This window comes from Pseudorasbora parva, chromosome 8 (assembly GCF_024679245.1).
Source record: "Pseudorasbora parva isolate DD20220531a chromosome 8, ASM2467924v1, whole genome shotgun sequence".
NCBI classification, from domain to species: Eukaryota; Metazoa; Chordata; class Actinopteri; order Cypriniformes; family Gobionidae; genus Pseudorasbora; species Pseudorasbora parva.
The window spans coordinates 44,722,304-45,010,661 of record NC_090179.1 but is presented as its reverse complement, the minus strand read 5'-3'; the positions used below and the strand labels follow the sequence as shown (position 1 = coordinate 45,010,661).

General features: G+C 40.3%; 4 protein-coding genes and 1 pseudogene across 11 annotated transcripts; 1 reads left to right on the top strand and 4 right to left on the bottom strand.

Annotated features, from left to right (window-relative positions):
• Positions 1–45,013: 45,013 nt before the first annotated feature.
• Positions 45,014–71,792, bottom strand: LOC137084889 (NACHT, LRR and PYD domains-containing protein 3-like). The gene is made up of 8 exons (XM_067451442.1): positions 71,690–71,792; positions 64,490–64,586; positions 54,100–55,812; positions 53,906–53,995; positions 52,404–52,577; positions 51,326–51,499; positions 50,204–50,377; positions 45,014–45,191 (listed from the first exon to the last, which is right to left on the bottom strand). Exons 2-8 carry the CDS (start codon positions 64,537–64,539, stop codon positions 45,014–45,016), a joined length of 2,553 nt encoding a protein of 850 aa, XP_067307543.1. The 5' UTR covers positions 64,540–64,586; positions 71,690–71,792.
• An 11,380-nt stretch (positions 71,793–83,172) lies between these two features.
• LOC137084888 (NACHT, LRR and PYD domains-containing protein 3-like) lies at positions 83,173–128,329 on the bottom strand. 7 transcript variants are annotated; one of them, XM_067451434.1, is made up of 14 exons: positions 128,181–128,329; positions 127,908–128,050; positions 126,852–126,962; positions 121,372–121,482; positions 116,368–116,478; positions 114,973–115,068; positions 113,045–114,772; positions 111,787–111,837; positions 110,620–110,700; positions 109,516–109,689; positions 95,606–95,779; positions 86,694–86,867; positions 84,384–84,557; positions 83,173–83,862 (listed from the first exon to the last, which is right to left on the bottom strand). In XM_067451434.1, the coding sequence occupies exons 2-14, from the start codon at positions 127,955–127,957 to the stop codon at positions 83,673–83,675; spliced, it is 3,225 nt and encodes a 1,074-aa protein (XP_067307535.1). In that variant the 5' UTR covers positions 127,958–128,050; positions 128,181–128,329; the 3' UTR covers positions 83,173–83,672. The 7 variants fall into 7 exon arrangements, with proteins under 7 accessions (XP_067307535.1, XP_067307540.1, XP_067307536.1 ...); XM_067451439.1 differs by lacking the exon at positions 86,694–86,867; XM_067451435.1 differs by lacking the exon at positions 111,787–111,837.
• Positions 128,330–132,635: 4,306 nt separating this feature from the next.
• Positions 132,636–168,329, bottom strand: LOC137084891 (NLR family CARD domain-containing protein 3-like; annotated as a pseudogene).
• Positions 168,330–181,049: 12,720 nt separating this feature from the next.
• LOC137084886 (NACHT, LRR and PYD domains-containing protein 3-like) lies at positions 181,050–243,019 on the bottom strand. 2 transcript variants are annotated; one of them, XM_067451432.1, is made up of 16 exons: positions 242,840–243,019; positions 238,638–238,734; positions 237,731–237,838; positions 232,970–233,083; positions 230,390–230,503; positions 222,854–222,967; positions 222,174–222,287; positions 221,641–221,736; positions 219,735–221,465; positions 217,631–217,702; positions 205,377–205,550; positions 202,459–202,632; positions 187,011–187,184; positions 185,360–185,533; positions 182,447–182,625; positions 181,050–181,957 (listed from the first exon to the last, which is right to left on the bottom strand). In XM_067451432.1, the coding sequence occupies exons 2-15, from the start codon at positions 238,685–238,687 to the stop codon at positions 182,448–182,450; spliced, it is 3,387 nt and encodes a 1,128-aa protein (XP_067307533.1). In that variant the 5' UTR covers positions 238,688–238,734; positions 242,840–243,019; the 3' UTR covers positions 181,050–181,957; position 182,447. The 2 variants fall into 2 exon arrangements, with proteins under 2 accessions (XP_067307533.1, XP_067307534.1); XM_067451433.1 differs by lacking the exon at positions 232,970–233,083.
• A 2,531-nt stretch (positions 243,020–245,550) lies between these two features.
• On the top strand, positions 245,551–288,104 carry psmd2 (proteasome 26S subunit ubiquitin receptor, non-ATPase 2). The gene is made up of 21 exons (XM_067451431.1): positions 245,551–245,742; positions 246,084–246,140; positions 257,070–257,234; positions 258,787–258,908; positions 263,729–263,953; positions 264,038–264,196; positions 264,370–264,514; positions 267,823–267,883; positions 267,959–268,105; positions 269,520–269,626; positions 271,288–271,415; positions 273,929–274,016; positions 274,945–275,107; positions 278,102–278,203; positions 278,290–278,432; positions 279,593–279,676; positions 280,923–281,091; positions 281,191–281,285; positions 285,577–285,703; positions 285,801–285,919; positions 287,672–288,104. Exons 1-21 carry the CDS (start codon positions 245,638–245,640, stop codon positions 287,852–287,854), a joined length of 2,694 nt encoding a protein of 897 aa, XP_067307532.1. The 5' UTR covers positions 245,551–245,637; the 3' UTR covers positions 287,855–288,104.
• The last annotated feature ends 254 nt before the right edge of the window (positions 288,105–288,358 follow it).

Below are 288,358 nucleotides of genomic sequence, written 5' to 3'. Positions count from 1 at the left end.
TTGAGTGCAGCGCTTCGAGAAAGGGTTCACTTTTGGAGAGATGCTTCGAGCAAGCACTACCACTACCCTCTCTCAAGTCCACCCAATCTAAAGAACTCAATTTCCCTCTGTTAAACAAAAGTACTCCCCAGTTACAAAATTATGAAACACTAAGCATAAATACATGAATGATTATATGTCGTCTGAAGCAAATAAAAAGCGGGTGGGTGGGTAATTTATTTTTTACTACCGTTTAACGTTTGACACCATATTTACGTTAAATACAAATATACTGCCGTTTACTAAACGATTGATTGGATCAGACAAAATTACGGAAATCACCAAGTTTTTAACTGTGACTATAGTGTAGCGGTAAAATGCATGACAAAGTTCTGACGCAAATCTATCAGTGATTCTAATCCGCCTGTAGCCACACTTGATCTACTCCCTTTTCACATCACATATCAGATCGGAAAGGCATTTATTTTTAATAAAAATGGAGAAAATATTAGAAAAGTGGAAATAAAGCATCTAACATGTGTTTACTAATAAGTGGGTTTTTTTTTTTTGGTTAGGGGTAGTTAAACAGACATGTACTGAATTAGAGACGATAAAAGTGAGTGGTCCAACATCGTTGGCCGTAAAGAGTGGGTGGGATATATATATAAAATCAATTTTTGCATTGGCCAGCAGGTGTCTAGTGTGCATTCGAAGCCTCAAGAAATGAACCACTTTTCAACACATCAGGCTGGAAAGCTTCAAAGCTTCATGAACCTTCATTTCGCCACCACTAATTATTTCAGATGTTTAGTTTAATAACCTATACAGAGAAACAAACCATATACAAATATGAGTTAACATACACAGCAATGAGATACCTTAACAATATTTAACTCATTTAAGCTACAATGTCACTAGACCACGCTCAAGGTATTTTTACATAGATGTTCAACAATACTAAATCAAATGCATTTAACTGCACATGACAAGGTGACATATTAAATGCTAAATCCGTTAGCATTAGCAAACAAATTGTAAGACATACACGACCTTCTGTTTAAATAGTCTCTGTAGTCACTAGAAAATGAGCGTTCATCCTACCAGTAGTCTCTCTAAGTTGATGAACACATTGTGGCTTTTCCCAGGAGTCCTTGAACAAACTCAGCATGTAGTTTACTCCAAACTCAATGTCTTCAAACTAGATTACCAGCTTGGGTAGGAGAAGCACATCCACTTTGCAAACAAAGATCCCTCTACATCCTGGTAATCACAGACACACCTGGTTCTATGTGACATCACCGTTTCAATGGCCAATCAGCTTCCTTGTTTCTTCCAGGTTGCACTGTTCTCACAACCAATATCGTCCATTCATTCGGCTCTCACATCAAAACTCATTGTATCTAATAGACTTTCTTCATTTAATAATGATGATCTTTTTGCAATTTCAAGTTTAGCTTAACAATAATTTATACTTTTTATGTCTTTAAGTCAGAATGGTGACTTTTCCTCTCATAAACATGACGTAGTATCATTTCAAATGTTATAATTGACCTTTATTGTCATAGTTTTGCCTTTTTAAGACGGAATATTCACTTTTCATATCATAATTTAAATTTATTTTGTAATAATTGAGATTCTGTCATCATTTTGACTTTTTAGTAACATAATCATGACTTGTAAGCCATAATTTTGACTTTTCATGGCAAAACTTCATTAAAGCTTCTGCAAATACTGTATAATCTGTGAAAATGTACTCACTATAAACACCATTTACAACCCATTTTACTTCCTAATGTGAATATATAATTTCCACTTCGACCAACACTTTGAAATGGACTACAAAAGTCATAAACTACATGTCTTTAAGTCAAAATTATAAGATTATAAAAATGTATATAAGATTATACTCTTTTTAATTTGTATTAAAAATTATAAAACTACATGTCTTTAAAGCTACACTGTGTAACTGTTTTAGTTTATTCTTAGCTAAAATCACTTAGTTCTTTCAAAAATATATGTGCTCATTAATGTATATTTACTTCTTTCAAGTAATAATGCATTCTCGTAATTTTATAATATACCATTGAAAATGCATACGTGTAAGGGGTTCGGATGGCGGTCGCCATGTTGCTCCTCCATCTTGAAAGTACATTTGCCAAAGAGGGACATACCCGTAAATTCAAGCTTCGCTTTTCGCGTTTTTATACTCGATGGCACCGTGTCGAATGTGAAGAGGGGGATTGCTTGAGGCTGCTATATGATGATGGAGGATCATCACTCTTAAGCCCCTTTCACACTGCACGTCGGACCCGCAATATTCCCGGAGCATTGCCGGGTCGCCTTCTGTGTGAAAGCAACCACGTCCCGGGATTGATTACCGAATTCGACCCGGGTCGTGGACCTAGTAACATTGCGGAATATGTATCAGAGTTGCCAAGGAAGCGGAAAAGAGAATTAAGACGGCAACGCAACGGGCAAATCAACAAGACAAAAGTAAATATTGGAGTGGCCTTTCCAAGATGGAAAGAGCTCATGAGGAGCAACGATTTTAAAAAGAACGCTGACGTTGCCTGCTTTCTTCTCGACAGGTAATATTAATTCAGCCTATTTGTGTATATTGGAAGTTTTATTGTTGCTCGGCTAATTATATCATGGTGTGCCGTGCATAACACTACAACGACGTCTAGGATAGTTTTCCTCGCGTCAATGATGAAAAAGTATTGTTTACCTTGTAACATAAATCCGTGTTCTATGACGGATAACATGAGATTAATATTTTAATTGCATTATAATTTGTTTGCCTTACGCTAGTGATGTCATATAATATAAAGAATAATGATAGCACTGATAAAAAAAAAAGTTCCTTTACTAAGATGCATTCGTCTGGGACCTGATAGCTGATGTTAGCAATGAACTGGTAAAAAATAACGAAAACGTAAAACTATTATTCATTTTACATAGATTAATTTGATCATAGATCATTTGGCAAATTAAATAACTGCAAATTATAATAGTTTTCAAAAGTTACCTCATCACTTGAAGCAACACTCACCGAAGAGGTCGAACTGGAAGCCAAGACTAAATCGGCCACCGTAGGAGTTGAAACGAAATCGAAATTAAGAGGAACAGAAACTATTATTCACTGGATGGTCATATACCTTTACACCACTAGATGGGGGAAAATATCACACAGTGTAGCTTTAAGACTTTTTATGTCTTTAAGTCAGAATGGTGACTTTTCCTCTCATAAACATGACGTAGTATCATTTCAAATGTAATAATTGACCTTTAATATCATAGTTTTGCCTTTTTAAGCACGAATATTCACTTTTCATATCATAATTTAAATTTATTTTGTAATAATTGAGATTTTGTCATCATTTTGACTTTTTAGAAACATAATTATGACTTTTAAGCCATAATTTTGACTTTTCATGGCAAAACTTCATTAAAGCTTCTGCAAATACTGTATAATCTGTGAAAATTGAGTCACTATAAACACCATTTACAACCCATTTTACTTCCTAATGTGAATATATAATATCCACTTCGACCAACACTTTGACTCCATTAACACCTTTGGGATATGAATAGTAATTTAAAGTTGGGTCTGTGTAATTCGCACATCATATGGATACTGTTATTATGTTTTTGTTTATGTTACTATAAACATTTTTTGTAGGGAAACTATCTGCTTGATGATTCATAAGTTTTCCTTTTCTGTTTCGCAGAAGATATAGCATCATCCTGATTTGGAGTGACATGAGGGTTCGTAAACGATTTTATTTTGGGATGAACTAAGACAATATTTGCTTCTCAAATAACATTATAAACCCTGTTGAGTGAGAAAGAGACTGTCGTTCCTGTGGCGTAATCAAACCCAACATGATGGATTATGGGAAGTATGTGCGATTACATTTAAAACAGCCCAGCAGAGAGACAGAAGATGAGATCTGTCCTATTAATATATATATATGTCACTCAATTATGTAGTCCGGAGACGCTTTTTATTTTGTATCTCATTTTCCCAATACCATATCAGCTTGCACAGTTCAGCTGCACTTTAACTCTATGACAGTAATACTACAATATTAGTTTATTGCTACTGCAGAAAGGGTCACCAGATAATAAAAACGCTCTCTGAACACTTTCCTGACATTCCCATCATCAAAACATTATTTCTGAATGTTTTTTGAACATTCAAAACATCCAGTTTGGTTTTAAATGTTTTAAATATCATAATTTTGACTTTATATATTGAATTTTCATGTCATCGTTTTGATACAATTTTTGACTTTTTGTCTTATAATTTTGACTTTTTACTATTTAAAGGTGCACTATGCAACTTTCCGTCCACTGGAGGGCGCCTTTCCGTCCACTGGAGGGCGCCTTTCCGTCCACTGGAGGGCGCCTTTCCGTCCACTGGAGGGCGCCTATCCGTCCACTGGAGGGCGCCTTTCCGTCCACTGGAGGGCGCCTTTCCGTCCACTGGAGGGCGCCTATCCGTCCACTGGAGGGCGCCTTTCCGTCCACTGGAGGGCGCCTTTCCGTCCACTGGAGGGCGCCTTTCCGTCCACTGGAGGGCGCCTTTCCGTCCACTGGAGGGCGCCTTTCCGTCCACTGGAGGGCGCCTTTCCGTCCACTGGAGGGCTCCTTTCCGTCCACTGGAGGGCGCCTATCCGTCCACTGGAGGGCGCCTTTCCGTCCACTGGAGGGCGCCTTTCCGTCCACTGGAGGGCGCCTTTCCGTCTACTGGAGGGCGCCTTTCCGTCCACTGGAGGGCGCCTTTCCTTCTACTGGAGGGCGCCTTTCCGTCCACTGGAGGGCGCCTTTCCGTCCACTGGAGGGCGCCTTTCCGTCTACTGGAGGGCGCCTTTCCGTCCACTGGAGGGCGCCTTTCCGTCCACTGGAGGGCGCCTTTCCGTCTACTGGAGGGCGCCTTTCCGTCCACTGGAGGGCGCCTTTCCGTCCACTGGAGGGCGCCTTTCCTTCCACTGGAGGGCGCCTTTCCGTCTACTGGAGGGCGCCTTTCCGTCCACTGGAGGGCGCCTTTCCGTCCACTGGAGGGCGCCTTTCCGTCTACTGGAGGGCGCCTTTCCGTCCACTGGAGGGCGCCTTTCCGTCCACTGGAGGGCGCCTTTCCGTCCACTGGAGGGCGCCTTTCCGTCCACTGGAGGGCGCCTATCCGTCCACTGGAGGGCGCCTTTCCGTCCACTGGAGGGCGCCTTTCCGTCCACTGGAGGGCGCCTTTCCGTCCACTGGAGGGCGCCTTTCCGTCCACTGGAGGGCGCCTTTCCGTCCACTGGAGGGCGCCTTTCCGTCTACTGGAGGGCGCCTTTCCGTCTACTGGAGGGCGCCTTTCCGTCCACTGGAGGGCGCCTTTCCGTCCACTGGAGGGCGCCTTTCCGTCCACTGGAGGGCGCCTATTCTAAACAAAGGCGTAGTTTGATGACGCCAAGTGTGAGCACAGCATCTTGGGACATGTGGTCTTCACCTCACAGCCGGTGGAAAATAGGACTAATAGGAAAGTTGCATAGTTTACCTTTAAATGTTTTAAATGAACATTTTGTTTACCCAACATTATGAGAATGTTACTTTTGAGTGTTATCTTAACATTCTGAAACAAGTAGTAACATTTAAAAAATCGTAGACAAACATCCGGCAAAAACACTAGCTGAGTTCATACCTTGATTTTGGGGTCATGGTTTGATACGGGTAAAGAAAAAAAAAGAAGAAAAAAAAAATCCCCATTTCTAGGTTTCTTTTCATTTATTTTGAACATAAACTATAGTGCAAATTACAGCTTGTTCCTCGGAGCGCATTTACTGTAGTCCCAAAAATCCTGTCGTGTGTTTAGCATTAAGCTGTTAACAGAATGTATGTATATTTATTTTCTGTAGGGCTGATAAAAAACAAAATAATGTTGCTCACAATTAGCTAGAAAACCGAAAAACATGTTTTAAAGGTGAAAAGATTAGTATTCTTTGCGTGTGAGAATAACATGTGATGACAAAGGCGGATGCACAAAGTTAAATATCATGCTTTTTCAAGAAATCACTGAAAGAAGAAGGAGAAAAGAAGTCTAATTCACCTTTCCACGAGGAGACGGCGAGTGAAGTGATTCCCGAGGCTTCCCATTTCCAGGACACGCATATTTCATCTCTGGACTGTAGTGAGACTTCCACCACACAAGCTGCCCAATGAAAAATGACTTGTCTTATTATAACAATGGTAAAAACTAGAAATACTCTGTCATATGGTCATACAGATAAGAGCAAGACATCATTCAAAACTGTAAAGGGTCTGTGAACACTCACACAAAAAATATATCATTGTACTTTTGTAAATTAAAGAAAATAAATACTTTCTGCCTCCTTGGTTTCCTTAAAGGGTTAGTCACCTAAAAGTGAAATGTGTGTTATTAACTCCTCCCCCTAATGTCGTTCCACACCCGTATGACCTCCGTTCATCTTCACACACAGTTTAAGATATTTTATATTTAGTCCGAGAGCGTATGCAAGTGTATGCACACTATACTGTCCATGTCCAGAAAGGGAATAAAAACATCATCACAGTAGTCCATATGAGACATCAGTGGGTTAATTAGAGTCTCTTGAAGCATCGGAAATACATTTGGGTCCAAAAATAACTAAAACTACGACTTTATTCAGCATTGTCTTCTCTTCTGGGTTTGTGTTCAATCCTCAAATAAAGATTCAAACGGTTATGAATCAGTGGATTGACTCATGATTCGGATCGCCAATGTCACGTGATTTCAGCAGTTTGACACGCGATCCGAATCATTGATCGATTCACTGATTCATAACCGTTTGAATCTTTATTTCTTTATTTTATTTCTTTATTTCTTTAGTCTCATATGGACTACTTTGATGATGTTTTAATTACCTTTCTGGACATGGACAGTAAAAGATGAGTGGAGGTCTTACGGGTGTGGAACGGCATTAGGGTAAGTAATTATTGTCAAAATTTTCATTTTTGGGTGAACTAACCCTTTAATGTGTATTTTTTGGAGCACATCACTCAGCGTATAAGCTACTGGCAAGCTCTCGCATTACTGAACTCTTGTTTAAGTTGCTGCATAGATCGTATCTTTTTCTTCTGCGATTTTTACCGTTTTGGTGGTTTCCAAAAAGCATTACGCCCCCTTCTGGACTGGAGTGTGGATCGCCTGTGACTGACTGTACCATGACGCTTCTTGACGGATACATGCTTAGATATCCATAATAAAGGCTAGATGTCTCGTGCGCGCTGTTGGCCAATGGAGGTCGCCGTCCGCAACTGGCGGCCATCTTGTCACAGGCAGCTCGCTCACTCACAACAGTGTGTTTTAATGGTGCATGTACTTTTAAATAATCATAACTTGCTCAATTTTCAACCGATTTTCATTTCGTTTGTTATAAACGTCAGAGATGTAGTTATGACACAACATACTTATGAATAATTATAACCATGGACTTCAATATGAAAGTAACATTGAACAGAACAGATAGGTGCAATAAAAAAGGTATTTATTTTAAATAATATATAGGCATATATTATATATATAGCTCTGAATTTTTTTGAATTTTTTATATATAGCTCTGAACACACATATATATACACTTTTATAATAAGAATATCACTATTATAATAATAATAATAATTATATATATATATATATATATATATATATACATATTTTAATTTTTTTTTTTTTATAATAAAAAAAAGATGCAAACTAAGTTTATTTTAACTAGACAAAAGATTGCTTGTCATAAAACCGTTATTGGTGTCAATAAACCTATAATTGAACAGCTCGATTGTGGTCTCAGCCTTGATAACGTGCACGTTAGTTAGCCGTGATACACAAGCTGCACGATTAAGTCGTTTATCGAAACGAAAAGCTGCAATTTCAACATGTTAAAGCATCCAGATTTGTAGACATGTTAATGACGTTTGTAAGAAACCAAACCATTTGTAAATCCGTCAAGATTTCAGCGAGATCAGAGTATTTATATTCGGACAGATCACTCATCTTACATCAGGTTCCTCAGAGCCCGACAGAAAGCCTGCCTGTGACAAGATGGCCGCCGGTGATGACGATGGTGACTCCGCCGTAAGACATCTAGCCTTTATTATGGATATCTATGACTGGGAAGCTCTCGCATAACTGAACTCTTGTTTAAGTTGCTGCATAGAGCGTATCTTTTTCTTCTGCTATTTTTACCGTTTTGGTGGTTTGCAAAAAGCATTGCGCCCCCTTCTGGACTGGAGTGTGGATTGCCTGTGACTGACTGTACCATGGCGCTTCTTGACGAATACATGCTTAGATATCCATAATAAAGGCTAGATGTCTCGTGCGCGCTGTTGGCCAATGGAGGTCGCCGTCCGCAACTGGCGGCCATCTTGTCAGAGGCAGCTCGCCCACTCGTAACAGTGTTTTAATGGTGCATGTCCCTTTAAATAACCATGACTTGCTCAATTTTCAACCGATTTTCAAACTGTTTCATTTGTTATAAACGTCAGAGATGTAGTTATGACACTACATACTTATGAATAATTATAACCATGGACTTCAATATGAAAGTAACATTGAACAGAACAGATAGGTGCAATAAAAAAGGTATTTATTTTAAATAATATATAGGCTACTAAAACTGTGTACCGAATGGCAACATGAGAAATGTATTAATTATATATCTTACACACACACACACACACACACAGACACACACACACACACACACACACACATATATAGCTCTGATTTTTTTTTAAAAATTTTATATATAGCTCTGAACACATATATATATACACTTTTATAATAAGAATATCACTATAATAATAATATATATATATATATATATATATATATATATATATATATATATATATATATATATATATTTATTTATTTTTTCAATAAAAAAAAACAAACATGCAAACTAAGTTTATTTTAACTAGACAAAAGATTGCTTGTCATAAAACCGTTATTGGTGTCAATAAACCTATAATTGAACAGCTCGATTGTGGTCTCAGCCTTGATAACGTGCACGTTAGTTAGCCGTGATACACAAGCTGCACGATTAAGTCGTTTATCGAAACGAAAAGCTGCAATTTCAACGTGTTAAAGCATCCAGATTTGTAGACATGTTAATAACGTTTGTAAGAAACCAAACCCGTAAATCCGTCAAGATTTCAGCGAGATCAGAGTATTTATGTTCGTACAGATCACTCATCTTACATCAGGTTCCTCAGAGCCCGACAGAAAGCCTGCCTGTGACAAGATGGCCGCCGGTGATGACGATGGTGACTCCGCCGTAAGACATCTAGCCTTTATTATGGATGTCTATGGCTGGGAAGCTCTCACATGCCTGAACTCTTGTTTAAGTTGCTGCATAGATCGTATCTTTTTCTTCTGCTATTTTTACCGTTTTGGTGGTTTGCAAAAAGCATTGCGCCCCCTTCTGGACTGGAGTGTGGATCGCCTGTGACTGACTGTACCATGACGCTTCTTGACGGATGTACCATCACACCCCTACCCATGAACCATATGTGAAAAGCGTCTTTTTTGAGAACAGAGAACCCTGTTAGCCACTTCTCAGATGTTTCTTGTGAGAAAATGACTCCAATAATCTCATATATGTCTCCTTTAGATGCCCGAGAGATTTTAACGTCTCACGACAGTCTAGATGCCTCAGTCAAACGGATGTGTTTTAGACCTCTTTGCATGGATAATCTTCATTTAAGTTAACAGGCTGTGACAGGACTAGGACAGTCTTGGCAGACAGACAGGCAATTCCCATCCAGTTGCCCTTTAGGGAGGGAAATTCTCTTCTGGCGTGATTTATAAGCAGCATCTGAATTGTGGCGCTCCGCAGCTCGTCTCGTGGTGCTGGGAACCATCCTCGTTCTCATTACCTGTCAAACACATGCCTTCAAGATGCTATAAAAAAAACCAAAAGATATTTCCAAAGCTCCCCCTCCGGTCCTTTCCTCACGTCGCAACGCCGGACATGTGGCATTTCATAAATCCGCTTGTTGTGAAGAAGCGGTAAATGTGCTGAAATGCTGTTCGCAGGCCTTTGAGCCAAAAGTTCTTTCACCTAAAGCCACATGATCACGTGTCTGTGAATACGAGTCCGATAATGCTTGACCTTATCAGTGGACTGCACACATGTGGCCTTAACTGACTTAATTAACCACGCCGTGATGGATTTACCCGTCACACTCAGCTTCAGGCCAGGAGAAAGTTTATCTGTGCCCTTATGAGACTTTATTGCTCTGGTTAAATTTAGGAAGTGGAACGACTCTTTCAGGAAGTGAAGCATCGAGGACGAAGAGCAGGAAACCACAAAGATCTGCTCCAAAACCACCAAGCAGGGTTAAAACTAAAACCTTAAAATGTAATTCCAGTTAAATACTAAAAAATAGGTATCTAATACTGAGCAAATTCATGTAATTTTGAAATAAATCCCAGACTGAGATGATGAGGAGAAGAAACAAACATCCAAGAAGGCAAAAAAGATAGACATAGCTAATTTTCATTGAAAATGGACTTAATGTTTGTGTGCGCTGTGTATTTTAATGCTATTTTAGAGTATGGATAATTGTTAGGTGAAAATTTGCTTGTGATTTTCTTTATTTGTAAGTTGATTTGGCATCCTATGAATGACAAAATGTAAAGAAGTTATCATGTAAACAGTGGACACTACATATGCATACCCAACCCCGCAGGGCTCGGGCAGGGTATTTCTGGGGCTTCGGGGTTTGTGTTCCTAGCCTCAGTAGATACTGGTGTGCAGGCGTGCTTCTCCAGGCCGCCACACTGGTTGGCCTAGGCTGTTGTTTGCAGGTTGTGTTGTGTTGTGTTATCTCACATCCCTAGTGGTTGAGGAGATTCCCCCTTCAATGTAAAGCGCTTTGACTGCCTTGAAAAGCTCTATATAAATCAACGCATTATCTCACATCCCTAGTCAGCCTCCTCTCATGTTAGAGTCGTTTGGCCAAGGCCCGCCCCTTTCTCTGCGTTCAGGGTTTTAGTAATGCAGTTGGGTGAGAGCTGTATGGGAATCGACTTAGCCAGTAAGGCAGTAAAAGGATATGTGGGCCTTTGGACGGCCCCCTGGCCCCATCCTGGAAGATGTGTGGCCATTGTGGCCATTATTCAACATACTTGTGAATAATTTTGCCCTCTGCTCTGTGTTTCTGCTCCACCTTTTAGGACTCGGGTTGAGCTGCATTTCACAACCTGCGTGCTTCGTGATGGTTCTGTCGGAGACTCCCCCTGTAAGCTGAAGCCTTGCCAGGGCTGACGTCCTTGCGTGAACGGCAGGCCGCTGCGCGAAGGAAGAGCGGCCGCCCTGATGCAGGTGACGTAAGTTGTACTCCTGTGTGTGTGTGTGTGTGTGTGTGTGTGTGTGTGTGTGTGTGTGTGTGTGTGTGTGTGTGTGTGTGTGTGTGTGTGTGTGTGTGTGTGTGTGTGTGTGTGTGTGTGTGTGTGTGTGTGTGTGGAATGTTCCTCTACTGTTCAAATAACTAAGAAACATTCTTAATACATAAAAATGGATGTAACGTTTTCATAAACTAATATGAATGTTAGATAAATGTTTTAAAACATATATTTGTGAACTGATAATGTCTTATTGTATTTGACCAAATGGAAAATTAAACATACCAGCTTTCAATCTGACGATATGGGCCGTTTTAAAGTCAACAAAATTTGCAATCAATTGCCTTTTCACAAAAAGGGTCATGTATTCAGGATAAAAAATATAAAAAAACGGATAAATTAAATAAAATGTTGGATGGGCTGCTATAGAGCAAGAAAAAGAGCAAGTTATGAGATTTTGATGAAAGACCATGACAACAAACTCATAAAAACACCATGCAACCAGTGAATCATTCACAATAATGTGCGTTAAGTAAGCAAATAGAGTCAGTTCTGATTTCATGTAGACTTCATTCATCATCTGAACCAGAAAAACACAACACACACTAATTCAGAGAACGCTTTATATTACTAACGCTGGCAAGATCTCATATCTCTGCTCTTAGAGATACCTTATAATGAGGTTTCTCAACACTGCTGAACATCTACAAATACAATCACACAGAGATTTCTGCTGCTACTGCATAATTCACTCACGGCCAGTTAGAGAGTGTAAATGATTGCCTTTGCTGAACCGGTGAGTCCTGGAGTCTGCTGAAGCTCTGAAGGACAGCTGGTGGGAGACTGGGCGCCGCTTCTGAACACACACACACACACACACACACACACACACACACACACACACATGCACTCAACACAGACTCACTCCGAATCAACACACTAACACACACACAGCAGCACACACAGACTCACACGCACATATTTAACACAGACTCTCTCACAGACACACACAGACACACAGACACACACACACACACACACACACACACACACACACACACACACACACACACATATGTTGGTCTATGTGGTTTACAGGGACTCTCCATAGGCGTAATGGTTTTTATACCGTACAAACCGTATTTTCTATCCCCTTACACTGCCCCTACCCTAAACCTACCCATCACACACACACACACACACACACACACACACACACACACACACACACAGCCCCTAAACCTACCCATCACAGGAAACATTCTGCATTGTTACTTTCTCAAAAAAACATCATTTAGTATGTTTTTAAGGCCATTTGAATTATGAGGACATTTGATATGTCCTCATAAACCACATTTATAGTGTAATACCAGTGTAATACCCATGTAGTTATACAAATTTGTGTCCTCATAAACCACATAACCAGGCTCACACACACACACACACACACACACACACACACACACACACACACACACACACACACACCCACATGCACTTAACACAGACTCACTCAGACTCAACACACTAACACACACTCAGCAGCACACACAGACTCACACACATACTCAACACAGACTCTCTCTCTCTCTCACACACACACACACACACACACACACACACACACACACACACACACACACACACACACACACACACACACATACACACAGACTCAACACAGACTCAACACACTAACACACACTCAGCAACTCACACACACATACTCAACAAAGACTCTCTCTCTCTCTCTCTCTCACACACACACACACACACACACACACACACACACACACACACACACAGACTCATCACACCTACATGCACTCAACACACACACACACACACACACACACACACACATACTAAACACAGACTCTCTCACACACACACACAGACTCAACACACCCACATGCACTCAACACAGACTCATTTAGACTTAACACACACTCAACACAGACTCACACACACACACACACACACACACACACACACACACACACACACACACACACAGACTCAACACACACTCAACACAACATTAGTTACATTATCTTTCGTATCATTTCCATTTCTTCTTGACTTTCTCACTGAATCCCCCTCTGAGTCTAATGGCATGAGTAGTGTCGGTGTGTGAAGACACATGCAGAGGAAAATAAGTGAGCCGTCCATTAATTTAATCAGTGTGTAGGAGCCACGGGGAGTCATTAAATGAACCGACACAGAGAGAGAATGAAAGAAGCAGAGGAGGAGAGAGCGAGATAGTGTTGTCTGACAATCTCATCTTCTCAGCTGAGCTCTTAAGAGCCGGAGATGTGAAAGGTCGTGTCACACACACACACACACACACACACACACACACACACACGACGGTCGTGCCCGTCTCACCTGAGACTCAGTGTGTGTATTATCGCTGCTCTCTCCTAAATGTCATCCGGCATTAGGCACATCGACTGCCGGCCGATGAAGAAACCATCTTAGTTCGGGTTAGTTTCAACATTTACTTATACATCATTTATTTAATGGACCTGAGCTGACACGAACTAACACGGAACAGCTGCGCTTTATTAACGAACATTAACACAGATTAATAAACACTGTTTCATGCTCATTGTTAGTTAATGAACTCTAATTCCAACTGTTGCTTCGACCTGAACGAGTCTGAATCACAGATTGTTACCTTTTTGGAAATTTCACTGTTGCTTAGCAACAATCCCAATGAACATTCCGAATGGAGTTATGCCTTTTTTAATTTGAATGCTGTATAGAGATTTAATTAGTGTGTTTAGATGAAGTGTGTTATGGGTAAATGTAAATGAAATAAATGTCAGGATTTATATTACAAACATGTAGCATCGCAGCCGCATTCACTTTAATCTGCTATCAGTCGACGTTATTGTTGCTGGTTAATTTCAGAGGACATGAACAGGAGTGTACAGTCACAATACAAGATCTCAAAATGAGAGGTTCAGTTCTCACTATGAACTAGTTGCTTATTAGCATGCATATTACCAGCATATCAGCTGCTTATAAAGCACATATTGTGCATGCACTGGCAGAAAAAAAGGTACATTTCTGTCACTGGGGCGGTACTCTAAAGTACAAAACTGAAAAGGAACTGATATGTACCTTAAAGGTACTAACACACACTCTTAAAGTACTGATATGAGCCTTTAAGATACTAATACGCACTCTTAAAGTACTGATATGTCCCTTTAATGTACTAACACACACTCTTAAAGTACTGATATGAGCCTTTAAGGTACCAACACACACTCTTAAAGTACTGATATGAACCTTTAAGGTACCAACACACACTCTTAAAGTACTGATATGAACCTTAAAGGTACTAATACACACTCTTAAAGTACTGATATGAACCTTTAAGGTACTAATACACACTCTTAAAGTACTGATATGAGCCTTTAAGGTACTAACACACACTCTTAAAGTACTGATATGAACCTTTAAGGTACTAATACACACTCTTAAAGTAGTGATATGAGCCTTTAAGATACTAACACACACTCTTAAACTACTGAAATGTACCTTAAAGGTACTAACACACACTCTTAAAGTTCTGATATGAACCTTTAATGTACTAACACACACTCTTAAAGTACTGATATGAACCTTTAAGGTACTAACACACACTCTTAAAGTACTGATATGTCCCTTTAATGTACTAACACACACTCTTAAAGTACTGATATGAGCCTTTAATGTACTAACACACACTCTTAAAGTACTGATATGAACCTTAAAGGTACTATTAACACTCTTAAAGTAGTGATATGAGCCTTTAAGATACTAACACACACTCTTAAACTACTGAAATGTACCTTAAAGGTACTAACACACACTCTTAAAGTTCTGATATGAACCTTTAATGTACTAACACACACTCTTAAAGTACTGATATGAACCTTTAAGGTACTAACACACACTCTTAAAGTACTGATATGTCCCTTTAATGTACTAACACACACTCTTAAAGTACTGATATGAGCCTTTAAGGTACTAACACACACTCTTAAAGTACTGATATGAACCTTAAAGGTACTATTAACACTCTTAAAGTACTGATATGAACCTTTAAGGTACTAATACACACTCTTAAAGTACTGATATGAACCTTTAAGGTACTAATACACACTCTTAAAGTACTGATATGAGCCTTTAAGGTACTAACACACACTTTTAAAGTACTGATATGAACCTTTAAGGTACTAATACACACTCTTAAAGTAGTGATATGAGCCTTTAAGATACTAACACACACTCTTAAACTACTGAAATGTACCTTAAAGGTACTAACACACACTCTTAAAGTTCTGATATGAACCTTTAAGGTACTAATACACACTCTTAAAGTAGTGATATGAGCCTTTAAGATACTAACACACACTCTTAAACTACTGAAATGTACCTTAAAGGTACTAACACACACTCTTAAAGTTCTGATATGAACCTTTAAGGTACTAATACACACTCTTAAAGTACTGATATGAACCTTTAAGGTACTAACACACACTCTTAAAGTACTGATATGAACCTTTAAGGTACTAACACACACTCTTAAAGTACTGATATGAACCTTTAAGGTACTAATACACACTCTTAAAGTAGTGATATGAGCCTTTAAGGTACTAACACACACTCTTAAACTACTGAAATGTACCTTAAAGGTACTAACACACACTCTTAAAGTTCTGATATGAACCTTTAAGGTACTAATACACACTCTTAAAGTACTGATATGAACCTTTAAGGTACTAATACACACTCTTAAAGTAGTGATATGAGCCTTTAAGGTACTAACACACACTCTTAAACTACTGAAATGTACCTTAAAGGTACTAACACACACTCTTAAAGTTCTGATATGAACCTTTAAGGTACTAATACACACTCTTAAAGTACTGATATGAGCCTTTAAGGTACTAACACACACTCTTAAAGTACTGATATGAACCTTAAAGGTACTATTAACACTCTTAAAGTAGTGATATGAGCCTTTAAGATACTAACACACACTCTTAAACTACTGAAATGTACCTTAAAGGTACTAACACACACTCTTAAAGTTCTGATATGAACCTTTAATGTACTAACACACACTCTTAAAGTACTGATATGAACCTTTAAGGTACTAACACACACTCTTAAAGTACTGATATGTCCCTTTAATGTACTAACACACACTCTTAAAGTACTGATATGAGCCTTTAAGGTACTAACACACACTCTTAAAGTACTGATATGAACCTTAAAGGTACTATTAACACTCTTAAAGTACTGATATGAACCTTTAAGGTACTAATACACACTCTTAAAGTACTGATATGAACCTTTAAGGTACTAATACACACTCTTAAAGTACTGATATGAGCCTTTAAGGTACTAACACACACTCTTAAAGTACTGATATGAACCTTTAAGGTACTAATACACACTCTTAAAGTAGTGATATGAGCCTTTAAGATACTAACACACACTCTTAAACTACTGAAATGTACCTTAAAGGTACTAACACACACTCTTAAAGTTCTGATATGAACCTTTAAGGTACTAATACACACTCTTAAAGTAGTGATATGAGCCTTTAAGATACTAACACACACTCTTAAACTACTGAAATGTACCTTAAAGGTACTAACACACACTCTTAAAGTACTGATATGAACCTTTAAGGTACTAATACACACTCTTAAAGTACTGATATGAGCCTTTAAGGTACTAACACACACTCTTAAAGTTCTGATATGAACCTTTAAGGTACTAATACACACTCTTAAAGTACTGATATGAACCTTTAAGGTACTAACACACACTCTTAAAGTACTGATATGAACCTTTAAGGTACTAACACACACTCTTAAAGTACTGATATGAACCTTTAAGGTACTAATACACACTCTTAAAGTAGTGATATGAGCCTTTAAGGTACTAACACACACTCTTAAACTACTGAAATGTACCTTAAAGGTACTAACACACACTCTTAAAGTTCTGATATGAACCTTTAAGGTACTAATACACACTCTTAAAGTACTGATATGAACCTTTAAGGTACTAATACACACTCTTAAAGTAGTGATATGAGCCTTTAAGGTACTAACACACACTCTTAAACTACTGAAATGTACCTTAAAGGTACTAACACACACTCTTAAAGTTCTGATATGAACCTTTAAGGTACTAATACACACTCTTAAAGTACTGATATGAGCCTTTAAGGTACTAACACACACTCTTAAAGTTCTGATATGAACCTTTAAGGTACTAATGCACACTCTTAAAGTACTGATATGAACCTTTAAGGTACTAACACACACTCTTAAAGTACTGATATGAACCTTTAAGGTACTAACACACACTCTTAAACTACTGAAATGTACCTTAAAGGTACTAACACACACTCTTAAAGTTCTGATATGAACCTTTAAGGTACTAATGCACACTCTTAAAGTACTGATATGAACCTTTAAGGTACTAACACACACTCTTAAAGTACTGATATGAGCCTTTAAGGTACTAATACACACTTTTAAAGTACTGAAATTAACCTTTAAGGTACTAATACACACTCTTAAAGTACTGATATGAACCTTTAAGGCACTAATACACACTCTTAAAGTACTGATATGAACCTTTAAGGTACTAATACACACTCTTAAAGTACTGATATGAGCCTTTAAGATACTAACACACACTCTTAAAGTACTGATATGAACCTTTAAGGTACTAACACACACTCTTCAAGTACTGATATGAACCTTTAAGGTACTAATACACACTCTTAAACTACTGATATGTACCTTTAAGATACTAACACACACTCTTAAAGTACTGATATGAACCTTTAAGGTACTAACACACACTCTTCAAGTACTGATATGTACCTTTAAGGTACTAACACACACTCTTCAAGTACTGATATGAACCTTTAAGGTACTAATACACACTCTTAAAGTACTGATATGAACCTTTAAGATACTAACACACACTCTTAAAGTACTGATATGAACCTTTAAGGTACTAACACACACTCTTCAAGTACTGATATGTACCTTTAAGGTACTAACACACAATCTTAAAGTACTGATATGAACCTTTAAGGTACTAACACACACTCTTAACGTACTAAGATGTACCTTTTCACTTTTGTAAAGGCAAGGCAAGGCAAGTTTATTTGTATAGCACATTTCATACCCAATGGCAATTCAAAGTGCTTTACATAGAAATTAATTAAAATAGTGGTAACAAATGCATGAGAAAAAAAAGAATACCATATGGACGAATAAAGAATTAAAAACAAGCATAGTTAAAACAGTCGTAAAGATATAGTAATTAAAATAATAATAAAAAAAATAAAAATAAAAAATAAAAAAAATAAGATAAAATAAAATGGTCAGATCCACAATAATGGTCTGATATAAAAATAAACATTCTTCAGTTTACAGCCTACATACATGTACCATCTTAATTAGAACACCTCTCATTCATTTCTTTCTCAAACACATTCATAACATCCATTTTAATCACTATTCCCTGATTTTTACTCAGGAACCTTCTTGTTAAAACCCTTACTCACTCATCATACCCTCCACAGATTTACACACACTCAAACCTTATTGTCAAACTTACTATTTCCATCAAACCCAGTTTTCACTCGTCATATTCAACTCAAAAGAACATATAAAATAAACAATAACCAGAGATAAGAACAAAGGTAAACTAAACCAATTATAAAAAGAATAAAGAGATAAGATAGGGTGCGATCAGTCGGACATACAGTGGCCCAGAGCTCATTCAGTAAACGCACAGCTGAACAGATGTGTTTTGAGTCTGGATTTGAATGTGGCTACTGTTGGAGCACATCTGATCTGTTCAGGAAGCTGGTTCCAACTGCGGCTGGCATAATAGCTAAAGGCAGACTCTCCTTGCTTTGAGTGAACTCTTGGTATTTCTAACTGACTTGATCCTGCTGATCTGAGTGATCTGTTGGGTTTGTATTTAATCAGCATATCTGCGATGTATTGAGGTCCCAGCTCATTGAGTGATTTATAAGCAAGTAATAGTACTTTAAAGTCGATCCTAAATGTAACTGGAAGCCAGTGTAGAGACCTGAGGACTGGTGTGATATGGTCATATTTTCTGCTTCTGCTCAGAATCCTGGCAGCAGCGTTCTGTATGAGCTGCAGCTGTCTAATGGTCTTTTTGGGAAGGCCAGTGAGAAGGCCGTTACAATAGTCCACCCTACTGGTGATGAAAGCGTGAACCAGTTTCTCTAAGTCTTGCCTGGAGACAAAACATCTAATTCTTGCAATATTTTTCAGATGATAGTATGCTGATTTAGTTATTGCTTTGACATGACTACTGAAACTCAGGTCGGACTGTAAAATCACTCCAAGATTCCTGACTTGATTTTTTGTTATCAGGCCTTTAGCCTCAAGATATGCGTTCACCTTGAGAATTTCATCTTTGTTTCCAAATGTAGTGATTTCGGTTTTGTCTTTGTTTAACTGAAGATAGTTTTGGCACATCCAGTTGTTAACTTCATCAATGCATTTGCACAGGGAGTCAATGGGGCTGTAGTCATTAGGTGATAGTGCTAAGTAGAGCTGGGTGTCATCAGCATAGCTGTGGTAAGCAATATTGTTCTTTTTCATTATTTGGCTCAGTGGCAGCATATACAGGTTAAACAGGAGAGGTGCTAGAACTGACCCTTGTGGGACTCCGCATGTCATGGACGTCCACTCAGACTTATGGTCTCCTATACTCACATAATAACCTCTCCCTTCTAAGTATGACCTGAACCATTTGAGGACCATTCCAGAAAGCCCAACCCAGTTTTCCAGCCTGTCTAGAAGTATGTTGTGGTCAACAGTATCGAATGCAGCACTGAGATCCAGTTGTACCAGAATTGATGTTTTGCCTGTATCAGTGTTTAAGCGAATATCATTTATAATCTTTATGAGCGCTGTCTCTGTACTGTGATGTGGAAGGAAACCAGATTGAAAATTGTCAAAGTATCCATTTGAGCGTAAGAATTTGTTCAACTGATTGAAAACAACTTTTTCAATGATTTTGCCTATGAAGGGGAGATTTGAGATTGGTCTGTAGTTGCTCAGTATGGAGTTATCCAGATTTCTCTTTTTCAGAAGAGGCTTAACTATTGCAGTTTTAAGGGCGGTTGGAAAAGTCCCATAGAGAAGTGAGGAGTTTACCACTTCTAGGAGATCTGCTTCTAAACAGTTAAACACACTTTTGAAGAAAGAAGTGGGGAGTGTGTCTAGGGCACAGGTTGATGTTTTAAGATGCTGTACTGTGTCTTCTAAAATTTTGCAGTCAATAGCTTCGAAATCTGACATGGTAATTTTCCGAGGGTTTGGTATGATCTGACTGACCCCAGAGCAACTAGAGGATGTGCTGATCGCCTTTCTGATATTATTGATTTTCTCGGAGAAGTAGGAAGCAAACTCACTGCATTTGCTGTCTGAGAGCATTTCACTAGGAGTACCTTAGGGCAGTGGTTCTCAACCACATTCCTGGAGCCCCCCTAACACTGCACATTTTGCATGTCTCCTCAATCAAACACACCTGATTCAGGTCATCAGCTCATTAGTAGTGACTCAAAGACCTGAAATGGGTGTGTCAGTCAAAGGAGATATGCAAAATGTGTAGTGTTAGGGGGGCTCCAGGAATGTGGTTGGGAACCACTGCCTTAGGGTAACGCCCCAGTGACAGCACTGTACCTTTTTTTCTGAGAATGTGATAATATTCTACATCCCTTTATTCTACACAACATCTAAACTTAACAGCTACATCACTATCTATTAATGAGCAGTAATTAGGAGTTTATTGAGTCAAAAGTCAAAGTTCATACACTGTAAAAAAATATTGTTGGCTTAACTTAAAAAACCAAGTAACCTGGTTGCCTTAAAATGTTGAATTTATTGAAATAAAAAATGAGTGATACAATGAAGGAAATTGGTTTAATAAATAGAAACTCAAAATATTATTGTATCTGAAGCACATAAAACATTTGATAAATCATGAAAATAGCAAAATTTGGCTGCGTCATCACAAATAAAACACACACACTTACCCAATATGCTTACAAAATCTTTTAATAATATTTGAATAAAGGTAGTCATTTTCAAAAATGTTCATTGTTTTAACACATTTTTTTTATTTCAATGGACTCAAAATTTTAAGGCAACCAGGTTATGTATTTTTAAATCACTTTTTACAGTGAAGTGAGAATGGGAACCTAATCTAAAGTGTGACCAAATTAAAATATTAAAAGAAGAAGAAAAAGAAGAAGAGGAGAAAGAAGAAGAGAAAAAAGCCCAAACACAGAACAAATTGTTCTCCTTAGCAATAAAGCCTAAAATAACATTCTTGTACTTTTACATTTATTCTAAAAAGACAGAGATTTTGTTTATTTGTGAATATAAAATGTGTATATTAATATTTGACTAATGTTCAACACGTTTATGGTAGCATCATTGTAAATTGGATGTAAAATATAATTATTTATTTTATTTTTAAATTGTGATTGGTCTATTTATTACTGCATCTATTGAATACAGTTGAATTAATCAGTATAAAGATTAATTCAATACATTTTGCCTTTATACATCTGGGGTCTTTCTGCAAGCATCAGGAAATACAATTCTAGTTATTTGTGCTCTTTCTTTTGCAGCCGCTGCGCAGACCTTTAACAACAGGTCATTTCGTTCTGTTTGCCTCTGTTCAAACAGAAAAACATCATCGTTGCCTACAGGACTGAAGACGGACAGTCATTTGCTGTGACTTTTCCCTCCACGTCTGCGTGAGAAGTGACCAAATGGAGCCGCTGATGTGCCGAGGGACAGTCAGATAAACAAACAACTCCATCAACAATAAGACAGAACAAAATGGAAGGTGAGATAATGCATTCACTCTGAAACAGTGCACTGTGTGTCAGAGCAAGAATACACAAGAACACACTATTAAAACTATGGGCCTTATTTTAACAACCAGGGCTGAATTTCCCGATAACGTTGTCTCTTAGCGCGCTACAAAGACTCTAAAGGTATAACTTAACTGAAGTATCCCATTTCTAGGCGTGTTCCCCGAACTATACCTCTGCCTTAGGAGGTCGCTTAAGGGAACACTTCTTAAGTGCGATTAGCGGTTCATGGCGACGGAGCTGAATTGGCTTATATTGATGGCTCAAGAATCGATTATTTACTCTATGCAAGCGCTGAATGCGCGCTCTTCTCCACGTGGGAGAGCAGCGAGACCACGCCCCCTATTTTGCGTGTTCTTGTGGGCGGAGCTTTAGTCAACAAACGGTTCTAGTGACGTCATTACTGCAGGAAGTGCAGCGGTGTAGTCCAAACCGGCCGATCGCTGTCGGCTTTGAAAGGGAACTTCTGTTAAATAAAATATCTCGCTTGGCGTTGAACTTTGAGCTTTATAATTTTACAGGTATTATTTATGCTCTAACAGCAACATTACACACTAACTAAAGTTTGAAAGATGTGAAGGGGGGATTTTGAAATCCACTGCCGCTTCAATATACCTGTATATTTTTATATCCTAATTAACTTCATAATCAAAACCTTATTTAATATTTATCTTCCTATATTACCTATATTATTATAATGATTCTATCCAGTTATGATTTTGCTTTGTTTCTTGTTTTCTCAAGTGTGTATTTGGTCTCTGAGGAGTGACTGAGGGTCTGGCCTGGAGATGTGTGATGTTTTACAAAACACTGGCAACAAGGTCATGTGTTTGGATTTTGGAGGTATCACACACCCCTAACATGTCAGGAGTGCAGTAACAGCGTTTACTCACTTAGCCCGGCTTCCAGATATGAAATATGGATTTGTCTTTCATTTAATTTATTATATTTTATTCATTTTATATTTCCTTTTACTGAAACACTAAAGACTCAAGATGAATATTGCCTGTACTATTGTGAGTCCCTCTCACTAAAAGAAAGCACATGTCATTAGTATGTTTTGGTAAGAACTAGTTAGAACTGGAGCTTAATCAGCTCCAACCTTGGAGAGACTGTGTATCTGTGTATGTGCGCAATATTCTATGCTCCAGATCAGAATGGTGTACAATGGGCACCCTAAGCGATGGGTGGACTTGTTGTTCTGGGCAAGCTGGCTCTGCTCCAGATCTGGAAGGTCACTACGGGCCTAAATCTGGGGTGAAAGCGTCAACAAGTGACACGTCAGTGGAAACGTGCATCAGATTAACTGACTTGAGTAGAAATTTACCATGACTGTGCATTGTCTCTGAGCCAATCAGAACCATCCACATTGCAGTAATGACGTGGATAAGACCTTGAAAACGGTATAACTGTTGGGACAATTGTATGTACGATAGGGCGAGGCAACGAGACGGTGAGAGAGGGAGCGCGGCCTACGAACTCCTTGCGAGACTTGAAGCTGGCTTCTGCTTTTGAAACTGCCAACTATTCTTAAGTAAATTTTTCTTTTAATTAATTGCAATCCTGACTCTGTCTTCATTTCTTCACTACTGGTCCTGGGTCATAAGCTGTTAACCCCTAACAGATGGAATCGCGAAGAACATGAACATGAGAACAGCGTTGAGCTAAAAAAACACTTGAGTCGCGCCTGCCGTCACATTGCACCGGGTGTATGATAGGGCCCATTGTGTTGTGATAGACAATAGTTGTATTGCTCTATATTTAAATGTCAACTGTGATAAGGTTATGGTTGTCTTAGTGTCTTAAACCTACAGGCTAAAAAAATCCTCAGGTTTTTGTTTTTTTTTCAAGGTTGAGTCTTTTGGGTCTTGTTTGGGGGGTTATTTTTTTCCAGCCAGGGCTGCGTTTCCCAAAAGCATCGTAACTTAAGTAGCACTTGAAAATGATCGTAGATCTACGAGTGCTCTGGAGTAATAGTAAAGCTCAAGTGTATCGTAAGAAGACAGAGTTATGAGGTCACCTACAGGACAACCGGCACATTACACCTTTAACTTTATTCAAGTGCATTGTGATCATACTATAAGGTTTTTTTTGTTTGTTTTTTATGAGGGCAGGTAACAAACAAAAAAATTACAAATACACATCTGAAATGAATGACAGCAAAAATTAATATAAGTAATGTATAAAATATACTTCAAAGACTGGGAAAAATAAAGATAAACTCAAAAAAAATATGTCAATGACTTCTTGCTGACGTGCACGAAAACCAGCCACGTATTGGACATTCCTCTGCAGGGCCCTCTTCCTTTATTGTCAGGCTTGCAAAATCCAGCCATTTCTTGCAGACCTCTTTACCCGATCTTTTAACTAATAATTTAACTTTTAACTTTTAATTTGGTAGCAATGTCCTCCCCGATAATTTGTTTCTCTTTGTTTGTACGATGCCCTTTAAATCTGTTGAAAATGATATCTTTTCCCGCTCTACCTCCTCTAGAAGGATATTGATTTCGTCTTTTTGGTGAGCTGCATTACACGCGGGACTGAAATGCTGGCTACAAAGAAATCTCTAGCTCTCGTTTTGGTCGTAGTTTGTCTTGAAAAATTTGACTGTCGTCGTAGGAGAAGTCACACTGCAGGATTGTGTGCCAAATCTTCTGACACTGCCAGAATTTCATCTGAGGTCAAATTTGATCGCAGCGCTCATTAATCGGCTGCCGGTGAACATGTCAAACTAATGACCAAAGACGTCAGATTTTAGCCTAGGATCAGAGGAATCTTTTAGGATTCGCTAAATTTGTCTCAGACGGCCAAATCGTGGCCAAAATCGCACAGTGTGCACCCGGCTTGGGAAACCCGGCCCTGGTCTCATTGGAAAAACGTACCTGTGGTAACGTTTGCAAACCACAAAATATGTACCAATACACATCATGACAGTTTCAAAGTGAAAGGTCCACTGGGTGGTGCTAAGAGTTTATATTTTGGCATGTTTTGTTACGTTGGTTTTTTAACGTAGACCCACACTAAACTCTAAATCTACCCAATAGTGTTAACAAAAGCAAATGTGACAAAAACAAAATTGTATCCATGTCATTTTAGCTTGTGTTTTCGTCTTTAAGCTTTTTTATCAGGACTTGTTTTGCTCGGGATTCGTACCTGAGGTTTTAGCATTGCATACAAATCTGTAGCAGCTGAGCTATTGAACAAGCTTGGCATGTTAGAAAAGCCGAACATATGAAGCTGAATAAGTGACCTAAACTCCAACATACATTCCTTTACAAATCATGGACTACGGTAAAAAGAAAAAGAAAAAAATGCTTGCTGTTTTACTGCCTCTAGTGTTCATTTCTGCTGGAAACTGCTTTGATATGAACGTATTGGTACATGTTTTGTGGTTTGCAAAAAACATTGCCACAGGTACATTTTGACTATTAGACCAGGTTGCTTTTCTTCAGTGTGTTACCCAGCTCCTGGGTCAGACCATTAACGTCACTGACTCAATGTATATACTATTTCTATTTATTATTCTGAGAGGGGAATGGAGTTCATTTCTCACAATTCTGACTTTATAAAATTTCAAGATCGTATAACTCGCAAATGCAAGAAAAAAAAAGTCAAAATTTGAGATAAAAGGTTTTTATTTGTTATTCACTGGCTAAAACTTCCACAAAGAACAGTTCTCAGCGCCATCGAATTGGTGCATTTCATCCGGTTTGTGTACACTTTATTGTGTCTATAAAATAGTTACTGTCCTATAATCCCAGCTAAAAATAACCCAGTGTGCTGAAAGTCTGAATAGTGTATCTTAAGTTCATGTAAAGGTAATATGCGAAGTAGCAGCCTGTTTTCATTTGTGTTAAAGATTGGAATAACAGCACCGTCCACCAGACGGAGAAGCTGAAATACTTCCCCTTAAAAGCTCAAAGTTAGCATGAATCATCCGTCTTCAGAAGCTCGACTGTGATTCACTTTCTCCGGGGCCACTTAAATGATGCATCCCATTATTCAGAGAAAAACACCACCAACTACGGACAGCATAGCAAACTGATGACTCAAACTAAAAAGGATGGTTTTGTTACACAAGCATCTGGTGTTGGGGTTAGTTCGGTCAGAGCTAGTTGTTTTCTTGACAAAGTGCAGTTTTTCCACATTTGTCTAGTTAAGCTGTCCTCAGTTCGCAGGTGGTGGATGAAGTTCCTCGTATGATCTGTTGCTCGCGAGTCGTTGCTAATTCATTACGTGCCATCTGTCCGCACAGCGTTTTGTTTGAATAAACAGAAATTTAAGGCAAAACTTGCATCTCTTTGTTTCTCATTAGCAGGAGGCTAATGAATGGTTGCTAATTTCTTACTGGTTCGCATCAAACACATGTATGATGCATCTGCCCCACAGCGAAAACCTGAAAATCATTTTAATTACACCCCAGAGACTTGTCATGTGTTAAAAAAGAGGGAGGAGGAGCGCTCTGGGCGATGAGAAATTGATTTAAATTCACACAATAGAGCCTTATCTGGAGTGAACCTGGGTTGTCTGTGTTAAAGGTGGTTTATTTTGGTCAAAACACAGCAAGTTTTCATTCTGTTTTTATTCACAGACCCAAAATATGTTCTAATGACATTTTGCTAAATTCCCGTTAGGTTATGAAAGGTTGTTTCTGAATGTTCAACATGTCCATTTTTTTAAATGTGTTACAGTTTTTGCCCGTTGCTTGAACACATTTTGCAAAACTTCGCTCGTTGTGCCAAAACTGTACACACAAGTAAACATGACACAACACTGGGAAATATACCATTCACATCTGTGTCAAACTGAAACTCTACTATCAAAACCTAACGTTCCTTTGTCAAAATGTAACTCTGACAAAACGATACACACTTGCATCATATGAATACACTTTCAGATTAGGGGGAACACACTCGTCTACTTTATATAAAACACTGCAGTCTTTAATTTTCACTATTTTTATTCAAATCATTGGTTCTATGAAGCAATGCAACACTTATAGTTTCTTTTTTCCAACAAAGGGTCACAACAACCAAAAATGAAAGTACTGAAATGTTACAAATGACAAAATACTGTACATCTCAGTACTGTACTGCTATGTGCTGTACTGTATGTTACACAAAAAAGAAAGACAAGAAAGACTCGGGAGAATAAATACTGTGACAATTATCCATTTATTAACAACCCAGCAAGCAATAAAGTACTTTGGCATAGGCCCCGTCCGTAGCTCGCAATCAGAGGGTATGGACTCTGGATATCCTGCCCAAAGACGAAGGCAGAGGAGCAGCTGGCCACTTGGAGGTGGTGAGGAGGATGGCAGTGAATTGGGGCGTCAGCATCTGCGAACTCAAACATGAGTAAGTACCGATCTTTTATACCCAAGTATTAGAATGTGATTGGATAGATAGAAGTTGAAGTGACGTAACAATTAAGTCTTCCCGGCAGAACTTATGCTAAAGCTTCCATTAATGTGATATGGTACAGTATGTAGATAGATAGAGTCTGGAATGGAGAGTTGCTGTTTTCCAATCTGAATATCCTTATGATGGATGAACTGTGAACCGGCTTAGATGTGGAGGACTCTCTGCCCAGCTTCCCTCACTGTCAGGCCATGACTTACCACATCAACCACCAAAGTTGCTCTAATATCATCTGAAATATTATTCTGTGTATAGCTCTTTGACCATCTCTCTCTCTCTCTCTCTCTCTCTCTCTCTCTCTCTCTCTCTCTCTCTCTCTCTCTCTCTCTCTCTCTCTCTCTCTCGCTCTCTCTTCAGTTTTGCAAGTAAGTGCCTTCAGGTGTGTATTTGAGTGGTTGCAATTGCACGATGTGTATTGTATTTTGGATACATGTGTTATGGTATGGTAACAAAAGCTTCAAGTTGTGTTACTTTAGTTTAAGCATGGGTCTAGTGTTCAAGCAACGGTTATACTGATATACTGATATTCATTTTGCGAATATTCGGCAAATGTTACATTTGAATGTTCTGAAACAAGTTGCAACATTTTAGACGAACATCCAACTGAAAATATTTAGAAGTAAAACTGTTAACACTTTACAATACGTGTGCACTAATATGCCTTAATTCATGCTTAACAAATGCACAGATAATCATGAGTTAATGTGTGATTAATAGATTAAGTAACACTTGAATTGCTCTTAATTATGTATTATGATATCATGTATTAATTCCCTAATAACTCATGTTAATTACAACAATGCATGCATTTCATCTTCCAGTCGTCTGCTTTAATTAATCATCAGCTAATGATTTATAAAGGTATCATTATTTTATGGCTTTACTTGTTGAGGCACATGACTATTAACTAATTTTTTAAGTAATATGTAATTATGGTTATGGCTTTTGAATTCATGTTGAATTAGTTAATAGTCATGTGCCTCAACAAGTGGTAATTAACACATTCATTTACGTTATTAGTTAATATAATATGTTATTAGGGAATGAATACAGTATGACACATTTAACTAATAACAATTTAATGATGACTTAATCTATTAATCATGATGAATGTGCATTAGTTGCTGATGCAGTAATCATTAATAAATGTTTAGTTCTCCAAAAGTCGTACATTAACTCATGATTATCTGTGCATTAGTTAAGAATGAATTAATGCATATTAGTGCGCCCGTATTGTAAAGTGTTACCATAAAATTGCCGTAAAAGTAGTCCAAGAAAGAAATAAGTGGGGAACAAATAACAACAAATAAAAGTGTTTTGCTAGCCCAGCACATTTCGTATGTCTCCCATTTCAGGTCTTGCAGTCTCTGAGCTGGTGAGCTGAGATTGGGTGTGATAGACGATGAGGGAGACACACACAACATCCAGAGCTGCTGGTCCTCCAGGACAGGTTTGAGAACTACTGACATAAAGCATAACCTTCTCATTGTGTTTTAAACAAACATTTATTTTTTTTTGAACCTACATTTTCTGTTTAAAAGTGGTTTAAAGGCATCTCTCTGTTTGGCAGAAGCAGATGAAGGTTGATTGTAATTCTGATCAATGGTTTTAGTATCATCTCTCGTCCCTGAGGTCCATTCTCTTACAAGGGAGCCAATAAAAGAAGAGACTTTAAATGTAGGGCTGCCAACTCTCAGGTTACATCTACACGCATTTAAAAACAGCATTTTCATTTCAAAATGATCCACATTAGCATTTTCAAGCATTTTCCAAAAGTTTCTAATCCACACTGAAACATTGGAAAACGCATCTTGCTGTTCATGTTTTAAACCTGATAAAAGCTCAGTGAGATGATACAGATGGAACAGACATAATAAAGATCTCATGCTGTTCTTTAAGCAGGATCATTTTGTAACATCGGCCTTTAAAAGCACTCTAGTTGTTACATAAACAATTAAGGGACCAGAGACTTCTACGTTTCAATGAGTCATTTATTTTCCAATATTAAGCAAAATTTAAGTCAATAGCCAACTTGTCCTCCAACCAATACGCCTATATAGGTCGTTTGTCACTTCCTTGAAATACGACCCATAGGAGCGTTTACTAAAGTTGCCCCCCATCAACAATATTTTAATTAATCAAATACGACGCACAGGATCGTATTCTAAAATTGTGCTCCTATTGACAGCAGGACACTTTCATTTTAAAGCATTTTTCCCTTTTATCTGCTTTACTACTAGTTATAGCATGAAATAAACATGAATGAACATCAGAAGGTATGTTGAAAGATTCAGTACTCCTTACTGAAATGAATCATTGTTGATCGTGTTTCAACCGCAGAATGACAGCTCATGCAAAGCCATTCAATGACCAGCATGTTAGTTAGCTAGAAAAATTACTCTAAAGAAGAGCATTTTGCTAAATATATGCACTATATTACATATTTATTATATATATGATTAAAACACATGATATTAATTGCACATAAAATTTGATATTAATTGTGGCCTTTAATAATAGTACCAGCTGACAGGTTCCCCTGTACATTTCCTTTAGCATTCAAAGCCACTGATGAGTAATTTAAAACTTCAAACCATCAGCGGCAGAATCCACGGAGGCCTCAGCGCCGGGAAAACTCCGGAGATCGAGAGGACAACAGGAGAGGAGGAAAAACAGAAGAAAGACGAGAGGACCAATGAAGGACTGAAGCTCAAAGCCTGAAACGCAAGAAACAACAACAAAGACACAATCCTGTTCCAGAGGGAGCGCAAACTTTCCTGACTGAAATCTCGCCTCATTGTTGGTATTTTCAAACTCTTGATTTATCTCCATGATGTTTATGCTGGTTTCGGCTGTGTTAGTGATTCACTAAGTTATGTAAGCGATGATAACGTGAAGTGGAGAGACTACGGAGCCCCTAAAGGGACATGGTGATAAAAATATGAGATGCTATATTTAAAATGAGAGCATTTGTGTTATATATTTTATACATTCATATGATTTTTTTCATGGATGTTGATTGTTAGAAATATCAGTAACACTTTACACAAAGAAAAATAGGGTGTCAAAACAGTACCTTTAGGGGTACAACAGCTTGTCTCTGGGGCAGTACCCTTAACCCTCTACGGATCTTAGGCACAAAACTGTCCAAAAGCATTTTTTTATTTATTTTTAAAAATACTTCCCTTAATCTGAGTGGTACAAGACTTGGCTACTTTTTCTAAGTTTGTCACTTGAACATAAAAAAAAATACATTGACTTGATTTTACAATGTTAAGTGGTTGAAAAAAAAAACTCCTTAATTGGGCCTTCGTGGACAAAAATGTCCACCCATAGGAATCAATGGGAATTTAATAGATTTCAGAGCTTTTTCATTTTTATTTGTCCAAAAAAAAAATCCAACACAATGATGATCATACATACACAGAAATGAAGGTGTGAGTCTGTACAACATTCTGAATGTGGCAAACACTCACACATGCATGCACACACACACACACACACACACACACACACACACACACACACACACACGATCTCCTACTTTGTCATTTTCTTATTGCATGGTTAGATTTTTTAAGCATGTTTTGGCATATTTTTATAGTCTAAAACAACAAAAAAAAAATTTTTTTTTTAATTTACAATTTTAACTTGTGATAAAATGTAAAATGTAAGAGGTTAAATTCGTTAAAACATTGGTTTATAGAGTTCAGCCTTCATGCAGCTATGCATATTGCAGCCATTGGGTACTATTATTGCCATCTAGTGGCTACTGAAAATTATTAATTTTATACCAACACAGGTCACCAGATGTCACCAAAGTCATCACATTTTTAGGGTTTGGCTCTCTGAACATACTGGAATTGTTTGTTTCACTAAAATTAAGTTACTAATAAATATATAAAAATAAATATATAAAATAGATATGTTTTACATAAAAATGGTACTTTTAGTGGTAAATAAATTCAAAAATTCAAAAAAAAAAAAAACTGCATCAATGGATAGTTTTTATATTATTGAAGATATTGATATAACATTTATTTAAAAACATTTTTTGAGGTCACACCTCAGACCCCCGTGGACAAAAGTGTCCACTAAGGACCAATTATACCATTTTTACCACAAAAAGGTTCATAGTAGTACCTTAAGGTACGCATTTGTACTCAAAAGTACTAATATGCCCCTTTTAGGAGTTAAAAAGGTACAAAGATGTCCTTTTAAGGGTACTGCCCCAGAGACAAGCTAAAGGTACTATTTTGACACCCTTTTTTTCTGTGCTGTACAATGAGGTTTTATTAGTTAGCATTAGTTAATGTATTAACTAACATGAACTAACAGTACATTAGTTACTGTATTTGTTCATCTTTGTTAACATTATGCAATAAAAATCCAGCTGTTCATGGTTTGTTCATGTTAGGTCACAGTGCATTTACTAATGTTAACAAGATTTTAATAAAGTATTAGTAAATGTTGAAATGAACATAATACCTAATGTTTTATTAGTGCAGCTCATTATTAGTTCATGTTAACTAATGAACCTTATCGTAAAGTGCTGCCGAAATATATTATCTAAGAGTACAGTAGCCAACATATTACAAACATGACCTTTAGCAGTCTTTATATACTGATATATTTTATATGACCACAATCAATCACTCTAAAATCAGGTGATGCTTATGATACTTTTTTTATGGGTGAGTCTAATGAAAACCTAATAGTTTGCATAAATGATGCTTGTTTTAGGACTATTAAGGTCAAAAATATTGTCACTGCAAAATATGTTCTTTTTTTTTCTTTTTCTTTTTTTTGGATGAAAAATCCCTGGATCTTTATATGAGATGCATCTTTATTAGGGGTCCAAAACTGCTGTATGAAATTGCTTTTTTGAAATCAATTGTCCGCAAGTAAGAAAGGTTCAGGTTAAACCGTGGAGAGTTTAAGTTTAAGTTAAACCTGCTTTCTGGAATACTGCACTAAACACTTAAGGCTGAAATGAAAGAGAGTACATTTCTAAATTAGTCGAGGAGATTTTTACATAGACATTTTTCCGGTCGTCGCTGGTTAAAAGGCTTAAACATAATGCTTTTATTTAACTGTGTATGGTGTATTGCACATGTTTCTATAGGTTTAGGGTTTGGGTTAGGTGATAGAAAATATCTGAAATACAAAATATCTGAAAAAAAATCAATGGAAGTTGATGCAATGTCAATGTCCTCACTAATACTGTATAGTTAAACAAATGTGTGTGTGTGTGTGTGTGTGTGTGTGTGTGTGTGTGTGTGTGTGTGTGTGTGTGTGTGTGTGTGTGTGTGTGTGTGTGTGTGTGTAGGACTGTGCAATTACTTGTATATTAATCAAGATTACAGCTATGGATTTCTTCATTTCCCAGTGTGTCACAGGTTTCTGTTTACAAAGTCTTTGTTGTAATCCTGCGTCTGAATGCATGATGAATCAAAGGCCTTAAAAGGACTCTATAAAAACAATTAGTCCTAATGAGGCAGTTTTAAGTATATTAGAATATTACACTCAAAAACAAGTTTTAGAGCTGAAGTGGAAAGCGTCATTGGTAATTTTTAATTATGGTGGATTTGTAAGATGTTGTGTTGATCTATAATCCGTAAGCAAACAAACATATTCTAAGAAAGTTGAGCTAATGTTTCCATTAAAGGGATGCTCCTTTCAACAAGATGTAAATTAAGTCTCTGATGTCCCCAGAGTGTGTATGTGAAGTTTAGTTCAAAGTACCACACAGATATTTTTTTATAGCATGTTAAAATTGCCACTTTTTTGGAGGTGAGCAAAAAAATTGCAGTTTTTGTGTGTGTTCCCTTTAAATGCAAATGCAGCTGATGACTCTTTCAAGAAGAGGACGGAGCTTCAAAGGCTCATGCAACAACAAAACAGGACAATCTCACACATTGAAAATGTCAAAAGTACAAACCGGAGACAGACAGTAAGGCCTACAGAGCCAGAGAATAAATGCTGGATGGAGACAGAACATGTAGGTCAGTGTAATTACGGTAACTTATGTCGTCATTGCTTTTATTCACTACTAGTACAAACCTGTTATAGTGTACCATGTCCAAATTATGGCAAAAACTACTGACAAGTTTTATAAAGTTTGTTGTACATCACACACACTTTTTTTCACTTAAGAAAATCACAATAAGAGCTGAATGAGTGCACATTAAAGTCTTCACTGTAAACCCGAATAAGTTACCAGAACTCAAAAAATTGAGGCAATCGATTGCATCAAATTTTTTAAGTTGATTAACTTAAAAGTCACAATTTTCCAGAACTTAAAAGGTTGGATTACCTGCTACTTGTACCTTTTGATAACAGTTGCATTAAAGTGCTTATTTAGCTCAACTCACATATTTCCAGTTAATATGACTTACCATTTTCTGTCAATTATTTTAAGTTATTATAACAAACTTTTGAGTTTTCACAGAAATTTAAAAATTTAGTACACAACCACACCATTTTCTGTAGGGGTAACTCAATTTGTATTGGTTTGTGTTGTCATTGTTTCACCATGCTGGGTACTACCAATCAAAACTTCCCCATGGGTCCCAACATGCATTGCGGCAAATGTGTCTCACAAACACAAAGCGGCCGGAGAACTACTAATATTGCACAGTCAAGGGTCAAGACCCGACTAAAGCAAACACTGATCTCCATCATGGTGACTTCCAACATAACTATTATTTTCAGTAAAACAGATATAAAGTCAATCTGGTTATAAGTTAGTTCACATATTATTGTTAGGTTTAGTAACTTACAAAGTTTTACTTACCGAATTTAAGATTGCACACAATGCAAAAGTCTCCATCTTAATTTGAATCAGCAACAGACGAGGCGAAAAGGACCGCCTTATGTAAATGTCCTCCAATCAGTGAATTAGTTCTCTTGTTGCTAGACAGAACTCCTTGAATGGCCAATCACATCAAAGCAAGACCAGAGTGAGCTATTTTAATTATTTATGATTTTGAATTCATACAACTTGAAATCTTAAGTTTATATATTTCATTCTTAGCATTTAATTACTTAATTTTATTGATGTATATTTAATTTATGTTTTTAAGTTATGCTTAATCACAAAAAAAGTTCCATTTAATCAACAAAAAAAAGTTATAATTACTCAAAAGGAAAACCATGTTACATCAACTTTAAATAATTAAGCTAGTGGAACTTTTTCTAAAACTTTGAGTATACACTACTTAATCTATTTAATTAATTTGAACGTTCGGGTTTACAGTGAAACTCTCTCTCATAAAATTTACACAAAAACACTCATAAAATAATATATACTGACCTTATGGCTTTTCGGGGGTGCTTAATAAACTGGTAAACTTCATATCCATAAAACAACTATGATGAACTGTAATAAAGTGCATGCTCTCCCTTTCAGAGCCGTGACCAGACTCATGACTTTAGTGATATTAGCCGTACAAGATTCTAGAAAGCTCAGACAGAAAGGAAATGTGGAAACATTCACAGAATATGAAGTGCCATACTTACTTGTTCTGGAAATGAAGTTAGAGCATTGGGAAACTGGCGAACAGCGGTCTTTCGAATCAGCTTTGACCACGAATGGAAGACTTGGAGTTAAGCTTTTCTCTGAGAAAAGAACAAAGAATGGCACCGAAGTCATTCTTAAGAAGGGAAGATGTGTTCGGAGTTTAGCCGACCAGATACTGCGAATGTTTAATCATCAGCGAGCTCCGCTTCACCTTCGTTGCTCTGGTTGGTTGTAGCGCTATCCTATCGCGTGCAGAGGGAGTTTGAAAGACAACCGTTTATCCGCCCCTCAGATTGAGCCGTCAATGGTGAGTTTCCAGACAAAACATCTTGATGTGGATCTGGCTTGTCAGGCTAGTCCAGCGTATGAGTAATGGGGAAATCTGGAACAACGCATTTGGAGAGATCGTTTATAATTTATGGGGATTATAAAGAAAGTTTTAGGTGGATTTTTTCCATTATAGGATGGTTGTTTACACAAACTGTGGACTGTGTTCAAACCTTATACCGTATACACCTTATAAAAGTCAATTGTGCTTAATAGGTCCCCTTTAAGTTGTGAAAATGAAATTTTCTAAAGATTCAAAACATTTTTGTCAATTTTCAACAACAACAAAAAAAAATTGCACAAATATTTCCTTGATCAAAGCTTCTAAATGTAAAAAAAAAAAAAAAAAAAAAAAAAAATCCAGGTCTTTTAGTCTTTAATTGCCAAGTTCAAAAATGACTGTTTTCAATATAAAAAAAATATTGTGGACTGGATATTTTGTTGTACCTTTTATCACGACATTGGCTTTAATGCATTGATTTTAATGTTTTCTAACTCATTTATATGCCATTATAGCCTACGCCATATAAAAGCCAGAAACTCAGCTTTTTTGTTTTTCTTTTGTTTTTCTATCTAAAGGGTTAATGGTGCCATCTGGTGATCAACTGTAAAAATTAAAAAATGTACCTCTTCCCAACAGGGAAAGCATAGAGAAAGTTGTGGTCAAATTAGACTCGACGGCACCCCACAGTGGGCAAAAACCTCCCACAACATAACATAAGGGTTAAGAAGAAGTCATTCTTGATTCAAAGAACATTTTATTCTGCAAACATTATGGAAATGTCACTTTTGAATGTTATAAACTTTCTGAAACATGTAGTTACATTTAAAAAATGTAAGATGAACATCCAACTAAAACGCTTCCGAAAAAACACTCCATGAATGCAGTATAAATAATGTTTGTGTGGATTATAACTCTGAACAAACATCTCATGAGGATTACTGGAAGAGCGTTTGGCCATAGCTGTGAGAGACCCTCTCCAGAATGTTAACTGTGGTCCTCTGTTAGTTGGGGAGGCCGTTTGCACTGCAGGCGAGAGACGTTGTACCTGTAAACATGTAAATGCAGCTCAAAAGCAGCTCGTTCCACAGGCCTTTATAAAGATAATCCAATCTAATGTCTGCATGATGTATCTGGTGTTGCTCTTGTGCTGCGGTTCTACAGGATTGAGAAATATTTCATCAACAAATGAAGGAGCCGGAATCCTGCACAACAATTCACAGTTGATTTATGGGCAACAAACTTTAAAGGTAATTACCAGCACTAAACACACTGAGGATGTGTGTGTGTGTGTGTGTGTGTGTGTGTGTGTGTGTGTGTGTGTGTGTGTGTGTGTGTGTGTGTGTGTGTGTGTGTGTGTGTGTGTGTGTGTGTGTGTGTGTGTGTGAGACCCACAGAGAATCTCTTTCTGTTTGTGTTCTTGAGTAAGTTAATTAACTCACTTCTTGTGTTTTAAAGTAACAATCTTGTTTCTGAAGTTCAGAGGATCTAGTTTTATTTTGACAGAAGAAGATGATGATGATGATGATGATGATGATGATGATGATGATGATGATGATGATGATGATGATCATCATGATGATCATGATGATGATGATGGAAAAGCATTCAAAATTCCAACTGAACAATTAATTCTGCCTTGTTTTTTGTTTAGTTTTTTTCCTAAAGTTATTTTTATTGTTATCAGTTGTTAAGTCTTTAATATCTGTTTTTTTTATCCATTCATTCTTCTGTTTGTTCATTCTTTATGTGTTTTTGCTCTTTATGTAACATTTTTTGTTGTTGTTCAAAGTTAACAAGATTGATATAAGTCATAATTCTGAATCACTATATTATAAGTTTATGTTTTAGACAGTTTTGTTTTTGGACCGCTACAGGCACACATGTACCATTCGAATAATTTTCTGTTTTCTTGTTTGGTCATTTGTTTCATTCTTTTGTTCTCTTCTGTTATATTGTTAATTAAATTGTTTTGTTTTGTTCATATCTTTTCTTATTTTTTCTACCATATTATTTTTGTTAATTTGTTTATTCTTCAGTTTTTTCAATCTTTTGTTCATTCGCTTCTCTGTTGTTAATTTATCCTCTTTGTTAATTTGTTGTTGTTGTTTTGTGTATTTTTCTATTCTTTTGTAAGTTTGTTTTCTTTTGTTTTTGTTTATATTTTTTTATTTAGTTTATCCGTCGATTTGTTGATTCTTTCATTAATTAACTCTTATTTTTGGTGCTATTTATTTGCTCCCCCAGGTGAGGGCTTTGAAGAAGGACAGGTAGTCGAGGTTGGATCGGTGCAAGACCAGGCAGTGAGTGTGAAGGTGAGGAGTGCTTATGTAGTGTTGCTGGTGATGGTGCCCAGGTGTTTAGAATGCCGGTGATAGTGAACGAGTGGGCGTGGCAATGTCTGATGGCTGTGAGGGTGTGACAGTTAATTGGTTTTCTTTTGTTCTTATTTTTTATTTAATTATTTTAGTTCTCTCATCTATTTTTCAATTTGTCCACACTTACGTTCATTCTCTTGCTCTTTCTGGCTTTTTCTGTTGTTTTCATTTGCCCATTCTTACGTTCGATCCGCTTTTTATCCTTGTTAATATATTACATTCTGTTCTTTTATTACCTTTTCTATTGTTTATTTTTTTCCCCGTTTAATTTTCATGTTCTTCTTCTGTTCATTTTCTTTTGTTTGTTAATTTGTTCTTTTGTTTGTCTTTGTTTGCTATTTAGTTTTCCAATTTTAACTATTTATTTGTTTTGTTTGTTCTTTCATTAATTTATTTTTTATTTATTTCACTCTTGCCTTTGTTTATTCAGGTTTGTCCTTTATCTTTCTGCAGATGTTGAAGAATGAATCCAGTGCTGTTTATCCTCTAATCTTTCTATGTATTTTTCATGTTTTATTGTATAGTTTCACACAGATGGATGAGACATGGATGAGACAGTAAATGTCAGGATCATTAGACTCTGACGTCCAGTAATCTAACATGTTTTACAATTATAGTTGACCACTAGTCGTGGAGTGAGTGTGAGATATTTAGCACACTTTCCTTAATGTCCATCATGCATCTTTCTAGCCAAATAAAAAACACACACACACGCACACACGCGCACACGCGCACACACGCACACACAGCCCCTAAACCTACCCATCACAGGAAACATTCTGCATTTTTACTTTCTCAACAAAAAAAAAACTCATCCTGTATGATTTATAAGATGTTTTCCTCATGGGGACCAAAACATTTCCCCACAAGGACAAGGATTCCGGATATTGCCATCTTTGTGGGGACAATTTGTCCCCATAACGTAGGGATTACCAGCCCACAAACACACACACTTTCCTGCATCACTGGGCCAGACATTTAGCTTTTTCAGTACAGTGAATGTCTGTGTTTGTTTATAAATTGCTCTAGATCCAGACGTGATTGATGTCTTATTCTAGACGCTTCACAACAGAACGTGTCAGAGAATCCTGCAAATCCTAATTGGCGTCATGTAAAATAGATTGTAGTGTATCTGTGTTTGTGTGATCGTAACAAAACAGCAAGGCAGTTCAGCAGAAGACCTGCTGTTACAGTGACACCAAAGCACTATAATTACTGACCCGTGTGTGTGTGTGTGTGTGTGTGTGTGTGTGTGTGTGTGTGTGTGTGTGTGTGTGTGTGTGTGTGTGTGTGTGTGTGTGTGTGTGTGTGTGTGTGTTCAAAGACCTGATTAAACCTGTCTGACTCTATAATAACTGGTTTAAAGCACATTTATATAGATGCAAATTAGCAACTAATGCTGTATTTTATACAAAAAGTATATCTATACCATCTTACACAGTTTATATTCAGTTCAGATTTCAAGAGCACTGAACTCAACACACAACAGATGAACATGGGCCACTGGAGCATCAGACAGATATATTCTGAATGCTAAATTACTCTTAAAGGCTTTATGTGTTTGTTTAAGTGTGTGTGTGTGTGTGTGTGTGTGTGTGTGTGTGTGTGTGTGTGTGTGTGTGTGTGTGTGTGTGTGTGTGTGTGTGTGTGTGTGTTGGTAATCTCTACGTTATGGGGACAAAAAAATCCCCACAAAGATGGCAATATCCGAAATCCTTGTCCTTGTGAGGACATTTTTTGGTTCCCATGAGGAAAACATCTTATAAATCAGAAGAAGGTTTTGTGAGAAAGTAAAAATGTAGAATATTTCCTGTGCTTAGTAGGAGCAGTGTGTGTGTGTGTGTGTGTGTGTGTGTGTGTGTGTGTGTGTGTGTGTCTGATGGCTAGGTTTAGGGGCAGGGTAAGGGGATAGAAAATACGGTTTGTATGGTATAAAAACCATTACGCCTATGGAAAGTCACCAGAAAACAAGGAGACACTATGTGTGTGTGTGTGTGTGTGTGTGTGTGTGAGCCTGTTTATGTGGTTTATGAGGACACAAATTTGTATAACTACATGGGTATTACACTGGTATTACTCTATAAATGTGGTTTATGAGGACATATCAAATGTCCTCATAATTCAAATGGCCTTAAAAACATACTAAATTATGTTTTTTTGAGAAAGTAAAAATGCAGAATGTTTCCTGTGATGGGTAGGTTTAGGGGTAGGGGCAGTGTGTGTGTGTGTGTGTGTGTGTGTGTGTGTGTGATGGGTAGGTTTAGGGGCAGGGGCAGTGTAAGGGGATAGAAAATACGGTTTGTACGGTATAAAAACCATTACGCCTATGGAGAGTCCCTGTAAACCACATAGACCAACATGTGTGTGTGTGTGTGTGTGTGTGTGTGTGTGTGTGTGTGTGTGTGTGTGTGTGTGTGTGTGTGTGTGTGTGTGTGTGTGTGTGTGTGTGTGTGTGTGTGTGTGTGTGTGTGTGTGTGTGTGTGTTGAGATCCATGCAGCATCCCCACAGCTCTCCACATCACTACACACATTCATACGAACACACACAAGCTTGGACACTCTTTGTCGTTCGGAGGCTCTGGAGCCTCTGCTGTTAGTGAAGTTACACAGCTTTTCACAGCATTATAACTTTGTCTCAGTCTTGTTAGATTGGATGTAATCTCCACATGAGAAATATCAAACACAACCCCAGATGCCGGATCTTGTCAAAAGGCATCCATTTTGTCAGGTGTGCAACCCAGCAAAGCTGTCAGCAGAAAGTCTTGTCTCAAGACTCTATTAACAGCCTTCTATCTGTCAGGGTTCAACAAGAGGAGGATTCAATTTGCAAGGTAATACAGTTTATTGGGAAAACAGGAAAGTAACAAACGCAAGAGCTAGGTCCATAATCGATGACGACCTTGCGTAGCAAAAACAAAGTCCACAGATAACGCTCAGCCAGAAGGTCCAGGATGATGGTAAATGAGACACACTGCAAAAAATGCTCTTCTTATTTATTTTTTTTCCTTGTTTCCAGTTTTAGACTAGAAACAAGACAAAACTACTAAGTAAGAAGAGCATTTTTTTGTAGTGCAGTGGATAGTGGATAGCAGTAGAGAGTGGCAGGTGAGGCGGGGAGAAAGGAGGATGATTGCAACAGGGAAGCTGGAGGTGGAAGAAGATGAGCACCATCCAGCAGCCAGGGAAACCAGGAGACTAGATGGGAAAAAACTAAAATAACACATGGCAACCCAACATAACACACCTGCTGAAGCACATGGTGAATGAACTCAAACACCACACACCAAACCGCGTGTGCAGACAAACAAGACAGTCATGCGTGCCGAACAAACAACAGCACAAACACAACAAGACTGATCAAACCGGCGTCATCACACTCTCTGCTTGAGAGTTTGATTTAAACAGCACGAAAAAAAGAGAAGCAGGAGACAAAGGGATGATAATAAAAAGAGCAGAGTTTATTTTATAATCTTAGTTGTGTATATTTCAATGCTTGGACTTCATCTCACCAGTAAAATCCCCCAAAGTGCTATTTAACCAGGGGAACACAATAGAAAATTACTGCTTCACAACATCATCCTGTGACAATAAAAACTTTAAAATGGAGACAAACGTCAAAACCCTTTTGACCACACATTTATAATATTTAACAGCAATAGCAAGCATTGCAAGAGCAAGGAAATAAACTATATTGCCAAAAAAATTGGGACGTCTACCTTTACATGCATATGAACTTTAAATTGCATCCCATTCTTAATCCTTAGGGTTTAATATGGCGTTGCCTTTACCTCTTCTGGGAAGGCTTTCCTCAAGGTTTAGGAGTGTGTTTATGGGGATTTTTGCCCATTCTTCTGGAACCTCATTTGTGAGGTCAGGCACTGATGTTGGACGAGAAGGCCTGGCTCTCAGTCTCCGCTCTAATTCATCCCAAAGCTGTTCTATCGGGTTGAGCTCAGGACTCTGTGCAGGCCAGTCAAGTTCCTCCACACCAAACTCCTCATCCATGTCTTTATGGAGCGACGCTTTGTGCACTGGAGCGCAGTCATGCTGGGACAGGAAGGGGCCGTCCCCAAACTGATCCCACAAAGTTGGGAGCATGAAATTGTCCAAAATGTCTTGGTATGCTGAAGCATTAAGAGTTCCTTTCACTAGAACTAAGGGGCCAAGCCCAACCCCTGAAAAACATCCCCACACCATAAACCCCACTCTGTGATTTTACGTGGCCTAACACTTCGTGGCTGAGTTGCTGTTGTTCCCAATCACTTCCACTTTGTTATAATCCCACTAACAGTTGAGCGTGGAATATTTAGTAGTGAGGAAATGTCAGGAATGGACTTATTGCACAGGTGTCAGCCTATCACGGAAATCAGTGATTTGGAGGGATGTCCCAATACATTTGGCAATATAGTGTAAGTAAAATAAGTAATATAAAATATAAAAACATAAAATAAATGAAGAATAATATTAATAAAATAAGTATTATTATTATAAAATCATTAATGAAAAAAATGAATAAATGATGCAAATCAAATAATAGAAATTAAAAACTATAATATGAATAAATGGTAAATCAAATGACAACTACATAAATGACTAATGATTATACATAATTTTTTGTGAAATTAAATGTTTGCTTTCTTAAAGTAAAACATGTTGTTATATACTTTTTATGCCAAATTTTATCTTCATTTTATGTTTCATCACAAGCATAACTTCTGTTTTTATATAATTTGGCGCATAAGAAAATATTTAAATTTAGGGTCAAATTATTTTAAGGCTTCAAGATGTCTGTTTTATCTCCATGTTAACTTATTTGTCTCTCTGGTCTGCGCTTTATTCTGTTTACTCATAACGTTTCTTTCTTCGAAAGATCTACGCCTGTCAAAAAACATGAAACATTTATTGAACTCCAGTTTGACAGACGCTGATTAGTTGGGACCAGGTAATTCCCATGATCACTAGTTGTTCCTGATTGGTTAACAAGTGTAAGATTAAACAGATTCTTATTTGCCTCAAGAGTTTGTAGGTCTAAATTAAAGACAGCTTTAGAGAGGTTAGAAAGAGAGGCTGGAAAGATATATTTATTAATCTTATTTTGGTCTTGCCCCCTTCATGAGTAGCTTCCTTAAATACTTTTAATGCTGTTCAAACTCTGGGTTTAAAGTTCTGGGATGGAAACGTATGGAAAGTTCTCTTTCATTACTCCCCTTAAACCCATTTTGTGTCTTCCAAATGTGTTTTTTATTATCAGGAAAGATTAAGCTTTCATTAGTCTTTGTCTCCCTCTGCTGGTAAAACACAAACATAAACACATTTAGACTTTACACTTTTGAATTTATACTGTGTTAATAAGGGCTGCAATTATTATTTTGATAATCGATTAGTTGAACAATTAATCCTTCAATTAATCTGATAAAAGCCCAAATTTCTTAATTTTATTTGATTAAACACTATTCTACATCCCGCCCAATGCTGTCCTTCAACTAAATGTGCCACTGAAATATAATATATATATATATATATATATATATATATATATATATATATATATATATATATATATATATATATATATATATATATATATATATATAATGAAGCAAAATGACAGTTTAATTCTCTACTTTAAAAATGAAGATTATAAAGAAAAAGAAAAACTCAGTGTTAACAGATTAGAGGGATGTTCTGTAGCAATACATTAATTCTTACTGTCATTTATTTATCCTGTAAATGTTAGAGACCTCTTACATAATTATTCAATTATATGCTGTTTATTTATTTATTTAACACTACTACAATTACATATACACATTTAAAAACCTACATTTAACGTCCATTAGCAGATATTTCAGCAAAACTAATTTCTGAATATTAATTGTCTGCCTCTCTCAAGTGCGCATTAATGCTCATTCAGTAACATCTGAAGTTTAACATAGACTGTCAGGATGAACCTTCATGAAAAATTGAAATACGGGAATTTGTAACACTTGTAAGGATATGACTATAAAATGCAAGGTTTTCACATGTTAAACAGCACACACATATGTCAAAGCATCTGACAGGGCAAGCCATGTTAATCATAATGATAATGCATTAGCTTGAAGCTTACCTTTGCTATTTTTAGAGGCATTTTGTCCATTGAAATGTTATTCAGCGCTGTAATTTGATGCGACTGGCGGGAGTTTTCCATGCATGATCGGCAGCCGTGACTATAACGACATTTGTTGTTTTATTGATATTATTAATTTTCTTGATTTACTGTTGCAGCCCTAGTGTTTATTCAAATAAAATGGTTAATCTATGAATAAGAAACTATAATTTGCTGCTATGAAATAAAAGGTGTTGCCTCATCAGGTCTGTCAGAGGATCATTGAACTATAAATGAAGTCTTAATTTATAGTATTGAAGTCACTGTCTCTTCAGTCTCTGTTGATTCTGTTGACTGTGAGTCCCTGTAGTGGATTCTTATTCACCATCAGATCATCAGCAGAAAATCAGACTGGCATCATGTCGTCAGTCCTAAAATAAAGCACAGTCACATATGCAGTATGAGACATTATGCCTATACCATCTTTTCACAAGAAAATGTAGCTCTCACTAGACAAACTATATCAAATAATTCTCAAACATGTTAATACTGCTTCTATCTGATGCTCAAAGTCACTTTACAAAACCAAAAGGACATGAAAGATCACTTTCACGCAACAGACAGCTGATACAAAACCAGCTGAAATGATTGTTACACTCCACTACAAATTTAATAACATTTAACCCAAATCACAGATTATCACACACATAGAGAGTCAAAGGGTAAAATCTGAACACAATTAGTCAAAAGACTATGAGCAGAATTACACTCATATTAAAACCAGTGTAAAGCGAAGTTTAAAACTCATATAATTCATAATATAAATATTCACACACACACATGCTGTTACTGAACTTGGTACACTTTCCTTATATTTATAGTGAGTAAAAAAGCAATTTTCAAATTTAAATGAAATTATGATAAGAATTGTTAAAATATATTGTTACCATAGTAGCTGCAGGTTATATTGTGGATTATTCTTCAGCTCAGAGAGCAGCTTCACTCCTGACTCTCTTAGGTTATTCCCTTCCAGAACCAGTACTCTTAGGTATTTGGGGTTTGATCTCAGAGCGGAAGCCAGAGCAACACAACCTTCATCTGTGATCCCACAATTCATCAACCTGTAGAGAACAATGACACACTTTTCACTCTCTGATCAGACACACAGATCAGATCAACAAGGACTTTCTCATTATCACAATCAAACTAACAAAGCGATGATAAGGTGAGAGACAATGAGAAAAATAAAATCAAAGATAAATTATTTCTTCTGAAATCCTATTCTGCACCCTGAACACAAATAATAATTGATATTACATCTATATATATATCCCAGCAAAACACACTAATGTCACCCTAAATGCATTTTTTTCTACATACTTACTATACTCCCTCCATTATCCCTCCAATAAAGTATGGGTTTACGGTCTGTTAACCCTTTACCTGTCAAACGGCAAATTTTGGCAAATGGGGTATTTTGACATACCCCAAATAAAATGGCTGGTGCTCACAAGTTTTTCTGTGTAGAAAGTAACATATATCTAGAAAGAGACTGTTTTTAATATGAAGATACAGCTCTGGAAAAAATGAAGAGACCACTGCAAAATTATCAGTTTCTCTGGTTTTACTATTTTTAAGTATGCGTTTGGGTAAAATTAAAATGTTTGTCTTATTATATAAACTACTGACAACAATTTTCTCAAATTCAAAATAAAAATATTGTAATTTAAAGCATTTATTTGCCGAAAGCAACAAATGGTCAAAATAACAAAAAAGATGCAGTGGTGTCAGACCTCAAATAATGGAAAGAAAATAAGTTCATATTAATTTTTAAACAACAAAATACTGATGTTTTAACTTAGGAAGAGTTCAGAAATCAATATTTGGTGGAAAAACCAACAACTTGCATGCGTCTTGACATGCTCTCGACCAGTTTTCACATTGATGTTGGGTGACTTTCAGCCACTCCTGGTGCAAAAATTCACGCAGCTCGGATTTGTTTGATGGCTTGTGACCATCCATCTTCCTCTTGATCACATTCCAGCTGTTTTAAACAGGAATCAGGTCTGGAGATTGGGCTGGCCATGACAGGGTCTTGATCTGGTGGTCCTCCATCCACACCTCAATTGACCTGGCTGTGTGGCATGGAGCATTGTCCTGCTGGAAAAACCAGTCCCCAGAGTTGGGGAACATTGTCAGACCAGAAGGAAGCAAGTTTTCTTCCAGGACAACCTTGTGCATGGTTTGATTCATGCAACCTTCACAAATACAAATCTGCCCAATTCCAGCCTTGCTGAAGCACCCCCAGATCATCACCGATCCTCCAGCAAATTTCCCAGTGGGTGCGAGACACTGGGGCATGTAGACCTCTCCAGGCCTCCGTCTAACCATTAAACAACCAGGTGTTGGACAAAGCTGAAAATTGGACTCATCAGAAAAGATGACCTTACTCCAGTCATCTACAATCCAATCCGTATGGTCTCTTGCAAACCACAGCCGGGCTCTTCTTTGTTTCTTACTGATGAAGGGCTTTTTTCTAACTTTGCATGACTTCAGCCCTGCCCCTAGAAGCCTGTTTCAAACTGTCCTCGCCGTTCACTTTTAAGGATTGAAGCAACCCGATGCTCACTGTATCCCACTGCCAGTAAAGCCAGAATTGAACCCTTCTTTTCCCAACTCCAAACTTTCCATTTCAACTTTTTTGGCATGGTCAATAGTTATTTTTTTATTCCAATTACTTTTGAGGTACTACTAACATCCACCCATCCAGCTGGTCCTACTGCAAGAGGATAGTGATGACCACATAAGTGTTTTTTTATACTTTTCCTTATTAAATAAGATTTGGTTCAGGTGATCACCTAACCAGCACCTCATTCAGTATGATGTTGGAATTCAACAGTTATTGGAATATAATGGCTTCCATACTTGTAGAGATGCTGATTTAAGAAAAAAATGCAGGGGTCTCTTAATTTTTTCCAGAGCTGTATTTAGGCTCAAACATTAAAACAAAAATAAAAAATATTAAAATATATTTTTAAATGTATAAAAATATGATGTGACTTCTAGTATAACAAGTGTGGCCATGCTTTATTTCATATCTGAGGATGAAATCTCTAAAATCATATGCATTTTATGACATATAGCCTGTAAAACACATACTTGCAGTCTACTAACTAGTCTTTCAACTGCTCAATTCACAGTCCACTGTTTTCACCCAATGAACTTTCCACACATCTGTAATGAATGACTTTTAATCCTCGTTAATCTTTTAAATAGTAAAAGGGTATTTTACTATATATAGTAAAGCTTTTGTTTCTATTCAAGCATTATAATCTATTCAGGCATTCTGGATTGGCCATAAATCCCACATTCATTCCAATTTACATGAAAACCTACTATCTGAAGTCTTTTTGGCAACCAGACAAAGAAAAAAAAGCATACTGTTGGTACCTCATGTGAAATAAAATATTGCTCCTGGCTTGACAGATGCATTAGAGCTACAGTTAACACCAAGCTACATAACACAAAATAAAAGATTAATATTACACTTTAACTCCAAGATCCCTTTAAACAGCCAGCGAGTGTTTGTATTTACTTCCGATCATGACACACTGTGGGATTCAGTGATGTTCAACGATGTTAAAATGTTATACTGTATTTAGCATTTTATATGGAGCTAATTGCTACACCTGGTTAGCATGTTACTGGACACATTCTTTATACTTATGAAAATACACCAAATCACATGCAAACCACACACACAAACCATATACCATCGTAATCATGCGTTTAATAGCTTCGTGTTTCAGGAGTTGCCCATGTCACCACATTGGGCAGTATTTTTGTCACTATGATTTACGCAAGATGATTGACAGGTGTGCAGTGAGATCATAAGTGACGTGCAGCAGGACGTAAACAGACTCAGAGATCGCTGTCCATGTTATTCATCTCTTCAAATCAGCATAATTCAGTGAGAAATTAATATAAATAATATTCTGTATGACAAAATATTTAGCAAATGTGTTGATAAATCTATATTTGTCCTAATATGCGCACGTTTTGACTAAGTGCCCAAACGGATGCTGTTTAGTGCATGTATGTGTCCACAAATAAAACAGAGAAGACATGACTGTTTTTTGATTCTTGTGGATATTCCATATGTTGCACTCCTGACATAAATGAAGAAATGTATGTCACTGCAACTTCATTTTATCATAAACATTGGTCAAATAACAACCTTTATAATTATACCAAGTTTTTCCAGATGATGTTAGAGTGTAATGTTTTAACATGCATTGCATGTTGACATCAGTAATCTGGGGCCAATAATTGTGTGAGGGATTCCCCTCCACAATTATTGGCACCCCTGTTTAAGATGTGGTCGCGGACTTCTAAAAATTCTCCAAAGTTTTTCAACAACATAGAACCAAAATGCAACAAAAGAGAAAAATCCTACCTTTCGTTTAAGCACATTACTTTGGTGGTAAAAAAATCACAGATTTGGAAAGAAAAAAAAAACTTGAAATCATGTGTCCCACAATTATTGGCACCCCTAATGTTAATACTTTGTTCCACCCCCTTTTGCCAACAAGAGATCACTTAATCTCTTCCTATAACATTTCACAAGATTGGAGAACACAGAGAGAGGGATCTTTGACTATTCTTCTTTGCACAATCTTTCTAGATCATGTGCCCTGGGTCGTCTCTTATGCACTCTCTTCTTTAGCTCGCCCCACAGGTTTTCGATTGGGTTAAGGTCTGGGTAACGAGATGGCCATGGGAGGACCTTGAGTTTGTGACTGCTAAACCATTTTTGTGTAGATTTTTCCACGTTTTGGATCATTATCCTGGTGATGACGACCCACCTTCAGCTTTCTGGCAGAGGCCATCAGGTTTTTATTTAAAATGTCCTGGTAGTTCAAAGCATTCATAATGCCATGCACCCTAACAATGTTCCCAGGGCCTTTGGAAGAGAAACAGGCCCACAGCATCACAGATCCTCCACCATACTTCAAGGTGGGCATGAGGTGCTTTTCGGCATACTAATCTTTTGTTTTACGCCAGACACACTTAGAGTGTCTGTTACCAAAAAGCTCAATCTTAGTCTCATCTGACCAAAGCACACGATCCCAGTTGAAGTCCCAGTACTGCTTAGCAAACTCCAGACGTTTACGCTTGTGAGTGTTACTGAGAAAAGGCTTTTTCCTCACATGCCTCCCGAACAGCTTGTTGGCATGTAGAGAGCATCTGATGGTTGTTTTAGAGACTTTGTGACCCCAAGATTCCACTCTTTGATGCAATTCTGTGACAGTGAGCTTAGGACATTTTTTTACTTCTCTTACCATCTTCCTCACTATGCGTTGTGGCAAGATAAACTTGGGACCTCTTCCAGGCTTGTTTGTCATTGTTTTAAACTTCTTAATGATTCCTCTGACTATAGATATGGGGAAGTTAAGGCAAGTGGCTATTTTCTTGTAGCCATTGCCTGACTTATGAAGGTCGACACACATCTGCCTTTCTTGAATGGTGTGTTTTCTTGTCTTTGCCATGTTGACAAATGGGTAAGAGAATTAGGCCTCTGTGTCACGTCATATTTATACTCCAGGGAAGCAGGAACTCATGAATTACTAATTAAAATTTCCTAGATACCCTAACCAACTTTAGCAACTACAGAAAAATATATTTAGAAAAAAAAAAAAAAAATCATAGGAATTGTTAGGGCTGCCAATAATTGTGGGACACATGATTTAAAAAAAAAATGTGTTCCTAAATGTGTGATTTTTTTACCACCAAAGTAATGTGCTGAAATGAAAAATTTGATTTTTCTCTTTCTTTGCATTTGGGTTCTATTTTGTTTACGCTGTCCACGACCACATCTTAAACAAGGGTGCCAATAATTGCGGAGGGCACTGTATATATATATATATATATATATATATATATATATATATATATATATATATATATATATATATATATATATATATATATATATAACATTATAACATATGTAATTATATATGAATGAATGCTGTCTTGAATATATGCATCATGATATAGTTTATTCTTATGAAAATCCAAGAGATGTCTCAAAGAACACAGAATAACTATATATTTAGGTAAGAGATCATACCTTAAATTCTCCAATTTAAAGTGAGGATTCTCCAGTACAGTAGAGAGCAGCTTCACTCCTGTGTCTCCTACATTATTTCCATCCAGACCCAGTTCTCTCAGGTGTGAGGGGTTTGATCTCAGAGCTGAAGCCAGAGCAGCACAACCTTCATCAGTGACACCACAATCCTTCAGCCTGTAGAAAACAATGACACTCATCATTGTTTATTCAGCCCATCATTTTTTTTAAGATAACTCAACGTAGCTAATATTCATCTGATCATGTTCACACTAAGGGCAAGATTTACTAACAGATTAAACCAGTGCAAACCCCTCTTTTGCTATTAAAAAAAACTACTGTCAGGAAAAAGTTTACTAAAGCAAGTGGAGCTTGGTGAAATAGGGCTGACCTCAATGCCTACACTAAAATGGCATTATTTTACAATAGATGGGATAATATTAGTTAAATGTGATTTATTGTCATCCAATAGTTCCATGAAAACAACAAAAATCCATTTATAAATAGAAAATCAACAATAAACAAAACAAGATCAATTAAAGATATATTCATAGATAGTGTCCAAAGGTTTCCAATTAAAATGTGTTTTACAGCATTCATCAATGTAGCCAATCACAGACATTTTTGTTGATATCTTGAACACAATGGCCAATCAGAGGTGTTTAAGTTAGGAAAGTTTTGTCCAGTGCTAAGTTCTGCATGCTAGTAAATTTCATCATAAAGTGTAGACATTACGTAAACGAGAGATTCATTGTGTAGTTTGGACAGCTTTGCTGACTGAAAAAACAACTTCTTGAGATTGCCATCACGATGAACTAAGCTGAGTGACAGTATTAATGTATTTGAGCAATTACTATTGCAATTTATGTGCAATTTTTCTCCTTACCCAGAACTAAACTATTTTGTGTCTCATTTGATTTGGTAGAACAGCCATTTATCTGACTAAAAACAGCTTTAGCTTCAGATATCAAACACATTGTTGAATATGATTTATGTAAAATAATTATATGTTAATTACAATCTCAAACACTCTGTTGGAACACTCAGAATTGGTATGCCTATAAACTATTTAAAATGTCTCTCTGAGCACCAGATCAAGTGTCTTTCAGGAAAAAAAAATCTTACTTCAGTGCCTCCAGTTTACAGTGAGGATGCTCCAGTCCAATAGAGAGCAGCTTCACTCCAAGGTCTCCAAGTTTATTCTCTGTCAGTTTTAGTTTTCTTAGGCATGAGGGATTTGATTTCAGGGCTGAAGCCAGGGCAGCACAACCTTCATCTGTAAGACCACACTTTCTCAACCTGTAGAGAACAAAGACATTACAGATGACAAATATGACAAACTCTACACTCTCTTTGTAACCCATATAGGTTTTTTGTTTAAAGATGACTAATAAAGCATCTCTGATACAATGTAGCTATCCATAAAATCATGTTCACACCAACAGTGTGGAGACAGACACGAAAAAAATATGAATTTAATAAAAATAAATGTGAACTAAATTAGATTATTCATCAGTTATCAGAAATCAAGCATTCTGCGTTAGTTCAGGCAGGCCACATAGTCAAGCTCTGCTATCAGCTGATTGTCAAAATTACAACCGTGCCCATATCAGCTGATCCAATTCCAATGTACTCAATTGGCAATGCTCAAACAGGGTGTCTTACTTACACACAGCTTAAGTTCAGTTTTTCTGCTTGGCTGTTTCCACTTCACGCTGCTTTGCAACCCACCTCCACCCCAGCTACTCCTTAAACTGTGTTTAACTTAATAAATGTCATTCTGTTGTCAATGGGGGATTTCTGTTCCCTTTCCAATTAAAGAAAATGGGAGGTTGACCCCAGAAGCTGCTGCTGTTGCCTGCCTTGGCTTTTCATGGAGCTCATGAAAAGGATGGGGAATTTAGAAAAGAGCCGTATTGCGAAATGTAAATTTTGCAAAATATGCCAATAAAACATTTACTAAAAGTTTATCTGTGGTGTTTTTGAATTAAGTGGACCTGACTGAAATGAATATTCTTAATTTTGCTAATCTTTCTGCACCTATTTGTCATCATGTTTATTGTTAGTGTTTTTTGTGTCCTATTTTATCTCTGTGTACATATACTGTGTATTTGAGTATGTTTAACTTAGTTGTGATTATAAACAATTTAAAAAATGTCTCTCTGAGCACCAGATCATGTGACTATAAGGGAGATCATATTACCTCAAATTCTCCAGTTTACAGTAAGAATTCTCCAGTCCAGAGGAGAGCAGCTTGACTCCTGAATCTCCAAGATTATTAAAATTCAGATCCAGATCTCTCAGGTGTGAGGGGGTTGATCTCAGAGCTGAAGCCAGAGCAGCACAACCTACATCTGTGATACCACAATTACTCAACCTGTAAAGAACAATGACAGCCTTCGCTATCTTAGATAAAAACATACAGGAACACATTTCCCAAAATCATCATAAGTAGTTCCCAAAACCAGTGGTTAAATATTTAAATCTTTTTGGCTACTTTTTAATTTTACTAAGTATCAACAAATATAGAATATATAAGCATATTGGTGTACTTTTGAGCACTTTACTGAAACCTGAGTGTTTGTAGACTTTTAAGAGGCTTTCCCACTGCAACAGCGTCGATACCTGCGGTGACGACAAAACGAACTCTGGTTGAGTACAGTTGGAATTTTCTAAACTGATATGGCTAGGAAATATATTCTCATTTCTGCGTAATAATCCTGGAATTTTGTTGCCGTACTATTAGTGCAGCGGCACAATGATATTACCACGGTGTCTGGTATTTTCTCTGCTGCACGTCTGCACAATGATATAACCACAGTGTCTGGTATTTTCTCTGCTGCACGTCTGCACTTTGCTCTTTGTGTCCATCTTCAGCATGACTGGGCCATGTTAATACGTAATATTCTTTGTAATACTTTCACACAAATGATATTCAGGAAATTATTGCAATGCAGTTTGTGTGCAAGTCTGGAATAGAGATCAGTCAAAATGAAACAAAAAACCTTCCGGTTGCTACTTGTGTGTTTTGGAGCACAAATGATATGGCTGTTTCAGATTTATGGCCAGTTGATATGTGTGGTGTGAATTTTGAGGTTGCAGAGAATACATTTTGGGAGCAAATTCAAGCCTTGATAATGTATTGGTACTTTTTTTGGGCTATTTATCGGGAGCTACCTGGAGATAAAAATTGCGAACGACGGGTTGGTGACCACTGATCGAGAGTGTGACCATGATTGTGTGTGGGTCCGTGTACATGCTGAGTTAGATTAAATATGTTAAGGATAGTCATGAGACCTTTTGATGTACTGGATTCAACATTAATGAAACATTTCTGTAAAATCATCAATAAAGCCTGGAGAATATTCCGGAGGCCTGTAAATAATGATCAGTAAAATAAGTTTTAGTTTACAGGTGACATGCCAATTTGACTGTTCACATCTGACATAACATCAAACATGACTGACTGATAGGGAACATATTTACCTCAGTTAAAACATGTTTGCTAAAACATAACAGAAAGTAATTTTAATCATGTCTCAGTTTGTAAAAATAAAGAAACAAAAGCCTAGCAGATCAGAGAGGTGGAGGTTTTAAAATCTAAAGTGAGACTCATATTGTTTGTTAAACCATTAATATACATTATAATTTAAGTTTAAAACATTATAAAGTTTAACAGTGATGATTGACCCCAATGTAACTTACACAACTGATCTAGTTGCTGTAACCACAGGCAGCATTTTCTGAAGAACTTCATCTGGTGTATTCTGTGGATCCGGTGTGACAAATCCGTAACTATTTGAAGAAAAAAAAGTTAATAGTTAATAATAAAGAATAAGTATATAATTTTTGCATTCATAATATTTTAGACTGCAATGATTGTACAGAGTGTTACTTACTTATTTTTTTCTCCAATTAATCTGTTGAGCTGGAACTCATACTTTCCCCACTCTGAGGTCAATAGCACAAAAACTACAGCAGACCACTGAGATGAGGAGAGATTCACTTTACTTAATCCTCCATAGCTCATATTAAGATGAGCTTGGTTCACTAGTGAAAGCTCATCCAGTTCATTCAGACAGTGAAACAGATTGATGTATTTATCTGGAGAGGGATTGTCACTGATCTTTTCTTTAATATAGTCAACTGTTCTCTGATGGTTGTGAGAGCTGTTTTCTGTCTGTGTCTGTAATTCTTGTAAGAGACTCTGATTAGACTTCTCTGACAGACCCAGAAGAAAACGAAGGAAAAGGTCCAGATGCCCATTTTCACTGTCTAAAGCCTCATCCACAGCTCTCTGGTGGAGATCAGATAGGGAAACGTTGGTATTCTGATCAAACACATTGATGTTATCGTTTATAAAGGAGAGATGGACATATAGAGCCGCTAGATGTTCCTGAATGCTCGGATGAACAAAGCAGAAGACTTTCCCCTGATACAAGCCCAACTCCTCTCTGAAGATCTGAGTGCACAATCCTGAGTACACTGATGCTTCTGTCACATCAATGCCACACTCTCTCAGGTCTTCCTCATAGAAGATCAAGTTTCCGTTCACAAGCTGCTGATACGCCAGTTTCCCCAGTTTGACAATCATGTTTTCATCTTTCACTTTCTTCTCATAGTCATTCTCATGTTTGATGTTGATCTGAAGGATCAGGAAGTGTGTGTACATTTGAGTGAGAGTCTTGGGAATCTCTCCGCTCTCTCCTTCACTCATCATCTTCTCCAGAACAGTAGCTGAGATCCAGCAGAAAACTGGGATGTGACACATACTAAAGAGGCTACATGATGACTTCAGGTGTGAGATGATCCTGTTGGCCAGACTCTGATCACTGATTCTCTTCCTGAAGTATTCTTTCTTCTGTGGGTCACTGAAGCCTCGTACCTCTGTCACTCGATGAACACACCAAGAGGGGACGAGATCAGCTGCTGGTGGTCTGGAGGTGATCCAGATGAGAGCCGAGGGAAGCAGATTCCCCGCAATGAGGTTCGTCAGCAGCTCTTCCACTGAGGCTGATTCAGTCACATCACACAACCTCACATCGCTCTGAAAATCCAGAGACAGACGACACTCATCCAGACCATCAAAGATGAACAACACTTTATACTTATCACTGGATATTTCCAGTTCTTTGGTTTCAGGGAAAAAGACATGAAGAAGATCTGAAAGACTGAGTGTTTTGTCCTTCATCAAGTTGAGCTCTCTGAAAGGAAGTGGAAATATGAGCTGGACGTCCTGATTGTCTGTCCCTTCAGCCCAGTCCAGGATGAACTTCTGCACAGAGACTGTTTTTTCAATGCCAGCGACTCCCTTTGTTAGCACAGTTCTGATGGGTTTGTCTTGTCCAGGTAAAGGTCTAAAGATGTCATTGCATTTGATTGGTTTCTCCTTTGTTTCCAATCTCCTCGACTGTCCCTCAATCTGTCTCACCTCATGCTTTTTATTGATCTCTCCACTTTCACTCTCTGTGATGTAGAGCTTAGTGTAGATTTCATTTAGGAGTGTTGCATTTCCCTGCTTTGATATTCCCTCATACAAACATTTCTCCTCAAACTTCCTCCTCAGATTTGATCTCAATGTGTTGAGGACTTTAGCAAGTTTAGAGTCATGGCTGTAAGGTTACAAAAATACCAGATTATTACACAAGTTAAAGAAGTAAGTAGCCATAAATTATATGTTCATTTGTCTGCTGTATTATGGGGAAAAGAACAACATTAGGTTTCAGAAATATTTAAATTATTATCTCATGCGTTTGAACACATGAATGTGCGATTTGCATTGCAGTTGTTAAAATTAAACAAAAATACAAAAAAGTCCAACATTTTACCTCACAGTCCATGCTTTTATTAAAGTATTGTGGTTGAATAGGAACGATAAACCAGAAATCAGGCTGTGTGTTTTCAGTCTTAAAATTTAGTGGCTTGTACATAGACCAGATACTTTTCATAGATACAGCTGGATTCAGTTTATTCCTCTTCCAATAAAGTTTACATTATATAAATTCATGTTCATTTTGGTTTTAAAACAAAGTAGAATAAAAAGTGTACAGACCTACAAACGTACAGTGAGTAAAATAAGTATTTGAACACCTTGCTATTTTGCAAGTTCTCCCACTTAGAAATCATGGAGGGGTCAGAAATTGTCATCGTAAGTGCATGTCCACTGTAAGAGACATAATCAAAAAAAACATCCAGAAATCACAATGTATGATTTTTTCACTATTTATTTGTATAATACAGCTGCAAAAAGTATTTGAACACCTGAAAAAATTCAATGTTAATATTTGGTACAGTAGCCTTTGTTTCCTGTAGTTTTTCACCAGGTTTGCACACACTGCAGGAGGGATTTTGGCCCACTCCTCCACACAAATCTTCTCAAGATCAGTCAGGTTTCTGGCCTGTCGCTGAGAAATATGAGTTTGAGCTCCCTCCAAAGATGTTCTATTGGGTTTAGGTCTGTAGACTGGCTAGGCCACGCCAGAACCTTGATATGCATCTTTTCACGTTGGAAGACCCAGCCAAGACCCATCTTCAATGCTCTAACTGAGGGAGAGAGGTTGTTCCCCAAAATCTCGCAATACATGGCCCCAGTCCTCTCCTTAATACAGTGCAGTCACCCTGTCCCATGTGCAGAAAAACACCCCCAAAGCATGATGTTACCACCCCCATGCTTCCTAGTAGGGATGGTGTTTTTGGGATGGTATCCATCATTCTTCTTCCTCCAAACATGTTTAGTGGAATTATGACCAAAAAGTTATATTTTGGTCTAATCTGACCTCACCACTTTCTCCCATGACTCCTCTGGATCATCCAAATGGTCATTGGCAAACTTAAGATGGGCCTGGACGTGCTGGTTTAAGCAGGGGAACCTTCCGTGCAAAGCATGATTTCAAACCATGACGTCTTTTGTGTATTACCAACAGTAACCTTGGAAACGGTGGTCCCAGCTCTTTTCATGTCATTGACCAGCTCCCCTGTGTAGTTCTGGGCTGATTTTTTACCTTTCTTAGGATCATTGAGACTCCACGAAGTGAGATCTTGCATGGAGCCCCAGTCTGAGGGAGATTGACAGTCATGTTTAGCCATTTTCTAATGATTGCTCCTACAGTGGACATTTTTTCACCAAGCTGCTTGGTAATTTCCCTGTAGCCCTTTCCAACCTTGTGGAGGTGTACCATTTTGTCTCTAGTGTCTTTGGCTTTGGCTCTTTGGTCTTGGCCATGTTAGTAGTTGGATTCTTACTGATTGTATGGGGTGGACAGGTGTCTTTATGCAGCTAACGACCTCAAACAGGTACATCTATTTTAGGATAATAAATGGAGTGGAGGTGGACATTTTAAAAGAAGACTAACAGGTCTTTGAGGGTCAGAATTCTAGCTGATAGACAGGAGTTCAAATACTTATTTGCAGCTGTATCATACAAATAAACAAATAAATCTAATATTGTGATTTCTGTTTTTTTATTTTTTATTATGTCTCTCACAGTGGACATGCACCTACGATGACAATTTCAGACGCCTCTATAATTTCCAAGTGGGAAAACTTGCAAAATAGCAGGGTGTTCAAATACTTATTTTCCTCATTGTATATAGCTAGAGTTTGTTGTGCAGTTTTACTGGAAACTTCGGTCTTACTCCATTCCATAAAGGTGGATAAAAATCTCCATTACCATCAATCTCCATGACATTTCTTAACTGAAAGTTTAATAAATGTTGATTCTGTGACAAATCGCTCACAGGAGTGCACAGCAAGTGAATTAACACTTTACTAATTGGCAGGGCTAGACAGTCATTAAAAAGAGTATTTTTTTGAATATAAGTGGTATTCGGTATCAAGCATTAAGAATATGAAGTAGGAAATTTAGAACATTGCCAGCCTCAGTGATCAAGGAGGAAATCTTTAACATAGTTAAAGATGGCATAATGGTGTTCTTTAAAAGGGCCTGTAGAAACCCATACAGGTAATTTAAAATAAATTTTAAAGTTACATGAATATGTAAATTACAATAGATTTGGATGGAATCCTGTACATTCATGTGTCCCTAAATAAATAATAGTAGATCAGTATTTTAAACAAAACTATTTAATTCATATTAAAGTATATATGTATGGGTCACAAATCTAGGTTCTTTGTAATCAGCAGCAGCCATATAAATCCAAAATCTGGGTATACAACAGTAGCCATACAGATTACTTATTTTTTTAATACTAATTGTTAAGAGGTTGTCTAACCATGCATTTTTATTCACAACAGAAATTATGGCAATTCTACTGGCTATGCAGTGGGTGGAAGAAATGTATTCTATAAGGCAGTGGTTTTCATACATTTTTAAGAGCAATCCTATTCTTTCTTTTTTTCTTGCAACCCATACATAGGTCTACAACCATTTACAGTCAAACAAGCCAAGCATAAGAATATGTATATACAATGGGCCATTTAGCTTTATTTTCCATTAAACCACTAGATGGCATAAAAATTCAGCTCAGCACTTTTCAACACAGCCACTTTTGCCTTGATGCATTCGGAAAGCAAAGTTGACTCTGCACTAATATGATCTAGCTATATACGGGACGGTAATTAACTGGTTAACCAATAAGAATTGAAACCAATTAATCATTTGCAGCATGCTTAAAATTTCACTAATTATATATGTTTTTAATGTTTTTGAGAGAGAAACCACAGGCAAGTCATGCATAAGTCATATTTGATCGCATTCAGAAAAAATACCGGTTAGGGGTGCACGATATTGGATTTTTGCTGATATCCGATATGCCGATAATTTCCAGCTCATTTTGGCCAATGCTGATGTTAATAAAAATGTTAATAAAGTTATTTTTATAAGTTATTAAGAGTATATTAAAAGCTCTGAAAATAACAATAATACAATCAGTGAATTTTTCTCAACCCATTGGCAAGATTTTCTTGTTTTAAGCAAAACCCCTTATTCTTACCCTTATTAACTATTATTCTTTTTGACAATAAAATTAAAATTAAAAAATAACTTTTGTCATTTAACTTATCTAGATAAATTAATAAATTGGACTGGAAACAAGAAAAAAAAATACTAAATAAGAAGAGCATTTTTTGCAGAGAACATTTTTTTAATGTGTAAAATATTACATATAGTGCGTTTTGTTTTTTGCAATAATTTTGCAGTTACTCTCACTGGAAAAAATTACTTTGTGGTATGGTAAAATCTATTACATTAATTTATGTAATTATTACATTGTAAAATCAAGTTTAAGTTGGAACTATATATCTTAAGTAAAATGTACACAGTCTATTCATGTAATAACTTAACTGAGAAAAAGAGTGAATTATCATATATTTACAAATAATATTTAATGTTTTATAGTCACAGCACATTCACCTAAAATATTAAGTACATTTTAATCTGAAAAGCAAAGTGCATTTGAAAATGCGCAGATTTTTTATTTTTATTTTTACAAAAAGATAAGACGGTCATTTTGGGATGTTGCTTTTCTGTGGCTGACTTATTCTTAATAAGTTTTGACTTTTAACTGAACGTGAGTTTTAATCACAATAACGGTAGCTAAAGCTACATAAGTTCTTATTGAGAATTAATAGAGTTTTTTTATGTCACCATTATGGTGATTAGTGTTTGCTTTAGTTTGGCAGTTTGACGACTTTTTAATGTTAGTGTTTCTCTCACTGCTGGGACTGAGTTTGCTATGGCAAGAAAAGCAGAGAAAACACGATCAGATGCTTTTGGCCGCTTGATGATCAGAATATGATCATTGTGTACTGGCTTAATTCACCAATCTTATACCTGAGTATGAGCAATATACTATTAATCTTGTTTTATTCTAGAAAAGATCCAGAACAGTTTTAACCAGAAAAGTTGAATACATTTTATAGAGTAAAGACTGTACACTAAGCACTTTGAACTCCTGCAAGCTTTTCTCACACACAGATATCAAGATTCAGCCTAAGAATCTCAACAATGATGACTTGCTTCCTGCCACAATGCATTCTGGGTGCATCATGCAAAACTCAGAAATATCAGCAATGTTCACTTGGGTTTTGTAATTGGATACCATGGTAATCTGAGTGAAACTTACAATCTATAGATGAGTATTGCCAGTGCAATTTACTTGTGTACGTTACATAAAAAATAAGTGGTTCTAGTAAGTAAATATTACTAAGAATAGCCCGAGTAAAGATCACAAGCACTTTTTGTGTGGAAAAGGTTGCCTAGCTTTATTTAAGTAAATGTCACTCCAAAAAATTTTCAGTGCTCCAAATTAATGTAAAAACAAGACAGTATTTTGAATGAATGAAGGCCAGTATCACTAATAATAATACAGGAACTGGTGTCTTTTTTTAAACATTAACGATACACTGCAAAAAATGCTCTTCTTTTTTAGTTTTTTTTTCTTTTTTCCAGTCCAAATATCTGAATATTCCTAAATCAAGATGCATTTACTTGATAAGCAAAATTACATCAGATATTTTTTCTTGAGTTTTTTTTTTTAAGTGAGTTTTTGCTAAAACAAGCGAAATTATCTGCTAATGGAGTAAGAAAAAATATCTTATTTCTGTTTGGGACGGAAACAAGAAACAAGATTGCAATCAGAAACAAGATTATTTTTCTCACCCCATTGGTAGAATTTTTAAAGCAAAAACTAATTTAATTTTGAAAACAAAACTAGAACAAATATTTTACTTATATAGTTAATGCATCTTGATTTTGTTGAAATATCAAGAATTGTTAGATATTTAGAGTTGAAACAAGATAAAATTACTAAGTAAGAAGAGCTTTTTTTGCAATGTAGACATTTGACATTACAGTAGAAATGAGTATGAAAGCTATTCATTTCAACAATTATTAATTATTTAATTCTAAGAAGTTCCTCAGGTTTGGTTTAAGAGGTGAAGCGTACAAGTATAGGGTTCTTCCTTTCGGCTTAGTTTTGTCACCTCATACTTTTACAGTTTGCATGGATGCAGCTCTAGCTCCTTGAGACTCCAGGGCATTCGCATATTTTTTTTACATCAACGTTTGGTTGTTTTTGGCTCAATATGGAGCAGACGGAGGTTCGGCATTGAGATGTCAATCTCACCCACATAAAAGTATGGGGAGTAAGGCTGAACACGAAGAAGAGTGTGCTTTCTCCATTACAGGTGACCACTTTTTTCCTCCGTGGGGCATTGAATCAGGAGGAGTATGGTGTCTTTTGAAAGCTTTATAATAAGGGGTATCCTTACAAGATGCGTGTGATTTGGCGAACTGTTTCTTGCCGCACATATTTGTCAGGTTTTACAACCTAGATGTTGGCTTCACCCCTGGGTCCCAAGTGTTTCTGTCTTATGCGGAGTTCACACTGCCCTGATTTTAACTCAGCGACAGATTTTGTCAAATCACAGATAAATGCAAGAAATCATAAGCAAATCGGTGCTCGTGCACGTGAGTAACAGTGTGAATTATCAAAGATGCGATCTGAGAGAAAATTGCAAACCACTCGCCGACGCCCGTAAGATGTTTGGCATGCTAAATATCTGGACTGACTGAATGAATGAATGAATGAATGAATGAATGAATGAATGAATGAATGAATGAATGAATGAATGAATGAATGAATGAATGAATGAATGAATGAATGAATGAGGCATTTAAATAGCGCTTTCATATGTACTACTGTACACCCAAAGTGCTTTACACTCATCAATCAATCAATCAATCAATCAATGTTTATTTATAGAGCACATTTAAAGGTCCCGTTCTTCGCGATTCCATCTTTCAAACTTTAGTTAGTGTGAAATGTTGCTGTTGGAGCATAAATAATACCTGTAAAATTATAAAGCTCAAAGTTCAATGCCAAGCGAGATATTTTATTTAACAGAAGTTCCCTTTCAAAGCCTACAGCGATCGGCCGGTTTGGACTACACCGCTGCACTTCCTGCTGTAATGACGTCACTAGAACCGTTTGTTGACTAAAGCTCCGCCCACAAGAACACGCAAAATAGGGGGCGTGGTCTCGCTGCTCTCCCACGTGGAGAAGAGCGCACATTCAGCGCTTGCATCGCCCCGTTATGGTAAGAGGCGGGACCTTTCCGGGCAAAGGGCGGTAAGCTGCTGCCCAATCACAACACGGGAAGCGCTGGCCAATCAGAACTCGTTACGTGTTTCTGAAGGAGGGACTTCACAGAACAAGGAAATCATCAGGCCGTTTGTAGGACAGAGGAAACAGCGCTGTACAGATAAGACAATTGTGTGAAAAATACTGTGTTTTTTTACACGCGAAACATGAACTCATGTTATATTGCACACTGTAAACATAATCAAAGCTTTGAAAACACAAGAACGGGACCTTTAAACACAACCCGCTTTGGACCCGCTGCAGACGAGAGATGGAGGCCTGAGAGATACCATAGTACAGTGAGTTACAGTAGTCAAGCTGCGATGTTACAAAAGCATGGATTGCAATTTCAAAATTGCTCCTCGATAAAAAGGGTTTAACCTTATTGAGAAGGCGAAGCTAACAGAAGCATGATTTGACAACAGCAGTGATCTGTTTGTCAAATTTTAAGCGGGAGTCAAAAAGGATGCCCAGATTCCAGGCACACTGTGTGTTATATGGGGTGAGAATTCCAAGATTTCCCTAGGACCAAACACAATCTTTTCTGTTTTAGAGAGACTAAAGAGAAAATGTGTTATTGCACTGTAAGGGGCGGTAGATTTTTTGAGTATCATCGGCATACAGATGAAAGGAGACAGCATATTTTTCAAAAATAGAGGCCAGGGGAAGTAAATACAGGGCCACTCATGTCAGTGGTCTCTCCTCAACCATCACCAGTGGGCTGCATCTGCTTGGATGATGCAATGGCAGACAAAATACAACTGGGCCAGTGCGCTCACCACACACCAGTTATAGGTGGAGAGGAGAGAGGCTGGTAGAACCCAATGGGGTGATGGACCTGCTGTGTGAAAATTAGTTTTGACTGAAAAATACATTGGCGATGGCCGACAGCCAATGAGAGATCAAGAGACAGGGCATCAGGAGGTTTAGAGAGGAGTTATAGACCAAAATATCATTTTTTAATAGATATATTTACAATTATATATAACAGAAACAAAGAACGAACATTTGCTTGACCAGCCGCAACAGTAAAACATTGCAAAATTATTTATTTACCTCCAACTCTCTCTGCAGAACACAATCCTTACTCCCTGTGTCTCCCCAACCATTTCCTCCACCATAATCATTTTTCTTTTCCTCCTTTTTGCTGCAAATCAGCGCACAGACTATTGACACTGCAAAAAAATGCTCTTCTTACTTAGCAATTTTGTCTTGTTTCTAGTCTAAATATCTAACAATTCTTAAATCAAGATTCTTAAATCAAGATGCATTTACTATCCAAGTAAAACGACATAAGATTTTTTGTTTTGTTTTGTTGGAAATAAAATCAAAATGAAGTGAGTTTTTGCTTAATACCGGCAAAATGATCTGCCAATGGGGTGAGAAAAATAATCTTGTTTCTGATTGAAATCTTGTTTCTTGTTTCCGTCCCAAACAGAAATAGGATTATTTTTCTCACCCCATTGGCAGATCATTTTGCCTGTTTGAAGCAAAAACTCACTTCATTTTGATATTTGTCCCCAGAAAGCAAGGGAAAATATCTTATGTCATTTTGCTTATCTAGTAGATGCATCTTGATTTAAGAATATTTAGATATTTGGACTGGAAACAAGCACAAAATATTAAACAAGAAGAGCATGTTTTGCGGTGTAGATCACAAACTACCTGCAGTTTATCAATTTAAATAACAATTCCGGTCTGACGCACGTGTGATCTCACGTTGTTTAATTATCGAATCTCACGTGTGTTTGGTTGTGAAACATAGTTTGTGCACCGGAGAGAGTTGTCTGCACACAAGGCAGCCATTGGTCAATACGGCGGCATGGGTAAAAATGTTCCCACAACCTTATTCTCAACACACCGCGAGTTCCCTTAACAGAGAACGTCTCTGCTACGACTGTAACCTGCTGTAACCCACTGCGTCGCCCTGCCATACTTCCGACATCCTTTGGCCTATCAGAAGCTTACATTGTTCAGAGAAACAAGAATACAGTCATATACGAGAAATTAAACATTGTTTGAAACATTTGGGGCTATCTAAGTACGCAAGTCTAAAAGTCTTATTTAACTTTGTTTTAGTTGTATTTTATTTTTATTTGGGGGGGGGGGTTAATCCAACAATCTTATATATTATGTTAAAACAAAGAAACAAAGAGAACAGAGAAACATTGTGTTTTTTAAAAAGTACCTGCATCCTGGAAAGAAATCTCCACCTGTGGATCCTTGTGGATCAGCCATGATGAAGCTGCAGGAGAATCTGATGAGTTTGATCTCCTCCACTGACTCTGAATGAACAAACATCACACACTAAATTAAACGATTAAATGAAACAACCTTCATGATTTTAAGCTGAATATATCTTGAGTGTGTGAGGAAAGGTCGGATCATGTGACTGTGTGAACTCAAGCTCAGTCACTCATGATTACACATCTGCTGTTAAACCTCTGAAGAATCACAGACATCACCAAACAATCATTCAAAATGTCCTCCAGAGATTGATATTAAAGGGGGGGTGAACAGGCGACTGAAGCGATGTTGTGAAGCTTCCCGTCATTTCTGCGTTCAAATCGGTTCAAATGCAGCGCTGCCTTCCCAGAATGCTGTGCTGAAGCGTTGAAGTCGCTCGACGTCACTCATAGGAATAAAGTGGAGCGCGGCGCGGACTATAACGACAGAAGTGTTCACGGACGACTGGATCTGCAGCTGAGAGTGTTTATGGGCGTGCATTTCCTCTCTCGCTCTAGTCTCGCGCGCGCACCCTACCGGGAGAAGAGCCCGTACGGCCCATACAAGGACCTTCCGCTCTATTGACGTCAAGCCGAGCCATACTCGAAAAAACTCTCTGAAACTTGTGAGAAACCGGAAGGAGTATTTTTGACAGAGAAATACTCCATTAAACGTCCAACATTAGTTTTTGAAACTTTGTCTATGTTTAGGATGGGAATCCAAGTCTTTAACAGTGGAAAGAGCTCAGGATGCACGAAACAGCTCCCCCCCCACCCCCCCCCCCCCCCCACCCCCAAGATGAGGAAGTCACACACATGAACACTCACCTCGATCAATCTTTTACAAGGTACAGCTTCTCAAATCCTCCAGCTTTAGCATCATACTTAAACTTTGACAAATATTTCTATTAAACATGTTGATGCTGTTTTTCCCGTATCATATCTTCTTTGGATTGTAACGGCAGCTTGCAGATGTTCTTTTGGAGTTAATTAACCCCTATACTGAGCAACATGTCATATTCTCATCATTGGTTCTGTTTTTATTAGAAAGTAGATCAAGGATTTCCTTCCTTGTCCACTCCCATTGCATTCCAGTACACTCTGCACTCCACATCCTGTTAATCCTATTCTTTCCATCTCTGTTATGTCCATCCTCTATTTCCGCAAATAACAAGCACAAGTTCTGCAGTCTCAGGTTTTTGGATGTGTCCATATGTACAGAGCCCTGCTCATGACATGGAGTAACAAACTAGTAGGCTAAACCGTGTGTACGATTTACTATTTAGTTCACTCGATTTATAAATCCTGCACATATTTTACTAATATTGTTACCTTGATTTGCAAAATCGTGCACACAATTTATAAATCAAGGGAACGAATTAGTAAAACGTGTGCACGATTTATCTTTTTTTCTTGCATGTCATGTGCAGGGCTCTGTATATATGTTTACCATTTAACTTTTTGTGTCCTGTTTTTAATCTTGTTATCTCTACTTTTTACATGGTCAACTCTTATTTTTAATGAATATAATAGATATCTTCCTTTTAACTCTTGATCCCACAGTTGTTGCCATTGTTTAATAATTATTTCCCATACAATGCTCTTCCCTTCTGATTTTGAAAGATGTTTGTCTCAATATAATTTGCTTATTTTTGATAACCAAGCCATCCTTTGACTACTCTTTTATTGCTTATTATGCCAATATGCGCAGGGATCTAAGTGAAAACATCCTCATTACCTTGCTTGTTTATCTTGAAAGGACAATCAGTATTTCATGAAATATCTCCTGATGATTTATAACCATACCTGATTTGAGACTCCAGAGGGTAGAGACTGAATCGCTACAGAATAAAGCTTTATTTGGTTTATTTAGTTCAATCCATTCTTTATTTTATATGTTTTTGGTCTTTTTTGCCTTTAATTGGATAGGATAGTAGAGATTTTGACAGGAAGGCGTGCAGTGAGGCAGGAATGGGATCGGCAATGGACCTCGAGCTAACTAACTGACCCTAACCCTAAGGCCCATTTCACACACACTCCGTCTGCAGTGCGTATGCGGTGCATATTTTTTTCCGTACCCATGTTAACGGATTACAGCTTTCACACTACATGCGGATGCGGTCCGGCGATCAGTTACAGGAGCGGTGTGTATACAGCAGTGCGGCGACCGCTTTTCGCACCGAGTCTATAGACCCATGTCACATTTCCCTCTTTCTCACAGCGGAAGTCCTCATAGTTGGGTTAACTTTTATAGCAGTGAATGAGAGAATACATTAAATATTTATTTAAAAAAAACGTTGCCGTATTTACAATATTGATGACTGTTAAAATGCGTCATCACAGTCTGTAAAAAGGGTCAATTGCTGGGTGGGATGCGCTGTGAATTAAAGTGACATTAACATTAAAATAAAGATTGATGTGAAAATCTAGTAATTTCACCACTGATGCATATCATTTGAATATAATTTATAATTCTACTCTGTTTCAAAATCATCACATGGCGTTGGAGCAAGGAAGCAAGGAAAACAACACCATACCTGACATTTAGCTAAATTAAAGGGGCGGTGAAATGCTGTTTCCTGCATCCTGAGCTCTTTCCACTGTTAAAGACTTGGATTCCCATCCTAAACATAGACAAAGTTTCAAAAACTAAAGTTGGACGTTTGATGGAGTATTTCTGTGTCAAAAATACTCCTTCCGGTTTTCACAAGTTTCGGAGAGTTTTTTTCGAGTATGGCTCGGCTTGACGTCGATAGAGCGGAAGGTCCTTGTATGGGCCGTACGGGCTCTTCTCCCGGTAGGGTGCGCGCGCGTGACTAGAGCGAGAGAGGAAATGCTCGCCCATAAACACTCTCAGCTGCAGATCCAGTCGTCCGTGAACACTTCTGTCGTTATAGTCCGCGCCGCGCTCCACTTTATTCCTATGGGTGACGTCGAGCGACTTCAACGCTTCAGCACAGCATTCTGGGAAGGCAGCGCTGCATTTGAACCGATTTGAACGCAGAAATGACGGGAAGCTTCACAACATTGCTTCAGTCGCGTCACAAAGTGGATCTCTACGGTCACTGCTGTCACAGGACTTCACCAAATCATACCAAAGAAGTGTGTTTTTGACGGAGCGGTCCCAGCGATAAAGGTTCGGTCCTGCTTTGGAAGCAGCCGGTGAGTAAAACTGCTTCAAATGTCTGTGCTGTCGGCTATCGTCGCGTGAGTAAACATCAGTAAACGACACAATCGTGTATAACGTTAGTTAATTTATCAATGGAGCATGCGATGTATGGTGTGTGTTTAAATAAATTTGTTTAGCTGACCACTATAGGTGTCAGTTTGATTATTGGAAACCACCCAAACATAAACCGAGCGTTCTCACAAAGCGTGCTTCGTCATTCAAATGCGCTAACGGACTCCATTGTTGTTCTCTGTATAACGTTACACTAGTCTGACATGCAAAACCGTTTTGCTTGCTACTGCTAATGTTTAGTCGCATACAATAGTCCATAAACCGAATCATGTCCTCATAAACTGCGAGTAAAGACACACAAATGTTGACAGGCCACTAAATACAGTCCATACCACAGAGACGGACGTCCTGCTGCTGCTGTTTCTCCTGTTCAATTTATTTCAGCCTCCGGATCTGATTCTGGATCATATCTGTATTAGCTGAGATAGCGATGGGCTTCTCCACGCTTGAGGACGTCACCGCTTTGTGCGCGCTCGTCATTCTTTAGCTCCGCCCACACGATACGCCTCCAGGCGCTCGTTTTTTTCCGGAAAGACTCGGTACAGCCTATATTTCTTTTATAAATATAATAAAACTAAAGACTTTTCGGAGATATGAAGGATGCAATACTACTCTATAGGTACTCAAGATTGACATGAGATTGACTGAAACTGAGTGTTTCACCCCCCCTTTAATGTTACAAATGGAATATTGAGTGTGTCAGTCACGCTCGTCAGGAAAATGAGTGAAACACACATAAAACACAATTTTTTGTCAAATCAAGTCATTAATAGCCGTTCCCATCCGCATAATTTTGCATAATTGCGTTCACATCAACAGCGAACCGTACCAGAGTGCAAGTGAACCGAATCCCAGATCACAGCGGACTCGGGTACTGGTCCGGTTCGCGGATGCGCACCCGAGTTTGGAAGACATTGTTCACATCATCCAAACGAATCCAACTCTGACGTCAATCGAACCCGGGTGTGCACCAAAAGTGCTAGTGTGAAAGCACCCGAAATAAAATTGTATTATTTAATAATTTCATTATATAATTTTATATATGGATTATATAGTTAAATTAATGCAATATACTATAAGGTAAATATGTATTAGGATGAAATATAAATTCTTAACACGATTATAAAGCCATACAGACTATTTTTTTTTTTTTGTGTACGTGTGGTTTCAGTTGTTCCTATAATTTTTCATAAATTTAGAAAGAAAAAAATATTATTACGAAATCTTTGGTAAATTGGGGTTTGTTTTTAAAATCATCCGTACCCACATTTCACACGCAAATGTGTGCTTACACATGCTTAGCGAATGAGATCCAGAGAATTTAAATTAATATTTAATATTTAATCTAATATAAAATAGATAAATAAATAGTAAAATAGTTCAAACAGATTTTTCTGTGGTACCAAAATTGGTACAGAAAACCATAAAATGTGAATGGCATTGGTACCGATTACTGTAATTTTGGTACTGTGACATCTCTAGTTGCATCCTAGTTCACCCTTTGCCTATAATGCATGCAACACAGCTCGATTTAAAATAAAACCCATATCAATAAATCCTTGATTAGTGTTTGACTTTGCTTAATTTATTCCTCATTGGTGCAACCCTAAGTTTTTTTTCCATGTTAAGCATTTTAGAACGTCCCACTGTTTTTAGTGATTAAAATACTGCAGCAGGTGCTGTATTTGGATAACAAGTCCCAAAAACTTGCATCTTCTTCACATATTTTAGTTAAGATGGACAATTGACAGGCTTGTGTTGCAGTTCTAATGCTGTCATGTGACTGAAAACTATAAATCATCACTTCTTTCCAGCCATGGGCAAACAAGGGGATGGGGGATGTGTTCAAAAACATTAAACAGTGTAATGTTTCTGACAGGTACTGTATATTTTCTGTCATATTCTAAATGAAAACATAAATATATTTACACTGTATGATGTCCATGATGAGCTAGTGTTTGTAGCACATAAAACAATCCACTGATTCTTAAGATAAGGGACAAAACATATCCTAAACAAAGTAAAAAGTAAGAATATCAACAAAATAAAAATACTTAAAAAGTTAGATCCAAAGGAAATGTGTATACTTCAGGCATTCAATGCATATCTTTTTAAATAATGTATTTAGTATTATTTTAAAAGCACACTTGGAAACACTTAAGGACAACTCTGGTGAGAAATGCCCCTAGGGGTAATTAACAGATGGTTAGCGAGTAGATCGTTCTCTGGGATGCGTTTCCATGAAAATCAAATGTAAAGAGTTTTATCTCTAAAAACAGATTAGCTTATAGCACTTGTGTATGTGGCACGGGGTAGTGAAATTAAACCGCTAGTTAATACCACTAACAAGACTCAAAATAGCCTCACACTAACACGGCAGCATAATGAGGGTCTCTACATGCAAACTGAAGCATTGAGAACTTTGTAAGAGTACAAACAGTTTAATAAGAAGATACTGGACCCAGCTCGACCTTCGAATCAGTATTAAACACTGTCAGGTGAAGGTTTTTGTTAATTTTTAAAGAAATTATAATTATAATTTTATAATTTATTTTTTATTTTTTCAGTTTATTGTGTAAAAATGTTCAAACATCAGGAAAACTACATGATCTTAGGTTTTATTTACTAAAGAACATTGGTGATATAGGCATGTATGTTCAATATTACAACAGGGGAGGAGAATTAAGGAATTTAGGAACTGGATTTTTTATAACAGAAAATTCATAATGCATTTTATCACTTAACTCCTTTACTGAACACCAATATTACATCAGTAAAGACTTTACACTTTTTTAAGATGGATTAATTATGTTTTTAGTGCATCTGAAAGAGTTGACACAAATTATGAAGTATTCATATATATACATATACACACATATATATATATATATATATATATATATATATATATATATATATATATATACATATATATATATATATATATATATATATATATATATATACATATACATATATATATATATACATATACATATATATATATATATATATATATATATATACATATACATATACATATATATATATATACATATACATATACATATACATATATATATATATATATATATATATATATATATATATATATATATATATATATGTCTACAAAGCTTGTGTTAGCTTTATTTTATTTTTCTTTACATCTGAAACACGTTTTGTCACTTTTTGACAAAAAAATAAATATATATTAATATATATATATATATATATATATATATATATATATATATATATATATATATATATATATATAATAAAACATATAATAAAAATGCTTATTATAGAAATTATAATATTTTTCAGTAATATATTTGATTTCTCAGCAAATTAAAAGCAAAATAAAATCTGTAAATAATAGAAAGTTTGTTAAAAATGTAGGTACTACGCTGAGATTTCTGTTCCCCTCACTTGTGAAATGATGGCTACGCCCTGCTTCCAGCTCTCAGGAGTTTCCCTTCTTCTCATGCTTTATTAAACAACATTAACATCGTCTCCCTACCTTCTTTATACTTAAATGTTTCAACACGATATAGCTTGTTTTCCTAGTTTTAGTTAATAATCTTTTTAACTCTCCCATAACAAAAGGGGGCGTTTTGTTGTTCATCATAGTTTTTCTTCCTCTTTTCCTCTTAGAGCCTCCATATTTTATTGGGTGTTCTCTCAGCCGTTTCTTCCCTTCTATATGGCAAATTATAAATCACTATTCTTTTAATTATGAATTTGTACATTGTACACTTAACAATGACGTTTTGCTCATTTGCTAATGACAGAGGAGTAACGGTATGCCTGACTCATCACTTCTCTCGAGTGGATTTTTGAACAAAATACACGATTATTGCTACATATACAGATCTCTAGTCAATCTTAAACATGTAAGGAATAACACTGAACTCACTTTTCTCGAATGGTCGCACACAGTCTTTGATAAACACCACCAACACTGCAGCGCGACTTCTCGAACTCAAGTTGCACAGCTGTAAAATCCAGCTGCGCGTCGAGTTTCTCAGCACACTAGAGGCAGAGCGACCCGCGTCATAATCTAAAAGCCACGCCCACCGGGGGGGCAAAAACAAACCAACCGTCTCCATTGACTTTCTATTGCGGAAAGCGGTCTCCTTGTTATTTCTGACTTATTACAAAAAATCTAACAATGTCTAAAAGCTGATATGTAACAAATTGACAATGTGTACACACTGCAAATTTTAACGAGTGAATTTAACTCCCTCAGAGTTAAAATTAACACGTTTAAAAGAGTTAACATTATTAACACTCTGACAGTGTTAACTAACAAACTCTCTAAGTGTTAAATTTTAACACCACAATAGATGATCAGAACACCAAAGTCAGTGTTCAAAATTAATTTGTTTAGCTACCTAGCCAACATTTCACCAACGTTTAATTAAAAAAAAAAAAATGTTGAGTATCATCAACAAATAAGATTTACACTATAGTTTGAACAGTTACCATCTATTAGTGTTACCATCCCAATAAATCAGACCATAAAGTGTTGTAATGAATAAATTTTATTATTTTTCCTTTACCAGGACTTCTCAGCCCGGGACAGGGCACTCAAGATTCACTGTACACACAGAAAAATAGGGTGTCAAAATTGTACCTTTAGCTTGTCGCTGGGGCAGTACCCTTAAAAGCACATCTTTGTGCCTTTTTTTACTCCTAAAAGGTGCAAATTAGTACCTTTGAGTACAAATGTGTACCTTAAGGTACGACTATGAACCTTTTTGTGGTAAAAAATGGTACAACGTTGTTCTTTTAAGGGTACTGCCCCAGAGACAAGCTGTTGTACCCCTAAAGGTACAATTTTGACACCCTATTTCTCTGTGTGTACAATGACCCTGATCAACATTTAACTTCATAAAACAAAGCATACCTCACAGTTTATATGATGCAGTTGTTTGGTAGAATATAAAATCTATAAGCATAAAACATTCGAGCATCGAAGAGCTTCACGTATCATCTTCACATAGCATGGCAGGGCACTCAAAATACATAGTCATCATAACTTACACTGAAAACAAAGAGCACTTTAAATAGTTAATCGAAGTCTACCAATGACGTGGTTCCCTGGCATGGAATGAGCATCTTGTCAATCACAATGTAGTAAATGCTGATGGCCAACTTGTGAGTTCCAGAGGCAAGGAGATGAGGCTGGCGATGTCCCTCCAGTTTCCCCAAGTGTTCTTCTAAGCTGCTGATCAACTGTGGGAAAAATTACATATCAATTTGCGTAATATTCTTACTAGTTCAGGGTTTCTGCAAGTATTATTAAATCCCCAAAAAAATGTTTTTATGCCATACAAACAAGCTTTTTAATGTAGTTTTGAATGACAATTTATTATGGTTTTCACAAAATATGACAACTGGAGTAATGATACTGGAAATCCAGCTTTCAATCACGGGAATAAATTATAATTTAAAATAAATTCCAATTTAAAAAAAATGGTTATTAATTAATAATTAATATTTTACAATATATACAATGTTATTGAATATTTGTTCAAATAAATTCAACCTTGGCGAGTAGGGTTGGGTATCGTAAAACAAATTTCCAAGAACTGGATATTCTATAAGATGCGTGCATTTCACTTCCATTAAACGATTCCTGTGTTCACGTTTTAATGTGATTTCACACTATTTAACTGCAGGAAAGGAAGCAAGTTGTGCACTGTTTGCATGGCATGCACACATCTGGAGCAAAACCACAAGAGAACAGTGATCCCGGTTCGCGTTCCCTGCCTGTGTCTGTTATCAAACTGTTCCATGCATTTCAACTGCATGGTAGTTTCGAGCTGGAACGGACTTCTTTCACATTAACCAACCAATATGCACAAACATACATTATCGTCATCACAGTATATCATCATAAACAAAGCCTTTTTTTGTCTTAAAAGGGTTAGTTCACCCAAAAATGAAAATTCTCACATTAATTCCTCTCCCTCCTGTGGTTGGCCAGCCGTCAGACCTCCGCTCATCTTCACACACAGATGAAGATATTAGTGTTGAAATCCGATGGCTCAGAAAGGCCTTCATTGACACCAATGTCATTTCCTCTCTCAAGACCCATAAAGGCACTAAAGACGTCGATACAAAGCCCATCTCACTACAGCGGCTCGACAATCATTTAATGAAGACAAGAGAAGAGTTTGTGTGCGCAAAAAAACTAAATAACGACTTATATAGTGATGGGCCGATTTCAAAACAAAGTTTCGAACCGTTATGAATCAGTGAATCGCTTCCCGAATCATAATAATCTTTCATCCATTCTCCTAGTCTTTCATACTTTTCTGTTGTTTTTATTTGTTTATTCCAGTGTTGTTTTATTACACTTTTTTCTGTTTAATATATTATTGAATTCATTCCGTTTTAATTTATTTCATTTATTCAATCTTTTGTTCTCCTCTGCTCTTTTGTTAATATTTTTTTTCAATTTTTTTTCTTGTTTATTTTTCAATTTGTTCACTCTTTCTGACTTTTTCTGTTTTTATTTGCTCATTCTTGAGTTTTAGCCGCCTTTTAACCATGTTAATTTATCACGTTTTTGTTCTTTTTTTCTCATTCCGTTTTCATGTTCTTTTGTAAAAAAAAACATCCTTGTTGTTTATCTTCTGCTCTTTTTCTGTTAGTTTTCTTTTGTTTGTTTTTGTTTGCTCTTTAGTTTTCCCTTTTACGTTTTTTTTGTTTGTTCTTTCATTATTATTTTTTTCACTCTTTCTGCAGATACTGAAGAATGAATCCAGTGCTTTGATGTTTATCCTATAATCTATTTATGCATTTTTCATGTTATTGTCACGTTAAACACAAAGGAAAACTAGTGCGAGGACTCAAGTGCAGAAAATGATCATTTATAATAACAAAACCCACGAGGGGGAAAACCATAAAATAGAAATACATAAACTGAAACCATACCAACACGGGGAAACGGGAGACGTAGACAGCCTTGCGATCCGACAAACACTGACAAACACAAGGAGATTAAGAAGGGAAGATATCAAGAGGGAACAGGTGGGAGAAATGAAACCAATAAGGAGATAACAAGCGGGGAGGGAACTAACAGAGACACGAGCACATGCTCAACATAACAATATCCACATATGCACACATGACAGGACAGGACAGGCGTGTGACAGTTATGTTGTGTAGTTTCACACACAGACACAGATGGGACAGTAAACTCATTCTTTTAGGATCATTAGACTCTGACGTCCAGCACACAACATGTTTTATACTGGTTAACAACTGGCCATGGAGTGAGCGTGAGATCTTTATTACACTTTCCTCAATGTATGTCATAAATATACAGGACGGTAAAACACACACACACACACACACACACAGACACACACACACACACACACACACACACACACACACACACACACACACACACACACAGACCTGCATCACTGGGCCAGGTATTGTCACATGCCTGTCCTGTCGTGTGTGCACTTGTGGGTTTTGTTATGTTGAGCATGTGCTCGTGTCCCTGTCAGTTCCCTCCCCCTTGTTATCTGATTATTGGTTAATTTGCCCCACCTGTTCTCCCTCATTATCTGCCTTGTTTGTTCCCTTTATAATCTCCTTGTGTTTGTCAGTCTGTGTTGGATCCTTGTGTAATGTCTGCGTCTTCCGTCCTCCCCGTGATTCTGTTGGTTTGTTTAAGTTTATATTTTATAGTGATGGGCAGACCGAGGCTTCGTGAAGCACTGAAACAGTTGAAGCAAATGTGCCGAAGCTTCGAAACAACACCCGACACCCGTCTCCATGACGACATCTAGTGGACACTGGCGTGTATTGATCTGAAATAACCTTGACAGTGATCTACTGTTTGTAAAAAACAAAAAAAAACAAAAAAAAAAACCACGTTTTTAACATCTGGCTCACAACTACTTGGTTTTGTAACCTGTAGCATCATCATTGTAAATAACTTTAGTCTTTTGTTTTTGTTTTTTTTTTGTCATGAAAAATGTATATTATTAAAAGAAATAAAGCCACAATGTGTCATTGGTTACATAACATTTTTATTCAAAAATATGAATTGCTCTGCATGGTGTCAACTTTATACATACATATACATATATATATATATATATATATATATATATATATATATATATATATATATATATATATATATATAATTTCTCTAGCCTTTGAAAGAAAAAATTCTCACAAGGTGGGACACTTGTGGCTGACATGCACAAATATTTTTTAGCAAGTAAATACAAATGAGGGAAAATTACTAAGTTAATGGATCATGCATTCTGGGCCAATACAATACTACACACATCTCACTTTATGTGGTGTTTCCAAATGGAAATGCTCCCACACCAGATGTAATGTCTGTTATGTGACATTTCTCATGTGGAGCCTCCGCTCCATATCACTTAAGAATATCTTCTATATCTATATATTATATATCTATAATTCTAATTTAGCCTATATGAATATGTCACCTATATCTATCCTAACTATCTGTCGCTGACTATACCTACCAGTCAATATATCTCATTTAAATCTAGCTTAAATATAACTAACCAAAGCGCACAATAAATCTCACTTATATCACAAAATCTCTCTCCTCTCACAAAAACCCACGAGGTAAAGATGGATTAACGTCACTTTTAAACTGTGGGGAATGAGGTTCATTCAGATGTGTGACTGTGCGGTTTGTTCCCGCCCCCTTTTAATCAAAGCAGTTTCGAAAGGCGCACCTGATGAAACACTTCGGCGCTTCGTTTAGCGGTAGTCACGTGACATGGGTGTGTCGAATCAAAGCTCGGAGCAGTGTTTCGAAGCATCCGCGCTTCGGGATCTCGATACAGCGTCGAAACGTCAGTTTCGCGTCAGCCATCACTAATATTTTATTATTCCATTATGTGTTTTTCCCCCTCGTGGGTTTTGTTTTGAGTTTATGTTTTATTTTTTATAAATAAATATATCTTTTTCTGCACTTGAGTCCTCGCACCCTTTTCCCTTGTATGTGACGTGACAGAAGGATCCAACCAATATGAGGACTCAGCGGAGAAAGAGGTCACCGCAATCCCCTCCCTCTGCTATCTCCTGTCCCCTCTGGGACCGTATAGTCCAGTTTAGCTCCCTTAGAGCTATGCGGCAACAAGGAACTGATCTGAGGGAATTTGCACAGGAGTTTAAGAGGGCTGCAGAGGGACTGGGATACAGAGATGAAACTCTTAAGGAGCTCTTCAATTATGCCCTCGACAAACCATTCGATTGGACTGTAATGAGGGCACTGGAGGGGGCAACATTCGAGGTGACTGTGGATTATTTCATTGGACAGCGGAGGAGGGCCCCTCTCCGGAGTCCGGTGGTACCTATGGATCCACTTCCGGTGGACCCTGTGCCGGTGGTCCCGGTGCCGGTGGATCGTGTTCCGGTGGTCCCAATGCCGATGGACCCAGTTCTGGTGGTCTTGAAACGGAGGAGGAGAAGGAAGGCTCCCTCCGTGCCTGTTCCAGTGGTCCCAGTTCAGGTGGATTATGTTCCGGTGGTCCCTGTTCCGGCAGATCATGTTCCGGTGGTCCCAATGCCAGCAGATCGTATTCCGGTGGTCCCAGTGCCGGTGGATACTGCTGGACTGGAGAAGTTTCCCCAACGCCCTGCCTGCGCCGCTGAGGCGCCCTGCTCTCCCTATGCCGCTGAGGCGCCCTGCTCTCCCTGCGCCCCTGAGGCGCCCTGCTCTCCCTGCGCCCCTGAGCAGTCCTGCTCTCCATGCGCCGCTGAGGCGTCCTGCTCTCTGTGCGCCGCTGAGGCGTCCTGCTCTCCGTGCGCCGCTGAGGCGTCCTGCTCTCCGTGCGCCGCTGAGGCGTCCTGCTCTCCGTGCGCCGCTGAGGCGTCCTGCTCTCCGTGCGCCGCTGAGGCGTCCTGCTCTCCGTGCGCCGCTGAGGCGTCCTGCTCTCCGTGCGCCGCTGAGGCGTCCTGCTCTCCGTGCGCCGCTGAGGCGTCCTGCTGTCCGTGCGCCGCTGAGGCGTCCTGCTGTCCGTGCGCCGCTGAGGCGTCCTGCTGTCCGTGCGCCGCTGAGGCGTCCTGCTGTCCGTGCGCCGCTGAGGCGTCCTGCTCTCCGTGCGCCGCTGAGGCGTCCTGCTCTCCGTGCGCCGCTGAGGCGTCCTGCTCTCCGTGCGCCGCTGAGGCGTCCTGCTCTCCGTGCGCCGCTGAGGCGTCCTGCTCTCACCGCGCCGCTGAGGCGTCCTGCTCTCCGTGCGCCGCTGAGGCGTCCTGCTCTCCGTGCGCCGCTGAGGCGTCCTGCTCTCCGTGCGCCGCTGAGGCGTCCTGCTCTCCGTGCGCCGCTGAGGCGTCCTGCTCTCCGTGCGCCGCTGAGGCGTCCTGCTCTCCGTGCGCCGCTGAGGCGTCCTGCTCTCCGTGCGCCGCTGAGGCGTCCTGCTCTCCGTGCGCCGCTGAGGCGTCCTGCTCTCCGTGCGCCGCTGAGGCGTCCTGCTCTCCGTGCGCCGCTGAGGCGTCCTGCTCTCACCGCGCCGCTGAGGCGTCCTGCTCTCACCGCGCCGCTGAGGCGTCCTGCTCTCACCGCGCCGCTGAGGCGTCCTGCTCTCACCGCGCCGCTGAGGCGTCCTGCTCTCACCGCGCCGCTGAGGCGTCCTGCTCTCACCGCGCCGCTGAGGCGTCCTGCTCTCACCGCGCCGCTGAGGCGTCCTGCTCTCACCGCGCCGCTGAGGCGTCCTGCTCTCACCGCGCCGCTGAGGCGTCCTGCTCTCACCGCGCCGCTAAAGCGTCCTGCTCTCACCGCGCCTCCCTGGCGCCCCCTGCACTCACCGCGCCTCTCTGGCACCCTGCTCTCACCGCGCCTCCCTGGCGCCCTGCTCTACCCGCACTGCCCTGGCTGCCTGAACTCTATGGGCCGCCCCGGCCGCTTGAACTCGGTGGGCCTCCCGAACTCGGTGGGCCTCCCGAACTCGGTGGGCCGCCCTGGCCATTCGAACTTTGTGGGCCACCATGGCCTCCTGAACTTTTTGTTTTCCTCGTTCCTCCCTTGTTTACCCCTCCCTTGTCTGTACCTTCTTTGTCTGTCCCTCCCGTGCCCCCCTGGTCTGTCCCTCCCGTGCCCCCCTGGTCTGTCCCTCCCGTGCCCCCCTGGTCTGTCCCTCCCGTGCCCCCCTGGTCTGTCCCTCCCGTGCCCCCCTGGTCTGTCCCTCCCGTGCCTCCCTGGTCTGTCCCTCCCGTCCCTCCCTGGTCTGTCCCTCCCGTCCCTCCCTGGTCTGTCCCTCCCGTCCCGCCCGGGTCTGTCCCTCCCGTCCCTAGTGGAGCGTCTGGTAGCCGCTCCTTAAGGAGGGGGTAATGTCACATGCCTGTCCTGTCGTGTGTGCACTTGTGGGTTTTGTTATGTTGAGCATGTGCTCGTGTCCCTGTCAGTTCCCTCCCCCTTGTTATCTGATTATTGGTTAATTTGCCCCACCTGTTCTCCCTCATTATCTGCCTTGTTTGTTCCCTTTATAATCTCCTTGTGTTTGTCAGTCTGTGTTGGATCCTTGTGTAATGTCTGCGTCTTCCGTCCTCCCCGTGATTCTGTTGGTTTGTTTAAGTTTATATTTTATTATTCCATTATGTGTTTTTCCCCCTCCTGGGTTTTGTTTTGAGTTTGTTTTATTTTTTATAAATAAATATATCTTTTTCTGCACTTGAGTCCTCGCACCCTTTTCCCTTGTATGTGACGTGACAGGTATTTAGGTTTTCCAGTCCAGTGAATTTCAGTGTTTGTTGTAAATTGCTCTAGATCTCAGACGTGATTGATGTTTTACTCTAAACTCTGATTTTAGACGCGTCACAACACACTTAGACGCCTAATGGCATTATGTAAAATAGATTGTAGTGTATCTGTCTTTGTGTGATCGTAACAAAACGGCAAGGCAGTTCAGCAGAAGCCCTGCTGTTACAGTGAAACCAAAGCGCTATAATTACTGACCCGTGTGTGTGTGTGTGTGTGTGTGTGTGTGTTCAAAAACCTGATTTAACCTGTCTGTTGCACAAAGCTGGTTTCAGTTGTTACCCAGGTAAATTCGAGATTAGTTTGAGCAAACTCTGGTTTTTCTGGCTCAAGAAGATGGATTGGTTTTTAGCGGTGTTTATCACCATAGTAACTCGCACTGTACGGCTAACTTGCTCTGGAGCAGGTTTTATTCTGGGTTAGAGATCACAAACCCAAACTGGACCAATCAGCTACAAGTAAAGACACACTAAAGCCACACCCCCTGTATCTCTCGTTCCAAATTAAAGCAGTTCATAATGAAAACAACTGTAGAAATAAAATTGTGGTGCTAATTCTTTAAATTCTCTTAAATCTTTTGGTGCTAATTAATTATTATATTTATATTATTATATTTATATTATTTATATATGAATTATAATCACTTTGAATTAATATATGTTCATATAAATACTATATTGATTGACAAGTAGCCAAATAGTAAATATAATACATGCATTCATAATTATTTTGAGCTCTTTGTGAACCTATAATTATTAGGCATATTTCTTTGATTCACGTCATGCATTGATATAGTGAGATATTCTTTCAGCTGCCTTCTCAAACTGTCGCTGCAGTGTTTATTCCTGCTTTGTAAACACATTTAATTTCATGTTCATTTTCAAAACGACCTCTCAATCTTCAGAAGAGAAGTGAGTCAAACGGGCACTGTGATTGGCTGTTTGCCTCACGTGTCACACTTTCAGGTGCACGCGCTTCAGAGTTAATCGCTAACTCTGGATTAAACCTGAGTCGACAGAGAACGTTTATGCCAAGCTTTGAGAAACGGTTGACCTTGATCTAATCCAGGTTGGATTTATCTGGATTTGTCAAACTCTAAACCTACTCTGAGTTTATTCAACTAGCTTTATGCAACAGGCCTTTTGCAACATCAAGCACATTTTCTCTAGATGCATATTAACAACTAACAATGTATTATATACTAACAGTATAAACAATTTATATTAAATTCATAGTTCAGGCCACAAGCACTCGACACACAACAGATTAATGTGGGGCATCAGACAGACATATTCTGAATTCTGAACTCTTAGAGGGTATGAGTGTTTGTTTGAATGTGTTTGTGTGTTAAGATCCATTCAACAACTCTCCATATAGCAACACACATTCATACAAACACACAAACAAGCTTGAACACTTGTTGTTCGTTCTGAGGCTCTGGTGGTAGTTATTTTTTTATGAGAAGTAGAATAATTGTATTTATCTGCACAGTCAGGTACAGCTGAAACAGTGTTCTTCCGCAAAATGCATACATGGCCAAACATTTACATTTACCTTGAATAATGCAGACAAATATTATGACTGGATAAGGGAATGTGTTAAATAGGAGAGATGCAGTTTATATCAGCACAGATCCAATATGATCACCACGGATCATGTTGATATTGAAAAGATGAAACTTGTATGTGTTTTACGTGCAACGTTAATGCAAAGTGTTTTTGTTGTTGTTGTTGTTGTTTTTACTAAAACCCTAGACGTGAGGAAACATTAATATTCTCACGATACTGTAATTGAGCCTTAAATCAACACTTCAATAAATGCCAGCACCATTTATGATTAAAACATGTTTAATACTTTAATTCAAATGTAATACAACTGTTATTAAAAACATGATTTATACATTCAAGTTTCCATTGTGTGTCTTCCAAAAGTGAGCTTGAACTGTTTCATAATCATGAAAAATGAATCTTTCATTAGTCTTTGTCTCCCTCTCCTGGTAAAACACAAACAGACATATTTTTAAAATTATATTTTCTGTAACAAAACTCCAACCTTTTTGAGTTTATACTGTGTGTTTATAGAAATAAAATGGTTAATCTGTGAATGAGAAACTTTAATTTGCTGCTGAAATAAAAGGTGTTTCACTGCCGCCTCATCAGGTATGTCAGAGGATCGTTGAAATCTAAATGAAGTCTTAATTTATAACAGTGAAGTCACTGCATCTTCAGTCTCTGTTGATTCTGTTGACTGTGAGTCTCTGTAGTGGATCCTTATTCACCATCAGATCAACAGCAGAACATCAGACATACCTTACTAATATTAACTGGCCCAGCATTCTCAGGGACGAAGATCCTGAAATCATCTGCACAAACTTTACCTTCATACTGCAAGATGCCATGGCATTATATATTCCCAACAAGACCATCACCAAAAAGCCCGGGTATAAAGCCTGGTTCAACGCAGAGTGCAGAAGATTAGCCATGAGAAAAAGAAAGCTTTATCACAACATACGGACCTCCAATGGCCCGGCTATGAAACGGAAGATCCTCAAGGCAAGAGCAGCTTTCAATCAAGCTAAAAACCATCAAGCCATAAACTAATTTCTAATAAACAGTATGGATTTAAACCGAACCACAGCATAGCAGATCTCCTTACAGTTTTGTCGCAGACGTGGAACAACATCTTAGACAAAGGAGGTGAGGTCTACATTGTTGCAATAGACATTAAAGGAGCTTTCGACCAGGTTTGGCATAACTAGTTGCTGGATAAGCTTTCTGCTAAAGGCTTAACCTGGAAGGAAGATCCATCCAGGTCGTGCTCTCTGGTCAGTCCTCATCACCTCAACCAATCAACGCCTCGGTGCTCCAGGGTTCCATTCTCGGCCCACTATTATTCTCCATCTTCTTAGACGATGTTGTAGAACAGTGCGATAATAGCATTTTTCTACATGCGGATGATTCCACCATTTACGCCCCAGTAACGTCACTTAATGGTCCCAATGTGGTGGCATCCCTAAAAAAAAAGACCTGGTGAATATTCGCAGGTGGGCTGACACCTGGAAGGTCACGTTCGAGCCTAGCAAATGCAAGGCCATGGTTCTGTCGAGAAAGAGGCTTCCATCCTGCCCAGACCTTTTTTGGGGGGCAACCAGAATTGACCTTTGTGAACAGTTGAATATTCTGGGACTATGTATCGATAAGAAGTTGCTATGGACTAATCATCTGTCAAACATCTGCAAGCGTGCTGGACAGCATCTTGGAGCTCTGCGTAGGATGGCCAACAAGCTTGATGTTAAAGGTAGGGCCAATGTCTATAAGGCACAAGTCAGGAGTACTATGGAGTTCTCATGCCTTGCCTGGATGAACACATCACAGACCACCCTTGGGCAGCTTGACAACATCCAGAAAAAGGCACTGAAAATCACTGGGGAGGATGAGGACACTGCCCAAAGGAAATATGCAATCAGCCAGCTCAGCCAACGTAGAACTGTTGCAGCAACAACTGTACTTTTTAAAATGCGCACTGTCCAGAGGATCTCAAAGCTCTTCTACCTCCACCTGATCTCCTTTGCCGAACCACTCAGAGAGCACGACCAAGTCACGCTCCCCCCCCCCCCCCCCCCCCCCCCCAAAAAAAAACAAGTCCAACACCAAATGCTTGGGGAGGAGGGGAGAACTGCCTCCCCTGTGCTGTGGCAGGTGAAATCACCTCAAAGAATGTTCAGGCCTTCAAGAAGAGACTAAACAAACACCTACTTAGCTAAAAAACTGTAATCTCCTGATGCTTAATGTCACCCCTATATATCTAGTCCTGAGCAGCTGCAGATCACGGTAGGCTCTCGGAACATGAACTGTTAATGCCTGTATCTGCATAAGCTTAAATAAAAATAATTTTAAAAATAATTTAAAAAAGGTCATTTTCACACAATAGACCGCTGATACAGAACCAGCAGAAATAATCATTACACTCCACTACAAATTTAATATCAGTTCATAACAAACAACACAAATCTCAGATTATCACACATATAGGGACTGTTCTTACCGAACCTGGTATAATTTCCTTTCATTTTGAGTGAGTAAAACAGCCATTTAAAGTTTAAATTACAATATGATGATGGAAACTGTTAAAAATTCTTGTTACCAAGTGTCTCCAGTTTATAATGTGGATCATTTTTTAGATCATAGAGCAGCTTCACTCCTGAGTCTCCTAGACTATTTCCATACAGATCCAGTTTTCTCAGGTATGAGGGGTTTGATCTCAGAGCTGAAGCCAGAGCAGCACAACCTTCATCTGTGACACCACAATCACTCAACCTGTAGAGAACAATGACACTATTTTTAGCACTTTGAGATTTTGTTTAATATAAAGTGCATTATAAATAAAATGTATTATTATTATTATTACTATTTGTCAACTCAAATCCTTTTTATTTTTCAAGATTTCTATAGATATGGTAATGTTTCATTATCGTGAATTATTTTGGCCACAATAATAGTGTAATGATAAATCTAATATGGTGACGGCCGTAGTTCCCACTTCCCCTTTTTCAGTTGCAGCTACATATTTAGAGGCAATGCTCACGCTTTTGGAGGGTGGTCTGTTACCACAAACATCGCAAGAAAAGTATTTTGGGGGAAAATAATATATTTAGAGCTAAACTTTCATTTTTGGGTCGACTCCTCACCCCTGCCTTCTACTGCCATCAGGATCTGGTGGTTCAAGCTGGAATCTGTTGCTGAACCACTGGCTGGGGCTTATGCCAAAGTATATTTTGCATGCACAATCTACAAATTAATCCATATTCACTCTGTAATTATGGTAGAGATTATTTTACCTCAGTTCCTCCAATTTACAGTGAGGAATCTCCAGTCCAGTAGCGATCAGCTTTAGGCCTGAGTCCCCTAGATTATTCTCAGACAGATCCAATACTCTCAGGTGTGAGGGGTTTGATCTCAGAGCTGAAGCCAGAGCAGCACAACCTTCATCTGTGACACCACACTTAGTCAACCTGTAGAGAGAAATGACACCCTTTTTAATCTCTTAGATCAAAAGAGACTTCATTATCAAAGAGAAACCAATAATATGAGCAAAGGGTTCCCAACCAGTCGATTGCGGTCGGCCAGTCAATTGCAGACTGGTTTCCAGTCGATCGCAAGAGTAATTTGCACTCTGGTTTGCCCATTCTCTCTCTTCACCGTACTTATATCTCAGACCTCAAATACATAAAATAATATCCTTTATAGACATAGTATTCCTTGAGTAAAAAAAACGCTGTACTTATTTAAAAAAATATATATATATATATTCATTATATATATATATATATATATATATTTTTTTTTTTTTTTTTTTTTTTTTTTATGCACCCTTAAAAGATCACTGATTACATTCAGCTCTGCGTTGTGCTGTGCTGTGTGTGTGCTGGCGGCCGGAGAGAAGGAAGGGTAGAGTTTGTTAGGCATGTTTGACTCTTGGCCCTTCAGGTCTGTAAGAATTTTGAAAGAATTCACCACTAGTTGGCACTAATGAGTCTTACAGCTCTGATGTTTCACAAATCTAAACAATATGCATTGCATTTGATAGATCTCCTCCTCAGGATTTGCTTGACAGTCCAATGGACTAACGCTATTTAACACAAATTCTTTTAATGCTTTTCATTGGTTGTTAAATATTTGTAAAATCCACCGACAGATGTAAAGGATGACCAATAGCATTTTTATTAATGAAAGAAGGTAACACTTAAAGGTGCCCTAGAATGATTTGAAACAATATTTTAAATTGTTCTCTGATATGTAAATAGAGGGTATGTGGCTTATTTAAGGACAGAAATTGTCCAGATACGTTTTTACAGATCGATTTACAACCCCAGAAATTATCCCCAGGATGTAATGGTCTGTTTTTGCCTTATTTGGAAGGGTCATGAATATTGATGTGGAGTTCGGCTCTGATTGGCTGTTTCACTGCATGGCTCATTTCAATCACAGAAGCACATCTACCGTATACTGTCAATCATGGAGAGATTTTGCATCCAACCTTATGCTTGATCCTTTCTGACGAAAATAAAGATTTTGAGGAACAACCAATTATTTTGAGATTGAAAATGGACGCTTTTGAGTGGTAAGTTTAGTCTTAAATTTTCAGTAAGACCTGGAAAATGTAACATCAGGACTATAACTTCAGCCTACATGTGAACTAGCATATAACATCAACTTTACACGTTAACTCATATCGTCAGCGGTCACAACTTTGTTTTCAGCATTTTAAAAACATTTTATTCATTGTAATGTGTCACTGTTTGATTTTACAATGATAGCTTCTTCACTTTGAATCACAAACTCTAAACAGCAAACTGGGTAAAGTTATGCCTCCTGCCTCAACCCCCTGCTTGTCCTGTGACAAAGCCTCTGCTTTTCCCTGTTTATTCCTGTTGTTGGTGATTGACCTCCGCCTGTTTGTTGTCTTTATTTCCTGTTAAATAAGGCTGCAAATGGATCCTCAACCTGTGAACTCATCATTACACATATTTCATTGTGTCTTCTTCAGATAAAATATATGTGCAAATAAGGAGACAGCAGTACTTCTGATCATGAAAGCGATGACATGATGAAGACACTTTAAGTTGTTAAAGCATTAGCTAACTCTTTACATATGAACTAATTAAACAATAACAATGTTAATTGCAGGGAAAATGAATGAATAACTAACTATTTTTGTATATAGTCTATTAATTTATTAATTCAGTTTATTATTTTACAGTTTATTAGCTATAAACTAATAGTTAGCAAATGATTGATACGTGTTTTGTTATTGTATGCTTATTATAAACTGTTGCAGTTATTTCAAACTGGTCACCATTAAGTGTAATTTTTCCTTTTAAATGCAAAGGAAATTTACAAAAAGTAAAGATGAATTTGACTGATTATTATTATTACTATTATATTATTATTAACCACACACCACTTCCCTATTTTCAATTGCAGCTACACATTTTGAGGCAACGCTCAGGCTTTGCCTTCCTTCTACTGCTGGCAGGATCTGATGGTTGGACCGCCAGATGGGACTTATGCCAAAGGACATTTTGCATGCATTGTCTGCATATAAATCATTATTCACTCCGAGTCTATATGGCAGATATTTTTCTTACCTCAGTCCCGCCAGTTTACAGTGAGTATTCTCCAGTAAAGCGGAGAGTATCTTCACTCCTGAGTCTCCTAGTTTATTTACATTCAGATCCAGTTGTCTCAGGTGTGAGGGGTTTGATTTCAGAGCTGAAGCCAGAGCAGTACAACCTTCATCTGTGACACCACAATCCCTCAACCTGTAGAGAACAATGACACTATTCACAGTCTCGGATCAAATCAACAAGGTCTCTCTCATGATCACATTTAAACTAACAGTGTGATGATATGGTAAATGGACTGCATTTATATAGCGCTTTCAACAGACCTATGGCCATACAAAGCGCTTTACATATTGCCTCACATTCACCCATTCATACACAGATTGCGATGTCAGCCATGTAAGGCACCATCCAGCTCGTCGGAAGCAGCTGGGGTAAGGTGTCTTGCTCATGGACACCTCGATTCTTGGTCAGGTGGAACTAGGGATTGGAACCGGGGACCAACCTTCTGGTTGTGGAGTGGAACGCAGCACAAGACTTTTGCACCTACGACCGACAAGCTACATCTACTGGCTCCCTCCTGGCCATGCCCACCAGGCTGGCAGGCCTACACAAACACAGAGCCATGAGCATTTTCATTCTGTCACATTCCATCTAACCTATGTGTGTGTGATTGTATGTATGTTCATGATTTAATTAATAAAACTTGTGCACAATACATTTTTGGATCTGACTCCCTGTCTGCAAATAAATTGTCACTTTAATGATCGATTTTGTTACACACTCTAGGCACTGCATTAACATTTTAAGGACATGTCAAAGCTACCTTGCTCAGCTACATGCATCTGTGGGGTTTTTGTGCTGTTATAACTCCACAAGAAATATCTTATGGTCTAAGTAACGGATTCTGGCAAGTTTGGTCTCTTTTTAATCATGAGAATTTTCTTTAAATAACGATTTTCCATGAAATATTTACATTTAAATAATTTATGAACAAACACGTGAAAAAAAAGTGCTGTATAATTAAAGTATTTACACAAGGGGCTGAGGGCGTTTTCATCAACATAAAATCGCTCCAGCTTAGTCACAGCTCTGGGGCCTATTGCACAAAACTAGGATAAGGGATTAAGCCAGGATATCTTGGTGATCCTGCCTCAATTTATCCGCTAAAATACAGCATGTCTAATTCAGTAGCCTCGCCTACCGACTCATGGAGCTGCACATTTTGACAAGTCAATGACGAGACTTGTGACGAGTCCCATATGTCAAAATGTGGTGAATCTTTTAAGTAAATCTTTATCATCTGATTGTTTACAAGCCCTTGAAAAAGTTTTATCTTTTGTTCCAACTACATATTTTAACGAGTTTGGAGTATTTGTGGATTTTCATTTTTTTTTTAGATCAATATGACTTAAAGAATTTTTTTCAAGTAATACTCAGTCTGAATTATTGCTCCATGAACAGCGTAATTTAAATTTGTGCCCTGTAGAATGTGAAAGCAGCTTGCCAATTAACTCTGGATTGTTCGGTAAAAAAAAAAACAAAAAAAAACAATCGACTTATCTTCATTAGAAACATATTGTCGATTGGTTTACCAAAAGATCAGAGAGATGCTCTTATTGAGTACAACAATTATGAATCTTTGATTGTTAAACCAGCTGATAAGGGAGGATCAGTTGTTGTTATGGACATTCAATGTTATGATCAAAAGATATATCGACAACTTGAAAATCCATATTTTTATACAAAATTGAAAGGTGATCCAACTACAACTTTTAAGACCAAAATACATGAGAAATTACATGTATTTTGTCGCCTTTGGCTTGGCTTGCTCAGTTGGGGACACTAAAAATATGATTAAAGATATTCAACTTATTATACAAATAAAATGTATGAATTAGGTCTTATTTAATTCTATAAACTATAATACTGATCTGCCAACATTGTCGCTATATGATAAATTAAAATAAGCTGATAACATCACTGTTTTCTCCAGTACGACTGTACAGCCAAATCTAATTTTGTCGCAATATTATTCTGTTTGACACTGTGAAGCTGCTTTGACACAATCGTGATTGTAAAAGCGCTATAAAAATAAAGTTGATTGATTGATTGATTGACATGTTTTTCTTCAAAGAGGTGGTATCTCTAAAAAAGAATTCAAATTTTTAAAAGTTGACTATCCAATCACACCTGTGATATACATTTTACCTAAGATACATAAAGATCTCTCGAAACCATCAGGCAGACCCATTATTGCAAGTATGGGTTCTTTAGCAGAAAAAGGGTTGGTTTTTATGGATTCATTTCTTAAACGTTACATACAAAAATGTCCTTCTTTTGTGCAGGACTAATTGATCATGATTAAAACATAATATTTTATATACATAATATTGCCCCATACTATTGTATTTCTTGTGATGCTTTATGTAGAATAATTATATACTAACATCCCACATGTTGGTGGCATTAAAGCTATACATTTCTTTTTACATGACTTTAACTAATGAGAGTCCTAGCATTGACTGCCTAAATAAGTTGACAAAATTGGTGTAAACCAAAAACTTTTTTATGTGTAAAGATGATTATTTTTTACAGATTAACGGAACAGCTATAGGAAGTGCAATAGCCCATCCAATTATGCAAACATATATGTTGGTCATTTTGAACATGAATGCGTATTGAATTCCTTTTTGCCTAATATACATCTATGGCGCCGATATATTTATTCTATTTTTCTTATATGGTGCAGCTCGGAGAGTCAACTATGTAAGTTTCATCAATTTCTTAATTAGTAGTGAACATCTCAAATTTACCATTGATTATGATGAGTGTCAAGTCAGTTTTCTTGACCTATAATAAAAGTTAATGATAAACTAGTGACAGATCTATATAGAAAACCTACTGATAGAAACACTATATTACATGGTCAGAGTTTCCATCCGACTCGTCCGGAAAAAAAAGTCTCCTCTTGAACTGATTAGTCAGTTCAAGAGAATTTGTAGGATTTGCACATATGATGAAATGTATGAAATACAATGTAAAGAGCCCCAAAACAAGCCCCAAATTTACGGCAAATAGTGGTGAGAGCTGACCAAGGGTCGGCACGAACAAATAATCAATGTCTAGTACGTGATGGGAATTGTAAGTGTGGACAATGTGCACAGTGTAATTTTACAAATAAATGTAACGCATTTAGCCACCCTCATTCTGGGAAACAGGTAAAAATTGAGGGAATAATTTTGTGTAACACCAAAAAAGTTATTTATATGATCAAATGCCCATGTGGTTTAGCATATATAGATAAACCAAAGCACAGCTTAAAAACACGCATTGCAGAACATAGAAGTAATATACACTTGAATGACTAAAAGAACCCCATTTCTGTTCATTTTATCTTTGTAAACACAATTTGTCAACCCTTCAATATTTAGGTATAGAACAAGTAAGAATACCCAGAAGGTGTGGTGACATTAATACAATTCTTCTACAGAGGGAAGCCTTTTATGTATATGTGTATATATTATATATATATATATTTACATTTACATTTTACATTTAATCATTTAGCAGACGCTTTTTATCCAAAGCGACTTACAAAAAAGGGTAGAGCAATAGAAGCAACGAAACAAACAAAGCCAACAACCTGTAAGAGCTGTAAGAAATCTCAATTAATTAGCAGAGTACACAACTGTTTTTTTTTTTTTTTTTTTTTTTTTTTTTTTTATAGCCCGCTACAACAAATACTCACGTACGGAAAATACAGAACACTGGATTTGGATAGCTAGGATAACAACCCATTAGGACTAAGGCTGATGCCCCAACTGTTGTCGTTAATGCGGATTCAGTGGCCCAATGGGTTGGTTTTGTATGGCATTCTAGCTAAACGCGCAGCAATAGCCATCGACAGCAAAAACTCACGTACGCAAAATACAGAACACTGGGTTTTGGTAGCTATGATAACTATGTAACATACCCGCCTGAAGGCACAAATCCGGATGAGAGACGTAGATATGATCAGTAAGTGCTATTCTGTATTGGTCAAGTGCAATAGGAAAAGTGCAATTGGAAAAGATGTGTCTTAAGATGTTTTTTAAGACACATATATATATATATATATATATATATATATATATATATATATATATATATATATATATATATATATATATATATATATATATATATATATATATAATAGACTAATTTAGAGATCACTTTTTTTTTTAACCGACAACTTTGATCGGTTAACGTTGATACGGTCAACCATCAGTCAAACGGTCATCGGAACACTTTCCTGATGTGTACTTAATCTCTCTGATGCGCGGTGACATTCTGATAGCATTTAGCTTAGCCCACTAAGCCCAATTCATTCACTATGGTACCAAACAGAGATCAAGTTAGAAGCGACCAAACACCTCCACGTTTTCCCTATTTAAATACAGTTACACAAAAAGTTGAACGACCTATATGGTGACATAAAATAAAATTTGAAAAATGTCACCATATTATGTCACATCTCCCCCTCCCCCCTATTGACAGAAATGAGAGAGGGAGGGGAGATGTGAGGAAGGACTTTTCAGCCGGGACTTTTTACTGCGCCGAGTCAAAGTACTCTCAGAAGTGCTATTCCGCCATACATTATAGTTCTCATTTTTAATCCGCTTAGAAAAGTGCCATGTTTTATTTTATGTCACTATACTAGTTCGTTCAACTATTCGTGTAACTATATATATATATATATATATATATATATATATATATATATATATATATATATATATATATATATATATATATATATATATATCCAAAAGGTTTGAATTGAATAGAGTTTGATTTAAAACCTTTTCTGTGAATATGTTTTTATGTTTTATGTATATATATATATATATATATATATATATATATATATATATATATATATATATAATATATATATATATATATATATATATATATATATATATATATATATATATATATATATATATATATATAAATTTTATTTTATTTTTCATAATGATTGTAATATTAGGTTGTATTATACGTTTTCTTTTTGTATTGGTATAAAATCCCTTTTTTGACACTATTGGATGATTGGGTAATTGGTTCACTAATGAGGTCAGGTGTGATGGTGTACACAGATATAAATGATATGTATTTGTGCTTGTTGTTTGCCTGACAAAGACCCTTTGGGCCCAAAATGTCCTTTTTAATACATTTTAGGGAGCAGCAAATAGCAGTGTGCGGATTTTTTTTTTTTTACTTTACTTGGGCGGCAGTGGCTCAGTGGTTCATGTAGGTTGCCTACAAACCGCAAAGCTGGTGGTTCAATCCCAGGTTGATATTTATATTGTCCATGAGCAAGACACCTAACCCATCTGCTCCCGACGAGCTGGATGGCGCCTTGTATGGTAGACACCACCGTTGGTGTATGAATGAGTGTATGAATGGGTGAAGGTGAGGCAGTATGTAAAGAGCTTTGGATGGCCATAGGGTCTGTTGAAAGCGCTATATAAATGCAGTCCATTTACCATTTACTTTGTTTAAAACAACATCTCACAAGCTGTATGATATTTTTGACATACTGTAATATAGTACATAATACCAAAAAAATCATAAATTCTGAACATTTTATTACATTCATTGTAAAGTTCAGACTTATCAAATGAAAATGTTTTATCAAATTTCATTTTACAAATGAAACCAAATTTTGTGTTGATTCATAGCTAAGTGGTGCCCACCAGTGGTACAATCGGTTTTATAGGGATTACTCAGCACCTTTAGGATTTTATCAAATAGTTAAAAAGCTGATTAAGCTTGAAAATTATATTTTTGTGTTGTTCCATTAAAGGTAGGATAGGTAGGAATTGGTTAAAAAACTTTTTTTCCAAATTTGTGTAAACTTTAAACAATTAAAATGTAAGTACTCTGAAAAAGAAAGTATAAAAATTGAGTGTCTGTAGACCTCTGACGACTGTTTTAAAGACAGCTCATTATTTCCATTCACTCCACCTTCTCCCTTCTGGGCCATTTCCAAAGCCACGCCCCCAAAATACATGAACACGCCTCACTGACCAATCAGATGGAAGACGCATTATTTACCTCAGACGTGCAGTGTGCATGTAGTGACATCATGTCAGAATCACATGTAATAAAACATAAATCAGTATGAACTTATCAGTATGAATTTATCAGTATGAATATAAACAAATAATACATCTTTTAGTACTCACTATCAAGCTAGAATACCGGTACTGGTAAAGTTTAAAATATATTTTTGTTTGATTTGGTAACGAGCTAGTTATATTTATAAGGCAAAGAAAATGGGTAGCATCATGTTTTTCCAATAACATCAGTTATACTGTAATGAAGATGAATTTCGTGTAAGATTCATAACATATACTGTGTTTAGCATGTAAGACTTTCCATGATGAAAGCATTGTTGATTAGTAGCAGCTAAAGCTAACTTAGTTCTAAAAAAAAGTTCTTGGATGCGGTGTACTAGCTTTTACACATGCATTTTGTTATCTAAAGTTAAATTTTGCGAAATTCAACACAACAGCGATCAACTTGAGCTAAACATATTGAGTATGTATCATCTCTACTAATGGCTAAGTGTATAATATTGTAACTTTATGCTTAACTATGTAACTTTATAACATTAAGTATGTTATGTTAGCTATATTAGGCAGCTTCATGTGCTCTTGATACATGCTTCATGAAGACATAAACCAAAAGAATTTATAATCAAAATGAAAGATTACCTGTCCAGCAGAAATACAGCCAGCAATGAGTCATTTTTCATGTCCCTCAGTTCTCACCATCGTTGAAAAGCCACGCAGATATTTACTCGCGTTTGATTTCTTTTGGGGTGTCCATGGTTAACCGATTGACCGATTAACCGTTAAAAATTGCGTAACCAAGTGAAACATTTTGCTCGGTTAAGTGGCGTCAATGACGTGCCTTGAATTTAGTTGTAATATATGTTTGCACCCCTATAGACCGCCAGAGCGCTCCCAGACATTTGTAGTATCCATAGGGTTAGGGTAGTATCCACAAGAAGAAGTCATGACCAGCTTTCTAAGCGGGCAAAGAAAGCGTGGGAGCACTTTAAAAAAATGAGAGTGACGGAGCGAAATGCAAGTATTGCAATGCAGTGCTTACCGCATTTTTCAGGCTATAAGTTGCTCCGGAGTATGAGTCGCATCAGTGAAAATATGTGTCATGAAGAGGAAAATAACATACGTCGCACTGGACTAAAAGTCGCATTAGGGCAGAAGCAGAGCGGGAGCCGCGCGCGCTGTGCATAACGGATCAGAAGAAAGAAAGTTTGAAGTGAGAAACTTGTGAATGACTAGAGAAAAGCAGACGTTACTTTAACTGTAATGAAGAAAACAAAAAAGCTGATCGCGGACTGAAAGCAAGATGGCCAGAGCTGAAGGGACGAGACCACAGATGCTTGAACTCTCTGCCGGGAGAGGCTCATCAGCCGCGCGAGTCAAACGCTGTGTCTGTGTGAATCATTCTCGGCTGCATATTTTACTAACGTTACATGCTCTAATCGTGCAGGCGCCCTCACGGCCACTCGCATTGCTCGTGAACTGGAGCGCATCTCATCCTAATTTAACGAAACTCAGCGTACGCCTCGCAGACATGAAATAGATCTTAAGAAACTTGAAATGTCTTTTAACAATTTAAAACGAAAAGAAATAGGCTACTCTCTGATTGTGTAATCCATGATGTGCATTTCTCTCTATAGGCGCGTTCACTACGGAGATGGTGGTCGTCAAATTATAAACTAAAAATAACCCTGACGCACACTATGGTTAACCGAGTATTAACCGTTAAGGGCCTCGGTTAACGGTTAATGAAAAACTTGAAAACGTGCAGCCCTAATTTCTTTGTTCATCCAAAGACTTTCTGTGCATTGCCTTTTCTCGTACTGTCTTCCTTTTTTGCATTGTTTGCCTTCGCTGACTGTAAAACCCTGCACTGTGAATTTTGAATGCTCTTTCTCGGCCATTATTTTGCATAGGTTTCTTGCCTCTTGAACTGCTCAAATCAAACGATTGCGCGCATGTGGGCAGATCCTGTATCGAAAGCGGTGGTTGCCATGGTAGCGAGAGAGAGTGACAGTCGCCCAAGCCAATCATTTGTTTCGTCCCGAACAAATTTTAATTGCAGATTAAAAAGTCTAGAGTCACTCGATTTTTATTCTCTCCTTTTCAGAGTACTTACATTTTAATTATGTATTGACATATAAAGAAAGTTTAAACAAATTTGGACAAAAGTGTTTTAGATCAGTCCTACCTATCCCACCTTTAAGTGGTTGCTTAGTAATTTGATTATGATTTTTGTACAGGGTGGGGGGGGGGGGCGTGTTTCACCAGCGGTATACCTCAGTATACCTGAACAATGTAAAGATGAATTGCACTAAAAGCATTATTTTCAAGATTTCTATAGATATGGCAATATATTGTTATCATGAATTATTTTGGCCATGATAATAGTGTAGTAAAAAATCTGATATTGTGACAGTCCTGGTTCAGGTGAATCAAACACAACACAGCTACACATTTCGAGGCAGTGCTCACACTTTTACAAAGGTGGTCTGTTTGCACAACAATTACACAGTAAGTTGATTTGCCCCAAACATTTGTGAATTAAAGAAAACTCTTCACTGTAACCTGCTTCTATTGTCTGGTTTGTAGTTTGTGTGGTTTATTTAACTGTTAGAGTTACTTTATTTTTGAGGATAATAATATATTTAGATTTTTTTTTATCGGGTAGACTCATTCCCTTCTCCTTGCTTCAAGCAGGAATCTGACTGTGAACTGCCAGATGGGACTTGGCTAAAAGGATATTTTGTAGGCACTATATACATATTAATTATTATTCACTCCAAGTCTTTATGGTAGATATTATCTTACCACAGTTCCTCCAGTTTAGAGTGAGGATTCTCCAGTACAACAGAGAGAAGCTTTACTCCTGAGTCCCCTAGTTTATTTCCAGACAGACTCAGTTCTCTCAGGTGTGAGGGGTTTGATCTCAGAGCTGAAGCCAGAGCAGCACAACCTTCATCTGTGAAACCACAGCTCACCAACCTGTAGAGAACAATGACACACTCTTTACTCTCTCAGATCAACAGACTTCATCATCATTGAGAAAGCAATAACAAGCTTAAATCACCATGTTAGATGGATCTTGGTCTGTTTCACGGAGTATAAAACATCATCATAACACACCTGCAGTCAAATTAAAGCAGGAAACCAACAGTCTTAATTGTGTGTTTATAATTTGTTTATAATAATGAATTCAATAATATAATAATTCAATAAGTGAGTTTTAAAATTATTCTAAAAGAGTGTCTCACATAATGATATTATGTCTCATTATGTGAGAAAGACGATATAACAACTAATATGACAAATCAATACTGAATGTCAGATAAAAATAGAACAATAGAAGAGGTTAATATAATGAACATTAATGTCATGAAAGTCTTGAAATCCCCATTTCAGCTCAAATCTACATCACAACCGTTTTGAAAAATCATCATAACTCTTCCCCATCACCATTTTTTTTTTTTTTACGTTTCGAGCCACCAACAGCATTTTTGATCATTTTCACAAAGGTTTTCAGAAAATTATATGTAATGCGGTCTGGGAAAACCCATAAGATATCGCGCTGGAACGTTTTCAGCTAGGTCAAAGAATAGGTTGAAAGTCAATTTCCCTTTCGAAAGGGAACTCGAGCTGCGTCAGCTGACGCTATGGGGAACGCCTGCAGCGTGACCGGTGTCTGAGCTACTATCAAATCACAGCAATCCTATTGACCGGCGACAGCCTATGATGTCATCAAGGTGCGACCAGGAAGTATATAAGGGCGCCTTGCAAACATGACACCAGCATCTTCGTCTTCAGGGACTGTTTTTGTCTGAATGCTTCAAGTCAAAGGTAATCCAGATTCATTTATTTTCTGCCTGGGATTAAGATCATGCACAATCAAGCTCTTGTGGAGTCATTTGTTCGACTGTGTGTAATGTGAGCGAAGTTTTCAATCCGAGATTGCTCCGTTCTTGTCTAGCGCTCTTCCTGAGTGAAGAGCGTTTTTGCATCTGAGATTAGTGATGTGATCCCCGCTCACGCTGAGGCTGAGCGCGGATGCACGTCACAGTCCCTCGGATGGGGTCGCCGATGGCCGCGAGGGGATGTTTCCCTCCGGTGATCTAGCGACTGACGAGACTAATCACGAATGCTCGTAGGGATGGCTGGTGAGAAGGGAAATTAATTTCTCAGCCATACTGACCGTGTATGCTGAGCCGATGGCTGTTATGAGCGCGCTGCATGCAGGCTGCGGCCGTCATGCGGGCGCATTAAAGGAGAGATCGCTCGTTTAAACGGAACGATCGATTTCTCCCCGGCCATAAAACCGTCGGCTCAGTTGAGCTTTTCCATTCCTTCCTGATCTCCTGACTGAGATCGTGAGGGTATGGAAGAACCCATATTCAGTGTATTCACGGACAAGATCAGCAAAGACACTAAGAGCTCCAACCCTGCCATCTGAGCTTCTTTCAACTATGTGTCAAGAAGTTTAGATGGCGGGGCATACACGGCAGCGGGTCAGCCTGGTGCTACTTTTACGCCGTGTCGGTGTTGCAAGTATACTGGGAAGACCTGCTGAGGGATCTCAATCAGGGAAAATACCCTGACCCGCTGCGCAGCTGTGCGCCATATCAGCGATAGCAGGGCCTGAGGGCCAGTGTCGCAGAAGCGCGGGGGGTGGTGTCCGAGGACCCGCACACCGCTGAGATCCGGGTCCCAGGCAGGCGGGAGGCGTCACGGTATACGGACCAGTGATGGAGCCTGAGTGCCAACATCGCCTCTCATGCTCCCCGCGGTTAAGGGCGGGGCGCAAAGAGGCGGACTCCCACAGAAGAGGAATAGTATCACAACGCTGTTGGCGTGAATAAAATATCCCTCCCTTAGGTGGGTGAGTTAAGAATTACATCTCATTTACTGCTCTTCTTCATTTTCTCCCCAGGCGCTTCTTACATCGGGCCCTGAGGGGGGCCATGACGATGATACTCTAGACCCCGCCTGGCTGGGCTGTGGGAAGCGCACCCTCAGGCGGTTGCGCTCCTAAGCATGCATACTCTGAGTAAAACTTATGCGTGGATATCGTCACACAGGAGGCGAGCTTGTAAGTCCCCCTTGTGAGGGAAACATTTATTATTTATGTTGTGTGAGACTTCATGCTCCCCGCCGAGGGTTTGGGGATAACGGTATCAATGGAGGACACCATAGGGCCCTGTAGTTCCCCTGTCCGGTGGCTAGAACGATTTTTTAGATGCCGTTATGTGGTATGTTTAGAGCTAGCTTTGCTAGGAGAGAATAGCCGCCGTTGTATGTACAGCTGTGCAAACAGTTTTTTGCCTTCTCTCTGTGTGATGAAGCAGTATTGAGGCAACCGCTCATTCTTGTAGGAATGTGCTGTTGTTTTAGGCGAGTGTGGTCTCCTAGTCAAACAGGAAGCTCTTAGCCACCCCAGGGTAAAGCGGTCAACGTTGCCCCTCGTGGAATTTCATAGACGGGAGGGTGAGTTTAGGCTCACGCACGAACTACAGATTTATGTCTAGCCTCGCAGGGCTTGGACGGAGTATTATTGAGGTTTTTCGCTCCCCCAAGCCGCGTATAATACTCTTATGTAGGCTGGCCCTCTCCGGGCCGCTGCATCTGTTGGCCTAGGCTTTTGCGGGATGGGGGGCATTTCTTTCCAAAGAAGGAAAGTAATTATCGCCCGAGGCCCTCGGTTTGAATATTGCAGGGCATTTTCGCATCCCTAGTCAGCCTCCTCTTACATTAGAGTCGTCCGGCCAAGGCCTGCCCCCTTCTCTGCGTTCTGGGATTTTTAGTAATGCAGGTTGGTGTGAAGCAGAATGAACAGCGACTTAGCCAGTGGTCATGGGGCGGGGTTTGGCGTCCCACGCTTGTACGCGGGTGGGCTAGTTTTGCGAAAACCCCGCTTTCCAGAGCTTGTTGTGGCTGCCACCTTCTGGCGGCCCCTGGCCCCATCCTGGAGGATGTTGGGCTGGTGGGTAGCATATTTGAGAATGTTTTTTGCCCTCTGCTCTGTGTCTTCTGCTCCACCTTTTAGGGCTCGGGTTGAGCTGCACTCGCAACCTGCGTGCTTTGTGATGGTTCGATCGGATGCTCCCCTGGAAGCCGAAGCATTGCCATGGCTGACGCCCTAGCGTGAACGGTAGGCCGCTGCATGAAGGAAGAGCGGCCGCCCCGACGCAGGTGACGTAAGTTGTACTCCCCTCGCTTTGAGGGTCTAGGTACTTTCTGCTGAGTACACTGCTTTTGGCAATGTGTTTAGGCTATGTCTGTAGGCACTGCCGGATGGGACTGCGTCATCGCATGGAGGACCCGTGAGCCTCCAGGGTGAAGCCAGCCCCTGGAGGGGCATGGGCTACCAGCTGGCTGTGAGCAGCCAGCTTGGGCAGTCCTGGCAGTGGACTCTGAGCAGGAGGCCTCAGCAGGCCTCCTTGCGGGTGAGTCGCGACATCGGGCCAATGTGCACCTGGGAGGAATATCCCCGATGATGTCGGCTTCAGCAGTACCTCGTCGACAAGCAGGACCATCATGGCCTCCCTGGGGTTAGTCCCCAGGTGGTAATTGGATGTCTAGGTCTTCGTCAGCCAAGCAGACAGCCACTGTCAGCCCGACTTGGAGCGGCCAGCATTCATCCAACCTGCCAGCGAGCATTCGTCGCTGGCATGGCTACAAGCCCAGTTAGTAGGCCTCCCTAGGCCTCCCTGAGGGCCTGCTGGGGTGCAGCAGGCCTTGCCGGGCTTCCCTTGAGGGGGTATTCCCGTGCTTCAGGTGTTAGACGGGAGGTAGTAGCCCTCACCAGGCCTCCCTGAGGGCCTGCTGTGGTAGCAGTAAGCCTCGTCTGGCTTCCCCCAAGGGGTCGTTCCTGGGCTTCAGTCACTGGATGACAGGTAGTAGGCCTCGCGGGGCCTCCCTGAGGGCCTGCTGGGATGCAGCAGGCCTCATCTGGCTTCCCCTGAGGGGGTTCTCCAGGGAACTAGCGCTGGATAACAGGTAGTAGGCCTCTTCAGGCCTCCCTGAGGGCCTGCTGAGGTACAGCAGGCCTCCCCGGGCCCCCCCTGAGGGGGTGTTCCTGGGCTCCAGTCACCAGATGGCAGGTAGCAGGCCTCACCAGGCCTCCCGGAGGGCCTGCTGGGTTGCAGCAGGCCTCATCTGGCTTCCCCTGAGGGGGTGGTCCAGGGCCTCGGCCACTGGGTGACAGGGATTAGGCCTCGCTAGGCCTCCCGGAGGGTGAGCCCCAGTTCCAGGTTCCTATGACAGTGAGCATGGTTGCTAGCCAGGGCAGCTAGCATGATCTGCTATCAGGTAGCAGGCCTCACCAGGCCTCCCTGAGGTCATTCCCCGGCCTCAGTGCCGGCTACGAGTAGCCTGGCAAGTAGTAGGCCCTGCGGGGCCTCCCTGGGGGAACGAGTTCCTTGGACGGAGACACATAACTGGCTCAAGCTTACAGCTAGTGGTTCCTGCCATCAGGTTTTGGTCCTAGCCGGCAGCACCTGATGGCGGGCACATACTCTAGCACGACGAGTTTACACTGCTGCTATGCGGTCCCTACAGGACAGGGACCTGCATAGGTTGCCTACAGCATGGTACCTACCAGGCAGGCTTAAGAGCTCCCCTCTTATGAGGGTTGTCTGTGAGCTTACGGCCACCTGGGCCTGGTCAGTTGGTCGTAGGCCCCTCGGGGCCTCCCTGTTAGATCAGCCTGTAGGCCTTCTCAGGCCTCCTGAGCACCCCTGTAATGTATGTGCTCGGTCGATCCTAGGATCGAGCAGCTGACTCCCCTCGCTAGCAAGGGTCGGAAAGCACTACGCTGAGCGCTGTTCTCCAGGATAGCCCGTCTCTGAGTTCCGGCCTGAGGCGGACACTGCCAGTTCGCAGTCCCTCAGCTTGATGCCTCTCCAGAGGCGAGTTTCCAGAGGCTCTGTTGTTAACAGACTGGGCTGGCAGACGGAAGCGTCCCGCATAGTGACGCCAGGTCAAGCCTCCCTGGTGGCATTCGGTGAAGTTCTTCCCGAATAGTGACTGGCTGGGGTGCCCTCGGGTCCCCTAGCCACATTCCCTTAAAGGAACCCCTTCTGTCGAACAGGTTGGTTCCAGGCCTTTGAGCGGCCGGGGTAGGGTACATGAAGGTGCCCCAAGGCCACGGCTCAGGCCATGACCGTAGGGAATGCTGTCACTGACAGCCTAATGTGACCAGAGGGGGAGTGGTTCAGGCATTTCAGTTGAATTTGCTTGTCCTGACAGTTGTCACTGCCAGTAGGCATGCACTCCCCTCTGCATGGCGGCGTGGGTATATCGTTCCCCATAGCGCCAGCTGACGCAGCTCGAGTTCCCTTTCGAAAGGGAACGTCCCCGGTTACGATTGTAACCTTAGTTCCCTGAGAACAGGGAACGAGATGCTGCGTCACTTTTGCCATGCCTCGGGGCCTGCCTGCGAACAGTCCCTTCAGACGAAGAAGCTGGTGTCATGTTTGCAAGGCGCCCTTATATACTTCCTGGTCGCACCTTGATGACATCATAGGCTGTCACCGGTCAATAGGATTGCTGTGATTTGATAGTAGCTCAGACACCGGTCACGCTGAAGGCGTTCCCCATAGCGTCAGCTGACGCAGCGTCTCGTTCCCTGTTCTCAGGGAACTAAGGTTACAGTCGTAACTGGGGACGTTTTGGGTCAAAATTAGGTTCTCATTAAATTATTATTCTATCGCATCTTGTCTATTATTTCTAAAAAATATCTTGGCAAAATTAGCCTGTTTAATGGAGAAAAATGGTAATTTGTAGTGGCAAGCTGAAAAGACTGCATATTTCTCTAATGTTTACACACGCCCGGCGGCAGAGGTGCAAAAAAAACAAAAAAAAATGGTCATAGTTTTCACTCTCTTAGCACCACAAAGACAGTTGACCCATCAAAATAAATCCTCTTACATGTAGAATAAATGTGTATCACAGCACATTTCCCACCAGTTCTTTGTAAACTATGGCACGCAAAGTTTTTATTTAATACTACAGTATCGTATCGTGAGATGGCAGACTCGGAGCACAAGAGCACAACAGTCTGAATTAACTGATCGCTTTTATGATCTCGTTCAACTCAATCTACTTAATCCTGGTGATGTCAGTGCCCTAAACGTCTCGGTTACGTATGTAACCCTCGTTCCCTGAAGGAGGGAACGGAGACGTACGTCATAACTGAACCGACGAATGGGATCTTACTTTAGAGACCAATCCTACTTCGAGCATCTAACAACGAGCCAATGAAATTTGGCATGCGATCACGCATTCCACGCTCCGCCCCGCAGCGCGGGTATAAAACAGGAAGTGGAATGATAGATCAGCGCTTTTCCTGCTGAGGAGCCGAAAGGTGACCGGACTCCCAGCGGAAGCACAGCATCTGGCGACGGGACGTACGTCTCCGTTCCCTCCTTCAGGGAACGAGGGTTACATACGTAAACCGAGACGTTCCCTTTCAGTCGGTCACGTTCGACGTACGTCAGAACTGAACCGACGAATGGGATCCCTATGGAAAACGCCAGGATGCTGGCCCTTCCAGCGTCCTGCTTGAGCGCACTGCACCGTCTAGTATGGTACGGAAGTCAGGGCTCCAAGCAGGGAGTACAGTCACTGCTGTTTCTGCAAGACCCACTCAGAATGACTATTGGATAACGCTGGGAAGCGTGCCTACCTCGTTCTTGGGAGAGAGGGTACGCTGCGGGGCCACGTCCTTCAGGGAAGGAGAGGTGGCAGAATACACATAAGGACTAACCTGGCAGGGTAGTGCAACATATGGCAGTCTCTGGGGTGGTTCCAGCCTGATTGAAGGGGGGAAAGAACACGCCCAGAGACGACAGAGCGGGCTCTGTCGAGGGAAAGACACGGGGCTAGCCCGAAGGGTAGCTGATACCGTGGAAGAATACACATATGGGGTTGCCGTGAGGGAACCGCTACATATGGAACCCAGCCTACAGCCACGTTTCACAAGCATACGGGTGCAGGCCTGGTGTCAGACGGTCCGCAACGTCTGACACCGGAGGGGTGACGGAGGAGCTCGACAGGGTTAGCCGGTTTCCCGGGGGAACACAACTGGAGACAATAGACGCACGTATCCGGCCCAGAGGGCGGGAGTGGCGTTTCGCAAGCCGACACTTAGAACGGGCACTTAGCGCTCCTGGCCACTGGGGGCGAGGATGCGGGAAGATACCGGCTCTACACGTAAGCTATAGAATCTAGCAAACGTGTTAGGTGTCGCCCAGTCCGCAGCTCTACATATGTCTGTCAGCGAGGCGCCTTGAGCCAGCGCCCAGGAAGAAGCAACACTCCAAGTGGAGTGAGCTCTTACACCGAACGGGCAAGGCACGTCTTGGGACTGGTAGGCCAAGACTATAGCATCCACTATCCAGTGGGCTAACCTCTGCTTGGAGACAGCCTTTCCCTTCTGCTGGCCTCCGTAACAGACGAAGAGTTGCTCTGAGGTCCGAAGGCTTTGGGTCCGGTCAACGTAAGCGCGAAGAGCGCGGACCGGACACAGCAAAGCCAGGGCTGGGTCTGCCTCCTCCGAAGGCAGCGCTTGCAGGTTCACCACCTGATCCCGGAAGGGAGTGGTAGGAACCTTGGGCACATATCCGGGCCGGGGTCTCAGGACAACGTGAGAGTTACCTGGCCCGAACTCTAGGCACGATTCGTTGACCGAAAGTGCATGCAGGTCCCCTACCCTCTTGATCGAGGCCAATGCCGTCAGGAGCACTGTCTTCATTGACAAGATTTTCAGCTCACAAGACGCCAAAAGGCTCGAAGGGAGGGCTCTGAAGTGCTCGGAGCACTAGAGCTAAGTCCCAAGAGGGTATCGAGGATGGACGAGGAGGATTTAGTCTCCTCGCACCTCTGAGGAACCTGACGATTAGGTCGTGCTTCCCCACGGACTTACCTTCTACTACATCATGGTACGCTGCTATTGCTGCAGCATATACCTTGAGGGTGGAGGGAGACAGCCTTCTCTCCAACCCATCTTGCAGGAAGGAAAGCACGACACTGATCGAACACCTTCGGGGGTCTTCCCGGCGGGAAGCGCACCACTCAACGAACAGGTTCCACTTCAGCGCATAGAGGCGCCTCGTAGAGGGGGCTCTAGCTGAAGCGATGGTGTCTACGACAGCTTGTGGTAGTCCATCTAGAACCTCCGCGTCCCGTCCAGGGACCAGACATGAAGATTCTAGAGGTCTGGACGCGGGTGCCATAGTGTGCCCCGTCCCTGAGAAAGAAGGTCCTTCCTCAGGGGAATCGGCCAAGGAGGGGCTGTCGCGAGGAGTGTGAGTTCTGGGAACCAGGTCCGGTTGGGCCAATACGGCGCAACTAACAAGACCTGCTCCTCGTCCTCCCTGACCTTGCACAGAGTCTGTGCAAGAAGGCTCACTGGGGGAAACGCATACTTGCGTAGGTCCCGGGGCCAGCTGTGCGCCAGTGCATCTGTGCCGAGGGTACCCCCGGTCAGGGAATAGTACCACTGGCAATGGGTCGAGTCCAGAGAGGCAAACAGGTCGACCTGTGCGGCTCCGAACTGGTCCCATATCAGCTGGACCGCCTGGGGGTGGAGTCGCCACTCTCCCGGAGGTGTCGGCTGACGAGAGAGCTCGTCGGCTGTCTGGTTCAGCACACCAGGGACATGAATGGCCCGAAGCGACCTCAGCTGCTTCTGACTCCACAGGAGGAGGTGGCGGGCGAGTTGGAGCAAACAACGGGAGCGTAGACCACCCTGACGGTTGATGTACGCAACGGCCGTGGTGCTGTCCGTACGGACCAGTACATGCTTGCCACGCAGCGGCCCCTTGAGGCGGCGGAGTGCCAGATGTACTGCCAGTAACTCGAGGCAATTGATATGCCAATGCAATTGCGGCCCCGTCCACAGACCAGCAACTGCATGCCCGTTGTACGTGGCCCCCCAGCCTGTGGTGGAGGCATCCGTGAATAGCACAGCATGCCTGGACACTTGTTCTAGGGGCACCCCGGCCCGGAGAAACGAAGTGCTGGACCACGGGCTGAAGGTTTGGCGGCAGTAAGGAGTCACTGGGACCCGGTACTGACCGCTCTGCCACGCCCACCTCGGGACTCGGCCATTGAGCCAGCGTTGAAGCGGTCTCATATGAAGCAATCCGAGCGGCGTGACCGCGGCTGCAGATGCCATATGCCCCAGGAGCCTCTGAAAGAATTTCAGTGGGACCGCTGTCCTGCTCTTGAACATATTCAAGCAGTTCAACACCGACTGGACTCGCTCCTCGGTGAGGCGCGCCGTCCGGTTGACCGAGTCCAGCTCCATACCGAGATAAGAGATCCTCTGTGTAGGACAGAGTTTGCTCTTCTCTCGGTTGACCCGAAGGCCCAACTGGCTGAGGTGACTGAGCACCAAGTCCCTGTGTTCGCACAACTGGTCCTTCGACTGGGCTAGGATCAGCCAACCGTCGAGGTAGTTGAGAATCCGAACGCCGCGTTCTCTGAGCGGAACAATGGCTGCCTCCGCGACCTTCGTAAAGACGCGGGGCGACAGGGACAGCCCGAAGGGCAGGACCTTGTACTGATATGCTTTCCCCTTGAACGCCAAACGTAGGAACGGTCTGTGTTGAGGGAGAAAGACACACGGAAGTACGCATCCTTCAGGTCGATCGCTGCAAACCAATCCTGGGGACGGATGCATTGGAAATGCGTTTCTGCGTCAACATCCTGAACGGGAGCTTGTGCAGGGCCCGATTCAGAACTCGCAGGTCCAGGATTGGTCGTAACCCACCCCCTTCTTGGGCACAATGAAGTAGGGGCTATAGAACCCCGTCTTCATATCGGCTGGAGGAACCGGCTCGATCGCGTCCTTCGCCAGTAGGACCTCGATCTCTGACCTCAAGACCTGAGCATCGCTGCTTCGCACGGAGGTGAAGAGGATGCCCCTGTACTTGGGCGGCCGGCGCGCGAACTAAATCGCGTAGCCGAGTCTGATGGTACGGATGAGCCAGCGAGACGGCCCGGGGAGACCTAGCCAGGCCCCCAGAGACCGTGCAAGCGGGACCAACCGCACCACAGACATGCCCGGGGTGGGGCAGCGAAGCGGAGTACTCTGGCCCGACTCGGGAGGCCCGGAGGCGGCCCGAAGTGTTGCCTGAGCACTCCTGGTTTGGACAGAGAGTGGGTGAGAAGGCCCGGAGGCGTCCTCGGAGCCCACTCTGCTGCCCACTGCCCGGAGGCAGGGAAGTGAAGCACTCAGCCCCGACCCGGGAGGCCCGTGGGCGGCCCGGAGTGTTGACTGAGTGCTCACGAGAGAGGAAGTGTGTGGGTGAGAAGGCCCGGGGGCGTCCTCGAGGCCCACACAACTGCCCCCTGGCGACGGGAGGGTAGGAAAGGAGTGACAAGGCCCGTGGGCGTCGCACACTGCCAACCTAACCCTCTTGGGGCCCAGAGAGAGAGGAAACTGCTCTTAAAATGTGGGTACCGCTGGACTCCGGAGAGCCAGTGGCAGAACCGAAACCAGTCAGGGCCCCCCGGTCCTCCTCCGGGGGGGTGGGGGAGGGATGCGAACATCGTCTCCCCCGAGCAGCTCCTGTTCTCCCTAGCCGGCCCGTCTCAGGGCCGCGTCCCCTTGCGCTTGCCTGCCGGTTAGCGGGCCCTGGACGGGTTGGGCGTCCCTCGCGTCCGGCACCCTGCTCCTCCAGTGGCGGCTGCTGCTCGGCTCTAGCAGGGTGGAGGCGGACGCAGGAGGGGAGGCCCTCGGCGACGAGCCGGCAGAGGCGCTGCGACCGACGACCGAGCAGCTGGTCGTCGGCACCCTGGTGCAACGCCTCCGTCTGCTCTTGGGCCACCAAGAACTGCTGGGCAAAGTTCTCGATGGTGCCGCCGAGGAGGCCAGCCCGACAGACAGGCTTTTCTTGCGCATATCTGCCAGGTTAGCCCCCTATTCCTGGACCACTAGTGTGGACATCGCCTGACCCAGGGAGCGTGCAGTGATTTTCGTCGCCCATAGGGCGAGGTCCAACACCGCACGCAGTTCCTGCACAACCCCTGGGCTGGGACTACCCTCGTGCGTGCAGGGCAGAGGGCAGTGAGAGAGGGAAAACAATGATACTTTTTTTTTTTTTTTTTTTTTTGTCTCATTTTTGGCCCTTTTGACCCTCCATATTTCCCTCTCTCCGATGCAGCAACTGACATCTGTCCTCTGCCAGAGCCAAAAATGAAACGCTAAGCCCTTTTCTCTTTAGGATCAGCGATTCCACCTTCAACTACCAGCAGGCAGTGAACGTGGCCGTCAGAACGGCACACAGCGCACTGAGCGCTCAAGCCTCTATGAAGAAGGCAAGGCGAACAATGCCCTGACGTGGTCGTGTTCTCATGAGAGAATCCGTACCACCCACGAACAGAGTCTCAGCATGCTTTTGATGCGATAGAGGAGTGGGGGCCCGAGGGGATTTACCCGGCGGGGAATCCCCACTGTAATCCTCAGGCCACCAGCGCTTATCAGCCAAAGTAGCCCTTTTCCAGTAACACTAGAAATGAACTAGATCGGGGGATAGGCGAAGGGACTCGACCCCATCTGAGGTTTCATAGTCTCGACCGCGCATCTAGAGCGCCGACTGACGCGCGCCGGTTGTCGTGACAACCACCGCTGTCAGCCGGCCGCTCGACGGCACACGGCGCGCTGAACACTCGAGCCCTTTATGAGAAGGGGGAGACGAACAACGCGCCGACGTGACCATGTTCTTGTACCAGAACATGAATCACCCACGATCGCAATCTCACATGCGCTCGTGGCCGTCAAAGAGGAAAGGAAACAGTTGCATACCAGGAATACACGGTTTGAATGACATCTTGAAAAAGACGCAGGGTCAAACCGTGTTGCTCTTTTGTGAATGGAAAGCTGCTCTTTTAGTGTGCTGAAGCACTCAGGGAGATGACCGCGGCTCCACACAGTTCGTTCTGCAAGCCTGTGTGAGCTCTCAGTGATGTGTATTTGTGTGTGTGTAACGCCCAGCGAACCAACAGTTTGTATGGGAAACGCTCAGCGAACCAACAGTTTGTATGGGAACGCTCAGCGAACCAACAAGCTCCTTTAGATCGCTTGATCACTGATCAGACGGTCTCTCACTGACGCGCCGTATCACCCGCACTGGCAGACTCTCTCACTCAACACTCTTTGACTCGTAGTCAGACACTCTTCGTAGGAAACAGTAAGCACTGCTCGGCTCCGAAGTAGAAAGCGCTGATCTATCACGCATGCCAAATTTCATTGGCTCGTTGTTAGATGCTCGAAGTAGGATTGGTCTCTAAAGTAAGATCCCATTCGTCGGTTCAGTTCTGACGTACGTCGAACGTGACCGACTGAAAGGGAACGATCATATAATGGATTATTTCACATCCAGAGATGAATGATCGAATGATGGAGAAGTTATGAAGAGGAGTCAGTTAAGCTATGCTGCAGGTGCGCTGTGCTTGCTATTCTTGTATGTTACACTAATGCATTGGGATGTGATCTAAACATACAACAGGTGATCAAAGTTCAGAGACTACCCATGATAAACAATAGAAAACATTTAACTATTCACTAAGTTGCTCTCCTCTTCATGGTAACATTAGCTAGTCCCCTTGTGCAATGTAGCTTATAAATTCTAGTTTATTTTTTCATATTTTATATTCAGTTCAGACCTTTATTTTGAAATATCGATGAACACAGAAATATAAATAACATTGGTAGACAACCCATTTGTTTTCATGCCAAGTGTTCAAAATATAACATCCAGTCAATATTTCCCAATAAAAAAGTTCTGAAAAATATTTAAAATATAAAGGAAAAAAATATAGATTTGCCATTTGTGATGCAGCAGTGAGCTATAATGCATTTTCTTTTTATATTTATTAGAGGTTGAATTCAAATACTGCCAAACTGCTTATATTGAGTATCATTGGTACTTCATACAATGTATGAAAATTATGGGAAAAAAAAATGGTTTTGATCACTCAAACCATATGGAAATGGAGGCCCTCTTATATGGTCAGTAATGGAGCTTGGGTGTCATCAGGTGAAAAATATTTGTACTGTGCCCAAACAAAATCTCACTGAAAGCTAATTTTTTGTTATATCAACCTAAAACTTGGAACACGACTTGTTCATTTTTCTGGCTTTGATTGTCTTGTAGTCTTAGAGTAAAGCATGTTTTGTAAAACACATATTATAAAATACTATATAAAATATTATTATACAATATTTATTTTTACATTTTCATAAACTTTTACAACTTTTTTCTATTTTACTTTTATAATTGATTTGACTTCTACAATAATCTGCCAAGTGTCTTCTTTATAACGAGACCAATCTGAGATTCCAAAGCATTCTTGAAGAGCCATTTAAGTTTGTATAGTGCCTTTTCATATCCATGCGAAAAAAAGGGTTAGTTATTTAAACTGTTTTTCTCAAAATTCCATTCCTAAAAATCAGAGCAACCAGCCGACTTCAGATAACTATAACTTTTGTTACAGACAATTCTTGAAATAAATTCAAATATATTTAAAAATGACTTGACGCCAGCTTTCATATGGTATCAAAAACTGATGGTAAAATTTCACCATGTGATGGGTTTTCATAGATCACATCACATATTGTTGTATGAATATCTGAATATACAATTCATCAAAAGAACAGAGCCTCCCCTTTTAAACACCACATCCCCCAACAGTTTCATGTGAGTCACGTATGATCTTACCTCAGTATCTCCAGTGTACAGTGAGTATCTTCCACTACAGCAGAGAGCAGCTTCACTCCTGAGTCTCCGATATTATTACTAGACAGATTCAGTTCTCTCAGGTGTGAGGAATTTGATCTCAGAGCTGAAGCCAGAGCAGCACAACCTTCATCTGTGATTCTACAATCCCACAACCTGTAGAGAACAATGAAACTCTTCACAAAACTTTGTTTCCTTAAATGTGTTCATAATTTGCGCCACGTCTCTTTTTTGAAACAATTTAGTTTTACTGTTATTCTATGAGATTGTCTATATGTGATCTATTTTTAGCGTTTTTGAGCTCGGCTGTGAGGGTGTTGCAACGTCTAGGTGATATGTCTCATCAAATGGTTCCGCAGATTAGTACTATTGCACAGCATTTTACCTCAGCATTAAAGGTTTATTTTTCATTTAAGCACCGAATGAATGACATGCGTGCCTCTCGCTTTTTCTTTTTATTTACATTGCGTAAGGCAAATAAGAGGGTGAAATCTAGTGGAGAAGACTAGTAATTAGTGTTAATCTTATGTTCAATGTTAGAGGAAATAAATATGGAGAAAAAAAATAGATTTGTGGTGTTTGAAAATCGATTATGAATCGACATTTGTGTACAAAAAGAAGAGCAGTGGGGAGAGGACGCAACCCATAGGAGCGCCAGTGCCTATAGTGAGAGTCCTGTATGTGAGTTTCCCCAGTCTCACTAGCTGCTACCTGGAGAGCTGGGTCAGTTTGGCTGTGAGAAGATCAGGCATGAAGGTAGGCCAACTCCAGTCTTTCAAACAACTTCATGACCACAGATATAAGAGTGACAGGTCTGTAGTCATTACAATTTTTTTTTTTTTTTTGAGGACTGGAATGATAGTGGAGCATTTGAAGCAGCTAGGAACTTCACATGGCTCCAGTGATCAGATGAAGATCGGCATAAAGACTGGGGCCAGTGGGTCAGCGCAGTCTTTTAAAAAAGCAGGTGAGATGCTGGCTTGGCCTGAAGCTTTCCGAGTCCCCCTTTTTTTTGAAGACCTGGCTAATTTAAGTAAGAATTGTTATAATATTGTAACAGTTATGGTTGTTCTCAGTGTTACTTACACAACTGATCTAGTTGCTGTAGCCACAGGCAGTAACTTCTTAAGGACTTCATCTGCTGTATTTTGTGCTTTCTGGGAGGCACTAGTTGAAAATAAAAAAATAAGTTAATTATTGGTGATAATAATAATAATAAACATTAACATGAAATACCACCCTTAAAAACCCTCAAATAAATAAACACTGCTTTTAAAAAGGACATTTATTTTTAATGTTGCTGTGTCAGGTCTATTAGTCTGCATTTACACTACAACACTTAGTACACAGGTCTATTTTGACATTTCAGATTATTTTGTCCCATTGCTATGGTGATCACTAGGGATTATTTAAGTAATAGAGTATTCTACATTCCATCGATTATTCGAGTAATCGGATAAGAAGTACTTTTTCTTTGTTAAAGTCCAATACTAAAAATAAAAGAGAAAATAAGACCGGTCTCTTAAAATGAACAACTAATTTGTTTCTAACTAACTAACTAACTAACTAACTAACTAACTAACTAACTAACAACTAACTAACTAACTAACTAACTAACTAACTAACTAACTAACTAACTAAGTTTTATTGCTGAAATTGCATGCAATAATATCTGTGAAAACTAAACCAATTAAGTGCGTTCAATTGCCATATTACATATATATTCAAAATGTAAATACAAATATATAAATAAAAAATCATAAAAATATAACAATCAATTTAAATTACTTTAGAAGGTAAACAGTCCTAAAACTAAACCTACAACCTATAAATCAAAATAATAGTAAAATAAATAATAATAATGCCTAAACACTGCATTTATATTTTATTAAGTTATGATTTAAATTATATTTATAATTATGATTAAAGTGTGAGATTTAAATTACGCAATTCAATTAAAGCACAAGTGCTGCACATCATGGGCACACAGTTACAGCTTGTTTAGCTATATGTTGTCAAATGATGACAAATAGCCTATATATAAAGTCCCTTAACATTTTACACAGATCACAATGGAAGTAATGCAAGTGCAAACTCATTTCAAGCTGTTCACATGTTTCGAGTTGCGATCGTATCTTTACAGCTGACGTGCGAACTGCCACAAACAAAACATTTTAAATGTTCAGCATCGCATCCTGAAGCTCGACATGCAGTTGCATTTAAAAATAGCGATAACCTACTAAATTATATTACCAGTGCTGATACCGCTCTTTCTTGCATTGCTGTCTCTGATCTTGACATGAGCTGAAAACGAAAGATGAATAATGACATACATTCATTGCGTTTTACCGTAAAATGAGAGTTCCACGTCTTTACTAAAATCAACACAAGATGTATCTCTTATTCACCCACAATTTTTGATTGTTTACTTTTTATTACTTTGCCCATCTGACCCACGGATATAACCGCAATCCGCGCATCCGAGTACTTGCACAAATATTGTCTTCTGCAACATGACCGTGTAGTTAAACGGACTAAACAAAGCATCGAGGCAAATTATTTTGCCTCAATGATTTTAATTCGAGTAACTCAAGTTAATCGAGGAATCGTTTCAGCCCTAGTGATCACTATGTCAACCATCAAAATTTTAGTAGTGACTCACAGAACAATAATGTAGCGGCTTCACTCCCATAATCAGACTTCCCACCTCTCCCGGAAGTTTCAGGAGTCTCCCGCATATTGAAATTGGGTCCTTCTCAAACGGGTGCCCCCATGGTCATGGCATGAAAATACCATTAAAACTTAATTTTGGAAAAATACTTTGTATTAACAATCTTTATATTAAGTGTCTTCAGTGGCTCACATTAACAGTTTAGTGTTGGGTGATTAATTTACACCAAAACAAAAGATAACATGTATGCCTTCATCTCTGAATATATGTTGTGTCTTAAATTTCATTATGAACTCAGATAAGCTTGGTGCTAACTTGTTTTCCATCAGTTTTTGTTTTGTTAGTTTTTTTCATGAATTGAAAAGAGTGTAAAGAATTGTGGGTGATTAAAGAAGGATACACAATGTGGCCTTCAAAATTAGCTGAATGAAGCATGTAAAACAAAGGATGTACTCACACTAGGCGATCTAAAACCATGCCTGTACACGTTTGACCACCAAAATGGTTTGTTTGATTAGAGTGATCACTCCGTATCGTAGTGTGAGTGCAGGCCAGCTGGGGCCTGGGTATGCCTAATGGGACTATGCCCAAATTCTGCATTCAAAGGATCGTTCAAATTGAGATGGCTTCAGAGGTGCTTGATGATGTGAAAGCCAAGATATGCAGCCTTAATAGGACACAGCATCCATTTGAGAAACACCCAGCTACTTCCAGATGCTAGAACATTATGTACAAAACCCCAGCAATTGACCTTTGCCCTGTTATTTAAACACCTCTGATTTCATTTTCCCTTTGTTCATAATGTTTTATACTGTAATGATTATACTCAGTGTTACTTACCCACTGTATTTGTTTCCAATGAAGGTCTTCAGGTTGAACTCATGCAATGCCCGATCTGAGGTCAACAACACAAAAACTAAAGCTGACCAATGAGATGGTGAGAGTTTCACATTATGTAATACTGCGGAGCTCATATGAGGTTGAGCTTCATTCACCAGTGAAAGATCTCCCAGTTCATTCAGACAGTGAAACAGATTGATGTATTTATCTGGAGAGGGATTCTCACTAATCTTTTCTTTAATATAGTCAACTGTTTTCTTATCATTGTGAGAGCTGTTTCCTGTCTGTGTCTTTAGTTCTTGTAAGAGACTCTGATTAGACTCCACTGACAGACCCAGAAGGAAACGAAGGAAAAGGTCCAGATGCCCATTTTTACTGTCTAAAGCCTCATCCACAGCTCTCTGATGGAGATCAGATAGTGAAGCTGTCGCTCCCTTAGTTGGTTTTGTAATCTGGTCAAACACATTGATGTTCTTGTTTATAAAGGAGAGATGCACATATAGAGCCGCTAGATGTTCCTGAAGGCTCAGATGAACAAAGCAGAAGACTTTCCCCTGATACAAGCCCAACTCCTCTCTGAAGATCTGAGTGCACAATCCTGAGTACACTGATGCTTCTGTCACATCAATGCCACACTCTCTCAGGTCTTCCTCATAGAAGATCAGGTTTCCTTTCACAAGCTGCTGATACGCCAGTTTCCCCAGTTTGTCTCCAATCATGTCTTCATCTTTCACTTTCTTCTCATAGTCCTTCTCATGTTTGATGTTGGTCTGAAGGATCAGGAAGTGTGTGTACATTTGAGTGAGAGTCTTTGGAATCTCTCCAGTCTCTGCTTCACTCATCATCTTCTCCAGAACAGTAGCTGAGATCCAGCAGAAAACTGGGATGTGACACATAATAAAGAGGCTCCTTGATGACTTTAGGTGTGAGATGATCCTGTCAGCCAGACTCTGATCACTGATTCTCTTTCTGAAGTATTCCTCCTTCTGTGGGTCACTGAAGCCTCGTACCTCTGTCACTCGATGGACACACTCAGAGGGGACGAGATCAGCTGCTGCGGGTCTGGAGGTGATCCAGATGAGAGCCGAGGGAAGCAGATTCCCCGCAATGAGGTTCGTCAGCAGCTCGTCCACTGAGGCTGATTCAGTCACATCACACAACCTCACATCGCTCTGAAAATCCAGAGACAGACGACACTCATCCAGACCATCAAAGATTAACAACACTTTATACTGATCACTGGATATTTCCATTCCTTTGATTTCAGGGAAAAAGACATGAAGAAGATCTGAAAGACTGAGTGTTTTGTCCTTAATCAAGTTGAGCTCTCTGAAAGGAAGTGGAAATATGAGCTGGACGTCCTGATTCTGTTTCCCTTCAGCCCAGTCCAGGATGAACTTCTGCACAGAGACTGTTTTTCCAATGCCAGCGACTCCCTTTGTCAGCACAGTTCTGATGGGTTTGTCTTGTCCAGGTAAAGGTCTAAAGATGTCATTGCATTTGATCGCTGTGTCCTCCGTTTCTGCTTTCCTGGACTGTGTCTCAATCTGTCTCACCTCATGCTCATTATTGATCTCTCCACTCTCACTCTCTGTGATGTAGAGCTCTGTGTAGATCTCATTCAGGAGTGTTGGGTTTCCCTGCTTTGATATTCCCTCACACAAACACTCAAACTTCTTCCTCAGATTTGACCTCAATGTGTTAATGATTTCAAGTTTAGAGTCAAGGCTGTAAAATTAAAATAACAGATCATTATACAAGATAGAGAAGTAAATAGACATAAATTACAAATTGGATCATTTGTTTGGTGTTTTATGGGACATAGAACAGCATAAGGTTTCTGAAATGTTTCATAATTAATCATGTGTTTGAGTGATGTGCACTGCAGAACCTAAAGTTACACAACAACAAAAAAGTTGTCATTTTACCTGAAACAAGGACACATGTTTTCATTAAAGTCTTCTGGTTGAATCTCAGGTGTGAACACAGTTTTGTTTTTAACTGGTCTGGATAAAAGATTGGACCTTAAATCAGAAATGAAGAAGGTAAAGAATCAGACACACTGATATTGATGTAATTGAGTCATTAACTGAGTAACAGACCAACAGCTTTTACAGTGTGTGAAAAATAATGATAACAATACATTTTAATTTCATATAGAACCTTTAAATGTTGCATCTCAATGCGCTTTACAGGAACATACAAATAAAATAAACTGAAATAGAAAAAAATAGAAACTGTACTGTACATTTAAACATTATTTAAAGTTGGTTGTATGTATAATAAATACATAAATAAATAAACAGAATAGTCACTTACATTTTAGATGCAAAATTAACTGCTTTTGTTCTATTACAGCGAAAATGTGTTAATGAATGATTCAGTGTTTGAATGAATCGGTTGAATTAAAGATTCAATGACCTGTTCTTAAATGACTGCCTCATTCATCAACGAATCAGCCGTTTGAACGAACCAACTCAATGACTCACTCATTAATACCTGCCGCCACCTACTGGTAGTTTAGTTTCATGTTTAAACATTCTTTCCAACGTTTCTTATTGTATTAAAAATATATAGTTAAAACAATCTCATAACATTATTAAATTCAGTTGTAATTTGTCAGTGTAAATTATTTAATTTAACAACCATATAGCGTTATTCTAATTTAATTTATTGACCAAATTTAAGAATATAAAAGAAAAGCTGAAGCATTAAGAGACATTAAGAGAATAAATTGTTATACAAGTACTTTTACTTTTAATAATAAAAGTACATTTAAAATCAAGTACTTTTTTACTTTTACTTAAGTAGGATTGTCGTTGTAGTACTTCTACTTTTACTTAAGTAAATATGGCTTTGGTTATTTGTACTTTTACTTCAGTACTTCATCCACCACTGACGTTATACAAAGAACAACAATGGAGTAACCGTTAGGGCATTTGAATGATGAAGCACGCTTTGTGAGAACAAAATAAACAAACTGACACCTACAGTGGTCAGCTAAACAAATTTAAACACACACCATAGATCGCATGCTCCATTGATAAATTAACTAACGTTATACACGATCGTGTTGCTTACTGATGTTTACTCACGCGATGATAGCCAACAACACAGACATTTGAAGAAGTTTTACTCACCGGCTGCTTCCAAAGCATGTTATCATTAGGAGGTTTGTTGAATAAAATTTTAATTATACCCTAATGGTTGATGACTTGAAAAGTATACTGACTTTCATTTTCATTGACTAATTATGAAAATCATAGAAGGATATAATTTGCATAATAATTTGGAACACAAGCATTTTTTTAGAAATGATATACCTGGTTGGTTGTGTGTTTCCACTCTTAAACTTTAGTGGTGGCTCCATAGACCGGTCACTCTTCATAGACACACAGCTGGACTCTGGGTTTGAGCTCTTCTGCTGGACTGAACTGGAACAGAGAACAGATTCAGTTTAATCCTATGAATTAATTTATTCATCCAATATGATCAAAGACATTAAGTTAATTTAAAACTAAAGCAAAGTAAAATAAATACAAAGGGCTTGCAAAGCCCAATGTCAGCCTCAAAACCAGTGGAGAAAGTAGCCTATTACTTATTCATTATGATGTTTTTGAATGTAAAAACTACTTGTTGACCTCAGACAACTGTATAGAAAAATTAAAAATTGAAATCTTTAAAATATTCCAACATTTATCCGCTACAAATAATACTTGCATTGAAATCTACTATGCATCCCTAAACTGGGTAAATTAGTGAGTGCAAAGCATTGTGTTCTTACAAACTACTCCCAACTCTTGGGATAAGTTGTAACAGTAGGTTAAGTTGAATTAGTATATGAGATGAATTAATTGTAGTTTTCAAACTTTTCAATATAAAATTAGGCAAGTCCCCTTCCCTATCCCACTTCCAATTTTATTAAAAATCATACATTTTAGTACAGTTTTCATTCAAAACAAACTAATTGGAAAGACATATAGAAATAATGCATTAAACATAGGCTAGCAATTCTGAAGACAAAACATACACTGTGTCTGTCTCAGACAATGCACTGTGTTTAATTGTCTATGGAAAATCCCCATAAAACATGGAAAAATAGTTTCGGCATGCTTAATTATGGCAAAAATCATAAATCACGATTATTTTGGGCAGTACTGTAACTAGGGCTGGGCAAAAAAATATATATATTTTTCAATTAATGGGTTTTTAAAATCTAGTCGATTCAGAGTCGATTTTTCTCCATATTTATTTCTGCTAACATTGAACATAAAATTATCGTAAATCTAATTACTAGTCTTCTCCACTAGATGTCACCCATTTGCCTTGCGCGATCTTATAAAGGAGCGTGAGGCGCACATCATTTATCCATTCAGTGTTTTAATGGCACCTTCTGGTGCGTTGTCACCTTTTATAATGCTGAGGTGAAATGCTGTAGTAATACAAAAAATCTGCGGAACCATTTGATGTGACAACACACACACACAGCCGAGCACACAATCGCTAAAAATAGATCACATACACACGAATGCTTGCCTTGCATTAGGATCAAACTTGAGCAGTCAATTTAAGGTAGGGTAGGTAGGAATAATCTAAAACACTTTTTTTCCAAATTTGTTTAAACTGTCTTTATATGTCAATACATAATTAAAATGTAAGTACTCTGAAAAAGAGAGTATAAAAATCGAGTGACTCTAGACTTTTTAATCTGCAATAAACACCGCTCATTTTCTTTCGGGACGAAACAAGTGATTGGTTTGGGCAACCGTCACTCTCTCGCTACCATGGCAACCATCGTTTTCGCTACAGGATCCGCCCACGTGCGCGCACCCATTTGATTTGAGCAGTTCAAGAGGCAAGAAACCTAGGCAAAATAATGGCCGAGAAAGAGCATTCAAAATTCACAGTGCAGGGTTTTACAGTCAGCGAAGGCAAACAATGCAAAAAAAGGAAGACAGTACAGGTCCTTCTCAAAAAATTAGCATATTGTGATAAAGTTCATTATTTTCCATAATGTAATGATAAAAATTAAACTTTCATATATTTTAGATTCATTGCACACCAACTGAAATATTTCAGGTCTTTTATTGTTTTAATACTGATGATTTTGGCATACAGCTCATGAAAACCCAAAATTCCTGTCTCAAAAAAATAGCATATTTCATCCGACCAATAAAAGAAAAGTGTTTTTAATACAAGGTTTTCAACCTTCACATAATTATGTTCAGTTCTGCACTCAATACTTGGTGGGGAATCCTTTAGCAGAAATGACTGCTTCAGTGCGGCGTGGCATGGAGGCGATCAGCCTGTGGCACTGCTGAGGTGTTCTGGAGGCCCAGGATGCTTCGATAGCGGCCGCAAGCTCATCCAGAGTGTTGGGTCTTGAGTCTCTCAACTTCCTCTTCACAATAACCCACAGATTCTCTATGGGGTTCAGGTCAGGAGAGTTGGCAGGCCAATTGAGCACAGTAATACCATGGTCAGTAAACCATTTACCAGTGGTTTTGGCACTGTGAGCAGGTGCCAGGTCGTGCTGAAAAACCAAATCTTCATCTCCATAAAGCTTTTCAGCAGATGGAAGCATGAAGTGCTCCAAAATCTCCTGATAGCGAGCTGCATTGACCCTGCCCTTGATAAAACACAGTGGACCAACACCAGCAGCTGACATGGCACCCCAGACCATCACTGACTGTGGGGACTTTCCTTCTCCCCAGTCTTCCTCCAGACTCTGGCACTTTGATTTCCGAATGACATGCAAAATTTGCTTTCATCTGAAAAAAGTACTTTGGACCAGTTCTCGTTGTGCAGCGTTTTTTGCCACACTTTTTCCTTCCCACAGACGTCCCACTGAGGTGCCTTGATACAGCACTCTGGGAACAGCCTATTCGTTCAGAAATGTCTTTCTGTGTCTTACCCTCCCGCTTGAGGGTGTCAATGATGGCCGTCTGGACAGCAGTCAGGTCGGCAGTCTTACCCATGATTGCGGTTTTGAGTAATGAGCCAGGCTGGGAGTTTTTAAAAGCCTCAGGAATCTTTTGCAGGTGTTTAGAGTTCATTAGCTGATTCAGATGATTAGGTTAATAGCTCATTTAGAGAACTTTTTCATATGCTAATTTTCTGAGACAGGAATTTGGGGTTTTCATGAGCTGTATGCCAAAATCATCAGTATTAAAACAATAAAAGACCTGAAATATTTCAGTCAGTGTGCAATGAATCTAAAATATATGAAAGTTTAATTATGGAATTATAGAAAATAATTAACTTTATCACAATATACTATTTTTTTTAGAAAGACCTGTACAATAAAAGGCAATGCACAAAAAGTCTTTGGATAAACAAGGAAATCAAACGCGAGTAAATATCGGCATGGCTTTCCAACGATGACGAGAACTGAGGGACCTCAAGGGGCTGAAAAAACGACTTCTGCTGGACAGGTAATCTTTCATTTTGATTATACATTTTTTTGGTTTATGTTTTCATGAAGCATGTATCACCCTAGCACATGAAGCTGCCTAATATAGCTAGCATAACATTACTTAGCATAAATTTACCATGTTATACACTTAGCCATTATTAGAGATGATAAATACTCAATATGCTTAGCTCAAGTTGATCGCTGTCGTGTTGAATTTCGCAAAATTTAACTTTTAGATAGCAAAATGCATATGTAAAAGCATGTAAACCGAACTTAGCTTTAGCTAATCAGCACAAATGACAGTGGTAGGAACTCTTGAACCATCGGACTTGAAAGAAATGGAACCACTGAGATGCCGGCCACTTGCACAGACATCAGTGGTGGGTCCACCAAACTGGAAGCCAGTCTCAAACGCATTGGAACAGCCTTTGTTGTTTTGGGTGTGGTGGTCATGATGGTTGGGGACTCTGGCATGGCGGCCATGGCATTCGGAGACTCTGGTGTGGCGGCCATGCCGAGACAAGACTGGCATTGAAGCCATGATGTGAGACTGCCGTTGCGGCCATGACATGAGTGCTGTGTTCCTCCTCCGCGACTCCCGCAGCAAATACAGAGCCACTCAGTTGTAATGCCAGATCAATATAAAATTCCAGAGACAAGAGAGGTTTATGCAACAGCACATGAATGTTTATAACTCTCATTCATCACATTTTTCGAGTGAACCCCGCATGTATATGTGGATGGGTCAGTGTTTTGAAGCGTGTAGTGGTGGTAATATACTTTATATTCACTAAAAGCTGTCACTTATTCAATAAACGCAATCTCAGAAAGTTCCGCAGTGAAGTTGGTATACAATGAATCTCTTATTTTCAAGATGTCTGCACTTACAGAGGATTGACACGCGTGTTAACTTAACTCAGCACCTGGACAAACACTGGAGCACTCGAGAAGTCTTCAAACATGTCTGTGATTGGCTACATTACTCACGAGGTGAAAACACGTTGGAAATGTAATCATTTGATGAGTGCAAATACAGATACACACTGGATCTTTTACTAGCTCCTTTTCATTAATAATATGCTATTATTACGAAATCTTACAGAGGATTACAGATCACAGACAAGCAGTTATAGGCAGCTGTTCACTCTAAAAGCAGAAGCAGCTGTAGGTGGCAGTGGTTTGGGTAAGAAAATTACACGCTATTATCAAGTCCATCTCTAGTCCGGAGCAGCGATGTCCATGCGGTCCGTGGACAAGCCTCCCCCTACCCTGTGTGTGATGTGTGTCACTCGCACAGTTATAACAAATGTATATTTTCCCATATTAAAAATAGTGTTACAACACTCCCCATCTGGTCATACATGATCATACACCTATAGGTGTAAGGTTAATGAGGATGTTATATATTGAATTAAACAAGATAAAATGCTGAATCAGGTGGTACTAGGTCTGTCATTTAACATTCATTGACCTGATCAAATCAAGTTTCTCTTGTGAACGTGAAGTTGTAGCTATAAAAGCCAGAGTGAGGGGCTTGTTTAGGCATTGAGTATTTCTTTTGTTCTCTTTGGTGAATTGCACTTCTTTATTTAATGGATAACATCTTTAAATATTCGTGCATCCATTACATTTACATCGGTAGAGTTGTAATTTTCACCATAAACCACCTCTTTGGAAAAGTTATCTTGGTGTGAAACATCATTCTTCTGACCAGACAGTGTGTTGCTTTTAAAAAAATGTAAATGAGAAAATCCACTTCATTTTACACCAACTGCATTATAAAAAGGTGGGAAAAAATCTCAGCTTAGATTTACTTGATGTCATTGCTATTACTCGTCTGACTGACTAACAAGTTTTGCTTCTAATTCAAAAATATCATACTCAAATCATACCTTTAATAGAAATTATATACCTGAGATAAAGCTGTGTGTTTCCACTCTTAAACTTTAGTGGCGGCTCCATAGACCAGTCACTCTTCATAGACACACAGCTGGACTCTGGGTTTGAGCTCTTCTGGGCTGAACTGGAACAGAGAACAGATTCAGTTTAATCCTCATCCAATCCGATCAGAGCCTTGTATCTTGTATGTAGTTTAAACTATGTTAATACATGTTAATTTAAGTGTTAAAACAAAGTACAATGAAAAAGCATACAGACTTACAAACTTAAATAGCTATAGTGTGTTGTTTAGTAACTCTCTTAGTGAAAAAAACTGTAATGGGAAAGAGGTAAGTCGGCTGTATACACCATATGCTAATTGAGATGATTAACCGAACATGCTCTATTGCTCCTTCTGAACTTTGTTAAAGGTCCCATGGCATGAAAAAAAAAACTCATCAATGGAAATTTTTTAACATTAATATGAGTTCCCCCTAGCCTGCCCATTTTCCCCGAGTGGCTAAAAATGGCAATAGGTGTAAACCAAGCCATGGGTATCCTGCTCTGCCTTTGAGAAAATGAAAGCTCAGATGGGCCAATCTGGAATCTGCCCTATATGTCGCCATATGGGGAAAGGTTACCTCCAGTGATGCGCAGGTTGCTCCAAAATGAGCGGGTGCCTGTGATCACGATTACGAGTCATCCAAAAATATTTTTAATGATATACGATGTTAATTAACAAAGATTCGGGAGGAGGGCTTTCAGATAATTGACATAGGTGGATAGCACTCAGCTAATCAACGAGAGGTGCATATATATACACAGCAGTCTTACCTCCATTCTGTTGACAGTTTATCAGCATCCCTCCTCCACCCCTTCTCCACATTTTGCTCTTTTAGTTCTAACCACTTACACGAAGGGGGGGGTACTCTGGGTTCGGGCCAAGTTCGAGCTCGAATCCCTCCCCCCGGACAGCGCGCCAAATACGCATTTATATTACTCTATATAATTATATGTAAGTGTGAACTCGTGAATCGGGTCTCGGTCTGTCGGGTCATTTGAAATAAAGGTGACGCAGGACAAAATGCCCGATTTCCCAACACGGTGAACTGAACAATGCTATTGTACCATTTTGATAGGCTATACAGCGTATACAGCCTAGCACAGTAATGTCCAACATTTTCACATGGTAGTGCATAATGCATATCAATAGTACGAGTGTACAATCTCGTGGAATGTATATATGCCAAAATGAGTTTTGGCGTGCATGTTATACAGATTTTCGCCTGCATGATACGCCTTTTTTGGCGTGTATATGACTCTTTGGTGGGATGGCGGTGGTGGGGTAGGTGGTTTGTGCATATAATACCATAGACAGTAAAATAAATGGACAGAGCGATCCCACTGACTTCGACGGCAGAAAATGAGGTCAGTAAAGGAGCACTCACTTCCTGATGGCTGAGCGAACTTAGCTTGAGGACGTAGATGTGACGTGAGCCTCCTGTCGGACAGCTGTAGGTCTTCTAGTAGTTGTGGAAAGTGAAATCTGAATCACGTTGTTTAAATATTTTCTCCCGTTGCTTTTGGCTCACTATGGGCTTCTCCCCATTCTTCCCCCTTGACTTTATCAGACTTTATGTCTCCACGTCCCCTCGACTGTCTCATAGACAGTAAAAGATTGCCTGTGAGCGTCTCCTCAGGTCTATACGGTAATTTCTCAACTGTGCGACAGAGTCGCGTTGGTTATGACGCAATCGTTAGCCTTTTTTACAAAAACAGCTTCTGCGGGGCGATAGTGTAAGATACAAGGTAACAGAGCCTTTTATGCATTGTCGTGTTTCTTTAGAAATAAACACTGGACAAATGGAGTCTTTAAACGTCTCTGATGTAAAGTTATTCACTGTCAAAGTGACTCAAAAATGAATGGGAGTCAATGGGATGCTAACAGCAGGTGATGGCTTGGTTAGCAATGGACGCTTTCCGAGTTTGCGAGTTTCCGAGAAACAGTTTGTGACTTTGCACTCCTAAGGGCTTTCACACTTTTCCAAAAGTAAGCTCTCTCTCAGTTGACCTGCTGATGAATTCTCCAAGCAGGGTCGAAACATAAACATCATGTTCATCAATAATATGCATCTAGAGAAATGGACAATGATGGGCCGCCTCAAGAACTGGCCGCCGCACCTCTGAGCACACGTCAGGGCCTGAAACATTTCTCTCCTCCACAGGCTGGATAAATGGATATTATGCCAAGGAACATTTACTACTTTTAAAAAAAGCGGGGCAGGAAAGCGGGTTGGGTAATGTTACAATATTTTCTTTTTTGCGGTCCGAGTTGCGGGCAGGTTAGAGGAAAATGTTGGTCGGGTGCGGGTTGTTTATACATTGACCCGCGCATCACTGGTTACCTCCCCTTTCTCTGCTTTGCCCGCCCACTGAATTAGGAATAAATGTACCGTACTCAGTTTATTTTTGTACATTTAATTCAGCCGCAATGTCAGCACAGGCTTTATAAACAGACTTTTTTACGATATGGATTCGACAGCACCACCACAAACACTGAGTAACAATGTTCATTAATGCCTGATCTGTGATCAGTGATTTCTGATGTGTAGCTAATTTTTCAAGTTCACACAGCATGTTATATACATTATATGCATTTGTGAGGGGAACACGGTCGTATTTGCAGCAGATATATGCTGTCCATCATAAATCAAAGCACAAGACAGACAGGGGTCAGAGAAAACCGCCGGAAAAGTGACAAAATGGATGATTGAATTAGATTTGTATAAGAGCCGCAGTTCAGCTGCGTGCGACCAACCCTGCTGTGTGCAGTGTGGAATCGATCAGCAAAACTTTTCTGCGGTCAAATCAGCAGGATCAAAACTTCTGCGATCATATTTTTCCTTTAGATAAGTCAAGAGTGCACCGCACATCAAAAAAAGGAATTATTTCACAATTTAAGATAGCCCATGGGGCAGGGCGGTGATACATTTTGGAAGCCCGACTGGAAAACATATTAGCCCCAGGACGTCGGGCAGGCGATTTTGCGAGCCCTGTTCTTCACACTAAGCTGCTTACCTATTGCAGATTCAGTCTTCCCAGCCTAATGCAGGTCTACAATTTTGTTTTTGGTGTCCTTTGACAGCTCTTCGGTCTTGGCCATAGTGGAGTTTGGAGTCTGACTGTTTGAGGTTGTGGACAGGTGTCTGTTATACTGATAATGAGTTCAAACAGGGGCCATTAATACAGGTAACGAGAGGAGGACAGAGGACCCTCTTAAGGCGGGCGTACACGGTGCGATTTTTGCTGTCGTACGAACTCGCAGACGATTTTTTTTTCTCGGGAGAAATCACGTGGACATTGTGGATGCTCGTATGGTCGCGGCTCGCACCGTGTGAGAGGAAATACGAGATGAGCCGAGCACGTTAAGAGCACCTCCCGACCTTACGATCATTTTTAAACATGTTTAAAAAGTTCCGGGAGTCGGCCCGATTTTTACCAGCATATGGCTGTCCCCTTTTGCCAAATCATGCACAAGCACGTCACATAGGCCTACGCTCAATCTATATGACTATTATTAGCTCAGTGGCTGCCACATTCTGCGTTCACACACACACACACACTTTCTCTCTCTCACGTGCACTCTTCTCTCTCCCTCTGGTTGTTTCGGTTAAAAGGAATGGCTGTTCTCTGCTTTTCAACAAATCATTTTCACATCTTTTTTCTTTATTTTTTGTATCTTAAGCTATAGCAGCAACATTGAAAGCTCCGGTGTCTGTGTTTAAAACATGAAAGCTCGTGTGATCGTGGCCGGCTCGCGGTGCAAACAGTCGTGCCGTGTACCAGCTGATTTGATGCGATGATCAAAATAAATGACTCGTAGCGTCTGCAATATCTCACGATCTCCCGAGTGTCCGAATTCGCACAGTGTACGCCCGCCTTTAGGCCATGTCCACACTATTACATGTTTCATTTGAACACATATATTTTTTTCTCCGTTTTGGCCTTCTGTCCACACTGAGACAGCGTTTTAAGTCAATGAAAATGTATCGTTTTGAAAACGCTCTCCAAAGCGGATAAATTTGAAAACGCCGTTTTCACGTCTTAGTGTGGACTGTGAAAACGGAGGCTTTTTAATACGATGACGCATTTTTAGCCATGTGATGCAGTCATGTGACCAATTCAGCCAAGATGGTAAACGACATTGTACAGCAGTTGTTTTGTATGCTTTCTGTTTTGACAGCCTTGTTAAATATTAATGTCAGTTTGTACATACTGTTAAAAAACTCTGCCTTTTCTCGACATTGCCGCAAAAAAAAAAAGAGTAAATAAACGAGTAGCGGAAATGACTCAAGTCGAAGCATCTTGGATTTGCTCATGCGCAGTACGGGGACGTAAGCGTTTTCAGACGTTTCAGTGTAGATGAACATTTTTTGGAGAATGATTGAAAATGATAGTGTGGACGTGGAGCGATTTTAGACGAAAACTCTAAACGTGTTTTTAAATTTATCCGGATTAGTGTACACGTAGCCTTAAATAACAGGTAAAGTTACAGGTCTGTGAAAGCCAGAAATCTAGCTTTTTTTGTAGGTGACCAAATACTTATTTTCCACCATTATTTGCATATAAATGAATTAAAAATCATACTCATACTCACTCATTCTGTCTTTCATAGTTGAAGTGTGCCTATGAGGAAAATTACAGGCCTCTCTCATCTTTTTTGGTGGGAACATTTACACAATTGGTGGCTGACTAAATACTTTTTCACTTATTTATATTAATTCCTACACATGGTATTCTTATTTCTTATGCATACGTTATCACTATTTTAATTAATTTCTATGTAAAGCACTTTGAATTACCATTGTGTATGAAATGTGCTATACAAATAAACTTGCCTTGCCTTGATGCATGTGCAACAACAATAATGTGCATAGTTCTGATCTAGTGTCTTAACATAATATAACTTGTTCGTAATTATAATATGGTTAGTTTCGATTGATAGCAAAGTGTATATGTTTAAAGGCTTACTTCAGCGATTAGCATATGGCTTTGTATCAGTAGAAGCCCTGGAGTATATTCAAATGATTGTGTTTGTGCTTTAATCCAGTAGCTTTGGGAATGGCCTCACAGGGCAGCAAAGCATTCTGGGAATTGTAGTCTTTGTAGACAAAAATACATTTTCTGTCTTTTCTCAGTCTAGAAGGCACCAAATTCAAAAATAATTTCACATTTCTACTACATTAATGACCCAGTTTAAATACAGATTCATCTTCCCAGCACTGAAGTACCCCTTTAATATGCAGCTCTATTTGATAAACTTTGTATCGGGGTTCCCTGCTCCATGTCTCTATCGCCTAAGCGGTCATTGCTCTGAAAAACCCTGCTTTAGGGTTCCTTGAATAAATATTCCCAAATGAATCAAGCAATTACAAATAATTCTAACTAACCCTTTGAGCTATACTTTCCCTATATTCTAATATAATTATTTTATAGAAATGTTATTCTGAGTACCTGAGAGCAGGCTGTGTGTGTCCACTCTTAAACTTTAGTGGCGGCTCCATAGACCAGTCACTCTTCATAGACACACAGCTGGGCTCTGGGCTTGAGCTCTTCTGGACTGAACTGGAACAGAGAACAGATTCAGTTTAATCCTTTAGATTACTGTGATTGTTCTTTATGAGAGGAACCATTCATATAATCAAAAAGCACTTAAAACTTTATCTTTTTATTTCATGTTCCAAATTTAATATTTCAGGTTTTTGATATTTCAGTATTAAAGGCACAGTTTGTAATTTGCGCTTATTAAAAACAATAACAAAGGCATAGCTTGATGATGCTGAATGAGCGTGGAATCATGGTAGTTGTCATCTTCAACTCTAAAGCCGATGGAAAACAATCCAACAGGAAATCATGTTCATAGATGAGCTAAAGTATTAAAGTTTAATTAACGTTACTATATGAAGCAGGGCGGGCCGAGAGCCGCAGGACATGAACTCTGTTACAGTTACATTTGACAATCATTTAACTCTATTTCATTCTAATGACACTGCAGCAAGTGCTGAATTACTAGTTAATTTGACAGATTAAAATTGTGGTGTAACGCAGCGCTGTTTTACTTGTCAAAACAATAATAAAAAAATTCAAATGTGTTTTGAAAGCTACTATGGTTACTATAAGGTTACTATGTGCATTAATCACTCAGTGCCTGGTATGAGTCACATGAGTTGCAAATTGCAATAAGATAGATATGTATATTAGAATAAAAGCTGGATGACTTGTGTTGGTAAATGGCATGTAATTCATTTTAAAACATATGATGGAGAAAATTCTGTATTGTTACTACACAAATAAAACTCTTCATGAGTATACTTTGTTAACCACTTCATAAAATGGTGTTGTCTCTGAGGTACAAACATGGTACTCATGTTAAATCAAGTAAACAAGAGATTTAAACACTAAAACTAACTGTGTTGAGCTCTATAACAGTGATTCGTTTTGTGCCAATACATGTATACAAATAAAAATAATTTAAAAAAAGTGATATTTATCAGTGTTTGTTGAAAGTACCTGCATCCTGGAGAGAAATCTCCACCTGTGGATCCTTGTGGATCAGCCATGATGAAGCTGCAGGAGAATCTGATCAGTTTGATCTCCTACACTGACTCATGTCACTCACAGTCACTCATGTTTACACATCTGCTGTTAAACCTCTGAAGAATCACAGACATCACCAAACACAAAAGAAACCCTTTATTGAAGATTTCATATCAAACAAACAAGCATTTAAAATGTCCTCCAGAGATTCATATTAATATAAGGAAATCACACATGAACACTCACCTCTAACAAACTTTTACAAGATACAGCTTCTCAAATCCTCCAGCTTTAACCTCATAAATATACACAATCTATTTTGGACCCTTAATGCCGTCTTGTTTGCTGCTGGCACTTAAATTATAATGCAACACAACTTACTGTGCAATTCACGATTCTTTTACTGAACTTTGAACCATCTCAATACATCACTATATAGGTCACCACTAGAGGGTAGGCTTATCTCAAAAACTATGATACCCAATAGGGCATAGTATATTACACTTTCCTCCCAATTTTCCAAAATATTAGAAACACGTATTTAATGTGTGTAGTTTATGCCAGAAAAAAAAACTAATAACAGCACTGACATTGATTTAGGAAAATGTCTGATGTGTTTGTCATAATTCATAATATCTGTGTTGGGTTCACTCTTGATCATATGAAGATCAGAATAAAAGTATGGCGGTAGATTTGTTGTGTTATTCCAAACAAACAAATTATTATCTACAAACAAATGTAAAGAGATTCACAAAAATGTAATAAATTCACAAATAAATAGAATAAGATCCAGAAATATATGCAGAAGTTTCAAAAAAATGAATTATTCACAAATAAATACAATTACTTTTTGTGAATAAAAAAAATCCACACGTTTTTATGTCACAAACACAACTCTGCCTTGCATTCATTTGTGAATCACTTCCTGTGCATTTGCAATTCCTCTGCAACTGTAAATCACAGCACAGCTCATACATTTTGAAACATTTCTATCGTCTAGACTCACACGAATCCACAAATAGGTAGACTCCACACACGGTCTGTTACGGTGTGTAGTGCAACAGGGAAGATCCAGGGCTTAAAAAAAAAAAAAGGTTTATTAGTACAAACTAATGACCGAACACATACACACTCGGGGGTATAACATAAATGGACTGCATTTATATAGCGCTTTTAACAGACCCTATTTGGCCATACAAAGCGCTTTACATCTTGCGTCACATTCACCCATTCACTCTCTCAATCATACACCAACGGCGGTGTCTGCCATGTAGGGCGCCATCCAGCTCGTCGGGAGCAGTTGGGGTTATGTGTCTTGCTCATGGACACTTACCGGGGATCAAACCACCAACCTTCCGGTTTGTAGACAATCTACATGAACCACTGAGCCACTGCGGCCCCGTATATAACGTATAACAACGGACACAGAGTGTAGGAAGTGAGTTCACCATAAGGGAGGGCTAATGACGAAGACAAGGTGCAGGGAATCCAGGGAGAGCGGAAGATATGATGAGGAAGTGAGATCAGGTGCGGGACAGGGAGGATCATGGGAAATGGAGTCACATGTAACATTACCTCTCCCTCCCGGTAGAAGCGTCCTTGCGCCTAAGATGTAACACCAGTGAGGGGGGTGCGCACCCTGGAGACCTACATGCAGGTGCGGGAAAGGTGCAGATGGGTACGGAGATCTCCAGGGAGGGACTAGGACAAGAGCTTGGGCGACCATGGCGGGTCAGGAGTCTCAGGTGGTCATGGCGGGTCAGGAGTCTCAGGTGGACATGGTGGGTCAAGAGTCTCAGGTGGACATGGCAGGTCAGGAGTCTCAGGTAGCCATGGCGGGTCATGAGTCTCAGGTGGCCATGGCGGTTCAGGAGTCTCAGGTGGCCATGGCGGTTCAGGAGTCTCAGGTGGCCATGGCGGGTCAGGAGTCTCGGGTGGCCATGGCGGGTCAGGAGTCTCAGGTGGCCATGGCGGTTCAGGAGTCTCAGGTGGCCATGGCGGTTCAGGAGTCTCAGGTGGCCATGGCGGATCAGGAGTCTCAGGTGGCCATGGCGGGTCAGGAGTCTCGGGTGGCCATGGCGGTTCAGGAGTCTCAGGTGGCCATGGCGGGTCAGGAGTCTCAGGTGGCCATGGCGGGTCAGGAGTCTCAGGTGGCCATGGCGGGTCAGGAGTCTCAGGTGGCCATGGCGGGTCAGGAGTCTCGGTTGGCCATGGCGGGTCAGGAGTCTCGGGTGGCCATGGCGGTTCAGGAGTCTCAGGTGATCATGGCGGGTCAGGAGTCTCGGGTGGCCATGGTGGGTCAAGGGTCTCAGGTGGACATGGCAGGTCAGGAGTCTCAGGTGGACATGGCGGGTCAGGAGTCTCAGGTGGCCATGGCGGTTCAGGAGTCTCAGGTGGCCATAGCGGTTCAGGAGTCTCAGGTGGCCATGGCGGTTCAGGAGTCTCAGGTGGCCATGGCGGGTCAGGAGTCTCGGGTGGCCATGGCGGGTCAGGAGTCTCAGGTGGCCATGGCAGGTCAGGCTCTTAGGTGGCCATGGCGGGTCAGGAGTCTCAGGTGGCCATGGCGGGTCAGGAGTCTTTATGTGCCATGGTGGGTCAAGAGCCCCACCCACATGTGTGTCATCCACAGGTACACAGGTCAGGAGTCTTTGGGTGCCATGGCAGGTCAATAGCCCCACCCACATGTGTCCCACCCATAGGTACGCAGGTGATGGGTCAGGAGTCTCAGGTGGCCAAGGCGGGTCAGGAGTCTCAGGTGGCCTCGGTGGATAAGGAGTCTTTGGGTCCGGGACAGGCGGGACATGTAACACCGTCTACTTAAGCCAATCATTTAACAGCCATATTGTGCTGACCAGAGCCATAGAGCTCTCTCTTAGTTCTTGTGCTCGCCTACAAAGCAGCCACCGGCTCCGCACAATATACCTAAAATCGCTTGTTCACACTTACACACCCTCCTGAAGCTTGTGTTCTGCAAGTGAACGTTGCCTCGAGGTGCCATCCCAAAGATGTATGAAATCACTCTCAATTCAAATCTCAATTTGACCAATAAAGACTAGCACTTAACTATCCAATTCTATTTTCTGTCTCTTTGTTTATATATTTAAAAAAACAGTGGATGTGTACTGCGCTCGATTAACTGAGACTTGTTACAGCACTTGCAGGCTGTTGCCCTTGTTACATTTACATTTAATCATTTAGCAGACGCTTTTATCCAAAGCGACTTACAAAAAGGGGGAGAGCAATAGAAGCAATGAAACAAACAAGGCCAACAACCTGTAAGAGCTGTAAGAAGTCTCAATTAATTAGCACAGTACACCCTTTTTTTCTTTTTTTTTTCTTTTTATAGCCTTCTACAATAGCCACCTACAACAAAAACTCACGTACGCAAAATCCAGAACACTGGATTTTGATAGCCATGATAACATTGTTTGTTTAGTTGCTTCTATTCCTCTCCTCTATTGTTTGTCGCTTTGGATAAAAGCGTCTGCTAAATGATTAAATGTAAATGCAGTCAACAGATGTGTTTTTTTTTCCACATCCAGGCCCCTTGCATACCCATCTGTGAGTACAGACTGTGCTGTGCTGACATTTCATGAAATAATTAAGGCAGAGTTGCTTTTGTTGAACAAAGGTGAAACGCTCTTGAACAGAGAGAGCCCTGAAGGCCTGACACTGGTTCAGAAAGTGTCCGTCAGTGCACTTTGGACACTTAAATCTTGATGTTGTCTTTGGTGTGACTGATGTGGTGGATTTATTAGTAACTGACACTTTTACAAATGTCTTCTTTTGTTTATTGAAACTTGTTGGAGAAATTCGACTGGCAGGGCTAAGAAGATTGCCAGAGATAGGATCGACTCTCTTAGCAGCTTCTGATTCAACAAGACTGACTCTGTCATCCATCTTTGGCAAACACCCAGACTTGATGATCTCATAGTCATGAGAGCAGCTTGTTTACCTGCAGTCCTGATGATTCGCCTCCGTTTCCGCCTGACAATGAACATGTTCGAGCAGATGCAAAAGTTAGGGGCGTGCATATAAATGATCCCCAACGCTTGCGTCACAGTTGGGTTTATGTTGAGAATCACTTATTTTTCCGTGGTGTTTTTCATTTACGAGATTTACATATGAAGGAGGAGGCAATGGTGTTTGAGACTCACAGTATGTGATGTCCATGTACTGAACTCTTATTATTCCACTATTTCAAGGTTAATTCAATTTTTCATTCTAGGGCACCTTTAACAGGACATTTGCGTAAACAGTATTCAGGTGCTGGTCATATAATTAGAATATCATCAAAAAGTTTATTAATTTCCCCAATTCCATTCAAAAAGTAAAATGTGTATACTATATTCATTCATTACACACAGACTGATATTTTTCACATGTTTATTTCTTTTAATTTTGATGATTATAACTTACAACTATAGAAAATCCGAAATTCAGTATCTCAGAAAATTTAAATATTACTTATGTAAATATTACTTATTCCAATACAAAGAAAGGATTTTTTTCAAAATCTTGGCCAACTGAAAAGTATGAACATGAAAATTCTGAGCATGTATAGCATTCAATACTTAGTTGGGGTTCCTTTTGCCTGAATTACTACAGTAATGCGCCGTGGCATGGAGTCGATCAGTCTGTGGCACTGCTCAAGTGTTATGAGAGTCCAGGTTCCTCTGATAGTGGCTTTCAGCTCTTCTGCATTGTTGGGTCTGGCCCAGGGGCGTTTCTAGGATTTTTATTTTAGGGGGGCTCAGCCCCCAGTGAGGGTAGGTCTGTAGAAAAAATGGTAACACTATTTAGTTTAGGGTCCAAATTGCGCTATTAACTACCCAGAAGATATTGGCTGTTTATCATTACTTATAAAGCAAATATCAATACCTTAATGCATGGCCATACTGTACATTTTATCAATTATCATACCCAATAATGTAGGCAGGTTTATAATAACCAAGATCCCAAATGTTAGGGGGTTCTAACATGGTCCCCCGAGAAAATTTTGATTTCTATGATCTACATATGAGCATTTTATGATGTTCTGAAGGCCAAAAAATTTGATAACAATAGCTTGAAAACCATGTCACTGGGCAGTAAATTATTTGTCTTTCTTATCTCCACATCTCTCGTTTTCTCTGTTTTTATCTTGCCCTGTCTCTTCATAACGCTGAGCTTTGACTGTTTTTTTCCGTTTTCGTCAGTGAATAAAGTGAACATATGGTTAACATATTAACATACTGATATTTATGTTTCATGAATAATTTTCTAAGACACGTTAATTTACTGTTTATCAAAGTTTTAAGTTTATTAAAATCACAGAATGAACATTCATTAGGCTTCTAATCTTATGCCCAATACAGGCTGAAAAAGCTGATGTTTTTTAAATGTTACAAATAGAATTATATTAATTCACAATATATACACATTCATTATTAAACTTACACCTAATCTGATGAAAATGGCTTTGTTAATATTTTCTGTTCGTTAAGGCCTACATTATGAATCACATTGGCATATTTCCAGTTAAAAATGTCTAAAAATTACACACAAGTTTATTCATTTGCCTAAATATTTTTAGTGATTAAACAGTCTTTTGAACTTTAAATGAAAATATCATGATCAAAATTGTTAAAACTATTCATACATCACAAGATGTATAGGACTCTACAGTCCTTCTGCAGAGCACGAAGTAGCTTCACTCCTGAGTCTCTTAATTTATTCCCAGGCAGACTCAGTACTCTTAGGTGTGAGGGGTTTGATCTCACAGCTGAAACCAGAGCAGCACAACCCTTATCTGTGACACCACACTGACTCAACCTGTAAAGAACAATAACATACTCTTTACTCTCTCTGATCAGATCAACAAGGACTTTGTAATGATCACATTCAGATTATCATTATTACAGTCTTGTGTTTATTTACTTCATCTTTTTATTCAGCTACAGTGATAGGGATATCATTGAAAGTCATGTTAGATCCTCTGCCTTTGCACAGACAGCTTTTTCATTTAAAACCATTAAACAATGGAATCAGCTCCCAGACAGTCTAAAGTTGTCTGTAGATTAGAATAATTTCTCTCGAAACTTAAAGAAGCACATACTTGATAACCAGTTGTGTCAGCATCAGCACATTTAAATTTTATAAGTGTAAAATGTTTTTGACTATGTAGTATATATTTTAGCTTGTGATGGTTTTTTGATTAGTGTTTTTCTAATATTGTATGTATTTGTTAGTGCTAGTGAAAGTCATTGTAATGTAATGTTTTAATATTGTGTGCACCTGCCCAGGGACTGCAGATGGAAACTAGCATTAGCTAATTCTGGTACAAAACATATTCTCGTAAGATTAATGTATTTTGTACATTGTCCCTGATAAATAAACTAATTAAATTAAATTAAATTAAATTAAATTTTACTTCTGTGGGATATACTTGAACTTTATGTGTGAGTGCGCCAGTATGAATTAAACATACATTACATTTATAATGATTTATTGTTATTGTTAACTGTTTCAGGAATGGCACAAAGGTCTGTGGCTGTTCACATCTCTGTAAACTCAGTGTGCTCAATAATGTGGCTTTTTTTTTTTTTTGTCCTTCACTATGTATTTTGGATTATGTTGTGTTTTAAATGAAATTTAATCAATCAAAAAGCCATTATTTTAAAATCCTCACATCAGGGACGTTTCTAAGATTTTCATTTTAGGGGGGCTCAGCCCCCAGTGAGGGTAGGCCTGTAGAAAAAATGGTAACACTATTTAGTTTAGGGTCCAAATTGCTCTATTAACTAATAGCTTTCAAACAAGCATACCCAGAAGATATTGGCTGTTTATTATTACGTATAAAGCAAATATTAACACCTTACTGCATGGCTACTGTCCATGCATTAATCATACCCAATAATGTAGGCAGGTTTATAGATCCCAAATGTTAGGGTGGTTTGGGGGCATGCTCCCCCCAAAAAAAATTTAGATTTATATGATACATATGTGCATTTTAAGATGTTCTGAAGGCCAAAAAATAATAAAACAATAGCTTGAAAACCATGTCACTGTGCAGTAGATTATTTGTCTTTCTTATGTCCACATCTCTCTTTTTCTGTTTTTATCTTGCCCTGTCTCTTCCCCTCATAACGCTGAGCTTTGACTGACATTTTGTTCCGTTTTTGTCAGTGAAGAAAATAAACATATGGTTTACATATTAACATACTGATATTTATATGTTTCATGAATAATTTTCTTAGACACGTTAATTTACTGTTTATTAAAGTTTTACATTTATTAAATTTACAATATGAACACATTCATTAGGCTACTAATGCCCAATACAGGCTGAAAAAGCGTAGTTTTTTATTTAGGCTACTGAATGTTACAAATAGAATTTTATTAATTTACAATATATACACATTCATTATTAATCTTATGCCTAATCTGATGAAACAGCATTGTTAATATTTATTGTTCGCTAAGGCCTATACATTATTAATCACATAGGCATATTTTCAGTTAAAAATGGCGAAATTAGACAAAAGTTTATTTTTTTGCCTAAAATGTTTTTTCTTTTGTTTAACATTTCTGACTTTGAGCAGCAGCTGTCAAACATGAATGTTGAGTTTAGCAGCATATATTTATCTTACTTGACGTTGAGTTGCGCTGCTAAAATTTACGCTCAGTCTCAGCAGTTTCTGTGTGACCATAAAGCCGCCTACTCTGATTTGATTGGTTTTATCAAATATTTTGACATTGACGAGCGGTGACAGACCAATGACGCTCAGATTTACACACGCACACACACACACACACACACACACACACACACACACACACACACACACACACACACATACCTCTGCTTCTGACGTGTACTGCGCTCTGCTCAGAGCCGCTGCGGATTGGACAGACAGACAAAAAAGTGTCTGTCCCCCCCACACACACACACACACAAACAGCTTTCTGACAGAAAACGTGTCGTACAATGTTTTTTATCAATATATTGTTTATGTGAATGAGTGGAAATAATAATTTTCATTTTGAAGGTTATAATATACCGCCAACTGAGACTTATGCCAAAGGATATTTTGTATGCATTATCTACACCTTAATCCATACTCACTTATTGTCTTCATGGAAGAGATAATCTTACCTCAGTTCCTCCAGTTTACAGTAAGGATTCTCTAATCCAGCAGAGAGACGCTTTAGTCCTAAGTCTCCTATTTTATTCCTAGACAGATCCAGTCTTATCAAGTGTAAGGAGTGGTTTGATTTAAAAGCTGAAGCCAAAGCATCACAACCTCCATCTTTGACATCACATTTCATCAAACTGTAAAGAACAATGACACTCTTCACTTTCTCAGATCAGATAAACAGAGACTTAATTATCAAAAAAGCAGAAACAAAACATAGCACAAATTACCATGTTCAATGGTAAGTAATACAAACTGATATAACAAATGATGTACATCCCATTAAATATGATGGATGTGATGGTTATTAAGGATGGACTCTTTTTTTGTTTTCATGTATCAAAGTCCTGACTGTGCTGAGATTGTGTTTGAAGTAATGTTAAATGTTGATTGTATCACCATCCAACTTACTGAGGAGCAGCTCATGTGTTCAATCAATTACAGATCCATCACTCAATCACCTCAACTCAAAAGTCTGAACACTTGACCACAGTATTATTAAAAATATTATTTCTTCTACTTGATTTAAACCAGGGGTGTCCAATCCTGCTCCTGGAGGGCTACTGTCCTGCAGAGTTTAGCTTCAACCCCAAATAAACAAACCTGTACCAGCTAATTAAGGTCTTATTAGGCATACTAGAAACTTTAGCAGGTGTGTTGAGGCAAGCTGGAGCTAAACTCTGAAGGACAGTGGCCCTCCAGAAGCAGGATTGGACACCCCTGATTTAAACAGATGTAATATTAAAATGAATGAATGGTAATCATGTTGACTCCCAGTTGTTTTAAAGAATGTAATAATATTTTGATTCCTGTATTCCATTTTAATAACTTTAACTTTATGAATAAATTATGAATAAATTAAATTTAAAAAGTGACAATTGGTTTTCATGCACGTTACATATGATCTTACTTTAGTTCCTCCAGTTTACAGTGAGGATTCTCCAGTCCAGTAGAGAGCAGCTTCACTCCTGAGTCTCCCAAATTATTAAATGTCAGATCCAGATGTCTCAGGTGTGAGGGGTTTGATCTCAGAACTGAAGCCAGAGCAGCACAACCTTCATCTGTGACACCACACTTACTCAACCTGTAGAGAACAATAACATGCTTCACTTTCTAGATTAACAGAGAGTATTGAATGTCAGTGAGATTTACTGTTATTCTAAAAGATTATGTCTCTATGCGTTAGCGAGGGATTATATATATTTTAAGAATAGAAAGGGTTAATGTGATGAGCATTAAAGAGTCATGAATCTCCTCTTTCAGGTACCAACAATAATAACAACAATAATAAAAATAATTCAGAAAAATCCTCTTAAATGTGTGTGGAAAGCTGTAAGAAGAGAGGGAGTGGGTGGAACAGTGCAAGGCAGGGGAGAAAGAGGGGATGAGCAACTGTCATCTGTCAGCAGCCAGTGCCAGCTCTCACTAAATATCAGGTAAATGGTAGGATGTTATTCCCTGTAAACTAAAAGAAATTGGCAACATTGTTTGTTTTTTTTTGAACAAGGAATGCCAACTTTTTTTATATTAAAACCAACATGAGACAGTTGCAGTAAACAGTCCTATAAAATTACATATTTCTTAAAACCTGTTTCAAATTAACACAACTGGGGTGGCAGTGGCTCAGTGGTTCATGTAGGTTGTCTCAAAATTGGAAGGTTGGTTCAATCCCAGGTTCCAGCTGACCAAGTGTCAATGTGTCCATGAGCAAGGCACCTAACTCCAGCTGCTCTCGACAAGCTGGATGGTGCCATACATGGCTGACATCACTGTCGGTGTGTGAATGGGTGAATGTGAATGTGAGGGTGAATATATCAAAGTCCCGACTGTGCTGAGATTGAGTATGTTTAAAGTAAGGAGTGTTAAAGGTTGATTGATTAAAAATGTATTTTTTAGTGTGACTATCAGTTCTGCAATATCATCTTAATAAGGAGAAATGTATGTATTTAATTATTTACAGTAGAGGTCCGCACCCACCCACTCCTGCTTAAAACTAGAAATGTATGTGTTTAATTATTTACAGTAGAGGTCCGCACCCACCCACTCCTACATACTTAAAACTCTGTGTTTACCCACTATCCGCTTAGAATGATTTAGATTTAGTTTACAGAATCCCAATTTTATATTTCCCCTAAAGAAAGAGGGAGTGATTGTTTATAACAAATATAGAATGTTGGCTATAAAATAATTGTATTAATTATTTGTCTTATTGTGATACAGTCAACACTGTAATGTCACAGAGAACAATAGGTTAAATTCAATATATCTGTCACCTCAAAACTATAGGCTAAGCCAAAATTCAAGCATTCTGCATTAGTACAGGCAGGCCACGTAGTCAAGCTCTGCTATCAGATGACCTCAGCTGATTGAGAAAAAATTATTCAAACCTCGCCCATTTCAGCTGATCCGATTCCTATGCACTCAATTGGCCACTCCCAAACAGGGTGCCTTACTTAAGTTCAGTCTGCTTGCTTGGCTGCTTCCACTCCATGCTTCTTTGCAACCCACCTCCTTTCTTAGCTCCTCCTTGAAGTTGTGTTTAACTTAATGTCATTCTGTTATCATTAATGCATTATCTGTTTTAAATAGGGTGATTTATGCTGCTCTCTCAGCTAGAAAAAAATGGGAGGTTATCCCCAAAAGCTGCTGCTGTTCCTTGTCTTAGCTTTTCATGGAGCTCATGATAAGGATGGAGAATTTAGAACATAGTCATATTACCATATTAACATTTGCAAAATATGTGTGTCTATGGTGTTTTTTACTTAAGTGGTCCTGTCTGAAATATGAATAAACAAAAACAGTTTCCTTACTGCAAAATAAAATATTTTTTTACAGAATGTTGCAGACTGACAGCAGTTTAGCTTACACCTCTTCTCTTAAAATTGACTATCAAGCCTGAATATTCTCTCTGAAGGTGGACTCATGGCCAGGATGCAAATAACATATCTTGACAGGTTGCTCAGGGCAGGGAACTGTGAACTGCGTGAATGCCCCCACTGCAGAAAGTTTTGTTCACTTCAAGTTCAAGCACGGAGGCTACTGTCAGACTGCCCGCTCCCGCCTAAAGTATACCAGAGTTACCAACCACTACTGCCTTTCATTCAGAAAAGTAAATCACGTGCCACAAGAAATCTGTTTGAGTCAGCAGGAATACAGACCTCAAATATACAGATCAATCACATGAACTCACAGCAGCAGGAGAAAAGGGTAAATGGTACAAACAGAAAAATATAAATTCTGTTACATGATATGAACAGACATTCATTTTAATTAATGGTAAATTGATGTTAAATTGACCTGCATTTTATTCCATTTTGATGTTACTTTATGGATGATTGACATTTTTAAATCTACAGTTTTATATGTATCACGTATGATCTTACCACAGTACATCCAGTTTACTGTAAGGATTCTTCAGTACATCAGAGAGCAACTTCACTCCTGAGTTTCCTATTTTATTTCCAGACAGAATCAGTTCTTTCAGGTGTGAGGGGTTTGATCTCAGAGCTGAATCCAGAGCAGCACAACCTTCATCTGTGACACCACAATCCTCCAACCTGTAGAGAACAATGACACACTCTTCACTTGCTCTGTAAACCATATATGTTTTAAAGATTACTAATAAAGCATCTTTGTATGATATCATGTAGAAAGATAAACTTGATCAATGTAAATGTGAATTAAATGAGATTCCTCTTCAGTTATCAGAAATGATTTTCTTATCTTTCTGCATCTATTTTTTCATCATCATGTTTATTGTCTGTTGTAAGTATTTGTTTGTATACTGTTTTTGTTCCATTACTTTAGTTCTGTTGTGTAACTCACAAAAAAGTGTTGTGTTATGCAGTTGTCACATGCCTGTCCTTGTCTTGTGTACAGATGAGGGTTTTGTCAGTATGGCCATTTGTGCTTCTGTCATTGTTTGATCCCTCCCCCTTGTTATCTGATTAGTGTTTGATTTCTCCAACCTGTGTTCCCACGGTCCCTGCCTCATTTGTTCCCTTTTATAAGCTCCTGGTGTTTGTCAGTCTTGGTCAGATCGTTGTATGTCTACGTCTCCCGTCGTCCCTGTAATTCTAGTTTGGTATGTTTTGAGTTTGTTTTGATTACGTATTTTTGACCCCTCGTGGGTTTTGTTTTGAGTTTATGTTTTATGTTGTAAATAAATCACTTTTCTTACTGCACTTGAGTCCTCACACCATTTTCCCTTATCTGTACGTAAGAGCAGTGGCAATAATTATTTTTATTTTTTTTAAGTGAGCGGATATTTTATAGTAAGTGAAATATGGCCAACAGCAATGCCTACTTTTAAATTAAATCACACAAATACATGGGACAGAAATGTTGACATTTAAGATTAGCTAAATGTCATTTATTGACATCCAACACTTGAAAACAACAAAATAAATAAACAAAATAACCAAAGAGCAAAATAAGAATAAATGAAGATAAATAATCATAGGCGGCACATCAGAGCTAATTATATGTTTTTCTCTTTGCACGCTTTTTAGGATATATAATCCATTGTCACAATTTCTAGACTCCATGCCTGTCACATTCAGGGCTGAAGACTTAAGACTCAAAATAGTGTAAATACTCTCAAACACAAACATACACACACACACACACACACACACACACACACACACACACACAATGGTATTTTCTTGTCTACCACTAGGACCCCTAAGAGTGAACTCACCCAACAAATCACCTTGATGTACCTACCTTCTTCATCCTCTTAAAGATACTCATTCCTTAAGACCTGATATCAGAGTACTCATCGTCCATCCTGCAAAGCAAAAAACAACTCACCTTTATCTACCTACCTTCATCGTCCTCTTCAAGACTTTCATTTCTCCTGCCCAAACATCCTCATCAAGTTCATCCTTCCTACAAGACTTCTCAGTTAAGTGTGACTGTTGTGTGAACTGCTTATGCTCTTCAATCACTTGTTTGATGATCCTGTAGTTCGCAATCAATCTGTGAATAAAGAACTGTTACGTTTACCTCTGTGTCTCCTGTCTTGTTTCATGACAGAAGACCAGACATAAACAGACAGCACAGTGAATCTGCTCTTCTCTATTTTTCAAAATGGTCGTCCAAGGATTATGTAGAACAATATTTTGAGGTGTCCAATCTGGTTTCATGGAATGAGGGTATTTTGAAGATCAGCTTTTGGAGCCCTAGTGGAAAAAAAAAGTATACTAAGTATACTTGCGGCCAGACTCATTTTCAGTATACTTGAAGTGTGTTAATGACTAGTTAACTTGAAGTGTGCTATTTTGACACAACTAATTTTGTACTAAGTATATTTAAGTTGTAATTAAATTGTTTTAAAGCACAACTTTAAGTGTATTTAGTATACTTTTGTGTGCTAAATTGGAACAACTTTAAGTATACTTAGTACACTTTAAGTATAGTGACTTATTTAATGCTTAGTGATATTAAATGTGCTTTATTTGTATTATAAGTATATTTTATTTGTGTTAAGTATATTTTATTTGTATTATAAGTATACTTTATTCATGTTATAGTACACTTTATTTGTTTTATAAGTACACTTTGTGTTATAGCATACTTTATTTGTGTTTTAATAAATTACAAATTAATTACCAGTATATTCAGAACACACAAGCAATATACTATGAATATAATATATATTTTATTTACCTTGACTCATTCAAATGACTAAAAATATACACTTTGTAGTCAATAACAATACATTGTGTTATTACTTAGCTATACATTGTACAATATACTTTGAATTACATAATGTCAGACAATACAGTATTTTAAATGTGCTACATTACATTTTAATGAATTACTTACTGACTTACTTTCCCAATGTTGAATGCATTTGTTTTCAAGGACATTACAATAAATTAAATTAAATCTAACACACATAACTAATGAATGTTCTTTCCTGTAGCTCAAAAACTAGAGCGTGGCGCTAGCAACGCCAAGGTCATGGGTTCGATTCCCAGGGAAAGCAAGACCTGACAATAATGTAAAATGTGTATACCTTAAAATGCAATGTAAGTCGCTTTGGATAAAAGCATCTGCCAAATGCATAAATGTAAAATGTAAAATGTAATGAAGAGACATTTCATTAAACAAGCCCAACGATTTTTATAAATGGTTTCACATGGTTTCAGCAAAGCTAAACAAAATTAACTTAGTATGTTATTCATTAAATTAACACTGGAAGATGTTGGAAAACTAATTCCACTGACCATCTCTATACATAAATATAAATTACACATTATATTCAATTTGCTGGTGAGCTGCTCATTACACTTGTGTCTGATGGCCGCTTACACATAATCTGGGACAGTTGACAGCAAACACTCGTGAAGTACGCAGTCTGTTAACAGAATATACGAGATAAGGTCAGGTGCATGTTCATTCAACTTTTTATTCACGTTTAGTGACATTACATAGGCCTATTACTTACCTCCAAACAGAAGGACTTTTCCCGGTGCTTTTCGGGATCGCGTAACGTTTGGCCATTTTATTCCAAAACAGTTTATCGTCACCATCAAGGTCAGGCAGCGATGTGGCGTAATTGAACTGGTCCGAAGAATAAGCAGTGTACTTTCCGCTCTCAGTGTTTTATTAAATAAATAATGTAACGCAACATTGTACTTCACCTGCAAGGCTGCAAACCTCAGTAAGTAATTCATTAAAATGTAATGTAGCACACTTAAAATACTGTATTGTGTGTGACATTATGTAATTCAAAGTATATTGTACAATGTATAGCTAAGTTATAACACATTGTATTGTTATTGACTACAAAGTGTATATTTTTAGTCATTTGAATAAGTCAAGGTAAATAAAATATATATTATTTTCATAGTATATTGCTTTTGTGTTCTGAAGATACTGGTAATTAATTTGTAATTTACTTAAAACACAAAGTGTACTTATAATACAAATAAAGTCTACTATAACATGAATCAAGTATACTTATAACACAAATAAAATATACTTAACACAAATAAAATATACTTATAATACAAATAAAGCATATTTAATATCACTAATTTAATATCAATCATTTCTTTAATATCACTAATTGAGCATGTAATTAGTCCCTATACTTAAAGTGTACTAATTATACTTAAAGTTGTTCCAATTTAGCACACAAAAGTACACTAAATACACTTAAAGTTATGCTTTAACACAACTTAATTGCAACTAAAATATAAGTGTACAAAATGAGTTGTGTCAAAATAGCACGCTTCAAGTTACCTAGTCATTAACACACTTCAAGTATACTGAAAATTAGTCAGTTATGATTAGAAAATTATACTTAGCATGCTTTTTTTTCACTAGGGTTTACCCTCATGCCAATCCCAGAATCCAAACCAGTTTGTGAATCCATTCCAATGAGTGTAATAACCAGGTCCATTCCTAGTGTAACTAGAGTCTGCTCTAGTGATGGCTCCATTCCCAGAGCACAGTCAAGTGTTGGCACAAGCTCCAGAATTCAGTCAAGAGATCAATCCAAAGACCGACCAGCAGGCCGCTCAGTTCCTGTTTCCCTTGTTTCTGGGTCCCTCATCTTGGCCACGGAGGCCAGCCTAGTCTCCTGTCTTCCCTGCTTCTACATTGTGGCCATGGTGACCATCACAAGCATCCTTGTCACAGCCAAGGCAACCATTAGAAACTCCTATTCTCCTATATCCTGTGACACGGCCATAGGAGGGTGGCTGTCATTTGAACTGCTTATCATCTTCACTCACCTATTTGACAATCCAATAACTATTACATTTACCTCTGTGTCTCCTGTTTCATGAGATTCATTCAAGATTTTAATAAATAAAAAAAAGATTTTAATACTTCACCAGTGGCCACGTACCACCACAACGTTTCAGGGGTGACGTCTGCTTGATCTGTGTATTTTAGCAATTATTATTGTTATTAATGTGTGATTTGTTCCCTACTTTCCTACAAATACATTATTTTATGTCTCATTTGATTGGGTAGAGCAGCCATCAATTAGAGTGGGCAAGTGCCACCCTTGGCACTGATGTGTTGAGAATGAAGATTTATTAAATCAGCTTTAGCTTAAGCTATTAAACATATTAATGTGGCAAGGGGGGCGTGGTTCAGCGAGGTCTGCAGCGGGAGAGAGAGCCGCGGGATGAGCGGTAAGTGAGTGGGTTGGACGCAGATTGATAACACCTGTCTCTTGTTCCACTAATGGGCGTGGAGAGAGGTTAAAACGCTGGCGGAATCGGAAGCCAGGGAGAGAGAGACGGACTGCTGACTCTGAGATTGACCCGGAAGCCGGAAGTGCCGAGACCCGGAAGTGAAACTGTTATCGCCGTTTGGCCAATGCTCGATATGGGGGTAATAGAGGAGTCCAACAGTGACTGGGCGAGCCCGATAGTTTTGGTTCCTAAAACCGACGGCTCGGTCAGGTTCTGCGTGGACTATCGCAAGGTGAATGCTGTGTCGAAATTCGACGCCTATCCAATGCGGCGGGTTGACGAGTTGCTTGATCGGCTGGAAAAGGCTCGATTTTATTCGACATTGGACTTAACGAAGGGCTATTGGCAGATCCCCTTGTCTCCATTGTCCAAAGAAAAGACAGCTTTCACCACGCCGTTTGGATTGCACCAATTTGTCACACTTCCATTCGGGTTGTTCGGGGCTCCCGCCACCTTTCAGCGGCTCATGGACAGGATTTTGCGTCCCCATGCCGCATATGCTGCTGCCTATCTGGATGATATCGTGATTTACAGTCACGATTGGCAGCGGCATATGCAGCATGTCAGGGCGGTCCTGAGGTCGCTGAGAGGAGCGGGGCTCACGGCCAACCCGAAGAAGTGTGCAATTGGGCGGGTGGAGGTAAGGTATCTGGGCTTCCACTTGGGCCATGGACAGGTGCGTCCCCAAATTGATAAGAACGCTGCGATTACGACCTGTCCGCGGCCCAAGACCAAAAAAGAGGTAAGGCAGTTCTTGGGGCTGGCGGGATATTATAGGCGGTTTATTCCCAATTATTCGGACCTCACCAGCCCTCTGACTGACCTTACTAGAAAGGGGCTACCAGATACAGTCCAGTGGACGGAGCCGTGCCGGCAGGCCTTCACCCAAGTTAAGGCTGCTCTGTGTGGCGGGCCGCTTTTACACTCCCCTGACTTTTCTCTCCCTTTTGTGTTGCAGACTGACGCGTCGGACAAGGGGTTGGGCGCAGTCCTGACCCAGGAGGTGGAGGGGGGAGAGCGGCCGGTGCTGTACATTAGCCGCAAGCTCTCCAAGAGAGAGGCTAAGTACAGCACCATAGAAAAGGAATGCCTTGCCATCAGGTGGGCTCAGGGAGAGAGAGACGGACTGCTGACGCCCCCCCTGAGACTCTGAGATTGAAGTGAAACTGTTATTGAGTGAATAAGAAAGAGAGTCACACTGAAGTGTGCGAGTGATTATTTGAGTAAATAAAAGACGTCAGCAGTCCAAAGCCGACCCCTTTGTCCTCTTCCTTCCTTCTTTATCGAACTGTATTACAATTAACTATGATTATGTTGAATGTAATTCATGTAAAATAATTCATGTTAATTTAAATGCCGAACACTCCGATTTGGTCTCACTATAAACCATTTAAAAAGCCTCTCTGAGCAACATATCATGTGATTATCATAGATAGCATCTTACCTCAAATTCTCCAGTTTACAGTGAGTATTTTCCAGCACAACAGAGAGTAGCTTCACTCCTGAGTCCCCTATTTTATTCCCAGACAGATTCAGTTCTCTCAGGTGTGAGGGGTTTGATCTCAGAGCTGAAGCCAGAGCAGCAAAACCTTCATTTGTGACACCACACATCCTTAACCTGTAGAGAACAATGACACATTAACAGGGTTCCTACACATTTCTACCAATACCTTTCCAGGACTTTTCCATGGCTTGTACAGGACTTTTAGACAAATATTCATGACCTAAGCTTCCATGAAACGTCTGTGTAAACATGTCAAATATGAAAAATACATGTTTAAATGTCAAATTACAGCATCTTTAACTAATTAATTAACGTCAAGCTATGTGGTTTAATACAAAATACTAAGATGGTTAAAAATATTCTGTCTGACCCTAGCAATGAATTAACACACATCAATGGGAGGCAACAATGTTAAAGCTACACTGTGTGATATTTTCCCCCATCTAGCAGTGAAAAGGTATATGACCATCAGGTGAATAATAGTTTCTGTTACTCTCAATTCTGATTTTAACTCCTACGGTGGGCGTTTTAGTCCAAGATTAACATGGCAATCCCCCTCTTCACATTCAACACGGTGCCATCGAGTGTTAAAATGCGAAAGGCGAAGCTTGAATTTATGGGTATGTCCCTCTTTGGCTAATGTACTTTCAAGATGGAGGGGCAACATGGCGACCAGCATTCGAACCCGTCACCCGTATGTATTTTCAATTGCATATTATAAACTTACAAGAATACTTTATTACTTGAAAGAAGTAAATATACATTAATGAGCACATATATTTTTGAAAGAAAAATACCTCTCGGTGTGATGAAGTCAGTGGTTGAGACTACCGCTCATTACCGCGGGAATGTAGCGTAGTATTGGGCGAGTGCGTTTCTCCTAGTTGTACACGGAAGCTCTTGGTCACCTGAGGGTAAAGTTGCCCCTCGTGGAAACTGATGGAAGGGAGGGTAAGTTTAGGCTAACGCATGAACTACAGATCTACGTCCTGCCTCGCGGGGCTCGGGCAGGGTATTCCTGAGTTTTTTTTTTTGCTTTTTGAGCCTCAGGTGACACTTGCATGCAGGCTGGCACTCTCCAGGGCACCGCATCTGTTGGCCTAGGCTGTTGCTTTGCATTATTTGTGCTATTTCACATTCCCTAGTCAGCCTCCTTTACTTTTGTAATTCGACTAAGGCCCACCCCCTTATTCTCTCTGTTCTGGGTTCTTTGTAATGCAGGTTGTTGCAGAAAGAATAGCGACTTATTCAGTGGCCGTGGGGCGGGGTTTGGCTTTCCCCGCTTCAGTGCAGGCAGGCTAGCTTTGCGTAAACCTCGCCCCTGGCCTTATCCTGGAGGAATATTGTAGCCAGCGGGTAGCATATTTGTAAATAATATTGCACTCTGCTCTGTCTTCTGCTCCACCTTTTAGGGCTCGGGTTGAGCTGCACTTCGCAACCTCCTGCTTCGTGATGGTTTGGTTGGATCCTTCCCTGGAAGCTTTATGTTGCTAGTGGTCATCTGCTATCAGGTTCCGGTTTTAGCCGGCAGCACCTGAAGGCGGTTGCATACCCTGGCACGACGAGACGGCAATGCTGCTATGTGGTCCCTACAAGACAGGGACCTGCGTAGGTTGCCTAAAGCATGGTTACCTACCAGGCAGGCTTAAGAGCTTTCCTCATGAGAGGGTCGTATGGGCTATGACAAGCTCAGGAAGGACAGAAACCTCTTGTGGATCAGACGGGCAAAAGGTTTGGGGTTTTAAGCAGGAGGTCAGAAACGTTACCACAGGGATAGAGATGGCGAGTGAAGATAAAAAATGGCGGCCAAACGTTCATAGTGACGCCACTTTTAGATCCTTCGATGTCAGCTCTTTCTATTATTGTGAAGCAGAATTCACCAAGCATTGGATTGTTTACCGACCAATAGGGAACTTGAGCAGGGTTTAGACCATCACGAGACAGGATAGTTTTCACCCTATTGAGGTCCGTGTGATTACAATAGTAATCCTGCTCAATACAAGACGAACCGCAGGTTCAGACAATTCACCCTTCGCAAAGACCCGCCCCCTTAGTTACTGTTGCTATATGTCCGACAAGCACTCGATACCAGCCATGGCGCTCCCACTGTGAACTTGTTCTCTATTCCTAGGTGACACTGCAACTGTTCGCAACTTTGACGGACGTCTCGCACGTTCCTACGGTCATGTGTCAATGCTGGCAAAGGATCAGGGTGAGCAAGTGTCGGCTGGCCGTCTAAGTTCTGGAGACTAATGACAAGAGGAATGGGATTTAAGTCATCCTAAGAGACCTCCTTTTAAGTATGTTAAAAGGAAATTCATACAGTAAAGGACAGAGGGCAGAAATGTCAGGCAAAACTGATTCAAGCTTGCTAATATTTGTCTAATGCTAACGTTACCCTAGCACCATTGAACTTTTAACAATACATTTCACTGGCTATAACAACTTGTAAAAAACTGTACAGATTAAAACAAGGATTCTGCTATAGAGTTGAAAGGGTGCAGTATATCTAATTGTTTCCTTTGAACTGACATATAATAATAGATGTGTTTTGCTGTGGAATGATCTCAGCTTCTCCAAACTCAGCAACGCTGCAGGACTTTGATGTGCTTCAGATAGCCGGCTCTGGCCGGTGAGGAGAGCTGTTCAAGACTGGAACCCCGGGGCAGCACTCACTGCGATACGAAAGTCAGTCCAACAATGTTTAGTCAACCTTTGTTGGGCGGAGGCAGAGTAACCTCCGGTGGCCAGAACCAGATAACATCCGCAAAAGCGTAAAAAAATGATGATTAGGATTAGGTGCCCAGTTGCATGGTTTTCTGGAAGTGTGAGTAAGCTGGGAAACATTGGCTGGCCTTAAGTGTGGAACCCCCAGGTTTGGACAAAGCACGGGTAGGGGGTCTCAGGCTGGAGATTTGGTTCTCTAAGGCGGACACAGGGGTACCTCCGTGGGGATCCGTGGCGATCATGGGGCTCTGCTGAAGGCCAACAATTCTGCTGTTTCTACATTCATCACCAAGGTCATAAACCACTCCCTCCTGGTTGGTCATATCCCATCTACATTAAAAACTGCTGTCATCAGACCTCTACTGGAAAAAAAAGACTCTGGATCCAGAAGTTCTCTCCAACTACATGCCTGTTTCTAATCTTCCATTTCTATCAAAGGTTCTGGAAAAAGATGTTACAGTTCAAGTTCATGTTCACCTCAAACACAATAACCTGTTGAAAAGTTTCAGTAGGGTTTCTGCCCTGGTCATAGCCCAAAAACAACCTTGAACAGGATCAACAACGACCTCCTGATGACAGTAGATACTGGCTCCCCATCTTATTATGGGGGTCCTATGAGTATGGAGCTCCAACTCGGCTGGGCTCCCGAGATATGGCCTGTCAAAGCTGAACTGGAAGGCCCCAGAACTGGTGACGGTGGTGTTAGAAGGGTCCATCTGGGACCTCTCCAAGCCAGGACTATGGACCACCTCGGCTTGACTCCTGAGATACACCCGGTTATACAAAAGGGACTTTTGGACAAAACTGTCTATATATCAGAAAAGACGGGTCCCAGCGGCTCGTCCTTTGGGGTGGTGAAGGGTCCTCTTGGGCCCTCGCATATCTCAGTGACCTGAGCGGGAAGTGCACCCTTTTCTTTTGGGTCCGTATCTCTACCCATGGGGGTGCTAGAAGCTCTGGCCATGTTGGAAAGTCAAATTTATCATAAAATTCAAACATGTGGTTTTGACGCTCTTTAACGTGGCATGACAGAATGCTGCAGTTTGAGTGAACTGGTTATCTTTTCGTCTTTACTACTAATTTTAGTGTGGAAGAAACATGAATATTAGGATTATTCAATCGCCTCAACTCACAGCAGAGAATAGTAATTTGAATCATGTCTCAGTTAGTAAAAATGAACAGAAAGACATTTACAGTAATGCTCTTACAATAGAAGAGTTGCAGTTAAAAGACACTCATATTTTTGTTTAACCATTAATTTATCTTTTTTTTAAGTAAGAAATGTTATGATGTTTTAACAATGATTGTTCTCAGTATTACTTACTCAGCTGATCTAGTTGCTGTAACCACAGGCAGCAGCTTCTGAAGAACTTCATCTCCTGTACTTTGTTCGTCACTATTTGAAAATAAAATAAAAACAAGTTAATAAATGAATAATGCAAATAATAATATTACTAATAATTCATATTATAAGTAAATAAAACATCAAATATAGGGGTGTAACGCTACATCGTAATTAATATATCACAATGTAAAAATGTGACGATATGTATCATTAATGGTAAGTTATGATTTGCAATATAGTTTTATCCAAGGCTCAGCTTACTGTATTTGTGAAGTATAATTCACTCAAAAATGTAAAATCTGTCATCATGTACTCACCCTCATGTCCTTTCCGTTAACTTCCAAACACAAATGAGTATATTTTTTATGAAACCTGAGAGATTTCTGTCGCTTCCTCTAAAACTTAACTAATCGAGTGGTCTATTTCAAATCCATGTCTTCTAAAGAGACACAATGGCTTTATTTAATGTGATGAACAGATTTACAATCATGCACATACTGTAGTAAACAGAAGTTCAAATGCTTGTATGACACGCAATAACAACATGAGAGTGAGTAAATGCAAATGCGCGGCTTAAGAGACCCAATGCCTGCATTAAAATGGCGAGGACTGCATGACGGGGAAAAAAATATGTTTATGGAGTTTCAGTGACATTATTACTACATTAAACGACTATATAATGTTGAATATAATGAATAATAATGCAATGGGGGAATATTTGTGGGTCCTGATAATAATAAAATAATATTCATATTTTTTTAATAATAATAATAATAATACATAATAAGTAATAACAAATAATACGTTCAGTATCACTATTTGTATCGAATTCTGACATGAGTGTATTGTTACATCCCTAAATAAATACCTTCCTAAATACCCTCAAATATTTTAAAATTGAATAAACAAAGTTTTAAAAAGGACATGTAAAAATGTTTTTTAGTATCTAACTTTAGAAGCTACTAAACGTATTCAGCCAAAACAGATACATTTTTTTCTTTATCTAGTCAATTTTTCTGTGTCTGCATTTACACTAAAGTGCACAGAGCTTACTAGTACACAGGCTTCATTTGAGAAACACCAGCAAATTTAGTAAAATATCCCAGAAATCAATCTTTTCCCTGTGATTTGAATGGTAAATTGACTGTATTTATATAGCGCTTTCAACAGACCCATGGCCACCAAAGCCGTTTTCATATTGCTTCACAATTATCCATTCATACACTAGCTCGCCATCTAGCAGCTGGGGTTAGGTATCTTGCACATGGACACCTTGACACTTGGTCAGGTGGAACAGGGGGTGGAACCACTAATTCAAAGAGAAACAAGAATCTCGGAAACCTTGTTATTGATGTTTTAAAAAACTCTGATCTCTTTGTTTTTCTTTGTTCATAATGTTTTAGAATGTAATGCTTGAACTTTGTGTTACTTTCTGATCATTTTCAGTTCTAATTAAGTTTTTCAGGTACTCATGCATTGTATCACAAGCACTCAACAAACATATCTGTGATTGGCTACAATACTCAATGCTGCAAAAATACACTGTAAATAGAAACATTTACCTTTGTAAATAATAACCAGATCACATATAGAAATACTATGACCAAGTGGCAATTTGAGTCTCACAAATATCCTATTTGAAAATAGACAAGTCTGCATCATTGTGCTTTATTTATGTATGGAGGAATGATTGTTTTGCGAGAGAGAAATCAAAGAACAAAAATATGTATTACTAAACTCTGTGTGACATCTGCTGGATTACAGATTTCTGAGATTCTTGTTTCTCTTTGTTCATACTGTTTTAGACTTTAATTATTTTACTTAGTTTTACTTACTGATTATTTCCTGCTCCAATTAAGGTCTTCAGGTTAAACACCTTCATTGTCACCTCTGAGGACAACAACACAAAAACTAAAGCTGACCAATGAGATGGTGAGAGTTTCACATTACATAATCCTCTAGAACTCGTATGAGGTTCATCTTCGTTCACCAGTGAAAGATCTCCCAGTTCATTCAGACAGTGAAACAGATTGATGTATTTATCTGGAGAGGGATTCTCACTGATCTTTTCTTTAATATAGTCGACTGTTTCCTCATTGTTGTGAGAGCTGTTTCCTGTCTGTGTCTTTAGTTCTTGTAAGAGACTCTGATTAGACTCCACAGACAGACCCAGAAGGAAACGAAGGAAAAGGTCCAGATGCCCATTTTTACTGTCTAAAGCCTCATCCACAGCTCTCTGATGGAGATCAGATAGTGAAGCTGTGTCTCCATTAGTTGGTTTGGTGATCTGGTCAAACACATTGATGTTCTTGTTTATAAAGGAGAGATGCACATATAGAGCCGCTAGATGTTCCTGAAGGCTCAGATGAACAAAGCAGAAGACTTTCCCCTGATACAAGCCCAACTCCTCTCTGAAGATCTGAGTGCACAATCCTGAGTACACTGATGCTTCTGTCACATTAATGCCACACTCTCTCAGGTCTTGCTCATAGAAGATCAGGTTTCCTTTCACAAGCTGCTGATACGCCAGTTTCCCCAGTTTGACAATCATGTCTTCATCTTTTACTTTCTTCTCATAGTCCTTCTCATGTTTGATGTTGGTCTGAAGGATCAGGAAATGTGTGTACATTTGAGTGAGAGTCTTGGGAATCTCTCCAGTCTCTGCTTCACTAAACATCATCTCCAGAACAGTTGCTGAGATCCAGCAGAAAACTGGGATGTGGCACATAATAAAGAGGCTTCTTGATGACTTCAGGTGTGAGATGATCCTGTCGGCCAGACTCTGATCACTGATTCTCTTTCTGAAGTATTCCTCCTTCTGTGGGTCACTGAAGCCTTGTAACTCGGTCACTCGATGGACACACTCAGAGGGGACGAGATTAGCTGCTGCGGGTCTGGAGGTGATCCAGATGAGAGCCGAGGGAAGTAGATTCCCCGCAATGAGGTTCGTCAGCAGCTCGTCCACTGAGGCTGATTCAGTCACATCACACAACCTCACATCGCTCTGAAAATCCAGAGACAGACGACACTCATCCAGACCATCAAAGATGAACAACACTTTATACTTATCTCTGGATATTTCCATTTCTTTTGTTTCAGGGAAAAAGACATGAAGAAGATCTGAAAGACTGAGTGTTTTGTCCTTCATCAAGTTGAGCTCTCTGAAAGGAAGTGGAAATATGAGCTGGACGTCCTGATTCTGTTTCTCTTCAGCCCAGTCCAGGATGAATTTCTGCACAGACACTGTTTTTCCAATGCCAGCGACTCCCTTTGTCAGCACAGTTCTGATGGGTTTGTCTTGTCCAGGTAAAGGTCTAAAGATGTCACTGCATTTGATCGCTGTGTCCTCTGTTTCTGCTCTCCTGGACTGTGTCTCAATCTGTCTCACCTCATGCTCATTATTGATCTCTCCACTTTCACTCTCTGTGATGTAGAGCTCTGTGTAGATCTCATTCAGGAGTGTTGGGTTTCCCTGCTTTGATATTCCTTCACACAAACACTCAAACTTCTTCCTCAGATTTGATCTCAATGTGTTGAAGACTTCAGGTTTAGAGTCATGGCTGTAAAAATAAAATACCAGATTATTACACAAGTTAGAGAAGTAAATAGCCATAAATTACTAAATTGTGTTTGTTGTATTATTGGACAAGTTTTCAATGATTAATCATGTCTAAAATTAAGCAACAGCTTTTGTTTTATTATGCTAATATGGCACTCTGTTTTTTAAAACTGTCTGCTTAGATATTTATTAATAGGTTTTATTTGTTTCAGGTATTCCTAGTATGATAAGTTATTTTAAATGTAGTTTAATACATTATTTTCAGGGAACAAGGGTTACATATGTAACCTAGACGTTTTAACATCTAAATTGTAAAAAAGAGAAAATGCTTTTTTCAAAGTAAGTTTCAGGTAGTCGCTTTGACTAGTAAGCGCTAGGCAGGTACTACAAATGAAAACAAACACCATGGAGAGAGAAAAGTATGTGTTCTGTTTCTGAAAGTACAATCATTATTTTTAATTAATTTAAATACAATGTCATGAAATCGTTACGTGTTGCCTATTAACAACCTACTCATCTCAGCATAACCATTCTTGTTATTAAAGTGGTTAATTTGAATAGGCAAGCATATATGTGATTTGGCATGGCAACCAGTGCAAAAAAAATTAACAGCCTAACCTTACCTAAATGCAGCAAAATATGTGTTTTCTTCAAATTCTGAACAAATTATCGCCTAGAGAGAATGCACAAATGTGCTCCCTTTTCTAAACTGTCCCTTATCTTAATTCATTGTGGTCTCACAAATTTCTGCTAGTCAATTAAACTGACTGTACAATAGAGCCCTGCACGGGCCTCAAATCTAGGCCCTAGCCCGGCCCTGGCCCGAGACGCTGAGGCCCTAGCCCGGCCCGTGTCCGACAGCTTATCAAAATTCTCGGCCCGAGTCCGACTGGAGCCCGTTTTTTTTTTTTTTTACATTGTTGCAGCCATTAAAATAGTTCTGTTTTGTTTTTAATTTCAAAGTAGTTATTTTTCGTTTCGTTCCTTTATTAAGTTAATTTAGAAAAATGTTTAGAGCATTTTTTTGTTTGTTAAATTAAAGTTTTAATTTTTTTAAGTGACGACCAAAAGCGGCCAGCGGCCGACAGTGAGTTAACCGCATAGCCTATTTAATTAATTAAGTCTCTCAAATCAACTCTTGACTTGTCTTGCCTATAATAAAATCCATAAAACACTTCAAGCATCACAATGTTAGTTAATTTCGCCAACTATTACCACCAGTAGCCTAAAAGGCATTTTTGACGAACTGAGGCAGGCTGATTCTGCTCGCGGCTCTCGCAAACGGAGCTAAACAAATAAAATAAAAAAAGCACATGCAGGTTGTCTTATAGCCTACCTTACACCTACGCAAATGAATATAAATCCCATCTTCAATTCCCGGGGTATATGCTCATTTAACGGAGTTTACAGCAACGGAAGCAAAAGATTAAGATGCATTTTATTCAGCAGCTTATTTCAGATTCAAATACCACATAAGAGAGCGCGACACACTGGTAAGATAATGATCTCATTCATCTCATTCATTTTTATTGAAGATGATGGTGTTTTTGACTATCTTAGACTTATTTTAAGTTTCATTTACGGCCATTTGCGTTGGCTTGCATTAGTCATTTGCGGCGATGCGTGTTGCAGCACCATCATATCTGACTACAACATATAGCCCATAACACATTGTGACACATAATGACATTTTCATGTTTGAAAGTCTGTAGGTTAACATAAATGCAGATAGGCCTAATTGTAATAATAAAAAACAACATAGCCTAATTATCGATTTTGAAATATTAAACCAGTCAATACAGAACGAATTATTCTTTTGCCGTCAAAACCATGGATATGGCATGGGCCGGCTACTGCCGAAGTTGTCTTTGCTGTATCAATAGGCAATATATTTATATTTAACATGAAGTATAGGGCTTCCCTGTACATTAATAGCACCAGACGCCCCGCAGATGACACGCAACAGAAACGCCACGCTCACACCACGCTTGCAGTGTGTCTCCGCGCTGAAGAAACGCAAGCTGCTGCTGCTGGGGCGGACTCTGAACCTATGCTCTGAACACTGTGCGAGCCATCTTGACAGGCGTTAGCTATTATGGTCTCGTGTTGTTTCCACCAGCGCAGAACTCATTGTTCCTTTTAATTGATAAAATAAATATAAAACGAAGGAGAAGCCTATAAAAAGGCCCGAAGCCCGGCCCACGTTTTAGGTATGACGTGAAAATTGGCCCGAAGCCCAGCCCGAGGGGCGTAAAAAAGTCGGGGCCCGTCGGGCTCGGGCATAAATGCAGGGCTTTACTGTACAATGATTATTTTATTTAGCCTACTTGTCTACACGTTTGTGTTTCAAGATTAATTATGATGAGAGAATTTGAGTGTGCAGATCTCAGCACTGGACAAATAATCCAGCATTTTGAGTAATGAGGAGATTCTAGCTTAAACACATCTGATTGGCCATTGCATTCAAGAAACCATCAGATATGTTTGATTGGCTACATTCCTCAAGCTGCAAAAATATGTTGTATATTAAAAAAAACTATTTATATTAGTTTCGACACTCTCAAGTGCACAATCACAAAATATGTTTATAAGTTTATGATGACAGTAATCATGAGAGTGTATGCACTCAACAAAATTCTGGTGTTTCAGTATTTACTGATCTTAACGCCTCTGATCTTTTTTTCTTTTTTTTAAACTGCTAAATATAACTCATCACCACATATTGTCTAAAATTGCCTACCACATTAAATCTAATAATTGCTAGCTATTAATCTAAATCACTATCACACGTTAGCATTTCGCTAGCCTGTTATTTTGCCATCTCTGCCCCTGGGTCTCCTGTTTTCAACAACTGTGGTGAGTTGGATTAGTAAATAGACTCCAAACAACTTTGGTAAATTGGATTAATCAACAAATACGGTAAGCCAGGTCTTCTCCAGTCATTGTCACTTGCACTGCTTGCTACATGTTTAGCATATCATTCTCCATTGGCGAATAGGGCTTCACATGTGATAAATGTAAGGAGATAGTCAGGCTGATGGAGAAGATTTTAGAATTAGAGACACGCATCCAGGATTTATCTGGGAGTTGTGAGAATGTAATAACTTTAGACACTGCTTTGGATGCGAATAGCTTAGTGAACTCAAACCTAGTGTACATTGTTCGGTTCTGGCTGTAGAGCCCTGGTAGCAGGGCACCTGGGTGATGGTGAGACGGCAAAGTCGCGGATCTAAAAAACACTCTTCCGTTCCAATTAGAACATCAAACAGGTTCTCCCCACTCAGTGATGCACCCACTGAGGATCCTGTTGAAAGTGCCCTAGTTATTGGCGATTCTATTAGATGGAACGTGAAAATGGAGACACCAGCCACCATAGTCATGTTTACCAGGAGCCAGAGCGCATAACATCAAAGCAAGTCAAGTCAAGTCAATTTTATTTATATAGCGCTTTTACAATGACGATTGTTTCAAAGTAGCTTCAGAGTGTTAAACAGGTCAATATTGCAACAAAATTTGATTTGGCTGTACAGTCGTTATGGAGAAAACAGTGATGTTATCAACGCAAATTAAAAAAAGCTGGCTAATGCTTATCATAAATTCTCTAAAACTGCTATTCACGTCAGCACTAATGATGTTTGACTGCGCCAGTCGGGGATCACCAAAATTAACATTAAAGAGGTGTGTAAACTCGCAAGTATGATGTCAAATGCAGTTTTTTGCTCCGGACCCCTCCCTGTTAGAAGGAGTGATGAGATACATAGATACACCGTAGAATAACATAGGATTCATAGACAATTGGAAAAGCTTTTGGGGCAGACCTGACCCGTTGAAGAAGGGTGGTATCCATCTTTCTTGGGATGGTGCCGCTCTTCTCTCTAGTAATTTGACACATAGGGCCCTATCTTGCACCCAGCGCAATTGACTTTGTACACCGACGCATGTGTCATTCCTATTTTGCACCCGCGCAAAGCGCGCTTTTCCCTCCACAGAAGCACGTCGCTAAACTAGTGAATGAACTTGCGCTCCCTGGGCGGTTCAGCGCAAAAAAGGAGGCGTGTTCCGGCGCAAACAATCCCTGGTGCTATTTTGCTGTTCCATTAAACAGTTGCGCCACTGACCAGAAAAAACCTGGTTTAAAGTCAGTGGCGCGTTGCGCGTTGTTCATTATGCTATTTTAAGGGCGCATGCTTGACCCAAATGTATAGCGTGCACAACGCGCATACACTTTGCTCATGTAATCTACACAGATGCAACAGTTATTTTTGCAAATCATAAATTGTTACACTAAAAAAAATATATTAACACATTGTGGTGTGCCACGAAGATGTGAAAAAAATAGGCATAAATCTAGCTTACAAATTATTCAGGCTTATTGTAGTAATTAAGGATCAGACCTGTTTGCCCAATAGTGGCAGGACATGAAATATATTTTAATATATTGTAAATATATGGAATAATATATTGATGGTATTATAAAATATATTATATATTCATGTAATATATTGCAAAATATAAAAAATTATTGCCGCTTTCAATATATTGCAATATATTGAAAGATATAAATATTAATTCCCATACATGTTAATATATTTCCTAATGTATTGCATGAAATTTTCCAATATACTGCAATATATTTTTGTTTCGTAAGGGCTGCTCTTACAAGAACATCAGTCTCCTCGGGTGTGAACCGCTCCTGGCGTGCGCCTGGTAAATACGCCATAATAATAGCAATCCATAATGGAACTTGCGCACCTGCTTTTAAAGGGAATGTTGGATGCCACTCTGATTGGTTTATTCACGTTATGCCCAAACCACACCTATGAATAATGAAGCTACTTCAGACCAACCCATTTTAGATTTGCGCCGGGCGCAAGAACCATTTATCCCGCCGGGAAAATAGCAACAGCGCCGAGACCCGCCCACAAAGTTACTTGCGCTTAGCGCTTTGACACTTGCGTTTCAGATCGTTAAAATAGGGCCCATAGTCTTAAATAGGGCCCAGGTCAGGATGCAGACAAACTGGCTAAACCAACCGTCTGCTGATAAATCCCAGCACATAGAGACTCTTTCACCTAGATATTATCACATAGAGACTGTGTTTGTCTCCCAAATTAGAAAATACAAAAATACATCAAAACTATTCAACAGTACAAATTTAATTGATGTCCAACAAATAAACAACTGATATAATACTGATATAATACAGCTCTGGCTGGTGAATATTCGATCCCTTTCCCAAAAGTGCGTATTGTTAAGGATATGATTAAAGATAATAATCTAGATGTGCTGTGTTTGACAGAAACCTGGCTAAAACCTGACGACTTCTTTAATTTAAATGAGTCCACCCACCAAGATTACTGTTATAAACATGAGCTGCACCTGAAAGGTAAAGGAAGGGAAGGTGTTGCTGTAATTTATAATAATATCTTCATTATAAGATAAAGTACTAATTGTTTATGATTTTAATATCCATGTTGAAAATGTAAAAGATACAGAGATACTTTAGACACAGTTGCTCCCATGGGCGTAGATTACGCGGGGGACGCGGGGGACGTGTCCCCCTCACTTTTAATAAAATGTATTTTCGTCCCCCGCACTTTTTTAATGGGTCTCACCGATCCTAGTCGACCCGCTCCGAGCGGGATTCGAACCGGTGTTACCCTGTGCGGGGGCGGACAAGTTAAAAGGAACGCTAACGACAGCCTTCTCTAAACTCGGTTGATAGCGCACTTCTTGAGGTCAGGGGCAAGTGTATTTACATAGAAACCAATGTGAATACATCAAGATTTAAACTCAGAGACAAAAAATTATCTATGCATGACCTGTAATTTTTTCCGAATCTTAATACGAGGAGGGCGCTCTCACAGAAAGTCCAAAAGTGGATTCGTAATACCCTGTCAAGCTGGAGCTGCAGCTGAAGGAAAACAATCGTTATGAGTGATGATGAAACGTGACGACGACAATCAGACGATTGCGACAATATATGCTTTATGTGTGTTTTTTAAGTCATCTCAATGTAGGCTATTTATTGACAATAAAGTATCATATGAATAATGCAGCTTTTTAATGTTTAGTATTCTGCTCACCACGGCTGCATTTATGTAATCGAAAATAGTTAAAACAGTAATATTTTGAACATTATTACACATTAAAACCGCTTTTTTCCCTATGTGAATATACAGTAATTTATTCCTGTGATCAAAGCTGAATTTATCATCATTACTCCAGTCTTCAGTGTCACATGATCCTTCACTAATCATTCTCAGATGAGGATTTCATAATCAAGAAACATTTATGATTATTATCTGTGTTGAAAACAGTTCCCAAAATGTTGTGGAAACCATGATAGCCTACATGTTATTTTTCAGAATTCTTTAATGAATAGAAAGTTCAATGGACAGCATTTATTTGCATTTATTAAATAAATTATCTAATTTGTAATATTAAAAATATCACTTGTGATCAATTTAATGCATGTCTGATCAATAAAAGTATTAATTTCTCTCTTTTTTAATTTTACCACAAATGTTTAGAAAATTAAGCATCACCATGAGCAGCACAACTGATAATAATCCTAAATGTGTGTTGATCATCAGATCCTCATATGGGAATGATTAGTGAAGGATCACTGAAGACTGGAGTAATGATGATAAATTCAGCTTTGATCACAGGAATAAATCACACTTTACTATATATTCACATAGAGAACAGATGAGTTACATCAGAATATATATATATATATATATATTACATTGCATAAAATCTATGGAGTCTTAATGCAGAAGTGTTTGTTGTATATAAACCAATCATAAAATTGGCAAAAAAAAATAGGAGAATAGGAGAATAATATTATAGATATTAATTATTGGTTATTGTTCACCATTGTATTTGATATCTTGCCCAATTAAAAGCAAGAGATGCGATAAATTATATTGGTCCAAAAAAAAAAAAAAAAAATGGTATTAAGACATTTCTGTCCCCCTCACTTCTGAAAAGATGGCTACGCCCCTGGTTGCTCCCCTGCGCTTAAAGATGATTAAAGAAAATATTCCAACACAGTGGTACTTTGAAAGAGTTCATGATTGCGTACAGAAAGGACGTTGCTAGAAAGGACGTTGCTAGAAAAAACTGCTAGATCTGCATATTTCTTGACAGAAGAAAACAAACACAACCCTAGGTATGTATTCGATACAGTAGCTAAATTAACCAAAAATAAAGCTTCAACTTCTGATGTTTGTGAACAGCACAGCAGTAATGACATTATGAACTTCTTTACATGTAAGATTGATAATATTAGAAAGAAAATTAAAACCATGCAGCCGTCTACTACAGTAGCATGTCACGAGCAAGGGAGTAATCTAGCGCTCGGAAAGCGTTCCACCCATAGGGGCGGCCATTGCTAACCAAGCCATCACCTGCTGTTAGCATCCCATTGACTCCCATTCATTTTTGAGTCACTTTGACAGTGAATAACTTTACATCAGAGACGTTTAAAGACTCCATTTGTCAATTGTTTATTTCTAAAGAAACACGACAATGCATAAAGGCTCCGTTACCTTGTATCTTACACTATCGCCCCGCAGAAGCTGTTTTTGTAAAAATTGGCTAACTATTGCGTCATAACCAACGCGACTCTTTCGCACAGTTGAGAAATTACCGTATAGACCTGAGGAGACGCTCGCAGGCAATCTTTTACTGTCTATGAGACAGTCGGGGGGACGTGGAGACATAAAGTCTGATAAAGTCAAGGGGGAAGAATGGGGAGAAGCCCATATGAGCCAAAAGCAACGGGAGAAAATATTTAAACAACGTGATTCAGATTTCACTTTCCACAACTACTAGAAGACCTACAGCTGTCAGACAGGAGGCTCGCGTCACATCTACATCGTCAAGCTCAGTCTGAGCCTACGCAGTTCGCTCAGCCATCAGGAAATGAGTGCTCCTTTACTGACCTCACTTTCCGCCGTCGAAGTCAATGGGATAGCTCGGTCCATTTCTTTTACTGTCTATGGTCACGAGGTGACAAAATTGCAACTTTCAAGGCGGAACTAATGTTCGCTGTGATTGCCTCCCGCTGGTCCAATAACAACGGAACACCGGGCTAGTTCCGGGTTAGAGAAAAATCCCCGCGAATGGTGAGATCAGTGGAAATCGCCGGCAGCTGTGCACGTTGGGACATTAGGGTAGGACACAAGGAGAGAGGATGCACCAAAGAGCGGGCTGTTTTTGGGGACTGTGAGTCTCGGAGGATGCATGAGCGATGGAGAAGAGGAAGTGGGGCTGGCAGAACAGGCACGGCATTGTGAGTTATGGAGAAAGAGCAAGCCGACTCAACCGGAAGGAGGAAATCGCTGGAATGTAAGATCGTTTGTGAGAGACAAAATTTGAGTGTGCTATCTGACAGCCCATTGAGAAGAAGGACACGTAGGTGGATGCATAACCGACTGCTTTGCAGTAAATTCCTCCAGCCTGAATTTCTCCCGTTGTAAGCTCTGTGTCTGCTAGTCCTTTAAGAGGAATTCATACCTGAATACTCACCTGACTACTTTGCAGCGAAGCCCTCCAGCCCAAACTTCTTCCGCTGTAAGCTCTGTGTCTGCCAGTCCTTCAAGAGGAATTCATACCTGAATACTCACCTGACTGCTTTGCAGCGAAGCCCTCCAGGCCGAACTTCTCCCGTTGTAAACTCTGTGTCTGCCAGTCCTTCAAGAGGAATTCATACCTGAATACTCACCGGACTGCATTGCACTCTGTGGGCCTCCGGCGGGTCCGCAGGATGGAACGACCCTGCCCAGAAGACTCACCATTTTAGATTCCCTTTTCCATTTTTATACTCAATAAAATACTGTGCTACTTGAAGCCTTGTCTGTTGTTCTTTCCGGGCCTCTTTCCGACTCCCCAAGGGTGGTACGGGTCTTAGGGGTGGGTGCAGCCTAATTGGCCTGCCCCGTGACCAGAGGTGGGTAGAGTAGCCAAAATCTTTACTCAAGTAAAAGTACAAGTACTTACGGAAATATTTACAAAAGTAAAAGTAACAATCGTAATAGTTACTTGAGTAAGAGTAAAAAAGTATTAGATGAGAAAACTACTCAAGTACTTAGTTACTAGTTACTTTCGATCTGATTGATAAGATCCAAAAACCCTGAATTTCAGACTACTTAGAGAGCTTTCACACACCTCCAAATATATATATATATATATATGTGTGTGTGTGTGTGTGTGTGTGTGTGTGTGTGTGTGTGTGTGTGTGTGTGTGTGTGTGTGAGCCTGTTTATGTGGTTTATGAGGACACAAATTTGTATAACTGCATGGGTATTACACTGGTATTACACTATAAATGTGGTTTATGAGGACATATCAAATGTCCCCATAATTCAAATGGCCTTAAAAACATACTAAATGATGTTTTTTTGAGAAAGTAAAAATGCAGAATGTTTCCTGTGATGGGTAGGTTTAGGGGCAGGGGCAGTGTAAGGGGATAGAAAATACGGTTTGTACAGTATAAAAACCATTACGCCTATGGAGAGTCCCTGTAAACCACATAGACCAACGTGTGTGTGTGTGTGTGTGTGTGTGTGTGTGTGTGTGTGTGTGTGTGTGTGTGTGTGTGTGTGTGTGTGTGTGTGTGTGTGTGTGTGTGTGTGTGTGTGTGTTTAATGGTTAAACAGTGTAAATTAATGGTGTGCTGGGCTAACCACAGCTCTTTTTAAAACATACTTTGTTCTTATATTTTTATAAGTATATGCATTCTTAAAAATACGGTCCCATTTTTAAATGTATGTATACACTGCAGACTGTTGTCTGTCCGGATATGTGTGTAAATGCAAGATGTCACATTAGGCAATTCAATTTGTTTCGTTTTTAGCCTGATCTCATCAGTACATATGGCAACGTTTTTGCAAACCACAAAATATGTACCAATACGTACATATTGCGACAGTTTCAAAGTGAAATGTCCACTGGGTGGCACTAAAAGCTTATTTTTTTCCAGAACAGATTTGCGTGAATCTGTTTTGTTACGTTGTGTTTTTAACGTACACCCACACTAAACCTACCCGAAAGTGTTAACAAAAGCAAATGTGACAAAAATAAAATTGTGTCCATGTATTTTTAGCTTGTGTTTAGAACTCGTCTTTGAGCTCTTTTATCATGACTCGTTCTTCATGGGGTTCGTTCTCAAGCTTTTCGCATTGCAAATACAAATCTGTATCAGCTGAGCTATTGAGCAAGTCTGGTGAATCAGAAAAGCAGAACATGGAGCTGACGCAAAATTCAAAATGTTTTAGTTTACAAACCATAGACTAAAAAAATGCAGTTTTTCTGCCCATAGTGTTCATTTCTGTTGGAATTCGAATGAGCTGGAATGGAGCTGGAATTATTGTATGCTGAGATGTCAGTTCATTTTGGTGCACACAGCATGCATTAAATTATGAAACTGTTCTTTTTGACATCTTTGACTGAAAACAGGCTGAACTTGAGGCCACGTACGGGTGATCTGCCGTAGCTTACACACATCTCCCTCTGCTTCGGCCATCATCTTCTGACTAAATGCACGCTAATTTTACGCGGGTGATGCGTATCCACCTATCACGAAGCAGCCTCTCCAACGTTTCGCGAGACTTGCGAACAAGTCATAACTTATTTTAAAATATATAATTAATTATCACCATTGACAGTAGCGGAGGAACGCCACCGAATGAAATGAAGTAAAAGTACAGTTTTTTCACAAGAAGTAAAAAGTAAAAGTACCCATTTTTAAATAAACTCTAAAAGTACAAGTTACCCAAAAAATGTAGTCAAGTAAATGTAACGAAGTAAATGTAATTCGTTACTACCCACCTCTGCCTGTAACAAGCACATCAGACAGAGCATTGTAGTGTCACAATGAAGAAAAAATACACTCATTCACTGCTATAGAAGGAAAAGAATTGGCTAAACTTGTTAAATCATCAGAATCAACATTTATGCTCGACCCTGTACTACTAGGCTATTAAAAGAGATGCTTTCAGAGGTCATAGATCCTCTTCTTTCCTTCATCTTTGTCATTAGGATATACCGAAAACTTTTAAGTGGGCTATTATTAAACCCTTTTTTTTTTTTAAACGCAACTTGGTCCTACAGAGTTAGTCAATTACAGGCCAATTTCAAATCTACCCTTTCTGTTAAAAATACTTGAAAAGGCAGTGTCTTCACAATTATGCTCCTTTTTAGAAAAAATGGCACCTGTAAGGATTTCCAGTGCAGGATTTAGACTGTATCATAGTACAGAGACTGCTCTCATCAGAGTTACAAATAATTTACTCTTATCATCCAATTGTGTTTGTATCTCTCTATAAGTGTTACTCAATCTTAGCGCTGCATTCGATACTATCGACAACAGCATTTTTCTGAATAGACTCGAAAATTATGTTGGCATTAGTGGAACTGCATTAGCATGGTTTAAATCATACTCATCTGACCGTTACACCGTCACACTCGTCACACCGATCACAAGTTCAGTATGGGGTACCGCAAGGCTCAGTGTTAGGACCGTTGGTTTTCACCCTGTATATGCTACCACTGGGAGATATCATTAGGAAGCATGGCGTTAGTTTTCATTGTTTTGCTGATGATACTCAGCTCTATTTCTACACGGCCTGACAAAAATTACAAATTACAAATTAACAAAATTAACGGAATGCATAGCTGATATAGGAAATTGGATTAATAGCAATTTCCTGCAACTTAATTCAGATAAAACTGAATTTTTAATTATTGGACAAAAAAGCTCCACAAGTAATACTGTCTAACACTTGATGACTGCTCTGTCAAGCCCTCGTCGTCAGTGAGGAACCTGGGTGTGCTCTTTGATACCAATCTTTCATTCGAAAGACACGTTTCTAGCATATGTAAAACTGCATTCTACCATCTTAAAAATGTATCTAAATTACGGCACATGCTTTCAATGCAGAATTCTGAACAGTTAGTTTATGCGTTCATGAGCTCAAGGCTAGATTATTGTAATGCTCTACTGGGTGGTTTCCCTGCTCGCTTAATAAGCTACAGCTGGTCCAAAACGCAGCAGCTCGAGTTCTTACTAGAACCAGGAACCAGTAGCAACCAAGTATGATCACATTAGCCTGGTTCTGTCAACACTGCACTGGCTCCCTAATAAACATCATATATTTTTTAATCTTGCTTATTGCTTACAAAGCACTGAATAGTTTAGTTCCCTAGTACTTAAAGGTGCCCTAGAATGAAAAATTGAATTAACCTTGCCATAGTTAAATAACAAGAGTTCAGTAGATGGACATCACATACAGTGAGTCTCAAACACCATTTCCTCTTCCTTCATATGTAAATCTTGTTTGTGAAAAACACCACGGAAAAACAGGCTATTTTCAACATAACGTCACCTGTGACGCAATTGCTGAGATCCTTAACATGTACGCCCCCAACATTTGCATGTCAGCCCAGGTTCATTTTCAGGCGGAACTGCGCAGTCGTCAGGAGTTCAGCAGATAAACAAGCGTGAATAAAATATCATCACAAATGTCATGTTCCAGGCTGTGCAGGGGATGTGAGGACTTTTCATAGCCTTACCACAGATAAACAATGTCAACAGTCATGGCTGATGTTTATTTACAATTGGATACCGCAACAAAGTAATTCAGAGTTGTTAGTTTGCTCGGCCCATTTCACCACGGAGAGTTTTTCTAACCTGGGGCAATATAGCAGGATCCGCTCAGCGTCTGATACTGAAGAAAGGGCCGATTTCAACCGTACTCCTGCAAGCAGGAAGTAGTGATTTTATCCACTTATTGGCTGTCGAACCCATTTCAAATTAAATTGAAAGTTTCTAAGTAAGACAATATTATGATAATATCACATGTGTTGGCTAGATCGAACGCAAGATGCTAGTTTTGGAAACTCCAATTAGCTCACATAGCAGTTTGTCAAATGACAAAGGTTAATATTGTTTCCTGCCACTGTTGTCATAAAATACAACAGTAGATACGTATGTTGATCCCTTTTGATGGATTGAAATCTAAATTCACCTAATTTTTTATTATTATTATTTATTATTTATTTTATTTTTTTATTATTTTATTTGTTGCAATTTGAGATTCTTTGGAATGAAAAGTGCATTATAAATAAAATCTATTATTATTATTATTATTATTATTATTATTATTATTATTATTATTATATTTCATCATTAACACAAAACTCAGAAACTACGTTTACTACTACTGTTTAGTTACTTACAGATCACTCAGTCGATCATTGTAGCTAACGTCACCTTCTTCACCATCTAAGTTGAAACGATAGTCATTTAACAAGGCTTTAGTCAATTTGTTAAATAAATATACATTTTTGAGAACTGAAGTATGATTATTTTGCAGCGGATGAGTAGTTAACATGACACTGACTATTGTGGCTTCTACATTACTTTGTTTGGCTAAATAAATCAACTTTTAAATCAGTACTCTACTGTCAAACTGTAACGTTACTGTACATACAACATATTAATGCGTGTCCACCACGGTGTTCGCACCTAAGGCACCTAAGACCTTGAGACCACAGCTCCCTGCCATAGCGTCGATGCTTTGAACATTGTCCACTCAGGTTTAAGGCCCCCAACCTCCACAGGGATGTCAAAAAAGCTTCTAGGTCTAATGCCCTTGCTGCAGTTATATTTTATGATGTCAAACAAATTCTCATAAGGTCGCGTAAGCATTATATAGATAGTTTGTGTTTCTGGATTTGTACCAAACTTTATTTGTCTAAATTTACTGTTGTATGTTGTGCAGTGGACAGGGTTAAAGCCAAATGGGAAAATATATTTTGGCCTAAACATACATACGGCCAGTATTAATTTGTTACTGTTTATGGACAAAACAGTGATAATTTAATAGAATTGATAGATATTTGTATGAGAGATTCGGTGGAAGAATCCATTAATAAATTATCTGAAATTGATTCCTTCAAGGTTCCTTGAATTGATTCATTTTCCCAAATTAATGAAGTATTTACAATTTATACTAGTAATAGTAATTACAATTAAAACAGGACAGACTTGACATGGCTGCAAGGCTGGGAAACACACGATGGGAAATCTTTGACAGGTAAATATACAACAACGATCTGGCACAGAACTGAAAACACAAGGAGGATAAATAGGGCAGCAAACAAGGCAGGTAACAAGGGAGGACAGGTAGGGCAACTGAACCAATAATCAGGTAACAAGATGGGCAAGTGTAAGACAATAGACAGGAAAGCACATTGACACACGTAAACATACATGACAAGCCATACTTACACCAAACATGACAAAAGTTAGAGCATGCAGCTAATATAAGAACTCATAAGATGACATTACATGACATTAAAGCACACAGCCAGTGAAAAACTCAATCTGCATGCTACACAGCACAAGACCAAACACAAAACGGGTGCCACACAGAACACAAAAACACTAGAGTGCCTGGCCAATCAAAAGAAACCATGTGCTCACAAAACAGAAGAGACAAGAGCTTACGAAGAGAAAGCACAATACACAACCCGTTCACTCACAACAAAAGACAAGACAAGGAGCATGAGTGTCCGAACTTCAACATGGAACTGAAACCAAACAAGACAAGACAAGAAGTGCTGAAATCAGAACACCACGCTCCACACATAAAACAAGGCACAGAGACAAGAGAGTGCACGTCTCCAGCATGCTCGAAACCGCACGCTCACACAAAGATGCTATTCTGTTATTCTGAGTACCTGAGATCAGGCTGTTTATCTCCACTCTTAAACTTTAGTGGCGGCTCCATAGACCAGTCACTCGTCATAGACACACAGCTGGCCTCTAGGCTTGAGCTCTGCTTGACTGAACTGGAACAGAGAACAGATTTAGTTTAATCCTTTAGATTACTGTGAATGAGGAAACATATTCATATACACACATTCATCTTTAATAGAAAAAAAGGACTTAGAGGAAACTTTATGATCTTTATTTAATATTTCAACCTAAGATCTGGCTGTGTGTTTCCACTCTTAAACTTTAGTGGCGGCTCCATAGACCGGTCACTCTTCATAGACACACAGCTGGACTCTGGGTTTGAGCTCTTCTGCTGGACTGAACTGGAACAGAGAACAGATTCAGTTTAATCCTTTAGATTACTGTGATTGTTCTTTATGAGAGGAACCATATTAATATAAACACATTCATCTTTCATCAAAAAGCATTTTGGGGAAACTTAAAGGGGTTGTAAACATTGATGTAACTCAACATTGTTCAGTGTTTGTCGAAGTACCTGCATCCTGGAGAGAAATCTCCACCTGTGGATCCTTGTGGATCAGCCATGATGAAGCTGCAGGAGAATCTGATGAGTTTGATCTCCTCCACGGACTCTGAATGAACAAACATCAGACACTAAATTAAAAGATTAAATTAAACATCCTTCATCATTTATCTGAATACATCTGGAGTGTGGGAGAAAAAGGATCATGTGACTGTGTTCTCAAGCTCAGTCACTCATGATTACACATATGTGAACAGGCACATCCACAGATAGGGCTCAGCCTGTGCAGAGTGCATGCCGTTTTTGGCCTCACACTCTGAAGTGCCCTTTTTTTGGTGGTGGTGTCTTTTTGTTTTGTTTTGTTTTTTCCTTCTTCAATAAATCAATGCTATTGGTCACCCTCTACATCTGTCTGTTTTACAAATATTTGCTGCCTCCCAATTCACATACTGTCCATCCTAAATAGTATTTAAAAATAGAATTAGTATGTCCCGAATCATAGTATGGTGAAAAGAATATTCCATAGATACCCGAATGGTCTAATATTTTTTGTTAAAATTTTAAGTGCATATCGACGCACACTCTAAAACTTAAATTCATAAATTAGGCTTTGGTATCTGCTGAACATCGAGATCCAGAAGCGAGGTTTTCTGATTCTGATTCAGTCCAATATAAAGCCCTCCTCGCCAATGAAACCGAGCAGAATTTCAACCTCTAAACACATTCACTCTTCAACTAGTCCGTCAAACACAATTCATGAATGACTTCAACTACAACCCCAGAACTATTAGTAAAGAAATCGGCAAAAATTTAAAAGACACTCGTGATGAATCACTAAAAACACATTTTGACTGCCAAAATAAACTCCAATGTAACACCTTCAGTATTACTCAGAAGTCAAGTTTCAAATATAATTCCTTTGAAGTTTTGGTGCTATATGTAACGGTATGTAGTGAAATTTATAAATTCTATATTTCCCCGTTTAACACTGTTGAGCTGCTTTGAAACAATCGGCATTGTAAGTGCTATATAAATAAAGTTGATTGATTTGACTTGACCTAAAATAGAACCAATAGGCTAGAAAAACATACTATGGTAGTGAAAAGTTGCTCTCTCTCTGCTTGGTTTCAAACATTCTTCAAAATATCTTCTTTTGTGTTCAGCACAACAAAGAAACTCATACAGGTTTGGAACAACTTGAGGGTGAGTAAATGATGACAGAATTTTAATTTTTGGGTGAAATATCCCTTTAAATTCCCTCATTCCCTTCAAACATCAAAAGCAAATATTATCTTTGAGTCCCAGTGCACTGAAATATTTAATTAAATACTTACTATTTTGATGTTTGTTCTTCGTTAATATATCATGTTTTCTCCTTCAAGGCACAGAATGAATAAACCTTTAAGTTGAACTGGACTTTGTGTTCAGAAAAGAGTGTCGTCCAACGGGTTGTTCTGGTTTCGGCACATGATCGACTCTAACTGGAGAGAGAAAATGTTCTGTCTTTACTTCATATGTGTCACAATTCACCAGTGAGAGTGCCCCTGAATACCACCAGAGGGAACTCCGCCCCGGACTGTCACTCCATCAAAAACTACATTACCCATAATCCTTTGCCCAGACTCATCAGCACTCATTGGTTACACCTGTGTCTCATTTACCTCATTACCTCAGCCTATATAAGCCATGTTCACTCTGTCAAAGTCTTGTTGTGTTACTGCTAGTGATGGGCAGACCGAGGCTTCGTGAAGCACTGAAACAGTTGAAGCAAATGTGCCGAAGCTTCGAAACAACACCCGACACCCGTCTCCATGACGCCATCTAGTGAACACTTGCATGTATTGATCTGAAATAACCTTGACAGTGATCTACTACTGTATGTTAAAAACAAAGCAAAAAACACGTTTTTAACATCTGGCTGACAACTACTTGGTTTTGTTACCTGTAGCCTCCTCATTGTAAATAACTTTAGTCTTTTGTTTTTTTGTCATGAAAAATTAAGATTATTAAAAGTAATAAAGCCACAATGTGTAATTTGTTACATACCATTTTTATTCAAAAGTATGAATTCTTTTGCTGGTGAAGGACTTAGTCGACTTTATGTATATGTATATGAGAAAAAATTCTCTCACAAGGCGGGACACTTGTTGATGGCATGCATACATTTTTTTTTTAGCAAGTACATACAAATGAGGGAAATTACTGAAAATTAAGTTAATGGATCATGCATTTTGGACCAATAAAATACACAATACACACATCTCACTTTATGTGGTGTTTCCAAATGGAATCCCTCCCACACCAGATGTAGTGTCTGTTATGTGACATCTCCATATCTATCTATATACAGTCTTGTTCAAAATAATAGCAGTACAATGTGACTAACCAGAATAATCAAGGTTTTTCGTATATTTTTTTATTGCTACGTGGCAAACAAGTTACCAGTAGGTTCAGTAGATTCTCAGAAAACAAATGAGACCCAGCATTCATGATATGCACGCTCTTAAGGCTGTGCAATTGGGCAATTAGTTGAATTAGTTGAAAGGGGTGTGTTCAAAAAAAATAGCAGTGTGGCATTCAATCACTGAGGTCATCAATTTTGTGAAGAAACAGGTGTGAATCAGGTGGCCCCTATTTAAGGATGAAGCCAACACTTGTTGAACATGCATTTGAAAGCTGAGGAAAATGGGTCGTTCAAGACATTGTTCAGAAGAACAGCGTACTTTGATTAAAAAGTTGATTAGAGAGGGGAAAACCTATAAAGAGGTGCAAAAAATGATAGGCTGTTCAGCTAAAATGATCTCCGGAAGACAACCATCAAAATGGATAGAAGAATAACCAGAATGGCAAAGGCTCAGCCAATGATCACCTCCAGGATGATCAAAGACAGTCTGGAGTTACCTGTAAGTACTGTGACAGTTAGAAGACGTCTGTGTGAAGCTAATCTATTTTCAAGAATCCCCCGCAAAGTCCCTCTGTTAAAAAAAAGGCATGTGCAGAAGAGGTTACAATTTGCCAAAGAACACATCAACTGGCCTAAAGAGAAATGGAGGAACATTTTGTGGACTGATGAGAGTAAAATTGTTCTTTTTGGGTCCAAGGGCCACAGGCAGTTTGTGAGACGACCCCCAAACTCTGAATTCAAGCCACCGTACACAGTGAAGACAGTGAAGCATGGAGGTGCAAGCATCATGATATGGGCATGTTTCTCCTACTATGGTGTTGGGCCTATTTATCGCATACCAGGGATCATGGATCAGTTTGCATATGTTAAAATACTTGAAGAGGTCATGTTGCCCTATGCTGAAGAGGACATGCCCTTAAAACGGTTGTTTCAACAAGACAATGACCCAAAACACACTAGTAAACGGGCAAAGTCTTGGTTCCAAACCAACAAAATGAATGTTATGGAGTGGCCAGCCCAATCTCCAGACCTTAATCCAATTGAGAACTTGTGGGGTGATATCAAACATGCTGTTTCTGAAGCAAAACCAAGAAATGTGAATGAATTGTGGAATGTTGTTAAAGAATCATGGAGTGGAATAACAGCTGAGAGGTGCCACAAGTTGGTTGACTCCATGCCACACAGATGTCAAGCAGTTTTAAAAAACTGTGGGCATACAACTAAATATTAGTTTAGTGATTCACAGGATTGCTAAATCCCAGGAAAAAAAATGTTTGTACAAAATAGTTTTGAGTTTGTACAGTCAAAGGTAGACACTGCTATTTTTTTGAACACACCCCTTTCAACTAATTGCCCAATTGCACAGCCTTAAGAGCGTGCATATCATGAATGCTGGGTCTCATTTGTTTTCTGACAATCTACTGAACCTACTGGTAACTTGTTTGCCACGTAGCAATAAAAAATATACTAAAAACCTTGATTATTCTGGTTAGTCACATTGTACTGCTATTATTTTGAACAAGACTGTATATCACTTAAGAATATCTTCTGTATCTATAATTCTAACTTGGCCTATATGAATGTCACTAGCCTATATCTATCCTAACTATCTGTCGCTGTCTATACCTATCAGTCAATATATCTCATTTAAATCTAGCCTAAATATAACTAACCAAAGTGCACTATAAATCTCACTTATATCACAAAATGTATCTTCTCTCACAAAACCCATGAGGTGAAGATGGATTAACTTCACTTTGAAACTGTGGGGAATGAGGTTCATTCAGATGTGTGACTGTGGTTTGTTCCCGCCCCTTTTAATCAAAGCAGTTTCAGCACCTGATGAAACACTTCAGTGCTTCGTTTAGCTGTAGTCACGTGACATGGGTGTGTCGAATCACAGCTCGGAGCAGTGTTTCGAAACATCTGCGCTTCGGGATCTCGACACAGCGTCGAAACGTCAGGTTCACGTCAGCCATCCCTACCTACATGTTAACTAACAAACTATCAAAAGAGAATCATCTTGGTCTTCGCCCTGTCTGAAATAGGGGCTTTTCTTTGGAACAGTTTATATATTGATCCTTGAAAAAGACATAACTTTGTTATCGGGCAACAAAGCTCGTTGCTCTTAGGCTTGACTTTCACTTGACGAACAAAGTCTTTCTTGTCAGGAAAAATCTCAGCAATTCTTCCAAGTGGCCATGAATTTCTGGGCAATGTATTATCCCCAATCGACACTACATCACCAGCACTGAAGTTTCTTCCAGGAGTGGACCATCATCCATCATTGACGTTCCTGAAGCTGCAATAAATATTCTTTACACCAGCGTTTCTAGAAAACATCCTCGAGGTACTGGACATGCCTCCATCTGAAGTTAACATACTGGTCATTCTTGCTGAACACTCCTGGGGGTAACTCAGGTTTGACCTTGAGCAGTAACAGGTGATTGGGCGTTAATGCCTCTAAATCATTGAGATCTGAAGATGCCTGGGTAATAGGCCTGCTGTTTCTGATGGCCTCAGCTTCACAAAGCAAGGTGTGGATACCTTCTTTATCTAAAAGTTGTTCCGTCACTGAGCTGTTTAGAATTTTTCTCAGAGAGGATCAGCCGCTCCCAGCTTCCTCCGTGGTGAGAACCTGCTGGTGGATTAGTGCCACTGAACTCCCTTCTCTTGCAAGTCCTTTGCTATCTTGCTGGTGTTCCATTCTTTTATTGATCTTTAACTCACTGTCAGCTGACCTGAAGTTGGTTCCATTATCAGAGTACATCTCTTTGACTTGTCCTCTTCTTGCAATAAATTCTCTGATTGCATTGAGGCATGCATCAGTGTCCAGTGAAGATGCAACTTCTAGATGTCAAAATAACTTAAAAACAAGCAGCAGCACAAATAAATACTATTGAGCAAAGATGCTAATAAAATAAACAATGCTTTTCAGGTAGGTCTAGCATTAGTTTTAGTTAGAGAAATTGAATAAATAATCAAATTTAAGATAACTGCATATTCAACTGTTTAAATTAACCACTTAAACTCCAAGGACCCGGTACAGGGTCATTTCCGACCCAGCTCCAGAGTCTCTACTTTCTGGAGATATGCATCACTTTGGCTTTTGTTTTAAACAAAGTAATGTATTTACACTAAATTACTCTAATGTCATTTCCGCCTGGATTTGGCCGACCCAAATTGAAAAGCCTCCCATACACACATACAGTGGTCTAGGTTCAAAATGTTGGTGTCATTTTACAGGAAACCCTTTAAAGTTTCATAAAACACTGCTAAAAGTGATTGACATGTAAGTATATGTTGTGTAAGCTGTTATAACCCCCCAAAAATTAGGCGCTTTTTGAAAAAAAAGTTTTTATATAAATTAATTTTTGAAAGTGTGTAACTCAGGCCCTGTGTGCTCTAGGACCCTGCAGACAGTTTGGGCTGCTTCCAGCATGTATAATTAATTTAATGACACTGGGATATTGCATTTATATCACTGTATATGGTGGTGGTGGGGGGGTGGAATGGGGTAGCAGGGTCGGGGGAGGGGCAAAAAGGGGTAAAAAAGGGGGTTCATCCCTTCAGACCCATTTGAGTAAATCTGGCAAACAACATGACACAGACAAAATTCTTTTGTCCACTATTTTCTGTAATTTAGTGGAAACAGCCCAAACTGTCTGCAGGTTCCTAGAGCACACAGGGCTTGAGTTACACACTTTCAAAAATGAATTTATTTTAAAAAAAAATCAAAAAGCGCTTTTTTTTGGGGGGGGGGGGGGTTATTGCAGCTTAGACTTACATATACTTACAAGTTTATCACTTTTAGCAGTGTTTTATGTAACTTCAAAGGGTTTCCTGTAAAATGACACCAACATTTTTAACCTAGAACACTGTATGTGTGTATGGGAGGCTTTTCAATTTGGGTCGGCCAAATCCAGGTGGAAATCCCAAAAAATGGCCCTGAGTGTAAGATTAATCCTTATTAAACTTACAAAAGCTATTCAATCAATAGCAGTGAGTGATGTCCTTATCTTTTGTTTGACATTAAACAGACAGCAGTAACTGCCCCTTTAAGACCTAATACAGGGATACGTCTCTTCTTTCTCGACTGTGTAAAGTTCTCTTAAGGCATATACAGACTGCTTGGATACTCATCATGATGGACATGGTGACATACTTCTCGTGTGAGTTTGTCCGTTCAAGCGCAAGACTTGAAAGAGAACATAATGTTTGCGCGCTATATTTGAGACAAATGTTTTCACAGCACGCTCGAGTCCTCATTCACGTCTTCTGGCGAATGTACGGGTTATGACGGTAAAATGACTGGCCATACAGCAGCATGCATTGAACACAGTTTATAAAGAGACCGTTTTGCCCATGTTTGTTCTTTTATTATCGCTGTTGTAATGTATCACTGAGGAGCCAGCTTGTGTATCCATCGACAGAAACATACATAAAGCATTATTTTCAAATTACAACCCATATTAAATATGCGTCATCAGGTGTGAGATGAACCACGGTGTAAGTGCGTGCGTGCTGGGACCTTTTACACAGCACCCCTGCCCTCGTCAGACGGCACCCCGGTTGGGAAATGCTGAACTAAAGTAATGTACTGCAACAACAGGCTGACAGCTGAGACAATGAACTTTAGCTAACTCGCTAAAAAATACAGCTAGCCGCAAAAAACCTCTCTCACAAAGCCTACACTTTAGCTGAGCTCTGCCTGGAAGACGGCAAACAAATAAATAAACTAAGTACGTTAGGGCGTGTTCTTACCTTTTGTGTGCAGGCTCTAGGGTTTGCATGCAGGCTGATGTTGTTGATGGTGGATCTCCTTGATGTTGTTGCCTGCCTACATCCAGGTGCGCGCAGCAGTCCTTGCAAACAACTAGTCGTACGATGTCAATAGTGTATTTACATCCGCCACAATCGATCATATACTAGTTCATTCACCATTCATTGGAATGTCCGTGTTTTGTTTTGTTTTATTTTTTCATGTTAGTTTGTTTTGGTTATTAGGTTATTTGAATTTGCCATGTTGATATGAACCTCCACTGAAGTTGCATGTCATTATTACGTCAGACGTAATTTCAATCCACTCTTGAACGAAATGAGTTAGCCTGTCAGTTCTACTCATAAACTCAGAGCTAATCTTGTCTAAATAATCAATAAGGGGGAAACTTGAGTGAACTTAAAACTTTTGTGGTGTCTGAACAATATTTCAGCTTTGAGTACAGCTCTGCAATTTTATTGAGTTTAGAACACTGTTGGGGAATACAGTGTGGTTTGTCTGTTATTTCTTGTTGTCTTGTCTAGAGTCTTGTCTTGTGTTGGTTCCTGCCCTGAGTTTCCCTGGCCACTGTCTTCTACTGCCTGACAGCAAACACTAGAGCTGATTCTGAGAGAGAACATCAAGCCTCCATTACAGAAATTCTGACAATAATGTTCTAAAAATGTTATGTTTAAACATTTAAGGAATATCACAAAACAATTATAATTTTTTTATAGAATGTTATCCTAACTTTAAAAAGAACATTCTAAGAACAAAAATAAAACTACCTGCTGAAAACATAAAAACGTTAGAGAATAATGTTATAAGAATGTTACCACTAAACATTTTTAGAATGTTTTTAGAAGAATGTTATCCAAACTTTTAAAAGAACATTCTGGGAACAAAAATAAAACTACCCGCTGAAAACATTTATAGAACAATGCATGGTAATGTTCTCAGAACATTCTGATAACAAAAAAATTCTAGCTAGGATAGCTTTTAAAATAAGTCAACCAATCAATCTTGTTAGTCAATAATACTATAAATATGCTTCTCCTTATGTGGCTATGCTACGCTACAGCATTGAATGAGCCTATAACAGAGCGGGAGGTTTTTTAAATGTCAAATAAAAAACTGATGAAAAAAACAAACTTGAAAAAAGTTTCACATATTGTGATAAAGTTCATTATTTTAAATTATTATTAAACTTTGATATATTTTAGATTCATTGCACACCAACTGAAATATTTCAGGTCTTTTATTGTTTTAATACTGATGAATTTGGCATACAGCTCTCAAAAAATTAGCATATTTCATCCGACCAATAAAAGAAAAGTGTTTTTAATACAAAAAAAGTCAACCTTCAAATACTTATGTTCAGTTATGCACACAATACTTTTGCAGAAATGACTGCTTCAGTGCGGCGTGGCATGGAGGCGATCAGCCTGTGGCACTGCTGAGGTGTTCTGGAGGCCCAGGATGCTTCGATAGCGGCCTTAAGCTCATCCAGAGTGTTGGGTCTTGAGTCTCTCAACTTCCTCTTCACAATATCCCACAGATTCTCTATGGGGTTCAGGTCAGGAGAGTTGGCAGGCCAATTGAGCACAGTAATACCATGGTCAGTAAACCATTTACCAGTGGTTTTGGCACTGTGAGCAGGTGCCAGATCGTGCTGAAAAACCAAATCTTCATCTCCATAAAGCTTTTCAGCAGATGGAAGCATGAAGTGCTCCAAAATCTCCTGATAGCGAGCTGCATTGACCCTGTCCTTGATAAAACACAGTGGACCCACACCAGGAGCTGACATGGCACCCCAGACCATCACTGACTGTGGGGACTTGACACTGGACTTCAGGCATTTTGGCATTTCCTTCTCCCCAGTCTTCCTCCAGACTCTGGCACCTTGATTTCCGAATGACATGCAAAATTTGCTTTCATCCGGAAAAAAAAGTACTTTGGACCAGTGAGCAACAGTCCAGTGCTGCTTCTCTGTAGCCCAAAAGTGTCTTGACCTGGGGAATGCGGCACCTGTAGCCCATTTCCTGCTCACGCCTGTGCACGGTGGCTCTGGATGTTTCTACTCCAGACTCAGTCCACTGTTTCCGCAGGTCCCCCAAGGTCTGCAATCGGTCCTTCTCCACAATCTTCCTCAGTGTTGTGACTGGACCACATATATTAATAAATTAAATTAGCTCAATAGGGAATTATGGGGATTAATATTTAAATATTTATTATTAATCATAACTGGTTATGATCAAACAATAAATCTTCAAATCACCCAATAGGACATACCTAACCTAGGTATTTAAGCAATATAAATTTGGTTAACAACAATGGATTGCAATTAACGAATAATCATTACAGAATAACCTTTAAAGAATTAATTCAAAACTCATCTGATCCGTTCTTTTAATGAACGATCAGTACAATCTGTTATCAACTCTCAAAGCTTTTATTCTTTCTACCAAATCTCTGGGAAGGTTACTCTTCTGGCCACAAAGAATAAACTTTCCGAGCTATTGGGATATTAGTTAAAGTATTCAAAGATACTCATGAGAGCTGTAGCTAGATCTGAACATTAAAGTGACTTGTGTCTTGTGAGCAGTAACAATGACAATTAAACATGGATAAAATGGTTTTAATAATTGATACTACGAATACATACGACTAGATAAAGAATACATGTATATACAGAATAACGACAGGTAACAAAATAGGAAAGGAGAAAGAAGAGAAAGGAAGGGTTCAGAATGGCATTTCACAAACATTACTACAGAGAGCCAGCAAAGAACAATATCACCTTAAACAGGGTTACTAGTCTTAAACGCATCAAAATTTCGATGGAATTTATACTTGCATGGGTTGCTTTGTGTTGAGTATAAAAGAATGCGCAAGGGTCCTTCTCAGAGTGTTCTGTGAGCTGGAGCGCTCTCTCTCAGTTCTTCCAAGTGATCTCCGATCAGCGGGAAGTTTGAAGGTAATTTGAAAGTGAATGTTGCCAAAGGAGAGGAAGGTTTCCTTCGAAGTTATGGAAGTTCCTTGATGGTGTTCAGTGCCTGTCCGCCTTTTGTCCAAGGACTGAGTAGCGGAGTGCGCTGACTTAAACGGAAACAACCAATGTTGGCTTCACCTCCTAGCCGAGGGCCGAAGCCTCATAGCAGGGGGGTGAGTCGGCTTCAGAGGACAATAGGAAAGGTCTGAGGATGAGTAGAGAAGAGGCCAAAGAAATGTTTCCACTTGTCTTTTAAGACAATTAATCCACACCCCTTCTGGGTTAGTTTACCCAATCCAGAGGGTAAATTCTGAGCGGGAAAAATTCTCTTTGTCTCTGTTTACGACCTACTTTGCATGTTTTATCAGGTGTCGTAAAGGGTGTCGATTTTATACAGTTTTACCCCCAAGTTTGCTAAACGTATTAATGATACATTTCATAATCCTATTCTGTGCATCGTTGATTAAGACAAAGAGAGAGGAATATTTAGATATCAAACACGTTATGGCTGGGAGATATTAAAGCAGAGATACATTCTTACACAGGAATAGAAGCATTTAAAATGAACTTACATTGTTTATACATCATGACTATGTTGGTATGACATATGGAGCATACATACACACAATGATACCTCATATACAGTCTGGAATAGTTTTAATTAAAGCTTCATAAGGAAAGTTAGTGTGTGTGTTTTGGGAAGTCTCCGCGTCTCTCTGTCTGAGAGAATCTGAAGGGGGGGAACAGGGTTCAAGTCATGTGACCAGATAACAATCTGATTGAAGTCGCCACAGTTTTCCAAAGATGCTGCCTGTCTCATTTCGACTGGGTCATAAAAACTGTCTTAGGTGTCAGCTTCTCCAGACTCGTTGGCATCGGGCCCCTAATTTATATGTGGCTAAAAGCTATCCACCCTAAACATCAGAATTGACTCATCTTTGATCCTGATGAGAGAGACTCCAGACGCTACATCAGGGTCCGGTCACCTCTTCTCGTTGTGCAGCGTTTTTTTGCCACACTTTTTCCTTCCCATTGTATTCCCACTGAGGTGCCTTGATACAGCACTCTGGGAACAGCCTATTCGTTCAGAAATTTATTTCAGTGTCTTCCCCTCTCGCTTGAGGGTGTCAATGATGGCCTTCTGGACAGCAGTCAGGTCGGCAGTCTTACCCATGATTGCGGTTTTGAGTAATGAACCAGGCTGTTTTTTTTTTTAAAGCATCAGGAATCTTTTGCAGGTGTTTAGAGTTAATTAGTTGATTCAGATGATTAGGTTAATAGCTCGTTTAGAGAACATTTCAATATGCTAATTTTTTGAGACAGGAATTTTGGGTTTTCATGAGCTGTATGCCAAAATCATCAGTATTGAAACAATAAAAGACCTGAAATATTTCAGTTGGTATGCAATGAATCAAAAATATATGAAAGTTAAATTTTTATCATTACATTATGGAAAATAATGAACTTTATCACAATATTCTAATTTTTTGAGAAGGACCTGTATGAGGTGCCTTCGTCTTGTGCCTCCATCTTTTTCTTCACAGCAGAAAACTGTGGAGCGGAGTCCTCAACAGTGCTTTGGGAGATGGACACATCAAGAAAGCAAACCTTCTTGACGTTCTTCATCTCCACAAGGTTAATCCACAGATGGGACTCCAGTTCCTGCAAAATCTCTGGGTCGCAACGTTGATGGTTGCAGCATCAAACTCATTCAGGTCAGGTCAACTGGAGCTGAGCATACTGGAAAATGAGAGGTTTGCAGGGATTCATCTCAGTGCTCGCTGCCAAGGCCTCGCATCTGAAAGTAGAAGGACCAGGACAGGAAGCAGCTGAGGAGACTCTCTGTCTCCAAAATAGAAAAGAGAGTTGCAAACACAACATTCCAATGGACATGCTCTTGCAATGAGAGCATGAACCACCCACGAACGGTGCTTCAGCCTGAGCATGGCCCAAACACTGAACACTGCCATCATGCCTGTCAGAGGGAGAGAGGAATCACCCCCGCACTCTTGGGACATAGAACGGCATCTTTAAAAAGATGCAAACCACTGTCTGTTTGCTCAATTACAAAGTAAATTTGCTGTTTAAAAAAAAAGAAAAAGATAAAAAAAAATTCTCTTTCAACAAGCTGCTGAAGCACCCAGGAAAACACTTGTCTAAGCACAATGAACGGACAGCTGACTACACCATATTTCCTCCATATTTCGGCTCAGAAGAACAAAGCTGAAGTGTGTATTGCACTTATATACCCATATATCAGGGGTGTGGCTTTGCATGCAAATTCCACACAGCAATTTCATTGGCCGTTTCTGATCTTAGAGGTGGATGATGCTCTCAAGGATGACCCACTTAGTGTCAGTTCGACACATGTCAAACGTGACCAACAGAAAAGGAACTGTAATTTGCTGCTCTGAAATAAAAGATGTTTCACTGCCATCTCATCAGGTTGATTGTTGAAATCTAAATGAAGTCATATAATACTGAAGTCACTGTATCTTCAGTCTCTGTTGATTCTGTTGACTGTGAATCTCTGTAGTGGATCCTTATTCACCATCAGATGATCATCAGAAGATCAGACTTTAATCTAATACTGGCCAAAATAAAATGCAGTCACATAACCTAGCCTGATCTGCCAGCGATTTGATTTCACCCTGCAGCTCAGTCCGGAAACCTGTACATTAATTTCTAGTGCTTCTGTTACACTTTTGTGGGAACCAATCAAAGACTGGCTTATCCACCTGGGGTGCTATTTGCTGGTTTAACACGATGACAGATAGAGAAGCGATGGGCCGTTGCCTGTTGATCACGCCTCTTGTGGTGTGATTGGTTGAAGGACTATCCAATTGCGTTCAGACTCATTTGAACTATGCCCGTTGATCACGCCTCTTGTGGTCTGATTGTTTGAAGGATTATCCAATTGCGTGCAGAGTCATTCGAATAATGCTCGTTGATCACACCTCTTGTGCAGTAGAAAATACAGAGCAGACTCCACAGACCAAGGTTCAATCTTAAATTGAGCTTGGTCTGGTGATAGCCAGACAACAGTAGAACATCTTTTCCTAAGAAATATAATGAAAATATTTGATGCTCAAAGTCTCTTTACAAAATCAATAGGACATAAAAAGTCACTTTCACACAACAGACAGCTGATATAGAACCCACAGAATGGTCATTACACTACTAATATCAGTATTTAATATTATACATTTAATATCATACATTTAATATCAGTAAACAAACAACTCAAATCTTAGATTATCACACACATACAGACAGATACAGGGTAAAAGCTGAAACAACATTAATATTATTTTCACAATCAGTCACAACACTATGAATAGAATTAAACTTAAACAGAGTTTAAGTTCAAATAGCTTGAGAAATTAAAGCTGAATTAAAGAATCATCCTCTGATGATCTCACACAAAATATTAACACACATAGTGTTTCTGATCCTTGTACAAATACAATTTGTTTTTATTTGTAGTGATTAAAACAGTCTTTTGAACTTTAAATGAAATTATACAAATTGGTAAAAACTATTCTTACATTAGAAGATGCAGTGGACTGCACAATCTGGATCATTCTCCAGAGCACGAAGTAGCTTCACTCCTGAGTCTTTTATTTTATTCCCAGACAGACTCAGTTCTCTCAGGTGTGAGGGGTTTGATCTCAGAGCTGAAGCCAGAGCAGCACAACCCTTATCTGTGACCCCACACTTTATCAACCTGTAGAGAACAATGACATACTCTTTACTCTCTCAGATCAGATCAACACGGGCTTTGTAATGATCACATTCAGATTATCATTATTACAGTCATGTGTTTATTATCTCCATCTTTTAATTCAGCTACAGCGATAGGGATATTTTATTTATTTATTTATTTCTGCACGAATATCACATGGATACAGTACAAGGGGTGGAACGAAGCCCAATTGGGTTTATACAGAGTTCCACTCCACTTACATGAAAAAACAAAAAAGACAGAAAAGACACGCAGACAAATAATATTTTCTATATATCCTTGTTATTTTACTTTTGTGGGACATATTTGGGCTTTATGCATGAGGGTGTCAGTATGAGTTAAACATACATAACATTTATAATGATTTATTGTTATTGTTAACTGTTTCAGGAATGGCACAAAGATGTGTGGCTGTTAACATTTCATTATCAGTGTGATCAATAATGTGCCTTTTTTTGTCCTTTGCTCTGTATATTTTGATTATATTGTGTTTTAAATGAAATACAATCAATCAAAAAGCCATTATTTTAAAATTCGCACATTCTTTGTCCGTCCAACAAAAAAAAAGAAAAGACAAAAAAGACAACAAAAAAAAAGTCTTGTGGGCAAATATTTAGTATTTGTTTATGGCCTTAAAGAGTTAGTTCACCCAAAAATTTAAATTCTGTCAATAATTACTCTAATGTCGTTGGACACCCATCAGACCTCCGCTCATCTTCACACACAGATGAAGATATTAGTGTGTTGAAATCCGATGGCTCAGAAAGGCCTTCATTGACACCAATGTCATTTCCTCTCTCAAGACCCATAAAGGCACTAAAGACGTCGATACAAAGCCCATCTCACTACAGCGGCTCTACAATCATTTTATAACGCAACAAGAATAGTTTTTGTGCACAAAAAAAACCTAAATAACGACTTGTATAGTGATGGGCCGATTTCAAAACAAAGATTTGAACGGTTATGAATCACTAGCTGTGTCTCATTTCAGAAGGCTGCGTCCTCCGGAGGTCGCATACGAAGGGTGCATACGTCATAAGGCCGTCTCATTTTAAAAAAGTGAGTAGGACTCTCCAAATGCGACCTTCGAATGCATTCTTCTTTCACAGGATTTCGGAGTGTGCTCGAGGAGTATCCTTCGCGGCTGGAGATAACCCACAAATCTTTGCGTCTCCGTTAACAACCGTCATATTTTTTTTTTATATTATATGAAAAAATGGCACCACCGCCAGATATACATGCGAGCGTAGGTATGGTGTTTAAATGAAGTAGTTCAAGCTTTTTTGATGTTTTTTTTAAGCTCTATTACCTCAAACAGATAGTTGTTGTAAACAGGATTACAACTGTTTAGTGCATTTTAAACGTTTAGAACAGTACATTGCTGTCAAGACAAGAAACTTTTCATAGTCATTTTCAAGTTATAAATAACTTTCATTCATATAACTGGCGTGAGAGCGCAACGAGGCTGAACTTGTTGGCATAGCAACGTGATACTTCCTGCCTGTGTGTCCTACGAAGGACGTCTCGTTTAATTCTGATTGAGGACACTCCGTATACTGCATCCTACACAGGATGGGTCCTCCGGAGGACGCAGCCTACGAAATGAGACACAGCTACTGTATCGATTCAGGACTCGATGGATCGCCAATGTCACATAATTTCACCAGTTTGGCAGTTTGACACACGATCCAAATCATGAATTAATACACTGATTCATAACGGTTCGACACTTTGTTTTGAAATCGGCCCATCACTATATGTCGTTATTTAGTTTTTTTTGTACACAAAAACTATTCTCATAGCTTCATAAAATGAGTGTAGACCCACTGTAGTGAGATTTTGTAACGACGTCTTTAGTGCTGTCACAGTTCATGGGTTCAGTGACTCATTTTCTTACTGTGTTTGTGTGGTGGTGTTGGAGGCGTGGCTACTGATTGCTCCTCTCATCATCATCTCCAGCTGCACCTGATTATCTCCCCTATTTATTCACCTCACTCACCCACTATCATTGTCAGATCGTTACAGGCTTCCTGTGTGTGTGTGGTGTGCGTTCCTGTTCCCTGAGGTTCTTGATCTGGTCTTCTTTCCTTTCTCTCATCGTTGTTGGATTGCCCATTGCGTCCCTGTGTCACAGTCCTGCATGCCTGCATCTCCTGCCTGGGATCTTGTCTGACCCACTGCTTGTGACTTCTTCCTCTGTTTATCTTTCTTTTTGTGAGACTTGAGTCAATAAAGCTACTAACTCGCTTTTGTATCTTGTGTATTTTTCCAGTACACCTAAGCTGACAAGTGCCTTTTATGGGTCTTGAGAGAGGAAATTACATTGGTGCCAATGAAGTCATGTCTGAGCCCTCAGATTTTAACAAAAATCTTCCGAAGATGAACGGAGGTCTTACATTAGGGTAAGTAATTAATGACAGAATGTTCATTTTTGGGTGAACTAAACCTTTAATTTAGTGACATAAAAATATTTTTATTGTCTTAATAAAATTGTCAATGCTAAAAATCTTCAGAGAGTTGTCATTATAGAACTTTTAGTTTTTTGGGTTAATTATAAAGATCCAAATTTTCCTTCTATCATGACTGGATCTGATGGTTCAAGCAGGAATCTTTTGCTGAACCGCCAGATGAGACTTATGCCAAAGGATATTTTGTATGCATTATCTACATATGAATCCTTATTCATTTATTGTCTTTATGAAAGAGATGCACTTACTTCAGTTCCTCCAGTTTACAGTGAGGATTCTCTAGTCCAGCAGAGAGAAGCTTTACTCCTAAGTCTGTTGGTTTATTCTTAGACAGATCCAGTCTTTTCAAGTGTAAGGGGTTTGATTTCAGAGCTGAAGCCAAAGCATCCCAACCTCCATCTTTGACATCACACTTCATCAACCTGTAAAGAACAATGACACTCTTCACTCTCTCAGATCAGATAAACAGAGACTTCATTATCAAAAAAGCAAAAACAAAACATAGCACAAATCACCATGTTCAATGTAAGTAATGCAAACTTATGGTATAACAAATGATGTACATCACATTAAATGTGATGGATGTAATGGTTATAAAGGATGGATCTTTTTCTTGTTTTCATGTATGAAAGGCCTGACTGTGCTGAGATTGTGTTTAAAGTAATGTGTTGAATGTTGATTGTATCACCATACAACTTACTGAGGAGCAGCTGATGTGTTCAATCAATTACAGATCAATCACTCAATCACCTCAACTCAATAGTCTGAACACTTAAAAATAGTATTATTAAAATATTATTTCTTCCACTTAATTTAAACAGATGTGATTTTAAAAAGAATGGTAAGGGTAATCATTAGGGGTGTCAACAATAATCGATTCGGCGATGCATCGCGATGCGGGGCATGAACGATTCAGCATCGATGCGGCAAAGTGCCATAATCGATTATGTGCAATTCCCCTTTATTCCACAAGGTGGCAATGTCTGATACCCAATGATGAAGTGACATTTCACTCATAGTTACCTCTGACAGAAAACGAAACAATAATTATAATCTGCAAAACTTGAAATGGGTTAGTGATTTACTTTAGAGAGCAAGTACTAAACACAATCATATGTTAGTGTCACTGTCTCTTGATGATGGATGTGGTCAAGAAGCTGTCAGTGATCAAAATATTGATTTTGAAGACATTGAAAATGAGTTTGGAGAATATGCTGGAGATCGCGAATATGAGGCAGATGCTGAATATACTGGTAAACGAGCTCTGACGAGGTCATATGATGATGGTATTAAACATCTGCTCAAACTGAATCCTTCCAAGCTCCAAAAGGTAACGAAATAGGTTTTATCTTATTCTTCTGTAGCTGTTACTCTAAAATCAGGAGTTTTATATATTATCACAACAGGTATAGGTCTATCCATGTTAAATATAGATCCGGGTCACTAACGACCTGAATATGTAAGAATGTTTGGTGAAACAGTCATGCATTTAAGGGTTAATTGCATTTTATTTCATTTTATTTAATTACATTTTATTTTATTTAATAACTTTTATGTCAAAGATACAGGAGACACAAAGCAGCCAATACAATCTGTTGTTTAATATCTGCTTGTATTGCCTCATGACTGATGAAAAATTTGCTTTGTGTGCAGTAGAATTTTGATGCATCACAATGCATCGTAGAATCGAATTGAATCGAATCGTTACCTGGTGAATCGTAATCGAATCGAATCGTGAAGGCAGTGCCAATGCACACCCCTAGTAATCATGTTGACTCCCAGTTGTTTTAATGAAAGTAATAATATTTAGATTTTCCCTATTGCATTTTATGTAACTTTATGAATAAAGTAAATTAAAAAAATGACATATTTTTATCTAAGAGTCACATATGATCTTACATCAGTTCCTCCAGTTTACAGTGATGATTCTTCAGTCCAGTAGAGAGCAGCTTCACTCCTGAGTCTCCCAAATTATTAAATGTTAGATCCAGTTTTCTTAGGTGTGAGGGGTTTGATCTCAGAACTGAAGCCAGAGCAGCACAACCTTCATCTTTGACACCACACTTACTCAACCTGGAGAGAACAATGACACACTTTACTCTCTAGATTTAACAGAGACTGTTGAATGTCAGTGAGATTTACAGTGAGATAGTATCTTTTCTTCTGTCTTCTCTACTTCTGGGGCAATGGCCTCTCATATAGTTTCATGGGATGCTTCATCTGAAATGTCTTCTCATAGGATAATAACATGTGATCTCATGAATGATTATGACACAGATGTGTCAATGTATTATAGTGTTTTGCCACATCATAATATATGACACTGAGATGATTTTAAACCTGGAAAAAAAGTTCTAAATTAACCAGTTTTCTCCATAAATTTAAATTTATGGTGCTGGCATTGTCTTCTATAATGTGGAACACAGTCAATACTGTTAAAATCCCAGAAAATATAGTTTAGTGTTTCATGACCCTTTAAGGATGAATTAATATTGTTTTTCATGTATCAAAGTCCCAACTGTGCTGAGATTGAGTGTGTTTAAAGTAAGGAGTGTTAAAGTTTGATTAATTAAAAATGTGTTTTTTAGTGTGACTATCAGTACTGCAATATCACCTTAAAGCTACACTGTGTAACTTTTGTAGTTTTTTTCTTAGCTAAAAGTTAGGAGTTAAAACGAAATCGGAATTGAGAGGAACAGAAACTAATATTCACTGGATGGTCATATACCTTTTCACGGCTAGATGGGGGAAAATATCACACAGTGTAGCTTTAATAAGGAGCAATTTATGTGTTTAATCATTTACAGTAGAGGTCTGCACTGTCACAGGGTGTTTTGGTGATGGGTTCATGTTTCATGTTTTAAGGTTTTCATGTTCACTGTCATGTTTTGTCATGCACTTCTTGGTTTCGTCATGTGGTCTATTCCCAGATAGCATGGTGACATTGATTCAATGTTGAAATTCCATCAGAATCATCATTTTGGTTGAGGTAGAAATTTCAATGCTAAGTAATATTGGATCAATGTTGAAAATTCAATGCTAACACCATACTGGACCGATGTTGAAAATTCACTGCTAAATAATATTGGATAAATGTTGATAATTCCATGCTTTTCAGTGTTGAAAAGACAAACATTGAATCAATGCTGATGTTTGGTCAGCTTAATTCTCCACCGGTGAGGCTTACGGTCAATCTATCTGTCACATTATTCAACATGTCAAGGCAAGTCCAAATCAATTGGCTACATTTGTGTGAATGTGAGCACATTTTTTATCCTCAAAGGATACGATGAGTACACCAACGAGTGTGTGGATTCACAAAGAATACATAAATGTAAATTTTGTAATTGCAAGCCTTTCTTTAAATTTTTCTGGAAGAGTTAAAATTGTATGCGTGTTTGATTTCTGACTCTTCCAATAAGAAAGCTGTAAAAACTATGAATCTTTTTAAAAGGTATATTATTTTCCTGCTTACTGGCATGTAATGTCATTCTGTGTTTCATGTTATTATAATAAAAAATGTAAAAAACAAATAAAACAAAAACAAAGAACTTCTACCATAAATTTAGTCTATCAGTTTTAAATAAATAAAAATGTAGCCTATTATTATTATTTAAATCATGTAGAATGTACATGCTAGTACATCTGTGCAAATACATCTAATGATGCTACTGGACACATCTTCAGTGATGTTCCTGGAATCATTGGGTGTTTCGGGTCTTTCAACATCATACACCCTCATCCAGGCGACCCAGCTGAGGCTGATCAGACCCCAGCTTGTGTCCAGTTGGCAAATCTAGCTACTTTGCCCCCATGGATCTCCTCTCTTGAGCCATAGCCATCTTGAGGCTTTCTCTGCTGCTTCGGTGATGTTGTAGATGGCTCTTCTCCTCCTCCCTCCATCAATGCCTAACAGACTGAAGGCTCTGCACAAGGATCGGGCCGCAAATCCCCTACTTCCGACTTCAACTGGGAGACACCTTGCTCTCCATCCTGATTGCCGACACTCACTGACCAGTCCCTCATACTTGGTGAGCTTCCTTTCAAAGGCCTCTTCCAGGCGATCTTCCCAAGGGACTGTTAGCTCCAACAGAACCACTTGTTTGGTGGACTCAGACAAGAGAACAATGTCTGGTCTTAAGGTGGTGGTTGCAATGTGGTTGGGGAACTTGAGTTGCTTCTCCAGGTCCACCAGCAGCTGCCAGTCCCTTGCAGTGGCCAAGATGCCTGCAGATGTTTTTGCAGCTGGTCTTGGCTGTTCTCCAGCTCTGATGAAGATGATGGCTTTCTTACTTCTGGAGAGACAGGAGCGCTTGGCCCACTCGACTCCTGCAGCAATGGCTTCAGCGATGGCCTTCAGCACCTGATCATGTCTCCACCTATATCTCCCCTCTCCCAGTGCCTTTTGGCAGCAACTCAGGATGTGCTCTAGTGTTCCACGCCTGGAGCACAGTGGACATGCTGGTGACTCCACCTTGCCCCATATATGAAGGTTTGATGGGCTGGGAAGCACATCATAAACCGCCTGGATGAGAAACTTGATCCGCTGTGGCTCTGCCTTCCACAGCTCTGCCCATGTCACCTTCCTCTCAATCACATTCTCCCATCGTATCCAGGCACCCTGTTGCCTCATTCCCACTGTCCTGCAGGTTCTCTCCTCCTCGACCACTGCTCTCACCTCCTCCTGGACTAGGCGACTCCTTTCCTTCCCTTTGGTGGTGTCAATATGGGGAGTTGAAAAGGAACCCAGTCCAGCCCTGCCTCTTGTTACCACTCCTACCAGCCTGTTGTGATGTAATCTTGCTTCTGCTTGTTGAACCGCCCCCTCAGCCTTCCACTTCCGGCCAGTCCTAACTTCAATTCCAGCCTTTGCCACCTTTGCATCTCTTGAGTCTCTATATTGCAACACTTCCCTGGCTCTCGTTACCTTGAACTCTTCTTCCAAGGACTTGAGTGGCAGTTGCAGTTTGTTGCGCTGCCCATAGAGTGCGATGCTACTTAGACTTTTTGGAAGCCCCAGCCATTTTCTGAGGTGGCTGCTGACCTTCCTCTCTAAGGTTTTCACAGTCGAGATTGGCACTTCATAGATGAGGAGTGGCCACAGGATCCTGGGAAGAATGCCATGCTGGTATAGCCAAGCTTTGAACTTCCCTGGCAATCCAGACCGATCCACTGACTTCAGCCATCCATCCAGCTCAGTGCACGTTGACTGGATGGATGCTGCGTCCCTCAAGGTGCTGTCAAACACCTTGCCTAAGCTCTTAACAGGCTTCTCTGTGATGGTCGGGATAGTTGTCCCTGCCACACTGAAACGGGACTTGTCATCTACCTTTCCTCTTTTAAGCACCATTGATCTAGACTTTGCTGGTTTAAAACGCATCCGTGCCCACTCCATTAGCTTTTCGAGACCCTTTAGAATCCATCGGCAGCCTGGTACTGACTCTGTGGTGACAGTGAGGTCATCCATAAATGCTCTTATCGGTGGCTGCCGTTGAGCTGACTTCGTCTTGGGCCCCCTGCACTCTGGTTCAGCAGACTTTATGAGCATGTTCATGGCCAGGGAGAACAGAATTACGGAGATGGTACAGCCTGTTATGATACCGATCTCAATCTTGTGCCAGCCTGATGTCACTGCCCCTGACGAGGTTCTCATCCTGAAATTGTTGTAATAATCAGCAACATGAATGTACAAGTTAATAAAGAATTTAGAATATGTGTCCCTACCTATCGAATGCGCCACAATCCAATCCAGCAGGTGGCGGTAATGCACCTTCAAGACAACCACCAATCAACCAAAGCAAGCGCAGCTGAACAGACTTCAATCGCGAAAAAGAGACACAGGACAACGACCATGTTTTTTAGAGGTAAGTAGGCCTACACAAATATATTTATAAAATTCATCTCAATTTTAATTTAGTGTTTTTATTCATTTTTATGTTTTACAACTTGTGTGCTTCTCCTGAGCGAGTTTTAGTGAACTGCAATGTTAATAATAGTCGGGCACCCTCGTAAGTTACACAACCAACGGCCAGGATAATCTTAATACATTGAGTTTCAGTTTGTTTTTCACCAAACCATATCATATTTGTATTCATTTTTTTTCTTAAGATTGGCATATACACTGTGAATTGCGTCCGAATTCTGATTCGTGCAAATCTGTTTTTTTTTTTGTTTTTTTTTTTGTTTTTTGTCGTGCGTCGTTTGTTGTGAGGTGTTCCATCTATTTTATGAGATGATTTTAGTATTAAGATGATTAATCTGTGCATGCAACGAACGAGTAAAATGTGCATTTGTGGAAACGGTGCTGCGCATGCATTCATTGACTTGTGAGTCGATCCTATTTGATTCATTTAGATTTTGAGACCATATAGGATCGACTCACAAGTCAATGAATGCGCGGCGCGGATCCACAAACGTATCTTACTCGTTGCACGCACAGATGAATCATTTTGAATCATCCTATATTCGTCCAGTGTATAAACGAGAGGCGATCGGAAGGTTAGATGTATTTCTGTCAGTAATTGTGTTTGCCACTCGTGAGAGTATCTCACAGCTGAAGCAGAACTAGAACTGATTGACTTCAGCTGTGAGATATCATCACTAGAGCAGATCACAATTACATCATTACAGTTTAATCTTTAATGCAGCAAGAAAACAGAAAAGAGATCTTTAAGTTCTTTAGGCAGCTATATCAAACTACAGAAATTTTAGTAAACAGTTGTGCCTCCAGTTCGTGTTGTAAATGGAAAAAAATATATTTTCCAAACCACCATGTAGCCTATACAGCTCCTCTTTTATTTTCTTAATTTAGCTATTTGGTCATTCATTTACTTGTTTCATTTTCACACTTTATTTATTTACTATTAAATACAATAATATTATTAGATAAAACACCGGATATATTCACTTTGCTTTTTCATTCATTGTGCATCTGCAGGTCCTTTAAAGTCTATACTAAAATGCATTAAATAGTCCTGAATTTAATGTTACTGTTTTAACTGGGATATCAAGATTTTGATAAAATTTCAAGTTTCACTTCATTTTGTATTAGGCTATATTTGTAATGTATAATTAATCACATTTCCAAATATTTACTAACTTCTTGTTGTTTTAGATGCCGTGAATGCTGATAATAAGAGGCATCAGAGTTTATCTTTGCTGGGACGGTGCAAAACTGTCTCCATTACAACCTGAAAGGCTTCGGGGCATTGCTCATGGTGGAAACCCCGGAGTTTGGAGTATTTTATTCTTTCTTCTACCTTCTTTCTTTCAGTAGTACTATGTCATTTCTGTATTTATTGGCAAGTTTACATTTGTATTTACTTCCATTTTGCAGATGCACGTTGTCATGTTTTTCCAGGCTCTTCTCATTTGTGTTATAAATTCAGATGTAATTGTTTTAAGTCAATGTGAGATTTCCTGTTGTAACTGTGGGGGCATAATTAAATACATTTGCATGTAAACTGAAGGATGTTGTTTACTTTGAGTGACTTTTTGATGCAAAATCATATCGACTGCAGCCACACATGGTCTCTAATTAAAATGAATAAAATAGACAAATTAACTGGCATAGAATCCTGCTGTACATAAAGCAAGATTGATCTATTTTTCATTGTTGAAATAACATTATTTCACGGTGCAAAACCTGATGAAAAATCAAAGTTATATTTCAATATTGATTCAATGATATTTTGATTGATGCATTAACATTGATTCAACATTGATTCACTTAAATAAATGGTTTAATTTTAGTTGGAAAACTATTGATTTTAAGCCCATCTTGATCTATTTTTCATCGTTGAAATAACATTATTTCAGGGTGCAAACCTGATGAAAAATCAACATTCTCAACATTTACATCGCAACATTGATTCAATGATATTTTAGTTGATGTATTAACATTGATTCAACGCTGATTCACTGTCTGCTATCTGGGTTGTCATGTGATTCCATGCCCTCATGTGTTCCTGCCATGTGTTCCTGTGTCAGGTTGTCATTGGTTTATGTGTTGATCATTGTTCACAGGTGTCCCTTGTACTGTCATTATCCCTTGTGTATTTAAGCCCTCATGTTGCCATAGTCTTTGTCTGATTTTGTCAAGTCAAGTCTTTTGCCAAGCCAAGTCTTTTGTTTATGTTTGGATTTGAGTTTGAATAAATAAAACTGCACTTGGGTTCATCAAGCTCGCCTCAGTGGAAATTGACACACACCCACCCACTCTGTGTAAAACTCTGTGTTTACCCACTATCCACTTAGAATGATTTTCTTCCGGACCCAACGGATCCTGTTAAATTTAGATTTAGTTTCCAGAATCCAGAATTTCCCCTAAAGAAAGAGTGATTGTGTATAACAAATATAGAATGTTGGCTATAAAATAATTGTATGTTATTTGTCTTATTGTTATACAGTCAACATTGTAAATAAAATGTCACAGAGAAAAATAGGTTAAATGTAATATATCTGTCACCACAAAACTAAAGGCTAAGCCAAAAATCAAGTATTCTGCATTAGTACAGGCAGGCCACGGAGTCGAGCTCTGAGATCAGTTGACATCAGCTGATTGAGAAAAAATCAAACCTCGCCCATTTCAGCTGATCCGATTCCTATGCACTCAATTGGCATCTCTCAAACAGGGAGCCTTACTTAAGTTCAGTCTGCTTGCTTAGCTGCTTCCACTCCACGCTGCATTGCAACCCACCTCCTTTCTCAGCTCCTCCTTGAAATTGTGTTTAACTTAATGTAATTCTGTTGTCATTGATGCATGCTCTGTTCTAAATAGTTATGCTGCTCTCTCAGCTCCCAGATAGAAGGGGGAAACAGCTGCTGCTGTTCCCTGTCTTAACTTTTCATGGAGCTCATTAAAAGGATGGAGAATTTATAACAGTCATATCGCCATATGTAACGTTTGCTAAATATGTTTGTCTATGGTGTTTTTGATTTAAAGGTGCACTATGTAGTATATTTGCAGTAAAATATCCAAGAACCACTAGGCCAGTATTATACATTTTGTTCAGTTGAGTACTTACAATATCCCAAATGTTTCCAACTATTTGTAAATTGTGACAAAATTGCTATTTTAACCAAGGACCGGGACGTCTGAGCATAGCGTCTGAGGGAGTCATCAAGTGCATCATATCTGCATTACCATCTGTTTCCGACAGATGCGCTTTACTCTTAGCAGTGTGTACAAGTTTCACAGCAGCTGCTGAGCGAAAGCACAGAGTAACATAATTTTAACCTCTAAACTATGCACCGGTTCGTGGGTGGGGAGATTGACGCAATTGGGTGTGTTGCTACTTTTATTTACTTTAGTTTTATCCAAATTATTCAATCAACTATCACAAACTATGCAGCATTTGAAAGCTAACTCAAGATTCATGTTCTGAACTCATTTTTGCAATAAATACACCAGAGAGGAAAGGGTTAAATGAAATTCTGAAGCATTAGCTATTTAAACATTAGCATAATAAACATGGTACTCATCTTTCATCTCTTACGTTCAGATCAGATCGGACAAATCCACGAAACATCAGCATACATGTTGTTTAAGAGTCCACTCTTCAAAATAAATTCCACTTTTTAATCCAAAACAATGAAAAAAAAGGGGGGGGGGAAAATCCTCCATTGTTTGCATGAGTGTTTTGCGTTAAAGTAGGGATTCCCAAACATGGTCCTGGAGGGCCACTGTCCTGCAGAGTTTAGCTCCAATCCCAATCAAACACACCTGAAACAGCTAATCAATGCCTTTATAGGACCTAGTAAGACATTGATAAGCTGGTTCAGGTGTGTTTGACTGGGGTAGGAGCTAAACTCTGCAGGACAGCGGCCCTCCAGGACTGAGTCTGGGGACCCCTGCATTAGAGTAATCAATCATGTCCATTTTCAATGAAATATCGATTCTTATCAGTTTCTGGTGATATCGCTGAAATAATAGTCTCTTCCTGGTAATATAAACCTTTCCAGGTCTCTCTCCTTTAATCACAGCCTTTCTGAGAAGTCGTCATAGACAGGAAGCAATTTACTGGCTGTGAAATCTTTCAGTCAAAGTGCCTATTGTTTTCATTGGATAAAGCCAGTCAATACCTAGCCAATGCCTTGCCAGCAAGTTTTGATGGATGTACGTAGTAACCAATCAAAAGGCATCATCTTGCACAAATTTTATGTAAACAGAAACTACTAGTGGTTACGTCTTCATTCACATTCACAAACCGGCAGACGCCTGTCAGTTTACACACACATCGCAGTGCAGCGAGCAGACTCTATGACAGACTGTTTTTATCAAATAAAGTTCCCTTTCGAAAGGGAACTCGAGCTGCGTCAGCTGACGCTACAGGGAACGCCTTCAGCATGACAGGTGTCTGAAATCGCTATCAAATCACAATCCTACTGACCGTCGGCAGCTGGTGATGTCATCACCGTGCGACCAGGAAGTATAAAAGGGCACCGTGCCAACATGACACTATTCTTTTCATCTTCAGGGACTGTTCTGTCTGGTTCGCTAGAAAGTCTTTGAAAGTAAAGATGAAGTGCACTGAAGAAAGTGCGCTGATCCGTGTCCTAGGTTTCTCACGCCTGAGGACACGCATACCCTTTGTGTGCTCTGCCTGGGGGAAGAGCAAGTGCGGGAGGTTCTCGAGGGGGCTTCCTGCGCAAACTGCGAGCGTTTTCCGCTGAGGACGTTCTGCTCTCGTTTGGCCTTCTTCTCGAGGGAAGAAGAGCCAGCATCTGGGAGCGGTCCCGCTCATGCCGAGGCTGAGTGGCGCCGTCTGTCCTGGGGCTCCCAGATGGACCTGGCTCATCGTCTGGAGAGCACAGTGCTCGCGGACGATCAGCCAGGTCGCGAGGGCAGGCTGACGGAGGAGGAGTCAGATGGAGACTCCTCCTCTTCGTCAGCCCGTGCTCTTCCAGTCGATCAGAGGATGGCTGTGGATGAGAATGAGGCTGAGGCCGAATCCTCCCAGCCATCCTGCCCCGTGTATGGGGAGCTGCTGGATGTGATGGGGCGCGCAGCACTGAGACTTCAGCTGCCGTGGCAGAGAGCCAGGGGAGAGGCCGCCCGCCCTGACAGATTGGGCGATCGGTTTCTCCCCGACCATAGCCGCCCAGCTCCCGGGAGCCTTCCATTCCTCCCCGACCTTCATGAGCAGGTCGTGGGGGCATGGAAGAAACCCTACTCGGCGCGAATCCATCGACATCAGCGTTTTACTTTCGCTGATGTCGAGGGATTAGCCGAGGCAAGGTATGTGTCGATGCCGCCCATTGACGAGACGTTTGCGAACTATCTCGCGTCTGGGCGGCCATCGACACTGAGAGCTCCGGCCCTGCCATCGAAACCCTTGAAGACGACTTCACGTCTTAATGGCAGGGCATACACGTTGGCGGGTCAGGCGGCGGCCTGGCACACGATGTCAGTGTTTCAGGCTTATCAGGCCGACCTGCTGAGGGACCTCGATCAGGGGGAGGGCCTACCCCCTGATGCGATGGCCGAGTTGCGCCGCACCACGGATCTCTCTCTCCGAGCGGCCAAACAGACAGCAGTCGCCATCGAACGGTCGATGGGGGCTATGGTGGCCACGGAGAGGCATCTGTGGCTGAACCTTGCGGACATCGGGGCGAAAGAAAAGGCCTTTCTCCTCGATGCCCCGGTCTCGCCCTCTGAACTTTTCGGCACCTCCGTCGAGGCGGTGGTGGGAAGGTTCAGAGAGGCAGGAGGGTGTCCCTGGCCCGTCGAGATCTGAGGATCATCGGCTGGGCCAACGTAGTAGCGTGGCCTCTCGTGCGCCCCCTCCGTGGAGGAGCAGGACGCAGAAGAGGCGGGACACCCGCAACAGGAGGGGAGACATTGGGGAGAAAAAACGCTTCCAGCACCGGAAGCAAGGCGGTGAGTCCCCGCCCCCGAGGGTGCTGAGGATGTAATGTTGTGTCCCTTACTTTATCTTCCTTCTCTCCCCCGGCACGCTTTACAACAGGCCGGGCGGGCCTATGATGAGCGGATGTGAGACTCTGACGGCCTGCCAGGCCGGAGTGTGAGAGCGCCCCACCCTCAGGTTAGTGCGCCGAAGCATGCATCTTACATGAAGCGATGAGGCACTGAAGACAGCGGGTGAGTCCCCTTTTTAGGGCAAACATTCTTTCTTTTCAAAGCCGTATGTTTGGACTCTATGCTGCCCTGAGGGATGTTTTTTTTGCAAAAAATTTATAACAATTTGAGTTTGGGCCTGTAGTTCCCCTGTTAAGGTGGCTAGAACGATGTTTGTGATAAACACAGAGTGTTTATGTAGGCTGTATGTTTGCTAGCGTAGCAACGGTAGTTTAAAAGGCTGTTTCTCTTCTGGATATGTGTAATATGAACAGTTAAGGCCACCGCACATGCCGCGGGCGTGTAGCGGGGATGTAAACTGACATACGTTCTCCTAGCGAACTTTTTTAGCTATAGCCACCTTTGGGTAGCGTTAGCACCTCTGCTAGTGAAATGTCTAGATGAATATGTGAGGTCAGGCTAGCGCATGAACTGCAGTAAGGTCTTTCCCAGCCCTTTTTTAGGGCCTTTGTTTTTGGGGTTCTATCAGATCGATGCTAGTGCATCAAGTTGGCCTAGGCTGTTGATGGGATGGCGGGGGCGTCTTGCGGTGGCATGTCACCCTGGCAGTTGCCCCGGGCCCCTGACGGTAGTCCCGCAGGGGCTTTTATCCCTATCCGGCCTCCCCGCAGTTTAGGGTCGTCCGGCTAATGCCCCCCCCTCCCCTCTGCATTTGGGGGTTGTTATTAATGCAGAAAGGTGTGTAGCAGAATAGATCGCGACTCTGCCAGTGGTCGTGGGGACGGGGTAGGCGTCTCTTTGCGGGTGCGCAGTTAGACTGGTTTTGCTAACCCCGCCCCCCAGAGCTTAGTGTGGCCGCCACTTCCGGGCGGCCCCCCGGCCTGGTTCAGGAGACGGCCGGTTGTGTGTGTTCAATATTTCACCTCTTACTCTGTGTCTTCTGCTCCACCTTTTAGGGCTCGGGTCGAGCTGTACTTCGCAACCATCGGAAAGCATGGGTTGGTAGGATGCTCCCCTGGAGCCGAAACACTGCCACGGCTGACGCCCTTGCACGGACGGCGGACCGCTGGACGTCCAGACGGCCGCCCTGGAGGCAGGTGGCGTAAGTTGTACTCCTCTCGCTTTAGAGGGTTCAAGACGTTTTATGCTGAGTGCACTGCTGTGGGCATTGTGTTTTAGGTCCCCGCTGATAGGCGCTCCCTGGGAGACTGCGCTGTCACAGAAGGCCTCTACGGGCCGCTGGGTCGGACCATCTATAGAAGGCCGGCTGGCGGGGAGACGCCAGCCGAGGTAGTCCGGGCAGTTAACTCTGGGTCGGGGGGGATATCCTGCGGGGTTTCCGGTGGGATTTGCCATCGGATAAGCACCGTCTGTCACCAGTCTAACAGGGAACTGCCATTTGGCAATAGGCCTCTCCAGGCCGCCCGAGAAGACCGGACTATACGTGGCAACAGGCAGGCCTCCCTGGAGGCGAGCCCCGGGAACACAGCAACTTCCAACAGCTTTCACGTTGGCTGGCAGGTAGCAGGCCTCTCCAGACCACCTGAAGGTAAGCCCCGAGCCGGAAAGCTCGGTGGGCTAATGTATGGTGCTGTCAGGCCTTTCTGGGCCTCCCTGGAAGGGATTCCTGGACCAGGTCTCGGTGACAAGCTAGCCATTAGCATGGGTGGCTTCTGGTGTCCATAGCCTCATGGGCCCCCTGAGGAACCAGTAAAGCCACCTTCCTGTGGCCTTTAACAGCTAGCATCAACGTCTTAGCCGGTATAACTCAAGGGCGGGCTCGGGCCCTAGCATGACGAGACGCCGTTTCTGCTGCACAGTCCCTTCAGGACAGGGACTGGCTTGCCTACAGCATGGTTTACCTACCAGGCTGGCTTAAGAGCTCCCCTCACTGAGGGTCGTCTGTGAGCTTACGGCCATCTGAGCCTGATCAGACGGGCAGGTTAGATCAGTCCATAAGCCTTTCCGGCCTCCTGAGCACCCCTGTAATGTATGTGTTCAGTAGATCCTAGGATTGAGCAGAAGAGACTCCCCTCGCTGGCAAGGGTAAGAAGCACTAAGCTGAGTACTGCTCTCCAGGATTCCTGTCTCCGAGTTCCGGTCTGAGGAGGACATTGCCAGTTTGCTGTCCCTCAGTCTGGATGCTCATGAGTAAGAGCGATGTCCGGAGGCTCTGTTTTACAGACAGAGTTGGCCAAGCTGGGGTGTCTCACAGAAGTGATGCCAGGTGAGGCCTCCCTGGTGGCGTTCGGTGAAGGTTTTCCCGAATAGTGACTGGCTGGGGCGCCCTCGGGTCCCCTAGCCACATTCCCTTAAGGGACTCCTTCTGTCTAAGTAGTAGGTCCCAGGCCTTCGAGCAAGCCGAGGGTAGGAAACCTCAGATAAAACTTAATAAGGTTCTCTCTTAGGCATACAGCTTGGGCTATGACCGTAGGGAATGTTGTCACTAGCAACCTGTGTGGCTAGAGGGGGAGTGGTTCAGACTTTCTTCGAACTCTCATCCAGGCAGTTCCCACTGCCAGTAAGGGGCATGCACTCCCCTCAGCATGGCGGCGTGGGTATATCGTTCCCCGTAGCATCAACTGACGCAGCTCGAGTTCCCTTTCGAAAGGGAACGTCCCCGGTTACGTATGTAACCTTAGTTCCCTGAGAACAGGGAACGAGACACTGGGTCAGATGGCCATGTTTCAAGGTGTGCCTGCCCACAGTCCCTTCAGACGAAGCGGATAGCATCATGTTGGCACGGTGCCCTTTTATACTTCCTGGTCGCACGGTGATGACATCACCAGCTGCCGACAGTCAGTAGGATTGTTATTTGATAGCGATTTCAGACATCTGTCACGCTGAAGGCGTTCCCCGTAGCGTCAGCTGACGCAGCGTCTCGTTCCCTGTTCTCAGGGAACTAAGGTTACATACGTAACCGGGGACATTTTTTACACTTAGTAAATTCTGTAAATAGTTGCTTTAGTTTTTCAGGAACTGTATATCCATTACAATTAGTAGTTTATTGCAGTTTATTGCTGATTGAAAAATATACTCTTGACAATTACAAATATTCTGATATAATTGGCCTTTTTGAAAGGACGCCTAGTCGTTTTTTTTACATAAAAGCATACAGAAGCTACATAAAATCTTTGACAGGTTGCTCAGGGCAGGGAATTGGGAACTGTGTGAATGCCACCACTGTAAAAAGTTTTGTTCACTTCAAATTCAAGCACAGATGCTACTGTCTTTCATTAATTCAGAAATGTAAATCACACACCACAAGAAATTTGATCAAGTCCCACAGTTTTTGTAGGAGATCCGCAGAAATACAGACCTCCAATATACAGATCAATGAAATGAACTCACTGCAGGAGAAAAGAGTAACTTGTACAAACAGAACAGACATTAAAGGGGGGGGTGAAACACTCAGTTTCAGTCAGTGTCATGTCAATCTTGAGTACCTATAGAGTAGCATTGCATCCTGCATATCTCTGAAAAGTCTTTATTTTTTTAATAATTATATAAGAAAGATGCGCTGTTCCGAGTCTTTCCGAAAAAAGCAGAGCGGGTGGGGGCGTATCGTGTGAGCGGAGCTAAATAATGACGTGTGCACGCCGCTGCTATTGTGTTGAGTGCGTCGTAAAGCTGTGTCATCCCTAACAGCGGGAAAAACTTTATTCAAAATAAAAATATGGCTTTTAATCAGATACAGCCATACATCTATGATCCGGAATCAGACCCAGAGGCTGCAGTTGAACAGGAGCAGCAGCAAAAACGACTAGAGCAGGACGTCTCTATGTGGTACAAGTTATACACTAACTATATAATATGCTTAGCGACTTGTGTTATTTACATATTTATACTTGAATTATATCGTCGTATTTTTGTCTTTGAAGGTGTACATGTGAGAAGTGCAGTTGTGCATGTGTGTGTGTGTGTTTACGCGTGGTTTGTGTAGACAATTGTAACGTTATTAAGCGGACTGGTTTTGCACGGCAGGCTAAGTTAGTGTTTACATAGAAAGACATGGAATAGTAGCGCATTTAAATGAAGAAGCGCGCTTATTTAGTTCAACATATTTCCCCACTCTTTGTGTATTGTTGTTTGGAGTGCTTTTACAATACACAAACATAAAGTTACACATATAGTGGCCAGCTAAACAAATGTACACGCACTACACATCGCATGCTCCATTGATCAATTTCTATATATAGTAATATATATAGTAACTATACGTGATCATGTTTGGGCTACTTGATGAGCATAGGCAAAAACACAGACATTTGAAGCAGTCTAACTCACCGCCTGCGGTTCTAACGTTGGGACCTTTATCGTTGGGACTGCTCCTTCCTTCAGCATTAGGCGATTGGAAAATCCGGCGTCAAGCTGGGCCTTGTTTATGAAACAGTCGGCACCGAAATGCAGCGAACAGATATAAACATTCGCGCAACTCAGTTGCTGATCCGGAAAAGCAAATTCCATCCACTGTTGCCTTACCGCGGGGTTTTTGGGGAATCTGTGCAGGACTGTCTTGGTCTGGCAACCAAAAACGCACTTTTTGATGTCATTGTTAATTGTGCACATTACCTGTGCAGCGCAGCCTACGAGCCAGCGCTTTGATGGGCATAGCCTGTTGCTTTCGCTCTCTCCCTCTCTCTCTCTCTCACGCTCTTCCGGTAGAATTGTCCGTAAGGCCCATACAAGGATATTCCGCCCCCATTAACGTCAAAGGGGACGCATGATCGCAAAAAACTTGCCGAAAATTATGACTAACCGGAAGTAGTATTTTTGACAAAGAAATACTCCCATCAAACGTCCACCTTAACTTTTGAAACTTTGTCCATGTTTAGTATGGGATTCCATGTCTTTAACAGTGTAAAAAGATCAGTATGCATGAAACAGCATTTCACCCCCCCTTTAATGGTAACACTTTATTTTAGGGTTCAGTTATCAACTATTAACTAGTTGCTTATTAGCATGCATATTACTAGGATATTGGCTGTTTATTAGTACTTATAAAGCACATATTAATGCCTTATTCTTCATGACCTAATTTTACATATCATAATGCTACCCAATACCTTAAATGCTACAAAAACTACCTTCCTAACTATTAATAAGCAGTAAATTAGGATTTTATTAAGGCAAAAGTCATAGTTAATAGTGAATATGTGTTCCCCATACTAAAGTGTTACCACATTAGGTTTTATTAATGGTAAATTGATGGTAAATCTACCTGGATTTTATTCCATTTTGATGTTACTTTATGGATTATTGATATTTTTAAATCTAAAGTTTCATATGTGTCACGTATGATCTTACCACAGTTCATCCAGTTTACAGTGAGGATTTTCCAGCACAGCAGAGAGTAGCTTCACTCCTGAGTCCCCTATTTTATTCCCAGACAGATTCAGTTCTCTCAGGTGTGAGGGGTTTGATCTCAGAGCTGAAGCCAGAGCAGCACAACCTTCATCTGTGACACCACAATCCTCCAACCTGTGGAGAACAATGACACACTCTTCACTTGCTCTCTAACCCATATATGTTTTAAAGATTACTAATAAAGCATTTCTGAATGTAGAAAGATAAAATTTAGAAAGATTAGCTTGATCAATGTAGATGTAAATTAAATGAGACTTCTCTTTAGTTATCAGAAATGTTCTTGCCTTTCTGCAAGTGATGTTTTCATCATCATGTTTATTGTCTATTGTAAGTATTTGTTTGTATACTGTTTTTTGTTCCATTACTTTAGTTTTTTGTGTAACTCAGTCTCCAAAAAAAGTGTTGTTATGCAGTGGCAAGAAATTTTTTTAATTTTAAGCGACCAGATATTTTATAGTAAGTGTAATAGGGCCAACAGCAATGCCTTCTTTAAACTTATATCACACAAATACACAGGGACAAAAATTTTGACAATTAAAATTAGCTAAATGTGATTTATTGGCATCCAATTGTTTCATGAAAACAACAAATAAACAAAATAACCAAAGAACAAAATAAGAATAAGTGGAGATAAATAATCATAAGCGGAGCATCAGAGCTAATTGTATTTTTTCCTCTTTGCATGCTTTTTAGGATATATATAATCCAGTGTCACAATCTCTAGTCTCCATGCCTGTCACATTCAGGACTCAAGACTATTGGCAATATAGTGTACATACTCACATACACAAACAAACAAACACACACAGACACACACACACACACACACACACACACACACACACACACACACACACATGCATGCATACACACACACACACATACATGCATATACACACACACACACACACACACACACACACACATGTATTATCTTGTCTACCACTAGGACCCCATCTGTCTCTACTTAAGAGTGAAGTCAACCAACAACTCACCTTCATCTACCTACCTTCATCGTCCTCTTCAAGACTTTCATTTCTCCTGCCTAAACATCCTCATCAAGTTCATCCTTCCTACAAGACTTCTCAGTTAAGTGTGACTGCTGTGTGAACTGCTTATGCTTTTCACTTACTTGTTTGACAATCCTGTAGTTCGCAATCAACCTGTGAATAGAAAACTGTTTCATTTACCTCTGTGTCTCCTTTCCTGTTTCATGACAGAAGACCAGACAGAAACAGACAGCACAGTGAATCTGCTCTTCTCTATTTTTCAAAATGGTCCTCCGAGGATTACGTAGGACAATATTTTAAGCTCTCCAAACTGGTTCGATGGAATGAGGGTACCTTGACGATCCTCTTGGTTAGATGATCATCTTTATCACCAGATACCGGTGTCAGCTACCACTTCTTCCCTTGAGAGCTGTATTGATTATGTGCTGTGGCTAAGTGGTTTTTACCTCTCTGTTGCCCAAAGCAAAATTATTATACCACCACAGCTAATGTTTCAGTTTTTCCTTGGGTGAAAAAGGCTGTTTCAAACAGCGCAGACCTGATTGCAAAACCAGTGGACCCACCTATTTTATTCATCAAAAGTGATCTACAGAAAAGTTCCACTCTCCAGTCCTCATGTCCAGAATCTGTTCCAGAGAAAATGAATGCCAAGGTACATCTTCTTCAGAACATCTCCCAAATCCTTTGTCATCAATTATCCTCATGCCAATTCCAGAATCCAATCCGGTTTGTGAATCCATTCTAATGAGTGTAATAACCAGGTCCATTCCTTGTGTAACTCCAGAACCAGCTCTAGTGATGGCTCCAGCCCCTGAGCACAGTCAAGTGTTGGCTCAAGCTCCAGAATTCAGTCGAGATCAATCCAGAGCCATGCTTCTGGGTCCCTCATCTTGGCCACGGAGGCCAGCTTAGTCTCCTGCTTCCCTGTTTCTACATTGTGGCCACTGTGAACTTTACAAGCATCCTTGTCACAGCCACAGTAACCATTAGATATATACTATACTCTTATCTCCTGTGACACGGCCATAGGAGGCCTTACTAGAGCGGCCTGCTCTCCATGACACTCCATGGAGGCCATCCCCAAGACACCTGTTTATGCACTACAGGCACCAGAGCTACCAGTGCCTCCCTGGTACTGTCCTGGAAGCTCCTTGTCCTCCCTCGCCTTCATCTACCTACCTTTATCATCCTTTTCAAGACTGTTGTTCCTTCTACCCAAATATCCTCATCGTGTTCATTCTTCCTACAAGACAAAAATACTTGTCAGTTATGTGTGGCTGTCATTTGAACTGCTTATCCTCTTCACTCACCTATTTGACAATCCTGTAGATTGTAACCAACCTGTGAATAAAGAACTATAACATTTACTTCTGCGTCTCCTGGTTCATGACATTCATTCAGGATTTTTTTTTTTTTTTTAATAATTATGTTTAACCAGTGGCCACGTACACACAACAAAGTCTGGTGCTTTATGCAAACCACACATCTGCTTGATCTGTGTATTTTAGCAATTATTATTGTAATTAATGGGTGATTTGTTCCCTACTTTCCTACAAATAAATTATTTTGTGTCTCATTTGATTGGGTAGAGCAGCCATCAATTAGAGCTGGCCAGTGCCACCCTGGCATTATGTAGCCTTGCCACTGATGTGTTGAGAGTGAAGATTTATTAAATCGGCTTTAGCTTAAGCTATTAAACATATTAACTATGATTACGTTGAATGTAATTCATGTAAAATAATTAATGTTAAATACAATGGTAAACACTCTGATTTGGTCTCACTATAAACCATTTAAAAATGTCCCTCTGATCAACATATCATGTGATTATCAGAGATATCATCTTACCTCAAATTCTCCAGTTTACAGTGAGTATTTTCCAGCACAGCAGAAAGTAGCTTCACTCCTGAGTCCCCTATTTTATTCGAAGACAGATTCAGTTCTCTCAGGTGTGAGGGGTTTGATCTCAGAGCTGAAGCCAGAGCAGCACAACCTTCCTCTGTGATACCACACATCCTCAACCTGTAGAGAACAATGACACATTCACAGGGATCATACACATTTCTACCAATATATTTCCAGAACTTTTCCATGGCTTTTCCATGACTTTTGGACAAATATTCATGACCAAAGCTTCCATGAAACGTCTGTGTATACATGTCAAATAAGAAAAATCCATGTTCAAATGTCAACAGCATATCTTTAACAATTTAAATAAAGTCAAGCTATGTGGTTTATTACAAAATACAAAGGTGGTTACAAAAAATTCTGTATGTCCCTAGCAATGCATTAACACACATCAATGGGAGGCAACAATGTTAAATAAGTAAATAAGTGTCCAGTAACACTGACAGTAACTTTACAAGGTGGCAGTGCCAAAGACAAACTTTTGGAATACAAAATTTGGTAACCAAGAAGATTTTAAAACAGCTTTGCCTCCTATTTACCATTAATCTCATTGGAAAACCATCAATCAATGAAAATCATAAAATCATCATCCCTGATTGAGTTTTATCTTTAATTTCTGCAGTTTACATCTACAGTTCCTGACAAAAGTCTTGTCGCTTGTGTACAAATTGACCTAAAGTGCCGCTGAAATATATTTCTAATCAAGATTTTTTTTACAAGAAATGGCTCATTTTAATCCCACCAGATTTTGTGATAATGTTTCAGTGAAAAACTAAACTTCCAAAAAGTATTATAATATTCACAGCTTGGTAAAGCCCATTGAGTCAATTTTTGCAAAGACATAAGTGTTGTCACCTTGTCATATGAGCTTCACCTGTGACTAATAATGGATCAATTAGGTCTCAAGTGTGTATAAAAAGAACCCCAGTACACTAGACCTTCACATCAACTGCAACTAGACCTCTGCAAACATGCCTAAGATTCACCCTGAGACTAAAGTTTTGATTATCAAGAGGCTGAAGACCAGATCCACTGCTGATGTGGCAGACACCTTCAATGTGTCTCAGCGTCAAGTACAGAGGATAAAAAAAAGATTTGAAGAGACTGGAGACGTTTTTGACAAGCCCAGGTCAGGCAGACCCCGCAAGACAACTGCTCGAGAGGACCGTTTGTTAACTCGAATATCCAAGGCCAGCCCATTTTCCACTGCAGCAGAGCTCCACGAGACCTGGTCACCTGAAGTCCCTGTGTCAACCAGAACAGTTTGTCGGATTCTGTCTCGAAATGGCCTCCATGGTCGAATCAGTGCCCAGAAGCCAGCACTAAACAAAAGAAAATTGAAAAACCGTGTGGCTTTTGCCAAGGCCCACAGCCTGCTAAAAGGATGGATGCTGGAAAAGTGGCAGAAGGTAGATTTTTCAGATGAATCTTCTGTTGAATTACACCACAGTCGCCGCAAATATTGCAGGAGACCTACTGGAGCCAGAATGGATCCGAGATTCACCCAGAAAACAGTGAAGTTTGGTGGCGGAAAATTCATGGTCTGGGGTTACATCCAGTATGGGGGTGTGCGAGAGATCTGCAGGGTGGAAGGCAACATCAATAGTCTAAAATACCAAGAAATCTTAGCTACCTCTTATATTCCCAACCATAAAAGAGGCCAAATTCTGCAGCAGGACGGTGCTCCATCGCATACTTCCATCTCCACATCAAAGTTCCTCAAGGCGAAGAAGATCAAGATGCTCCAGGATTGGCCAGCCCAGTCACCAGACATGAACATCATTGAGCATATGTGGGGTAGGATGAAAGAGGACGCATGGAAGACGAAACCAAAGAATATTGATGAACTCTGGGAGGCATGCAAGACTGCTTTCTTAGCTATTCCTGATGACTTCATCAATAAATTGTATGAATCCTTGCCAAACCGCATGGATGCAGTCCTTCAAGCTCATGGAAGTCATACAAGATATTAAATTTGGATCTCACAGCACCACAACTTAATTTGCTGACATATTTTTGTATTTGCAGTAAATTTGTTCAATTTCTGTATAGGCGACAAAACTTTTGTCTTGCCAAAATTTGACCTTTCTGTCTTGATTAAATGATAAATATTTTTCTGTGAAAATTATTTATTTCAGTGCATTAAACATCATTTGGGAGGGTTTTAGCTTTTCATATGAGCTATTTCTAACACCAGTTAATTAATTAAAAGTCAGGTTAATATCAGGTATTTTTAGAAAATAGATAAGCGACAAGACTTTTGTCAGGGACTGTACACAAACTAAAAATGCCAGACATTCCCTATGCAAAGGCTCAATTAAATTACATTTCCCGTTCAAAAGAGAACTCGCGCTGCATCGGAAAGACTCTACAGGGAACGCCTCCAGCTTGACAGGTGTCTGAATCGCTATCCAATTACATCAATCCTATTGACCGTCGACAGCCCCCTATGTCATCATTATGTGACCAGGAAGTATATAAGGGCACCGTGCAGACAAAACAGTATCCACTTCGTCTTCAGGGACTGTTTTGTCTTGAGTTGCGATCCTTGTAAAAACATATCAATGGAGAAAGGCACAGAGAAGGAGCATAGCTTCCATAAGTGTGCGGATCCGTCTCCCAGGTTTCTCATGCCTGAGGACACACATGCTCTCTGTGTCATCTGCCTGGGAGAGCAGCGTGTAAGGGAGGTTCGCGAGGGAGCCTCATGCGCGAATTGTGAGCATTTCTCTATGAGGATGCTCTGCTCTCATCTGGCCCTCTTCATGAGGAAAGAGGGGCCGGCTTCTGGGAACGATCCCACTCATGCCGAGGCTGTGTGGCAATGCTCGTCTTGGGGCTCCCAGATGGATCTGGCCAATCGCCTAGAGAAGGAGGTTGTCCTTAACGAGCTGCCAGATCACGAGAGGCAGCTGTCAGAGGAGGAGCTGGATTTTGGCTCCTCCTCATCATACTACTGGAGGTTATGGAACTCGCTGCTCACAGGCTACAGTTGCCCTGGCTTCCATGGCGCATCTGAATCGTTTGGACGATTGGTTTCTTTACGGCCATAACCCCCCGGCTCTCAGGAGTCTTCCATTCCTCCTCGATCTCCATGCACAGATTGTGGGGGCATGAAAGACCCTGTATTCGGCTCGTCTTTTTCGACGTCAGCAGGCCAATGACACCCTACATGACAGTCAGCGACGGCGTTGCACACTATGGTGGTGTTGCAAGCCTACCAAGCTGATCTGCTGAAGGACCTCTATCAGGGAGTAGGACCTGCCCCCTGATGCGATGGCCGAGCTCTACCGCAGCAATGATGTCTCTCTCCGGGCCACCAAGCAAACAGCAGTTGCAATTGGGGGGTCGACGGCGGCTATGGTGGCCACGGAGAGACATCTGTGACTGGACCTGGCAGACATCGAGGAGAAAGAGAAGTCATTTCTCCTCGATGCCCTGAGTTTGCCTTCTGAGCGACGGCAGGACAAGCAATCTAGTGTTGCTTCTCGAGAGCCCCCTCCATGGAGGAGTAGGACGCTAAAGAGACGTGACAGCCGGAACAGGAGGAAGAGTGCCAGTGACAAAAACCAGAACCAGCGCCGGCATGTTAAGACCCCACCCCTAAGGCGCACAAGTACGAATTGAGCTTCTCTTCCTTCCACCTTTTCCCTCTGCGCCTTACATCCGGGCGGGCGGGGCCGGGGGGGCCAGTGATGAGTGGATGTGAGACTCTGATGGCCCGCCTGGCCTGGTTAGTAAGCACCCCCCTAAGGTTAGTGGTGCACCTAGCATGCTTATGGACTATCATGAAGCACCGGAGGCAAGCAGGTGAGTCCCCCATTGAGAAAGGATTTTTTTTCTCATTATGTTATGAGGACTCCTTCCCTGAGTGGGCATGAGGGACATGTGATCATTGTTGGATTCTTCTCCCTGGCACATTCTACATCCCGGATTGTGGCCGTGACGATGGTTTGTAGAAGCGCCCCCCTCAGGCAGTGGTGCCTTTATGCATTCATACTGTGAGTATAACTTATGCGTGGATATCATTGCACGCCGGCAGTGAGCTGGTAAGTCCGTCTTGTGAGGGAAACATTATTCTTTATGCTGTGTGTGACTTCATGCTCCCCGCCAAGGGGATAGGGCCCTGTAGTTCTCCTGTTCGGTGGCTAGAACGATTTCTGAGATGTGGTCTGTTTAAGAGAGCTAGCTTCGCTAGTAGAGAATAACCGCCATTATGTGAACAGCTGTGTGTACAGTTTTTGCCTCCTCTTGGTGTGATGAAGCCAGTGGTTAAGACTACCGCTCATTCCTGTGGAAATGTAGCATAGTATTGGGCGAGTGCATTTCTCCAAGTTGAAGCTAGCCTAGTTTAAGCTCTTAGCCACCCCAGGGTAAAGCAGTTAGCGTTGCCCCTCGTGGAAACTGATAGATGGGAGGGTGAGTTTAGGCTAACACATAAACTACAGATCTATGTCCGGCCTCACGGGGCTCGGACAGGCTATTCCTGAAGTTTTTTTTCACCTTTTGAGCCTCAGGTGATACTTGTGTGCAGGCTGGCTCTCTCCAGGGCACTGCATCTGTTGGCCTAGGCTGTTGCTTTGTAGGGTTTGTGCAATTTCGCATCCCTAGTCAGCCTCCTCTTACTTTAGAGTCATTTGGCCAAGGCCCACCCCCTTATTATCTGCGTTCTGGGTTCTTAGTAATGCAGGTTGGTGTAAAGCTGAAAGAATAGCGACTTATTCAGTAGTCGTGGGGTTTGGCTTTCCTCCCCGCTGGAGTGCAGGCAGGCTAGCTTTGTGTAAACCCTGCTTTCCAGAGCTTGTTTTGGCCGCCACCTTCTGGCAGCCCCTCGGCCCATCCTGGAGGAATATTGTGGACAGTGCGTAACATATTTGTAAATAATTTTGCCCTCTGCTCTGTGTCTTCTGCTCCACCTTTTAGGGCTCGGGTTAAGTTGCACTTCGCAACCTCCTGCTTTGTGATGGTTTGGTCGGATGCTCCCCTGGAAGCTTCATGCTGAAAGCTAGTGGTCATCTGCTATCAGGTTCCGGTTTTAGTAGGCAGCACCTGATGGCGGTTGCATACCCTAGCACGACGAGACGACAATGCTGCTATGTGGTCCCTACAGGACAGGGACCTGAGTAGGTTGCCTACAGCATGGTTACCTACAAGGCAGGCTTAAGAGCTCCCTTCATGAGAGGGTTGTATGGCCTATGAAGAGCTCAGGAAGGACAGAAACCTCTTTAGGGCTCAAAAAAGGTTTTGGGTTTTAAGCAGGAGGTGTCAGAAACATTACCACAGGGATAGAGATGTGATAAAAGATAAAAAATGGCGGCCAAGCATTCATAGCGACGTCACTTTTAGATCCTTCAATGTCGGTGTGGCAAGGGGGGCGTGGTTCAGCGAGGTCTGCAGCGGGAGAGAGAGCCGCGGGACGAGCGGTAAGTGAGTGGGTTGGACGCAGATTAATAACACCTGTCTCTTGTTCCAGTAATGAGCGCGGAGAGGGTATAAAACCTCGGTGGAACCAGAGACCAGGGAGAGAGAGAGACGGACGGTTGATGCCCGAACACAGTCTGAGAAACCGGAAGCCGGAAGTGCCGACCCGGAAGTGATCGCGAGTGTTTTGAGTTGGAAAGAATCTCCACACTACTAAGTGTGCTTTTGAACATTGAGTTTATAAATAAAAGAGCATCAACCGTCCAGCCGACCCCCGTGTCCTCTTCCTTCCTCACATTACGAACTTTGTTACATTGGTGCCGAAACCCGGGAGGAAGTAGGACAGCGCCGCCGCCATGCAGATGCCCTCCGCCTCGCCATTTGCGGACATTATTACATCCCTCGCGGTCCTCCATCAGGACCAACACCAAGCCATGCTGGACCTTCGGGCAGACCAGGAGCGCCGCTTCGAGGCCATTGTCCGAGGCCAGCAAGTGGACCGCGAGAAGTTCCGGAGCTGGATCGACCGGGAGGTTCGCACCGAAGCCACCGGGCTCGCCAGCGCACCGGTCCACGTGCCCCTGCACAAAATGGGGCCACAGGATGACCCAGAGGCATTCATTGACCTCTTTCAAAAGGCCGCGGAGGCCTGCGGGTGGCCCCGGGCACAGTGGCCGGTGCGCCTGATACCACTACTGACAGGCGAGGCCCAGGCGGCTGCACAACAGCTACCGGTGGCGAACCTCCTGGACTACGATGACCTAAAGAAGGCCATCCTCCAGCGGGTCGGCCGCTCCCCGGAGCAACACCGACAGAGGTTCCGCTCCCTGGAGTGGGGGGAGGCCGGCCGACCCTTCGCGATGGCCCAACAGCTCCGGGACTCATGCCGCAGATGGCTCCTGGCCGGCGGAAGCGACGTGGACCACATCGTCGATCTGGTGGTACTGGAGCAGTTCATCGCTCGGCTCCCAAGGAAAACTGCCGAGTGGGTCCAGTGCCACCGGCCCACGTCGCTGGAGACGGCCATCCACCTGGCGGAGGACCACCTGGTGGCGTGCCTGGGGGTCGGCGCACCCCTTCTAACCTCTCGCTCTCTCTCTCCCCCCTCTGTGTCTCCCTCTCCTCCTATCCCTCTCCCTAGGTCCCGCCCTCCGGGCCCTCCTCGGATTCCCCCCAGAGGCCGGGGTGGGATGGGCCCTGGACCGCTCGGGAGTTCGCGGGCTCCGCCCAGGGGGGCGGGGCTGCTGGGGATGGGGGGTGATAGTGGCTCTGGTTCCGCGCCCTCCCCGCGCTCATTGTCCAACCCACTCCCCGCCGCAGGGGCGGCGGGTAGGCCTGGGCTGGCCTGCTGGCGGTGCGGTGATCCGGATCATTTTGTGGACCGATGTCCGATGATGGACATCGGGACAATGATCCGGATCCCGGACGTCCAGCGGACCACCCCCGATCAAGCAGGAGAGTACCAAATTCCTGTAAGTATCAAGGGGGGTACATATCAGGCCTTGGTGGATTCAGGATGTAACCAAACCTCGATCCATCAAAGCCTGATGCAGCCTGGGGCATTGGATACAAGCCGCATGGTTAAGGTGCGGTGTGTGCACGGGGATGTGGTGGAATATCCGGTTGTCCCAGTCACGATACAATTTCGGGGGCAAAAGCATAGTATAGAGGTGGCGGTTAGTCCACACCTCCGGCATCCGCTAATTCTGGGGACGAATTGGCCCGCCTTTACGGCTTTATTGGGATCGTTGTGTGCGGATGCCGCTTGGGGGAAAAAGGCAAGGAAGGGGGCGGTGCGAGTACAGCTTGGGGAGACTGAACCGGGACCCTCGGAGACAACTCCAGAGGAACCGAGCGGGATTGAGAGACTAATTCTCTCGGACCGCGATGACTTTCCTCTGGAGCAGTCCCAGGACGACACCCTTAAGAACGCTTTCCAGCAGGTCCGATCGATCGACGGACAGTCTCTCCAACCTGCCCTGCCTGTCTCCTATCCTTATTTTGCCATAATAAAAGATCGGTTGTATCGAGTGACCCAAGACACTCAGACAAAGGTAGATACAACCCAGTTGTTAGTACCAAAGAGCCGCCGGGAAATGCTTTTCCAGGCGGCTCACTTTAACCCAATGGCGGGCCACCTGGGACAGGCGGCCACGCTGAATCGTTTAATGACCCGATTTTTTTGGCCAGGCATTCATGACAATGTGCGCAGGTGGTGCGCGTCTTGTCCTGAATGTCAGTTGGTGAATCCACTGGCCGCCCCAAAAGCGGCATTGCGCCCCCTTCCATTAATGCAGGTCCCCTTCGAGAGAATTGCGATGGACCTCATCGGGCCATTAGAGCGATCCGCACGCGGACATCGTTTTGCGCTAGTTATCGTGGACTACGCAACACGATATCCGGAAGCAGTGGCTCTCCGCAACATCTCTGCGAAGAGTGTTGCGGACGCACTGTTTCGTTTAATCTCCCGGGTGGGGATTCCGAAGGAAATCCTCACTGATCAAGGCACGGCGTTTATGTCACGCACGTTCAGCGAATTGTACGGATTATTGGGCATTAAATCCATTCGAACAAGCGTCTATCACACACAAACAGACGGCTTGGTCGAACGATTTAATCGCACTCTTAAATCCATGATCCGTAAATTCGTACAGGAAGACGCCAAAAATTGGGATCGGTGGTTAGAACCCCTCTTAATGGATGTGCGGGAGGTCCCGCAAGCCTCCACGGGGTTTTCCCCCTTTGAGCTTCTCTACGGACGGCAGCCCCGCGGGGTGCTGGACGTCCTACGAGAAACTTGGGAGGAGGGGCCTTCTTTGGCCAAGAACGAAATTCAGTATGTGCTGGACTTGCGAACAAAACTCCACACCTTGGGGCGGCTATCGAGGGAGAATTTGTTGCAAGCCCAGGACCGCCAGAGCCGGTCATATAACAGGGGTACAAAACTACGCAAATTCACACCGGGAGAGAAAGTGCTCGTTCTACTCCCTACGTCGAGCTCAAAATTAATGTCAAAGTGGCAGGGGCCGTTTGAGGTCGCACGACAGGTAGGAGAGCTCGATTATGAAGTGATACGATCCGATAGGAACGGGGCACGTCAAATATACCACCTCAACCTGCTAAAAAAATGGAATGAGGTGGAATCAGTGTTGTTGGCAACGGTGATCGGGGGAGAGGATGATCTCAGGCCAGAGGCGAGTATTAAAGCACAGTCAGTCGCGCTGGCCCCTGGGGGAGATCACCTCTCGCCGTCCCAACTCACTGATTTATCGAAATTACAGGTGGAGTTCGCAGACGTGTTCTCGCCCCTACCGGGACGTACCGATTTGATTCAGCACCATATCGAGACCGAGCCGGGCGTGGTAGTTCGCAGCCGGCCGTATCGTCTGCCTGAACACAAGAAAAAGGTAGTTCAGGAGGAATTAGGCGCAATGCTCGACATGGGAGTAATCGAGGAGTCCAACAGTGACTGGGCGAGCCCGATAGTCTTGGTCCCCAAGACAGACGGCTCGGTCAGGTTCTGTGTGGACTACCGCAAGGTGAACGCTGTGTCGAAATTCGACGCATATCCAATGCCGCGGGTTGACGAGTTGCTTGATCGGTTGGGCACGGCTCGATTTTATTCGACACTGGACTTAACAAAGGGCTATTGGCAGATCCCCTTGTCTCCATTGTCCAAAGAAAAGACAGCTTTCACCACGCCGTTCGGATTGCACCAATTTGTCACGCTTCCTTTCGGGTTGTTCGGGGCGCCTGCTACCTTTCAGCGCCTTATGGACAGGATTTTGCGTCCCCATGCCGCATATGCTGCTGCCTATCTGGATGATATCGTGATTTACAGTCACGATTGGCAGCGGCATATGCAGCATGTCAGGGCGGTCTTGAGGTCGCTGAGGGGAGCGGGGCTTACGGCCAACCCGAAGAAGTGTGCGATTGGGCGGGTGGAAGTAAGGTATCTGGGCTTCCACTTGGGTCATGGACAGGTGCGTCCCCAAATTGATAAGACCGCAGCAATTGCAACCTGTCCGAGACCCAAGACCAAAAAGGAGGTCAGGCAGTTCTTGGGGCTGGCGGGATATTATAGACGGTTCATACCAAATTATTCGGACCTCACCAGCCCTTTGACTGACCTGACTAGAAAGGGGCTTCCAGATACGGTCCAGTGGACGGAGCCGTGTCAACAGGCTTTTACCCGAGTAAAGGCTGCTCTATGTGGCGGGCCGCTTTTACACTCCCCTGACTTTTCTCTCCCTTTCTTGTTGCAGACTGACGCGTCGGACAGGGGGCTGGGCGCAGTCCTGGCCCAGGAGGTGGAGGGGGGAGAGCGGCCGGTGCTGTACATTAGCCGTAAGCTCTCCAAGAGGGAAGCTAAGTACAGCACCATAGAGAAGGAGTGTCTGGCCATCAGGTGGGCCGTTCTCACCCTCCGCTACTACCTCCTGGGGCGAGAGTTCACCCTCTGTTCGGACCACGCTCCTCTCCAATGGCTCCACCGCATGAAGGATACCAACGCGCGGATCACCCGTTGGTATCTAGCTCTTCAGCCGTTTAAGTTCAAGGTGGTCCACAGGCCGGGTGCTCAGATGGCGGTGGCCGATTTCCTCTCCAGAAATGGGGGGGGGGGGGGGTCTGCAGGCCGGACGGCTCCCCGGCCTGAGTCGGGCGGTGGGGGTATGTGGCAAGGGGGGCGTGGTTCAGCGAGGTCTGCAGCGGGATAGAGAGCCGCGGGACGAGCGGTAAGTGAGTGGGTTGGACGCAGATTAATAACACCTGTCTCTTGTTCCAGTAATGAGCGCGGAGAGGGTATAAAACCTCGGTGGAACCAGAGACCAGGGAGAGAGAGAGACGGACGGTTGATGCCCGAACACAGTCTGAGAAACCGGAAGCCGGAAGTGCCGACCCGGAAGTGATCGCGAGTGTTTTGAGTTGGAAAGAATCTCCACACTACTAAGTGTGCTTTTGAACATTGAGTTTATAAATAAAAGAGCATCAACCGTCCAGCCGACCCCCGTGTCCTCTTCCTTCCTCACATTACGAACTTTGTTACAGTCGGCTCTTTCTATTATTGTGTGTGATTATTGCAGAATTCACCAAGCATTGGATTTTTTACCCACCAATAGGGAACGTGAGCTGGGTTTAGACCATCGTGAGACAGGAAAGTTTTCACCCTATTGAGGTCCGTGTCATTGCAATAGTAATCCTGCTCAGAACAAGACGAACCACAAGTTCAGACAATTGGTGTGTTTACATCTGCGGGATTATGACTGAATGCCTTAAAGTCATTCCGCCTAGACAGAATGATACTGCAACGCTGCAGGACTTTGAAGGAGAAAGAACATGAAAGAGCGTCACTCCTCTCCTCCTTTTTGCACCACAAGTTTGAGGAGAACCCGGTGCTAAATGGTGCTAAATAACTTGTAGGTGACTTGATTCTGAGTCAAGGTTTTGAGCACAAAAGAGGAGCTCACTCACTGCGATCCGAAAGTCAGCCCAACGTTTAGTTGACCTTGGTCGGGTGGAGGCCGAGTAACCTCTGGTGGCCAGAACCTGAGAACACCCACCAAAACATTAAAAAAATTACAATTGGGATTAGATGACCAGTTGCATGGTTTTCTGAAAGTGTGAGTCAGCGGAGAAACATTGGCCAGGCTTAAGTGTGAGACAAAGCGGGTAGGGGGTCCCAGGCTGCAGCTTTGGTTCACTAAGGTGAACGCAGGGGTACCTCAGTGGGGATCCGTGGCGATCATGGGGCTCTGCTGAAGGCCAACAATTTTGCTGTTTCTCCATTCATCACCAAGATCATAAACCACTCCCTCCTGGTTGGTCATATCCCATCTGCATTAAAAACTGCTGTCATCAGACCATGGGGGTGCTAGAAGCTCTGACCATGTTGGAGAGTCAAATTTATCATAAAATTCAAACATGTGGTTTTGACGCTCTTGACATGACAGATCGCTGCAGTGTGAGTGAACTGGTTATATTTTCCTCTTTACTACTAATTATAGCATGGAAGAAACTGTCACGGTTCACGGGTTCATTGACTCGCCCTCGTGTGTTTGTTGTGAGGCGTGGTTAGGTTGAGCGCTGAGCATTATCAGCATCAGCTGTGTGTCATTAGCGCTCTATTTAACGTGTGTGTTTGCGTGTCCTGTTTGTCAGTTCGTTGCAGACGCTGGCCCGGTCTGGTCTTCTGCTCTCTGCTCTCCGGCTTCCTAGTCGGTGCTCTTGAGGTTTCTGCACCCGCTCGCGGAGGATTGTTCTCTGCCCCTCTCCTGTCCACTGTGGTCCCTGCTTTGCCAGCCTGCCTGTGCCTGTTCAGTCTTCGCCGGTGCGCGAACCTGCCTGCCCGAGTCAGTCATCTTCGCCGGTGCGCGAGTCACCTGTCGTTGCCAGTTCTTCGCCGGTGCGCGAATCCAGACGGACTGTGACTGAGTCTTTATACTGATATTGAGTTTGGCTTTGCCGCATAGTGCTGGAGGTTACTGAGTATCTGTTTAATAAACTTCTATTGCACTTGCACTTGGATCTTCTGCCTTTCTTCCAGTGTTTCCTGACAGAAACATCAATCGCCTCAACTCATGGCAGAGAAAATAAATTTTAATCATGTCTCAGTTAGTAAAAATGAAAAGAAAGACATTTACAGTAATGCTCTTACAATAGAAGAGTTGCAGTTAAAAGACATTCATATTTTTGTTTAACCATTAATTTATCTTTTCTTAAGTAAGAAATGTTATAATGTTTTAACAGTGATGATTGTTCTCAGTATTACTTACTCAACTGATCTAGTTGCTGTAACCACAGGGAGCAGTTTCTGAAGAACTTCATTTCCTGTACTTTGTGTCTCACTATTTGAAAATAAAAAGTTAATAAATGAATAATGCTAATAATGACGTTTATAATAATTCATATTATAAGTAAAAAAAAAAACATTGAATATAGGGGTGTAACGCTACATTGTAATTGAGATTTACAATATAAAAATGTGACGATATGTATCCAAGGTTCAGCTTACTGTTATTATGAAGTATAATTCACTCAAAAATTTTAATTCTGTCATGTCCTTTCTGTTAACTTCCAAACAATAATGAGGATATTTTTTATGAAACCTGAGAGATTTCTGTCGCTTCCTCTAAAACTTAAAAATATATATTTTTTAAATCATAAAGGTATTTTGAAAAATAACTAATCGAGTGGTCTATTTCAAATCCAAGTCTTCTAAAGAGACACAATGGCTTTATATGATGTGATGAACAGATTGACAATCATGCACATACTGTAGTAAACAGAAGTTCAAATGCTTGTATGACATGCAATAACAACATGACAGTAAGTAAATGCAGAGTTTACATTTTTGGATGAGCTAAACATTTACTTACTGTGAGCAATTGTATTGATAGTCTAAAACACACAAGCTGCCAGAACAGCACTCCTTACAGTCAAAGCGCAGACATAATTTAAATAACTATAGTGCATTATTAGTGGTAGAGGCAGGTCGTAGTGAGCACCGGGAGAGTTTGTGCATGCGCGGCTTAAGAGATCCAATGCCTGCATTAAAAGTGAAAAAATTATGTTTATGGAGTTTCAGTGACATTATTACTACATTAAACGACTATATATAATGTTGAATATATATATAATTCAATAATAATGCAATGGGGGAATATCTGTGGGTCCTGATAATAAAATAATATTCATATTATCTAAATAATAATAATACATAATAAGTAATATCGCGATTTGTATCGAATTCTGACATGAGTGTATCGTTACATCCCTAAATAAATACCTTCCTAAAAACCCTCAAATATTTTTAAATTAAATAAACAAAGTTTTAAAAAGGACATGTAAAAAGGTTTTTTAGTATCTAACTTTAGAAGCTACTAAACGTATTCAGCCAACACAGATATGTTTTTATCTTTTTCTTGTCAATTTTTCTGTGTCTGCATTTACATTAAAGTGCACAGAGCTTACTAGAACACAGCCCTCATTTGAGAAACACCAGCAAATTTAGTACAATATCCCAGAAATCAATCTTTTCCCTGTGATTTGAATGGTAAATGGACTGCATTTATATAGCGCTTTCAACAGACCCATGGCCACCACAGCCGTTTTCATATTGCTTCACAATTATCCATTCATACACTAGCTCGCCATCCAGCAGCTGGGGTTAGGTGTCTTGCACATGGACACCTTGACACTTGGTCAGGTGGAACAGGGGATGGAACCACTAATCTTCCGGTTTGTAGACAACCTACATGAACCCCTAAGTCACTGCCGCCCAACATTTAGAACAAAGAGAAACAAGAATCTCAGAAACCTTGTTATTGATGTTTAAAAAAAACTCTGATCTCTTTGTTTTTCTTTGTTCATAATTTTTCTGAATGTAATGCTTGAACTCTGTTACTTTCTGATCATTTTCAGCTCCAATTAAGTTGTTCAGGTTAAACTCATGTATTGTATCACAAGCACTCAACAAACATGTCTGTGATTGGCTACAATACTCTCAACTGCAAAAATACACTGTAAATAGAAACCTTTACCTTTGTAAATAATAACCAGATCATATATACAAATAGCAGGTGGCAATTTGAGTCTGTACTACTGAAATACCTCTTATACATACATCACACAAATAACCTATTTCAAAACAGACAAGTCTGCATCATTGTGCTTTATTTAAGTATTATATATGGAGGGAATGGAGGGACTATATGGAGGAATGCTTTTTGGGAATGTTTGTGTTAGAGAGAAATCAAAGAACATAAAATTTGTATTACTAAATTCTGTGACATCTGCTGGATTACAGATTTCTGAGATTCTTGTTTCTCTTTGTTCACAATGTTTTAGACTTTAATTATTTTACTTAGTTTTACTTACTGATTATTTTCTGCTCCAATTAAGCTCTTCAGTTTAAACTCTTGCATCGTCTCCTCTGAGGATAACAACACAAAAACTAAAGCTGACCACTGAGATGAGGAGAGTTTCACATTACATAATCCTCTAGGACTCGTATGAGGTTGAGCTTCGTTCACCAGTGAAAGATCACCCAGTTCATTCAGACAGTGAAACAGATTGATGTATTTATCTGGAGAGGGATTCTCACTGATCTTTTCTTTAATATAGTCGACTGTTTTCTTATTGTTGTGAGAGCTGTTTCCTGTCTGTGTCTTTAGTTCTTGTAAGAGACTCTGATTAGACTTCACTGACAGACCCAGAAGGAAACGAAGGAAAAGGTCCAGATGCCCATTTTTACTGTCTAAAGCCTCATCCACAGCTCTCTGGTGGAGATCAGATAGTGAAGCTGTGTCTCCATTAGTTGGTTTGGTGATTTGGTCAAACACATTGATGTTCTTGTTTATAAAGGAGAGATGCACATATAGAGCCGCTAGATGTTCCTGAAGGCTCAGATGAACAAAGCAGAAGACTTTCCCCTGATACAAGCCCAACTCCTCTCTGAAGATCTGAGTGCACAATCCTGAGTACACTGATGCTTCTGTCACATTAATGCCACACTCTCTCAGGTCTTCCTCATAGAAGATCAGGTTTCCTTTCACAAGCTGCTGATACGCCAGTTTCCCCAGTTTGTCTCCAATCATGTCTTCATCTTTCACTTTCTTCTCATAGTCCTTCTCCTGTTTGATATTTGTCTGAATGAGTAGGAAATGTGTGTACATTTGAGTGAGAGTCTTGGGAATCTCTCCAGTCTCTGCTTCACTCATCATCTTCTCCAGAACAGTGGCTGAGATCCAGCAGAAAACTGGGATGTGACACATAATAAAGAGGCTCCTTGATGACTTCAGGTGTGAGATGATCCTGTTGGCCAGACTCTGATCACTGATTCTCTTCCTGAAGTATTCCTCCTTCTGTGGGTCACTGAAGCCTCGTACCTCTGTCACTCGATGGACACACTCAGAGGGGACGAGATCAGCTGCTGCGGGTCTGGAGGTGATCCAGATGAGAGCCGAGGGAAGCAGATTCCCCGCAATGAGGTTCGTCAGCAGCTCGTCCACTGAGGCTGATTCAGTCACATCACACAACCTCACACGGCTCTGAAAATCCAGAGACAAACGACACTCATCCAGACCATCAAAGATGAACGACACTTTATACTGATCACTGGATATTTCCATTTCTTTGGTTTCAGGGAAAAAGAAATTAAGAAGATCTGAAAGACTGAGTGTTTTGTTCTTCATCAAGTTGAGCTCTCTGAAAGGAAGTGGAAATATGAGCTGGACATCCTGATTGTCTGTCCCTTCAGCCCAGTCCAGGATGAACTTCTGCACAGAGACTGTTTTTCCAATGCCAGCGACTCCCTTTGTCAGCACAGTTCTGATGGGTTTGTCTTGTCCAGGTAAAGGTCTAAAGATGTCACTGCATTTGATCGCTGTGTCCTCAGTTTCTGCTCTCCTGGACTGTGTCTCAATCTGTCTCACCTCATGCTCATTATTGATCTCTCCACTTTCACTCTCTGTGATGTAGAGCTCTGTGTAGATCTCATTCAGGAGTGTTGGGTTTCCCTGCTTTGATATTCCCTCACACAAACACTCAAACTTCTTCCTCAGATTTGATCTCAATGTGTCGAGGACTTCAGCAGGTTTAGAGTCATGGCTATAAGATTAAAATACCACATTATTACACAAGTTATAGTAATAAATAGTCATAAAATATGAAATTGATTAGTATTATGGGACACAGAACATCATTAGGTTTCTAAAATATTTCAATTATAAATAATGTGATTGAGTGATATGTGATGTGCACAACAAAAAGTCATCCATTTTACCTGAAACCAGGACACATGCTTTCATTAAAGTCTTGTGGTTGAATCACAGGTGTAAACACAGTTTTGTCTTTGACTGGTCTGGATTGAAGATTTGACCTTAAATCAGAATGAAAAGGGTAAAGAATCAGACACACTGATATTGATGTACAAACCCAATTCCAAAAAGGTTGGGACACTGTACAAATTGTGAATAAAAAAGGAATGCAATAATCTCATAAACTTATATTTTATTCACAATAGAATATAGATAACATATCAACTGTTACAAATGGTGACATTTTGAAATGTCATTCCAAATATTGGCTCATTTTGGATTTAATGAGAGCTACACATTCCAAAAAAGTTGGGACAGGTAGCAATAAGAGGCCGGAAAAGTTAAATGTACATATAAGGAACAGCTGGAGGACCAATGTCCAACTTATTAGGTCAATTGGCAACATGATTGGGTATAAAAAGAGCCTCTCAGAGTGGCCCTGGTTGTCTTTAATTAAAAAATATCATACTATAAGCATAATTTTATAGAAATTATATACCTGAGATCAGGTTGTTTATCTCCACTCTTAAACTTTAGTGGTTCACCCATAGACCAGTTACTCTTCATAGAAACACAGCTGGACTCTGGGCTTGACCTCCTCTGCTGGACTGAACTGGAACAGAGAACAGATTCAGTTTAATCCTTTTTTAATGGATGTATTCATCACAAAAAAATGCCATTAGTCTCTTATGTGTAGTTAACAGTATGTTAATACATTTTCATTTTAATTTTAAAACAAAGTAAAATTAAATTAAAAAAACTTGCAAGCTTATATAACTAGTGCTCAACACAACACATGAGACAAGAGCACACAGCGAGGGGATGAACATGAATGAACCCGTGCACTCACAAGTTTACACTTGCGTATAATCCGAGGTAAGGGCTCTGAGCTCAGAATTTTCCCAGAAACCAGAGTCTAGCCTGGGAAAACCCGGACAGCTTTCGGCAAATTTAGATTTTCTCTGCAAGTAGTCTGGCAAAGAGCTCATTCATACCCATTTCTAATCTGTCAAAATCACGGCACCAATCAGAAACTTTGGGGCTTTAAACGATGATGACAGCGCAGCGACAGCGAAACAGATTTTGATGAATGCCGCCATGGAACATCACTCATTCGAATAAGCTATCGCATCCGTTTTAAGTGATTTAAACTTTAAATTTAAACTAGAAATTATATACCTGAGATCAGGTTGTTTATCTCCACTCTTAAACTTTAGTGGTTCACCCATAGACCAATTACTCTTCATAGACACACAGCTGGACTCTGGGCTTGAGCTCCTCTGCTGGACCGAACTGGAACAGAGAACAGATTCAGTTTAATCCTTTTTTAATGGATGTATTCATCACAAAAAATGCCATTAAGTCTCTTATGTGTAGTTAACAGTATGTTAATACATGTTCATTTTAGTTTTAAAACAAAGTAAAATAAAATAAAAAAACAGACTTGCAAACTTATATAACTAGTGCTCAACAAAACACACGAGACAAGAGCACACAGCGAGGGGATGAACATGAATGAACCTGTGCACTCAAAAGTTTACACTTGCGTATAATCCGAGGTAAGGGCTCTGAGCTCAGAATTTTGCCCGAAACCAGAGTCTAGCCTGGGAAAACCCGGACAAATTTAGATTTTCTCTGCAAGTAGTCTGGGAAAGAGCCCATTCATACCCGTTTCTAATCTGTCGAAATCACAGCAACAATCAGAAACTTTGGGGCTTTACACGATGATGACAGCGCGTACAACATTTTGATGAATGCCGCCATGGAACATCACTCATTCGAATAAGCTATCGCATCTGTTTTAAGCGATTTAAACTTTTCCTTTTCGTTAAAACCCAAGCAAAGAACAACACTCGAAGCCTTCATATCTATAAAAGATGTTATCGCTGTCATACCGACTGGATTCGGCAAAAGTCTGATATACCAGCTTGCCCCTTTGGTGGCTAAACGAAAGGGGGTCGCACACCGAACACGAAGCTCAGGTATCTCACACCGGACGTGCACATTATATACACGCAAGCTCAATTTGTAATCGACTTCTGACAGAAGAGCTGCATGATGGGTGTATCTTGTAGCACATAGTGAAATCAGTATGCACATTATACATATGATATGAATTTTATATAAAACTTTGAAATGCTGCTTTGTTGTGCGGCATGATTTTGAACAACTTCCTAAATAGCCGCAGACAGGCGCCAAATGCCGCCGCCGGTGTGCGTACACTCATTGAAAAAAATGTGTTTGAATTTTAAAGACGTGGCGCTGAGCTTCGCATCTGGTGTGACCCCTTTAGCAAGAGCCCTCTGCATACGTCATCTCCTTCATCGCTCCGTTTGGTTTTAGGTCTATCCAACTGCACCCAGAGACATTTTAGCGAAATCCGTTGGTGACGCCCCTTTGGAAACTATTTGTCTATGAAGCTTTGCCAGACCATAACTCAGTTACGAATGAGGAGGTGGGGTAGTGGAGGGATGCTGGAAAACTGTCATGGGACAGAAGTAAGTCAGCTGTATAACTCATATTGTGCTAATTGAGTGGATTAACTGAACAAGCTGCTGTAGAACTTTGTTAATTATTTGAAAAAGTAAAGTTTTCAAATAATCTCAAATATTTAACAAATGATTTGTTTAACGACAGTCATTCTTGAGGCAAAATTGTTCCGAATAGGAGATTTACCATATGATATGTATATTAAGGGTGTGAACCTACACTGGTCTCATGGTTTGGTTCAATTACGATTATCAGGTTATCAGTTCAGTTCAATTCGATATCACGATGCATTGATGATGCACGCATTCTCATGTATACAATTTTGTCAATAAATACAAGTAGTCAGTTATATGAACTGAACCTTTAATTTTTCCTGCTCAAAGAAAACAAGCGTCTTAAATGTATCAAACATCAAACAAAACTGAAGTCTCCGGAATCCCACTGGGGTGTGTTTCCCATACAACAATGTAACTCACTGCTTAACTACCATAGTATGTTGTATTGTTGAAGAAATCAACTAGCTATTCATGACTGTTTCCCAAAACAGCATTGTCAATTCGGCGTCACTGTGAGGCTTCCCCTCTAAAAGAGCTGCATGTGGCACATCCGATGGGCACAAACACTGCTTGGTATGCTTGGGTTTTCAGTATGCTCAAGCAGCGTTTGCTGATGCGTCATGTTCCAACTGCGGGAATATGACCATTGCGGTGCTGTGATCGAGATTCGATGAGCTTCATAAAGAAGTATGAGTCCCCTCCGCCACACCCCAATCTACCGTCTCTACGGGAGGCAGTACCTTGGCTGGTGGCCAGGGTGATCTGAGGATAACGGTGTGGAACAAAGCCCTGACGCTCGCGTCTCGGGCCACACCCCCCTCTTGCGCACCGCAACCCTTGAGTGTCCAGGCTGAGAGCGCGGACCCGGTTCTAGCCCCCACTGCGTATTTTGTTTGGCGCTTGGGAGGATGACGCAATTTTGAGTCACCCCCGAAGATGGTGACTCTTCTGTGTTGCCGCCCTCGGGTGTGCCAGCATTGCCCGAGTCGGACCCGGAGCTGACAGCCATGCTGTCTCGGGTAGCCACGAGTCTCGGACTGGAGTGGAACACTCCGCCCTGTCCTGAGCGCTTGCGGCTGGACGATTGGTTCTTGGGGGCGCCGTACGCTGATGTCCGTCAGTCCCTGCCCCCAATTCCTTTCTTCCCCAAGCTGCATGAGGAGGTTGCACAGTCCTGGAAGTGGCCGTTGTCTTCCCATGACCATTCGGCGACCTCCTCCGCCATCTCTGTTCTCGATGGGGCCGCAGCCTAAGGGTACACTTTGGTCCCACCAGTCGAGCTTTGTGTTGCGATACAACTATGTCTGCAGAGCACTTCGACTTAGCGTGGTGATCCTAAGCACCCCTCCAAAGCCTGTAGATTCTCATCAACATTGGTGGTGAAATCCTACAGAGCTGCGGGGCAGGCTGCTGCCTGTTTGCATGTCATGGCAATTCTGCAGGTCTACCAGGCCCGGTTGACATGCACAAGGGTAGAGCTGATCTAGGGCTCATGGATGAGCTGCGTGCCGCCACCGACCTCGCCCTCCGGCGACGAAGGTGACCGGACACTCCCTGGGTCAGGTGATGTCCACAGCTGTGGTCCAGGAGCGATACCTGTGGCTTAAACTGGCTGAAATGGGGTACGGACAGTGGACATGGCCTCTTCGGTGGCGTGGTTGAAAACTTCGCCCAACATTTTTCACCCGCCCAGAAGCTGAGGCGATCAAGCATATTTTGCCCCGGGGGCCAGCTGCTGCCTCCACCCAGCCTCAGTAGTCTTAGATACTCTGCAGAGGGCACCCTTCGAGCCTTTGCGGTCAGTAGATCTAAAGTTCTTATCTATGAAGATGGCACTCCTGACCACATTGGCCTCCATCAAGAGGGTAGGGGACCTATAGGCATTTTCGGTTGAGGAAGCGTGCCTGGAGTTTGGGCCAGGCAATTCTCACGTGATCCTGAGAACCCAGCCTGGATATGTGCCAAAGGTTCCCACCACTCCGTTTAGAGACCAGGTGGTGAACCTGCAAGCGCTGCCTTTGGAGGCGGTAGACCCAGCCTTGGCACTGTCTGTCCATTAAGTGCTCTCCGCGCTTACGTAGACAGGACACAGTGTTCAGGACCTCAGACCACCTCTTTGTCTGTTATGGTGGGAAGCTGAAAGGGAAGGCTCTCTCAAAGCAAAGGCTGGCTCACTGGATAGTGGACACCATTGTTTTGGCTTACCAGATGCTGGGGCGTCCATGCCCCCTTGGGGTTAGGGCTCACTCCACCCGGAGTGTTGCCTCCTCTTGGGCTTTAGCGCATGGCGCTTTGCTAACAGACATCTGCAGATCTGCAGGCTGGGCGACACCTAACTCATTTACACGGTTTTACAATCTCCGAGTGGAGCCTGTGTCCGACTATGTACTCGCCTCCACTAGTGGCCGGTAATGGACTAGGCTCAGGTGTCTTCGCTTGCTCGCCATTCCACTCCACGGACTGGATATGTGCATTATTCCTCAGGTGAGCTTTCGGGAAGCCCTGAGCTCCTCCAGCACTGTTGATGCTGACACCAGTAAGTCTGCCCTATCTAGCCCAGACCTTTGTGTCCGGCCAGGTGCCTCCATGTTCATGGTTCCCCTCCGGGCAATCCCCACATGTGTATTTCCACCGTAAGCCTCCTTGAGCAGGTGTCTTCCCTTGGCAAGCTTACCACTCCCTGGGGTTAAACATCCACTTTCGGTTGGTACCCCAGTCTTCTTCCATATGCAGCCCTTAGCAGGTCATATGTGTACTCTCTAAGTCTGCCCCACGGGTAGGCATCTTGGTGCATATCTCCACCGGGAATATGCTTCCCAGTGTACCTTGGTAATTCTGTGATAAGTGGGAGTCGTTTGTCTGTACTACTACTACTACTACTAATAACAATAATAATTAATTACATTTATATAGCGCTTTTCTAGGTTCTCAAAGCGCTTTACATAAAGAAGGTCTCCTTAACCCCCACCAGTTTGCAGCATCCACCTGGATTATGCGACGGCAGCCATATTGCGCCAGAACGACCACCACACACCAGCTGACTGGTGGAGAGAAATGATTAAGCTAATCATTATATAGGGATTATTAGGAGGCCATGATGGACAGGGGTCAATGGGCAAATTTGGCCAGGATGCCGGGGTTACACCCCTACTCTTTATCGAAGGACATCCTGGAATTTTTAACGACCACAGAGAGTCAGGACCTTGGTTTAACGTCTCATCCAAAAGACGATGCTGTTTGGCAGTATAGTGTCCCCATCACTATACTGGGGTGTTAGGACCCACACAGACCACAGGGTGAGCACCCCCTGCTGGCCTCACTAACACCTCTACCAGCAGCTACCTGGTTTTCCCAGTTGGTCTCCCATCCAGATATTGACCAGGCTCAGCCCTGCTTAGCTTCAGTGGGAAACCAGTCTTGGGCTACAGGGTGATATGGCTGCTGGCATATGGTCTTACAACAGGGCACTCACGCTTATACAGGGCACTGGAAGACAGCTGAGTGGCATGACTACATTGGGACCCCTATTCGTCAGTCACTGACATTACTCGGAGTGACTGAACGAAAGCGAACGTTTCGGTTACGTATGTAACCCTCGTTCCCAAAGGAGGGAACGGAGACGTAACATCCCTTTGCCAAATCCGCTGTACCGCTTGAACCGCTTGAGTTCAGTCTTGGTTCCTAAGTAGGTACACATAATGCGATTATGGCAGCATACTTCCTTGTATACCCACGTGGGTAGGCAGAGTTACGCATGCAAAGTCTGCATGCCCATGGCATTGGCACTGCCATTGGCGTTTTCTAAAGATGATTGGCTTCTAAGCGAAACCCCCATTCGTCAGTCATTGACGTTACGTCTCCATTCCCTCCTCAGGGAACGAGGGTTGCATATGTAACCGAGATGTTTTGGGAAACACTGACTCTTTGAACTGTGTTGATAACAACGGAACTTGCAACCATAGTTGGCTAACAATGTTTTTGGGAAACGCACCCCTGAATGCCACAACAGAAGCGCTCTCTCATTCACGATCAGTTTTCCTTGCACCTGAATAGTCGAATACATGCACACACTGACATTAAAATGTCCATGGTGTGGAGTATCTCACATGAACACAGTCAGTTATGGCTTTTAAGTGTAGATAAACAGGTTGGTAATAACTGGATATGTGTCAGAATATTACGTCCATGCATTCAGCAGCCCAATATATCTGTCTGTCATTAATGTTAATCAACCGACTAACCAACCTACCGTATTTTCCGGACTATAAGTCGCACTTTTTTTCATAGTTTGGCTGGTCCTGCGACTTATAGTCAGGTGCGACTTATATATTAAATTTAATTCATACTGACTGACAAGAATAAACATATAGCCACGAGAATGCGCTCTATGCTGCTCCTGTAGCCTAATATTTACTTAAAGACAACAACTTAGAAAGACTGAACACAAACAAAATGCCCCCATAAAGAAAATCTTATTCTGCAAAATAGAAAACAGCATGTAGTAAAATATGCAGCGGAGAAAAATTCACACCGCGTTCGTCTCGCGCGGCTGAGCCTCTCCCATCTGTGGACTCGTTCCTTCAGCTCTGGCCATCTTGCTTACAGTCCGCAAGGAGCTTACTTTTTCTTCTTCATCACAGTTAAAGTAACCTCTGCTTTTCACCAGTCCCTTACAAGTTTCTCACTCACTTCAAACTTTCTTTCTCCTGCTCGGGTTATGCAGTAAAGCGGGCACGAGCAAGTGCACGCGAGCGGGTGCTGGCATGCGCGCGCGGCTCCCGCTCTGCCCTAATGCGACTTATAGTCCAGTGCGACTTATATATGTTTTTTTTCCTCGTCATGACGCATTTTTTGACTGATGCGACTTATACTCCGGAGCGACTTATAGTCCGGAAAAATACGGTAACGGTACTGTAGGCCTATCTGTAAAAAGATTTTTCTTAAATGTACTATTGTTTTTGTAATTTGCTAATTTGCTTATTTGTTCTTTTATATAGCCTAACAATCATAACTCATATTATATTCAATTTCTCATATTAGCCTATGCTCATATTGCCCACACCTTGCCCACCTGCACACACCAACTGAAATACAGTGTAGTCTTGATTTAAGTGGTCATCTGCATTTGAAAGTTTGAAAGGGTTGTAAAGCTTCTAAATCAAGTAAAATAATTTAAAATCAAAAAATTTAAGCATGCCAAAGTCAACTTTAATCATATCAAATCGCAAAATTGTGGCCAGTGAAAATGCTGAGTGGCTAGTAACTTTGGAAAATCACTAGCCACAGTGGCTGGAGAGCAAAAAATAATAATGTCAAGCCCTGATTAAAAGTAAAGTCGCAGGAGCTCAACATACAATTATTTTCATTAAAAGTGAAGAAACTGAATAATCTTACCAGTACCAGTCTTGAAGATCGGATTTATTTCCGTTTTGCAGAGATACATGTATGTGCCCAAGTGTAAATAAAATTGTTTTGATAAATCAGATAGCTTTGATTTACACACAGTGCACGTCTTCTCCAGGTCGTGCTTACCAGGTTGTTTATTAAAGCTGAAGTGTGCCCAGATGTCAGCTTTTAAAGTAATTGGAGCATTTTTAATTACTCTCAATTAAACTACAAATATTTTCCTATCTGGTCATAAATTATATTTTTATTTTGCGTTCTAAATATGTAGGTGTAAGGCTAATGAGGATGTTATATATCGAACAACATGCTGATTCAGGTGATACTAGGTCTGTCATTTAACATGCATTGGATTGCAAATCAAACGTTTAAGTTGTAGCTATAAAAATCAGTGCTAGGGGCTTGTTGTGACATTGTGAATTTAATTTGTTCTCTCTGGTGGCTCAAGAATTGCACTTCTTTATTTGATGAATATTGTCTTTATATCTTTGTACATCCATGAGTAGAGTTGTAATTTGCAGCATAAAGCACCTTTTTGGAACAGTACTCTTGGTGTGAAACATCACTGATCTGATCAGACACTGTGTAGCTTTCAACAAATTAGAAACAGCAGTTAGAAATATCTGCTCAATTTTACACTTACAATTTTACAAAATCTTCTCTTACATTACTTAATTCATTGCTATAATTAGATTGACTGACTGACTGATTGCCTTTCATTCAAAAATATCATAGTATAGGCATCATTTTAATAAAAATGATATACCTGAGATCAGGTGGTTTGTCTCCACTCTTAAACTTTAGTGGTTCACCCATAGACCAGTTACTCTTCATAGACACACAGCTGGACTCTGGGCTTGAGCTCCTCTGCTGGACCGAACTGGAACAAAGAGCAGATTCAGTTTTAATCCTTTTTTAATGGATGTATTCATCCAAAATGGCATTAAGTCTCTTTTGTTTAGTTAACACAAAACAAGTAACATAAAAAAGCATACAGACTTGCAAACTTATATAACTAGTTTGCTGCGCAAGTTTTCTGTCTAACTCCATTACATAAAGGTGGACAAAAATCTCAATTACCATCAATCTCCATGACATTCCCTGATATCACTGACTGACTGTTTGATAAATGTTGATTCTGTGAGAATTTGCCAGGCATAAGGTCCAGACAGAACACGACTACACGAAAATGACTGGCCAATGAGCCAAATAAACTAAGTGCTCAACAAAACACATGAGACAAGAGCACACAGCGAGGGGATGAACATGAATGAACCTGTGCGCTCACAAGTTTACACTTGCATATAATCTGAGGTAAGGGCCCTGACCTCAGAATTTTGCCCGAAACCAAAGTAACCCCCACCACAATTCCAGACTCCTAGTTAAGAGTGAGGAGGTGGGGTAGTGGAGGGATGCTGGAAAACTGTCATGGGACAGAAGTCGACTGTATAACTCATATTGTGCTAATTGAGTAGATTAACTGAACAAGCTCCTGTAGAACTTTGTTAATTATTTAAAAATGTAGAGTTTTCAAGCAATCTATCCATCATCCATCCATCATCTTCCGCTTATCTGGGGCTGGGTCGTGGGGGCAACAGTCTAAGCAGAGACGCCCAGACTTCCCTCTCCCTAGCCACATCCTCCAGCTCCTCCAGGGGAGCCCTGAAGCGTTCCCAGGCCAGCCGGGACACATAATCCCTCCAGCGTGTCCTAGGTCTTCCCCGGGGCCTCCTCCCAGTGGGGCGTGCCTGGATCACCTCCCCGGGAAGGCGTCCAGGAGGCATCCGAAATAGATGTCCGAGCCACCTCAACTGGCTCCTCTTGATGTGGACGACCAACAGCTCTACTCTGAGCGCCTCTCGAGTGACCAAGATTCTCACCCTTTCTCTAAGGGAGCACCCAGCCACCCTGCGGAGAAAGCTCATTTCAGCCGCCTGTATCCGGGATCTTGTCCTTTCGATCATGACCCACAGCTCATGACCATAGGTGAGAATAGAAACGTAGATTGACCGGTAAATCAAGAGCTTCGTTTTACAGCTCAGCTCCTTCTTTATCACCATTACTGCAGAAGCTGCACCAATCCGTCTGTCAATCTCCCGTTCCATCCTTCCCCCACTTGTAAACAAGACCCCAAGATGCCTGAACAAGTCTGACTTGCTGCCGGCAATGCGGACCAAGCTTCAGGGACCAAACAGCCCTAAGCAGGGGGCCCCGGACCCCATTCTCCCAAAGCACTTCCTCCACAGGACGCCATGAGGAACACAGTCAAATGGCTTCTCAAAATCCACAAAACACATGTGGATTGGTTGAGCAAACTCCCATGAACCCTCCAGCACCCTGGAAACCATATCGTACTGGTCCAGTGTTCCACAACCGAGACGAAAACCACACTGTTCCTCCTGAATCCGAGGTTCCACTATCGGCTGAATTCTCCAGTACCCTGGCATAGACTTTGTTGGGGAGGCTGAGAAGTGTGATCCCCCTGTAGTTGGAACACACTCCCCGGTCCACCCTGGGTTCACCACCCTGGTCTGCCAGTCCAGAGGCAATGTCCCCAACTGCTACGCGATGCTGCAGAGGCGTGCGTGTCAGCCAAGACAGCCCCACAACATCCAGAGACTTGAGGTACTCAGGGTGGATCTCATCCACCCCCGGTGCCTTGCCACCGAGGAGCTTTTTAACTACTTCTATGACGTCAGCCCAGGTGATGGATGATTCCTCCTCTGAGCCCATAGCCATTGGTGGGATTGAGGAGATCCTCAAAGTATTCCTTCCTCCCTCCGACGATATCCCCAGTTAAGGTCAACAACTGCCCATCTCCACTGTAAACAGTGTTGGTAGGACACTGCTTCCCCCTCTTGAGGCATCGAATTAAGCGCATCCTTATGTATACAATTTTGTCAATACATACAGTCAGATATATGAACTGAACCTTTCATTTTACCTATAAAAATGTTTTCATTGTAGCTATAAAAGTCAGTGCTAGGGGCTTGTTGTGACATTGTGAATTTAATTTGTTCTCTCTGGTGGCTCAAGAATTGCACTTCTTTATTTGATGAATATTGTCTTTATATCTTTGTGCACTAATGAGTAGAGTTGTAATTTGCAGCATAAAGCACCTTTATGGAACAGTACTCTTGGTGTGAAACATCACTGATCTGATCAGACACTGTGTAGCTTTCAACAAATCAGAACCAGCAGTTAGAAATATCTGCTCAATTTTACACTTACAATTTTACAAAATCTCCTCTTACATTACTTAATTCATTAGATTGACTGAATGACTGATTGCCTTTCATTTAAAAAATATCGTACTATAGGCATCATTTTAATACAAATGATATACCTGAGATCAGGTTGTTTATCTCCACTCTTAAACTTTAGTGGTTCACCCATAGACCAGTTACTCTTCATAGACACACAGCTGGACTCTGGGTTTGAGCTCCTCTGCTGGACCGAACTGGAACTGGGGGGGGGGGGGGGGGGGTGAAATGCTGTTTCATGCATACTGAGCTTTTTACACTGTTAAAGACTTGGATTCCCATCCTAAACAGACAAAGTTTCAAAAACTAATGTTGGACGTTTGATGGAGTATTTCTGTGTCAAAAATACTCCTTCCGGTTTCTCACAAGTTTCAGAGAGTTTTTTTCGAGTATGGCTCGGGTTGACGTTAGTAAGAGCGGAAGGTCCTTGTATGGGCCGTACGGGCTCTTCTCCCGGTAGGGTGCGCGTGACTAGAGCGAGAGAGGAAATGCACGCCCATAAACACTCTTTCAAGGTGCAGATCCAGTCATCCGTGAACACTTCTGACGCGCCCTATGGTTGTGCCGCACTCCACTTTATTCCTATGGGTGACGTCGAGTGACTTCAACGCTTCAGCACAGCATTCCCGGAAGGCAGCGCTGCATTTGAACCGATTTGAACGCAGAAATGACGGGAAGCTTCACAACATCGCTTCAGTCACTTCGCAAAGTAGATCTCCACCGTTCACTGCTGTCAGGACTTCACCAAATCATACCAAAAAGTGTGTTTTTGACAGAGTGGTCCCAGCGATAAAGGTTTGGTCCTGCTTTGGAAGCAGGCGGTGAGTAAAACTGCTTCAAATGTCTGTACTCTTGGCTATCGTCACGTGAGTAAACATCAGTAAACGACATGATCACGTGCTTCGTCATTCAAATGCGCTAACGGACTTCATTGTTGTTCTCTGTATAACGTTACACTATTCTGACGTGCAAAACCGTTTTGCTTGCTACTGCTAAGGTTTAGTCGCATACAATAGTCCATAAACCGAATCATGTCCTCATAAACTGCGAGTAAACACATACAAATGTTGACAGGCCACTAAATACAGTACATACCACAGAGACGGACGTCCTGCTGTTGCTGTTTCTCCTGTTCAATTTATTTCAGCCTCCGAATTTGATTCTGGATCATATCTATTAGCTGAGATAGATAGCGATGGGCTTCTCCACGCTTGAGGACGTCACCGCTTTGCGCTCGTCATTCTTTAGCTCCGCCCACTCGATACGCCTCCAGGCGCTCGTTTTTTTCCGGAAAGTCTATATTTCTTTTATAAATATAATAAAACTAAAGACTTTTCGGAGATATGAAGGATGCAATACTACTCTATAGGTACTCAAGATTGACATGAGATTGACTGAAACTGAGTGTTTCACCCCCCCTTTAAGTCTCTTGTGTGTATAGTTAACACTATGTTGATACATGTTCATTTTAGTTTTAAAACAAACTATAATAAAAAAAAGCATACAGACTTGCAAACTTTGAACTGTAGAACTGTGTCTGAACCCCAACACTGAACCGAAACTGAACTAGACAGACGTGTCTGAATTTGTTCACCGCATTCCACACACACACATACCGTATCATGCAGTTGAAAGACAAAACTGTAACACCCACACAAATACAAGACCATAGAAGTGTCAGAGCTCTGCCACCAAACGAAAGGGCCTTTCACAATAAAGGATCTGAATACATGAAGCGATAACAAAATTTACTCTACTAAGATCTCTACTAAGCTAGTGTGAAAGGGCATTAAGAATAAACCAGACCGAAGTGACAGAACCCTGACATCTGTGCACGTAATGTTCCCTTGTCATAGTCTATGAAATGTGTGGCTATAACTTTTGATTATGTGATTAGGTTTGATTCATGTAATTTTTTTTGTTCTTTCCTGTAAAATTTGTAGAATAATCTGTATATCAAGTAGGCTATGTTTGGTACCTAAGTAATCGTGTTTTAATTTCCTGAATGTTGAAATATAGTGTATTTGAGTAATCAGCTTAGTATTATTGATATAAACGCTGAGTTCTAAAATGTAGCTTCAATTTATGATATGCAAATACTTAACCACCTAAAACTGTTGTGTCAGGATCTCAAGGAGTGCCAATCTGAGTGACCCACTATGTGATCCCACCGCTGCTCACCTTTCATTAAAGACCCACAGACTAACGGCCATTTCACACATACTCCGTTGGCCGTGGGTATGCGGTGCATATTTTTTTAGGTACCCATGTTAACGGATATATGTCACAATTATGTTCTGTCCTGTAGTCACCTGTGCTCGTTTGTCTGATTAGTTTATCTCCACATGTGTCTGATTAGTTCCCTCATCTCCCTTGTGTATTTATACTCCCCATTCTGTCCAGTCCTTCGTCGGTTATTGTTGTGTTTGTACGTATGATTACTGTTTGAAGTAAAGTCTATGTTGAACCCTCATCTCCGGTGTTGTACTCTTCCTACTCCTCCTCATCTTCAACCAACCGTGACAGAATAACCGACGCTCCAAGTGAGTAAAAAAGATGGACTCACCCCTGCTGAAACTCCTTCTCTGCCCCGAGAGCTGGCCGTATCTGGACTACCTGGCCTTGATAATCCAGAGCGACGGTCTCTCACCTGCAGCCAGCGATCCCAAAGTGCCCATGGAGGTTAGCCGGGAGTGGAAGGACAAGAAAGCACCGGAGTCGATGCAGGCGAGTCATTTCAACTCAGAGCCGGGAGCGAACATAGACCTGATAGATCTGGGGTCCGCGGATCCTTTTCCCACCCTAGTCCCCACCCTATCATCTTCATAATCATCTTCTTCGCCAGTCCCGTCTTGTAATCCTCTGCCTGTGTCCTCATCTGTCCTCATCCCTTCTCCATCGCTGGCTGTGGCCAGCCCCCTTGATCCGTCGGCACCACTGGTGTCATTCAGCTCCTCGGCTCTGCCACTGCCGCTCATTCCGTGCAGCTCATCCTCGCCTCGGGCTTTCCTGCCAGCAGCTCAGGTAGAGTCCCCGGCTACACCTCAGGCCTCCAGGCCCATCTCTCCATCTCGGCCGGTCAGCCCGTCACCATCACCTCGGCTCACCACTCCTTCATCGTCTCTGCGGCCCGTCTACCCAGAAACGCCGCTGGGCTCCCTCGTCTCTCCAGGTCAGCCTCCGGCGGTCAACGCTCAGCCTAAGCCTTGGACTTCCAGGATTCAGGCTGCACCCTGCACCCCTCCGGCGTCAGCAGGCTCCTCCCTTCCTCCAGCCTCCCTGTCGGCCTCCCTCGCCACATCGTCGTTCTGGTCATCCGGACCCACGTCATCGTCTCAGTTACGTGAGCCAGCAGCTCGGCGCCAGGCTTCCAGGCCTAAGATGTCGCCCTGGTCCGTCCGCCACTCGGTTTCGCCGGTTCCTCACCTCACCATGGTTCCGCCTCTGCCGATCGGTCCAAGGGTTCCGTCCGCCCTGGCAGTCAGGACTCCGCCTTGGATCCTCCCACTGTCAGCGCCACCATGGTATTGGTGCCCGCCTACTCCAGAACTCTGCCCATTACCAGCCTCACGCCCTCCACCGAAGCCTCCATCCCTTTTTATGCATCTTCTTCTTCACGGCGCGAGGACGCGCCTTTTCTAGGGGGGTGTAATGTCACAATTATGTTCTGTCCTGTCGTCACCTGTGCTTGTTTGTCTGATTAGTTTATCTCCACATGTGTCTGATTAGTTCCCTCATCTCCCTTGTGTATTTATACTCCCCATTCTGTCCAGTCCTTCGTCGGATATTGTTGTGTTTGTACATATAGTTACTGTTTGAAGTAAAGTCTGTGTTGAACCCTCATCACCAGTGTTGCACTCTTCCGACTCCTCCTCATCTTCAACCAACCGTGACAATATAAAGTAATTAATTGAATAAAACGTTGTTTAAATGGGACCCGCTTTATATTAGGTGGCCTTAACTACTATCTACTAACATTGTAATTAATCATTTGATACAATGCACTTATTGTGTACATACATGTTTTTACATTGTACCTACATTTTAAAAAAATACCTGCATGTAATTATGTCTGTAATTAATTTCTGTAGTTACATTTGTTATTACACAGTTGGCACTTCCCTTACACCGAACCCTGCCCTTAAACTCACACATACCACCACACCTTACCCTAACTCTACCCGTATCCCAGCTTAATATCAGCAAAAGTGTTTTGCAATACAATTTGAACACAATAAATACATTGTACTTATTTTTTGATGTAAGTACATAGCACTTAAGGCCACCTAATATAAACGTGGGGCCCAAAAAAATTATGGATTTGAAATAAAAATAATGAATAAATGTTGTGCTTTTGGTATACAGCCGCGGATCAGTTACACACTGCAACAGAAGCATATGTTAAAGCACAACAGCACATGCGGCTCCTGCATTGCATACACACCGCAACACACACTGCATACGGACTGTGTGAGAAATAGGCGTAATGTGTTTTTCTTTCTTTTAGTGTTTGTGTGTCTTAGTGTAGTCAATAAAGTTTTGTTTGTATTCACATATTGGTTTTATTTTCACAAATTTAGGTCACTGGTTCGGTCATATTCATACTATCATGCCCAGAATATCAATTTCATCAATATTAAATTGTTACTGTTTCTGGACAAAACAGTGATAATTTAATAAAACTGATAGATATTTGTTTAAAAGATTCAGTGGATTAATAAATTGATTAATTATCTGAAACTGATTCCTTCAAGTTTCCCAAATATATCAAGTAATTATAATTAATACTAATTCATATTTTTAACTTTCTCAATGCTTTATATTGAAAATAATACTATAAGCACCTAAAATCCGGGCATGTGTTTCCAAACTTTAGTGGTTCACCCATAGACCAGTTACTCTTCATAGACACACAGCTGGACTCTGGGCTTGAGCTCCTCTGCTGGACCGAACTGGAACAGAGAACAGATTCAGTTTAATCCTTTAGATTACTGTGATCGTTCTTTATAATCAGAACTATATTGATTAATGCAAATACATCCATTGTTTATCAAAAAGCACTTTGTTTTAATTTTAATATTAAAGGAGTGGTTCCGTGTTTTTTTCTAGGCTTGGTTGTGTTTATGGGGCGCAGTATAACATGTCTAACACTTCTTCTTTTTTAAACACCGTATTTTTCTTCTATTCTCCCTTTATTCCACTCCGCTGTCTCCACTGTCCTTTGAACGGCTCGTCTGCTTCCTGCTTCTCTGAAGCCCCTCCCTCTGAAAAACGCAATGGTCTTAGATTGGTCAGATGGCCAAATGTAGTTTCCTGTATTTTGATTGGCTGAAGTGCCAAGTACAGGTTGTCCTGGAAACGCCACGCCCCTTACCATTACGGGCAGAAGTCACATCTGCGGAGACTAGCGAGGGTTTATGATGTCACCAACCCAGGAAGAAGCTTGTTGTAGTCCAAACCGGCCGTTTTTGTAGGCAATAAACTGCCGTAACTTTAAAAGACAATATCTCCGTTTGCATTGAACTTTCAGCGCTGGAACTTTGCAGATACTGTTTATGCTCAAGCAGCGACATTACACACTAACTAAAGTTACAAAAGTCAAATCGCATGACACCACCGCTTTAAAACATAATAGGCTACTATTTATTTTCTGTAAACTGTTTCTGTCATCTGTGTGTGTGTGTGTGTGGGGGGGGGGGGGGTCTTTTTCTGTGATGTAACACAATATTTATCAGTGTGTGTTGAAAGTACCTGCATCCTGGAGAGAAATCTCCACCTGTGGATCCTTGTGGATCAGCCATGATGAAGCTGCAGGAGAATCTGATGAGTTTGATCTCCTCCACGGACTCTGAATGAACAAACATCAGACACTAAATTAAATGATTACATTAAACATCCTTCATCATTTATCTGCACATTTGGATTGTGTGAGGAAAGGATCATGTGACTGTGTGAACTCAAGCTCAGTCACTCATGATTACACATCTGCTGTTAAACCTCTGAAGAATCACAGACATCACCAAACACAAAAGAAACCCTTTATTAAAGATTTCATATCAGACAAACAATCACTCAAAATGTCCATCGAGCCTTTCCATCGAATGGATAACATTTCAGTCCCCAGGACATTGTGTGTATAAATTTGCATGGAAATTAACTCTAAAATACATTTTATTATTAAGCAAAGTGTCCTGAACATTAATCTTGCTGCAAATGTAAAATATAACATTTAAAACATTAATAAAAGAGATGTTAAACACTGAGAACACTAAAAAATAGCATGTGTTACATGTCTCCTCTGGTATCTAAATCTAAACTTTATCATGAAGTATTATCGTTTAGAAATCTTTTTTTTTTTTTGCATTGTTGTGGGACTCCATTAGCCTGAATGCCAGACGAACTTAGCCCCGCCCACAATTTTTTTAAAGTCGGCGGTTCGGTCTGGCCTCGCTCCATAGAGGAGTAATTATTCCCGAACAGAAACTGACCAATGAGATCATCAGGGCGGGCTTTAGCCGATGACGGACAGATGATCAACAGAAACTGACCAATGAGATCATCAGGGCGGGCTTTAGCCGATGACGGACAGATGATCAACAGAAACTGACCAATGAGATCATCAGGGCGGGCTTTAGCCGATGACGGACAGATGATCAACAGAAACTGACCAATGAGATCATCAGGGCGGGCTTTAGCCGATGACGGACAGATGATCAACAGAAACTGACCAATGAGATCATCAGGGCGGGCTTTAGCCGATGACGGACAGATGATCAACAGTAACTGACCAATGAGATCATTAGGGCGGGCTTTAGCCGATGACGGACAAATGATCAACAGTAACTGACCAATGAGATCATCAGGGCAGGCTTTAGCCGATGATGGACAGATGATCCACAGAAACTGACCAATGAGATCATCAGGGCGGGCTTTAGCCGATGACGGACAGATGATCAACAGTAACTGACCAATGAGATCATCAGGGCGGGCTTTAGCCGATGACGGACAGATGATCAACAGTAACTGACCAATGAGATCATCAGGGCGGGCTTTAGCCGATGACGGACAGATGATCAACAGAAACTGACCAATGAAATCATCAGGGCGGGCTTTAGCCGATGACGGACAGATGATCAACAGTAACTGACCAATGAGATCATCAGGGCAGGCTTTAGCCGATGATGGACAGATGATCCACAGAAACTGACCAATGAGATCATCAGGGCGGGCTTTAGCCGATGACGGACAGATGATCAACAGAAACTGACCAATGAGATCATCAGGGCGGGCTTTAGCCAATGACGGACAGATGATCAACAGAAACTGACCAATGAGATCATCAGGGCGGGCTTTAGCCGATGACGGACAGATGATCAACAGAAACTGACCAATGAGATCATCAGGGCGGGCTTTAGCCGATGACGGACAGATGATCAACAGAAACTGACCAATGAGATCATCAGGGCGGGCTTTAGCCGATGACGGACAGATGATCAACAGTAACTGACCAATGAGATCATTAGGGCGGGCTTTAGCCGATGACGGACAAATGATCAACAGTAACTGACCAATGAGATCATCAGGGCAGGCTTTAGCCGATGATGGACAGATGATCCACAGAAACTGACTAATGAGATCATCAGGGCGGGCTTTAGCCGATGACGGACAGATGATCAACAGTAACTGACCAATGAGATCATCAGGGCGGGCTTTAGCCGATGACGGACAGATGATCAACAGTAACTGACCAATGAGATCATCAGGGCGGGCTTTAGCCGATGACGGACAGATGATCAACAGAAACTGACCAATGAAATCATCAGGGCGGGCTTTAGCCGATGACGGACAGATGATCAACAGTAACTGACCAATGAGATCATCAGGGCGGGCTTTAGCCGATGACGGACAGATGATCAACAGAAACTGACCGATGAAATCATCAGGGCGGGCTTTAGCTGATGACGGACAGATGATCAACAGAAACTGACCAATGAGATCATCAGGGCGGGCTTTAGCCGATGACGGACAGATGATCAACAGAAACTGACCAATGAGATTATCAGGGCGGGCTTTAGCCGATGATGGACAGATGATCAACAGAAACTGACCAATGAGATCATCAGGGCGGGCTTTAGCCGATGACGGACAGATGATCAACAGTACCGTAATCATCACGTCATCAAAGGGGCTTGGGTTATATTTGTTTGAATCCTAAACGGAGAGCTTGTTTGTGTCTGCATCACCTTCACTATTTCTCTCTGAAATGATGATCATGTTGGGTAAGTACTCTGAGTATCATTAAATTATTTTATTTTTTTACAACACCGGCAAAGCCAGCGCTCGTGCAGACAGGGTTGCCAAGTTTTTACAACAAAACCCGCCAACTACTAGCCCTAAACAATCACTTCTCGGGGGGTTCTCCAGGGAAAAAATTACGTTTGGGGGTAAAATGTGTGTTATTTTGTCAAGGTTGTTGCTAAAATTCACACTCATGGGTCTATATATCACATAATAGTCGCTTCAACCCGCGGACATAGAAAACAACCAGCGGAGAAAACGCGGACTTGGCAACACAGTGCAGTTGAGCTCTGTTGACATTTGACAATGTGTCGCTCCGCTGCTCTGATTGGTTGTCGGTCTGTCCAATCGAGGTCTTTCCTGGTTGGGTTGAAACACGCCCCATAATCACAGCCCAATGAGCATCAGACTCATATTCTGACTAGAGCTGAGTATGACCACGTCAGGCTAGTACTCCATTACATCTATGCTTAAAAAAAAATCATTAAAAAATCCATAATATATTATATAAAATACACATTTTAGTCACTACCCTTTCACTCAGTCCTGTTACTCTCACATATTGCCCCCTCTAAAAACGTGGAAAATGCCACTAAAGGAGCGTTTCAACAGGAAGGTGCATCATCTGGATCTTATGTAGCCCATGGGAAGGCCAAAAGTAAGTCTTCTCATTTGTATTGCTCTATATTTGATGAAATTGTAACTTTGACTATCTCATTGTACTATGTTACCTAAATTATTTCTTAGAGGTTATTTGTTTATTTTAAAGATATTAACTCTAGGTAAATCACTACAATTTGCTCGTTGTCCTCACACACACCAAGGAAAGGAGCGAGACATACCAGCAACCCTCTCTTTTAACCCTTTTTGTCTTTTCTTCCATCTCTCCTTCCTTCTCGCTCTCTCCTTCTTTCTCTTTCCACCTCCTTCGCTGTGTGTCAAGTACTATTAGCACATAGTGCATCCCTTCAACACAGACATCTCACACACATGGACACACGGCTATGTGTACTCTCCCTCTCACACACACATGGACTCACATATGGACACTCATTCCTGTTACAAAATGTTACTTTTTTTCTTTAAAAAAAAATAGTTAAACCACTGTTTTTATCAGTTTTGCTTAGTCCATCATTTACACAATTGTTTAATAAATCAAAATATTAACAAATATAAACTTGTGGCTTCAGTCTTCTTTAAAATAAAATAAAAAGTATTTGTGTTGTTTTTTTGTTGTTGTTGTTTTTAAATACACCTTGTCTTCATATAGAGTGTTATTTAGTCACAGATATTAATTATTTGAAGATATATAACCAATAATCATCACTTTCTTGAAGGGAAAACAAAGGAATTAATTGACATGGTTTTAAACATGCTAGCTTTTTAAACCGCACATGAGTTTTAGTAACAGGACTGAAAAAACATGCACCCATCCTCTGTTTCGAAACCTTGTAAAAAATTAAATAAAGTTACCTGAGATTGACCAAAACACATTTTGAAGAGTTGAATATGTGTAGTATTGATTCAGTGTTGAAAAAAAGAATAATAATAAAGTTTAATTTTGAGTTTACAACAAGCAAATGTCACCTATTCGCTGGAATGGCTCCTCCAGAGATTGATATTAATATGAGGAAGTCACACACATGAACACTCACCTCGATCAAACTTTTACAAGGTTCAGCTTCTCCGATCCTCCAGCTTTAGCATCAGAAAGATACACGGACATTTCTTCGACAAACGTTTCTTCTAAAGCCATTAAAGCACTGTTTTTTCCGTATCGTATTCGTATTTTACCTGTTTAAATTAGCGACAGGAGAACTCTAACTGACGTTCACTTTACATTTGGGACGAGAGAGAGAGAGAGAGAGAGAGAACCTGAGAGAGAGATGGGGGGGGGGGGGGGGGGCTGAATCCGAAATTCAATATGTAGAAATCCCGAATGTAACACAAATAACAAAAACACAACAAAAGTATGGCGGTAGTTTTGGTACATTATTCCAAACAGATTGTTATTCACAAATAAATGTAAAGAGATTCACAAAAATTAAATACATTCATAAATAAATATAATGACATTTGTGAAAAACAAAACAATCCCACACATATATTTCTCAGACCCCTCGTCTTTTCGACACAGCGCCTCCTGCTGTCCTGAAGATCATATAACACCCTTATCCAAACAGGATGCAATATTACGGTGTCGTTTCATTTCAAGTTTTCCAAATACATTTACACAAAATTACGATTTTGCTAACATATTTGCATTCCCCAAAAATATCGATGTGTTCTCTGACTAACAAATTACAGTAGCTAGTTTTTTTTCAGTGGTACAATTACAGATTGAGCTATCTTCTGAAAAATATTGTGATATTATATTGCTACAATGTTTTTTAATTCCAACTCCAATGTTTCTTTCAGGTCAACCTATGCTAATGGTCTAATTAACTAACATATTATACCTTGCTAACATAACATTACAAAACCTGTTGTACAATTACCTTATGCAATTGAAGATGAAAAGTAAAGTCACTAACAATTCTTTCTTCCTTTTTTCTTTGCTTTGTCCTGTTTACAGCAAGACGGTTAAAGTAAAGACTTATTTATTATTGGTGTTTTGTCTATTCTTATTTGAGTTTTGCTTTGTATTCCAGATATTAAATAAATTGGTTTTGTAATCAGTAATCAGCGACAGGAAATATAATAGGCTATAATAAACTGACATTTGGATATTTGACAAAATGTTTACTGCACACGTGGACACACTGAGTGTCAGGATCCCAAAACTGACCCATTCTTCCTGCTAAAGCTTCATGTCTTATTGACCGTATCCACTTTTGTCTCTTTAAACCATAGACCGTAGCTTTAAACGCTCGTTTTTGGGGGTCGACAGCTTTTTAAAAAAAAACTTAGTTATGTGTTTTCTAGGTTGTTTGCTGCACACCTTGTCAAGGAGGCAGCCTCACGCAATACAAAGTCAATAGAGCGTAGGATGTCTCCCCAACCCCCCCGTGTGGGCGTGGCCTAAATACGCTCTGTCTCTATAATATGTTAATTAGACCATTAGCATAGGGTGACCTGAAAGAAACATTGGAGTTGGAATTAAAAAAACATTGTAGCAATATAATATCAACTAATATTTTTCAGAAGATAGTTCAATCTGTAATTGTATCCATCAGTAATTTTCTTTTAATTACCCACACATTATGGAGAGAAAAAACCTAGCTACTGTAATTTGTTAGTTAGAGAACACATCGATATTTTTGGGGAATGCAAATATGTTAGCAAAATCGTAATTTTGTGTAAATGTATTTGGAAAACTTTAAATGAAACGACACCGTAATATTGCATCCTGTTTGGATAAGGGTGTTATATGATCTTCAGGACAGCAGGAGGCGCTGTGTCGAAAAGACGAGGGGTCTGAGAAACATATGTGTGGGATTGTTTTGTTTTTCATAAATGTCATTATATTTATTTATTAATGTATTTAATTTTTGTGAATCTCTTTACATTTATTTATGGATAACAATCTGTTTGTTTGGAATAATGCAACAAAACTACCCCCATACAAAATTACTATAACTAAAGTGAATAAATAAATAAATAAATAAATAAATAAATAAATAAATAAATAAAAACTCCTTTATTAAAAGACTATAATATTATCTCAATGATAAAGATGAGGATATTTTGACGTCTTTCAGAATTTAGTCATATACTATTTTCTCCAAAACTAATTAACAATAATTTATTTTCCCAAAATCAAAATATTATCTTAATAAAAATATTGTTTACATCAATTATTATAAATTAAAATTGTAAATTAATACAGGTGACAGTAACAATAATTAATTTGAATTGTTTTTTGTTTTTTTTTGCAATTAACAAACTATGCAATTTTGCAAATAATTATAGATTTCTTAATTATTACTGGTGACATAAACAATAATTAATTTAAATTTATTTAGGTGATAATAAAATAATTATCCAATGTTTTGCAAATAATCATCGATTCCTTTTAAAAACAATATATATATATATATATATATATATATATATATATATATATATATATATATATATATATATATATATATATATATATATATATATATATATATATATAAATTATTACTGGTGATGAAATTAACAATAAGTATTTGACATTAATTTTGGCGATAAAATTATACAGATTCATTATAATATGATACAGTACTTTGAACAATCAGTGGCCAGCGAAAGATAATCTGAAGTATAAAATTGTAAATTAAAATTAAAAATGCGCAGTGCAGTACCCAGCGCGGCCGGAGCTTGGCGGTAATGAGCCGCAGTTCTCAGCGCGGTCAACAGGCGACAGTAGAGCGCGCGGTGTCACAGGCGTCAGGCGTCCGCCGCAGAAGAAGAAACAACACCAGCGGTAGTGAGTCGCATTCAGAGAAACAGCAGCAGCAAAATCATGGAGGAAACCGTAAAAAAGGAAAAAAAGCAGGACGAAATCAAGGAGGAGAAGGACAAACAACCGGCGGGGAAAGATAAAGAGAAGAAAGAGGAGCAGGAGCTGGTGAGAGAGAGAAAAACAGCCATGTTTGAATTCCGCCTGAGTCACTCCGCAGGCCAGACACACAAACACACACACACACTACAGCAATACTCACTGTTATTCATGATTTACCTATCAATATACATCACCGTCAGCACAAAACACTTTAAAACACAATGTGTGGGATTTATAAGACTTGTATATCTTTATATGTATCATATCATTGTTTAAACACAGGGATTTATTCAGATATAGTTCATAGATGTGCTTCCCTGATGGTCTGATTATGAAAATAACTCTCTTTTATAGTTGGCAGGGTTGTGAATAGTAATGTGTCTGATGTGTTTGTGTTGTTTTTGCAGTCAGAGGAGGACAAACTGCTTCAGGAGGAGTTGGAGATGCTCGTGGAGAGACTCAGTGTAAGTTGAGATGGATTTATTAATGATTCCTGGTTAAACTGTCAATTTGACGCATTTTAAAAAGCAAACTGAAGACTGTTTACATGCCTAAAAACATCCTGAACTGTGTGCGATTCATTGTTATAGAAGAAAACTGGGTAACACTATAAAACTAAGGTTTCATTTTGTTAACAGTAGTTAATTTCAACATTTAAAAGTATGTTATTAAAATCAAAATATGTTTGTTAAAGAGTTTGTTCACCCAAAAAAAGAAAATTAGCCCATGATCAAGTCATTTTAGGTGTGTATGACGTTCTTCTATGAATACAATCAGTTATATTAAAGAATATCCTGGCTTATCCAAGCTCTATAATGGCAGTGTTTCTATTTTGAAGTCTATTAATTTGCTTTCATTCATCATAAAAGTGCATCCATTCATCATAAAAGTGCGTCTATCTATCATAAAAGTGCATCCATCCATCATAAAAGTGTGTCTGTCTATCATAAAAGGGCATCCATTCATTATAAAAGTGCATCTATCATCATAAAAGTACATCTATCATCATAAAAGTACATCTATCTATCATTAAAGTGCATCCATTCATCATAAAAGGGCATCCATCCATCATAAAAGTGCATCCATCCGTCATATAACTGCTCCACATGGCTCTGGGGGGTTAATAAAGGCCTTATGAAGCGAAGTGGTGCGTTTGTGTGAGAAAAATATCCATATTTAAAACTTTATAGACTAAAATAGTAATACTAAAACTAACTTCTGGAGGTTAGCGGTAGCATGTCGACTTACTTTGAAAGAGTAACCCTTGGCGCATGTGTATTGGTGAACGCAGAAGCGCAGAGGATAGAGCAAAACAAAACACTGGTTATGAATTAGTCTAAAATTAGAATTGTTCAGTAGAAATGGTTGAGGATTTTGATATAAGATGCTCCTGAGCATCGTGTTAGTTGTTAGTCACTCTTAGCGCAAGTCGACGTGTACAGCAGACCTTCGGAAGTTAGTTATTATAGTCTATAAAGGTTTAAATATGGATATTTTTGTCTCACAAACGTGCCACTTCACTTCAGAAGGCCTTTATCAGGCCTCCCGGAGCCGTGTGGAGCATTATTTTCACAATAATCAATTTCTTTATTCCTGAAAAGACTTTTACAAATAAGTTAAAGCTCCACTGTGTGATATTTTCCCCCATCTAGTGGTGTAAAGGTATATGACCATCCAGTAGGGCTGGGATAAACGATTATTTTTTAAACGATTAATCTAGCGATTATTTTTTCGATGCATCGATTAATCTAACGATTAATTTTTCCTGTCCGATTCGGTTACGATTCGATTCGATTACCGATTATCTCCCCATTAATTGCCTAATAGCAATTTATACATGTTGATTTAATTATCTGAATGAAAAAACGAATTCCTTAACATTGCAATATATGTTTATTGCTCTTAAAATTCCAAAGTAAGACTATACAAGAGCAATGCATTCAATAAAACCTTGAAAACATAAAGTAGGCTACACACACACACACACGCACACACACGAATAAATAAGTATTAACCTACAACAAAGAAACATATTATACGATTTTTCTATGTATGCAACTCAGCCTACAGGCTATGCCCATCGATTAAATATCAACAAGTTGGTTAATCAAATCCGGGGACACACTGCAAGCGTGAGCGTCTCGGCTGCGTGGCGTGTCCGTTTTTGTTTCGGCTCCCATGTTAACAGGTTGGAGTTTGCACACTGCCTGTGACGCGCGGAAAACGCGTGCATGCTGGAAATAGAAAAGCGCCTATTTTTCACGTGTGTTGGGAGCGTCTCCTCCGGGCCAAATAGATTAGGAAAAGATGTTTATATATCCAGGGTTCGTACGGGTGCTTGAAATCCTTGAAAGTGCTTGAATTTTGATGTTGTGTTTTCAAGGTTTGAAAAGTGCTTGAATTTTGGATAAAGTGCTTAAAAATGCTTGAAATTGTAACTATTTCTTTTACAACAAATACCTATCTGAATAAATAGTTTGTTTTTTTAAATGTAGAAATAAAATGTTGGAGAGCCTAAAATGAAACCTGCTGTGCTCCTGATCTGCCCGTCTATTTCCACGTGTGACTCCGCCCCCATGTTGTCGTTTCAATGAACGTTGGCTGAATGATGCTAAATACAAATTTTGGATCAAACGGGCACAAACCCCACGAAGTGCCTCCTGTAAAGTTTGCAAAAATACATGCAGCTTTCCACTATGGGCGAGTCTGCTCTTTCGAGTCACATGAAAGGTAGGCTAAGTCATAGACTTTCAAGTAAGCTAACTAAAGTAGTTTACTGTAGCCTGGTTACACATTAGCGCCTATTTGTTTAACTTGCGCTATTAACTGCTAGCTAGGAATTCGCATTAGTGACAGAGTATATGTATAATGTGATAATGTAAGATTAGCATGTCCGTTATGGCATGTTCATTTGTGGAATAGGCAGTGAACGTAGCCACAAATTAAAACCTACAAACATTAGCTCAGTGCATAAAAATAGTGTCAGATGATCATACAAGTAACCATGGGCGTAGATTACGCGGGGGACGTGTCCCCCTCACTTTTAATAAAATGTATTTTCGTCCCCCGTACTTTTACTGGGTCTCAGCGATGCTAGTCGACCCGCTCCGAGCGGGATCCGAACCGGCGTTACCTGCGCGGGGGCGGGCAAGTTAACAGGGACGCTAAAAACAGCTCTCTCTAATCTCGGTTGATTGCGCGCTTCTTGAGGTCACGGTCAAATGTATTTACATAGAAACCAATGTGAATACATCAAGATTTAAATTCAGAGACAAAAAATAATCTATGCATGACCTGTAATTTTATTCGCATCTAAATATGAGGAGGGCGCTCTCATAGAAAGTCCAATAGTGGATTCGTAATACCCAGTCACGCTGGAGCTGCAGCTGAAGGAAAACAATCGTTATGAGCTGAAACCAAGGGGGTAATCTAGCGCTCGGAAAGCGTTCCACCCATAGGGGCTGCCATTGCTAACCAAGCCATCACCTGCTGTTAGCATCCCATTGACTCCCATTCATTTTTGAGTCACTTTGACAGTGAATAACTTTACATCTGAGGCGTTTAAAGACTCCATTTGTCCATTGTTTATTTCTAAAGAAACACGACAATGCATAAAAGGCTCCGTTACCTTGTATCTTACACTATCGCCCCGCAGCAGCTGTTTTTGTAAAAATAGGCTAACGATTGCGTCATAACCAACGCGACTCTGTCGCACAGTTGAGAAATTACCGTATAGACCTGAAGAGACGCTCGCAGGCAATCTTTACTGTCTATGAGACAGTCAGGGGGACGTGGAGACATGTCCTGGAGACTAGTCTGATAAAGTCAAGGGAGAAGAATGGGGAGAAGCCCATAGTGAGCCAAAAGCAACGGGAGAAAATATTTAAACAACGTGATTCAGCTTTCGCTTTCCACATCTACTAGAAGACTCACAGCTGTCAGACAGGAGGCTCACGTCACATCTACGTCGTCAAGCTCAGTCTGAGCCGGCGCAGTTCGCTCAGCCATCAGGAAGTGAGTGCCCCTAGGTTGACTTCATTCTTTCGCCGTAGACGTCAATGGGAACGCTCGGTCCATTTCTTTTACTGTCTATGGCTGAAACGTGACGACGACAATCAGACGATTGCGACAATATATGCTTTATGTGTTTTTTTCAAGCCATCTCAATGTAGGCTATTGATGACAATAAAGTATCATATGAATAATGCAGCTTTTAATGTTTAGTATCTTCTCCTCACCACGGCTGCATTTATGTAATCAAAAATACAGGGTATCCGGGGGGTCTTGAAAAGTCTTAAAAGGTGATAAATCAATTTTGGGAAAATTAAGACCCTTATAAAGTATTAAAAAGTCTTATCGCGGCTTTATAAAGTCTTAAATTTTGAAAGTATTTTGTTCAAGCTTTGTCAAAAGAGTTTGACTCCAAAAAGTATTTATGAATATATTTATTTTCATCCCCATAAGTATTAAAAAACAACCGGGTACTCAGTCTGAGATCTGCTCGGAGCGCGCGCGCCAGGGATGGAAATTAGCGCCGCCACGCCACCAGCCAAATGCGGCTGATTTTGAGTTGTGGCGGGTAAACTCGCTTCACCTACCGAGCTGTTTCGCCTCTTTGTAAACTTTGTTCAGTGCATGCGAGTGCTGCCGTATGTGCGCATATGACCAGTCGTTTTCTCCGACATCACTCGCGTGCGCTGTGAGACTCGTGCGCGCTGAGAGAAGATCTGACGCTGTGCATCATCCGAGAGCGCGCGCGAGTCTCACAGCGCGCAAATATTGAGTTCTCTTTCAAGTCTTGCGCTTAAACGGACAAACTCACACAAGAAGTATGTCAACATGTCCATCTTGATGAGTATCATAGCAGACATCGTCTGAATATGCCTTAAGTGAACTGTATAGTGTGCACAGTCGAGAAAGACGAGCATATCCCTGCCTCAGGTCTTAAAGGCGCAGTAGCCTTTACTGCTGCCTGAAGGATGTCCTTATATTTAGTTTGACATTAAACAATGCTCTTGATTAAATAGTTTTTGTAAGTTTAATAAGGATTAATCTTTCATTTAAACAGTTAAATATGCAGTTATTTTACATTTGATTACTTTATTCAATTGCTGTACCTTTCTGCAGGCCAGTAGGCATGTACATTATTATTTAATGAACACATGAGTGAGGTCAAGTTAAACATTCTAGTCTGAATTTTATTTTTCGGTTTTCGGCTTTGGTTTCTTCTTTTTTTGTTTCGGTCAAGAATTTTGATTTCGGTGCATCCCTACTGACAATGTTCTGCTCAGTATGTTGTCAACACGCTTCAAAGATGCCAGAATGAATAGTTTCATTCTTGGGACTAAAAACCATAAAACTGGAAGCCATAAAAGACCACAAATCATCGTGAAAATGTCAATATTTCATTGAGACTTGAGATTAAATAAACTGCCCAAGTATTGTAGAGCTTGTAGTATTAATTTGTTAAAAACAAAAAGTGGCTGGTAAAAAGATTGAGTGGTAGACTTTGAAAAAAGTTAATTTCCATCCCTGGCGCGCGCTGTCTACGGGTGACGTCATGTATTTTGCGGAATGCGCAGTTAGGTAATGTGTCGCCCTCCATACGTTGTAAAACAGATATGCAATATAAACAATACAAAATTGGCCTACGATAGAGATTTTAAGTCTACATTCGACTACAGCTGTTTATTAAAGGTTTGTTGCCGATTAGAACTTGAAGTGCGATGAGGTCTTAAAATATTTTGAGAAGGTCTTAAAAAAGTCTTAAAAAGGTATTGAAATTAACTTCAGGATTCCTGCATATACCCTGAAATAGTTCAAACAGTAATATTTTGAAATATTATTACAAATTAAAACAGCTTTTTTCCTATGTGAATATATAGTAATTTATTCCTGTGATCAAAGCTGAATTTATCATCATTACTCCAGTCTTCAGTGTCACATGATCCTTCACTAATCATTCTCAGATGAGGATTTCATAATCAAGAAACATTTATGATTATTATCTGTGTTGAAAACAGTTGTGCTGCTTAAAAATGTTGTGGAAACCATGATAGCCTACACGTTATTTTTCAGGATTCTTTAATGAATAGAAAGTTCAAAGGATAGCATTTATTTGCATTCATTAAATAAATTATCATCTTTTGTAATATTAAACATATCACTTGTGATCACTTGAATGCATGTCTGATCAACAAAAGTATTCATTTCTCTCTTTTTTAATTTTACCACAAATGTTTAGATGGTTTCCACAAAAATTAAGCATCACCATGAGCAGCACAACTGATAATAATCCTAAATGTGTGTTGACCATCAGATCCTCATCTGAGAATGATTAGTGAAGGATCATGAAGACTGGAGTAATGATGATAAACTCAGCTTTGATCACAGGAATAAATCACACTTTACTATATATTCACACAGAGAACAGCTGGTTTACATTAGAATATATATATATTTTTACATTGCATAAAATCTATGGAGTGTTAATGCACAAGTGTTTGTAGGCTAGTATATAAACCAATTATAAAATTGGCACAAAAAATAGGAGAATAATATTATAGATATTAATTAGTGGTTATTGTTCAGCAGTGTATTTGATATCTTGCCCAATTAAAAGCAAGAGATGCGATAAATTATATTGGTCCAAAAAAATAATAATAATAATTTCTGTCCCCCTCACTTCTGAAAAGATGGCTACGCCCCTGCAAGTAACTTAGTGCTGTCAAAAATATTGATATATTTTTCGATCGGTCTGAATTTCGCACGGGATTAGACACATAATTCTACAAATTCCTGCAGATTTTGCGCTCATATCTGAAGTGGGCACATATATAAAGCCGACCTCTGACATACAAGTAAATAAAATAAAAAATAGCTCATTTTCCCAGTTTATTAATGGTCAAATACACACAAAAAATGTTACACTGTTCATCTGGGTGTGTATTAACGTAAATACAGCCGTAAACGGTTCAGAAGAATGAGTAACAGGAACAGTGTTTTGATTCCACACTCGCGTCAGGTCTTAAAGGGGCAGCAGTTATTCAAACTACAAAAAGACAAAAGATCACCTGCTGCTCTTTACTGATTAACTTGTGTAACTTTAACAGATTAATATGTATTTAATTTTTACAATAATAATCCAATGTTATTTTAAATTTGATAACTTGTTTATTTTTTTTAAGTCAGTGTCTCACCTGAATACAGTTAGACCTAGGCCTACCTGATTTATTTGTGCTATTGTTTTTTCTTATTTGTTCTTATTTTATTACTGTTTTCTCTTCTTTTTACCATTTGAAGTCAAGCTTTCTTGTGCTGTATGTAAGCTACTGCAACACAATTACCCTGTTGTAGACCACGCACTGTAAGCATATTTGTGAGATAATTGTAATGGTAATTGATCAATGATTATGAAAAAAAGCTTAAGCTTTATCATATAAAGTGATCTCTTCAGAAGAAATACTTGATTGCCTAGACTTTTAATAGACATACACACACTAAAAAGAAATTAATTAAAAATAGAAAAGGTCAATGAGGTACATGTGATTGACTGTCTACCTCAAAGACGAATGTTTTCATTTTTAAAATGTTCAATAAATGAATTGAAAGTTAAGTGAACCCGTCGAGTGATTTTGTTTAGGGTAATTGTTTTTACAATTACCCCAAAGGCAGGTTAGATAGTAAGCAAAATCTACTTAGACAGTGATACATTTAAAAGAAATAAAACTTGTGATTTGGTTAAATATCTGATCCTGCTGCTTTACGAAACACGATTTTGGCTGTTTATAGCATTATTATCTTTTTAATGTGATGATAAAGTGTACTAAATAATAATTTTGACAATGTATTGGTATGTAATTTACAGTGGTGTTAGGTGCTGGAAAAATCATTAAAATTGACCTTGAAAGTGCTTGAAAAGTGCTTGAATTTGACCTTTGAAAAGGTGTACGAACCCTGTATATCATTTTGACACGAATACATATTATTAAATTACATTTTCATGTTTGAAAGTCTGTAGGTTTACATAAATAGGCCTAATTGTAATAATAAAAAACGTCAATTATCGATTTTGAAATATTGCAACTGTCAATACAGAACGAAATATTCTGTAGCCTAGTATTTGCCGTCAATACCATAGATATGTGGCTACTCCCGACGTTGTCTTTGCTGTATCAGTAGGCTATTTATGTTTAACATTAGGAATAGGGCTTCCCTCCGCATCAATAGCAGCAGCAGCGCCGCGTCAGACACGCTTCTAGTGTGCAAAGGCAGAGAAAACGCCACGCAGCCCCGTGGCTGACCCGCAACAGAAACGCCAGGCGCATCCGCGGCATGACAGTGAAAACAGTTACATGTAGAGTGCATTATGGGCGCCAATATTCCGTTTAAAACCGGAATAGTCCTGGGATGAAACTGCTCTCTTAGAGGATGGATACCCTCGGTCACATCAGCGCGATTAGACATTGAACATTTTAAATTTAAAACAGCTTATTATGTAGGTAGCCAATGTGTCCGATGCTTTCACTTGATGCAAACGTTTGTTTTTGTGATTAAAATACATCAAATATTACCAAAACATCTGTCTTCCTGTGTGCAGAAATTTGTTTATGTAGCCGTGACAACAAAACGCGTGCGCGCCTGGAGCAGGCGCTCTTAACACAGACGCGCATGCCTGTGATGCTCCGTGCGCACCGCGCACCAACCCCATAGACTGTGGCCAACCCGCAAGCCTTGCACTTCTGAAAGTCTGAGGAGCCATTCGTGTTGCTACCATAGATATACATAATAAATAATATACTTAATTACATAATATACTTTATTATGTACATCTATGGTTGCTACTACTCTCCGGCGCCGCCATCTTTATTTTGAGTCTGACAAATCGATGCGCATATTTTGCGTCGACGTATTTTTTGCGTCGCCGTCATCGATGACGTCGACGCGTTGTCCCAGCCCTACCATCCAGTGAATAATAGTTTCTGTTCCTCTCAATTCTGATTTCGTTTTAACTTCTACGGTGGCTGATTAAGTCCAAGATTAACATGGCTTCCAGTTCGACCTCGTCTATGAGCACAATGACCAGTCAGAGGTGTTTACGAATCCGCTCAACAGCGCTCAAAGCGTCATATTTTTAACATTTCTGTACCGATTTGGTATCGCGGTCGGTACTTTTGACAACACTACTATGAGTGCCATCGAGTGATGAGGTTACTTTAGAAAATGTGGGTTATGACATCTATGTAAAATGAATAATAGTTTTACGGTTTCGTTTTTTTTTTACCATTTCATTGCTAACAATTTTATTTTTGGAATTTACGGGTATGTCCCTCTTTGGCTAATGTACTTTCAAGATGGAGGAGCAACATGGCGACCGGCATTCGAACCCCTCACCCGTATGTATTTACAATGGCATATTATAAACTTACCAGAATACTTTATTACCTGAAAGAAGTAAATATTAGGGCTGTCAAAGTTAACGAGTTAATTGAACTGCCGGTATTTTGCGTGTGCGCGCAGAACTATGCCTCGATTAACGTGAACAGTGTGAGAAACGGAGTGCTCTTGTTCAGAAGAGTAACCTGTGCATTCGTTTTAGCCGATTGTAATGCATTTAGTTCAATATAACACGTGTACAGTAAGTGGACATGTGTCAATGATTTACCTCAGACATGAGCGAGAGTGAGCTTCAGTGTATTCACGCATCGCGCTCCGACTGCAGAGAATGTGCTCAGTGTAAACAGACTTTTCTTTTTCGACCTGGTGTCTAATATGGTTAAACAGCAAATATGGTAGCTTATGGGCAATAACTGCACTTTTGGTTTAGAATATTAATCATAACCATTTTCTTTCCCTATTAATGTTTGCTGCTGCATCCTTTACGTCTATGGCTTATCCCGATTTCTCCAACTACGGATCAAACAGAATGCGCGCTGCGTTAACATGTGTTAATAAATTTAGTGCCGTTAAAATGAATTTGCGTTATAGTGCTGCAACGCGTCACACTGTTTGTTTACATCTCACGAAATGGCATACAGGGAATGGAGAAAGTTGCATTCTGTCACAAAAACAGAGAACACTGTTATCAAAAGTATGGGAATACTTTAAACAGAGGACAAATAAAATGGCCCTTTGTTCCCTTTGCAAAACCGATATGGTGTACCACGGCAGCACAACTGCGATGCGCGAGCACCTCAGAGGAAAACATCTCGGTGCTCTCCGGTGTTACGGTTTAGCTGGTTTCCGTGTGATCTGGTGACCAACTTCCTGATTAAGGTCTGATATTCTTGCACTTGCGGCATTTTGAAAAGTTGAGATGTTTTTAACTTGATGCGGTGCGGACGCGCCTGGAAAAAACGAGCGCGTCGCTTCCATTATGAGCGCTTATCGCGCGCCTACATTGCCGGAGACACTGCAAGCGTGGTGTGAGCGTGGCGTTTCTGCTGCGTGTCAGCCGCGGGTTGGCTGCCTGGCAATTATGTTAACCTACAGACTTTTAAACATGAAAATGTCATTTATTAATATGCATTCGTGTCAAAATGGCATACAAACATCTTTTCCTGATCTATTTTGCCTAGAAACGCTTCCAACACGCTCGCGTGTCGCGTGAAAAATAGGCGTCTCTTCTATTTGAAGCATGCATGTGTTTTCCACACGTGTGACGCAGGCAGTATGCAAGCTCTAACCGGTTAACATGGGAGCCGAAATAAAAACGGACACGCCACGCAGCCGAGACGCTCACAGCACGCTTAGAACATTAGATTAATTATTTATTGTAATAAAAATAATCATTAGATTAGTCGACAGAAAAAATAATCGTTAGTTGCAGCTCTAATGCGTTATTAACGCGTTAACTTTGACTGCCCTATTTTTAAGTTTAGGCTTAAGAGACATGAACAATTTCTTAGATAAACATCTCTGACCTCTGATACGTCTAGTCTTCATGCTGTATTGATTATTATTGAATCAGTATGGTTTCATTAATAATAAATGTACTTTTGCATAAAGCATGCATATTTGTCCATATACCCATGATGATTAGAGTATTAAAAACTTAATTTAAACTTAATTTAAGATACATTTACAATTGCTAAAAACGTGCGATTATTTGCGAGTTAACTCATGACAATCATGCGATTAAATGTTTTAATCGATTGAATGCCCTAGTAAATATACATTAATGAGCACATATATTTTTGAAAGAACTAAGTGTTTCTAGCTAAGAATAAGCTAAAAGAGTTACACAGTGTAGCTTTAATGTTTATCAATAATGTCAATGGCCATTTATTCCACCAGGCATAATAAATCACATCCTTCATTATTTCCCACTGGATATTGGCAGATAAATGTTGATGTGTTAAAGTCCTGACGCTTGTCTTCTGTGTGCTGCGCAGGAGAAGGATACGTCTCTGTATCGTCCTGCTCTAGAAGAACTGCGGCGCCAGATTCGCTCCTCCACGACCTCGATGACATCCGTGCCCAAACCGCTGAAGTTCCTGCGACCGCATTACGCCAAACTCAAAGAGATCTACCAGAACATGGAGCCCGGAGAGAACAAGGTGTGCTTGAGGATCTGACTTCATAAGAGGATCCTATTAGACAATCAGCCAGTGTTTGTGTGGAGGGAGACCGTCTCTCTCTGTTGTTCTATCTGTCTGTCGCTCTATCAATCTATCATTCTATCGATCTGTCGCTCAATCTATCATTCTATCTATCTGTTGTTCTGTCTTTCTACCCTTCTGTAGTTCTATCTGTCGTTCTACCTCTCTCTCGCTCCTTCTTTTGTTCTATCCTTCTTTTGTTCTGTCTGTCTATCTATACTTCTCTTTCTATACTTCTGTTGTTCTATCTATCTGTCGTTCTATCTTTCTATTTGTCTGTTGTTCTATCTGTCTGTCTGTCTGTCTATCTATCTATCTATCCTTCTGTTGTTCTATCTCTGTCATTCTATGGTTCTATCTATCTATCTATCTATCTATCTATCTATCGTTCTATCGTTCTATCGTTCTATCGTTCTATCTATCTATAGCTATCGTTCTATCTATCTATCTATCTATCTATCTATCTATCTATCTATCTATCTATCTATCTATCTATCGTTCTATCTATCGTTCTATCTATCTATAGCTATCGTTCTATCTATCTATAGCTATCGTTCTATCTATCTATCTATCTATCTATCTATCTATCTATCTATCTATCTATCTATCTATCTATCTATCTATCTATCTATCTATCTATCTATCTATAGTTCTATGGATCTATCGTTCTATGGATCTATCGTTCTATGGATCTATCTATCTATCTATCTATCTATCTATCTATCTATCTATCTATCTATCTATCTATCTATCTATCTATCTATCTATCTATCTATCGTTCTATCGTTCTATCGTTCTATCGTTCTATCGTTCTATCTTTTGTTCTATCTATCGTTCTATCTATCTATCTCTGTGGTTCTATGGTTCTATCTATCTATCTATCGTTCTATCTATAGTTCTATCGTTCTATCTATCTGTCGCTGTATCTGTCTGTCTATCTGTCTGTCTGTCTATCTATCTGTCTATCCTTCTGTTGTTCTAACTATCTGTTGTGCTATCGTTCTATCTATCCCTTTCTTTACTTCTGTCTTTCTATCCTTCTGTCGTTCTATAGTTCAATCTTTCTATCTATCATTAATTTTATCTATCATTCTGTCTTTCTATACTTCTGTCGTTCTATCTGTCATTCTATAGTTCTATCTGTCTGTCATTCTATCGTTCTACCTATCTGTTGTTCTATCTATCTCTTTCTTTACTTCTGTCTTTCTATCCTTCTGTCGTTCTATAGTTCTATCTTTCTATCAATGTTGTTCTATCTATGTCTGTCTGTCTTTCTATCTATCATTAATTCTATCTATCGTTCTATCTATCTTTTTATACTTCTGTCTTTCTATCCTTCTGTCGTTCTATCTGTCATTCTGTAGTTCTATCTATCTGTCGTTCTGTCTTTCTATCTGTCTGTTGTTCTTCTAACCTTCTATCTATCTCTGTCGTTCTGTTTGTGTTAGATGGTTTAGACCAATCAGCCGATGTTTGTGTGTAGTGTGACGTCTCTCTCTCTGTTTGACAGCGTTTCTGTGCTGATGTGGTGTCTGTTCTGGCCATGACCATGAGCACCGAGCGGGAGTGTCTGAAGTATCGTCTGCTGGGCTCGCAGGAGGAGCTCGCGTCGTGGGGCCACGAATACGTCAGGTACGAAAACCAGCGCCGGTACAGCCAGACGACACCCTGTAGACTCGCACACCAGAGGCCTGTTGCATGAAGCTATCTAAACAAACTCTGAGTTGACAAATCCAGATAAATCCAACCTGCTTTCGATCAAGTTCAGCCGTTTCTCAAAGCTCGGTATAAACGTTCTCTGTCCAGAGTCCAGGGTTTGCGATCAACTCTCAAGTGCGTGCATCTAAAAGTGTGACATGTGCGGCAAACAGCCAATCACAGTGTCTGTTTGATTCACTTCTCTTCTGAAGATTGAGAGATCGTTTTGAAAATGATCATTAAAAATTAGATGCGTTTACAAGGCAGGAATAAACACTGCAGCGACAGTTTGAGAAGGCAGCTGAAAGAATATCTGACATGATGTGAATCAAAGAAATATATAGGTTCACAAAGAGCTCAAATGAATACACGTTTAAAATAATTAATGCATGTATTATATTTATATTACTATTTGGCTACTTGTCAATCAATATATTATATTTATATGAACATATTATATGAATTCAGTGATTATAATTCATATAATATAAATATAACAAATAATTAGCACCAAAAAGATGCACAATTTTATTTCTAAAGGTCTCTCGTTATAAGCTGCTTTAATTTGGAAGGAGAGATACAGGATGTGTGGCTTTATTGTGTCTTTTCTTGCAGCTGATTGGTCCAGTTTGCGTTTGCGATCTCTAAAGGCCCTTCCACACCGGACGCGTAACGAAAAAGCGAAGCGAATAAGCGAATATTTCACGTCAAAACCATTCACATCAGCCGCGATACGAATTTGCGACTTTTCAGAGCTCCAACAGTCCAAAACATTTGCTGCGTCAGCTGAGAAAACACGGACAGTGAAGACGAGCTTTTCATTTTATTTAAAAGACCGAAAAGAAGGTTTCGGGTGCACCCAGTCAACAGAGAGTCTGAAGGGGAGGATGCTAATCTTGTACAGGAGCTAAAACTTTATCATGGCCGGTTCTGCTCTTACTTTCTTAAGTCTGTGGGACAATTTGAGGATCTCATCCCGAGACAGCAGTGCATCTGACGAGACAAACCGCACACTTCAGGAACCAATCGATCCGGACTGTTTCCAGTTGAGTTACAATGTAAACATTTAAGCGCCACAGACATACGGCAACACATTCACTTTCCATAATCGCGGATATAAGGTTTATGAGAATAAACGATTTATAAAAGGTTAACTTATTGCTGTCTGTAAACACAGCTGCAGGTGCACAGCTTTGACTAGACCTGTAATCTCATGAGATATGCCACACCTGGCAAAGGTTAATGTTGAGTGAATAGCTCGTGACATCAACTGGACATTTCGTCACCTTTGTATCCTTGTATTTTATTGGTTGAAGCCGTTTTTGAAGCCGCGAGAGTAAAAAAAAAAAAGACGAGACCACGGAGCTCCTTACTATCCGCGCTGAAGCTGAGATCGCTCGCCGTTATACGTCACATCCGGATGTCACGTGTCAACTCGACCCGGGACCGTTACGGGTTGTGTGTGAAAGCGCACATATTACGGTATTTCGCTGGCAGTGTGAATGGACCAAATCTAGCGGCCCGGGAACAAATGCCGGGTCGCATTATCCGTGTATTTGCCGGAATCGCAGTGTGAAAGTGTTTTCAATGATGTGCAGCCTATACATATCTGTTTACATCTCAAAAAAGTGTTTTGGGGTTTAATGACCCTTTAAAATGTTATGAGAGAACGTTTTATGAATGTTTATCCCCCACATTACCTTTTATTTAAACCTAAATAAGAAAGCCATTGTCAGTTCGTCTGTCAGTTGGGAGGAAGTTTTGGTCGCTTTATTAAAAGTTGTTGCTGTGTGCAGTAGAGGTCTTCACGGGTCCAAAAATTCGTACCCAAACCCGAAGAGACCCGCGATGTTCTACACAGAACCGACCCGGACCCGTCTATTATTTCAAAAACTGGACCCGGACCCGTGCAGATCCGAGAAATGCCAAAAAAATAGTACCCGGAACCGACATGGACCCGTCTATTATTTGATAGCTGGAACCGAACCCGGCGGGAAGACACAGACGCGACTGGACCCGATTGTCTCATATTACACAATAAACTGCTGTTAACAGGTTAATAAACAAGCTGCGAAAAATAACTTTGTCTTAGTCAGCCTACCTAACGATATATAGCCGTCTCCCTTCCTTCTACCTTGATTGTGATGTATTACAATATTCCTCTGTAATTGTTCCAAGCATGCTTAATTCACTCATTTCAGCTGTAAAAGTCAATTTTATTTCACAGTGACGGATTTATGAGTTAACTCGCATAATAACTTTGACTGCCCTTTTGAACTAATAACTATTGCTCGTTCAGTGCCATGGCCGCTTACGTTAGCATTATTTATTTGCCATAAGCTTGGGTTGCCATAGAAACATGACACGCGACTGCACTCACGAGCAATTTGAGCATCACAGAAAACATGTATGTGCCAGTTCATCTGAGGTCTTGTTGCTGATTTGAAATATATTCTTGAGTACATTATTACCGCGCGCATGCATTAAATCTGCCCGCTTTTTAAACGGCAGAGAGAGAGAGAGAGAGAGAGAGAGCGAGAGAGAGAGATTGTGTTGTTGTTGTATATTTCTAAACCTCATTTCCCGGGGCATACGTTTTTTTATCCTAATTTAGCAATTTGTAAGTTACACACACAAGCCGTGCTGACTCTCACGGCCAGGTGTTCTCCGAGTCTGATTGACGTATTACATAGGCTACAACTAGGGCTGTAACGATATGAAATCGAAATCGCAATATGCAGGTCCACGAACCTGTATCGTGATGTGTTAAGGCAGAATCGCGACACACCCCTTCAAACTCCCAGAATTATCCTTCCTGTCCAGGTCCAACTTTTAAGTCAGCAGTATGGCAACATTTCGTCGGTGGAGAACAAGGATGACAAGACCCACACAATTTGCCGTACGTGTTTCAAGAAGCTTCCCCAAACGGCCAGCAAAACAACCAACATGCAGATGCCGGAGACACACTGCAAGCGTGTTGTGAGCGTTTAGTTTCTGTTGCGTGTCAGCCGCGGGGCGGCTGCGTGGCGTTTTCTCTTTCTTTGCACACCAGAAGCGTGTCTGACACAACGCTTCTGCTGGTATTGATGTACAGGATGTAAATATATATTGCCTATTGATACCGCAAAGAAAACGTCGGCAGTAGCCTATTGACCACACAGATATATGGTATTGATGGCAAAATAGGCTACAGAATATTTTGTTCTGCATTGACAGGTTTAATATTTCAATATCGATAATTATGTTGTTTCTTATTATTAAAATTAGGCCTATCTCTGCATTTATGTTAACCTACAGACTTTCGAACATGAAAATGTCATTTATTAATATGCATTTGTGTCAAAATGACATCTTTTCCTGATCTATTTTGCCTGGAAACGCTTCCAACACGCTCGCGTGTCGAGTTAAAAATAGGCGTCTCTTCTATTTGAAGCATGCATGCGTTTTCCGTGCGTGTCACGCAGGCAGTATGCAAGCTCTAACCGGTTAACATGAGAGCCCAAATAAAAACGGGCACGCCACGCAGCCGAGACGCTCACGGCACGCTTGCAGTGTGTCCCCACAACCCAACAGCAGCAGCCTACACTGCCTAGTTTATTCCAAGGAAAGTTTCCAGCCAATTCAGACCGAGCACAAAAAATTACAGATGCAATTGGAATCATGCCACTGGATATGCGCCCTTTTTCAGTTGTTGAAAACGAGGGTTTCAAGTAGCCTATTTACTTAGTGTGCTCGAGCCCCGTTATGCATTACCGAGCCGGGCGCATTTTTCTCAAAATGTGCTACCAAAACTTCTGGAGAAAACAAAGGCTAAGGTGGAGGAAGGGTTGAGTACTGCTGAATCCACAATCACCACCGATGGATGGACGTCCCGTGCCACAGACAGCTATATGACCATAACCGCACACTATATTACAGCCGATTGGCAAATAGCAAACCCCGCCCAAACTCGCGCTAGAGAGCCACAGAGAGTAAGCCTCAGTGCGAAAAAACATTAACCATTTTTCTTTGTAAATGTAAAATTGATTGAAGAATAATTTTCAAAATGCTCGAATCATTTCTGTTTGTTTTTCAACAGTATTTTATTACAAAGAAAACAGAAGTGTTATAGCTTTGGTTATATAGTTTAATTTACTTAGGTATTTTGTTAATAATTTGCATAGTTAATATTGTTATTTGGTGTTCAGTTTATACAGGTTTTTCAAATTTTATTTAATAAATTAATTTTTTCCCCCTCAAAATATCTTTTGAACTGTTTTGTTTCCCCCCATATCGAGGTTTGTATCGTACCGTGGGCCAAAAATCGTGATACGAACCGAATCGTGGGTTTGGTGTATCGTTACAGCCCACAACGTTAACAGACCCGGGACCCGAAGTAATAGATTGGGACCCGACCCGGACCCGGCTGACCATTTAAAATATAGACCCGAACCAGTACGGGTCCACGGGTCTCGGGTGCCCCGTGAAGACCTCTAGTGTGCAGTGAGTAAAGGAAAATAAAAATAGTTTTACCCTCCTGCTGACTAGTGTTGTGCCACTCGCAACCCATTCACACACACACACACACACACACACACACACGCAGATGATTTGACTATCAGTCGACCATAGAGAGATTCAACAATTCTGATTTGGATGTGTAAATCGGGGACAGCCCTAAATAATTGAAACCAGCTTTGTGCAGCAGGCCACCGACCAATCAGAAACATAAATGCCGTTGTGGCTTTGTGGCGTGATCCTGAATCTGTTTCCAGGCATCTTGCCGGAGAGGTCGCTAAGGAATGGCAGGAGATCGAGGAAGGCGATAAAGCTCAACAGGAAGTGCTCCTAAAGTTAGTCAAAGAGATCGTCCCGTATAACATGGCCCATAATGCCGAGCACGAGGCCTGTGACCTCCTGATGGAAATCGAACGTCTGGACATGCTGGATACGTACATCGATGAAAACGCCTACGCTAAAGTCTGCCTATACCTCACCAGGTGAGACACCTTTACCCACAATGCATCTGAACACGCGTCTTTTGTGAGTGCCTCCCTGTTTTGATTGTGTGTTTGTGTCTCCAGCTGTGTGAGTTACGTCCCTGAGCCGGAGAACTCGGCTCTGTTGAAATGCGCTCTGAACATCTTCCGTAAGTTCAACCGTTACCCAGAAGCCCTCAGACTCGCGCTGATGCTTAATGACGTGGAGCTGGTGGAGAACATCTTTACTTCCTGCAAGGACATGTAAGACACACATTTAGTCATTTACACTCTCACACACACAGTTTGCCTCCTGAAAACTGAATCTCGAGTGGCCTAACACTGATAGTAACGTGTGTGTGTGTGTGTGTGTGTGTGTGTGTGTGTGTGTGTGTGTGTGTGTGTGTGTGTGTGTGTGTGTGTGTGTGTGTGTGTAGTGTCATTCAGAAGCAGATGTCGTTCATGTTGGGTCGCCACGGCATGTTCCTGGAGCTCAATGAAGACGTGGAGGATTATGAAGATCTGACGGAGATCATGTCCAACGTGCAGCTCAACAGCAACTTCCTGGCTCTCGCTAGAGAGGTGCTGACACACTCTCTCTCTCACACACACACACACACACGCAGAATCACTCAATCCAGGTCACTCAATATCTGGGTCATAAGAGAAAATATACCGATCGAAAAGAAAATTAAGCCTGTTTTAGGACCATTTGACATCAGTCTGTCATTCTGTCGTTCTATCTATCATTCTATTACTCTATCTATCTATCTATCTATCATTCTATCGCTCTATCTATCTGTCATTCTATTGTTCTATCTATCTATCATTCTATCGCTCTATCTATCTGTCATTCTATTGTTCTATCTATCTGTCATTCTATTTATCTGTCGTTCTATCTATCTGTCATTCTATCGCTCTGTCATTCTATCGCTCTATTTATCTGTCATTCTATTTATCTATCGTTCTGTCTATCTGTCATTCTATTGTTCTATCTATCTGTCATTCTATCTATCTGTCATTCTATCTATCTTTCATTCTATCTATCTGTCGTTCTATCTATCTGTCGTTCTATCTATCTGTCGTTCTATCTATCTGTCGTTCTATATAACTGTCGTTCTATATATCTGTCATTCTGCAGTTCTATCTATCATTCTATCGATCTGTCATTCTATCGCTCTATCTATCTATCTATCTATCTATCTATCTATCTATCTATCTATCTAGCTATCTAGCTATCTAGCTATCTAGCTATCTATCTATCTAGCTATCTATCTATCTATCTATCTATCTATCATTCTATCGTTCTATTTATCTGTCATTCTATTTATCTATCGTTCTATCTGTCATTCTATCGCTCTATCTATCTATCATTCTATTTCTGTCATTCTATCGCTCTATCTATCATTCTATCGCTCTATTTATCTGTCATTCTATTTATCTATTGTTCTATCTATCTGTCATTCTATTTATCTATCGTTTTATCTATCTATCTGTCGTTTTATATATCTGTCATTCTGCCGTTCTATCTATCTGTCATTCTATCGCTCTATCTATCTGTCATTCTATTGTTCTATCTATCTGTCATTCTATTTATCTATCGTTTTATCTATCTGTCATTCTATCGTTCTATCTATGTCGTTCTATCTATCTGTCATTCTATCGCTCTATCTATCTATCATTCTATCGCTCTATTTATCTGTCGTTCTGTCTATCTGTCATTCTATTGTTCTATCTATCTGTCATTCTATCTATCTGTCGTTCATCATTCTATCTATCTGTCGTTCTATCTATCTGTCATTCTATCGTTCTATCTATGTCGTTCTATCTATCTGTCAGTCTATCGCTCTATCTATCTATCATTCTATCGCTCTATTTATCTGTCGTTCTTTCTATCTGTCATTCTATCTATCTGTCGTTCATCATTCTATCTATCTGTCGTTCTATCTATCTGTCATTCTATTGTTCTATCTATCTGTCATTCTATCTATCTGTCGTTCATCATTCTATCTATCTGTCGTTCTATCTATCTGTCGTTCTATCTATCTGTCGTTCTATATATCTGTCATTCTGCCGTTCTATCTATCTATCTATCGTTCTATCTATCTGTCATTCTATCTATCTGTCGTTCTATCTATCTGTCGTTCTATCTATCTGTCATTCTATCTATCTGTCATTCTATCTATCTGTCATTCTATCTATCTGTCGTTCTATCTATCTGTCGTTCTATCTATCTGTCATTCTATCTATCTGTCGTTCTATCTATCTGTCGTTCTATCTATCTGTCATTCTATCGTTCTATCTATCTGTCGTTCTATATATCTGTCATTCTGCCGTTCTATCTATCTATCGTTCTATCGATCTGTCATTCTATCGCTCTATCTACCATTCTATTGTTCTATCTATCTGTCATTCTATTGTTCTATCTATCTGTCATTCTATTTATCTGTCGTTCTATCATTCTATCTATCTGTCATTCTATTTATCTGCCGTTCATCATTCTATCTATTTGTCATTCTATTTATCTGTCGTTCTATCATTCTATCTATCTGTCATTCTATTTATCTGCCGTTCATCATTCTATCTATTTGTCATTCTATTTATCTGTCGTTCATCATTCTATCTATCTGTAATTCTATTTATCTATCGTTCTATCTATCTGTCATTCTATTGTTCTATCTATCTGCCATTCTATTTATCTGTCGTTCATCATTCTATCTATCTATCATTCTATTTATCTGTCGTTCTATCTATCTGTAATTCTATTTATCTGTCGTTCATCATTCTATCTATCTGTCATTCTATTTATCTGTCGTTCTATCTATCTGTCATTCTATTGTTCTATCTATCTGCCATTCTATTTATCTGTCGTTCATCATTCTATCTATCTATCATTCTATTTATCTGTCGTTCTATCTATCTGTAATTCTATTTATCTGTCGTTCATCATTCTATCTATCTGTCATTCTATTTATCTGTCGTTCATCATTCTATCTATCTGTCATTCTATTTATCTGTCGTTCATCATTCTATCTATCTGTCATTCTATTTATCAGTCGTTTATCATTCTATCTATCTGTCATTCTATTTATCTGTCGTTTTATCATTTTATCTATCTGTCGTTCTATCATTCTATCGCTCTATCTATCTATCATTCTATCTATCTGTCATTCTATCGTTCTATCTATCTATCATTCTATCGCTCTATTTATCTGTCATTCTATCTGTCGTTTGTTCGTGTTATCTTTCGAACTGTCATTCTATCGTTCTATCTTTTGTTCTATCTATCAATCTGTCATTCTATCGTTCCATCTTTCATTCTATTTATCTTTCATTCTATAGTTCTGCCCATCTGTCGTTCTTTCTGTCGTTTGTTCGTTTTATCTTTCTAACTGTCATTCTATCTATCTGTTGTTCTATCCATAGTTCTCTTTCCATCATTCTGTCCTTCTGTCGTTCTATCAATCGTTCTGTCTGTCGTCCTGTCATTGTATTGCATTACAACATTGAGAAATTGCAGTGAAATGTTTTATGAAAGTCTCAATAATAAAAATTTTAATAATAATATAAATGTTTAATTTATTTTAATCTAAATGTTATTATTATGGTTATATATTGTTACAAAATGTTATTAATGAAAATAAAATTAAAGGAAGAAAAAATATTTAATATTAGAATAATAAAATGTTTTCTTGTACTGAAATTGGTTTAAAATGTAGTTATATTGTCCTTAATGGATCATTTTGAGGCAAATGTCACGATGCACAATTTCTTGCATGCAAAATATAAAGATGTTTTCTTGTAATTGTGACCCAGACATGTTCACATTTAGATTTACAGTTCTGTGAGTTGCATATGTTGATGCTTTATTTCTGTTCTTTCCTCTGTAGCTCGACATCATGGAGCCTAAAGTTCCAGATGACATTTACAAAACCCACCTGGAGAACAACCGTAAGCCCCTTCGGATCTCATTGGGAATCTGATGGTGTTTTGTGTCGTGTGTTTTATTAATGGTGTTTGTCTCAGGGTTTGGCGGCAGCGGCTCGCAGGTGGACTCCGCTCGCATGAATCTCGCCTCCTCGTTCGTCAACGGCTTCGTTAATGCTGCATTTGGACAGGATAAGCTGCTCACGGAGGACGGAAACAAGTGGCTGTACAAGAACAAGGACCATGGTGAGAACGGCTCCATCTCTCTGCTACGCAACATAATGCAGCTGTTATTGTGGGTACTTCAGCACTGGAAAGATGAATCTGTATTTAAACTGGGTCATTAAAGTAGTAGAAATGCGAATTATTTTTGAATTTGGTGCCTTCTAGACTGAGAAAAGTCTAAAGTCAAAAAGTCTTTTTGTCTCATGGGGATGAAAGACTACAATTCCCAGAATGCTTCGCTCCCCTGTAACGCTACGTTCACACCAAACGCGAATTGAGCGTCAAAATCGCGTCTATCGTATCTAGTTTAACGCGTGAACATTTTGAATCCATTCGAGCGTCCGCAGCTAATTAGACACGTGTAGAAATCGAGCATTTGAAGCGGAATAGACGCGCGTTAAAGGCGCTCCAGGTGAAATATATCAAGCATTAACAGCCACACATGTTCAGCTAACGCACTACCTGGATTATCTTTACTGCATGTATATTTGAATAAAATATAAAGTTATGAAACTTCACTTTGCCCTCAGTCAAAATGATCTGATAGGCAACAATAGATTAATTGGACCAAAGATCGCCCATTAGATGTACACAAGACAAAGCATGTCATGTTTAACTTCTACATAGACATCCGAGCCAGCGGCAAACGCCAGAAGGACTGGCCGAGGAAAGGCTGCTCTCGTCGGGGTTAACGAGCGCTGAGCGCCCGGAGATCGCCTGGAGCTCACAACTCCAAAAACGCTAGAGTATTCTTTTTAAATAGGCTCTGTCTATGAATAAAACATCCTAGGTAAACCTCATATTTTAGCTTTAAAGAACTACATTAACAACTGAAAAGCATTAAAACTACATTTAGTGACAGAATATCAGTATTTTTTAATTATATGCAAGGTTTCTCATCACGTGGTAGCAGCAAGCAGGCTCCTTATTGGTTAACGCGGCGCGAATTGACGGCAAAGTTCAAATTTTTCAACACGAGCGTAGACGCGAATTCGCTTCAAACGCGTGAATGCACAAAAAGCACCACTCAGTTCATGCCTTTGCAAGCTTAACTTTCATAGAAATTAATTTGAGAAGTTAAAACACTTACATTGCTCAGCATAGGTCAGTTTAAATGAGTGCCTGCAGCTGAGCTGAGCTGTGAGTGTGATCTTCATCCCTCATGTGCGAGGTGAAGACATGAGGAAATGGCTCCCTCTGCTGGCTGTAGTCTTTAGCCTTTGGCCAAACATTCCTCCTATGATGCAAATATCGTCAATTTGCGTCATAGGAGGAATTTTTCAAGGAATAAAATGCCTAAATCTCTTTTCTCAGGGGGATATGAGGGGGCTAAGCCCAATCATTTGAATATACTCCCGGGTTTCTACTGATACAAAGCCATATGCTAATCGCTGAAGTAACCCTTTAAGTGTGTGTTTTTGTGTGTCTGTTATAGGCATGCTCAGCGCTGCGGCCTCTTTGGGAATGATTCTGCTGTGGGACGTGGATGGCGGTCTGACACAGATTGATAAATATCTTTATTCATCCGAGGACTACATCAAGGTACAAATGCACACAGTTGCTATGTTTAAGTTGCAAATTTAAAGGGTTAGTTCACCCAAAAATGGGTTGGAAAAACGTGGGAGACTCATAAGCCCTCCGTTCATCTTCGCACACAGATGAAGATATTAGTGTTGAAATCCGATGGCTCAGAAAGGCCTTCATTGACACCAATGTCATTTCCTCTCTCAAGACCCATAAAGGCACTAAAGACGTCGTTACAAAGCCCATCTCACTACAGCGGCTCGACAATCATTTTAGGAAGAGATGAGAATTAGTTTTTGTGAGCTAAATAACGACGTGTGAAGATGAGCGGAGGTCTGACGGGTGTCCAACCACAGGAGGAATTAATGACAGAATTTACTAGGGGTGTGCACGTATATTTGAATAGTCGAATATTCGGTCTGTAATTAACATTCGAAAACTAAAAATACTATTCGAATTTTATTTTGTTAATTGGCTGGCAGTAAATGCAGTGAATCCTTGAGAAATCCCTCTAAATCTCGCAGTTATAACTCAATCCACTGGGTGGCGTTGTGGAGCAGGTTACTAAGTTAAGTGCATTTGATCACAATGTCGTCGTCTGCCTCGTGATGTTTGGAATTACTTCGATGAAAATTGAAAATGCTGTTACAAAATGGAGTTACTTTTGATGAAATCAATTACTGAAACTGAGTTATAATAATATCACCACCAAAAAGGAGAATCACATGAAATCCAAACACCAGTGGAATGAGCGATCACTGCTCAGGAGTGCAGGTAAGCTCATCTGTACCCCGAGTGCGAGTGAGATAACTTATGATAGCAAAATGATCTCGAGACAAATGCTTCCTTTAAAGTTCTTTGAGGGTTTATGAACAGAAAACACAAAGTTCTTCACTCAAACTTCACTTAACCGTTATCTTTGTCTCCGCAACGCCTGTCAGTGGCGCATTTTCTCACCCGAGAATAATATCATAATCCAATAATATTATAGTTTATCCCTACATGAAAATGTGAAACAATACAAAGTAAACACATCAGCCATATCAAACACACACACAGGTCGGTAGGCTATATAGCCTATTGACGTGTGTGTGTGTGTTTGTGTGTGTGTGTACGTTCTGCACGCTAACTGACGCGCTCTGCTTTATAAGTGTTTCTTTCCGCTCGTGCTCCTTGAGCTTATAATGCTTTTGTTCTTTAGGCATTTTTTACACACTGTTTAATGTTTTAAAAACCTTAAGATATAACGTAAGCGTGTTGTGTACATTGCCTAATCCTAAGCTTGTTCAGAAATGGTGACGACATGTTTAGAGAAAAAAAGAAATAAACATCTCTCTCATTTTCTCAAAATATCTAATTTAAGTAAACGAATATTCGATTTTTATGAGCCCAAATATTCGAATACAATATTTTGGGAAAATGCCCATCCCTAGAATTTACATTTTTGGGTGAACTAACCCTTTAACTGTAAAAATGGATGTTTTATTGTTTGTTATTATTTTATTTTAATTATTTGTATTTACTTGTGTACAGTGAATATGTACAGCACCTTGGAGTTACTGTGTACTGTGAGAAGTGCTCTATAAATAACCAGTGGATTGATAAAAAGCTAATGTGCAATCTTAAGGTACCAGAAGATTGTATATAATCATATATTTGAACTGGTTTATTTCACTCAGTCCGGGGCGCTGTTGGCGTGTGGTATCGTGAACTCTGGCGTCCGTAACGAGTGTGATCCTGCTCTGGCTCTTCTGTCCGATTACGTTTTACACAACAGCAACATCATGAGGATTGGAGCCATTTTTGGGTAATTCACAAATGACACACACCATTTCTGAACTTATTATTTATTCCCCATTTCAGTTTTGATGGTTTGATTGAGTTGTACAGTAATAGAGAAATTAAATGTTTTAATTTTCAAAACTTTTTTATTTTTCAGTAATTTGAGTTTTATGATTTAAACAAAAATGTATCATAAAAAGCATTGGAAGTCGAATATGAATCAGGGTATGTGAGCGGAGTGGAGCAGCGGCAATTTCCCCTCCACGCTCTCTGCATTAAAGAATCCCTCCGCTCCGGGTTCACAATTTCCCGCTCCGCACTCCACTCCTCGCTCACTGATATCAGAAACACCGCTCCATCTTTGCTCCGAGGAAATTTGCGGCTAACTGCTAAAGTATTTTAGTGAGTCCTGAAATATCACTATAAAGTTTGGTTTATAACCTGCATTAACTGAATAAAATTATAAAAAATAAACAATAGGAGATAAAGAGCCTATTTCAAGGTGGTTATTGGAACATTTGTGTGCATTTCCCCTACTTAATGGCTTTATCAGCATTAAAAGTTAAATATCATTGATGCTTTTTGCAGTGCAAATGTTGTTTGGAAGTTTGGAAAGATGAACACACGTTTTCATCGGTTATTTTATCAACGGATCAATACAGATTTCTGCTCATTCAAAATCATATAATAGAATATAACTACAGTATACTGATAACTGTAAGCAGGTAAGCACTACAAGATGTTTTTGAATGCATTAGAGAAAACGACAAAATTACTTATTCACAAATTTCCGTGTGTGAATAAGTGCTACCTGTTTAAAATGTGCTTGCACCCGATCATATTCAGTAGAAGGTTAAAAAAAGAAAAGAAAATCCCTTAAACTTTAACATCCCGCTCATGCCCATTGCCGTGATCATCTGTATCCAGCTGGTTGTTTAGCGTGTGAGTTCTGAACACTGCACCATGTGCTTAAATCTTTTCGTTTCTACACATATTAGGCTACATATTCCTCATGTCTGTGAGGCAAGCCTGCTGAGTTTCAGTTTGAGACGCGCTTCGGTTCATGAGCAATGAAAGCGATGGCTTCCGCGACCTAGTCTAATTATTTATTTCTTATTTATTAAATACATGCAATTAACCGAAGAAACCTTTATTAAAATTTAGAGACAATTTGTACAAAACGAAAGAGAGGCTTTTTACAAAACAAAACTTAATATTAAACTAAATATAACCACCAAAATCATTTCTGACCCACTCGCATCTTTGCACTTAATCAGATGAAATTAAAAAGTAATATTATAATATTTAAACATAAATATGAAGAAAAAGAAACATTGTTTAATGGCTACAACAAGTATAGTAAGCTACAGATTTATGTCATGTCTGAGCTGGATTTGAACGAACACAATTTTACCGGCGGGTTCATGAGCGCGCGCCTGCGGATTATTGAGCTGATCACACCGGCTCCGCTCCGCTCATTAGTCATTACAGGCTCGTTCTCGATTCTTACAGTGAATGTGTCGGGCAGGGCCGGTCTCTCGGGTGCATGGGCTCGGGTAGGGTTGGGCTTTATTTTTTTGAGCCGATCTACGCTCTAGTTGATCTTGCTGTGCCGGCCCGTTGTCATGAGTTGTACTTGTGATGGAGCGGTAGTGGAGCGCTCTCGGAGCGAGTATAAACCACAACGCTCCGACTTTTAAAAAATCCGCTCCTCACTCCATTCAAAATCTCGCCGCTCCCACTCCACTCCGCTCACATACTCTGATATGAATGCATATGACTAATATTTAATCTTAAAGGTGAAGTATGTAAGTTTTTTTTTTGTTCAAATGCATCCTCTTAAACCAGTTTATTGTTAATTGACTACCAAAAAGTGTGAAAAATGAGCCTCCTGTGCACCATCAAATCATTGAGAGCGTCCGCTCAGATCTGTCAATCATTTCCAGCTCAACCAATAGTGTACGTTAGGGGTGTGGCTACAGTAGCAGGCGGAGCCAGAGGTTGTTTAGCCGGCTGATGCGTTAAGATATTAAGCTTTAGTCACAGAAGTGCAATGAGGGTTATGTGCAAGTGTAATATTTTTGAGAATGCAATATTATATACGTAACTATGTTTTCAGTCGAGTATAAAGACCTTACATAATGTACCGTTTTTATCGCCATGTTTCTACAGTAGCCCTAAAGGGACAAACTGCTCTAAAGAGCGCTAGCTACTCTCTGCTCTCTCAGATGACAAATTAGTCCTGTGTCGGCCGCCGTAGCTTCTTACGTTTATTATAAGCGAGATGATCACATAAGCTCAACTCTTGACGCATAGGTGTGAATTCACTCGATCAGTTGAATATGAGACACGTGCGTTTTCCCCCTCGTCGATATCAGCTGCACTTAATGAGAACTACACAGATTAAAGTATATGTTGGACATTTTACTGAAAGTAGCTTTTACCTGTTGCTAGTGTCGCCACTAAAAACTTGTTTTATTCCTTAACGATGAATGTATGATTATGGAGAAATGATAATGCTGCTTTGTGTTTGTGTAGGCTGGGTCTGGCATACGCCGGCTCTAACAGGGAGGATGTTCTCTCTCTGCTGCTTCCTGTCATGGGAGACTCCAAATCTAGCATGGAGGTGCGTGTGTGTGTGTGTGTTTGCAGTGTGTGTGTTAGCAGTGGATGAGCATTTGGTGTGTGTGTGTTAGGGCTGTCATTTTTTTATTCAATATTCGAATGTGCATTCGAACATGAGGTGAAATCTGGTTTTTAAAGGGCCATGCAGCGCAATTTTTTTCACAGTCTATAGGTGCGTTTATTCGGTTTAAAAGTCCAATCCGAATGAAAATACTCCATATAAACGCCTCAATCGGAATAAAAATGCCCAAAACAAATGAAATTGTAATCGGTTTGAGATGGGTGGGATAAACCTTTTCATGAACCGATCAAACGAAAAATGGTGTAGATATTCGAATTATTCCAATACATTGCTTGATATTTGATATCCGTTCGAATTCGATTTTTCTAAAAAAAATGACAGCCCTAGTGTGCGTATATGTGTGTGTGTGGGCATGTTTTTGTGACATATGAGGACTCAAATGTGTGTAATGCCATGGGTATGACACAGGTATTACAGGAGAGGGTGAAATATGAGGACATTACCCATGGCCCCACTTTACAAAAGGATTATAAATCACACAGGAGGAGTTTATTTAGAAAGTAAAAATGCAGAATGTTTCCTGTGATGGGTAGGTTTAGGGGCTGTGTGTGTGTGTGTGTGTGTGTGTGTCTGTGTGTGTCTGTGTCTGTGTCTGTGTCTGTGTCTGTGTCTGTGTGTGTGTGTGTGTGTGTGTGTGTGTGTGTGTGTGTGTGTGTGTGTGTGTGTGTAGGTTTAGGGGCAGGGGCAGTGTGTGTGTGTGTTTGTGATGGGTAGGTTTAGTGGCAGTGTAAGGGGATAGAAAACACGGTTTGTACAGTATTAAAACCATTACGCCTATGGAATGTCCCCACATTTCACAAAAACAAACGTGTGTGTGTGTCTGATGGATCTGTGTGTGAACATGCAGGTGGCTGGAGTGACCGCGCTGGCGTGTGGCATGATCGCCGTGGGCTCCTGTAACGGCGATGTCACTTCCACCGTCCTGCAGACCATCATGGAGAAGAGCGAGCAGGAGCTCAAAGACACGTACGCCCGTTGGCTGCCCCTCGGCCTCGGACTCAACCATCTGGGTAAGAACACGTGCGATACTTTCCCAGAGACAAAATCTCAGTGATTTTGGGGAGGGGAAAAAAATTATTGCATTTTTTTTTTCTGATAAAGATTGCGGTATCAATTTATTTTAAACAATCTCCAGGAGTGCTGAGCATTGCTGTGCATAATTTGGCCAAAATGTCTGTGATTTATATATCAATATTACTATAATAATTATTAAATAATAATAATAGTGTTAATTTTATTATGATGAACATTACCCATATTATTAATATTACTATTTAATACAAAATATACAAATAATACACTTTTATTGTTAATTTTATGATGATTATTATACATATTATTATTATTATTATTAATATTAAGTAAAAATTTCTAACAACATAAGATCTTACTTTTGTAATATTTCACTGTAAAAAATAAAAATATGCATTATAGAAAAATACAACAATTTTATTTTACAGTACAGCTGTAAAATTACAGTTATACTATTTATGGCTCACTTAATGTCTTTAAAACTTTAAAGCCACCATCAAATTGAAATTCCCAATATTTTATTAAATATTGCAGTATTATAAATTACTTATCCATGCATATCATTATTTTTTTATTTAGTTATTGTATTATGTTTATGATGATGATTATGTATTATTAATAATATTAGTTAAGTAAACTTACTGTTTTAATATTTGCTGTGTATAATTTGGCCAAAAGATTTGGCAAGAAAAAAAACTTTATATATATAGTTTTTTTTCTTGCCAAAACTGTTTTAAACAAAATAAGAAATATTTCTTTGTAAAATAAAAATGTACAGCACGCATGTAAAATAACAATAATATTGTAATTTTACAATATTACATATTATTATTTACAATAATAATATTTAAAAAAAAAACAATTAAACCATCTAGCTTTTATTTTGTCAGAAAGCCAAGTAACTCTTTCTCGGTTTATAAGCGCTCGTTACAAGTTTGGGAAGTTATTTGGTGCATGCTGTGTTTTCAAACGTGGCCAGAACTCACAGCTCCTGCGGCGCGGTTCGTGACTGTGAACCGAGTGTCTGAAAACAGCAGATCACGTGTACATGAACACAGCGCCGGGCTTCACTCTGAAACACGCAGCTCGTATATTCATTTCATTAAAGGGTTAGTTCACACAAAAATGAAAATTCTGTCATTAATTACTTACCGTAATGTTATTCGACACCCGTAAGACCTTCGTTCATCTTCACACACAGATGAAGATATTAGTGTTGAAATCCGATCGATTCATGATTCGGATCGTGTGTCAAACTGCTGAAATCACAAGGCTGCGTCCGAAACATGTAAAATGCTGCCTTCAGAGGACACATTTCAAGGCAGGAAGGCGTCAAGCTGCGTCCGAATCTAATGTTTGCTTCACTTCCTGTCTCCTGAGAGACCTTCATCTGATCGATTTTTGAAGGCAGCGTACATGTGTCCTTCGCTCCCTTTGATATCCCACAATCCTGTGCTTTCCATTCAGTGACAGCTGAACTGGGGAAAAAGATGGCGTCCAGAAGTTGCGTTTGCGGGTCAGTTTGTGTGTAAATGTACGTTTATTACCGGCATATTCCACTTCTGATGTCATTTCTAGCGAGAAATCACTACTGTAGTTATTGAATATGTGTTTAGTTCTCACCAGAGCTCTCTCTGTTTTGCTGTAGATCATTAAACTGTTACACTGCCTTATGCTGCGTTCACACCGCACGCGAATGACGCGATTCGCGCGAGTGATTTACATGTTCAGTCAATGCAGAGACGCGAATAGGCATTTTGCGGCACGACTCGCGCGAATGAGGCGGCGCAAATGGTGCGATTCGCGCGAGTGAAGCGGCAATGATCACGCGAATTGAGCGTTTTGAACGCGTGATTCGCGCGAAACGCTCAAGTTGAAAAATCTGAACTTTGGCGGATATTCGCGCCGCGTTAACCAATGAGGAGCCTGCTTACTGCTGTCACGTGGTGAAGTGACGGATGGGAAACCCCGAGGCCAGAGTAATTTAAAAATACTACTGTTGTTGTGTCACAAAATGTACTTTTAATAGTTTTTCAGGCGAGAATGTAGTTGTTTAAAGCTCAAATATTTGATTTATTTATTAAGAGAGCTCCTATTTGAAAATTTGATCCGGTGTTTTCGGAGGTGTGAGACCCAGGCGATCACCGGAGCTCAGCGCTCATCAACCCCGGCGAGAGCCGCCTTAACTCGGCTAGTCCTTCTGCCGACTGCCGCTGCCTGGCAGAACCCCCTCCCATGACGCAAATTCACGTGTGTTGTGTAGTGAATGTCACACGCGAATGAAGCGAATTTCACGCGCGAATGAAGCGAATGGATTCAAATTGTTCACGCGTCCAACTTCGCGCGAATAGCGCGATTTATTCGCGTCATTCGCGTGCGGTGTGAACGCAGCATTAGAAGTCTGTCCGAAATTAGTTTCATGAGATGCCTTCATGCACAAAACGCTGCCTTACAAGCCATTGTCTGATGAGGCAGCGAGGCAACGAGTCAGCTGTCTAGGTTTTCGGACGCAGCCATGACTTTGGCGATCTGAATCATGAATCAATACGCTGATTCATAACGGTTCGAAGCTTTGTTTTGAAATCGGCCCATCACTATATAAGTTGTTATTTTTTTGCTATTCAAAAACTATTCTGGCTCTCTTCATAAATGATTGTCGAGCCGCTGTAGTGAGATGGGCTTTGTAACGACGTCTTTAGTGCCTTTATGGGTCTTGAGAGAGGAAATGACATTGGTGTCAATGAAGGCCTTTCTGAGCCATCGGATTTCAACACTAATATATTCATCTGTGTGTGAAGATGAGCGGAGGTCTGACGGCTGTCCAACCACAGGACGAATTAATCACACAATTTACGTTTTTTGGCTGAACTAGCCCTTTAACTCAGTGTGCGTGCTTTGATAATCGCTTAAACCATGTTGTTTAATTTTGATTCATCATGCAGCCCTAATTTTGTGTGTGTGTGTGTGTGTAGGTAAAGGTGAAGCGATCGAAACCACTCTAGCAGCTCTTCAAGTCGTACCCGAACCCTTCCGTAGCTTCGCCAACACATTGGTGGACATCTGCGCATACGCAGGTGAGTCAGATCCTCCCTCACACACACTTCAGATCACACACTTCATATACAACACACACGTGTGTAACCGTCCGACTGTCTCTCAGGCTCCGGGAACGTTCTGAAGGTACAGCAGTTGCTACACATCTGCAGCGAGCATTATGACAACAAGGACAAAGACGACGATAAAGACAAGAAAGACAAAAAGGACAAGGATAAGAAGGAGACGGCAGATATGGGCTCCCATCAGGTGTGTGTTTCTCCTCCCAGCCAAACACAGAATTTTCTGTGTTTTCACTGTTAGATGCTAGGGGGCGCTATTACGCATCTTCTTAAAGAGTACTGAATCTCCTGATCAAAACACGCAAGGAAGACCCAATAAAACAAGCGATCGCATGTAATCATATGCATATGTAAAACAACGTGATCATCATCATTAAACTTATGAATCAAAACTGCCTAATGTCAGTGAATGAGATGAGGAGCTACAGGACTGAAGCATTAGAGGTGTTGATGGACTCGATCCCCTCATCTGTGTTTGATCATCTCTCAATCTGATCTGGAGTCAGTCTTTCACACACACTTGATTTTCTCAGCTTTATGTTCAAAATGTTACTTTTTATGAAACTCACCCATATTCAAGTGTTGAAAAAAAATGAATGCATGAGGCTAGAATTAAACTGTTTTTTTTGTGTTTAAAAGAAGAGGGTCAGCTCTTTATTTTCATGCTTAGATATTCATTAAACTAAATATTGTATGGGCTGTTCAAGTTTTTTGAAAATTGTTAACTCTGGTGGTGACTGGCAACTTTTTTTTTTAAACGCTGGCAGGGAAAGAGTTAAAAATGTACGTTTTTAGTACATTACAAACACACTAGAATGCATTTTTAATTCATTTAAAGCTACACTGTGTAACTTTTAGTTTATTCTTAGCTAAAAACACTGTTCTTTCATAAATATATGCGCTCATTAATGTATATTTACTTCTTTTAAGTAATAAAGTATTCTGGTAAGTTTTTAATATGCCATTGAAAACACATACGGGTGAGGGGTTCGAATGCCGGTCGCCATGTTGCTCCTTCATCTTGAAAGTACAGTAGCCAAAGAGGGACATACCCGTAAATTCAAGCTTCGCCTTTCGCGGTTTATCACTCGATGGCACTCATGGACAAGGTCGAACTGGAAGCCATCTTAATCTTGGACTAAATCAGCCACCGTAGGAGTTAAAACGAAATCAGAATTGAGAGGAACAGAAACTAATATTCACTGGATGGTCATAAACCTTTACACCGCTAGATGGGGGAAAATATCACACAGTGGAGCTTTAATTGTACGTCTTTTTCACCTGGGCTGTGTTGTGTTGAGTTGTGTGTTTGTCAGAGGTCAGTTTGACTGATTGTGCCGTCTGCAGGGCGTGGCGGTGCTGGGTATCGCTCTCATCGCGATGGGGGAGGAGATCGGATCGGAAATGGCCCTGCGGACGTTTGGTCATCTGGTGAGTTTTGCTGATGTTTTGGTGCCAGATGAATGCCATGAGACCGAAACGTTGCTAATAAAAAGTTTTTGATCTATTGCAAGTACTGATAGTGTGCGGGATTTCCTTTTGTTTGTTGATATTTTTGGGTATGGTTATCCACCTATCTATGACCTAAAGGTATATTAATTGGTGCCAGATAAATCAAAATTAATAAATTAATTAATGCATTAATTTGATTTAATACAGAAAGAAATTATCATAGTTTTACATTTATCTGTTTACTACACATTTAATAATTTATACAAATATTATTGTACAATTTTATTCATTTCTAATAATTGAATAAATGTATATTGAATGTAATATTTCATCTATAAAATTATGTGTATTAATTATTAATATTTGTATTTAATAACAACAAATAATAATTGTACATAAAACAATTCATAAATATAACTATTTAATAATCATTTAAATACATACATCGTCTTATATATCAAATATTACATTTAATATAAATGTAGTAATTTATTTTACATGTATATGAAATTGCGCAATATGTATGTAAATTATTACATTTATATTAAAAGTAAAAGTAATATTTATATAAATTATGAATACATATATTTTTAAATAACTACATCGACATTATTATAATAATTCATTAAATGTAATTGTGTAATTAACGTATTATAAATATAAATATTTAATAGTTTATAAGTAATGTATATTGAATTTTATATATAAAATTATATAATACATACATAAATTGCAAATAAATGCATGTATTATATTAATTAAATTGTATTTTATTTAAATGTACTTATTTATATGAATATAAATATTATACAATTTTATAATATAATTATTACATTTAATATATACGTAATTTATTAAATGTATTTATTCATTATAAATGCGTATTAATATTTAATGTATAAAATTACATAATAATATTCATATAAATGACTAATTAAAATAAATCTGAATTATTTAACTCTTTATGGTCTTTATTTATATGAATGTAAACATTTATATAATTTTATAATATTAAATGTAATAATTATATGTAAAATTACTGTTGTAATTTATTAAATGTAATTATTTGTTATAAATATGTATTATATGATTTTATACCAAGTGTAATATTTATTATAATATAAAAATGCATACTTAATATATAAAGTTACATAATAAATAACTAATTAAACTAAATCTGAGATCTGTGACTGTGGTAGTTATTTTGCTAACGCTTTATCTCCAGCTGCGTTACGGTGAGCCCACGTTACGGAGGGCGGTTCCTCTCGCCCTCGCCCTGATCTCCGTCTCCAATCCCAGGCTGAACATCCTGGACACGCTCAGCAAATTCTCACACGACGCCGACCCCGAAGTGTCCCACAACTCCATCTTTGCCATGGGCATGGTGGGCAGCGGTCAGTAGCCTGCTTGTGTTAATGATTGATGACATCATGAAGTCCTCTGCCAATCAGAGGCTGCGGTTTTCATGGTCACTGTGTTGGTCTCTTCTGCAGGCACCAATAACGCCCGTCTGGCAGCCATGCTCCGACAGCTGGCGCAGTATCACGCCAAAGACCCAAACAACCTGTTCATGGTTCGACTCGCACAGGTGAGCAGCTCAACGGGGGTTATATAGACCTGATAATGTCTGCAGGCGCTTCTCAACCGCCGGTTTGTGATCGTGCCGTGTCGAACGAAGCTCAAGTGGAACCGTTCGGCCTGACATGTTTTTAATAATTATTCACTCACATCTAGGGATGGGTACTGAAACCCGGTATTAAATGAGCCCCGGTGCTAAATTAGGCAAGACCGCAGTATCGATAAGCTCTGATGCTATTGGTTCTGCTGACGGTACTGGAGTGATGAAGAAAATACACGTACTATTTGTTATCACTACATAGGCGTTAAATTACAAATTCAATATTGCCAGCGGTTTCTACAAGCAATAATATTAAACCAGAGAGAGAGGGAGAGAGCGCTCACGCGGAGCTACAGCGCGCAAGACACGACAGTCCCTGAGTGACGACTAGGGATGGGTATCGTTAAGGTTTTAACGGTATTACTACTCTTACGATACTGCTTATCGGTCCGGTAATTTAACGGTATTACTACTCTTACGATACTGCTTATCGGTCCGGTACTCTAACGGTATTACTACTCTTACGATACTGCTTATCGGTCCGGTACTTTAACGGTATTCTTATTGGTACTTTTTGAGATTATTTATTTATTTATTTTTATATATATATATACATATACATATACACACACACACACAATTAACAAAAATACACAGCCTACACAGTGCTTTAATTTCCGGAAGAATTCTAGTAATCAAATGTAAAATAACACTGCATAGTTTATTATAGATAGCATAAATGAATGCTTAATAAAGCTGAAGTTATTCATTCAAGAGCTGCGAGTGATTTTCTGTCTGCATTTGGTTGTTTAATTCGCAGTAATTCGTCATCATGTTTATTTACACCGCTGCCTCTTTAAGACAGATGTGCAGATCTATAGGCGACTGATAATAGGCAGATGCACTACACTTTCTCCCGACTATATCTATAACAACTACGTCCATTTTAGACACAAACTGTGTTTAAGAGACTCTCCAAGCCGGTCATTTTGACACCGATGTTTGTGGACATTTGATCGTTAGACGCGAGTGTGAAACCGAAAGTGTAATTTGCTCGTCTCATTGCGGCCGTTTCGGAGCGCGCGCCGACTTGGGAACAACCTCCTGTGCACATTTTTGTGCTTTAATCGCTCTTTTTATTATTAAACGCGTCCCACAATTTACCAACAGTAGCTAGACTATTTTACAACAATCACTGATCGTGCTGATTCTGTCTTTGCGTTTGAGTTTTATGGAGAAATGACAGTGTAGGCTACTGCTGCAAGGGGAATTAAGTTGCGCTAAATATTATTATAATAATCTTTGGAAGCCAAAATATAAAATAAAATCACAAACCTAAAGTGTAACTAGTGTACCCATCCCTAGTGACGACAATGGCCAACCAAAGTTAGTCTGGTTACACTTTAACCCTGTGATATTAATCATATTGAATGTAAAAAAAATTGATTGCCAAGATTTATGAATAGATGATGAGGTAAAACTACTAAAAACTTTCCGCGTTCTGTCTTGAGCAACTTCCTTCCCTTCAAAGCGATGAGCATCGGTTCCCCTAAACCCCAAACTTAACGCCAGAATCGGCACAATCTGTGATTATTGTAAAATGCAGTCTCTACTGTTGCTGAATTGAGGAACGTGCTTTATGCTTTGTGTGCTTGTCTAAACCGCCAGATACACACAACAAATAGCCCATGTCAAAATGACCGCTTCGGGAGTATATACTTAAACACAATGTCTTAAAAGGCCGTTAATAGTTATAAATATTAAGTGTATTAGACCTGCCGCTGCATTCGGTCTTAAAAGAGGCAGTGTCTAATAAACCCTGACGATTGTACCATTTAATGTGAATCAAACAACAAAAGGCAAAGAGAAGGATACTCAATAAATAGATATTTTCAAATTTTCAGATTATAAAGCAGTGTTTGTGTTCTTAATTTTAATTATTAAAAAAATAACAAAAACTACAGATAAGAATACCGTTAAAGTACCGGATCGATAATTAGAATTAGACCCCACTGACATGCATTATACGAGCAACGGTTGAGTTAAAAATCTTCATTTGTGCTCTACTGAAGAAACACACACACCTACCGTATTTTCCGGACTGAAGTTGCACTTTTTTTCATAGTTTGGCTGGTCCTGCGACTTATAGTCAGGTGCGACTTAAATATCAAATTTAATTCATACAAGAATAAACATATAGCCACGAGAGGGCGCTCTATGCTGCTCCTGTAGCCTACCCCTGAAAAAAATAACTGAAAACAGATAAAAAAAACTCTTGTGACCGAGCGTTCGTGCCGGGTTCGCCTGAAACATGTCATAAGAAAAACAATAAACGACAGCCGTCTGAATATTCCTTCCTTTATACTCCGTCACACAGGTAAATCACCAACCTGAAAAACCCCAAAACCCGCGACACTCCAGTACCAAAAAGTGTGCATGCACCAACCTATCTACGGCAAGCCCCGAGGGGAAAAATACATTGCACACACATATACATAACGAGCGCCAGTTATTACCAAATGAATACATTATGCGATATCAAATAAAGTCTGTAACACTCTTAACTGAAACATTAACTTAAAGCAGCACTAGGTAACTTATCAACCTTCATAATATATTTTCAAGACTCTTGTGATGATACATCGACTTACAATAGGTTGAATGACACGTCTGCCATAGCCTGATGGGGTCTGTATCGTTTTTAATCATACTTTTAAACTTCGGGTTTCGGGTAGTAACCCGAGAACAAAAAGAACTACAAAATTCGACTGCTTTACGGCATATACGTCACTTCCACCAACACACACACTTCCTTACATTCGGACGTTCCAGCCCAACTTTGTTCGTCGGATAATATAGTCGTGTCCGAAGCAGCATAGACAAATAAGAAAGTAAAGGTTTTGTTGGAGGAAAGCAATAAGAGGAAACGAAAAAGTGATGTGATTAAAGGCAGGACGAGGATCATCATGTGACCAGCGTTTGCTCGTCGGCGTGAGCTGAAGGAGGCGAGCCCGACCGATGCTGTCCTGCTCGTTACGGTGATTACCGACCACTCAAACATTGAACTGAAGTATCATATAGATTCTGGAAAACGCTAACCAATAGACTACTATAATGACGCTGGCTTGTAAACGTGAGCATCGCGATCATTTGGCATTTGAAAAAAATAAACCCCATGAAATTATATTCATATGACATGCTGAAACATAAGCCACTGACTGTACCTGATGAAGACATTTCACACGCGCCGCCAGAAGAACACCTGCATGTGAACTCCTCCTGCAGTGTTCAGGGGAACTGTTAGTGCTGCACTGACCCGCGGGACGCTTTTATGAAGTTATTTGGCCCGCACCGCACCACTGTATATATTTTTACAACCTGCCCCGCACCCGCGACCATTAAATAGACATATGGGGTCCACGGGTTATGAGACGACCCGCGCATCACTAGTTCAGGGCTATCAGGGTTGTCATGTCAACAAATGCACGTGCGATGGCATCCCCTGATGTAGGAGGACAGATCTTACGACAGTAGTTGAGGATATTATTTTTTCCCAACTGTAGGGGGACCCCGAGAGCAAAAGTTACCCAGTGCTGCTTTAAAGACAACAACTTAGAAAGACTGTACACAAACAAAATGCCCCCATAAAGAAAATCCTATTCTGCTAATTACAAACTGCATGTAGTAAAATATGCAGCGGAGAATGATTCCCACAGCGCTCGTCTCGCGCGGCTGAGCCTCTACCAGCAGAGAGTTCAAGCATCTGTGGACTCGTCCCTTCAGCTCTGGCCATCTTGCTTTCAGTCCGCGATCAGCTTTTTTGTTTTCTTCATTACAGTTAAAGTAACCTCTGCTTTTCTCTAGTCATTCACAAGTTTCTCACTTCAAACTTTCTTTCTTCTGCTCCGTTATGCACAGCGCGCGGCTCGCGCTCTGCTTCTGCCCTAATGCAACTTATAGTCCAGTGCGACTTATATATGGTTTTTTTCCTCTTCATGATGCATTTTTTGACTGATGCGACTTATACTCCAGAGCGACTTATAGTCCGAAAAATACGGTACATGTTGGTGTACATGGGGGGCAGCAGATAAACATCACGTTTTCAGTTTTGGGTGAACTATCCCTTTCACTGCTGTATTGAGAATGTCATGTATGTGATTTATTTCTTGTGGTGAGATATGAGGCAGGCGTGTTTTGGTGATATTTTTCAGTTGAAGTGTGTGTGATGGCGTGTTCAGCTGCTGAAGTGTGTGTGTTTCAGGGTCTCACTCATCTGGGTAAAGGCACACTGACGCTCTGCCCGTATCACAGCGACCGGCAGCTCATGAGCCAGGTGGCCGTCGCCGGACTCCTCACGGTCCTCGTGTCATTCCTGGACGTCAAAAACAGTAAGAGCATCGTCTTCAACATCCAGCACCACTTCAGAACAACACCTGTGTTATCTGTCTATAACGTGTGTGTGATTTCTTGTCTCTTTCGCTGCAGTAATCTTGGGAAAGTCTCATTACGTTCTCTATGGGTTGGTGGCAGCGATGCAGCCTCGCATGTTGGTCACGTTCGACGAGGAGCTCAGACCTCTGCCAGTGTCCGTCCGAGTGGGACAGGTGTGTGTGTGTGTGTGTGTGTGTGTGTGTGTGTGTGTTCGTGTGTGTGTGTGTGTGTCATATAGCATAATTTTGCACCAATGAGTTTAAGCTACTGTTCAAAAGTTTGTGTGGGGTCCAGTTTGGAAAACGCAAATAACAAAAGAAAGTAGTGATTTCAAAATTTACTTTGACTTGTATTTCATTGCAGACAATATGAACACAAAATATTTCATGTTTTGTCTGGTCAACTTCATGTAATTTGTAAATATGCATCCTTTCCTGTCATTCAGACCTGCAACACATTTCAAAAAAAGTTGGGACAGGAGCAATTTAGGGCTAGTAATGAGGTAAAAGGGTTAAATAATGATGTGATTTGAAACAGGTGATGTCAACAGGTGATTGAAATTATTATGATTTGGTACAAAAGCAGCATCCAAGAAAGATCTAATCCTTTAGGAGCAAAGATGGGCCGAGGATCGCCAGTTTGCCAACAAATACGTGAGAAAATTATTGAAATGTTTAAAAACAATGTTCCTCAAAGAAAGATAGGAAGAGATTTGGATATTTCACATTCAACACTGCATAACAATTACAAGATTCAAGGAATCTGGAGGAATTTCAGTGCGTAAAGGACAAGGCCGCAAGCCTAAGCTGAACAACCGTGATCTCCGATCCCTCAGGCGGCACTGCATCAAGAATCGTCATTCATCTATAAGCGATATCACCACATGGGCTCAGGACTACTTTGGCAAACCTTTGTCAAGTTCCACAATACGTAGTTACATCCACAAATGCCAGTTAAAACTGTCCTGTGCCAAAAGGAAGCCTTATGTTAACAGTGTCCAGAAGCGCCGTCGACTTCTCTGGGCTCGGAGGCATCTGGGATGGACCATCACACAGTGGAAATGTGTACTGTGGTCAGATGAATCAGTATTTCAGGTATTTTTGGGGAGGAATGGACGCCGTGTGCTCCGGACCAAAAGAAGAAAAGGATCATCCAGACTGTTACCAGCAACAAGTCCAAAAGCCAGGGTCTGTCATGGTATGGGGTTGTGTCAGTGCCCTTGGCAAAGGTAACGTCACTTCTGTGAAGGCACCATTAATGCTGAAAAGTACACAGAGATTTTGGAGCATAATATGCTGCCTTCAAGAAGATATATTTTCCAGGGACGTCCATGCATATTTCAACAAGACAATGCAAAACCACATTCTGCACACATTACAAAGTCCTGGCTGCGGAGGAAGAGGGTACGGGTACTTGACTGGCCTGCCTGCAGTCCCGACCGGTCTCCAATAGAGAATGTGTGGCGCATTTTGAAGCGCAAAATGCGACAACGAAGACCCCGTACTGTTGCCCACCTTAAGACTTGTTTGCAGGAAGAATGGGACAAAATTACACCTGAAACACTTCATCACTTGGTGTCTTCAGTCCCTAAACGTCTTTTAAGTGTTGTGAAAAGGAATGGCAACATTACAAAGTGGTAAATGCTTTACTGTCCCAACTTTTTTTTAATGTGTTTCAGGTCTGAATGACAGGAAAGGATGCATATTTACAAATGACATGAAGTTGACCAGACAAAACATGAAATATTTTGTGTTCATATTGTCTGCAATGAAATACAAGTCAAAGTAAATGTAGAAATCACTTCTTCTTTTTTTATTTGCATTTTCCATACTGTCCCAACTTTTTCTGATATGGGGTTATTCCAGTTGTGCAAAATAAATGGTGAACGATAAGGAAATGTGTTAATTCTTTCTCTGTGTCTCCAGGCTGTGGATGTGGTGGGTCAGGCCGGTAAACCCAAAGCCATCACAGGCTTCCAGACTCACACCACACCGGTGCTTTTGGCTCACGGCGAGCGAGCCGAACTCGCCACAGAAGAGTTCCTCCCAGTCACGCCCATCCTGGAGGGCTTCGTCATCCTGCGCAAAAACCCCAACTACGACGTTTAGACACGCTGACCGAAGCGCACACTAACTGGGACCTCTGATCATATTTAAAGGCACCTCGTCCTCCCCTTCTGACTCTCAGTCTTTCCCTCGAGACTGTGACGATTCCTCCCACCGTTTTCTCCTCATTTTGTAATTAGAGCAAGAAATGAGTGTGTGAGTTCATCATCATCCTGCTTAACATGTTTTTGTTGTTTTTTGTTACTTGTTCTGTAAAAGGTTGAGATACAAAAATAAAATAATTGTGGTCAAATGTTGCTGTGTCACTGTAAATATTTTAATAGAAAAGCATTTTTGGTTACACTTTATTTTAAGGTTCACACTATAGACTGTAAAAAAAAAATATGGACGTCACGTCACCCATAGGATTATGAAGATCCATTAGAGTAAGTTGAGCTGGCCGTCGCCATCTTGGCTGCGCATCATCGTGGGCGGAGCTGAGGTGACGTGATGACTGACAGACAGCAGACAAACAGCAATCCACCTGTCACTCAAAATGGCCACGCC

Bases quoted from the DNA above. Each gene is read 5' to 3' on its own strand.
- LOC137084889 (XM_067451442.1), bottom strand. From the start codon at position 64,539: ATGGCTGATCCACAAGGATCCACAGGTGGAGATTTCTTTCCAGGATGC. The intron at 55,813-64,489 runs GTACTTTTTAAA...GTAACCTTACAG, and splicing joins GATTTCTTTCCAGGATGCAG to CCATGACTCTAAACTTGCTA. The intron at 53,996-54,099 runs GTAAGTAACACT...TTCTTCAAATAG, and splicing joins TTAATTGGAGAAAAAAATAA to TTACGGATTTGTCACACCGG.
- LOC137084888 (XM_067451434.1), bottom strand. From the start codon at position 127,957: ATGGCTGATCCACAAGGATCCACAGGTGGAGATTTCTCTCCAGGATGC. The intron at 121,483-126,851 runs GTACTCAGAATA...TCTCTGTTCCAG, and splicing joins CACACACAGCCTGCTCTCAG to TTCAGCCCAGAAGAGCTCAA. The intron at 110,701-111,786 runs GTAATATAATTT...ATTTTCAACTAG, and splicing joins AAAGAGCGGTATCAGCACTG to TGCCTCCCAGAAAGCACAAA.
- LOC137084886 (XM_067451432.1), bottom strand. From the start codon at position 238,687: ATGGCTGATCCACAAGGATCCACAGGTGGAGATTTCTCTCCAGGATGC. The intron at 217,703-219,734 runs GTAAGTAAAACT...ATTTTCAAATAG, and splicing joins ATTGGAGCAGAAAATAATCA to TGAGACACAAAGTACAGGAA. The intron at 185,534-187,010 runs GTAAGATCATAT...TGTTCTTTACAG, and splicing joins TGTAAACTGGAGGAACTGAT to GTTGATGAAGTGTGATGTCA.
- psmd2 (XM_067451431.1), top strand. From the start codon at position 245,638: ATGGAGGAAACCGTAAAAAAGGAAAAAAAGCAGGACGAAATCAAGGAG. The intron at 264,515-267,822 runs GTGCTGACACAC...TTTCCTCTGTAG, and splicing joins TCCTGGCTCTCGCTAGAGAG to CTCGACATCATGGAGCCTAA. The intron at 278,433-279,592 runs GTGTGTGTTTCT...TGCCGTCTGCAG, and splicing joins CAGATATGGGCTCCCATCAG to GGCGTGGCGGTGCTGGGTAT.